The sequence below is a fragment of the Adelges cooleyi genome, unplaced genomic scaffold (assembly GCF_023614345.1).
Source record: "Adelges cooleyi isolate 19-005CV unplaced genomic scaffold, UGA_ACOO_1.1 ACOO_flye_CR_arks_rails_tigmint_CR_PRNA_23, whole genome shotgun sequence".
Classification (NCBI taxonomy): Eukaryota; Metazoa; Arthropoda; class Insecta; order Hemiptera; family Adelgidae; genus Adelges; species Adelges cooleyi.
Window position 1 is genome coordinate 5,978,801 of NW_026095893.1, and position 218,311 is coordinate 6,197,111.

At 29.9% G+C, this 218,311-nt stretch overlaps 2 protein-coding genes across 3 annotated transcripts; one reads left to right on the plus strand and one right to left on the minus strand.

Annotated features, from left to right (window-relative positions):
• The first annotated feature begins 15,802 nt into the window (after window positions 1-15,802).
• Window positions 15,803-208,058, plus strand: LOC126835995 (protein amalgam-like). Of its 2 annotated transcripts, none has more exons than XM_050568925.1 (6): window positions 15,803-16,050; window positions 28,372-28,653; window positions 195,509-195,669; window positions 202,013-202,223; window positions 205,776-206,066; window positions 207,372-208,058. In XM_050568925.1, the coding sequence occupies exons 2-6, from the start codon at window positions 28,596-28,598 to the stop codon at window positions 207,524-207,526; spliced, it is 876 nt and encodes a 291-aa protein (XP_050424882.1). In that variant the 5' UTR covers window positions 15,803-16,050; window positions 28,372-28,595; the 3' UTR covers window positions 207,527-208,058. The 2 variants fall into 2 exon arrangements, with proteins under 2 accessions (XP_050424882.1, XP_050424883.1); XM_050568926.1 differs by lacking the exon at window positions 15,803-16,050 and adding an exon at window positions 27,431-27,485.
• On the minus strand, window positions 95,297-125,699 carry LOC126835232 (cytochrome P450 6a8-like). The gene is made up of 5 exons (XM_050567672.1): window positions 125,507-125,699; window positions 115,281-115,977; window positions 107,496-107,717; window positions 100,168-100,410; window positions 95,297-95,899 (listed from the first exon to the last, which is right to left on the minus strand). Exons 2-5 carry the CDS (start codon window positions 115,954-115,956, stop codon window positions 95,673-95,675), a joined length of 1,368 nt encoding a protein of 455 aa, XP_050423629.1. The 5' UTR covers window positions 115,957-115,977; window positions 125,507-125,699; the 3' UTR covers window positions 95,297-95,672.
• Window positions 208,059-218,311: the final 10,253 nt, after the last annotated feature.

Below are 218,311 nucleotides of genomic sequence, written 5' to 3' on the forward strand. Positions count from 1 at the left end.
TTTTATCTGCGCGCATTTCCCAACCGCACTTAAACTTAAGAAAATTTGAAATAAACAGCTGGCTTGGGCGTATCACGTCTGGGTCGGTGAATCGTGATGACTAACAATATAACATATATTATCATTGTACTGGTCAGCCTTATAGATTTTATACTGCTCTACCATAGCTGTTTTAGCAGGGCAAAAAATAATTCCCGTCATTCGTACTGAAGGTTCCATGCGTATCTTATCCTCAGGAAACGACCAGGTTCTCAACGCGGCGCCTCTGCCATAATTATATATTACTAACGGGGCCGGAACAATTTCGCCAGGAAGAAGCATCATTACGGCCGCGATTTATGATGATTGCGTGAGTCCATCTGATAGGCCACTTTAAATTAATTGTCGACCACTTCACCTCTTTGACGCGACACCCCACAACCAGCACCGACACACTTTTATTCACGATGGTCGCCGCAAACTCCATCCCGCCTACCAAACGTTTTTTCCTTATTCCTTGCCATCGGCAGATACCGCGTGGAGAGCTTAGATATTGTTTTCCTCGTTTCCGGCGACCCGCAGTATGCTTATATTATAATGAAATCAATTTGCCGTTATCAAAAAACGTGTCTATGAAATATTGTGACAACGGAGTTAACGAGGTTCAGGTGTTATAGGCAAAAACCTTTTGTCTACTGTACGGAAATATAACAACAAAATGCACGTTTTAAAATAATAGACGGGGCATAAAAAAATTATATGAGACCTTTACGTTTAAAATTTTCGTAACTAAATTACTAGTAAATGTGATGATTTTTGTGATTTGCTTTTTGGAAATGTAAAAGTTTAAACGGTGTATAAGATTAATGTCCGTAGAACCGTCGTAATCAAATTTAAACTGTTACGACGTTTATAATTTAGAAATAGAAAAATAAGGATTTTCATGATCTCAAACTGTGTGTGGTTATAATATTTAGTCCATAAGTTATGTTATGATTCAGTATAAAAGTAATAGGAGACTAAACAAATTGAACATACATGCCGCATGGAAGTACAAATAGAAATAAACGAGTAACTATTATTATTTTAGTTTTTATTCACAGGCCGATATCATAAATATCTTAAATGTTAGTCGAATAAATAGGAAACCCGTTTTAAAAATTTTTTTTTGGAAATATTTACAGTTTGTATTAATATGTACAATAAATAAAATGGCTAATTGTTTTTTATTTTATCAAGCTGGACGGTTTGAGTGAAGGGGCGTCCAGTGACATTACTTCAGATATGGAAACCCGTTCTTACAAATAAAAACAAAATATCTCGCATAACGAACATTTTTATTTAGAAAATAACTTTTATAACTATAGATAATAAGCCTTTCCGGAATATTTTGCAAACATTATGTAGTTTTCAGTTTTTGCAATTTCCATAACCGTTGTAAAAGTCTTACAGTTATTGTCTTCGTTTTTCACCATAACCAACATCTGTCACTTAACTTTGAGATTTTTTTTTCTGTAAATTTCACTGCTGTAGTTATAATAATAACAATAACAATAATAATAAAAATAATAATAATAATTTGTTGTTTTTGTGATTACGAAAAGGCTATTTCGACCAAGTTGCGTATTACTTTACAGTTTACTATGATATTTGGTGGAGTTCTGGAAAAATATTTTAGTTTCATGTTTACGTAGTCTGATTTGTATACCCTTGTTTAATTTAAATATTGTATTATTTCAATATAATTATGTTTTGCCTTTAAACAAATTAACCAAATTTAGCATGTCAGTACTATCAGAAAATTAAGTTCAAAATGAATACACGAGGCATGAATACAAAATATCAAGTAGGTAATAGCTACAAACATTGTTAATTAGCTTAACTTAAAATTTTTTTACTACTTTTTTTAATATTTTTATTTTCAAGTTAAAATTCAGTTGAGCTATCAAAATATCATAATATTTATAATTTTATATAATTTAAAATTTCAATCCCTGTTTATACTATATTATATACAGGATTAAAAACGTTATCAAGCCAAAATTTGTTATTATTTGTTCTATCAAAACCCATAGATAAATACAAATACTAGATAGCCGTCTTCGAATTATCAGCGAAGCCGACGCCATATGCAATGTAGGCAACAATTGGTAAACAAACGTTATCAAACACACTATCAATTATATAACAACAACGGGTAAAATAAAAAATTATAAATCCATAAAGTAATTGATACAAGATGATAAAGCCTATCGTTTGAGAACGTTTGTTTACCGATAGTGTCTACATTGTATATGGCGTCAGCTTCAACTAATTTCAGGGTGATAATGGCAAAGATGGCTATCTAGTATTAGTATATATCTATGTTAAAAACAAATGTTGATTTAGTTAATAAAAAACATTTTAAGTTAAGCTAAGTTATATGAATATCATAAATGACCAACATTTATTGTAGTTATAACAAATAATGGACATTTTGATTTCGTATTTGATAATTTAATTTATACGATTTTGACATTTTTAAAAAATCATGTTAAACTCTTAAAAGCTGTACTAATGACTTGAAAATATTTAATCGTCGAATAATTAATTCTAGGAATATAACTTGTTGAACTATAATAACATTTTTAACGGCGTTCTGGGTAGGCAATTACCTTATAATGATGAGTTTTGATAAAAAAACATTAACCCTTCAATGTTATTATTTATAATTTATTTTTTTGTAGATTAAATTACCAGGAATTTGAGAAAAATAAGTAAAAAAGTATACACAATATTTAAAAGCAATTCCTTTAAGGGGATTGAGAGTGGTTAGTTTTTGGACGAATTAGACCTAAAAGTCAGATAAAATAATGCTTACTTAGAATGGACCGATTTCAATTCTGTAAAAATATTTAGTTTATCGACCTCTTTTCTAGCTTATTGTAGGAATCAATTTTTGATATTTAAATTATAATTGTGTTTAAATCCTACTTGAATTTCTCAGTTTTCAAGTTTGTGTAAAATGGCTTTTACTCGTAGAAAAATTTGTATACGTTAAAAATTATACTCTGAAGCTTATACGAATTATCCTGAAAATAAATTTACAAGGTCGAAATTTATTAAAACCACTTTTTTCTTAAATATTGCTTAAATAAAACCCTACAAAACCCGTTCGCTTCATCCCCTTAATAACTATAGAGCGATACCTAATTAAAAAATGTATTATTTCTAACAAAATGTAATAAATATGCATTTCTGCTATTATGAGCACGAATAATTAAGGGTATTGTTATGAACATGTTTATTTTATCCAATTTTTCATCAGTGTTAAATAGATCGGATTCGACGGTAGTTAGATTTTATGTATGCAAAAATGCTTCTAAAAGCATATTGTGACTTATTTGCAGGCTATAGAATTTTCATACCATACGCGTTACACCAAATTACCAATGTCCATTCTCTGATGAGTAGTCATTAAGTTTTCATAATAACATATGCTATTGCCTATAATAAATTACACAGTGGAAATTACGGTTAGATAAAATGTAGGTAATACCAAGAAAAATATTTGAGAATATGTTTATAATTATATTTAAGGTAGCTATCATTACTGGGTGGAATAGGAGGTAAAAGTAATACCCAAAGACTAAAATTCAGGGTGACGTGAATACGATGATGACAGTTCTAAGAACTTTTTGTAGAGTACATATCATATTTTTCGCGGTCAAAATGTCGTGTCATCCTTGATGACCGTTCCCAGTCTTTTGTATGAAATATAAATATAGATGATATCATCTTTGCATAGTATTATCTATGTCTATGCATTGTTTCTCTTGTGCTACACTCTATAGTCCCCGGACACACACGCACACTAAAGTTCCATTTAATGTCAACACCAAGAGACAAAATATATTATTTTCCATTGTATTGAGTTGAAACCAAAAGACGCTGGGTCAAGATACACGAGTGCTGCAACAGAATTGTTCTAGATTACCGTTAGCGGCAGTGTAAAAACGGTTTTGTCGAAAATACCGGTTAGTCGGATTCCGTTCAGCGGTTGTATCGGTTCATCAATTTTCGCATATAATGATATGGGATTTATCTTGATCGGTCGTACCCTGCACGTGCGTGCAATGCGGGGTTTTGCTTTCATTAACAGCGTTCATTTGTTAGTGTCCGTAAAGAGCAGTTTTGTGGAAGACCTCGGACAATCCTTTAAGCCCGGCAAATGTCTTAAACTCAAGTAACGGGGTCCTTGGTGTGTTAGGAGCCACACATTGGCCGTTGACAACGACCACATTCCAATCGGCCAATATCCTTATTATTGTTAGACAAATATTATAACTTGTTCAAGGGTTGTTAATATTTGAAGGGTCCGGTTAGGTACGTAGGCAAGTACCGGATATCTCCATATTTTGAAATTGTTCAAAACGACTAAAAGAAAATCTATTGTCCCATTTACGACTATTTGCGGGAAAGTGCGTATTGTTGTATCTTTGTAAGTGATAGTCCGATTTTACGGTTTAAATGTTAAATTGTAGTTTTAGGCATGTGATTCATGTAAAAAGATGACCGCTATGTTTTTGTTTAGATTTATCAGAAGTATCACATTTTCTTTAATATTTTTTTTTCTATATCCATCACCATTATTCTAACTTCTCCATGAACCTTTATGTCTTATTTTTCAACATGTATTTAAATCAATTAATCTTCTAACGCGTTTTCCCTATTTTAACATGGATATATGTTTTTTATGTCACAAAACGGTATCATTCAATGACCAAGACTAGTGTATTTAGGGTGACCTGTCTACGGTTCAATCTTCGGCTGTAAATCTAAGCCTGTTGTATTTTTTTGACTGGTTATTCTTAAATTATTAACTGAAATTTTCTCTTCTTAATTTTAACAACATTGAATGTAGAAATGCAAAACATTCATTACGGGACGTTTATTTACACAGGTAGCTTCATCAAAGGAATAAACAAAAACTTATCCATGACTCAATGTTTTTCCCCGTATCGGAGAAAATGAGTTTTTTTTTTATCATATCGCTTATTATTCAGATGACACAGTGACGTAAAATCATTGGATTATATTCTGTTGTTTTATTTTAATAGCTCTCGACGGTATTCGTTTTCGAAGACTGGAATACTATAGATGCATAATGGATATAAAGTTTAATATAATAGAGTTTGGATAGCACGGAATGACGCTACATGTATTGTGGTTCTGCAGATTTGCTGATGACGAGTACTTTATTTTATGAAGGGTGACTTTGAATAATGGAAATCCATATAATGGGATATCAGCTATGAATCACGACGGGGTTTTTCATTTCAAACCCTTATACCTCATGATTTTTTGTTACATTATACATAATATTATGTTTCTTGTATTTTTCTGAATATAATATTATTCATACACATTTATCGATAATATCGCACTGTTGTAGTTATTGTAATACTATTATTGAAAAGACGTACACGATTTAATTTTCAAATTTCACTTTTCGTTTGATGTTTACCACATGGAAATATGGAATAGTAAATGTTATACTTAGTATTTTGTTTGATCTCTGCATCGATATGGTGAAAATGCATCGCCACTTTGGGTATGTAGGATGCTCAAATAGTTTGGAGCAATGTAAGCGGTCACTCATCAATGTATAAATACATTTATAAGCGAAACATCACTAACTCGTCACGAAATCCCAGGAACTATAAAACCTACTTTAAAATTGACAGGTTCCTTTTACAACTAAGAAAGGATTTTTCTAAAATCAATCCTTAAGGGGTTAAAATGCTGTTTAAAATATAAATGAGCCGTTCGGCTATTTAAAAAAAATGCTAACAAAACTTATTATTTTGTTCTCGTCGTTTTTGCTTTTAAAATGTAAGTGTTTTTTAAACAAATTTTAAGATAATTTGCACAGTAAATTGAAATCTAAACGTTGTTTTTGCTTTAAATTTTAAAATAATATTTTACCGTTATTTCAGGATTATTTTACAAGTACTTTTTTAATAAAATGGAGCTAAATTGCTATTAAAAATGAACCCGGGAAGCTTTTTTTTCTACTTTGTGTATAATATTACATTGGAAATATTTTTATACTATATAGTGTGGAAGGCACCGGGAAACCACCGCACCATAACCACTTCTCTAGGATGGCAACTCTTGTCGCTAGTATAGCAAGAGCTGTCCAACCGACCTAACAGGTCGTAGACTTGTTAGAAATGATCGTAAAGATAACACTAATGAATAAATAAAACATTTGTTTAAAACTTTTCGTTACGTTGTGGTTGTTTATATTTCAAAGATTTTTATTTGCTCTGCTGTGAATTTTTTTAGGCTAGTTATTGTGAGATAAAATTGAACGCTTTTAGATCTAATTATACTAGTACAATAGAGGATCTCAATTAAAAAAATTATATCACCCATTAAATTATGTTACTTGTTAGAAACACGTTTTCAATAGATGTTAGTTTTGATACGACGCTGTTATTAATTTTTATTTACAGCAAATATAGTTAATTATACTTTATATAGTTTCAATGATTTTATTTTCAGAGGTAAGCTGGACACATTGGTTATAAGTCGAAACATCTTTTTACGCAATTATGTGCTTTCTCACGCGAGGTGCTCCTTTATTAATTTTACCATTACACGTTATACTTATTCGTAAATATAGTTTTACTATATTATAATGACGTTAGTAATGACAAATCGATGTCTTTACAACCACTGTTGTGTTTTAATTGATTTCGATTTTATACGGAATAAAGAAGTTAAATTATAATTTATAAGTAGTAAAAAAGTATTTTACCTTCAACGTACTTAAAATTTAGCGTCTATGCCTGCATTAAAAAAATATATGAGTTATTCTTAATTTTACTAATTTTACATTATATAGGATGATGAGGAATGACCGAAAAATATAATTACTCTAATATATTCTAAACATCGGGTTTCTATTATAATCCTAAATTTTTTGTTTGTAATATCTTAGAATTGAACAGTTTACGGTTTAACACTTAGACAAGTTGATGATATTGTCTATAGGAGTAGGTACTGTACACCGAGTTACCCCTTTATACTTTACCCCAGGATTATAATCGTTAAACCATCTAGTTTTCTCGACTCTCGTTCACCTTGACCACCCGCGCTATAGGTTAGGATTCTCAACCCATCCCAGGGGATTTCTATAAAACGTGTTTTCCCGGAAAGTGTTTGTGGAGGATTATGTCGGCTGTTTGTTCGTTCGGACCACATTACAAACTCAATTACCCCTCGACCGCTGTTTTCTCGACCAATGTGCGGCCACGTATCATTATCTTCTCTTTAGCCGTTTTTTGGTTATACTTCAATTTTTCCTAAACCTTACCCTTTGCGCTGTGAAAACCACTTCTTTTGCCCTGTTGTAACATTTTATACTCTAACTTTATATTTATAAGTACTTATAAATTCATCCCAATAGCGGTAGTTTATTATTATATCTTTTAACTATGGGGCATGCCGTCGTGATCTTTACGGCATCCCTTTTTCAACGAATCCTCCGCTGCCGTTTTTAAGGGGGGTTCGCATACATATTTTTATAGTCGATAAAAACCGTAGGTAATAGCAGGTAATACTGCTCTTCGCTTGATGGCAGTATTTAATTTACCAAGACAAACGTATTAGTTTCCATTTCGATAAACGATGAGATCGTTGGCATCAACTATGTCGAACCGTTTAAGTATCTAAAATTACTCAAATATAAAAATGGAACCCGTAAATTATTGCTTTTAGACTACACATTTTACAAACAATATTTTATTATGCACCTATATTTATTTATATAAAACATTATTGTACGGACACAATTTCTAGCATATATTTCTTATGAATTTAGTTGAAAAACGTTTTTTACGTTACATCGACGATCAATTAAAATATGTAAATGTATCAACTAACGAGAACTGAGAAGCATATTACATTTGTAAATTATTTGTGATGGAGATAATGATAAAGGGGCTAGACGTTTTCGTTCGTGCTGAACGACAAGGCCGCAAAATAATACTTTCGCTCACTGACTACAACTTATGTAAATATTGGAAGTAATTCTACAGCCATTTTTAACTGCCATTTTACTCACCATCGGAAAAAGATTTAGTGATTTTTAGTTGCACGTTATTCGCTAACAGACAATTTTTTAAGCCGCTAAAACATGAAACTATAGAAGGAAATTCATTCATAAAAATGTATTTTGCCGCTATGTTTGATTATAGTATAAATATATTAATATATATATATAGTAGTACTACTATGTGATTAATCACTTAAATGTATAAATGTTTCATGACACTCTATTGAAAAAAACAGTTTCAGTGTTAATTAGCGGAACGAGTCCTCTGTGATATAACTTTTGTATGTTCTAACGTTTGTAGGTACTTGAACTTTTTTGAGAATTTGAGAGTCATACTGAAAGCATCAGCTATTTTGTTTGATTTCTAGTAACGATGTGAACAAATTTTAGTCGTCTCTGAACTTACCGGTTAATATAAACGTAAACATGACAATAGTCAATAATTGTATGTTTGTGTTCAAAGTCAAACTGTACGATACAAATTACAAACAATTTTATTTATATTTTTTATTTAAACAAAGTAACTCTTCTTTATTACTGTATTATTAAATAAATTATTTCTATACATACAAATGAAAATGCTGTTACTACAAGTTAATTAACTTCCTTATTTTAAATTACAATGCGACGATCAGACCTTTCGGTCCTCTTTAATAAATTCAAGTGCAGCACAAACACGTTAAATCGATTAAAAAATGTATGTACCAGATTATAAAATTATATTTTTAATGACCACTGTTTATCTACGTTTGAAAAACGATTTGTCGAATTTAACTTTTTTGCAAAATTTGGATATCTCCAAGGACTTTAAATTAATTATTAAATATTTTATAAATAATTTTCTTTGTTAATTTATTATTATTTGTATTAACTGTATTTTAATTATACGATACGCCCCTCGCCTATTGCAACAGCAAAGTATTCGTGTCCTGACTAACACCAGGCTCAAACATTTTTCTTACCTTCCAATTACCAGATTCAATTTTACCAAAATCTAAATCGTATGGTGGAAATTTATAATAATGTATGATATAATATATAATTCGTATTACGGCCACACTTTTCGTCTTTTGTGTATACTTGAATATATATATTAGTTAATTTGTGTATTTTAAATGTCACTTTATTGTCTGTAACACAATATTATAAAAAGCTGTTTGGCGTATATTACTAAAAAAAGCAAATATATATATATGTTTTTCAATACGTAAAATGTACAACGAATGGCGACTGCGTGATGTGTTAACTAAAACACTATCAGAAAATCTGTTCGTTTATTTTTGAATATTATATACTCGTTATGTATGGTTTTGATAAACGTATAATAATGTACTGATAACCTCGGAGTTAAATGCTATGCTAATATACAAATAATGTATACTCTTAATAAAGGCTACGAAATTTCGTGTAGAAAACTAAATGTTGTAAAATAAAACTGTGTTCTTTTCGAATGCACGGAATTTTTCAACTGTAAGTGTTTAATCGCAACCGGAATGTATACACTCGCACGCGATAGGAGTACATCCGTAAACGCGGGACCCTTTTACCCTTATTATGTTACACTATTTTTTTTTGTACAGATAGCTGTTGTTGGAGCCTTTTTCCGTAGGTCTTTTTTTTTTGGGGGGGTTAATTATCAAATCATTATATTTTGCAGTCTTTCTGCTGTTATTATTTTCAGAGAAAGCACGAGTGTAAGAACTGACATTTATATTTTTTACATCTACGGGACATTAACCAACTCTGGGCCCTAAATAATACTCGGTGACCGTTCACAATCGGTACAAAAATTACCCGGACGTTCATAAATTCACGGGCGTGTCTGCTTCGCTCCCAACCGTTTGCTTTCCCCCCAAGTGCATGGTTTAATTTGCTATTATGTTAATTACACGCAAGTCGGTACACATAACTACCAACGTATACCACCAGACTTAGGCCATAACTACTGTTCATACAATTAGAAACTCCAGGAATAATAATTTTTATATTAATAATAATACGTATCGTCGGTACGTTTAAGTTACAGAGTGTGCTATTCCGTGAGTATTCTGTTCGATTGGCGTGTGTCGTACAACAATATATAAAATAAATGTTTTATCTACGAAGTAAACTAATTGTCAGTATAACAATTTTAAATTCTAATGAAATAAAAACCATTCTCTATTAAAAAAAGAGCTACCGGAACCCATATTTAAGACACGTGGATTAAACGGTTTGCATAAAGAAATAATTTGAAGTTTAAACGATTCTTAGAAAATAAATAGTTGGAATAAGTGATGAAAACAGGTAATATTTAAGCAATATATGTTATAACTGTAGTCCGTATATTTAATATATTTTAATTAAGCATGCAATTCGTATGTAATTATCAATGAAAAGGACTGTAATATATAAACCACCACACCTTATAGTCGAATAAAAAAACGTAAAATATTTATTTTACAATATCAGCTCTCGTAAATTTGGTTATGCTGTAATAAAGAAAGAGTATCAAACAAAACGATTTTACTTATCTTGACTATACTTAAAATTGTTTTCTGAATGGAATTTATAGTTTTTACTATATATCATTACAATGCGTGTATGCATTATATTTTTATATATACCAACAGTTATTCAGTTAAATAGTATGTTTTGATAAAAGGTAATCTGATGAACGATGAGGCGGTAAACAAGCCCTACTGCATGACAAACTAAATAAGTATGATCAAATCAAACCAATTTTGGATTTAATGTGCAGGAGGGTGGGAGATTTCCGCTGAAACTACGGTAAAAATCAATGAAATAAGGCGGAATTCTTGCACCATTTTCTCAGGTTTATAATGCGGTCGTGCGTACCAGAAAGTTATGATCATACCTAATTACTTTGTCGTGCACTGCTGAACAAATAGAGGCGTAATTGTTCTTTGTTCCCATCCCTACAAGGCTTAAATCAAGTAAACCTCTGCTGCGACTGCGGCCATCCAAACCAAACTATATCCCATATTGTCAGAGAATGTCCAAAAAGAAAACAGACTGACGATATGGAAGACTTTGCCAAAGCATCAACAAAGGTTGTGGAGTGAATGGCCAGTCTAGACATCAAATTATTAATAACAATATTAATGGTATTTTCTAACTTGAAAAGTATTTACTCTTTTACTGTGGTCATTTTACTTATTTATTGTTATTATTAATTATTGTCTGCATACTAAGATATATCTCTATAAATCCCCACAAAAACTTAACCTTGAATAAAGAACCAAGTTCTGTAGTGACCCAGTCAGGATGTTAAAATCGATCACCACAATTACGAGGTATATATGAAAAAAACAGTTTGTACAATAAGTTTATATACCGGTGTTCATAGGACCATGGACAAAGTCCACAATAGTCTTAACACTACTCGTAAGCAAGTAAAAGTTCAGGTTCAGTGGGTTAAAGAAGCTAATGTACTACTGATCAACTCAACATACGTTCCTACAGGTTTAAATAATTTCCAGGAATGGGAAAAAGGCTTACGTCTGTATGATAAGCCTGCATGCGCTAGAATGTTACAATATCGTTCGTAAAGTTGGGTTTGCTCAAAGTACAATTCGTGTGCAGCTAACTTATATACAATTATATGTATGTGCATATAAAGAATATTTTAGAATTACAATAATAGAATGGATAATAATAATATATCTGTCTACATATTAGTATAATATACCACCAGTAACTAAAATCTTACTAAGCAATGTCGGTAAACTTGACCCACGTGTCCGCTACAGTTCCCGACCCCCTCTCAAAAAAGCCAGCCTATTAAAGTATATCTAAATTATGGCCAAGTCTACTCTATCTTTAGTCCATTCACTCCTGTGTTCATGAGCAACATTGCTCTTTTATTTGTATTGCACTTGACCAGTTTCTGAATGAGACATAAAACATCAGTATCATACTATTATAAACAGGTAATAATTATAACTACAGTTTATTTACACATTTTTGGGCTTCCATTGTTTTTCGTAAAGTATGCTTAATATAATATTATTTGTTTATAAGTATATTTTTGATGAAAAACAATAAAGGTAATATTTATCATCCAAGTTCACATTATTGCGATGTAAAAGGGAAATCGTTGTTTTATACAACACGTTTACCATAGAAAAAGGATAAAAGAGAAAAAAAATTACAACGTATGTAGGTATTGCAGTCCATACATTTTTGAGTTACTAGTAAAATACCCTATAAAAGAACAACCTTGAACTGCATGAGTTAAGAACCGTCTCACGGGACCAAGTCGTTATATCCAGTTAATTTGCTCACCCTTCTTCGTACAATAGAAAATTGGACCCATACCTACTAACATTGTTTAGTTATTTTAAGCTTTACAATATAAATGACCATATTACAACAAGAAGTTCAGCTAGGTATTTTATCTAACAAATGCTTAATAATATAACTAAAATAATATATCTGTGTTGTAAAATATACCAATAAAATAATTCTTAAGCTAATAATATTTTTATTAGTAAGTTAATATTTCTATTGATAGAAAAAGTAGTCCGAATAAAAAATAAAACGCAAATAAAGACATTATAAATTTTAAATATTTTTATTACTTCAATTTTATAAAAAATAAATGTAGGTATACTATAATAACATTATAATGTTATAATGTTTATTTTATTAAAAATTATTCTCTAACTCAAGTTACAAATTGTATTAAAATCATAATAATACATTTTCCTAAATTTACTTTCACTAAAATAAAATAAAAATAATATTGAGCTCAGGATTTTGGAAAAATTGAGGGACTTAAATTTGTAAGTTTCGTTCCGGAGATAGTAAAAATGTACAATACAGCACAGTGTCCATTGCGGCTATCAAAATTCAAAGGTTTCAGATGTCTAATAGAAAAATGCTATTATCACAGATTAGATAAAATTATTTTATATTAGATAAAACTGTATTATCTAATCTGTGATATTATTATTGATCGTAGTTGCTCACCAAACAAATTGTTTTAGCTTTATTAAAGTCAACATAGGTTAGGTAATGATTTAATGGAATACATATAATTATAAGCAAATTAGTATTTCAAAACGATTTTCAAGTGTACTTATATTCTCATTTACATATTTCTTTGTAACCCAAATGTACCCATTTATACTTAACTAAAATTGGATCGTTATTTAAATCCTCTAACTTTTTTTTTGATCGCATACAAATATGATTATTTTTTAATGTAGGCATATTTAAAAATAAAAATGCATAATACGTACAGTGTGATCAAATATTTAACGAAATACACAATTTTGCTTGGAAAATAACTAAACTTATTAGTCTTTCTTTTTAGAGAAATTTTAAGGTATTTTACAATATTATGCAATATTCAAGTTTTAATTTTTTTAATATTAATATTTATTGGTAAAATGCAGAGTTGTATTAACTTTTGAAAACGTATATTTTATTATTTTTTAAAATTAAGAATAATTTCCTAATAATTTTAATTTAACAATAAATAGTTCTAAATAATTATCATTTAAATTTCAAAAGTTTAAACTGTCCTGAACACTAATAAAAGTAGTAAAAATTTTATGACATTGTAAAATAACTTACAAAATTAACAAAAAAAAGATAAAAAAAAATATCATTTATAAATATATTCTTAAATAAATAGAAAAGCCAGCGCTTATAGTAAATTATGGAGGTTTCCAAAGAAAAAAAATGCAAAATTACAAATGTTTTAAAAGAAATTTTGTCTTACGTTAATCATCCTTTAATAGATCACCTTGTATCTTTATTACATCCACAAAGCACAAATTGAAAGTTATAAGTTATATTTTATAACTATTAGCTTATTTTATATTAAATAAGATTTCAAGAATGCGTTTCTTATGTTCGGCTACATTGTAGTATAAACTATAAACTGTACAAGGAACATAGATAACATTAATTTGATATAATTTATGAATATAATTAATTATTCCGGTATTTGCTCTATTATTACGGGTTTTGTATTATTCCATTTCGATACTAATTGTTTTTGATAGTTAATTACCAAAGAACATGCATACTAGTTAATTGAGCTCGGTCTGTTTTATATGACATGTATGTGAATTATGTGAATGTTTCAACTCTTAAATTACCCTTATATACGTATTTTTAATTCTGTCTAACTTAGTTAATATACATTCATATTTCAATAATTGTTTCTTCCATTATCTTTTCTTACTAGACAATTAACGATACCTAAGTACTATATATACATAAATATTTTTGTCAGTTACATTTGTTTTTCCAAGTTTTAAAAGTACACTATCTGGCATTTAGACTTCATCGAAATCAAAGTTTACTGTTTAGTGGTACAGAAGAGCCTTGTTTAATAGGATAGAAATAAAAAACATGTATATCTAGAAAATACCTAAGCAACTTATGGTTTTATATACTTAAGTAAAAAAATAATAAAATATTTCAAAATGCCTTTCAATACATTTTAAAGGAACCACCCTGGCACTCCCCCATATCTGCTAGTAGATCCAGGCGTCTTAACAAGATTTATGAAAATACTTTATATGCAGTATTTAGTAAAGTTATTCCTCTGTAATTATTGTAATTGAGCTTATCGCCTGTCTTATATTATATTATATAGGTATCACTATGGCTGTATTCCACTTTGCGGCAATTCTTCTTTTTCCCATATTCTGCTACATGTTTCATGGGTTATTTTATGGAGCCGACTGACGAGTTTTGAGAGGCTATAAATAACGAACAGTAAAACTTAGAGATAAGCGGTTTGTTTTATTCAAATTATTAACAAATACCGTTTTTGGGGTTAAGTTTTGAAAATTACATCCCCAAGATGGCGACCGTCAGCAGCAATACATTGTTGCAGGCGTTTTTGGAAGTTTTCGTGAGCTTTTCGGCACGTTTCGACAGCAACTTTTTTTTGTAGCGATGAGGCCCATTTCTATCTTTCTGGGGCTGTAAACAAGCAGAACTTTCGCTACTGGGCTGAAAATAACCCACGGGAAATGCCCTCCATTCTCCTAAAGTGACAGTGTGGTGTGCTGTATCCCAACTTGGGGTGATCGGTCCGTACTTTTTGAGGAGGAGAACAGGACCGTCACAGTCACTTCCGCTCGGTATGTTTTAATGTTGACAACTTATCTGCAGCACGAGTTGGAGGAAATGGCTGAAGATCATAACTTAAGAGATGTGTGGTATCAACAAGACGCCAAAAACGCCTGCAACAATGTATTGCTGCCGACAGTCGCCATCTTGGGGATGTAATTTTCAAAACTTAACCCAAAAAACGGTACTTGTTAATAATTTGAATAAAACAAACCGCTTATCTCTAAGTTTTACTGTTCGTTATTTATAGCCCCTCAAAACTCGTCAGTCGGCTCCGCCCCACCCTGTATATGTGTGTGTATCAAGTGATTTTTAGATTTTTTTTTCGTAAAAAATTGAATTTGTTTTTTAATGTTAACCTCCGCACAAACCAAACAGAACTTTGTAATTACTTAAGTTGAGGAGTGGCGAAGGGTAAAATGAAAATACATAATACACATAATATTTCATTCATTTTCCACTTCCTACCCAAGCTCGCCATTTACCATCGTGTGCTTACCTGTCCGCCGAGCATCCAGCACGCGTTAAGTGTCGCTAGGTTATGGTTGTGGCGTGTAGGGAGCGCTGCGGAAAATCAGGGGAATACGTCGGAAACTTTCCTGGATCTAGTGTGCCAGTATATCCGTCGCGGGTTAGTCACCAGTGGTGGTGCATTAAATATCGCCTCTCGGTCGTTACCGGTACGATCGCGTGAAGTTTAATTTTCGGAAACCTTTTTAGGTTTTACGAAAAGCGATATTTGGAAGTGTTTTTTTGGTGTTTAAGGGTATTTTTCAATATATAATTATTAGTGTTAGAGTGTAAGCGTATAAAAATGAGGGTACCCGTTACCACGACACGTATTTCTTGATCACAAATGGGATATGGTGGTGAGTCAAAGAGTTTAATTAATTAATGGCACCTTTAATAAATTATTATTAATGTTATTAATACAGTAAATATCAGATTACAAATTATCGTCAAACATTCAAATGATAAAAAAATGAAATTGAAGACTCAACAATATTTTAACCTCTTTTTAGTATTGAGAATGTGTTTGTTTTTACTTGTATTAATAACTAATACATTTTCAACCAATGGCGTACTTATGGGGGGGGGGGGTAATTTAGAACTTGAAGTAAATAAATAACAATATAATAATTATATTTTAATTTTTAAGTGTTTAGTGTTTTGTACAGTTTGTCTTTTGTTAACTATTAAATGCTCAAACGCATACGGTATACCTATTCTGATATTAAAAATACGAATTTACAGTAATTTTATTCCTAGCTATTTTACTGTAAACTGTTAAGAAGATGTACACATAACTGATAACACAAGATGTTCGGTTAATTAATGTTCGGGTGTACACAGATATACATTAGTACCTATATGTGTTTGATTATTAGAAAAAAAATCTTCTTAACTTTTCTGAAAAATTTTATTTACGAATAAGAAGCTATTTGTGTGTATTATTTTTTTACTATCCCCTCCCCCCAGAGCAAGATAGAATGTAAGCCACTGCAGTTTCAACTTATACATTAATTATACAAAATCTATTAAAACATATTTTGTATTTTTAACATAAAAATATGATTTCTTATTGGTACTCATGAAATAATTTACAAATAAATTAATAATTAAAATGTATAAATTATATTTTATTGAGAACTGTTTAACTGTGTACAATACGCAGATAACCTGTTTTAAACAAATTTTATAGGATAAAACATCTATCTCTTAAGTTTAAAACATAGACATTTTCAGTAATTTTTTTTAAACAGAAATATTAAAGCAAATATAGTATAATATAGAAAATATAGAAAATATAAAAATCTGTGTAATAAACAATAAGAGAATCTGCTTAAATAAAAGACATCACTCGAATTTTTAGTAAAACCCAGTATTCTTATTTAATTAAAATAGAAATTAAAACAATAATTGTGTTACTGAAAAAGTCTGGACTTCTATTGTGACCTAAAAAACGCTTACTATCAGGGAAAACTCACTGATAGCGTAGTATTTATGGTGAGGTTTTTTCAATAATTGCTTCATGTCGGTGAGTGGTGACACAACACTTCCGACTCTCTTCGATTCCTAGGTTTAATATACATAATATATATTATATTACATACATACATATTTTGATATAACAAATATACGCTTTATTAAAATAATAAATTCCTTGTCTGACTCATGAATATGAATTGGGAAAATTCAGTTTTTCTATTTGACTTAATGATTTTAGACGTTCCACACATTTTAATCAAAAAGACGTTTTTATGCGAAAACTTTTGGAGTTTACTAGGCCGAGGTCGGTGAAAATCCTGTATCTATAAATCCTAAACATAGGGTGTCCAAGAAAGAACATTTTTTTTTTAATGCAATAACTTTTTATTTTTAATCAGAATTAAAAAAATCGCATATGGTTGTGTTTAGGACATTCTGGAGTTTACGTATGAAACACGATATTGGGCATATGGATTCTCTACTAGCCCTATAGGCAATTGATCTTAAAGTTTGCGATGACGCGCTCACACATTTCGCCGTCCAGTTCTCACATCACTCTTCGGATCTCATTGTATGGGGACCAATGCTGGCCACCACGGTCTTGCGACCTAACCCCCTGCGACTTTTTTTTATGGGGTTACGTTAAGTCGAAAGTGTACGAGAATAATCCCCGTGATCTCACTCAACTCAAACAAGAAATCTCAAGAGTGATGGGAGAACTGGACGGCGAAATGTGTAAGCGCGTCATCGCAAATTTTATGGATAGATCAATTGCCTGTAGGGCTAGTAGGGGAAGGGGACATATGCCCGATATCGTGTTTCATATGTAAATTTCAAGATCTCTTAAATACAACCATATGCGATTTTATTAATTCTGATCAAAAATAAAAAAGTTATTGCATTTTTTAAAAAAACGTTCTTTCTTGGACACTCTATACATTTTATATGAAGACGCTACGCCTAACCGTCTTTTATTATTGTAGTTTACCGCGTAGACTTTAAATATTCTTGAATAGCTGTATTCTTGAGAAAAGGCAACCTAAAATATTAAACTTAATTTATACCTATTACTTATTGTATAATAAAATTGTATTAGTTGTTAAAATTAAGTAAGGATATTACTACTGTAGTGACCGTAGCATAGATAGCAAGCGAACCTATTTTTAAATATGTTTAAAACCTATTAAAAAAAAACATGATTTCAAAACAGAAACAATAATTTCAAAAGAGCAATGCTACGAATTGAAACGGAACAAAGGTCGAGATTTCATTTAAATTCCCCGGAGTACTACCGGCCATACATGTCTATTATTGTTTGGTCCCCAACAACGGTTTCGGCCTTTAAAGGTTGACCCTTTCAGTCATTGCCAAAGCTATTAAATAAGCCAAATTAAAATTTCACAATTTCGTTTTGGATGTATGTGAACGACACATAATAGGTGGGTAATTAATTATCAAGGTATGTGAACTGGGGACAATACTTTATACCTAAAGTTCTTTTTAACATTCATCCAACTGGGTGAAAAAAAAAGAAAGCGAGAAAATCGGAAAAAGTTAATGTGGCCTTTTCAAATACCAGTATCAGTATTCACATATCGCATTCAGCAATTTTAGTGGGATATCGATTATTTACCATACTTCGTGTAAGTTGAATTGTACTGTTTTACGAGTAAAATATAGAATAGATTTTTTAAAAACATACTCGGTAACAAACTACGGTGAAAAATTCGTGCATTTCGTAGGTATTTAACTTAGCAATTTTATAATATTAGAAGTTAAAAAGTAAAATACGTATTAATTGACGATATAAATGTTTTTGTAAATAAAAATAAAAACGTCTTTAATGAATTTTAGTAATAGTGTTTAATTTATATTATTTGGTTTAATAGGGTCCAACTAAGATTCATAATCATTTTATAATTTATTCTTAACAACAATTGGTATTTAGAAATTCTTTATTTTAAGGGCCTTAAGATAAAATATGTTTCTTTCTTCGTAGAAATGTAACGATGTATAAAAAATATATCGAAATACTAAGATACAAACTGGAAATAAGCTGACATGGAAACAGTTTATGGATTCTTTGCTTTTTGGTTCTAACGAGATTAATGGCTATTATTGATTCACCAGAGTATCAATATCCTTGGCATATGACTCAAAACAATTAACACAATAAAGTTTTTCGATAAATTTGTTAGTTACTTTTTCTATTTGTATTAATAAGTTTCTAATTTATTCTGTAACAAAAAAAGAACAGTCGTTTAGTGCTAGAACTAGACATTACCAATCCTTTATTACTATTTTGTAAATATTATTCTTGAAATGTTCACTGAGTAGGTTATTAACCAAATATATTATCTATATTTTAATAATTAAAAATTATTTTGATATTGTTGGATAAGTTACATTCATTACTAGAGTAATCAACGTAATACAAATTAAAAAACAAGTTTTTGGATCATAAATCAATATTTTATTAGTCAGCAGAGTACATTAGAAAATTAACTTGGGCGTCTACAGGCTTTAACAAATAATTATTATAGATAAGAATATGTTAGTGAACAGTTTAAAAAGGGACGGAATGCATGAGTTTGATTATCGGATAAATGTTCGACTAATTTTTTATATATATAATAGCAATGCGAAAAATAAGTCGAACATTTATCCGGTAATCGAGCCCAGACCTTCCACTTACCGGACGGCTGCTCTGTTCACTGTGCTACCTAATTAAGTTTAAAATATTTTTTTGAAAAATATATTTATAATAAACTGTTAAAGTAACCTAAATCTAGTCAGCAGTTTATATGAAAATTTAAGTGAACCACTTAATATTTAAACTAAATAAATTAAATTTTTTCTTTACAAAGTTTTTTTAATTCAATGTGATCTCAATTTTTCACCATTTTTTTTATTTTTATCCCCTTCTCAACTTTTATAGCAACTTTTCAAACCTAAATGGTAACGCATACATTTCATTAACTTTTAAAATTGAGAATAATGTCTAAAAATGTTGACTGGTCGATAACCAGTTTTGGAAAACTATTTTCGAAGTTATTGAAGTTTCAAGTTCAAGGCAGGAGAACAGGTGGAGTGTAGTATTATTTTTATCAGCGCGCATTTCCCAACCGCACTTGCCCTCCCAACTTTTAAACTCTTATAACTTTACAAATAGTTATCTAAAACTGGTTATCAACCAATCAACATTTTTAGTACATTATTTTCAATTAAAAAAGTTAATGAAATGTATGCGCTATCATTTAAGTTTCAAAAGTTGCTATTAAAAAAACTAAGTTGGTAGGGGGTAAAAACAAAAAAAAATGTGAGAAAATGAGATCACATTGTTTAAAAACATTATCGAAAAAACAAATTTAATTATTAATTAAATCCAGGGAGATATTGAGTGGTTTACGATATCATGGATCTCCCTGTATAATATACGTACTTGGGCGTGCCTATTTTGAAAATATATGAAAGTTTTTCAAACAACAAGTTGATATTTTCACTAACATTTATTAGCGACTAGTAGCTGTTTAAATAACATCACAACTGGACCTGCTATATTCACCCTGGATTTAGAGTTTTTTTTTAGTCCTTGGGCTACAGATTTACTGCTGACAAGATAACATACTTAACGTACATGCTGAGGATTAGAGCTGATCACTATAAAGGGCACGATAGATTAAAATTATATCAAAGCATATAATATAATGATGGTAGTATGTTAACGAGAGTCGAGGAAAAAAAGCTTATTGAATAACCAAGATGAGTTACCAGATCTGATTGATTTTTATGAAAAACATTTTAACTAAGACGTTTATATCAAGGGTACCTAAAGACTTTTGATCTCTTTCTAAAGATTAGTAGAACTCACGTTAAATTACATATCCGTATTTTTGTTCTAAGCTTTTTTTGTCATATATGAAATATCAAAATGGTCTCTGACCAACATAATAAGTATACTAAAATATCTACTAGTATCGTATAGCAGATCTGCTATTAATTAAAATAAAACCAAATAAATGATTGAAATGGTCATTAACAGGTTAATCGAAAATATTATTAGGTTATACTATCTGGCAGGCCGTTAAGAAGTGATCAAATAACGGGCATGTTCAAAAAACAGTCATTACATTTTAAGACACGCACGTCACGCCGCGCCGTCCTCCATATAAATAGAATACGATTAAATTAATAAAAAAAATGTTAAAAAAAGTTAGATATTGTTTATTCATATTGTTTTGAAACGACTCAATAATACTTTTGAATGCTTTACTCACTACTGAATAGGTATTAGTTTCTATTTATATAATGGCGCATATTCCAATATATGGGGATCCAATATTAGAATAGTTTTTCTTGACGGTGATGAAACTGAACTAATGAGTTTATATAGTTGGTTGATTAAATATTAATATATTCAAAAGATTATTAAATTTAATAAAAAAAATTAAAACTCAACTTAATTAAACGCACGTGATCAAACACCAGCTTGTAATTTTTATTTTTTTATACAACAACAAAGTGGGCTTAATAATTTTTAGCAAGAAAAGGCATATTTACTATCTGCTTAGCTGTACTGTGATAGTTATTTTATATAATAACATCTATTATTTGTTTTTTTTTTACTTTTAGAATGTAATTTTATGAAATTGTATTTTTATTATACACATTTTTGCTATAATATCGATTTTTAAATAATAAGGATTAATTAATATTAGACGTTATAATAAGTATATTCTCAAAAATAAGATATATTAATTGTCCGTGACAATAATTGTAGTGAGTAATACCCAAAATTAGACGCTAACGTTTTACTGTCGCTTACTCCATTTGTTTTTTTGAACAACTAGCAAAACGATATCTAATAATATATATAATATATATATATATATAGGTAATTTAGGATATTTTGTCAGCCTGATAACATAGAATCGTGTTTGGGAGTTTAGCGTCTTCAAACATTCAAACTTAGTAAGTGGACATTCAAATTCTTGTAAATAACTTGCAAAATATTGCCTTAGTCATGGGTTTGGTTTGACTACTTGGGTTGGCCAATTTCACATATACTAGACATTCTTATATTTTTCTGAATAAACGTAAAAAGAAACAGCATTACCGCAGTGGAAAATATAAGTAGTCAGCATGAAACCAACTGTATAAAATAAAAACACAACTTAAACAAAGAGCGTCTAGACTATGTTGCCGAAAATTGCAACGGCGCACTTAAAAGATACGGTAAACGATTATTTAGCAGCAAGTCGTTTTGTGGCTATTTGTGCGCCGAGTACATTTTGTGACAAACACAAGACTTATTGCTTCCTTATTGCTTTTGTGTTATTCATACAATCGGCGATGGGTAAATTAAATCATGCGCGTTCCGTTACGTCGGTTGATATAAACTTACGAAATATATTTTAATTAATTTTGTACTAAGAATATATTTTATAGCAGGCGTTTTTAACGAACGTTTGCTGCCACGAGAAGCGAGATTAAGATTTGTCCTTTTTTTATTTTTACTCAGACAAACAACTTCTTGAAGAAGCGAGGGGTTTCTATTTAATTGTGTGTTCGCTTGAAATGAATTCTACTAGATGTACTAAAGCGACAAAATCTGCATAATTATTTGTAGAAACCATGCTGCTTTTAGGGATGCAGAAGAAGTTTGTTCCTGTAGTAGATGACGAGCGACCGTTAAATGCAAAACCAGAGCATCCGAGTTCGAGTCCAAATAATTTTTTACTTATTATCATTACCGAACGGTTTTAAGCGGGCGATTAATAATAACTTTGGGAAATGATGGCGGTTATTTTGTCTCACACGATTCCGGATTAGTTATAATTAAAATATATTTTTGTATTATTAAAACGCGTACAGCGGTACGAGTCGATCAACGTACACGAGTGCATTTTTTATGTACAGTCATTCAAAATTATTAATGTATAATATTATGTACAGTTATTGCTCGTACAATGAACACGGTCGGTTTATGAGCATGGACGTTGCTATAGATTTCCGTTTTTTGATAACGCACTAATTAGTTATTACATAAGAGCTAAAACTAATATTTTAACTTAAATAGTAGAATTATAATCTTTCTTAAAATTAATCTTTAGGTCTTGTTAAACCATAAGCTAAGTCCGACGTCGTTTAACGTTTAATACATTGAAAAAATGTAATAACTCATATATGTTATTACAGTTTTGTGACGATAACGCAGACTTACCTTGCAATAATTTCGGCATCTCTTAATTATTAAAAAATGTCTAGTATTATCAGAACGGATCGTTTGCCGTTCAGCGGCAGCACATCAAATTCGTTTACCCTGCCATACTGGGCCAAAAGAAAATTGTATCTAGCACTTTAATCGTACCGTTTAGTAAATCAGAATAGCACTCGATTATAAATTAATTATCCACTAAAAAAATATTGACCTTAGTAATTTAAAGAATTGATTTTTCGTGATTTAGTATTTTTTTTTGTACATTTTTTGTTTTATTATAGTTTTATTTTTGTATTCCTTTTTTTATTTTGCCAGACGACACGATTTATCGGGACGAGGTTTACACGCAGTTTAGAAGTCACTGGGGGAGGGTGGCCATGGAATAACGTGAACGACCTTTAAACTTACTCTGTTTGCTTATGATGTTTTATTTTGGGTAGAATATTCGCTCGCTTAAGGCCGAAAAAAATAAATGAGTACGAATAACTTTTAACTATCTATGTAACAAAAACAATAATGACTAATATGAAGGGTACAGGGACAAAAACACAATAGCCAATTTTTTTAATCTTTAAAAATGTTTAACAACATATTATTAAAAAAATTATTGCTTCTAAACGAATTATTTTATAACACCAAAATTGTTATTTTGGAAAAAGTGACTTTTCTGGTTTCCTCCTGTACCCGCTTCATATAAAAACGACGATATTATTGTAATATGTTACAAGTAAAACGCAAATGCGGCGAGTAAAATTATGGTTCGATTATCAAGTGTATATGCACTTTTGTCGTATTAATTTACCTTATTCGTGTGTTTAGTTACACACTGTTATACAATGCGGTTTTCCTTCTTATGTCTTTACAACCCTAAACTGTGTCCAGCGATCTGCCATTTAATTTGTTTAATCTGACGTCGAAGACTGAAGTAATACGTGGTGAAACTGCGTTAGGTTAAAAAATCAATTTTCTTGTCGATTTTATTGTTGTCCATATTACCTCAATTAGATATTTAGTTTTATAAGAGTGGATTTTTAGCATAAATAAAAACAAATAAAAAGCTTACCACCATATGAGTATATGACTTTTTTTTTCTTTTGTAGCGAATATTTTACCAGAAAATAATTATTCTGTCTGTATAAAATAAATTGGCGTACCATCATGAAGTTGGATTTTAATAACAAGGTAGAACAAATGTTGTAAATGTGTTAAGAATAAAACATACACGGGATCACTTTACAGTTGTTATTGATATTACAGAGAGTTACCTCGATATTCTAAAATGTTTTTTATACGAAGGAACTTAGATGGTGTTAAAAAAATATAATATATATACAATTTTTTATTTCCGAGTATCGGCGGTTTGTTGAAAACCGTTTGTCCGATAACGTAGTCGATTCCCAAAACATATTTCTTTACCGCAAAACGTTATTTAGAGTTTCAACAATATAATATATGAACTGATATTCGACATACTTTAATTTTTCCAGAACATAATTATATTTTTGACTATAAATATACAACTTTATAATGTCAGTTTTTCGTTTTCAGGTAACCAATCGATAACGATTTTTTTTATCAATACATCCAGTTCTTACTTATACGAGTTAAACGTTAATTAACTAAAACTATTTATTTAGTTACACTGTACATTATAGTCTGGATAATATGATGTCATTATTGTTTGGTACCTGCGTAGTATGTCTGGATCAAAATAATAGGGTGTACTTAACTTTTCAATGTTCGTTTATTTTATTTTAATGGAATCGTATACAGTGATGATTTATTATAGTTGGACGCAACTTTTGTGCATGACGTTTTCGTCAATCAGTTCTGAAAATGTTCAACGCTTATGAGCTGGCGTCTCATTATAAGCCAAAGGTAGAAGTTTCAACACCGGAAAGGCCTCTAAATAAAGTAACCACTTTGTATTCAACTAACTTTTCTACGCATTATAATAAATTACTACATTTGTTTTTAATCGCACGTAGGCGGCCGTATCTTGGAGTTTCATCAGTTAAGTTTGAAACTTAAATTATTTATGAAAATAGGATGTACCGAATTTCGAGTGGTTCTTTGACTGTGTCACAAAGGTTATTTGAATACTTGATCAAAAGTCTATAGAAGGTGTTCATAACACGAAAACAAATATTATACTCTATCACTTGGCAATATTTTAACTGATGATATATACTTGATTATTTAATCACTGAAAAAAGGTATGGAACAATTTAAACGCAAAATGTTCCAAATTTAATTAGTGTAGGCTTTGAATACAATTTCTACTCACGATAATACTTAAGTATAAATAACAGTCTTAAGAGTTTTCTAGAGAATAATTTATTTAAATTATGTTGTGGTTAATTTATTATTCTGTTTGATAATAAATTAAAAATGAAATATCAAGGATGAGAGGAATTTTTTGCTCCGTTTTTCTTCATTAACTTCAAGCAAAAATATGTATTTTCAAAACTGATTAAAACATTAAAAAATAATGGTAGACATAAAACTTTAAAATAATGGCGAAGCTGACAACTCGAATCGAGAGTATATTGAATTAAAAAAAAAAAATAATTATTAATGAAGCTACCCAAGTACAAACTTCAAGATATGTACTCTTCATCGTATTAAGTAATAACTCTCTTTTTCTCTAACAAATGTCTAATTTATGATGTATTTTTAATAATTATAGCACAGATATACTTCGTATAAATAATAAAAACATGGTATAGTTCTAATAATAGAACAGTACTTGTTGATAATGACGAATACACTCAATGAATACTGGAGAAATAGGATACTGCGATGAATTTACTTGTATAGATGATATTTTCGTTTAATAAAAGTACGAAAAAAAAAATCCTTGAATAAAGAGTAAAGGTGAGCACTCGTGTTCAGCTAGAAACGGTGATATCAAATGTCTGTAATGGAAAAATATAACCAAGAGTATCCATCTATGGTCGTAGTAGGTGGGTGGACTGCGAGTCTTGGGTGAATGTTTAATTTCATAAGGTGGAGAGAGATTTACTATTTTTAATCAAGACGGCGGTAATGCTACGTTGGGGATAAGACGTGAACAGAAGATATATCGCCAAATTATTATTATTTACTCAAAAACGGCGACTAACGAAAACCGTTTGGGTTGTTGTCTGTACACGCGGGGCGTATGTAATTTAAGATAGACCAAAGACGTGCGTTTTAACAAAGACCGAAACGCACATTACTTTCATTTTGATAACAGTAATTATTTTCCTTAAGATTTTCGTCTTAAAAGGATGAACTGTATTTTGAAAGCATATAAAAACTTGACCATACATTTTCTAAAACAAGTAAATTTATACAGACGCTTCTAAAAGTTGATGAAATCGTAAATAAAAATTCAGATTAACACCTATTAAATTTCATTTTCATATTCTTCAAACGAACACGTCTTACGATTGAAGGGCGACATAAATTAAGGCATTCCTTTAAATCATAATAGTTCAAGTTATCGATATAATAATCGATATATAATAACTCAAGCAATCGAGTCTAATAAAAAAATTAAGATTTTATAAGACCAATTACTAACTTGACATTGTAAAATTGTAGGTTGTTGACGTAAGTGCCGACGTTTACCTTTTGCGACTGAGCCCTACTGACTCTTTTTTATACCTATGAATTAAACCATCCAGCTCATATATAATCATTTACAGTTAATTGCACTTTTTATATTTGTACAAAAATTATAAACCAACAGTTAACTTTAATATAATATGTTTGCATATCCAGTAAAACTTGTAACTTATGAAACTCTAGAAAAAAAATCGAGTTTTGTTTTAGAACTTATTAAAATATATATTTTTGTTTTAATCAATTTTCTATTCCAAATGTTGTCATAAGTATAATATACATAACTTTTTTTGTGTGTTACAAAGCTTTGGATAATAATAAAATAAAACATTTACCTATTTGAATGTACCTCAATATTCGACTAATGGGGATGTTTCAATTATTATTCTACAGTATCAAAAAAGTTTAATGAATTGCCCGTGCATTACATATTATCTGATAATTAAACACCGAAGACAGTTAATAATTGACGTAGTTATGCTAAAGGTAATAAATGCGTTAACACTATTTTCAAGTTATAAAAATGTAGTCATTAGTATAGTTGATATGTACAGGCTCGTTAGTCGTTACACATTATTATCGCAATTAGTTAAATGGTGCTGCGCTGTGGCGTAAGGAAGTATATACTCGTATGTATAATGTATATATATTTATATATATATTATTTTTTTTTGTATTATTAATAAAATATATATTTTAGATGAATAAGTAATTAGTATATACATACCCTTACATGCAACAAAAGTATTATTAGTTCTAAAATATAGTGAAATTATTGTTATAAAATGTTTTAAACTGTTTTATGCTGTATTAAAAATAATAATATGAATTCTGTACTTTACTGTCTGGGTAATTTTTATTAGGTTCCGTTTTACTGTAGATTAACAGTTAATATCTAATTACTTTATTTAATCCTTAATTATACTGGTACATTAGTTTTTATTATCAAAAACCAAAGAATTGATATATTAAGATCGGTTAAGATATTTTAAATCGGTTAAACGGGAATGATGTTGAAAATGTATAATTTAAAAAAAAACATAAACCAAATCAGTATACGTACTAAGTAACTTGACTTACTATTGATTGATAAAATACAATGGTCAGTTCCCGGCTGATAGACAATCGCAACAGTCGACGAACAAAATATTATGAAAACGATGAATATGTAACATTTATTATAATAGTACAGTCTTTTGCATATACCTTAAAAGCTTCTAGTGGAAATTAAGCAAAAATGTTTACGATTGAGTGTATACTGTAAAAACTAATAAATGCTATAGTGATTTTTACATTTTTTTTTAACATAAGTGTCATAAATTAAAGTACGCTGAATATTGTAAATATATTTTATCTTGTATTTGTGTTTCAGGTTTTTCTATTGGAACCGTGGCGATTTTATTATGATGATATTAAAGCTCATAGACGTTTTCTTGATAAAGTAACTTGCCTTTCTTATTCGTTCTTTTAAATTTTAATTAATTACATTCCGGATACCAATTTGAGTGCGAATAAACATTATATACGTGTCCCAAAGTAAAATACAATAAATAAAGAAAATTACATTTTGATCAAACTACTATTACAATACAAACCATGCAACTCCGGCTCGCTTTAACATGGCTAATGGCGTTACACTGGATCTCTTATACAGGTATGTCTAGTTTATGAGTACGATATTAATAAGTCTGCTACCAAATGAAGTAGAAGTAAGAGGCTTTTGTGCACTTGACTTAAACAATATACCACCTGCGTTTTACCGTCGGATGTCTTTTGATAAACGGGAAAAGTTTTACTAGTCAGTTAGGGATCAATCAGCCGGGTCAACACAAAACAATGAGTAGGTGTATAGTATATTCAATTTGGAATAAATTACTAGAAAAACTAGGAAATATCGGCACACCAGTAAAAATCGTAAATCTAACTAAAAAGCAAATTGGTTTAAAATAAAATAAAAAGTATATCCTTTGTAAATAACATCAAAGAACATCTGGTTTATGTAACCCAGTAGTTTTGAATACTTCTCAAAGCCATTTGGGACGATGTATAAGAAAAAAAAAGTATTTATCTGCCAAGTTTGTATTTAAAAAGTTTTTATGTGGTCAACATATTTTTTATCTTGGTTTCTTTTTGTCACGGGATCGGAACAATAAAAGATGTCCGCTTAGTAGGTTTACAAGAAGGAAATGTATTTTCTTGTTCGGCAGTTTTACTAATGGCGTTGGGAAACAAAGAAATTTCCCTAAAGGGCTTACGTGTTATGGTCGATGAAATTCGTATTCTCTGTTATTCGTTTTGTTTTTTTTTCCGTCACCCAATCTGTTTATCAATGCGAAATGAGTTTGAAATTGGTAACGTCGTTCAGAAAATAACTAGAAAAGTAATATATGTATATTGTACAAATGTTTTTATTGACGCTATAGAAGGATGGCAAACGGGTAAAGATTGAAAAGCATCCATATTATACGCTATGGGGAAAAAGAAAAAGAAAATTGCGTTTTTGTTCGGTCAATAAAACTTTACAACTTATTACTTCCACAAAATCTATCCTATGTGAAATCGAAGGGAACAACCGTAAATGAACTTAAAACACATAGGCGTATAATAATGATAAAAAAAAAAATACTGACAAAGAGATTGATAAGACTTTTGAAGGAATAATTTAAGAACATTAGTCATTACTTCCAAATTCCAACTTCCAAGTGGGTGAGGTGCTGAAGTTATTTTCGGCGCGTTTATAATTTAATGTTTCAAACAAGCGTAAAAAAAAAGTTTTTTTCTTTTAATTTATACAGATAAAATTATATATTATAGGTAAATAGCTTTAAATATATTAGTTGCGCAAAGCGCTATCAAAAATTAATCCCCTGATCCATTATTTCAAGAGAAAAACAGTTATACATTTTTAAATGAAAAATCTAAGCAAATCTGTTAATTTTTTTAGGTTTGGGTTTGTTTTTGAAATATTTTATTATTATAAAATTATTTTCTGGTACTCTGTGCCTTATTTATTCTCAAAAAAACAAGAAACACTAAAATATGTTTATAACACTAAAATTCATAATAATATTTATAGTTTTAAGGTTTTTATTTGTAAATTATAAATTGATAAAAAATAATAATATGGAGTGCAAAATAAGCAAAGTATTAAGTATTCACTTTAGTTTGACATAACACAATTATGCCGAGTTAAAAGAAACTTGTCCATCTTATGAATTTACATAAATTATACATTAATTGTAAGTGTAAGAATCGAATCAATAAGTTTTTTTTAAAGAAATAAACAATCTCTTGCCTCTTGGTTAATATATTCTAAGTGCATCTTTTTCCTTTACAAGCATCCCTTTTCAAATTGCTTATTTACCCAATTTATTCGGACTGTATTTTAAATCGTGTTTACAAATAATAATAAGGCATTTCTTAAAATGTATTAACTTATATATTTATTTAGATTTCAAACATTAATAATAAAATATTTTGACTGAGAGAAAATGGTTATTGAAAAAAATAATTAATTATTTATTTTGATCCATAGTTTTATAATATTGTTATTTCTAATAATGTATGTTATTATAATATATATCGTTATTATTTTTCTAATATTAGGTTTATAATTCCAACTTTAAAACAATCTTTCTAATAATTGTGGTACATAACATAAATCGTTGGAATAAATTATAAACTGTAAATAGGAATAGGAAACCACTTACATTATTTAGTATGATTAAATTATATTTTCCAATTTAAATATTTAATAATATTTTAGTAAACTATGACTAATTTATCAATGAGAATTAAAAATTACACAGTTTTAAGTATACTTAGCACTCCATAAAATGTCGCCCTACCCGACTTCAACCGATGACTTTAATTTAAGTAAGCGTAAGACTATTGATTACAATTTTATAAGTATTTTTAACGTTGCAGTCAGTGGGTAAGCAATAACACGAGATCCAAATCATATTATGAACGTAACTAAAATATGCGTAAAGTCAAAAACAGGGTTTGAATGACATTGGTGTCACATTATGACTTTTTAGTTTTCTTTTTAATTTTAGTAATTTTGTAATCTTAAATAATAATGAATAATGATACAATAATATAGCGTGACAAATAACATTATTATTACCGGATTAAGTTTGTAAATTTTGTTCTGTATTTTAGATTAACAACAATTTTATATGCCTTTGAAAATCGAATAGCATTTTTTGTGTATACAGTTTGTATCATATCAATAACTAATTGCTAAAAACAAGTTAAAAATATTTACTTAAGAGCAAGTGCGGCTGAATAAGTGCGTAAATAAAAGTAATATTAAGGCTAAGCCTCTTTCTTTACTAACATTTTTAAGCACTAATGATAGTTAATATTTTAAATGTAAGTTTTCCAAAACTATAGTCAGTGATTAAATTATTATCAATAAATTGTACTTGACTTAAAAGAGAATCTTCATAAAATAATAAAACTGGAACTAACAATTTTTAAACAAGAAAAACTAAAAAACTTCTATAAATAAATTTAGTACCTTAGATTTAGTTGATACATTTGTGTGTGGTTTACGGTTATATTTGGCTAATTTGAATATTGATTATAATTGTATCAGTATATCCTCTTGACACAAGTTTTATAACAAGCATTTGTATTACTATGTTCATATCAGTTAGTCATTAGAGGATTTCAGTGACACAACGCAGGACACATGTGTAAAGAAATGTACATTGATCATCCTTTACTAATATTCAGACAGTTGTCACGAGCAAATCCGTCCACAGAGGTGAAACTGTTGGAGTTTTTAGACGCAGATAAGCGAAACCAATCGCGCTTATTTTAACTGAGGTCTAGTGAGAGGGCTTTTCCGGACTCTTTAAAAATGAAAACAAAATTTGTGAGAAGTTAAGATAAAGGAAAGAGAATGTCAGTTTATTTTTATCATAAAGTAGTCGTCGCTTATTGGACTCACGGTTAATTGACATATTCGTCTAAAGAACTAAAACAGTCTCAAATCGCACGTATATTATTAACACATAGATAAAAAAATTGGTTACTCGACTGACTAGACCGATTAATTGGGTCAACTGAATCGTGGAGTGGCGGCTAATGTGTCTAAAATAAGGTTATTTTTACTTGGTATTAGTAGTTTTGAACTTGTAAGTTAAATGTTTCTAGGTAAAATATTAAAATGTCTTCAGAAACTTGAAATACATTGCAATAAACATTTAATAAAAAGTTAAATGGAAAAATTGAGTTGAAAAGGCTCAAAGTTATTTTTCTAAGAAAGGTATTACATATTATATTTTAACAGCTTGCGTACGAGTCCGCAACACCACGGGATACATTTTTATATATGGCAAGTAAACATATCAAGTTTCTGGCTAATATTTTAGTGTTTTCATAATATCTGGCCCAAACCAATTCATAGAGAATTTGGCCCCTTAAATTATTGAATTATTATTCATTTTTATTTTGAACGTTGTAAATACAACATAATATATGCCCCCAGTATATTAAGAAGCAGAAACAAGCTAGTATATTAAAACATCAAGTTTCTGGCTTATATTGTAGTGTTTATATCTAGCTTAAAACAATTTATAGAGAATTTGGGCCCCTAAACTCCCACCCCTACCTCCTACCCCTATCTCTCACCCCTAACTCTCACCTTTAGCTCTCACCCCCTAATTTCATCCCTTATCTCCTTCCCTTATCTCTCTTATCAGATAAATCAGCTGTTATTTTTCATTATGATAAGCGGTGTCGGTGTCGATTTTCTGTGTGTGTACCATAGCAAAGACATAAAAATGTCAATAATGTAAATGAAAATACTTATATAAATAAAGGACTGGGGAAAAACGATCATGAACCCAAAGTTTTCAGTATTGCAGTGTTAAAGTTTCACAACTTAAAAAAGATTCGGAGATAAAGTATTTAGTATAAGATAAAATATAACGCACATAAAATAATATTGTTCTTTAACTATCTTTATTGATAAAAAATTGGCAAGTAATTATGATCGTTTTTTTCCGTAGCCCTTTAAATTTTATAAATAAATCAATAATATTAAATATAAATTAGCACATTTTTTTTTTAATCCTTCTAATTTATTATAAAAGCAACCTGTCGGGTTTCACTATACTGTTTAGCCATTATAGCACATTTCAAAATAACAATCTATATAATTAGTCTTATAGCTCAACTGTTATTAGAGTATTTCAGGACATAAATTATTCATTTTCTAACAAGAGAAAATTGCATTGACAACTTTAATCAGTTCATATGAAAGCATTTTATTGTTTCTTATAATACGCAATTATAAATGTAAGGAAAAAATAAATTACTTTTCGCATCTCCGCATTGTTTACCTTCAGTTTCCCTTTTCTATATTAAGTTTATTCTTGAATAACATTTTGTAAGTACAGTCTGCACAATAAATTAATCAAATATACGGCATACTTACCTACCTACCTACCAGGTCTACTCTTTATAGATAAGTATTATCATCTCAACGGAAGTCATTTTTTGATATTAATTTATTCACTTGATGTCTTTAATCTCTTTTAAGTTCTAATATTGCGTGAATCAATACTTCCCTCTAAATTTCAAACAGTAATTATGTATTTCAAAATTTTCTTTTGTCTTTTCCCCTCAATAATTCGATTCCATTGTTTGATATTATACAATAAATATGTTACCTATTTTACGTAATATTATAATTTGAAAACTAATTGTATTATTACTTCTAAACGAAATTGAATAAAAAAAAAAGATACATAAAAACAATTTGTATACAAAATTTATGAAGATTTCGCTTTACTACTTTATAAGTAAAAGTTTTTAAAATAAAAATAATAGTGTGTGTTAAGAGTACGCGCGTGGGAAGTGAAACTTCTGTCGGTATTTTTTCGGGTTCTTTTTTAAAAAACACAAAAAAAAAGTTTTAGATTTACTTTATTTCATGAAGAAAACATAAATACATTTAGATTTGTTAGAAAAAGTTAATATTATCATTTTTCTTTTATATTTTTCTATAATTATTAATTATATTTTTTCAATTTCCATTGGTTGGTTTTTATTCGGGCCAAGTGGTACTAAAGTTATTATTGGCTTATGATAACTAAAATAGGATATGTAATTTTTTGATTGAACATTATTGAGATTCCGTATAAGACTGCATCGATTGCTGTTGTGCCTGATTTGGTAGTAGGTATGGTCGGATGACGGTAAAGTACACTATTATTTACGAATAATATTATTATACATATTATTCGGATGAAATAAAGTTCAGTATTAAAGTAAAGACACCCAGACAGCACAGGGGTGCTCGCGTGACTAAATAAATAAATATTATCTATTACTGAAAAAACTTATTTGGATATCGGTTAATAATTAATATTGATCCAATCAAATAGGTAATAATAACAGACATATTATCGCTCATTTTGTTTTAGTAAAATAATTTATTTAAAAAACAATGCATGACTAAATAAATAGTTGTAGTCTATTAGGATTTAATTAAATTAATTCTTAGTAAAATATTAGCATTACTACAGCACGTTGGTACAGATACCAACATTATAAAAAACAAATACATCAATATTTGTGTGTAGGCCAATGTTGTTTTATAAACGGACGTTATATAGTTAATAATAAAAAGGACATATTGACAGAGTGAAGAGAACTTCTAGTGGAGAACTCCAACAGAATTAATTAAAAAAGTTTAAAAAATACTTAGGTATCATCTAATCTGAGCTTCCAGAAACATAGAGATAGTGTCTCATGTAGAGCGCTCAAGGTGCTTGAAATCATTAAGCAAATGACCCTCGAATATAAACTTTCAACATCCCTAAAAACCCTATGCTTCATATTGCTCCATGGTGCGCTAAATACAGATTAGTTGTGTATGACCCTTATACGGCTTCTGATTCAGCGCAGTTAGAACGGGTCTAACGGATTTTCTTAGCTTTTGCGGCTTATATATTTAAAATTACCCCCTCATGATTACTTTGTAGTACGAAATTGCCTGGGCCTGAGTACGTTAACTGATAGACGCTTGGAAGCAAATCTTTCACTTTTCTCAAAAATACTCCATGGTGCAGTAGATAGCCCGGCATTGTTAGCTGAGGTAAAGTTCCGTGTCCCTATGCGTTCCTTCCGGTCCCGAGCTCTATTCCATACTCAGATACACCACACCAATTTCGGCCACTTTCGGATAAGAACCGTGGCTGCCACTACAGCTGTAGATAGACTGGTTGCAAGTCGGCCTATATCTCGCAATGTTCACACAGATTTGTAGGCCTTTCTTAAGATGTTACCTTGTGATTAGTAGTATAGAAAAGTTGAAAATCGTGTTAACTTGAAATATTTGGGTTTCTTTAATTTTAACAGTCTTCATTTAATTTCACTGGCAAAACTTGTAAGCAAAATATACATAAAGCACAAAAAACAAATAAGTGACCACTCTGGGAAAGAGTATAGCCGAAGAAAATTATTGCTCAGGGCGAATTTGTGATGAGAAATCTGTAAAACGAATTTTTCCGAATCACTGAACTTAGTTTGGAAGCATAAGCGAATTCTCCGCTTATTTATTATTGTCGTTACTGCAAAACTAATGTTATTGTGCCCGTGTAATTGGTTGTCTTTACTCTTCGGCAGTTACTACTGTACAGTATAAGCTTTTTTAAATCTCGTAACTCGAGATTTGGGGCGGTTTAGTCTTACTAAAGTAAAATACTTCAGTAGTAGGCACATCAACTAGGCCATCAGAATATTATTTAGATATTTACTAAGTGTAGAATGATTTTTATTTTTATTTTATTCGATCAGATTGTATTAGTGTAAGGGTAAAACTTTTAAAAACCCAAGCATGACAATTGAAATAAAACAAGATTTTATGTTGATAACTTTAAGCTAGTGGCGAATAGGGAAAAACCAAATGCTACATGCTAATAGTAAGAAGATAGCTTAATCTTAGCTTAATTCTTAGCTTTAATAAAAGTTAATATACAGGTAGATCAGATTTCATACCCATACGGCATATAGACTTTATTGATTTTTGTTGCTTGTTGACTTGGCAAGCGTTTTTCATTGAGCTAGTTAAAGACAAAACCCGAAAATATTTTCTTTTTTTTCACAAAGAAGTTGTTTAAGCAATTGATATTTTCTGAATTAATTGTTTGGTAACTGAAACCATGATTGGGATTCCGTGAGATGGACTTTTCCCCTATTTTTAGCGAGGCCTACCATTACGCTTCAGATTTACCTCCAGCAAACGGCACCCACATGAATATCTATGGAATTATGCTAATTAAGTTAAGTGAGTAAGTGACCATATTAAATATATATATATATATATATATAATAAAATTGAGATTATGATTTAAGGTTAATATAAATATTGATTAATAAAGAAGTTAAAGAAAAGTAAATGTACAGCGCAGTCATCAAAAAGCGCGTTTCAGTGTCTGCGCTGGTTAATTTCAAGTTGATTATAGTACCTAAAATTAAACATTATTTCTACAACAACTTTAATTTAAGTTAATATATATATATATCATATTAAATTTGTTTTTCCGAAACATGTGATTAAAAGTTATAACTTATACTACGTGGTATTTGGAATTACTATTGGGCATTAATAACTTTTTAATGTACCTACATGTCTGGTTTACTTTGATTCCGTTATTATTGTTCTTGTTAATTTAATAAAAATGTTCATGTTAAGTGTTGTTCGCTGAAGAATTTAAGTACGATTCCGTTGTACTTCATTCGATTCTTTCTGGTCGGCGTATACGTGACTAATGTGTTGTTGTCTTAATGGATTATTTCCTTCGTTAAATTTAGTTTCATCTCTTATGGTGTATAAAGTTTATCACTGGGTAGTTTCTTTCTCTCGCATAAGTAATGCGCGTTAGATACGTAATTTTGCATACACTCAAAGGATGGTAATCAATACTCATCATTGTTACAATTGAATACTAAGTTTTTCATTGCTGCATTAAAACTACTGCTTAGACGTTTTGTGCTTATCTACTTTAATAATAATGTCATCTTTTGGCGAGAAAATTATAATTATTTCGGAATTTTCGCTGCAAAAATTATTTTATTGTATTTTTATAAGATCAGGTAGAGTAAGCATATTGGAAAAATTATATTTTTAGTCAAAATAATCAAAAATATGTTTTATTTTAGTTGTAAACTTCAATAATTATAAAGCTATTAAAATTATGCGTAACACAATTTCTAAATAATAAAAATTATTTATTTTTGCTATTTGAAAAAAAATTGTTTGTATGTGTCCCATTTGATAAAAATTACATTACTTGATCCTACAAGTGTGATGTTTGGTACATATAACTATGTTTATGCTCGTAAATATAGCGACAGCAGTTATAGTAAAGCTAATAGAACACAATTTGTAACGGTGTAAACTACAAGTCGTAACAGCTGTAAATGTCACATTTAACAATGGTCATGGTTTGCTCGACGTTTAATTTCTCGAACTACAGTAATGGCGAGAAATAAGCACGCACTTCATGCCATTACACTGCGTACCAGTTCCGGTTTCGGTGATTGGTTTTAATAAGTTTAAACACCAATGGTAACTAAAATTAACTAGACAATAAGTTATTGTACATAATTATGAATATTATAAATAGCTGGTATTGTTAGTCTAGCTCGGTTAAGTTTGAAGGCAAAAAGGTGGCATGCCTAATACGAAGGTAACATTTATTGTTGTCATAGAATATAATCTCAAATAGAAAGCGTTGTAGATGGTTTGGATCCTTTGAAATTGTAAAAACATTATTAAAAAAAGTCGTAGCCATTCCGGGAGTTTTATTTTAGTTCAAAGATAATTTTGACGTTGTTCTAATCCATCGTGTTGCGATGGATATTTATTTGTGATGGATGATAAAGATATTTGGTTTTTAACTTTCGTGTTTCAAAGTTTTAAACGATTCCTGTTTTCATGAAAAATTAATATTTTTATTATTATCATACCATGTATTTATTCTTTTGGAAAAATAAAGGACTCACACGTCATATAAACAACAGTCAAATTACCATGGGCTGTATTATTTTGACAAATGGGGTCTGGAGTGATAGCATTATTTTGAACACCGTAACAAAAATATTAACAAAAAACAACAATGAACGAGTCGTCAACAGTATATTTAGCGGAGTGTACATAATACAATACTGCGTCATGTATTTTTGATACCACGTTGTATCATGTAACATGCGGCATCATTATCAATCGTGTATTTTTTACAATCATTATTTACTCGGAGGGCTGACCTTTATAATATTAATAACTCGGGTGCCGCATACTACAGCTGAGGCGTGACATTTTATCATGACGTATTAATGTATAATAATCTTACATACATACAATGTCATTCAAATAGTGTAGTGTATATTATACAAAGAATACGTTTTCGTAATAAAGTATGCTGAAGCCAGGTATAAAATATCTATATGATAGTATAGTAATGAAAATAACAAAAACATTTATTTCAGTTATTTTAATTGAAATACCAGTTTCAAAACTAATTTAGTACATAAAGTTTGGTAACTTGTATACTTATTTGTGTTGTCAACATTAATTTTTCTCCCTTCATACTTAGCCAAAATCGTTAAATAATGTACTGTTTTGAAGATCACGTTCCCCGCTAGTGGCGCAAATAGAGACTACAGCGCAGAGGCAAGACATTTTTTTTGCTCCCTATATAATGTTAACGAGAAAAGTAAACCATACAAAAACGCCCCAATTTAAAAACGCAACTAAGGGCAGCTGCTCGTCTAATATATATATATATATATATATACATCAAACATATTTCTAACTTTAGGCAGAGGTACTGTTGAATAATGCTTTTTATTTTACCTAATATAAAATGTATTTTAATTTTGAAAGATCTGGAATCCAGCAGTGGTAAATTCCAAGACGGACTCAATGCAGTAATAATATTGTTTTGTTGTATAATGATCTTATCTTGGAATTTCAAAATTTTGGACGGCATGTTCGTTTTTGTATTGTTTGCATTCCGCCTTGGAGTGTATCGCTGTCTGCTGAATTCCGCATGTCTCCCGTTTATTTTGGGCTATAAGATGCAATAATGGCTATTTATCACGACGTTTCGTGTTAGCGTATCGTGTTTTTTTCTAAGCTTTTGTGCCTGGAACAACTTGGGTCTCCGAGGCCGCTCACGTTTTGCACTGTTTTCACTTGTGCATTCGCGTCCCGTCCTTTGTTTCTCATAAAGTACGTCAATATTTTATATACAGTTTCGAGTGTACCCCTAAACGTTTCAGCCGGTGCCGTACATTACAAACAAATTCAATTTCGGCAATTGGTTTAACGGTGCGTTGAAAAAAATCCTGACGGGTGCACGCTGATTATTATCGGATTTCACACTTGGCATAGAACAGGCGACATCCGCATAAACTGTTTTACAAGTGCGAGCGGGTGTTTGTACGTACCTACACCCTAATGAGTAGTAATACAAGTTAAAACCAAGCTAAGTATGTCTAACGTAGGTCGGAAGCAAAAAAATTCTAATGAATAAATAGGTAATTTAAATTTGACTAGAACTCAGAACAAAAGGTTCCGATAAATTCAAATGAAGTTCATTAATTCAAAGTTAAAAATTCATTGATTTTGAGTTATTACTACTTTAAAATAGTAAAAACTTAGCGCTATATCATGCAAGGGTGCCACATGTAATATAATTTTTCATTTGGCCACCAAAAATATGTGTCATTATTAAATTTATTCAATTTTTAGCTAATTATCAAAGAAACAGAGCCATATTTACTTTATGACAGTATTACGTTTTTAATTTATTCAACTAATCACTGAAGTGAGAATTGTAGACTGTCTTATTTCGATTTGACAACATTCAGAGTTCTAGCGTTACTGCATATCATAGTTTAAATTCCATATTGCCATATTTCAGTACATAACGGTCTTAAAAACAGTTTTTGTGGAAAAATATGGCAGTCTTGCATTCAGTTAAAATTTTAAAACGCTATAAGTATAACTTTTTGGGCTTAAGAAAATATTTCATAATATTTGAAAATGTCATATTGTTAAGCATGTTTATAAGTAATTAAGAGTTTAGTCTCAAATGCTTAAGTAAAGAACCCTTCATTATATCTTAGTTCTAAACTTCAAATCGCTTTTCTCAAACCTATACATTTCGAGATGTGTTGGTATTATTCTAGAGGTGCGATGTTGCGATAACATATTGTTTCGTTAAAGAGTTTTAATCAATAATAATAACATTGAATTATTGTTAAAATGTAAATAATTAAATTTCTTAAAAAAAAATTTGCTATACATTATATTTACAAAGAATGAATGTTTATGAATACCAATGTAAAATGACTTTCGGATGGTAGGTTTATTTTATTATTAAGTCAAAGCTTCGAAAGTAACAACACGTATGAGAGCAGATCGTTAACAAGGGTTTTATATTATTATTATTTATGCATGAACACCGAAAATTATATTATTATTATGCTAGGTCTGAGAACTAAATACTCGAAACCATTCGGTCGTAATAAATGCAATTTGTAAAAGTTACACTACATCATTTAAACTAAGCATTCTTGTTAAAACCCTTATGTATAATATGTTCTCAGTATTCTATGCTTTAGCTCGTTAGTATTATAAGCACGAACATTTACAGTATCATTTAATTGCTTTCATACAAGAATTGGCCGGTAACCGATAAGATTGTCGGTTATATCTACCTTAAAACAAACTACCATTTTAGATTGTTTAATGTTTGTCGGGATATTTGTTTGTTTACTGCAATAGGCCTTATTAGAGATAAATGATTAATTAATGAGCTTGTAGATTCGATTTAAGGATGTGTAGTAAATTAAAACCATCTAGTTTTAAATTACTTACTAAAAAATGTAGTAACCAAAATTTGAAAGATTACATATTCTGTATACTTGTTTTTTATTGTAATTTTTTAAACTATTTTTCTCATTGAATTAATATAAATTATTAGATAGGTACATGTAAAACACGTCTTAAACATATGTTATACATTTTATTTATTTGTATTTAATTCTGGTTTTGGTGGTTAGGGCAAGCGAAGTGAGCTATTAAAATATAAGATTCTCAAAAATATTGTTTTTCAAAAGCTAACAATAGCTAAATAATTTTTAGCATTTTTATCAATAATGATTTTTCTTTTTCATGTTAATATAATATATATGAGAATAACAATTTTGTTTTTAAGACATATTTTAGTAAATAATTACTTATACTTAACTAATTGATACCTAATTAGGGAAAGTGGAGTTTGCAAAAAATAGTTTTACATGAAACACGTACATATTTTAAAATATCTATGAAAATCATCTATAAAGTTCCGATTTTGCTAATTATAAACTTTAGTGTACCTAGTATAATAAATGCAATGTTATATTTATCAGTATTAGTATTACTTTAAAATGTTATATTATACGTAGGGCAATCAAAAAGTAAGTTGAAATGAGCCATATATTTTAAGTGAATATGTTTTGATAAAATTTGGTGGCAACACTGTTTTTAGTGGATTTACCAAAGTACTGATAGTGAAATTATTAGTTATTGGTTAACCATCATGGCTACTACTACAGTTACGTCGTCCAAAATTAAAATTCGCCCAGTTATTATACATAGTTACATATTTAGCTTTAAGGTTAATATAATAGAACCAAAATAGTTAAAATGAAGCGATGCGTTAAACATTAATACTCTTTTATTTTATAAAAAGTCAATTGAACATTCATAACAATTCTAACCTTAACGCGATTACCTTTCAAAAGGTTTAATAAATATAATAACATATTTGGTGGTTGATTGAAAGTGTCATGGATTCTTTTGGTTACTAATCGGACTATCATTCCTGAAGACTGTTGAGTGTCGTTATTTGAATGCTAGCGTGTATAAGGTATAATATATGGTCTAGTGTATTGTTTTTGAAATTATTTGTTTTTTAATTGAAAAGTTGTTGTATTTGGTACGCTTGATTTTGAGGTGAATGTAAGTAAATGCTGTTCTTATTATGACCTACTTTGCATTGTTAAACGTTGTCGACGTGAGGGGAACATGATAAATGGAGAATGAAGAATGTATGCGATTTGTACAGAAAAGCGGTCTTGTCCTATCTCTTACCCTTAGTTGTTTGTATTCCTATGTGCATTTGACGAGAATCAAATCATTTTGCTCGCCCCTATGCTAACAAGGAACACTCCTCCGTTGACGAGTAAATGATGTACATGTGCCTGTTGATCTTCGACACTTATACATCGTTTGTTTAAGACTGAAAAATATGTTGTTAGCTTATAGTAATTTATAGTTTTTAAATTCTTTTACGAACGTTAAATGTAAACAGTATTGGACGTGAATAAAACGTGACACAGAATTATTTTTAATTACCTAATTAATTTTTCAACCACAAGATTTTATAAATGTCGAAATTCTGTGAATTTGAATAATAGATGACTTAATGGGCCAATTAAACCTCTTTGTCTTTTAAAAAAGGTCAAAAAGGTTGATAGTATATTATTTCCGATTTAAAAAAAGCGAACTTTTACGCTGACTCCTACAAGTTTCGAGGAAATCATATTTTATTTCACTCACGTATTATTCGTTTGTCTTAGATTTCCGAGTAATGCTTAAGCTTTCTTAGAAACGGTTGCGTATAAATTATGTGTAAATAAGAACCGAACATTTGTCGTCCTGGAAACCGATGACGTGAAACTACAATTATTTTGTTGTGAAACTCGTCTTTATCCTTGTGGAACAGGCACTTAAGCATAATATTTTTTATTCAATATTTAGTTTGATGTGCATTTATTTGTTAAGGTATTGTGAACTGAAAAAACATGGTTATTCTATTGTATACACATATTTGCGCCTACTTTGTAAAAGTCTAAAAAAAGGCGAGGACCTATCCTAAGTAAATGCATCAGAAACCCTCTCCCTACTATAATGGGCGAAACAGAAGATCAATTAAAAAACACAGCAAATAAACTAATAGAAGAATGAAAAAGTATAGAACTAAACATCAACGAATACAAGACTAAATACCTAATTGTATCACGTAGGCAACATCACTAAAATTCAATTGCAGTGGTAGATTGAACATTTGAAAAAGTACCTAACTTTAAATATCTTGGAGTAGACGTGAATGAGAGGGCAAATAGCCATGAGGAAAATCAATCGATAATAGACATTATCGACAATAATAGCAGGGAATAAGTGCTATTTCTCACTAGTATCGCTGTTCAAGTCAAAACTACTATCAAGGAGAACAAAAATTATACTATACGAAGCCCTGGCCAGCCCTATTGTATTATATGCATGCAGGGCGTGGGCATCAACAAAAGCAGACGAGAAGAAACTAATGACATTTGAGAAGAAAATATCAAGGAGGATTTTCGGTCCTAAAAAGAATACTGAAAACAACGAATACGAACGAAGGACGAACGCAGAACTAAGAGAATTATTGAACGAAACCGATATAGTAGGAGTTCTAAAAAGTCGAAGACTAGTTGGGCAGGACATTTGTGGAGAGCGGAGGGTAGAATAGTAAACACGGTCACAATGTGGAAGTCAGATCGAACAAGACCATGAGGACGATCAAGACAGCGGTGGAGCGACCGAGACAGAGAATTTCTGAAGGTCCTAGGAATCACGTCAATAAATCAATTGAATTAAAAAAACATTTATCAGTTTTTACTTTATAATATAAATAGTTATAGAATTGTTCATGGCTATAAATAAACAGGCGCGTTCGCTAGATTATTATCAAATTTTCCGATCTTTGCGAATTTGCACATCTTCCGATCATATCTGTTTATTTAGTAATTTAATCGCTTACGGTTTTATACATACTGGAATAACACTACATTAAATATTTTCTCAATTTCGCATCTATGCTAAATATGTTTTTTGGAATATAATTTTAATATTTGCAGTTAATCTGTGATAAACACTATCGTAAATTATTGTTTTCTTTACCGCTATCAGAAATTGTCTTTTGTTCTTTATAATCGTTGACTAGGTATAGTTTATAAAAGTTGTTATGATATTATGATTGCTGATATTATTTGAAATTATATTTTTTAACTTTTAAACGATTTGATCAATTTAAAAATATTGTATGTACATGTACATCTTTGGTTTAATTTAAAATTCATATTATATGTAAAGAACCGGGACAATGGTAGGCACTATAATAAATGTTACAGGCAACGGATGTAGTCAGCCATCTGTTTTAGAAACAAACTGATTTAGAGAACCACAATTTCCTATGTGTTAACCAAACCAACCCCTTTTGTCACGTACCCTATGGTTTTGTTTTGTTAGTTTTTCAAACTTGTATGATATAAAGTGCCATTACACGTTCTAATTTATATTAATGTGTATAATAAAGTGGATATTTTAAATCAAATAGATCATATTATTGATATTTTTGGTAAAACTAAAAATAGACGGCTTGAATTTGTGTTGTAAAAATTGTTGTTTTAGCATGAAACATGCTTTAGCCTTGGGCCTCCCAACTCAAAAACGACACAAAATAACGTCACAATATAGCGACACGAAATAGCGTCACGAAAGTAGCGCGTCTACTTTAAACATGTAATATAACGAGTCGTCGTCGTCATGCAAACGTTTTGGCCAGAACATATAGTTAAGACTATACTATCGTTATAAATCGCAAGGAGATTATAGATCAGAAATAATCACTATTCAGGAGCCAGCAGGCTAAAGCATATTCCATGTTTTATAATTTGTATGTTTTTAATTAGACTGTAACTTTTATTTTTGTTATAAAGTTTTCTGAAAATGATGATTTAGCCCTCCCCCAACCAAGTCCCTGATTGTTATGTTAGGTTTGTTTGAACTGCTGGAAGGAGACAAAACTCCATCGTTTCTAGGTAAAGTCAAATTACAGCGGGGAAAGTATACAAATACATTTGTTTACTTTACTTGAATATAAAATATTATTACTTATTTCGTTGATGTTTAACCCTCAAAAATTCAAAATCCACATAAAATTAAATAAAAAGTTAAATTAAATACTGCATGACGTCCAATAAATCATACGCCCGTGTTGTTATGTATTTATTATTTTTATGTCCCAAAGGTAATTAAAATCAACTTTATAGCATATATTCCAAGAAAGCATTTTTACGAGTTCATTACACTCGAATAATTTTTATTTACCATAAATGATCTCTTAAAACGAAAGGCTATTAAAGGCAAAATGCACTTTTTAGTGCCATATTATGTCTTCAATATTATTAACAGTTTTTTTTATAGATTTTTCATCTTATTTGTTTTTGGTTTTATTTAACAATTCGTACAAAATGTATTTAATGGTCTACTGTAAGTATTGTTATTCTGCATTATTAGTATACTAGACACATATTATATAGTATATTATATACCTATTGCTTAAGTGTTAATAACAAACTATTTATTATGATAAATAGTTGAATACAAATATGCGATAATAGATAATACAAATGGTTTTAGCCTTAGACTATCTGAAAATCAATATCGGAATAAAAACGCCCGTAATGAAAGTATCGAGTCTGGCGCCAATCCCTACGTTGACAGGTTGGTCAGCTTCGAATGATCTCTTGGTTATAACTTATAAGTAACGAGTATTAATGCCCTTTACAGTAATCCCGACAACATAATATGTATGTGATAAATTATTTGAGTTCTTATAAACGACCCAGGTTTTAGTGGAAAAGTGTAATTGTTAGATGTGGTCCGCCATTGGCATTATTGAACGATGTGTACAAATTAATAAATCACACAGGACTGGATTGATAAATCGTTATTTTGAATACCTTTGCGATTTATAACGTGAGGCCGCGAGGGTTACAAAATATATCTGATTTGGGTCGCGATGGTTACGGGCTAACGAATATCCGTCCGGATAAACAAAAACCTCGAAAGCTACCTAGCAAACACCTCCGCCCGTGCCAAGACATATAATGTTTATTATTTTGGTTTAGTGTAATGCTGTGCTCTAGTTGTGGAGTTTTTTTTACTATAGCGGTAGACAATTAATTTATGATAATTTTTACGCTTTGGGCCGTTCTTCGTACACGGTAGTTAGACTTATAAACATAGTTGGAAATAACATTAACTGTTTCCTAACAATACGTTAATTTTGAATTACAAACAATAATTGTAATACGGGTCTAACAAGTAGAAGTCAATAACATGATATAATGGTATAATATAACCGTATATTAGGGTAGTCATTGTTTTATATCGGTCTACTTATCGATCTGCCGTCGCTGCAATTGGCTTAAATGAATTACGCAAATTTTAGTTTTACAGTAGTAGTAACAATTTGTAAAATATATAAAAATATTATTACATGGGAAGTCGCGTGGCGTACAATAGTAGTACAATTGGTTTTATTTATAGCAGATAACGCAAAAGAAACATTTTTGGGAGGGAGACTAAATAATTCATGACTAGGTATGAATTAATGAATATAACTTTATGCTCTTTCCAAATAAATAATGATATTAATAAATAGTACATCATATTTATAAATAATACATCAAACAATATGGAAGATTATTGACATTTAAATTATTAGTTGTTATGTGTAGTGCTAGACGTCTCAGTTCAAGAGTTTCCTAAATAATCGAACTAGACCGTTTGGTAGCTAACGTTTTAAAAATGGTGCACAGGTTGAATGGGTAAACGGGACAACGAACGTTGTTAATAATGGACATTTTTACATTATTGCCATTGATATGATTGTCTAGAATATTTTAATTTTTTATTTAAGGTTTTTTGGCATGTTGTTGTTTTAATATATAATTGCATCCTTACTTTAAGCTGATACGATGGTTTGAATTTTGTTATCTTAGCATTATTATTCAAATTTTGACCTTCAAACAACGTTAATAGCCTTGACTAATAACTACCATGTTTCTGAGCAAAAAATATACTTATGTAGACACATTTACACTAATTTGTTTATCTATTCGGATTTTTTAAAAATCAGTTTTTAACATTACGCACGTTTAAAAAACAATAAATATATTTTATTTCTTACGAATGAGGCTTGATATATTAGAGTGGTAAGTATAGAAATATTTATTTACTTTATATTTCGAAACCTTTTGGCTTTACATTATACAGCATGGGTAACAAAAATTAGACGCATTTGCATTATATATAATATCTGTCTAATCCTCGCGACTCCCGCTGTATATTTAAGGCAAAATTAAAAAATAGCACAAATTTGTATATTGATGCTTATTAAACAATTAAGATAAAACTATATTCTAAATAATTAGACGACTCAGATTATTTGGTCATATTTTTTACTCGCTAAAAAAAGTAATTTATGTAAATTGTTTATTGGTATTCATGGCAACAAATAATTATATCTTTTTATTTGAATATTCAAATTTAAGTTTTTTTTCAGTCTAAATCAATATGATCTTCTTATGTGATTTATGAGTTTAACTATTGAGCGTTTGTAAAAAAGCAAAGCAAATGGAAAAATATTTATTTATTAAAAGTTTTGTTAAAATAGCTAGTTTGTATAAAAATAAATAAATATAGAGTCAATGTTAATAATAAAGTGCTTCGTTAATAACTTTTAAATTATATTTATATATAGAGGAGGCGGGACTTTCAAAATTCAGATTTACCAAAAATAATAGATGCTACTAAGTTTTTGAAGCACGCAATATTAATAAACAAATGTCTAAATAGAATTATAGTTTCAAACAAACATTGTTAGTGCAAAACGATACAGAAATGATACAGAACGAAAATTGATGATATTTAAATAATAATTTATATAATTTTATTATAACTTTTGATTTAAAAGTGATTTGTAAGTACAAGTTACAATATAGTCATGGTTACCCAAAAGCTCAATAATTAAAATTTATATTTGTTCACAAATGACAATTCTAATTACAAATTACAAATCGACATTTTAGTGGCATATCTATGTAACGAACCTCTTAAATACCTACTAGTTTGGTAGTTATAGTAGAACGATGGAGCTTACAACCGTTCATGCTATGAAATAACTTAATTGATTTATTTAAACAGAAATAAATGTTTTATATGTGTTGTATTAGGTAAAGAGCCATGTGTTGCACAGGATGGTGGATGTGTTGTAGTTTTAAAAATTGTGATTTTTAAACTTTTCCACGAACAAACTTAGTAATGACGTCATTGTAAAGAAGCTTTAACACCGCCTGCAAACTTGTAGGGTTTCAACTCGTTTAGTTAACGAGTCTTTTTGGCTGACAGATAAAAAATTAAAAACTGTTCACTTTTATCTCTAACTTTTGGAGGTGGGCCAAAGTCTTTGTACCCACCAAAATGGTTGTTTTGTTAAAACGAAAAAGCAATTGCATGATTTAACGCATTATAAAATTTGATATTTGTATAACACCTAATGAGTTTGATACACTTAAATATTAATACCTTGAAATGTAAACTATGTATGTTGTTTTATTTCTTATGTTATTGTACCAAACGCCTTTATTTGGTGTTTTCATTTGACATTGGTAGAAGCCTAATGGTCTACCAACTACCAAAAGTATCGAATTACATCAAATTATTGCAATTGTTTATGTACGCCAGGTGTGTAGGGTGAGTGTACTATTTTTTTTTAGTAAATTAAATAAAACCTCTTAATTAATTTAAGTCAGAGACACAGGAAACTTTTCTCAGACTTTACTGAGACTTTAGCCCCGTACGATTTTTTGTCGTGTTTATGCCACGTAAACTGTTTATAGTCTTTGGTAAAAATACTCTGGCTGCAAAACTATTATAACCAGCGTCATGCTTCTCTCTGAATGATTTTACCTAAACTTGAGGATTACAGGCTATGCATGGCAATATGGCATATCGATACCAACTGCGGTTCCCAGTATGCATCTATGTAGGTAACTATATGTATACCTCATATGATTGTATTTTAAACTGTTTAGTCATCTCAGTGGATTTAAAAGCTTACAGTTTGACATGTCAAATTTGGTTTTCCTATAGTGAGAATAATGCGCGGTTTCTTGGTTGTCAGGTAACCCTGCACATTGTGTCGCGTATCTACAAATAGAGGGGACCGACAAGGGAGTTGAGTGGTGCCACGCTCTATCATGTTCAAAAACTCCTTGTATAGACATAATATATATATATATATATATATACATACACGATACACCCACGGTGTTTGGTAACGAAAGCCTATCCTATCCGGTGTGACGACATATATGTAGCAACACGGATGTTTTATACATGTATCGAAACAATTTTCCATTCAGTAAATTGAACAAGTAATTTACCAGGTGTTTTTGTTTATTTTGCTAGCTTTCTATCAGCGGACAAAAGCGGAGGAGAGTAAAAAAAATGTTAGTTTTTTAAGCCGATAAAAAGTGTTTTATTACTTTTGATGTATATTACTATAGAACATTACCCAGGAAATATATTGACGCGATCAATATAATTACACGGCACTGCATTTTATATGCGTGAAAATTATTATTTTATTGATATGAACATTTATTTTATATGAACATATTTCTAAAAATATAAAAAGCTTTAGAAACCGACGATATTTTTTTAATGCTGTGTGTTCTAACAATATTTTAACGATGTATACTATTTTAGCTTCGATGCCGAGCTAAAAAAGAATAATAGATTTTACAAAAATTTGTTTATACTTTTGTGCCTGGAATTATAATATTATCTGATATCTTTTAAAATGCAAACCAATTTCTTCATGTAGCAAGTCGATAAATCAGAATGTGTACCTCATAGTACGGTCCATTGAATAACCGAGGAAATCCAATATTATGCGTTAGCTCATTAACGATTTGTCGCGTTTTAAACGGAATCTTTTTTTTGTATATGGCAAAAAGTTTTCCCCGGAGTTACTCTTATGTAAGTGTTTTGTTGTGTTCGTGTATTTTAGTTTAAATATGGTTCAAATAAAGTTTAAGTCTCGACTAAATGGTCAAACCATTGGGGTCGTAAACTTTAAATTTGTTAAGATGGAGTATGTAAGACTAACTTAGTCCTAACTGTCCAATACAGTCTGTAGATTTATAAAAGGAAAGACAATAATTTAAAAGTGATTTAAAAAAAAAACATGTCGGACTATTGTGAATAGCTTAATTTTTTTTTTGTAGGTTGAAATTTGTGTCGTTGAATGTGTTTATATGGTAAATTTGTTAAAACATATTGTACTAGTTGTTTCATTGAATCAAATCTATTTATAATTTTAGAATTTTTTGGTAGCTTTCTCTGTTTTAAACTGTAAATTATATTGATCAAAAGTTTACTATGATACTTCAACAATAAAGTATAGTTTAACAAACGATTTAACAAAACAAAATTACGTTTTAAATAAAACAACTTTTAGATGGAAAAAAAATTAAAATGTTCGATTAATTTTTTACGTTTAAAGAAACCTTTAATTAATGAACTATCATTAAAATCAATCGATTTAATGTTGAAACAACGAGTAATAGGTTAATGGTTAATCGTTTTACCTTGTTCATACATATCCCCCCGACTCATAAAACAACATTTTTGTTATTATACATTATTTGTTATGATTTATATATTTTTAGGTTAACACGGCGCAATGTGTATGCAAAATCGATACATGCATGTGTTTGAATTTATTAGTTTTTTTTATTAAAAAAATATAATAAAATTTACATAGTTTAATTTTAATTTTAATTAAAACCATGATTAATTGGATTTGTTTTTATTATTCCAGGTAAATCAAAATAATTTGCTTTTATGATACGAGCTAGCTGTCTGATATCGGTAAGAAAATAAACTTTTCTGTATAAATTAAAAGGGTTTTTATTATTAATTATTATTTTATTTTATTAACCGCCGCGTCCCAATTCAAATAAAATGATTGGTTTAAATGTAAAAAAGAGCAATGATGTTTTAAAAGCCGGGTAAAGTTTCGTTAACGAGTAAAGTTAATTTTAACTATAATAAGCCGTATGTTTCACCGATACGGTCGTCTATTGTTTTAAAAATGATTTTTGTCCTGTAAAAACAATTAAAAAACACGTTTAAACTCTTTAGGCGATAGCCATAGATTTTTAAACGCCATACGTGTGTACAAATAAACAGCAATAAATAATTGCATACAGCTAGTGGTTGGTTGTCAAACTACAACAAAAATAACAAATATAATTGACCTATTTACTGTCCACATTTCGGTTGTATTAAATAGCGTTACCACAAAGTTTCCCGACGGTGATAGTACGAATATGGCAATACGGATGTGTGTGGGGAATGAACCCAGTTTGTATTTTTTTTTTTTTGGTGACCGGAATATGATTTCCGAGTTGCTTTTTCATTTTCGTTCGGTAGAGGAAAAGTACGCAATCGAGTCGAATTTAACGAAAAAAAAAACACATAAATTATAAACGATTGTGGAGCAGTGAAAAAATCCCAGTAACATTGTCGCTATTTCACTGAGGACGGCAAGTTTAAACTTTCAACGCCAATGATGTATGATACTAGATGCTTCGCTTACACGGGTGTAAAGAGAAACGCTAACAAAATAACACATACTTCTCCAGTTATATTATGTACATATTGTTCATGTAGTGTGTTTTATATTATATTTTTTGAGTTTTGTCGGGTCCCGAAGCGCATATTATTTTTCATTTACATCGCAAATATGTTTTCTTTTTATTTTGTCGTCAGTCGTTGTACGGTGTTAAATAACATTGTAGCTACATGCTATTAACACACACCAACAAGTAGCCATCGTGTTTCAACCAAATTATGTCAAAGACATATTCAAGATAAAAAAAAAGATATAGCTGTAACTGTTTATATACGTGAACATAACAAATGTGTTGATGTTGAAAAATACAAAATCGATAACTCGCTTTTATCAGTTTTTTTAAAGAGATGTTATATTATTTTTTTGTTCATATGTGCTATACGACAGAAGTTCACACAAAATCATTAAGGTTATTGTCGCATTGACACGATTGCTCAATCGTAAGCAAACCAAGTGTAAAGAATACATTCATTGAGGTGCCTAAATGGCAGAGATAACAACTTATATAAATTTCCCGTGATTAAGATCTATGTTCTTATCAGTCATCATTAGACTATATTAAAATTGTGTCTATTTTGTTGGGTTCCGTCTAAAAACTTATCAAAAACTAACTTATAAAAAATGGATCAAAGATTTATTCTACGCTTTGTAACTAACAAAAAAAAAAGTATAACAGTTATACAAATTTGTGTAATTTGAAAAACCACTTGAGGAAAATTATTATAGGTTTAAAAAAAAAATGTAATAAATACTAATTAATAGTGTTTGGTGCCTTGAATGCACTGTTTTATTTTTGTGTAAAAATCACCCGTTGGATTTGTATGATTCGGGTATGAAATGAATGTGGATTTGTTTTAATCTGTAACTATTACTAGAATTACCCGTTTCCTTACGATTAGATAAGAAACAAATGACTTCTCATTAGAACCTTTATACCTATTAGAGATAATAATTTGGCTATATTTCTTTTACTGCCGTGGCCGGCAACTGTCGTGCTCTACACTGCCGTGTCCCTTGGGTAACTTTTGGCTATATTACACGCTAGGCAGTAGACCTATTCTCCACGCTACTCTGGAACGCCTGACACTGTATTGGAAGGCCGGGAGAATTTCGGTTTACGACCGTAATTATCCTGTACTCGACAGTGCGTTAATTGAGTGAGATGAGACGACCAACGTTACAGTACGGTTGTGAGGTATTCCGATTCAATATCGATTCTTTTGCCTCGAGTGTGTTTCATACAGTAATACGTTTAAATTTGTATAGCATCTACGGCAGAAAAGGATACGGCGTGAAGAAGTGGTTACTGTAATAATCGAATAAACATTAACTCGGGTCTAAGGAGAGGGTTGCTCGTAGAAAGGATCGACTCTAAAGGCATACGGTTAGGTGTCTCGTTTTGCTAAATGCAGCATTAATTAGCGCGTTAATTGAACCGTGCAATAGATGATGGCATACACCATCTGATATTTTAATCTGTTCAGCAGTCCGTAATTGCATTTTTGCGAGCTCTACGGTGGTTATAATCTCTTGGAAGAGGAAAAAAACTTCTTTTCTTTGCCGTTTTATGAGTTTAAAGAAAGAAAGAGCACAGCAGTTGGTACTTAGCACATTTTGTTCATTAAATATTAACTATATAAAGCATCTAAGATATATTAGTTATTTAATGCCTTTTAAAAAAATTAGTGAGTTATAATTTATAACGAGTTTAATAAAATGGCACATAACTTTATTTTTTAATTAAATTAACTGTTATAGGTATGTTATACTATTATGTGTTTTAGATCGCGTGTTATGTGTAAACTGTAACAAATAACATGTTAAATTATTCTATTTACCATTATCATATTGTGTTACTTCCGTAAAAAAACAAAAAGTATAATATAATTAGAGATAAAAAAAATTTACTTAAAGGAGTTGTTGCAGTTTGTTTAAATCATTATTTACAGAAAACGTCATTTACAATTGCAACTTTTATTAGTAATATAATTTTGAATTACACGAAAACTTATTTTGGTTTTGATAAAATATTCATAGTTATCTCTAAAAATTAATAAAAAATCAAATAATAGTAGTTCTTAAAACAAGTTTTATGTTTCTTTAAATATTCATTTTTTACGTTAGGTATACTTTTGTTTTAAAAGTATTTTTAACCTTTTATCGATCGCATTGGTGTTCTATCATCATCAATGCCTACTCAGATGAAACAACCGGCAAACGTATACGTTTTTATTGCACCCTGACTCTACCCGGTTGATTTATGACGATATATCCGTGAAAAAAAAATTAGCAGTAGCAGATATACACCTACCCCCGCGCAGTATACGTGTATATAACCTTTATCTCGTTCGTTGTGTAGCTATTATCGTTTCACGGTGAAACGATCATCGAGTAATGATATATTATCATAATAATAATAATAATAATAATAATGATTTACGGTCTCGGTGCGTGGTAAATCGTTTGTGGCGATTTGATGCCAAGAAACAACGGATATAAGTGGGATAATTTTATTAGACTTCAAACCACTGAACTCAATATATGGAACGCGTATTCAGATTGAAAAATGTCCCCACCTGGGAGGCAGCCATTTTGTGTACAATTTCATAAAACGTAAAAATGATACGTCATTTTTCCATGATATGTATTAAAATGTTAGGTTAGGTGATGATAAAACCGTCATATATATTTGGTAAAAAAACATAGAAAAAACTACAAATATCATGGATAAAACAATAAAAATACACAAAATGTCAGCTTCCTACCAGGGGACATTTTCATAAGCAGCCGACTATAGGCAATACGCGTTTCATATATTGAGTTCAGTGCGTGAAACGGACCGACAGCGGAAATCACGTTACAAGTCTGAACATCGTGACGATATTATTATTATTATGGTAAACGTTTATATATATATATATATATATATATATGTATTCACATACATTTATAGAGACACGTGGTAACTGGTAAAGAAACAGGGGCAGCTCGGGCATTATTCAATTCGAAGTTTTTAAACTAAATGTACGAAAATCTTTTCGAATCATTCAGCAAAATAAATGCATACCATCTACTCCGACCCAGTACAATTTCAACCCACTTTTGTCTGTATACATTACTACATCCTATAAGTATATACTATTTATGAACACTGTAATTGTATACACACACACACACATATATATATATAAATATATGCGCAATAAGATGCCGGCGGAACGGAAAGAGAAAACGTTATAGGTACCTTTACTAGGCGTAGTAACAATTCTTGCGGCATTACCACCGGCGTTTCCAGTTCGGCGAATCGCGTTGTCCGTGTTATGTGCAATTCCAATGCTGTAGTGTTTGAAATTATTCATCTCACCGGTATATATATATATATATATTTATATACTTATATTATAATAAGACTTTTTTCGACTATTGCTAAGGTTTTTTTTTCATTTTACCGCCACACGGTCATTGGCCGGTTAAACGCAATTTACTGCGAATAGCGACATTGACGACGAGTTCTAGATTGAATGGAATATTCGACCAAGGACGTGTCATAATTTCTATCAAACTTAAAACGTACCTAAAGATTTTTCCTATTAGCGTCACTGCATACAATACAGTTTATTGCACCTATTACGCCGGAAGCTACATATAACAATATGCGCACAATCACTAGACACGTGCTATGCACTTGGCTTTTTTGGTTTTCAGCTATGTCAACAAATATTGCCTTTGTCTTGGAAACGTATAATTCGCGGTTACTCACGTCACAACGGAGTAGATCATATAAGCTTGAACACGCATATATAGAAACCGAATGAATTGCGCGCTTTACTGTAGTGACAGTGTATTTATAGGGGATGTGTTTATAGGGAATGGTTTTTATAAAACAACACCATGTTTATCTTAGGAGTGCATTAATGTTTTAAAATCTAATTTTCCGGAGGCGAAACATCACCAACCCGAATATAACCAGACAACCTTCCTTTTTAATTACCAAAGGTTCAGTTTTGTTTTCTAACAACGGCTAGTGTGTAATTTTCCTAATAATTTATTACAGTTCATTGGAAAAACAAAATATATTACTAAAAATAATAAGTGGTCCATCACCAGGTTTGCATAAATACTTATTTAGTTATTATTACCAAAAAGCTATAGACGAAGACTGAAAATAGAAGTGCAGCGATAGTGAGGATGAGCGATGATAAAAATTACTATTTTCCGTATCCCTCTTCACTTATACCTGTAAATGCTAATAATTTAAATATATATTATCCAAAACTGGTTACCGACCAGTCATCATTTTCATCACGCCATTCTGATTTTGATATGGAAATCTAATACAAAGGATGCTACTTGTAAATTATAATCTTACAATATAATTTAGTAGAATGATAGTTCAAGCAACTGGCACAGTTGAAAGTTTCAAATAGAAATTGCATATTATTTAATATGTACTTTTTATCGATGGTAAAATAATAACATGGTTGTTTTCATCAACATTATTTATAAAATAAATAATGTAAAAGTTTACGGACTACAGTCGCTATGCCGGGTGATAGAATACAAGCCGTGGTCATTTCACTATCGGTTATTATACTTATAAAAGCAAACAAAAGAGCAGCTACTAAGGACTAAGATCGTGTACGGTGTCATATGAACGACCATTGAATATAATTGTTGATAGCTAACAAATATTATTATTATGTAATTTCAAACATTTGAAACGAGCCAAAATTCTTCAGTTAGGTAATTTTTTCCTTGTTCACTATTTGGTCGAATCATCGGGAAATTTCCCTAACTCCCGATCGACCAGTCCACCTTTGTAAATATATAATATTATTTACCAAGTAAATATTTTCATACGATTTTATTATTATGATATATAATATAATATTATAATATATGATCTAATGATGGCTAAAATATTTCTCATAATGTGGTAATAGAAATATTACTACCACCATTATTTTCAAATAACATCCAATTTGTGTCCCTCGTAAATTTTGCGTCATAGCAATATAACCGAATCGGGTCAGCAATCCCGCGTTAACATGAAATATATTGGACGGGTTGATCCTTTATGTTTAATGTATAGAGTATACACATAACGTGGATGTATAACGTGTATTGTTGTACTCGCTGGCAAAATATCAAACATTCGGTTATTAAATCAACAATAAATGTTTGAATAACAACGTTCTGGAAATCACTTTAATTTATTTTGTTTATACATAGGTACTTAAATGTATCATGATACTAGCTACGAATTTTTATCCTAGATTAAATTGCATGTTATATAAAATAATAACACTCAGCAAAGGTAATTAGTCCGACACAGTTAATAGACTATGTTATTGTAACGTTATTGTTATGTGTGCTATACTTTATGTCATTGGCTAGTTTTACCCGTGTACTTATTCTCGAGACGGTGTTGTTTACTGCCGGAAGTTCAGAGTCTCTCCCGAATACAATGTATTTACTATAATACGTACGATATCGAGTAAGCAGCAAACTTTTGAAAACTATGCTGTACGAATTTAATTCTAGTTCGGGTTGTTTGTGAGACGTCCAAGACATTTTCACGTTCTCCGTTATATACCTCTGGTTTACAATATAAACTGTTCCAAACTTATATTTCCGTGTCCTTGTGTCTTCAAGTAGAATTTAAATTGAATAAAATCAACTAGACATGTTATTTTTTTCTAATAAAAGGTAATGCCTTTGGTATTCGCCGTCACAAAAATGTTCTTTTTTTTTGATCAAGTATGTTGCTTTCAAGTGAACGATATTTTTATAGAAAACTTTTGAAGTTTTCAAATAGTTATTGTTATTTTACAACGTATATTTTGTGTAGAAATTAGTGACATAAGTTGATGGCCTTGGCACACATACCAATTAAAACAAAAGTTAATGCAGTTTCGTATTTGGAGCAGGACGATATGCTTTGTCTTGGGTAGAGCATTATGAGTTTCAGTTAGCTAATTAAAATAATTCTTAGTAGTTAAGTCATAGTAGAAACTTTCATAGTTCTGAGTGTTCAAGATTGAAATTTTGGTGTTAATAGTTTGTGTGACTAAGGTTTTCTTTGAAAAGTTGTCCTTGCCTACCAAAAGTCAAACACGCGTGAAAGCAAACCTTTCACGGTGACACACGTCACTCAGTAAAACTACACACTATTTTGCATACTAGCAAATGTAAATTCTTAATTTGAGGTTTTCATGCAAAATAATAAACCATTTAAATGTTTTTACAACAATCCAATACAAAATGGTCCTGATTTGTTGGAGTTTTAGCTTCTATGCAAAGCGACGAAGGTATTTTTTCTTAAATCGTTTAAGGAGTGTGAAATAAAAAAAAATTTATCAAATACGTTTCAACTAGTTTTTTGATTTAAAGATTTAAATTCCCACGTATTCCTCTAATTTCAATTCCTTGAAAAAGTTGCCTGTGTTTTAACTCATTAGAATGAGGTTATTCGTTTCGTGAAAAATTTTGAAATTCTTTTATAGGTATTGAAAAAGTTTTTATTTTTATTATTAATTATTTTAAGAGAACGGCCTCAATTAAAAGATGTTTGGTTAACAAATATTTGTATTTATGACTCTAACAGATTATGAGTATTGAAATTTTTATATAAGACTGGTTATTCCGCCTAATTATTTTTAATTATTAACGAAAATATTGAAGCATTTTAAGTTAAACTAATAATAAACTGTAACCTTAAAAATAAACCATCAGAATCAATAAAAATATTATAATATGGAAAAAGACGTATAATAAAAAAATATGTAAATAACCTTACGTTAGCAAACGAGAATTATAACTGATTATCAGTCGACAGCCAGTACAGCTTTATCTTGGTTGTCCGGGCGGATGTCGGTTTGAGTCATTAAGGGGTAATTTTCAAGATGGAGGAGAAAAGAAATATGTGAAAAAGTCTTAAATGGAAAGGAAAAAAATAGAATTATATCATTAAGTCACGACGAGCTTAAAGAATCAATGTCTGTCAAACAGACCTCGTGCTTAGAAAAATGATACCTACCTCATTAAATACAAAAATTGATTTTTTTTTAAATCATAATGCATTCAAAAATAAAGCGTGAACAGTTATTATAATAACATTGATAATATTTTATTATCATTGGTTAAAACTCAAATAAACTACAGAAAAATTAAACTTTCACTTTAACCCTATGAGTATACCAATATCTATAATATATTACAAAATATATTTGTTTAAAATCCCATTTTATAGTTAAATGTATATATTCCTTTTTTTATAACTATTAATTTGTATTAATGAAAAATACTGTTTTATATTATCATAACTTTATTAGTTAATTAAAACATTTTAATTTATTATTTTATATTTTAATTAAATAAGCGTATAGTATTAAATTGTCTGGAGATTTTCTTATAATTGAAAATATTTACATCAAACAACACTAACATTTTTTTTTAATTTGTGTCACTGCAATAGTATATTTTTTATGTTGACTAAATAATTATTCTATTATTCTACAGCATTTTCACTTAATTTTTTTAAGTCAGGACTATAATACGCAATGCATGCATTACATGTACATACATTTTGTAATTAACGCTATGCAATGAATGCAGCTGTCTGTATTCCTTGTACGATTACTTAAAAGGTGTTTAAGATTATTTCACGGTACTTATTTATGCTACAATACTTGTAGCATAATCAATAATTGTACTTTGAATTATTTGCTTTTACTATTGTCTTATAATCTTAATTATACACTTCCGAGACTGCAATTGATTAATAATGTATTCTGGATAAGGTCACAACCATACGTGTTGTTAAATTCGATTAACTATATTTTAAAACCGAAATTGATTCATGCAGAATTATAATTATTCATTATTAAAGTGAGTGCCTGAATTAAGATATTTAAAAAATTCGAAATAAATGTTAAATAGATATAAATAAAAAACAAATTACAGTATTAACCGGTAACCTACTTTAATATTAGCATACCAAAAACTAATAATGTAGAAAAAAAAATAACATTTTTATATTAATCAAACAATGTGTACCTTATTTTATTCATATCACGTGTTTCGTTTTAAATTGCACTACGATTGAGTTTATATCCGAAAATGCTTACTTTTCTGTTACATAATATCTTTTGTTATTTCTGGTAATAACTGCTAACCATTTAACGGAATCAAAAAAATGTTATTCGTGTTTGAAATAAATACTATAATGTAGTAATACTATTCAACTGCTGACTTGATACAACCGAAATATTGTCTTGATTCAGACAACACACGGAATAAGATATTTATGTCTATGAATACATCATACTTTCTTTATTAGTATTTAAAACAATCACCTGGAGCATTTTTCTCTAAAATATAATTTGATGTTTTCGTTATCACTATTTTATTATCTACTTCGACTAATTATTTTCTTTAATAACTAATATTTATTATATATTATAATTTGGTCTTATAAACTTATAATTTCTAATCAATTTGTAATATTTGTTTATTACTTGGTATAGGTATATATAATATTATCAAAACCCTTAATGCTAACCACTTTCAAATATTTGTTCACTTATATAACTTTTACTCTTTCCTTGTAACTTTAAAATAATATTAAATAAACTTGTTTAATAATAAATAATTAAATATTCTCCAAAATTGTACACTCTTCATACTAGATTACTATTAATTAGTGATGGGAATCGGAAAATCCGGATTTTCACAAAAAAAACGCTATTTAAGCTACTTAAAAATCATATAAGTGTTGAAGAATTTTACAATATAAAGCTCTATATCTAAGTAACATTTTTTTGATAAATATGTGAAAATAAAACAAAACACCAAAGAGATACACTGCTATTGAATTTCGGATTTGTTGAAATCCGAAAATCCGGAATTGGAAAGCATTTTATAGACAAAGTTAAGAGTTTTTTTTAAAAATTTTTATCAACAAATTTTACTTAGGTACACATTTTTATATTGTAATAGTATTTAACATTTATATGATTTTTAAATGACTTAAAAAGCGTTTTTTTGAAAAATCCGGATTTTCGGATTCCCATCACTACTATTAATACAATATTACTTACCAGTTACCACTATGTAGTTATCATATAAATCGTAATAAAAGATAAATTATGTAAATTATTGGCCATTGAATGAATTTAGTTGGGCGCAATACGATTGCGCGCGGTCCTTATCGGCGGTACCTTTTTAGGCGTACGATTGCGCGCGCTATATTATTTGTACTTCTATGCAACGTTGCCAAATACATATATAGGTAAATATCCATACGAATTGTGGCGATCTGTACGCACATAAGCATACCATACATTGTTAGAAGACCTGTAGAAAATCTCGAGTTTGGCTCTCTGACACATGTGATAACAAATTGGCCACAACAGCTGATATATTCTACGGCAGGTGTGTTTTGGCACTCGCTCGCTTCGCTCCGCTAACTAAAAATATCCTAGGTTTACAGTCTAGGAGAAGGTCACAGGTTAAGTCAAATTTAAATTAAACAACTTTTTTAACGATATTTTTTTAATATACAAAACTTAACATTTTTAACGATATTTTTTTAATGAATATTTTTTAAATTATTTATCTAAGTAACCATTAGCGGCAACGTCGCATCCAATTTCACGCGCAATCGTACGTCTTTGAAGGGTCAAAACCGTGTTCTTTGTTATTCCGGCACCGCGCGCAACCGTACTCCGCCGATTTAGTTCAATTAAAACTATTTCAATTTAATGCTATTCATTTGTATTTGAAAATAAGATAATATATTGATTATGCATACTGCATATAGTATATGATATACATTAACAAGAAGGGCACTTAAAAATACGCATTTAGTTTATTTTGCTTTTATAACGAAAATGAAGGAATTTAAATTAACTTTTAAGATTTATCGCTAACGTATATTGTATTTATTATTTAGTTTTCATAAGTCACTAAAGCAGTAAAAGCTTCGTCAATAAATATAACAATATTGAATTTAAAGCGTCCATGTAATTGAAATACATTTCTTTGTAAAGGAATTATTTAGTATTTCTGGTTATACTGAAGTATTTTATGTTAGCATTTTGCTTGTGTTTGAAAGCTTTAACCGATAATAATTATTATGGGTATTCAATATAATTTCAATAAATTATCTCATCAACTGTAACGACATTGTCATTGCTATCATCACATAACTTACAGACTTATTACTTATTGATTAACGTCAAAACTCAAATCTTTAGAATCTAATTTTTTTATCTAAAAACGGTTATGTATTCATTATTTTAATTATATTTGAGGTGTTTTAAATTAAACTAAGTATAGACGTAGCTAAAATAAAATACCCTTCTGGTCGAAATAATGATAGAAACGATTTCATATGTGACTGCAGTCAAATTATTTTGATTTTTGAAAATACTCCTATTGGCGCTCGGCCGAAGGACAGCAGAATGATAAAAATAAGAATAACAGACAGAATCTTTTTTTCTAAGGCGTTTTATTTTGACAGACTTTAGGAGGATAAATATAAAAGGCTTATACGAATCTATACAGGTCTCGAACTAGAACAAATCCCGATAGACGTTAGATATGTGATATTTCTCGCGATAGTAGAAAGTTTCCGGTAGATAATAATATTATTCTTAGAGAAAAAACCCCAAGAATCCTCTCAGTCATAATATAAATCATTCAGTCTCGAGACAACCGAAATCCTAGGACTTAGGTAGACTTTTACCTAATAAACCCGTGTTTAGATTACGTAAGTTATTGCTTGTATTAAACACGGAAAAAATCTAGTATTAATAGTAAAAATGTATTCCTCGTCAAACTGATTGGGTACAGTTCCTGTAGTTTTATATAAATAAAATAACGTGACGAAAGATCATATTTGAATGCTGACTGTATTGCTATATTTTCTAATGTTTTCGGTATTTGTGATTGTACTACCAAAACAAGTTGATTGACTTATAGCCGTTTCACTAGCTAATCTTACAGTTTAAGTGGTATAGTTAGAGCAAACATCCAAAATATTAATGCCTAGTTAGCACAAAAAAAACTATCAAACTTCAAACACGTTTTCAATTCTCGTGGAAGTCGATATTTTATAAAAAAGTACGGGTTTTCAATTAATAGATACAAACCTCTGCCTTCGGTTTGGGATACCTCTGGGTCCCATTTATTTCTATTGGTGTCTACAAGTGTAAACAACGGTACACAATAATAAAACGGCGTTTCAGCACACTCAGACACAACGCAACCGGAAGCTATATTATACTTTACTCTGACAATCAAACTACTAAGTACATCTTATCGATTAACAATAGAATCGGACAATCGCTTGTGCGTGAGTACTAAAATGTGGTAAATATATTATTAAGCATTAATGTCGGCTGCATTAGAAGTTTGGTATCTACAGTCGAAGGATATAAATTGATCGCAGTACTAGTTGTTTATATTAGGTGGTCTTTGTTTGAAAATGCGTAGTTAACAGGTGTATAGCGATAAAATAATTATTATAACTGAAAGTGATAAAATCACTTTTAAATAAACACTTCGGTGCGAATTTCGGGTAGTAACATTCCAGTACGGTTCAAACCGAGTACAGTCCAAACTAAACACAGTATACAAAACAGCACCCTCAATTCGGTACTTTATTACTATGCTGCACATTTCAGAGCTATTAAACGTTATTACACAAGTTTATCTCACTCAGCCCGACGACAAGATGCTGTTCGCGGTTCGAGTAGTCCTAACCAAAAATTAGTGTCATCGTTTGCAAATCTAGTTGAGTTTAAAAAAAACACACACATAGTTGTATAATTATGACCTTTCGTGCTTCTTATATATTTTAACTCGATCCGACCATTTTTCTTGAAATGATAGTAAATCGAAGTTAAAAATTGAAAAATCGTATTTCATTAATAGTTTTTTTAATCGCACTTTTATGAATGAAAGAAGAGAATTTTTCAACTTTTGACTCACTATAGTACCGATTACATATGATTTCTCTATAGAGTTTTTTAAACTTAAATGCCTAATAGGGACAACAAATGTGTTGCAAATATTATAATACGATGTACACTCACTTAATGCGTAAAGCCCAAGATGATTTAAATTATAATTATTAACAGAAATTTCGGGTGAGCTGATACTGTGTATTAGTCAACATATACCGTTCGTTGTTCATTCCATTCGCATCGCATCTGTACATTGGCACGTATATTACTTAAGACGTATATACACACAACATGTCCGTGTACTAATGCCGTATAAAAATAAAATACCTCCGGGACTCGTTTAATCCCGAGTTTTACGTTAGTCGCCGCTACCGAGAGAAAATTTTACCGCCGCTGTGGCCGATATAAAAGTGTAATCCGATGTACGGTTATGGTAGCTGCAGGAGATGACGAAGACTGGAAGGAGAGAGGAAGAGGAGGTTGCGACTGGTCGGAGATTCAAAGTTAGTGTTTTAAGGAGCCCCGGGCGCATCTCTTCCTCCACGACGCCTCGACATACTTTAAGACAACAAAAAGTAATTTGAGACGGTATCTCTACCCCGTGTTCACACTTATACGTGTTCATTGAAAAGTCGCAAAATTTCGTGATTGTCCTAAGTATCAAATGTTTTTACAATAAAAGTCAAGCAATGCGTAATTTGAATTTGTGATTATAATTTTTCGCCCATTAACAATCGGTAATAACATATATTTTATGGATATAGCGCTGATTTTCGTTAAATACTAATTACTTTTTCAACATAGGACGATAGTTTTGATGATAACCTATTTTAAATCGTATTATTGTAACGTAAATTCACTCAAACTTTGGTTCTAGGTGGCCAAATATTATTAAGCCCTAAAAAAAATGTTTGACGTTAAAATTTCTCTATTAAAGCTTAAACGCTTTATACAAACTGTACATCAAGTAAATAATATATCCTATTATTTTTTATAGTACACTATTTATAAAATATTACAATATTTGGCCATGTTTTAGCGCAGATAAAAATAGCACTACGCGCTTATTCTACCGCACTCCACCTTCCATCCTACCCTTTAACCTTTAGTAACTTAAAAAGTAATTATCCAAATTTGGTTATCGACCAGTCAACATTTTCAGCTAACTATTCTTTATAAAAAGGCTAGCTATAATGTAATAAAATTAATGTACCAAAAAAAAATAGAAAAAAAAGTAAAATAGTTAAGCGCAATAAAAACCGTGGTGCTTATAGCGCAATTGATTATAAATTAATTTAAAAAAAAAAAATCTTAAAAATATTCACTAGACAAAGTTATTTAATTTGTCTTATCTTTGTGGGTCACCCTGTATAATGAATGCTCAGTCAGTTTCGTGAGATTGAAATGTTTTGATTAAATTAGGTAATAGATTTATTTTATAGTTAAGCTTCTTCCTCTGTTCACGTTTGTCGTTAAGACATGATAATTTGTAACTTGAATTAAACCGACATACTTTTGTTGCGACGATTTCGCGTACAAAAACTATCGTCCCGGAGTCAGACAGCTAGCCGGAATTGGTAGCAGCAGTACGGGTTTTATTACCCTTAACTTCCGAATGTCATATTGGCAAAATTCACTAGGACTAAAGGAACTATCTCGGCAAACTATTTGTATTCTTGTATTTTAAGTATATTATCATTTTTGAGGTTCATAGAATTTTGCCTAACTCATCATCAAACAATACAAAAAAATCGTCCAATTTATTTTCAATAAAGTCACGCAATATTTTGTTGGTTCGTGTTTTTGTTATTTTTAGCAACAAGAGGAATTTAAATGACAGCATGTAATTTTGGAGAGAAATTTGTGGCAATTTACACACAACCATAAATTGCTTTAGCTGTTAAAACATTTTCTTTCCCTTTAAACAGTATTTTTCGGTTTCGTTTGTTTGAATAAGTAATTAATGTAACTTACGACCGTGTATAAATGTTTCCATTGTCATCAACAGGGTTCGGTCATCCGTGTAATTTTTTGTTTTTTAGGCAAACACTTCTAAAAATATTTGAATTCACTGCGTTGTAAATAATGAGGTTTTTTTTAACACTGTACAAACCATGTTATTTACCACGTTATTATAATCCTGGAGCGATTGTTAACGCTTGCTTAAAGTCGCTACCAATCTTATATCAGCAAACGAGTTTATTTGTCCATCAATTTATCAATATGAATGAAACTGGATAACATAGAACTACAATATGGCTGTAATACTTAATAGTGTAATGTATATGTATGCTTGTTTGAATTTTAAAGGTCATAACAGCTACAAATGTCAATTACTTGTTATTAGAGAACTTTTTATCGGATAGTCTTTAAATTACAATTAAACAAACGTTTCATACAAAATCTATAAAAATATTTTATAAAATAAATATTAGAGGTCTTGTTTTACGCCTATGGTAAAAATATGACTTAAAATAAATAATATTAGAGAGTTTTTAAAAAACAAACAAAAAGTATCCTACAAAGTGTATCTGTTTGTTAAATTTACTGTTTGTCAACCAATTTTAATTTAAGAGTTTTTAAGTTATGTTATAATTATTATGTCTTGAGTCTTAACACTGGACATCAAAAAACACTAGTACTCGAGGGCACTCACAAATCACATCCACGAATAAAGTAAAAAAAATAATATAAAATATATTCAAGCTCTGCACTCGATTAATCTTAAAACTAAAATTAAAAAAATAAGATAACACACACATAAGGAGTACATAATAATGCGAGCTATACTAAAAAAAGTAAACACTAACGTGTTAGTTACCGGATCTAGTAGATGACAGGATAGTCATGGCGGTATTTACTTTAGTTTAAAACAATAGTTTTATATTATGTATTCATTGAGGTTTTGTTTATACTTAAGTATTTAAAAGATATTAAATTGCTACATTTACCTAATAGATTTTAACTATGACGTGTATATTATGCGTATGATTTACTGCAAGTTGTATAACACTGGCTAACAAAATACAAACAACTGTTATTATTTATTGGATTTTATTGTAAGTTCAATCATAAATTACTGGCAAGTAATGAGTAACGAGTCATAATGTTTATCACCATTCACTCAGTAGTTAGGTAACGTACTATAATTATGTTTATAATAAATATTGAAGCATAATTTATATTGATAATTAACACGGTAAAATAATTTGATTCTATTATCTTTAATTAAATGTTTGAGGAACTTAATGAAAATGAAATAATATGTACTATATTTATATATAAATATATATAAAAGTATAAGTACTCGTTTTTCAATAATGATAGAAATTGTATTTATATGAATTAGGGTGGAAGTTATTAAAGCGGGGCTCTTGATATTTTCATGGTCAGTACTCAATTACAAAGAGTATTGAATTAAATTTCCTTTATCTGGTTTATCGTATATTTTCCCCATTTGTATAATTAATGTTTTTTTATATATTTGTGTTACCCGATGACAGTGAAATATTTTACTAAATATATGTTTCATTATACAACCGTTTTGCCAAGTAATGAAAATATCCGTGTTTTAATTGAAATTGTATAAATATACGTATAATCACTTAAAAGCGATATCCTTTTTGTCGGTTTGAAGTACAACACGGTCAATCAGTTTTGAATGGGATTGCACAAACGGAAGGTATATTTTTGCAAAGGTCCTTTTGATCTGGGCTCGTTTCAATTTGAATGCTTTGATTTGGTTTATGTTCAAAGGGATAAATGGAATTGAATTTGAATGGTGCACACCAATTAATTTATGAGGAATCCGCTTGTTTGTTGTTGTTAATGTTGTAGTCATGGTCAGCTGATACTCCTTTTATCTATACTCAAACGTATAATATTATAAGGATTCACAATATGCTGGCTAAGTTTTAAGCGTGATTGGTATACGTGCTTACAATTTACATACCTAATCATTCCGAAGCTTTAGTTTACATATATTGTCGACTATAATTTGATCATGAAAGAATGGATAGCTTAAGCAGCCCTAAAAAAAATATTGTTAACTTATGCCTTAAAATTTTAATAAGAAAATATGAAACAAAACTATACATTATATTATTCTTATTTTTGTTTATAGATTTAATTTGAATTATTTGGTTTTATTTTGAATTGGTGAAAATGAATCAATTGGTTAAAAATAAGGTCCCAATATATTACAGGATTTATGATGAAAAGAGTTTACTTATTTGTGTAGTCAATTGTTTCGGTTTTTATCTTAATTTGCAACATTATTGCTAAGTCCAAATGTAGTTGACAGAACAGCGATTTACGTTTATTATGTATTCTCCAATGGGTTGATAATTTATATTATGCAAGAGAACAATTTTTTAATAACCAAACATACATATTATTGTTAAGTGACAATATTGTGCTTGTTGTGTATCACGCTATGGCATATGAGTAAATTAGTTTCTAGAATTAAAGTCTATAGAGTACAATAGTATCTTAGGAAACTACATAAAAATAATATCAAATTATTTAAAAAAGAAAATGATTAAGGTCTTATAAAAATGTTTCGTTAGGTAAAACAAATGACATCGAATGTTAAATAGTTTAATAAGGTAAGGTTTATTTAAATGTATTTATTTTTGTAAAAAACAAAATTGTGTATATGAGCATATTTTTATTTCGTAGCGAATTTGATAAAACAAATATTTTAAGCTTTGCAAAATATGTATGCAGTTATTATGTGTGCAATATATAAATAATATTAGTTATTACTAATTACATATCACCCCACCTCACTAAAACTATTTTAATTCACTGATAGTATTGTAAATGTCAACTTCATAAATCACAAGAGCTTACAATTTTCCAATTTTATTTATATTCTAAATCTTGTTATTGGTCTATTATTTTAGCGTTAACTATATTTATAGGTACAACGTTATTAAGGTAGAACGCAACAAACATAAAATTATAATACAACTATGAAGTTTTACTCCAGACAACAGGGTTTTTTGTCTTATTTTCGTTTTAATCGTTTTCTGGGGTTACCTGGGTTATTGATATTAAAATTAGCGAGTGACGATGATAGGATAGGTTGGAGTGAAATCGCTTGTAAGACAGTTTTGGTGACGTTTTGAACTATTGGAATTAAGAGGTTGTTATGGACTGGTTTATTTGAATCATCGTTTGGATCTATAGTTATTTGAGGAAGGCATTTGGATTTTGTTTAAATTTGAGGGCTTGGTTGAGCCCGAGTCAGATGTGCAAAATAACTTTATTGTTAAGACTAACATGTTTGGATAATAGGTTGACAGAATCGGTTGTTCAAAGCTAGTCTCTTGATCCAGATTTGAGGAGTTCAAGTCATTTAGTTGTCTAAGTAAGACCTAGATAACGCACTTTTGTGCATAAGAGACTGGTAAGTTATTGAGAGTCATACTCGTAGTAGGGCAGTATCTTAGTATGAGCGTAAAAGTACAACGAAGTATTTATAATAAATTCATTTTTTGTTAAAGAATGAATAATGTTTTAACTTTGAAATAATTATTAACAGTAAATGAGATAAATCAGGAAATAATTATAATATTTTAAGCCTGATATAAATCATCATCATCTTACAACTAGTACCTACATAGCTGTATAGATATAATACATAGCTTTAAAATTTTAGTGTTAATAACACGGTAGCATTTGTCATCTTTTTTAGTTTTTCAAAATGCGCTTGTCTAAGGGTATTTTTGTATTTATCTAAAAAAAAAAGTATTTTTTTTTTTACTTTCATTTCATTTTAACCTTTAATCACTCCGCTTAAAATTTGGACGGCCATCTCACAGTTTAATATGCTTATGTCGATGAACGTAGAATATTTGTAAATATTATTATGCAGCAGCATAATGTTGGAATAACCCAATCTGTTTTGGAATGTTATTCACGAATCGGTAGTTTTAAAAATTGGGTATCTTTAAGCGGATTCGTGCGTTATAATAGTAAATAGCTAAAGCCGCATGTTGATTTTACCAAGTATGTCGAATAAGATCCAATGGAGCGGGAAAACGACATTCGCTGTTGGCTTGTTTTTGTCGTCTCTTCCTCGCCGAATCCAATATAATAAAGTCGTTATATTAGTGTTGGCCTGATCGGTTGTTGGTTCAGTGGAAATTCCAACCATGAAACACAAGATTGACATTTTATTAAAGAGAAAAACAACAATATTTTACATTTTAAGTGGATGAATTTGTTTTTACGTTTATTTTCATATTTGAATATGACATATCTATACAACATGGTAGTAGCACAGTTTTAATTCGAGGACGCCAATAATGACCAGATTCGGTCGGTTAAAACACTATAATATACTTTGTAGGATTGTTATTTATTAAAATGTACCTGTTTTTTTTAACGGTTCGACAAAATAATTTTTAAAACATCCTTGTTGCAGCTAAATTTTACGAAAGACATATTTGTATCCTAGTTTTTTTCAGGGTACTAAGAATCATTCTACAATATACTTCCTCAGACCTCAAACGTATCTATGTATGTTCTCGCTTATCGGTACCACTGACCGCTTGCAGAAGTTTGGTGTAATGTTAAACTACATACATTTTTGACGTCTCGCTTATGAAGGTTTATTGCTGCGAGCACTGGAGTCAAGAGCATGCCGGCTGGTCGTGACGACTAGTGTTACGCTCTTCCGTTAGTATATTTTTGCATAAATTCATGTCTGTTGAAAATGTACTCAGTCAAACTGGTGTGTATATTTGTATGAATATATATATAAGAGTAATGTATAAAATATATGACTTACGAGGGTGTCCACACGATACTACTACTATAGGTAGAAAAAAAAATAAAAAGCGAGAGGCGATAGTAAGAAATAAAAATATCTACATTAAAAAGGGTCACATATCGCCAGGTATTTCTTCTACAGCAAAAAAAGCATAATAAACATCCATCATTGTTCCGTCGAATGCTTGACCTACGCGGCATAACTTACTCTGGCAATGGTTGTGATGGAATTATTCATTCGTAAAAATTTGGTTGTACACTTATTTTAGACGTCGAGTAGATATTACAACAACCGCGTCTTGATATTGCATTTGTTTATACAAAAAACGCTTTAACTCAATTTTACTTAAATTAATATCGAAGCCTTAATTGTATGTTTACAAACAAGTAAACTTATGCCTGGTAACAAAAAAAACATAACTTGAAATTGCGTGGCAGATGAAATAAATAATGTAAAAGTTTTAAAAGTTTTAATATTTCATATTTTGAGTACATTGGAGCGCGTAAACAAAAAATATCAACCCTCCGTGGATTAAAAACCTAGTTTTGCCAGATTAAAAAAAGGGGGTTTGAATTTTGTCCATAATGTTAACACTCTTAAAAAGAGTGTTAACATTATGAACAAGCAGCTTTAATAGCTACACTTTGCAGCACGTTTCCACTAATTTTAAATAAAGCTGAATTAACAATTTTTCATCATATGCATATTCAATAGGTAAAAACAACATTGGACACACGCGTAAAAACACATAAAAGGAGCGAATGTTAAACTAGTTGATATGTTATCATCTTCAAACAGTGACTAAGTCTTAACCACATTTCAATTAAATTAATTGTTTTGTGTTACTTATTTAATTCATATTTTTTTTAGTTTTACCCGTTCACTTGTGTCACGTGTACTCAGTCATTATTTGGACTAGTAAATTTTAACTCGAGAGTTACATTTTTAAAGGTACTCTAGCCTGTTAAGCTTCTTGGAGGTCATGTTAGATTTTTAAGGGAGAATTTAGAGTTACTTAAGTAACTATAGCCTTAGCTATCTTTTTCATTAGGATCCAATGATTCTACTCTATCGACGGTCGTCACTTTACCTAACATAGCCAACTAGCGAAGCAGACACATTACACATCGAGAATACTGGGCTGGATCTAATGATTTATTTTTTTGTATTTGTTGAACGTAATAACAGTAATAATTATACTAAAACTCTACAACATAATTTTCATATTTTAATAAGGACTGATCCTTTTTTCTAGCTTAGAAAAATAAAATTGGTGTGCTGTTACGAATTATACGATTTTTTTTGCAGGCACACATTCACGTTATTCGTGACAATGATCAAAATGTTTAAATATTAATAGGATTAAAAATAATTGTAACTTTGAAAGTAAAAAAAAAGGTTTTTAAATTACCTACTGTAAGATATACAACTATTAAATGGATAAATTAACCATAATTAATGTACTATTATAACACAACGTTCCGTTATTATCAGCTATTCCTATTCAATAGTGATCTATATTTTATTTATAAGTAAATATAAGTAATGTTGTTTTATTCATATCTCAGAAAAATAATAAACTTTTTCTGACTGAATAATATTATAATGAAAAGTAATGGAAGCACTTTCCATTAAACATTCTAAATTATATTTTCACTAGCATCAACGAAGATGAAACACAAACAGGAAATTAAAAAGAAAAAAGTGAGCATGGTATAAGGAGCACAACAAATTATTACAAACGTTGAGTGTTTAGTATAAACATGTAATATTATATAATAAATGTAAATTATATAATCATTACGTACAAAATTGATGGCTGAACCCCCTTCTAAAAACAAGTAAAGAGACAGACTGACGTCTAACGTGATGGATATAATACTGCTAAATATGAGAATAATAAAATATTTTATATTTACATTATTTAAATATTAAAACAACGCAGAAAACAATGTAATAAATTAAACTTAAGTCAATAATGTAAAACATATTTTTTCATATGTAAATTTATCAAAATTGAAGGGGTGTAATTTAAAAATTACATTTCATTTATTATAATTAACTTTTTTTTAAAATTAAAGGGCAATTATCTCTAATATAATGCACTATTATAATTGAAGGGTCACGAGGAAAAAAGATCAATGTCAATTTTTTAAATTTACTTATTAACATAATTAAATTTTAGAAAGGGTTTGAGCGTGAGAAAAACATATGTTGTCGGTAAACTAAATATATTTGAGTAAAAGAAAAAAAAATTTACTAGTAAAAAATAAAATAATATCTCATTTTCACAAAAAAATTGGCATTGATCTTTTTTCCCCGTGACTCTTCAAATATTATTATCGGTATTTCTATGTTTTCAATATAAATAATAAATAGGATTTAAAGCCATACAATTTAAATGTATCCTAAAAGACGGTCTTACCTTAATCTAAATCTTTGAAAACTACCCGTAACCCGTAAAAACCAGTTTTTCCAAATAAATGAAAAAAGTTGTTTTATTTTTTTCTCGGATAATAATTATGCACAAAATCGAATATTTTGTCTTTTCCTGTGAGGCGGATTTAGTATTTAAAACTTAACTAAAGTTGAAATTGGATAAATATTTAATTTAAAAAAATTGTAATTGCCCGTTCTCTGAAGTCTCGTTAAACCATATACGAGTAGATGTTAATATTATTGTTAAGACATGTTAAACTTTCGTATGCGTGACTACTAAGTCAAGTTTAAAAAGGTTATAGTGCATGCGTTATTCGGTCTAGTCCTAGTATAAACCTCACCTACCTGTCTGCTACGTCAGATTCATAAATATTTCGTTAAGCTCTATCCATAGTAAATGATTAAAGCGTAAGTTCTTAAAATACATAGTAAGCAATTCAATAGAGACTTCAGGCGCTATAAACGCATACAAAATAAAAATAGTAATATTCGTTTCTGGCAATAATTTGAACTATTCCGGTTGTATTTATTAATCATTAGTACATTTTTATACACAGTTGTCTTATTATATTTTATTTGTCTGTCACAATAATTATTTGACAACCCCTTGTTTAAATCGTTCAGGCGTAGAGTTAAAAAGCGGTTTATTAGTACTTATTCCGTTTCTAGTCCGTTAACGCGGTTAGCGATACAACAATTTAGCATACTACCAAAAATAACGTTGACAGTATTCATACAACTTTCATAGCCTATGGTTGATTTTTGAAAGATTATTTTTATTTTGATAATTTATTCGTATTAAAACTTTAAACGTTTTTTTTTCATTATTTTACTTTTTGTTCAAACAGTAGTATAATTACAAATATACTTTAAAATTGCTTTTACTTTTTGACTATCATTACAATGTTGATAATTAAATTACAAAAGTAACTCTTCAAAAACTTGTCATGCTTCGCAAACCATAAAATGAAACTTTTACATATTTACTAGATAGCTATTTTAAGTAAACGTTTTTTCAAGCATCTTTATGTTTGAAATTAGATATTATTTCAATCAATATTTGTTTTTATTTTGAAATGTATAGTTTTAAGCTAATTTGATGTTTAATTGTTCTTATAATTCATTATTCAATTATTTGTTATTTGGCTTTTCATTGTTAGATAATTCGATATTTTTTCAAATAATTTGATAGTAACACAATTGGAATCCCAAAGTAATGCCAAACATTTGTAAGCGAAGATGTTAACCATCCCTATACAACTCTGTAATGTAGAGAAAAACGGGAAACCACCATGTTATAATGCCTAGGATTGCCGATTCATGCATGAAATAATCCTTATCCTTAAATAAAATATTTTATGAACGATGGACGTATTTTATGTTCCAGTGAAATATTTGAATAATTTCTTTTCACAGAATTTTACAAATGACCCCCCGGATGTCAAAGCTTCGCCCTTTTTCCCATACTGTAGCAAAGAGAGAGTACATGCAGTAGATAGCCTACAATAATAACAATAGTAATTTTATACGTCATTAATTAATAAAAAAGAACTTCGGTTGCCGAATTCTATGCGTATAAGTAAAAACATGTATTTTGAAAAACATAAATTTTATTTAAAATTAATCATAATTTTTTTAAATAATAATTATTAGTTATTATTGTAAAATTAAGAATAATTTACTGGAAAAATTGACTGGTCTATAACCAGTTTTGAATAATTATTTGTAAAGTTATTTAAGTTTAAAATGTAGGACAGATTTAGGTGGAGTGCGGTTGAGGAATGCGTGCAGATAAAAATAACTCTGCTATCCACCTTCCTCCCTTCTTAAATTTTAAACTTTAATAACTTAAAACTATTTATTAAAAACTGGTTATCGACCAGTCAACATTTTTAGAAAATTATTGTTAATTTAAAAAGTTAAAAATAAATGTACGTTACCATTTAAGTTTCAAAAGTTAATAAAGCTTTAGAAAATACTTAAAAAGATAAAAATTTGAATATTGTCTCATACAGTAATATAACACAAACACTAATATTTTAAAAAAGAAACACTACAAAATTCAATGATTTTAAGAGTTAACTAGTGTAGGGCGTTAAAAGAATTACCCGGTACATACTACACTTGTAATATTACATGAGGCCGGGGGGGGGATAGTATTGTGTTAGGTGCTTTTTTCGATAATATTATATAACATATAATACCTTAAATACAAGAAGCTTTAGCTTCTATTCAAAATTTTTATGATAAGTTAAACGTATTATTAAGTTGCTGTTTTACTATTTTTCTCTCTGAATTATTTATTTTCTAAATATAATTTTGAAATACGGTAGCCGTATACCCGGTTAAATGTAATATTAAACGTTAAACTTTTTGACAAAACTATACAGCGCACTAAGAAAATGTAATTATTAATTTGACTTTTTTCAACCTTTTTTACTCTGCTTCCCTGACTTTAAATTACTTATACAGTGAAAATATGAATATAATACTTTTATTATTATTTACTTAGTTTTTTTTCATGGTTTAGTAAAGCTTTTTATTATGTGAAGGTAAGCGCACTCTGCTTAGGGTATTTCATTGAATTAATAAAGCATTAAACATAACATTATTACTTTTATGGATTGAATAATACGAGCTATTTTTAAATTTTGTAATTGTAAAGTTTCCAATTTTAAGATTACTTAAAGATTTCACTGGTCGCAGACGGCAGAAGTTATAGTATCCGGAAAACTACTAAAATATTCATGGCTTGTTTTTCTAACTATTTATTTGGTTCCTTAAAATGTCCTCATCGTGTTTTTATATTTTACTTTGAAGTTGTACAATGTTAACGTATTTATAACTCAAAACTGAAGGGCGTGGTGTGCCTCAGTGGTTACTTTAGGTGACACTCGAGGAGCCTGATGTTAAGCAACGTCCATCGCAGTTTGATCCCTGATGGATGACCACGTGTTTTTACCGGAGGCATATGCCAAGTATGTAAAAAAATATGCTGAACTACTCATTTTTAAGTTCTATTCCAATTAGAGTTCCGAATTCGTTTTATTATTGTAGTATATTATAATAATAGTTGCTCAGAATAATTAATTAAGTATATTTTCTTCCGTTGGTGATGTTATAAATCATGATTCAATGGTCTTAAAATGTCTATACCAATGTTTCGAAGATGCTATATTAGTTTTTTCATTATAAATTACCTAATTGATAAACAGCGTGGTTATAACAAAAAATTAGAAATTTTAACGACAAAAGACACTTTTTTATATTTTAGACAACTTTGTTTTCATAAACACCGATTACATTTAATACAAAATTACATTGTTGAATGGGAAGAAACTAGAACTTGAAAAAATAGTATGAATAGGTGTAGTAATTGCTACTTTATTTATTCTTATTGTTTGTAAGTAACAAGCAGTCGACTGATACAGTAAACTGTGACTGCGTTATCTTATTTCAGCGTTTATCAAACGCAACACGGTGAAATGTGAATATATTATATAGATATGTCTTGTCTATAGTCCTAAAGGTGGAAGGGTTCTCTTCCCCCGACACATTGTGCACTTTCTATGAATCCGTTTTCAAGCTATAGGTATAATGACAAATTATGCGCTGCAAACCGAAGAATAATGATAAAAATTCAATAGGCGTTTGTTTCGGTTTTTAGCTAATGTCTTTTATGTTTTGTTTTCAATATCATTAACCACTCGACCACCCTCGCGTTGTATACAAAAGCTTCCACGGCGTATGGTACGTGAAAGATGGGCGTAAAACTAAAGCCGATGAAGACAATTATTTTACTTTGTTATGACCGCGGGCAGAGGTTGGCGACAAAGACCAAAACGACCGTGCCCCCCTTCTTTACCCACTGACGTACCCCCTTTTCAATTTATTAATCATTTATCAGTTCCGGGTGACCCTTGGCCGTTCAAAAGTTTATATTGTGTTTTATCGTGTGCGTTGTGCGCCGCAACCACTCAGACAAACGGAACAGCGTTCAAGAAATCGTATCGTATCACACATGTAAATTGTAGATGTACTGATATAATATATATATATATTTTACAACTGTGTGCGACGTTGTCGAAAATCTACCACATAAGCACTCGGTATCAGCCAAAAGTTCTTGCGACAACCTCCAATTCGTCCCTCACCTCTGCCCGAGCTTCTCGTTGCCACCGTTATAATTACCCCATCCGGTATACAAAATCCGAAACAAATGTAGTAGCTTGCCCTCGTTACCATAGCTATAGCCTACACATATACATATATCTAATGCTGGACGTAACGGAATTTTCGAATTGTCATTATTCATGCGAACCGTAATAATATAACGACCGTAAAGAAGCTTTGAAACTATTAATCCTACTGCTGCCGGTCGGTGTACATATTATTATTATATAGTTTTCCTCCTTGGTGTTTTGTCGACCGGCGAAATTCTACTCAAGAGAAATGTACAGTGTCCCTAAACACTAAACGTTCGGCCCGTTAACCGTCGACGGCACTACGCTGTTATTGTTGTCATTATATTGCAAACTTTCCGCGACGCCGACAAAACGAATTATTTATTCTGGCAGACAAGCTAAATAATAATAAAAATAATATTATTGAAAATTAATTTATTTATTTTTAATAATGATTTAGTTAATTATTGATAAAATACCGTTTTCCGACATCGTTAAATAGTATCAAACAACTTTTCACGGTTCATTAATAAATCAATTTTATTGTAGTTTATTATCAAAACCGAAAGTCTAACTTTGTCGTATTCTTTTTAATTAAGCCGATATTTACGATGATAGGATATACTATGGTGTCGTCTTGGTTCTTAAAAAGTTGTGATGAATCGAGCATATTATAAAATATTCTTTAAAACCCCACAATTTATGTATAAAGTAATATACTTTTTATGATTTCAAGCATATATTATATTTTATTTTTCTGAATGTTATTTATATAGTTGACAAAAAACATATATCTAGTCAAAAATAAAATGGAAGCTAAGTTTTAATAAAAGTGTCAAAAAAAAAAGGATTAATAATGAAAAAAAAAATACATAAAAACTTTAAACTTCTAAAAAAGTATCTTGAAAAAATCAGCTAATTGATTTGAATGCTAGACCAGTTTATATATCATAGGAATTCAGAATGTATTTTTTTACTTATTAGTTTAAAATCATTAAAATTTACTAATACCCAATAATTGTTTTAAGAAAATAGTAGATTTTTTTGTTATTGAAAGTTCCTATTTACAGTGTGCTATTATTAACAGGTCTGTAGAACTGATTATCTGAAATAGGTGATATGAATAGAAAACTACACTATCTGCGTAGATTATAAACTAAAATAAAGTAGCTAATAGACAGAGTTGGACAGTTGTTTATTTGGATGTAATTATTCGAATGAAAATGTATTCGAATAACTTTTTGTAATTTATTTAAATAAAAAATTATTCCAATTATAATTATGCGAATAACTACGCGTTGTACAGAATATAAATGTTTGTATTCAAATAATTATTAAAAGTAATTACTTTTTTGACAAATCGTTTTCAGTGTTTACGCGAGGGGGCTACAGGTGTAACGATTCCGTAAATGCGTGTTAGTTTAGATTCTTTTCTTAATGGTTTTAGTGTAAAGCTGATAACCTCACTCATAAAAACCATCAACTGTGTGGAACTAAAAACCTTGACTCGGCAGTAAGATATCGGATTTGATCATGAAACGCGTGACTTCTCTTTTATAAAAAGGTTAGAGGCTGCCGCCCCTCGTAAACCCACCGTATTCTTTATCAATTTCGCACATCAAGTGAAGTATGTAAAACGTAGAATATACTTTTGCTTGTGTCTGCCTACCTTTCTATCTATCTACCTAACCTAACTTTTGAATTTTGTGACGGAATTCCCTATCGTTTTAGGCAAGTCGGTGGTCATTGCAAAAGCATATTATATGCAAACACAAATTGAGAGAGTTTAAGAGTTTTCTCTAAAATCTATGGACTGTTATATACACGGCATCGATATTGTTTCCACGTCATTAGTAATATTTAGTACACCAGCAAGTTGGACAAAAGACTAATTTCAGTAATGGAATGGTAGTGCAATATGTAGTATAGGTACTGAATATTTTTCAGCTCTACCCTCCTGAATTTTCAACGAATTATATACCTACGCGTTACATTGTATATCACTGTAGTTAATATGAAAACAATAGTATGCGTTTCTATTTTGTCATAGTTTGCTGCTAGCACAAACAATGTATCTTCTTATAGTGATAAGTCGTCCTCATCTATAGTGACTCGTGCACGATTTCTGCAAACTTTAGTCGTCAAATTCGATTAAACTGTCTTGTCGTTTGCCGATAATGGGTTTTAATGAGTGAAGATGTGAGTCGCGTGATCGGTAATCTGCTGAACAGACGCCCGTTAACAATAAAACGCTGTCGACTCCGATAACGATTCGCGTCATGTGTGTAATTATTTGGGGTATATTTTGTTAGGGGTGAAAGCAAATTACGGTTTTAACGGCGAATGCTTTCGTTTTTAGAACGCTTAACGTACACGCATATACCACATAATAATATAATAACGTTTATCTAATTTTTATTTTTTATTTTTTGGTAACAATCATTTAAACGCACTATCAATATTAAAAACAGCAAAACGCTTTTGACATAATTGTAACGGTTTACGACTGAAGAACTAAAAGGTCAACTTTTTATTAAATAATTACTCTAAAGTAAAATAATTACTTTACGTTTCCACATAATATATTAGATTCGTGTATTTTGTATGAACATTACCTAAAATCCCGTTGGGTGTAATTTGAAGAGTGTTTCAGCAATTTTGATCATATACAACATTTCTATTTCAATCAAGTAATATCAACATCAAATATATTATAGCAATTGCTGAAATTAATTTTTATAAAATATTTTTTTAAATGTGATGAGACTCAAGCTGTCTTCTTGGTATGCATAAACGAATATAGTATACAGACATATATACAGAATGGGATCATTGGAGAGATTTATGGGAAAATGAAAAATCGTTGTGCTCTCGTTGTCTTGTATCTACTTGTATATATTCAAAATAATAATTTAACTAGTTGCACAAGTTACATGTAATCACAACACTATATATAGTTTATTATTTTTTACTTTAAATTTTAAAACAGAAAACTATTCTTCCTTTTAAGTTTTAACATAATTTTTATAATTGTTAAATACACTGTGTGTATTGTAAGTTTTAAGGGTAATAGTGTGTAATTATTTCGAATTTTGTGGCTATACTGAACTCGAGGCCATACAAATTCAACCAGTATATAAAATTTATATATTTAATAACATAGCATATAACCCCAACTACACTCATTCATTCGTACTCCGGAATCGTTGTTGTCATTCTTTTTCAATATTTTTTCATTTTGTGTTTTGTTAATCAAATACAGTGGCGTATCCAGAGTAAGTTAGATTATCAAAAAGGCTTTAGTTATTAGTTATAACTAATTATTTAATATTACAAGGGATCGCTATAAACCGTTGATGCCACCAATACCGTATATATTATATGTTTTTTTTATTTGTCTGCATTCTGCAAGTGTTCTGTACTAACGAACAATAATTGAATTATTATTTGTTTATAGTATTGTTATTGACAATTCATTGTAAGTATAAGACGCTTAGGTATACTTTAAAAGAGTGCGGTTTCAATACCAACGTTATGGTGTACTTTACAATTTTTCTAGAATTTTGTAAATCCTTGTCTTTATTTTTAACCTTTGTGACTTTGAACTTTTAGTCAATTTAGTGTTTACAGTCGTCCTAGCTGCACTATTTTCCAAATAATCCTTCACGTTTAAGTTGCAATATGTTCATAGAACAGTATGTATACTGCCTTGTTAAATATCAATAAATCCGATAGGTACGTTTCGTTACATCGATTTAAGATAATAAAGTCGAAACTTCATTATTTATCAGTGCCCGTAGTCGCGAGTTTAGAGTTCAAGAGATCTTCGTGGATTGGGGTTGGTTTTATGATTTTAGAAACTGATTACATTATTTAGTGCACAGTCGAGTTTGTGTACCGAAAAATGTACGCTAACCGACTTTCCACGGTTTTGTTGTTTCGGCCATGTGGCCCCTCTTCTCCTCTATATCTCTTTAAATCTCTTTTGTACATGTATTTCTCGTTACCGCCAGCTTAGTTATTTCGCACAATTTATTAAACTTTATCCGACAACGCTTGTCTATAGACTGTAGTTGTCACTAGGTATACAAAACGCAATACAAGAGAAAACATTCAATATTAAAAAAAAAGAGCTGGGTTCCGGGAAAGGAGATTTATGGGGAAAATATCTTGATTGGAAAATGTGTTTGGTCTATCAGCTTAGGTGAACAAGACGTGGGATTTACCGTCATTTTCATTGAGATTTGTGAGGTAAAAAGTAAATTTTCACCGCTAAAATTCCAAGTTACTTGTTATCGACATTTATTAAATATTTTGTAGTACTGGATTTAATCTTAGATTCCCCCAAAGATTTTAACTCAACATTCAGCGGTTACATTTGATTCATTCATTACATTAACTTAAGTAGGCACATACATAACTTAAGTAATGGTTATTTTGTGCAAAAGAGTAGAAGTAATTCAAAATAAAATAAAAATAACATTAAGACAAAGTTTAAAATATACCTATATAAAATACCTACATTATAAAGGAAAAAATAATATAAAGGAAAAAATGTAATTACTAAAAAAATCTAAAAGCTTATCCTTTGATTTCCTTATAAAGATCTTATCCGACTTTAATAATTTTCAATTAAAACCACACAATATTTTTTAACGAACAAAAAACCACTACGATACATGAGTATTTTCTATTTTAATTTAAACATTTCAAGGGTATATTATGTTTACAGTTGTGGAAATGTGTAATACTTGAATGGTTTATTTCGGTTTTAGTATGAATGCACTTGGACGGTAAAGTTAAAAAACAAATTAAACGAACAAACTATTTTAATTAACCGAAAAAGACAGTGTAAGCATTGGATAGCGTAAACACTATTCAATGAGTTTAGTGGACGGAATATAGCACTTTCTGTACGTTTAAGTGTTTTCTCGCAGACTAAATTTTGTCTATAAAAATACCGAGGGAGATGATTAGAAACGTTTTTGAATGCGTCTCCTGCTTTGAGCATACTTTCAGTGTTATTATTCAGAATAATGAAATCAACTGCCGTCTTTCTTCTAGTTGCTACAGCCTCCGTTATAAGCACGAATGACTTCGAGTTGAGTATTAAAATGAAACGAGTTTGAACTTACGTTAATTAATTACACTAAAAGCTTTAAAATTAAAAAGATGCTTGGTTTCAGCATACTGCTATGTTATCAGTAGACATGCCTGGTGTACCCACTTTAGCCGTTTTAATCGCTTTCTAACATTTTATAAACCTATAAATGCGATATTTAAGATTCAAAACTGTTTAGGTAACTATACTATCTTGTAAAAACCGAATTGTACCTAATTTCTTTTTACGAATAAGTTGTTTTTCTGATTGTGCTTGCCACGTCAACAATAATACAACGATATTATTAAACAATATACCATATGGCATATTATACATATGGTTTTGTACACTATTGTTTTAATTAGGGCACCGATTGGCATTGTTGTCAAGGAAATAAATGAGTGTAACATTAAATTAATTAATATACATATATGTTTTTTTATAGACCAAGGGCATTTTTATTTAAAAGATTAACAATCTTTACAAGTACAATACACGTTATTATTATTAGAGTAGCATTTAATGTGATTTTTTTTGTTCTTATGTAAGAGGTAGAGGAATTCACGAACTTTGTTTTTGCTATACTCTACAATTTTCATAACGTGACAACTACCGTTTTTCCTCCGTGCCCTTCATATACTATGCTATTTAATATCAGTTTTGATGTATATATTTGATTATAAGCTTCAGATATGTATAAAATATATTAAAATTATTGATCTTGTAAATAATATTGAACAGCTTATAAATTTTAAGAAAATATAATAATACTAACAAACATAATAGCTACGATATGAACCCGAGTAGGTATTTTAGAATATACTAAATTATAAGTTATAACCCTTTCAAATTAAGCTTGGGATCGCGAAATTGAAATATTTCCTCCAATTTTATAAATTTGTATCTCCAATTTTAATACCCCTCTTTTTTACAAATATGTGTAGTATTTTAAACCTACTTATTTTATGGTCAGCTATGATAAGTAGTATTTTAAGTAATATCATACTGCATACATATATTTTTATACTAAACACTAATGTATAAATCGAAAAGAATAATTATATAAAGGCATTCCTGTTTTTCTTGATTATAAACTACAGGGTGGGGCAAAAGATATGTATCGGTTTTGAAGGGCTGTAGAAAAGAAACTATTCAACTTAGAAAAATGAGGTTTATATTGTTCGATTCAGTAGACAATCTAGTATTAGCCCGGAGTTATTTAATATAACTATGCTGAGTAATCGGTCAATTTAGAGAATTAGGAAATTAAGTTGGAGAGAGAATGTCGTGATGGAGATAATGCTAAGAGTAGTTAATTGCTTTATATTTTGAGGAGTAGAGCTTAGCTCGATAAATGAGATTTAGTGCTACCGTTTTCAGAAAATTAACTAATTTTGTTAGAAAATAACGTTTCAAAATTTAGAAACTATTAAAAATACATGGAAATAATTGAATAATCTACTATATATTATATTATGGTTAACAACATAAACATATTATTTTATTATTATGTTCAAGATGCTCAATTTATATTTTTTTATAAATAACTTATAGGTAAGTACAAGTAATTCTTAACGACTTAAAGATATAGGTCAAAACTAAAAAAAGGAAAATTTACCTAGATTTATTGGATTATTGAAATTAGAAAAATCTATTACAAATATTATCACTTCGTATGGCATTTTAAACAGTTGTTTCGAATACTATCGATTTGCACATATTTTTTGATATGTCTTTTAATTTATATTATCCCCTCGTACTACAAAAATATGTACAGCTGTATAAGTGGTAGAGTGAGACAGTCTTTGTTTCACAATGTGGCAGAAATCAAACCCTATTCCTCGAGTATGTAGTATGTCATATACAATTTAATAGTTAACTTTTGTCAATTCAAATAAGGAATGAATTCACCAATAAATTTACATAATCTCCATAGAACGATGTCAAATAAGGTTGGCGTGGCGAAAAGACTATATCTTTTAATTTTAGGAATGAGACAAACTCGACGAAAAGTTTTTGATGCCAATTATTATCCAGAATGATTATGTAAGCGACGCTACCATAATTATTTTTAAAGCTTGGTGGCATAATAAGTGTTGTGTCTGAAAGACCTTGTTGTTACCTCTACCGTAAAGCCAACGAAGTTTATTCGCATTATAATAAAAAAAATAACCTTCTGAATCTGTAACAAAAAAAATGGTTTATTAAATACCGTTTGGTGTTCGAGTCGATTGGCCCAGTGACACAGACTGTTGAATTTCAAGAGTTGTATTTGGAACATCCCGCCTATATTATATAGTAAACTCATGTATTTAACGTAAAGTGTATGCTTTAACAAAAAAAAAAAATACATTAACATTACCGTGTCTTTATTTAAAAACTGTATTTGAGTAAATCGAAATAAGCGTAATCATCGTTCATTTAGGATTGTATTAGCGAAGGGCAAAACCAGTAGAAAAAAAATCCATAATATGTGTTCGATTACGTTCATATATTATAATACGTTTACATTGTGGTGTTACCGTTGAAGGGCCAACGAGAACAATTAGTATTTATGCGTACAAATAACTTGAGCCTAACACAAGTGGTGTTTCACGACCAGTATTGGTTGCAGTGGGTTCATATCCGGTGGAAAATATGAAATTATTATAAATAATAAACCAGCAATTGAGATTCCATAGTCTATAACGCTTTTCCAACAACGTGCTATTCTTATAAATTAGGATCAAAGTAAACAAAAGTGTTTATAATATTCTGTACTAGAATATTACTAAACTATAGTAGAGTTTATTAAAAACTACAAGTCAAAACAGAGATAAGTGTAAAATCCGCAAGTTTTCTTCACAAATTCTATCTATAATAAGGGGTGGCCTTTATGAGCTAAATATTATCATGAATTAATATACTATGTGTATATAAATGTGATATTATCAAATTCTTAATTTATAGTTTACAACTATTGTTGTGTTTGAATTAAGATATGAGAGAATACTGAATACGAGTATTTCATGTATGTAGTCATTTTTCTATGTTTGGCCGATTTCACTCAAACAGAATTAGCACTTGCTGTCCTTATAGTACAAACAAAGTGTAATTTTAAATGCGATTTTTAAATTTAAAAATTATTCTGAGGTGTAACTAGCTTACAAGCATGAGAAAATGGCAGTTATATTGTTTTTGCGTTTGCTCAGTATGTGTGTGTGTGTGTATGAGGATACAGGCTGATTGACAATTACCAGAGATTTTTCACCAAACACCGGCGAAAAAGTGTGAGAAAGACATGAGTTGTGTGAGCAATGGTGAGAATAAAAAGAGAGAGAAGAGAGTAAGAGCAAAAAACAACTCGGCTGTCGTCATTTGTCACTATCACATTGGGACAGTTCAAAATGTATTTTTTCCTCTTGCCTTCAGTCCGTGTATTCCCCCGCCCCCTCGTATCCAATCGCCTTCCCTTATTTTGTTCTCCTCATCCCTTTCGTATACCATGCATACAACAGGGAATATTTTTTTTTGCCAAAATGTACCTACCAGCGAAAACTCGCACAGGATCCCATGGGAACGTAAGCGCGCGTAAAACTAACCATTAATTCGTTATGTGTTTTTCTCTCTGTCTTTCCCTCTCAAAAAAAAGTAATAATAAAATCTCCATCCTCGTCATACGCCGATTTCGCCATACCTATGTGTCACTACATAAATATAAACAGGTAGCGTTTTTACTCACTATAAAGATGATTCCAAAAAATAGCGCGCAATAATCACAAATACAATTTGAATTAAAAAAAAACTGATTAAATTCTATTACATAAACTTGACAACTGTTGTTACATAGTTTAAAGAGAGATCAATAGTGTATTATTTCAAAATCAACATGCTTTAATGAGTTGCTGGTTCGTTTGCCGTAGTATGGTCTATTGTTCTGAAATTTCGATGGTAAATTAGTAGTTAAATTCAAATAGATAATTCAAATATACAATTTTTTGATTTATAATTAAACAATTAACAAAATAGGTTCTCATAAAAAATTTTATAACAAAATTATTTTGTAACTTTATTAAAATATATTATTCTAGTATGCTTAGTAATATTATCAATACTTAATAATATATACATTATGTATAGTGTGTACATATAAATCGAATTTCATTACTTTTCACAGTTTCAATGAAACAAAATCATACATAATAAAATTGTTTTTCTGTATTTTTTTCAATAACCAAATATGTATTTTAGGTGTAATATGTGATATGTAAATGTGGCATATGTGATTGCTTTAGGATCTTAATTAGAATAAGGTGCTTGTTTTTATGTGTACTTCGAAATCGTGAAGTACTTTAACTACCTAAATAAACTATGTTAAGTTCTTACCCATATATTAAAAATGTCCCTTTGTCAAATGATGAAAATGTGCAATATGGTCAAATCCCCTTTTTACCACTTACATAAAAACTGCACTGGGTAAAACACATTTGAAAAATATTTATTTATACATACTGAATCAATGGTGGGGAAATGTTGGCCACATGACTTCCACGTACTAGTCATCATACCTTTACCCTGCGAGCGGTCAGTGGGGGAAGACTCACATTGGTGTATATTGTGATAAAATATTTAGACACCAGGTTTTAGTTTAGTATTGGTGCCAAGGATAGTGTATGTCTGAGTGCATCTACTTAATACATAAGTAGATGCACTATCTAAGTGCAACGTTTCTGTAAAATAATAAGTTCCGTTGAATTTCTCTTGAAAGTAATTTCATTATTTTATAATAGTTTAATATTTTTTAAAAATACTTTATTATATTATATACTTACCATTTAAATCCAAAGAAGTCAAAATATCTTGAAAGGCATCATATATAAGTCTGCAGCTGTAATGGATCTACCGTATATTCAGTTTCTTCCTCTAATCGAATTTTAATTTTTTTTGGTTAAGAACCAATACGTATAAACATTAACAATGAAATGGTGACGTATCCACTTATCTATAAGAAACACGAATGCATTTGAAGTCAATATTTATTCTGCCAGTAAAACGAAAAGTCAGTGATGTGGATTATTAATAAAATTATAAAAAATGTGTATTTAAATTATTATTACCTAAGTTATATTATTATAGCCATTGTGTTATCCTTGGTTATACAGTTACCACGGGGTTTGTAATCGTTATTATATATTTCTAGGTTCGCAATTTCATTAAAATAGAAACGAAACCTTTGCATTTCTCCTTCTCGGTATTGCGTTGCTCTAGAGTATCATTCAAAGAGTTTATAGAAAAAAAGTCGTAAACGTGACCCGGCTACCTTGCACTCTAGAAGAGTTCAACAGCCAGTAGAAATCGGCCAATCTGATGAAATTCAAAATCATTTTAGGCTTGCTTTGGTCAAATAAGACGCGTTCAATACGTTTAAGTTCTGAAAATTAAATTCCTTAAAATGTCAGAATCCAGTCCAAAAGCACAACGACCTATAGTGCGCCTCATATTTTGCCGACAATTCATTGTCATCATCGATAGTTGTATAAAAATGAAGTATAATATCAATAATTAGTTTAACTCTACAACAAAAGAATATAGGTATTAAAAAACATTAAAACACTCTATGTGTGACTATTACCTATTCGAACTTATTTATAGCATGTATTTGTGTTGAGCCTTTAAAACCGTTCATAACGTGTTTGTATAATTCAGATATTTGACCTATTTTTCAAATTAATACTAAATACATCCTATAAGTAACATAATTAACATAATACTGAATTTAGAGAACGATATTTTAAACTACGCATGTTATGTTACACTATGCTTGACTGATCGACCTTATTTGTAGGGATAAGATTGAAAATGATGAGAAGAAAATAATATTTTTATGTGAATCATTTATTATAGCAGGTTGTAGTTTTTTTTGTACAAATCAATCTTCTTATAGTATTTTCGTGTTTTAGTTGGAAATATTTTATCCCAACTACAGCAGTAAGAAAATAAAAAAAATTCGTATTTATTAATGTAATATATAAATACATAGCGGTGCCATACATAGGTGGGATTCTCGCTGGCAGCGGAGGACCCTTTTCATAGTTTACCATTCACCGGTCCGTAAACTATGACGAGGGTACCTCCGTTGCCAGTGGGAATCCCACATAAAATCGGCCACCGTTTTTTTGTTTGGCACCGCTTATCTGTGTATTCTAAAATCAATGCTAAAGCCAATTGCCTATCATTTAAAACTAACATAATATAATCCTTGTATAGTTTTTTTAATAAACAAAATAACAAACTACCTAGCTGTTGATTTTTTTCTTAATCGTTTTACTTTACATAACATATTTGTACCAGGACTTATGTTAACAATTAAATAGTATTCTATTTGAACAATATTTTTCTAGTACTAGTTTATAGTTAGTATACTTTAAATATTCTAGGGCTGTTCCTTGATTGATTTTAACTGTATGGCCATTTTGCAATTTATGTATAACCAAATAAAATTATTAATATTTTGATTCGCAGTTTGATTTATGAAGACATCCTTCTTAAAATTTCCATTATTGTAACAAATAATGGAAACTTACTAATTTTAATATAAATGATTAATAGTATTATATTCTCAAAGTTTATTAGATATATGTACGTGTAATGTGTATACACACCTAAATGTAACAAAATAACATAGTTTAGGAAACCGAGACAAAATCATCGTACCGTACCAGTTTTCCGCATAACTCGTCGTACCAGTATTCTGCGAATCATCTTAATTAACAGCTGCATCCGAGTTTACTACGTAATGATGAATCCGTTTAAGGGAAACCATTGTCTTAGCACAGATACTTGGAATAGTGTTTGAGGTCGTAAATTCATATCCATATAAACTACCATACAGACAACATATGATACTAATTAGTGGCAGTAATTAACGAAGAACCTTTTTGAAGCTTTTCTGAAATATGAGCACAATTCAGAAATCTAAATGTATTGAAACTACAATGACTGCCTTGATACCAAATAGCAAAATTTTTGCTATTTTCGGTTTTGATAATGATAGATAATGAAATTACGTTGTAATAATTAGCGCGGACTTCAATATAAATTATAACGTTTATAGACATTACCTAGTAACTAGTGCAAGTTAGAAGTAATTTGATTATTTCGCGCCCTGACTTGGATAATAAATTCAATTCTGTTCTGTCTGGAGTTATTCTACGAACTCCATAGTTTCGTTAATTTTAACATTATAAGTTTCTAAATTATAATAATTTGAATACCATATAATCTTTTATTAAATAATATTATTTATGTCGATTCAACGATCGATATCTTTGCAACGTCTTTTTTAATAAAAAAAGTTATAATTTCTTACTATCGAGTTTCGGCATTGCACCGACCCAACTAAAACTGTAATCTTAATATTCAATTTCTAAGGGGATTCGTTCTCTCGATTAGGCAGTACGATCACATCACCGAAGTTACTGCTAATATTGCCATCGTTAGATGTTAGAGTATTATATAATGTAACGTGCTTACGTGAGATAATCACGATGCTACCCAAGAACCTTCCGGTAGGTTAAACTGGGATCTCTCGACCAATCGGCAATCCCGTATTTCTAACACGTCTATACGTTGATTATTGTGTTTGATTCGGTTTAATAGTAATGTTTTTTTATACAACTGTTTGCAAAGGTTACATATTGTGAACTCCGTTTAAGTGCCGTCCCTTTTTCTCGACTCCGTCGTGGAATTTTGGGGATAAAACAATCGCTTATTTTGTTAAAACGATGAAAATAAGACGAGTGGTAAAAAAATACGAAGATGTTATTCAAAGAATACTTATATTTTATAGATAGAACCATTATTAATCAGCAAATATCAAAGCTGACACGATAAAAACAAGTCAATGTATGTAATCAAAAGCGATGTTCAACACAGATGTAGTTTTTTTCTGAAATGTGCAGATTGATTTGAAAAACCTGAACGTTTTGTTCGTTATTTCTAAACAGGAAATTAATTTTAATACCGAGCACATGTCAACATCAATCCGGTACAAAAGCCATATTTATGAAGACGGGGTCGGTCGTGATGTGACTTCAGTCATTGTTGTATTCATCTACACAGACGTCACCGAATATCAAAAACATTGCCAACTGACATTGCCCTACCAAATGTATTATATTTCAACATCCATGTAAATATATATATTAATATAATTAAATTTCCGTGATGATTGCAACGAGCATTGTACGGTACTACGACGGAGGTCCGCTGCTTCCATGTAGAATGTAGATAAACGTAACGGGTTAAATCTTTTAATGTGAAATCAATGTTTGAGTATTGTCAAGTCAATAACTACACAATGGTATGGTTGAGTGGAAATATGTTTAAATTTTGATTATACTATCTATAATAACACCATGTGAACGGAAATAAAGAGTATGATCAAATAGGCGTTAAATTAAGGTGTTTAAACACACAGATTAAAAGCTATTTGTTTGAAGTTTCACGTGTGCTGTAATATCCTTCTTATTTCAATTTCAAAATTTCAAAATACTATTACGGCCAAATTGACATCAACATGAATTCAGTCTCAGGTCTTAGGATCTTAGTTAGTTTTTTAAAACAATGTAATCTGGTTGTCAGAAAAACGCTCTTGATAAAATTTGTTTCTGTGATTACTTTAGTAAAAAAAAAATAAGCCTACCAAAAAATCTCTCTGACTATAGAGTATTTCTGTTCATTGGTACATTTAGTGCGAAACAATTACTATAATGAGAAAAGCTAATTATGAGCAGTAAAATTATCTAGGCAAATTTTTCATTTTCTATAAACCCAGAATAAGCGTCTATTACTATTATTAATTATCAAAAACTTTCTGCTTATTATTGTTGTTCAAATTTAGAGTTCTTTAACTTAGTGTGAAATATTGTAATTTCCATTTATAGGTTACTTATATGGGTATATACAAGCTTAAATCATAGTAAACATAAGATCAAACTGTAAAAATAATTATTTTACACGTGGAAAATTCATTATCGGGTTTAACATTCGTTGCAATAGTTGTTTTATAGATAAATAATTACTATTATGTGTTTATTACCTAACAAACATTAAAATGAGCTTTATTTTGTTAACAACCTAAACACATATTATATACCATTTTAGTTATTTCGTTTTATGTTACATTTTTATCCTTAAAATATAAAACGTTTAATAATACAAACGTATTTCTTTAAAATTAATTAAAGCCAAAACACGAGAATCACATTAACCACAGCCCACGAGTTTGGTAAGCTCGGACCATACAATGCTCCACGCAGAATTTAGTGCTAATTTGTTTTTAATAATAAAATAATTGTACAATAAAATATCAAATGATTTTATGAGATTCCTAATTTCTCTATATGTTTCTCTCTATCGAACCGCAAAAACCTTGTTGTGTGCTGGCGAGCGTTTAAAAACAGAAACAATAAAATGTCAAACGTTTATTACTATTATTTATGGTTTTCATGGGGTAGCAAAACATCCCTCGTAACATATTAAGGGAATAAACATATTTTTATGTGTCCCGTCCTTCCTCTTCTTTACATGGTAGTATAAAAAATGAAATTATATTATTTGCAAAACGCTGCACTTGAAATGGTAAGTATTTGCGGATGTTTTTTGACGAGCAATAAAGTTTTCTTAGTAATATTAGTATCGAATTAATGTTTCAAAAATGTTTTCAACAGTTGCTTTAAACTAAAGTTGTTGTTTTCGAAAAACATGAAATTAAACGAAGTGACGTCAATTGGCGGACACAATGTATTTGATCAATAATGATTTCGATTCATACACGCCCTATTATAACTTCAATAATGTATATTGTTAAAATTGTTACAACTTTATCAATTGTTGAAGTTAATTTTACATAATTTAACAAACAAAAAAAACCCTAAATTTCTTTAAAATGTGTTAGAATTCGAAATGAACATAGTCGGGTGACACAAAATAGCGTCACGAAATAGTCCAGCCATCATGGTCGGAATATCTTTCCTTAGCACCTCTACTCATATTATGCTGCACGACTGAAATGGGCGTAGCGGTCCGTACGTCTCTGATGTGACGCTCATATACACTGTGTAATATATATTTATTTATTTATTTTTACTAATTTCCGCCTTCAGGCATTAATGTAGGTATAATATAAATTTTCTTAAAACTAATTATAAAATATATATAACATATAAGATGCCATCAAAATAATAACGAGTCGTCGTCGTCATGCAAACGTTTTGGCCAGAACATATAATTAGACTATACTATCATCATAAATCGCAAGGAGATTATAGATCAGAAATAATCACTATTCAGGAGCCAGCAGGCTGTAACTTTTTTGCATTTGCGGGATTATACTTAATCCCATGATAATTAAATTAGCTAAGAACACTCCCCAGAATTCACAGATTGTTTAAGATTTTATTTCATAAAGATAGGTTCTGTAGTATATAAGCATAAATTGGCAACCTACATCGTTTAGAATGTAGGATAACCCGAATTCGTGTCATTATTGATTGGGTTAAAAAAATCCAGATTCTTAAAAGTCCCAAACATCATAGACTTTTTAAAATAGAATTTTGAAAATTTAAACCTTCTTAAGCTAATAAACTTATTTCAAAGCATTCAGGTAAGGGATCGGTAAAATCTGGTTAGGGTTCGCTTGATTTTAGGACCTGCCGTCACTGAAGAAATAAATCTAGTGAATTTCCGGAGGTTAAACCGTGAAACTCATGTTTCAATTTTCAAACCCGTCACTTAAGTCGATTACTAGAATTAGACTTTGTTAGTTTAGTTCAGAGAGATAACATGTTAAAATCAGGATTAGTGAAGGATGTTAAACAGGTGTTTTTATAACTGTTTATGTGTAAAATATACAACTGTGGGTATTATATCATATTAGAAACAAGAGTTTTTAATAGTTGTTGATTTTTAAAACTAATGTATTATTTTTATGTTGCAGGTAAGTCACCATTTTTCACGATGCCTCAAAATTACATGATCTAGACAAATGGTAATTTTTGCTCATGCGTAGTTATTATTTGTTATTATAATTTATAACTGTAGATTTATAGTTATTACATTCTTGATAGTAAGACAAACACTTAATATCACATTGTATTCTAAAAATACGCAATATAATTATTGTACCACATGAATACCTACTGATAAAATTGAAAACTATTAATAGTACAATAGCATCAAGGGATAGAGTATAAGTAATATTTGAAAATACTGATTATAGGATTTTGATCATTAACAATTTTGGCTTAATCACTTTAAATTAAAAGCGAATTAATATTATTTGAAAAATTATATTATTGTATTATCAAAGAATAAATCAAATTAAATTTATTCTGTGGTATTATAAAAATACATGATGCTATTTTAATACTACATTAGTCAAATTACATCTGTAATAATAATCCCATTTCTTAAAATAAAAATAAAACATTTGTTTTTAGATATTTCTTTAAAAGCATAAATTATTGATTAGAACACTCTCATTAATTGACACTATGTAAAACAGGAGGTACGTCTTAATATAAACACTAAATTACTTATCAAAACTGATTTACATAAACAACACAAAACTACCAATAGAATAATAGCCTAAATACTTCTCATATTTTTATTTTTAACTGTGCAAGATATTTTTTTGTCAACTATACAAAACCATAAAAGTGATAAGAGTCATGGTAAAGTGCAGTGGTCACCTTAGTTGTTGTGACTTAGCAACTGAGGTTAAGCTATGTCCGTCGTTGATTGATCCTGGATGGGTGATCACCCGGGATTTTTAGCGGCGGATAGTTCACAAAACTAAATAAGCTATCAAACAACAAGCTGATGGTCATTGATACCGTATTATTTTTTAGCTAATTAAATATCAAACAATAGTACTTATTTAATATTTCTACAATTATGATTTTGGAAAAAAAAAATAATATGGTGATGAATATCCATGCTCGTTTCTTATATTGAAAACTAGAGATGATTTTACATTTTGGTAGTACAAACAGGTTTGAACTTCTTAAATGATACTTCGCGGCGTGAATTCAGACCGAGAGTCGTTTGATTTTTGAGGTGTACACAAGTGCTTACGAAGGTGTCAAAACAAACAGTTTAAATTTTCTTTAATATATTAGAAATGACACTCGTGTAGCAAACACAATGATAAATTGAATGCTATGAAAATATTATTATCTCTCATCAAATATATTATGATAATCTTCGAAGATTTAACTAATTTAAAATAATTGAATAATGAATTGTAAACAAATGGTTGAACCGATGCGTTTTGACAAAGGCACGCAAAAACTTGATAGTCATAAAAGTCGGATTGAAAAAAATAAATAAATACTAGTGGTCGACTATGCCGCTAAACACTGTAGTCCTCAAGATTACATATTAAACTGTGTGCACTGTATATATATATATATATATGTATATAAACTTATTTTGCTTTAGCTACAGTCGTAAAATAATATAACGTTTTTGTGTTCTCTAATGCTGTCGGTCGGTTCCATTTAGTAAGTAGAATGTAAAGCGGTGTGACTGAGGTTTTCTAAACATGTATACTGTATAGTATTACAGTATTATTTTTTCTAGTAAAGAAGTTTTTACTACTAAACGTAGTGGGGAAAGTTGATAAAAGAAAAGATTCTCTTTTCATAATATTGGTTCTGTATGCGTTGGCGTGTTCGCTTTAGAGCCATTTCTCCATAGAAAAATAAAGAATTCATCGTAATATATGTTTGTATATAACTGTCCACCCGGAACTTGTGACTCAAAATTGTTTGTCCGACTGCAAATAACCCCCAGCTGATAAACATTGTAGTCCGTTCGACATTTCTTAGAACAACGATTCACAGGTATATCATTATATCATTTAAAAGCTGAACAACAAATATAATAAAAAAACTTTTTTTTATTTCATTTTTTGTACGGTCGATGTTGTCATGAATTCACACTTGTTACTTGTTTCAAGTTCAGCTAAATTGATGTGTAAATATATTTACGTAATATTTATATTGTTTGCTACTGACAGTTTTCTAAGAATCATTCACTCTTATATAGAATTCTGTCTATATAATACAGATTCTGTCTATTTACATTTTAAACGGATCAATTACATAAATATCTCATTAATCGTTTTAAAAAGTTTTTTTATACCTTTTATTAATATATAACACAATTTTTATTTTGATAAAATAACATTTGTAAATATAAAATTGAGAATTTTGAGTACAGTGAAATTATAAAAATGTATGGTGGGTAATGAAAAGCTTACATAATATGACGAAATGGTTTACACAAGTTATACCTAATGTAAATAAAGATGCCGACAATTTTTGTTTGATAATATTATTAAACACTATACTAAAAAACTAGCTGGATGTGCGTATTAGTTATTGTCTTGTCGGCAACCTATTTATCCATTAACCTAATCGTTATAAAATAACATTACATGTATATTGCATATTATAAGTATTTAATATGAATAATAAAAATAATAATAATTAATAGTTTAATATCGCCTCTTCTACTCAGAGATTCCTAAGTAGATTCCTTAAAATAATTTAAATAATTTGTTTTTTTCGTTAATATGTCGTAAGGATTCTTCTAAAGTCCTGTCTCGTTGCAGCCTATTAGATAACTGAACTTTGACCCCGGCAAACGATGACTTGTCAAACGGATCTGGTGTTCGTCCGGGTTCAGCGCTGTTCACGTTGAATTCATACTTAGAAATTAACATTGCAATAATCATCTTAGCCTCCAGGCTCACAAAGTTTTTGCCTGTAAAAAAAAAATAAGTTTATCGTTAAATACATATTCATACGCTCAAATAAAATGTATCTTATTATTTGTTTTATGCAATGACTACAGTGAAACGTACTCTATTTAACTCAACATATAGACTTTTAATACGTTTATATGTTATAGAATTACAATTTGATCTCGACCAAAATTCATAAATTTACATTGTACTACAAAATATAGCTTCTTACCGAAGAAAAATTATTAAGGTTTTAAGCATAAACACTTATGTTTAAGTTTAATATTTTTTGCTTATAATAATTGTTAGGTTCACATTTACAAATCGGCACATTATAAACATTTTTTAGATAACTACCTTAAAAAGTCTAGTTATTTATATGGACGTAATACTCCAACAAATCAATTTAGCAGTACACTGTATTAAAAGTAGAATAAATTACTTAAAGAAAAAAGAAAAACGAATTCAAAATAAATAATTTTGTAAGAATTTATTAAAATTATTTAGGAAGGAGAAAAGTGTATTTTTGGTGAGTACATTATACAAATCGCAGCTGTATACGACTCGTTAGAAATATTAGGAAATTACTCCAAGACGTTTTTTCTTCTATATTTGTGAATTTTCATTAGCGCGAATACGTGACATGTTTTCTGACATTATTTTTATACTATTAACAAAGTACTCTATAGTTTTGTTCACCCAGAATATTCTACTATAGATGAACAATCATATATATGTACAACTGTGTATTTAACGTTGATGGTAAAAGCTCTCGTAAAAATATATGCTCAAAATTATACCACCAACTACAATTATTCTTTCTCCTCGAAATCTCAACTCGCGTTTCCACTTGAAAAACAAACGCACTACAGTCATTGCTCACTAAAAGTGTGACTGGGTCAACGATAACTAATATATATATAATATGAATGTGTGTGTGTAACTCCCTCTATATATTTTTTTAAATTTATGCGAGTATGAAAACTAGCGAGAAAAGAATAATGAACTGAAAGTACAATGTTCTTACTGTATGTTTTTGGAAATACGCTTTAATACTAAGTTATACAAAAATCGATCTCTTATTGATTAAGATCGGTAAATTTAATTATTTAAAAAAAACAAAATATTATAAGTAACACAGGTTTTATGCTAAATTATAATATTTTATAATTTTATAATTAATAACATATTATTGGATAGACCTAAACCATTCAGATACAATATACTAATGTGTTTAAAATGCGATCTAATATTTAATTAAAATTATTGATTTTTTAATTATTTATTATGCAATTTTTTTTTAAGATCACTATGGAGTGTAATAACATATAGCTAACGGCTAATACACAAATCATAAAAAAAAAATCATATTAAAAACGCTACATTTATGTTGAGTTTATGTATTATGATTGACACGCTTGAAAGATATGTTTTAAACGTAACAATATATCGTTGTTTTAATCTCACGCACGTGAAAACTACTTAAAAATAATATTTTACTTGGAAACCTTTCGTATCATATATTTTTTTCGATGTATGCAATAAGTTTTAATAACCATACTTAAGTTGAAACAAATATAGTCCGGTCATGTTCATTCAGACTATGTGATCGAAATAGATCTTGCAGAGGGGGGTTCGTTTTGTTCATAACTAAATATGTATTATAATAAATATAACCTAGACGTATTTTTAATATTATTGTAGTAAAACATGTACATAGTTGTAAATAATCATCATTAATACCATTGATTATAAATAATATAGATAGCCCACTGGTATGTATTTTTTGCTGCGCGTAGATTGTTGCCGTTGTACGGCGCTTTACAGTTTAGCTTTAGGCCATAGAGTAATAATATAATGAGATGAACTAACATATACTAGCCAGTATGCAAGAGCTAAGTAAAAAGTAGGACTAAAAAAAATTCTTTAATGTTGAACAAATAAAACAAATAAATAGCTAAAACTTATATAACTTATATACAAATTAATAATAATAAATTTAATATATTTTATCGAATTTAAAAACAATATTTTTTCAAATTACTGTTATCATTGATATCTTATCACCACGATATATATGAACGATAATTATTTTCTTCTTTCTTGGCAGACTGATGATTTTAGTCCTACTTTTTGCAACACATAAAAACTACTATAGCCACCCCCTGCTTTAGGCGCAATACAGCCAGAAACGACGTAGTGTGCTTGCGCGACGATACCGCGCTCACGGTACCTACCGCCATAACTAAAAACAGTATAAAGCGCTGTATAACGGTAACAATTTACGGGCAGCAAAAAATACATACCAGTGGGCTATCCGATATTTATATTATTTATAACCAATGTTAATACACATTATTGCTGGTCTTATTACAGGGTTTATTTTATTTTAAATAGCTCATTTCTGTCATCCAACCACTGTTGCCTCCTTTCGTCTCATTTTGCCACACTTCATGCTACTTATCACATCTCTGATTTCTCCATTCTTATTTCTCTGAATTTTTCGCTTACCATTGTATTACATTAACTTCTCTTCTCTTTAGCATGAAGTGGTTTTTTCAATTCATTGTAAGACATTATTTCCTAAGTGTGAATTACCTTCGAATTATGAATATTTATTTTGGAAAGCATTATAAATTTCTGTTTTAGCTATTAACAAACTAATGTAACATAGTGTAGCGAATGTATACACGAGTTATTTTAGTAGTCAAAATTAAATAATTTATTCAGCGCCACGGTGTAAATATCAAAAAAATAGCACGCGCAACAAACAGTGTATAATACCTAGAAACAGAGTTTTCCCATTTAAACCGTGTACATATACAATTGCTTATACATATGTAACTTTGTTCCGTGTGAAAAAAGGCTAATTAAAAAAAAATTGTTTAGCACTGATAAGTTGTGATATCCTACTGTATTGAGCTAAGTTAAGTAAATCGAACAAATTGTAATTATTTACTTAGTGAGAACATTTTTACTGGAATATAAAATTTTTATGTTAGCATTATTAATAATTGTTGTAGTTATTTTTTGTTATTAAACTTATGATAAATATTTAAGTTTAAGCATAAAAATGTTCTCACCGAGTAAATAATTACTATATTGGGAAATATTTTATAGCGCTAAATTAATATTGCTTAGCCTTTTTTCACGCGGAATAAAGTGGAGGGATATATATATATATATATATATATATATATATATATATATATATATTGTATATAATGTGTACATGTTACATGCTTACTATTTATTCCTTTTATATCATGTGTATACAACCGAAAAAGAATGCATTCAAGAAAGTTATTAAGTTGATGATATTTTGCCGGCATTTTATTAAGAAAATTTAATCAACTTTTCACGGTTTAAACGTCGCAGCACATCATATAATAAGAACTATACAAAAACACATTGTGCGTGTGGATAGGTGATGAAAAGTTCACTACAATTTCTCATTTCAACAATACAATACGCATTCCATTTTGTCATCTCACCGATGACGTAGTGAAAATAACGATTCCTACAATCAATGGGAATTATCTTTTAGTACATTTCCTTATTGTGTACAACAATTTCTGCCACATGAACTTAAGAAGTATTTATTTTTAAATCTTTTCCCTGAAAAAAGTACCGTAAAAGAATCACAATTGCAGCTAAATTCCATTTGAAATGACAATAAATTATTATATTGATTTACGCATTTATAAATATAGTAACTTCTATTAAAAATAGTCCATATCAAAATTGTAATGGAAAGTAATTTTACGTCAAAACTTCTCAGATTTTTAGAAAAGTGTAGATCCTGAGACATGTTAGTGTACAAAAATAGTATAACATTTGCGTTGTAATTGTTGGAAACTGAATTTGTTAATTTAATATACTATATCAAGTGGCATCTCTGTGTTTTTAATAAACGACTATACAAATTTGAGTTATACTGTACAACAGAATATAGATATCATATAATATCTGAAGTCTGTTTTTTACGATCAGTGTGTTATATTATCAGATAACACAGATATTGTGGAAAAAATCCAGTTTCCTTATTTCACCGTGAAACCTAACACGCGTTTGATGTCGAAGGAAAACATTTTACGGACGAGAAAACATATTTTTACTTTACTTCTCATCTACTTTGGAAAAAAAAGAAATTATTTTCCCAGAGAACACTACGAATCACTTTATTGTATTACATCTGATGGTTCGTACGCTTTAAGCCGCAGGCAAAAGTTGTTTTCTTTTTTATATGAATACTATCAAGCACGCACTTCAAAACGAAATGGCTTACCTATGTAGGATTGCGGCCCGCTACCGTAAGGCATGTAAGCGGATGACAATTGTCCGGGAAACCGATGCGGTTGGAACTCTTCGGGGTTGGCGAAATGTCTTTTGTCGTGATGGTAAGCATGAACCGGCACCAATGTAAGTACTCCGGGTTCGATGGTCACTGATTTCTGTTGCTTTTCCACGGTGTACGGTTTGATGGCTACTCGACGAATCACTGGCGATATAGGATATTTTCGAAACGTTTCTGTGGAAAAATAAATACAAACGAACAATTATTATACGACCATCTTAAGGAGAACATTTTTTTTTTTAATTCGCGAATGTAATCGCATTTTGTAGAACTCATTCTACACTATATAGAGTATAGAGGAATAGAATAAATTCAATTCGATGGCGTTACACAAGATATTATTAGTACTTCGAGAAGCCATTACATCATATTATTATAACACAAACAAAGGGAAAATTGGCTTTGTTTCTCCGGTCTTATAATTTTGCCAGTTAGGTTTAAAAAACGTGTTTGGTTAGTCGCAGCTGGTAATACCAGCGTTGAACAAATTATCTAGGTACTTACAATTCCTATCACGAATGTTCACAGGATTTAGGCGTGTAACATTTCACAAAAAGGGTCTTACACGTTTTGACGCCGTCCGTTTTCCAATAACAAAACAAAAAGTTACACAAGTCTATAGAAAAGCCGTCATAAAACATGTGAAATATCAATTAAAAAGTTAATATTAAATTTCTTTTAGTTTTATTCGACACTCGGGCGTAGAAGATATACATAGGTAATAGTCAAAAACAAACTTCAAATGTTTTGTTATTCTTCGGAAAGAGATGATTGAACCGGAAAATTATTGTTTGCATAAAAAAAAAATAAACAAAATAGCGGACGGAAAGTTTCTTTTCGGTGTTATACGGTATGAAAAAATATGTCTTTTAGTTTTCTCGGTTAAACTGGGGTTTGTGATAACGAAAAGCGGAAAGAAACACCAAACGACTTCGGACTTCCATAACGTCTCGCTAATAAAAAAAAAACGAAGGGGAAGAGGGCAGAGTTAGCTGATGCCGTACGTGATTCTTTATAACGCAGTGACTGATGCGGTCACGTGTGATATATGTCGGCCATATCAAAAACGTCATCGGCAATATCCGGAAACGGGCTTCAAAATAATGCATGCGCCCGGTTCTTATTAATAATTTTGCCTTCTTGCGTATAACGTTTACATCCCCCCCCTCCCCCTTCTCCAAAGTGAACGGGCTCGGGCGAAGCATTGAGTTTTACGGACTGTTGTAAAACCGTCCACTGTCATTATACCGCTGTCCGAACTTACCAAAATAATATCCACGGAGAGCACTATTTTTTTGTCGAGACAGTAGCCGACCAGAGAGTTGAATTATTAAAGATTTTAATCAAAACACAACTACTGAATTCTCCCTAAAATTTGCATTACAAAGTCACGACATTTTTTTTTTATGATAAAACTTTCTTTGTACCGTTTTAAAGACAACATATTCTCGCAAAACAGTAACTTTTTTGGTTATTTTTTTTGTATGCACGCTACATTTCATACATCTAAACAAAAATGGAAATCAATGATGAAATACCTCAGAAGTAATTTGATGAATGAATCCATTTAAAAAAAATGTAATAATAAAATACTCCCAACAGCTTCTACTGTGAATAGTAATATTTTTCAAATACTTTGCATGTATACACGTTATACGCATGTTTTTAATAATAATTCCCAAACATTAAAAATAATTATAAATTCTTAAACAAATTTGGTTCCGTTTTTTCGAATAGAACTAACTAACTTTAGGTTTGTCCTTAAGAGGACGTCGTCACACACGCGTTATTTTCTTCAAAAACCCGCCTTGCGCGGATTAATTTTACAAAGGCTATAATCAAAACTAAGACACCAAATTTTTACATAATATAGACAACAACATTGTCTGTATTCTACCTTTGCCATTTTTTAAATATTTCAACCAGTTAATGAATAATTAATTAATTAAGAAAGGACTTCTTTTGACTTTTTTAAAAATTATATAGCGTTGGTTGTATTAGGTATATCGAAAAAATACGGATGATGGAACACAGATAATTTTGTCATAAATAATATGTATGAATTTCTTTTCTTAACTATATATGAAGCCTGAGAAAAATTAATTCACGCAAAGCAGTTTTGAAGAGGAAAAATTGTAATTTATCCTATAGAAATGACTGTGATAGTCTGACAACAAAAAAATGTCCATCAACAAAGTATCCTCATTATTGTATTAATAAGTATGCATTATAGTACAAACTCTGAATTAAGATTTTTCGAAAAATTGCCTATACATTACTCCTTAGAAATAGCCGGTGTAGCATCCTCTTAAAGCAAATAGCTTTAACGATATCATATCGATATGTTGATTCAACCATTTTATACTCATAGTATTTCAAAGTTGAAATTTGGAAAATCTGTATATTTTCAGTTTTTCTTATTTTGATTAAAGGAATATTTATTTAGCGGCTTAATAACTGACTCGTGTACAATAAACCCATAAAAACTAAAAAAAAAATATATGAAATAACCAATATCTTCTCAGCTAAGTAAAATATTTAACATTATATTTTGATAAAATTAATTTTGAATAATCTGGCAGCTGTTTTAAACATATTTTAGTCTGCGCAAAGAGAAGTAATAACTAAATAACACTTATTATGGTAACGTTTATTGAATCGTTTTGATAATAATACCACAGAATAGAACAATCAGAATGGACACTGATAACAAATTACACGGGCAGCATATGCCGCTTGTGTGAATCATTTCGGCCATTTTGTTTGTAGACAATCAGTGTATTTTTATACATATATACATGTGAATTTTTTATATAGACATATATAAACATTGATAATAACGTCTTCAAACAAAATGGCCGAAATGATTCTCTGTTATCGGCCCGCCGCCCAGAAGTGTCCAGGGCCTGATAGTACCCATCTCCTTTAGGTTATATTGATCACAACCGTCGGTACAAAAAATTAGTACAGTAAACCCAAATTTTTCCATAAATCTGAATTAAGTTTAAGTATTGCGGTTGAATGAAACGACAAAAGGTAAAAGTCTCAACTCAAATGGAAATAAGCAATTATTGGCTTAACAAGTAATAAATACAGAAAAAGTTTATTGTCGAGTTGTGCAAAAGGTTTTTACGTTTCATTTATCGGTTTACTACCACAGTCGTGTGTATCCTAACTGAAAATACAATGCTTTTACAGCAGTATATAGAATGGCTTGGAAAGGTTTTTTTATTTAAATTTAAGTCCCTAACGGTTATAAATCATAAAAAAAAATCGAGTAAATTTGGTCTTTGAAAAAAAAAAAAATTATTTTTATTTTATAATTTTTATATGTTATTTAACATTAAAGCATTTTATTATTTTAATTTTATATATTTCAATAGCCAAAAAAAAAATGACTGAATTATCGGCATTTTTATTTTCAAAATAACAGAAAAAAACCATATGTGTTTAGTTCACTTGGCTATAATTTCAGTTAAAAAAATGTTATTATGCTGAAATTTTATATTTACACTAGTAATCATATACTAATGAGATCCTAGAAAAAACAATTGATTTTTTGAACATTTTTAATGGCCTATTTTTGCCACCTAAATTTCATTCTCAGACCACTGTGCGTCGGGCAGTTCGCTTTAATAAAGGTTGTTTCTCTCTCATATGGGTTTTATGACAAAAATGTTTAAAGGTAAACACACACATGTTCTAGAATCTCTAAATTTTATTAAAACGATTAACCGTTTCAATTTATCTTATGTACTAGTTTTTAATACCTACTAATGAGCTAACTGGTTTACATTTTAAATTCTGTACTATTAAAAAATGGTACTCAGCTTGTTATTAATCACCATTATCAAAATTGAATAAAGATGGAAACCCATTCCACACACGTCGTGCCTCCTAACTCAACAATCATCGGTTGCAAACTACTATCAACTGTGATTATAAAAAATTGATAAAAGCCTTAGAGTCGTCGTAACAAACTAGCTTTCCGAATCGAGGCAACGAAAAAAAAAAAAGAAAACGTCAACAGAGTTGGTATAGGATCGGATAAGAAACGAAGGAAATTGAATTCCTTCGCTCTATACAATTTTCTAACGTGTTCCAAGTATACATGTTAAACAATTTTACCTAAGTTTGTTAACGATAAGATTGATTAACATCAAGGAATTATTCTACTGTAATCTATTTTTCTTCATGACCATTCGGACATTTTGAATTAATAAATAACTATATAGAACACAAAATGAAATGTTACAACAACATGAATTCGTGTATGGTATTTTAACTTCAATGAAGTATAGTATTATTTGTTAAAACTCACACATTTAAAAATAGGGTCGTATAAATTTAAAGCAGCACAAGAGTTCAAATAATTTTACTTGTTTTATCGGAACTTATTTTTATAAAGTTTTTACGACCCAACAAATGCATAATGTATTTATTAAATTAAAAAATAAAAACTTTCGTTATACATTCTACATCGTTTGTTTAAGTTTGAGTGAATTCATTATTCAAACTTTATGACCAGAAAAATAATCAAATGGATATTCAATGAGTGTATATATTCTAACATGAAAGCTAGGCTATAGTAGTAAATTATCGATTATACAAATGAAAAAGCAGAACAAATTTAAAACGCATTTTTAACAGATATTTTTTCTAAAAACAATATTATGAACATTAAATAATTTTTTTTTTATAGAATTTACCTTTTTTAGTAAAAAACATTGAGTACAATGATGTATGGAAGTCAAAAGTTGACATTAATTTAAAATGATTACTATTAACATTTTTTATTGGTATATTTGTTTTCAATTGTTAACTATTTTTAATTTTATCCCACGGAAAAAAATTAAAATATTTTTAAAATATCGTTTTTCCGTGGTACCTTAAATGATATCTTATACTATTTAGAATATTTAAAATTTGGTTTTATTATTTTGTTGGTCGTTAAAGTTATTTGGTTATTGTACTTATTGAAATCGCTCTATCTTCCACAAGTTCAGTGTTGAGGGCAGTTGCGGTGTCGCCGTCCATTAAGACTTGAGAGCGAGCCAGACGTGAAAAGCTGGTATGGTTAGATGCAGGATAAATGTAAAATGAAAAAAGGAAGGGCTATTATACTGGTTGTTGATGGCAGCAAGATGAAAGAGTACTCGTTGGTAATAGTGCGGGGCACATAAATCTCGAATGTAGCGGTTGCAGTGTAGTGTTTGTGGCCAAGACACAAACAAACTTATTACATAGTAGCATAAAAAACCTATGATGATGAATTTTGTTGAAAATAAAATATCGGACGTCGCCGCAAAGCAAGTTCTTATTTTTTTAAAACGATGAAAATCAAAGAATTGATAATAGTATAAAAAACACAGTAAGCATTGGCGTTTTATCCCAATGAAAAACATATTTTTATGTGTTTAACTTAGTTGATACTCCATTCATAAACTGGATCAGCGCTATTTAAAATTTGTTATTTTAGATTTTATTTATGTTACAACAGTTATAATTGTACACCATGTAAACATTATACACCCTGGAGATTAGGTCATGAATGCTGGACTTACATGCGGTAACCTCGATTAAAAAATATTATTTTTTAATAAAGTTATACATTTTCTTTATTTTTGACGAATTTGAGGAGAATATTTTATCATCAAATATAATGTGTTTTATTTTCTATTTAAAAAAAAATGTATTTTCTTATAAAATGTTAAAGGGAATTATAGTCACCCAGTTTACGAATTAGGAAAAAAATATTTAAAGTTTGTCCATTTCACGAATGGAGCAATTTCACATATGAGCCGTGAATCTAGAACATTATTTATTTAAAGGATCAATGTTTAGCCAGTTAATATCAAAACTTGTCCCATTTACTCATAAAAAAGTATTATTTGTTGTAAAAAAAACGTGGACATTCAAAAATTGAAGTTAGTTAGTAAAAAACTAAAAAAATTATTCATAAATTGTTCATCATCGTAAAAAATTGATGCTGGTGCATAATTAATGTGTTGCATCAACAAGCGTAGCAGGGCGTAAGAAACAGACTACAATAACATTTATTTAAAAATCGATTATTTAAATTTTGTACTTTTTTTTGTTGCATTTTATAAATGTATAGAAAGAAAATTCTAGTAAAAAAAAATTATAAAGCCACCTTGAAAACCTTAGCGTGCATGATGCAAATAAGAATCTCGTGTCTAAGAATATAAAGAAACTAGCAATAGTGAACATCCCGTAATAGCCGTTGAGGAAATGGTTAAAATACCCTTATCTAAAAAAATATGGCATGTCGGTTACTTATAGCAAAGTACCTATTTCGTAAAAACGTATTTATAGACGTTGTATGTTATAGTACATTGTTAAAAAACATTTACCTTTTCTATCTTAGAATAAAAAAGAATCCTTTTTTTTATTATGAAAAATGGTAATTATTTTAAGCCGACAGTATAGTCTGTAGTAATTGTTTATGATAATATAAAACGACATAGAATATAAATTTATTCTTAAAATGCAATGTTATAAATCTACATAACACCTTAATATTTTCTTGTGAGTAGCTCAACGTGTATAATGTACCCATTCGTTATTTGATGCATACATCAGTGTAACAGACACCGAGTCTAATAATGCCTTTGTGTTATTGTTATTCAAAACAAAAGTATTTTTATTTTTTAAATGTATCGTGCTTGTACTCGTATCGGGTAACGAACTGTTATAAGATGTTGGCAAAGTTGAGCAATAAAAAACATCACGCGTGAGAACTTGGAGACTTTAAAGTGGTTAAGCCAATAAATTAACATAAAATAAATCAACTCATTACATTACCACTAAACCTATAATGTTAGATAATGTTAGGTTGTTTTAGAGTTAAACACGCTTAATTTACGACAAGAAATTATACAATTATATGAGTACATACATAAACAAAGTAAATTTGTTAAAATCTCTGGCAAATGTTTATTACTGGTTTATAATTTTAGCAAAAATAATTTTCATTTTTATCTGTTATATATTATGTATTACTGTGCAGCCAAATACTATTATGTAAAAGAAAGAAAAAATGTATAATGCAATTATATCTTATGCCGACTTCCGAATCTATACGTGTATACATAGATAAATTTATTTTTGAGTGTTTCCTAAGTTTGGCGTTCGACCCTTAAAAAAATGTTCAAGTTTTTTTCTACGCATAATATTACAAAAAATACGTTTTTTAAGTTGTTTGTAATAGTAGTAACATAGTAGTTTTAAATGTTTACCTCGTATTACATTTTCCAAGTATGGCACTCGGTCCATTTGTTCCACAGTAATGGAAGTCGAATGTTCGTCCAGTACGGAGTCCAAGTGTTCCCTGAGTAGAGATTGTGTTTGATGATCTCGAGACAACTCGTACAAAGCGGCTGTTACTAGATTTGCCGTGGATTCGATGGCACAGGTAACAAAAGTGAACAGGTCTGATCGCACTTCAAAGTCAACGGTTTCTAAAAAAAAAAACCATCTTTAATCATTTGTCTTCGATGAAAATTCAAACATTACAAATTATACAACACCTCTAGACTATAATACATATCAAGCAATATAAAATATGTATATGTGACTAGTGAATATAATAAATAATCAAAATATATCGCTTATATTCGTACATTGGCTAGGTTAAAAAACGAAGATCACTTCATTTTTCTTGAAACAAAATATGTTTGCAAACGGATTCAACTCTCAGATTATTCTTTATTTGCATTGCTCTTATATTATTACAATTATTATTGGGACGTGGTATAATGTATAAACCCTGTTCCACTACCCAAATCATTTGAGATTAACTAAATCCACTAGCGTTTACATGCATACGAGTATCCCAACAATTATCATACCGCGTTTGTTGAGTTAAAATATTACCAGTCGGCTAAAATATAACACAGAATAATGTCTCAAAGCATAAAAAAAAGAAAAACAATTGTCTTGAATTGACTGAACGACTTTTTTCGTTAGCAACAAAACAAAAATCCACTTAATTGATTTTCAACGCTGGGTTCGAATTGTTATTGTCTTATTTCGGTGGATATATATATATATATACTGAAACGAGTAGGATTTGGGGATACACCTAAAAAACAAAAAAAAAATCTTTCAATAAATTTTCGTGGACTAAAGCCCGTGTTTGGCGCATGAAAAAAAGATTAGCGACTCCCTTCAATCGGATCTATCTGAAGATGCGTATTGTGTGTACACATTGATATAAATTGTTAAATGTACTAAACACGAACGCGCCTAAATGCTTTCCGTGGCTCACCTGGCCGCGGTCCAAACGAGAGTCCGCTTAGGCCCGTTGAAGACTTAATAATATATATTATTTCTTTAGACAATAAGATTAGACTCTAGAAACGTTGGATATAAAATTATACAAAGATTATTTGTCACTCGAAAGATTTACCGACATTTTTTAACCTTAAAAGTTTTTGCTACGTAAACCCATTGAATAATATAACGAAATTGAATAATTTAACAACGGGTTTGACATTTTTGAAAACTCAATGAACTTTATTAACATCATTATCATTATCAGGTATGTTAATTGTTAGTAGAGCCTTCTCCCTTTCGACAATATTGAACTGCCTTTACGTGTTATAGAACATAAGTCTTGGAAATTATGTAGGTCAACGTATTTTAGTAAAACGGTTACTAAACACTTTTGTGGAACCAAATAGTTCTTTGAATTCTTAGAATATAGAAAAATGGTTATCATTTTTTTTGTCGACTTTAAAAAATGGTTTATGTGTATATATAAAAAGAACCAACAAAATAAAAACTATTTCAATCTGATGTTTTTTTTAAATATAAGACTATGATTATATTTTATCATGTTCGTTAATGTATTATTATATATTAAAATTCTTCTTTATTAAATTTGCAATTATATTGGTAGGTTTGTTAGGTGAGGTAGTCAGTAACGACGTTATAAATTAAATTATTTTGATTACATTAAAATTGTAGATTACCTAACGCAGATTAAATTTAAACAATTCAGAACAAAAAATATTTGATATTGAAGTTTTCAGCAAAAAACTTTCCTACACTTTAGAGATTTTAAAATTCTATTCTAAATTCCAAAATAAAAAAGTATTTTCACAACTAAAATATAACTTAACAAAATGTAATTTACATTTTTATTCTTTGTTCCGTATACTTCTCTTCTTTTTTTAGTTTTGTCCCAGCAGCAACAAATATATTTTTCGAGTAGAACTATTTAAGTTTAACATCTTTTTTTTATATATTTGTTAAAAGTTTTCTCGCTTACTCTCCCGCCACAAACCAACTTTTTTCTTTGATTGCTATTTGCTGACGAATAAGTTGTTTTATTACAAAAATATGGCAAAAAATCTTTAAAAATCAACACAAAAATTAATATATTTTCTTTAGTAAAAATTTCCGCTTTTATGAAGAGTCTATTTTTAAATGTATTATACTTGATTTGTATTGAATTCCATCACAATGAAGTTTATTATGTTACATTTCTTGAGTAAAATCAATACTTGAGTAAAATTAATGTTATAATTGTCGAGGTAATTCTTGTTTGAAGCTATTTTAACATGTTAACTCCGAATCTTAGAATTTGTTCGTTATGTATGTTATAATTAATAAAGATATGCTGTCAATATTGAACTCGAGTGTGACGGGGAGTCAGAAAAGAAGTGTAGGGTGATTAGGGAAGTGGATCAGCAGTTAATATTTGTTGGCACTTCGGTAGACGTGTGCAATTTGTTTGTAAAGCACTTTTGTGTTATTAATTATTAGTTTTCTTTTTCGCTGACGTGTTCGTTTATTTTTTAATTAAATGTATTTCATTATGTTATTCAATGCGATGTATTATTTAAATACAAAATTATATCATTAATAAAATGTGAGGGTATACGATCATTAAATTTCGGAGTTATACTCATTTGACCTATTTGATGTGTTAAAAATAAAATTAGTCCAACTAAATGATATAACAACTGTGTCCAACATATTATTGTGTGTTTTTAAACAGTTATGAATAATAACATTAACAAAACAGTCTCTTTGGGAAATATTACTTCTGTTACTTTAGGTGTAGTGCACCAAGTCCCCTCGTAAACAGTTTTTCCATTTCCCTTATCGAGTCCAACATCGTCGATGATTTCATATATATTGTTATTATGCAAATCGAGACTTGACGTGTTTATTACTCGTAAAGTGTAAGCGCGTTATTATGACTTAATTTTGCCGCGTTAGATTCGTTTACATGCGTTGGCGTGTGAGAAGCACTTTTTTTCTCCGCATACCGCAAACAATCGTTAACGTTAGATGCAAACGATAAATGTAATAAATTCACGGCGATTGTATTGTTATTAACGATTTTGCACCCTAATATTTTCATTTTTGTGGTTTTTTTTACCAACCAAAAGAAATTTTTTTTTTTCAAATAACAACACAACGGAAATTATGGGGTGGTCTTTCGGCAACCAATCAGGTAAAACATACGTCAGTATTATATTGCACATACCCATTATGTTATGTATACTTACAAGGTATATTTACCTTAAAATATATTGTACAGTAAAAAAAACAAACCACGGTGTTCGTGACATTCGTCACATATTATTACACCGCTATATTAATTGTGTTCGGTCACAACAGTAACAATTATTTAGCTAGGCGAATTATCAATTTTACCAACGCCGTATATTATTATACATAGGTACAGCTACTCTTGCATTATTTGCGACCAGTTTTTATTTTACCACTTTTGTCTACCGCACGTTACAGTGTACACATTGACTTATATAACAACTATTTAAACCGGATTTATGTGATCCGAGACAAGACGGTCGGAAAGGACTTTTCCTTTCATTGTGACGAACCGGTCGGTAAGGCCAAGTAAAAGACCGAATGACGCATTCTTAGTGGCGTACTACGTGTTCAAGTATGATACTTACAATCAAACGCTATAAAAAACCCAAAAACTCGTTGGCAACGAGACTTTCTAAATGCTTGAACATCAAAATCATGCAAAGGAAGCGACGGATTCCAATGTCAACTAAATTTACAATATATTGCAGCAGAAATTGCAATCGTTTGTTTTCACTCTTCAAACATTGTAATTGATTAAAACTATTCTTAATAAATTAATATCAAAAACAAAACCAAAAAGACCCATACTTTTTGAAATTCGAAATAGTTGTTACTTTATAGTTATAAAATTTGTCCGAAGTGAATTTGTTAGGTTTGAACGTTAGTGTTACTTTTAATGTTTCATACACTAAATACACACAATTTGAAATAAATAGATTTAAATAAATAAATAGATTTAAAAAAATGATCGAACGATGAATTTTCAATACTGAAAATAGTTTTGTTCTCAAATGTCCGTCTGTTTGTTATTCGATAATGACCCTTTTCATACTTCATTTATATGTAGTAAACATTTTAGGGCGCTAAAAGAGCAAATAATCTATGCTAAACCTATAAGCTGTTTTAAAGTTTTTTGATTCATTAGATTTGAACGATAGAATTTATTATTTCTAAAATATAAATAATTTGGAATAATTCTAATTGCTACTTTTAATTTTGAAAATACGCCTTAATAATTGAAAATATAAATTAAAAAGTGTATTTTTTTATTATAATAGTGATATTTACCTTTGTAGTATATTAATATTAGATTACTTTTGAATCCATTCCAATTCATAAATAAACGAATTTATTAACACGGATAGTTATGCGTTGTATAACAGTCGACGGTAAATGTAGTCATTGTTATGCGTAAAAAAACCCCATTTTAAGTTTAGAAATGGGATGATGTTAATTCCGGCTAAATTTAATAAATGCATGTATTATATTTTATAGCCTAATCGACGGTTACGAGTATATTATGTTATACAGTGATAGTAATTTAAAATAATCTCATACCACTCTTGCAATACCAAAACATGTTTTTACACTTTTTCGTTTCGTGGGAACTAAACAGCTTTATTCTCAAATCTTTAAAAATTGAAGTGCTATAGTATTATTATTACATATTTTGTTATATAACACCTTTTATTATTTTACAGTTTCTAAAATGTACATCAAAGTCATTGATATCACTAAGTAACATTTTTTTTATATGCGATTAAGTCTCAAATTTCAAAGACTAAAACGCGAAGTATCTTTCTAGGGTAACTAGCTAAAACAAGTCGCCATCCCTCTCTAAGAGACATGATTATGATGATAATTTATCAATTTATAGTACAATAATTTTAGTTTTAAATTATATCTCGAAGAAAATATTGTTTAATGATCCGGCGTTTTCTTAATCATATAAGTAAATAAATAATTTAACCTCTGAATCCCAAGTACAGTAAAAACCAGCTTAGTCACTTAGATTTACGACTACAGTCCAAACCAAGCTTAAAATATACCTGTAAAGTAAAAGATTATCAAAAAAATAAAAAATATTAAATAAAACTTAAAGTGTTTAAACATTTAATAGAGGCATTTGTTTTCGAACAATTTATTAGACTGTTACTTTAAGCACTAAATAAAGTTGGTTCTTTTGAAAAATTATTGTGAAGGATGAAGCAAATAAAAACTGTAATACGTAACGATCTAGTATTGTTAATACTCTTTTTAATTTTTTACTACTAAACGACTCGTTATAATATTGGAAATATAATTTCAAAAGAATCAAAATGCAGGATTTGTACACAGTTGTAGAATGATTCACCTGTAAAACTGGTTTAACATATTAATAATTGAAGTATTATACTAATTATAACATAGAGTAAATAGACTGTTAATCACTAAAACGGCTCACTAACCGGCTGATGCGAATATGATAAAATTGGTAAGTTGTATAACAGCTAAATTATATAACTATTAAATATTATATATGGGAAACAATTTTTACGGAGGTCACACCTGAATAAAATGTAATGTTACGACATCTACATTTCTATTATACCACATTGTAAGCATTTCTAGTACAGTTCAATTATAATGTTTTCTAAATTTATAGAGATTTTATTGAAAGCATTGTTGGTTTGAATAAATAGTCAAAACAGAACTACGAGTAGCCAATTTATTTTCTAAATCGTACGTTTGAACTAAATGCTATTATTAAAAATATATAACTATAATAATCTTCACTTTTTGTCAAATAAAAAACCATTCGTTTATTTTACTTACTGGTGACGCCATTACTTGTATATTATAGCAGTAATTTAGTACAACCAATTTCACACCACGATTTTTTTTTAATATAATATATTTAAAAAAATACAGTAATTTAATGGTGTTCTCCTTACGCACAATTCGTAAATTAAGTTACATTATTATTAGGTACCTAAAAGACCCATTGATAATAACATAGATTAACGCAGCTATAATTATTACTGTAGGCAGTGAGATTATGGCCAGGAGATCGCATAGTTTTTTTACTAGCATAAGCCATAGCCAATAATAATAGATTAAGTGTTAATAAATTAATCTATTTGATTGAATCTTAATATTCGATGATTTTGTTTTTGTCCCCTCGGAAATAACATAATAAATAGAAGAAATACGAATAAAACACAAAGTTATAATTCGTTATTTTTATGAGATAATAGACTTCATTGGTATATATTGAATGGTATTATATTATATGTATGGTATTATATTGAATGTCTGAACCTATACTACAGCATCTGAGAGATTTGAGATTTAAGCGAAGGGATAAGAAAATTAAGAAAGCAAATTTAGTATATTTACAATATTGGAACGCCGTGAACTACTTTTTACCTTTTGCTCGCAATGTTAGCAAGCAAAGTCAAAATAGTTATTGAAATCTTATTAAGAAGTTTATCGATTAACTTTGAACTTAAGGAAAGTAATTTCTAAAATTGTCTTCTTTGCGACCATCGAGGTACGTTATTGATAACATTACAAAGGCTCGAAGACTTTTCGGCCAAATAGGAAGGTATCTTAAAGTGTGTTGTTGTTTGGCGAGTACCATTCTTTACTTTTCTTTCGATACTGTATTATAGTTGATCACTAAAATATCTCTCATATAATGCTCGTTTTATGTCACAAGTTTCTAATGTCCGATTAAGTACAAATGCGTCTGTTTAGGCGGAAGGTAAAGGTATTTATAGTTGATACAATGCGTTGTAACGCGTGAAGGACTGCCAAATCTAGCAATAAGCACACGGCGCAGTTGTTTATGTAATTTTCACACTCAAGTGGTGTTTCCGGAACAACAAAATCTCTCCTGGGGTACCATACCGGATAAGATTTTGAACGGAATGCTCTTGATGTCAGAAAAACAACGTTGACGTCACGTGCAAAGCACCTTCAAAGTGTCGCCCACTTTGATACACTTGAATGAATCATGACTTTTTGTCTCGAAAATACAAAATTGGGTAATACATAAAAACAAAGAAAAACGGAATGTTATAACAAATTGTCTTTTGGCTTATGAGACATTCCTATCAAGTGCGAGGTGTACAGTTTGTATTGACTTCCACAGTGGACGCGGTAAATTGCAGACGGCATGAAGACTAGTTTATCCATAGTTTCTTTTTGCACTAGTATTGAGGTCTGAACCTGAGTGTTAAACTAATTGATAAAAATTAAAATGTTCACTCGTCATAAATCTGAAAACTTGATATTATAACGTGAGAAGATGAGTGTGTCTACACTCCATAGTCTGACGTTAATTATATGAGAAATGGAGCTAACGGAAAGTTTTGGCGTGGAAAAGTTCACGGTGATGGTGGGGCAACAACAATTCCTATCACTTCTGGAAAACCATTAATTTCTAGTGAGTTTTCATCGGATGAACAACGGCGGTTGTGCCGTTGACGGATTAAAATTCCGATGCCGATCGTTTATAAAGTTGTACCATCGGCCGGGAATGGGGCGTTATTGATGATCAGAGAGGAGGGAACCGGCCGATTTGTTATCCACAAATCCTTGGGCATTCTTCCCTTGTAATTGGCGACCACCCCCTAAATCGACCGACCTTTGTCTTTTATTATTATATTATTATTTATTACTGTTCTTACCGGTGTTGGCGGCCTTGCACAGAATTGTTTTGAAACAGTTGGCCGACGTTTTCTCCTCGTATGCAGACATGTGCTTGGCGGTGGCTACCGGGTCCCGCCTTGCTCGCAAAGCTTGTTCGCAATTATCTTCAAACGTCTTCATCTGCGAGTCGATTATTGGCTGGCCGTAAACACAAGTGGCCACGGCAATGGTAGCACACCTCTTCACGTTCGCCCTCGGAGTCACAGTCATCCTGCGGTTGGCAATCGCTTCCATGGACGTGGTCAATTCGGCCACGCATTCCGCCATAACCGGCGCTAAGGTGTACATCGCGTCTTCCGTTAGTACGTTTGGAATCCGGCTGAAACCGGCGGCCGGCGAAGTGCCGTCGTCTTCGACGAAGCTATCGTTGCCTAGAACGACCGAGGCCACTCTTACTTCACAAGCCAAAGCACACGGCTTACCGGCATCGTGCAAACCCATTACCGGAGCGTCGACAACGACTTCGCGGTAAGCCGTCAGAGCCTTTTCGTCCAAACGGCACACTGGTAACGTAGTCAATACCGATTGACCTGCGGCTACCGGCACACCGCGACTCGTCCAGTAGTTATGCTTCCGCCGGACGTACGGCAGCAAAACGGCAATAACGACAAACGCGGCAAACGCCAACGACTCTAAAGCCAACGTTGAGTACATCACAGCTGTTATTCTCAAAAGCTGAAACAAACGATTTACATACACATCAATAGACTGCCACAGATGAATTTATAATTTATTTACCTACACAGAAATTTAGAATATTGTTATTTTCGGGTTTTTTATTCATTAAAAGTGTGTTTGAAAATAACTTATTTTACATATTATAATAAACATAACAACATTTATTTGAAGTTCTGAAAATAACTAGTGTATAATGTTTAAATTTACGAAATTTTAAAAGTAAAATAGTTCAAGTAATATAAAATATTAATGTTATCACAATGTTTCATTTCGTACCTACTAAAATATGATCTTAGACATTTTGTTAAAATTGGCAAATATTTTGTAAATATATAAATAGTTGCTGTATGGACATATAAGGTGTACCAGAAAAAAAAATGTTACACTGTATCGCCATATGTCAACAATTCAGGTTTTCCATGTTTATTTGTGAAGTAGATATCTCGCCTACATAATTTATAATTGCTTACACTTACTTATGTTCCCTAAAATAGTACTCCGTTTATCATTCTCCATTTTAACACTATTATCATTAACGACTGTTTATTCTATGACAACAAGTTTCACCTAAAAATGGCGAGAATAGAAAAATTGTGGCCTGACCTGTTAAATTTTACGACCTGCAGTATTTACATCGTTTGACTTCACCTAATATCGGCGACGTACCCGTTTTAAAGGCGCAGTGTAAGCTAGGCTATAAACGAAATTTATAGATGGTCGTATTTAGAAATCATAAGAAAAGTGATGTCTAATTGCTACCTACGCGCTATTAAAAACATACATTTCTACAAACATTAAGGATTACGACTACATGGCATGATGATGGATGGTCGATTGTTAACAATACATATACGCTTATTTCCAGTGATTATTATTATTGTGTTTATTATTTTTGTTTTAACAAGTAATTGTTAAAATTGCCTATTTGCAGTAGGCGTCGTCGGATATTCTATTAAACCATTTTGAAATGTTATTTGTGCAACACAGCTGCAAAACTTTCTTTTTAACAAAATGTTCAATACGTTTTAGCAGGATTTCTTAACCCAAACTGCACATAACTCCACTTCATATAGTTCATTTTTATTATAAGTCTAAAATGTTCGATTTGAAAAAAACAATAACAACGACATTCATAATAAATAATCCTTAATCTTTTAGTTTTCTCTGTTTGACTTATGGACACGGATTACTGGAACCGATATAGATTATACCAGAAAGTTCAAAGCCGTCCAGAGTTGTACCAAATACAAAATAATACAAGTAATCAATTTGATAAAAATTAACGAACTGACTTTGAAACTTGAATCGATAAATTAGGCAAAATAATTAAATAGTTGACGTTTAATAGATCACCGTTGCTTAAGATTCTTTGAAATGTTATTATAACTTTTAAATCACGTGGACAATAAGAACTCATAGTATTATACTATTATAATTTTCCGTTGTCAAAATGTAAAAACGTATGCGGTGAAAAATCATTAGCGGATTAAGAAAGAAAAATCCGAATGCTCGTAATGACGTTGACGAACTATAATATTATTATGGTATAGTTAAATAATATTATTAATGCAAACAGAATATTAATCCAAGCCAGTGGCCTACATCTCTGCGAACATTTCTCTTGTTACCCACGAACTCGACGGTCGTTAACCATTGTAATGTCCAGCGCGGCTGGATAAATAGAACTTTCCACTCAAATGTCACTCGCATTCCTTGGGCTGTTTTCAATGAGAAATGAGACGAATACACGCGTGTATAGCTAATACCCGATTTCCAGATGAGATAGCACACATGCAAACACATTAAGGACCATTATCCTGTTGATTAAACTGTGACGCGACAGCTCCGCCGACATTCGCTATCGTTATTATCATTTGTTACAATGAAGATTTCGGTGTGGAATAACAAGTTTTGCGATTTTCTCGGGGTTTTACTTTTCGCATACCGTTTGACCTTGTGCGATGCCCTAAACAATAATTTTCTAATTTATATGTTTATACTGTCACGCAGTGTAAACATAGAACTGCCTACCGTACAGTCTTGTTGTCCATTGAAGAACCCAACATATTATCGTACCTAACCGCACGCAACATTTCCCTTTGCCATCGTATTGTGTTTTTTTTTCACGCGTCAGATCAATTTCGTTGTGGAAATAACGAACTCCGGTGTTAACGGTAAAGTCCACCACTTGTACAGTTATAATAAAAACGGTGGTAGCATTTTCATGGTTCCTTGAAGGGTTTGTATTAGTAAAGTGTTGAGGGTGGAGACAACGGTTTATTTTAATATTAATATTCTTTCTCTTCTTGGGCGTTGTGCGGCATCATACGATCAAACTTTAAGAACAAATTATTCCGGCAAACTACAACGCCAAGTATATTATATACCAACGAGGCTTAGGGCATCCTTCTAAGCAACTTTGGTTTTTTTCCACGCCATGGGTAAATTATTAATGTGGTCTACAACGGGAGTATACACTATATTCGCACTACTGTATGTTATATATATATAATTGTTTTTTTAATATATACAAATAATGTATACCGAGAAATAAAGTGCAAAAGGAACCTAACACAAAATAAAATAATGGAGTATAGTTTGAGAGTGGTTCTGTTATTAAAAAAACGTATGTCATTTAAATTATGAAAAACAATAACGACAAGTTGGTTGATTATGAACTAATTAGCATAATAAACAAATTATAATTAATAAGCATCCATTTTAATTAAAATACATTGAACCGATGTTTATGTGTTATAAAACTATTCAAAACACAAAATTGCTCGATTCTTGTGTTAATACAAATTTTATTGATTGTATTAATTGTATTAACTGAAATTAAAAATGTATTTGGAAAATTTCATTTAAATACTGGATTCTTATAATGTAAAATAGGTTTTGAAGTTTTGTGAATTTTTTTAAATACCACATCATTGACGGTAACTTGATCTAAATTCAGCAATACGGTTGACATGGTCTGACCTCACTCCTTCATAATAGCATGCATAATTTTTTATTTTGCACATTTTCTAAATCCAAGTATAAAAATTAAGTTTTGTTGTAAATATGGTAATATTTAAAATTCAATCTACGGTAAATATAATTTTTATGGAGAAAATAATGAAAAAGCAGTTCCTTCCCCGAATTAGGAGATTGAAAAAAAAAAGATATATTATTTATAACACTAAATAATTCGAGCAATGATCTTTAAATAAAAAAAAACAGAAAAGTTAAACATTTTCCATCGAGCTAATGTAATATTCAAGAAGTTGGACGCAGTTATTATTAGTTGAAACCTTTTTTTTACAACAAATTAATCCAATTAAATGCTTTACGTCAGAAAAACACGATATAATACCGTAAATAATTAAGCATCATACAGTTCCATTTAAACTTTTTAGGGCAATACTACATTAATAAGTAGATAGTAATTAGTAATTGTGTATTTTCTTTCCTTACCTTCTCATCCCTCAGGGGTAAGTAAAACTGCAATATCAGCGTATTAAAATAAAGTCTAAACGATTTAATGAAGACATCGTTTATTATAAACCATATTGTTTGATTTTAGATCATTGAAATTGTTTTAATGCGACCTATATATGGGTACGGGTCAAATGTTATTTACCCCACTGGGACCGTTGTTGGTATGGACCAAACTATTGTTGTACGGTCCATTTTAATCATATGTGCAGCGTGCTATAATATATATTTTAGGGTTTCATACGCGTATGATTGGAATCGAGATTTTAATTTTACTACTTATCAAAATCTAACCCTACGATAAACAAAACCGAAAAACAGAGGTTTTTTGAAATAGGAAATCATTTTTTAATAGTTGATACTTTTTATATATATTATATTATATATTTTATATTTTGCTAACAAAATTTTATCTCTGAGAAATGTAAATAATTGACGATAGTACTTTGATCCTATCCAAGTGCTACGATGATTGGGTTTGAGCTTATAACTTTTAAAGTTGTTCCATTTTTTAACTGGTGCATTTCCACTAGTGGTGGATTTTCGTGTTTCCTTTTAATTGTTAAATGTCTTATTCCAAAATTCAATACGTGCTCTTTTAAACCTTGTAACAACGGTTAAAATTGAATACGAACATATACAATCTAGCAGACATTGAGTTTTTCCAATTAAAAAAATGTGTGTTCGGATAACGAACTAAAAATATGCATTTTACCTTCAAAATTGAATTTATATTTCTAGTTTTTTTTACTACGCCGTCAACGCCGGTATAATATTCATCTGTGTTCATCCCAAATTCGATAAAAAAAATTGTAAATAGCTTTTGCTTATACAGATATAACAACGGGAAATAAGGTTCTAACTAAATTACTACGCGTTTTAAGTATGTACTGCCGACCGGGTTAAGAGAAGTTTTTAGGTACATTTTTATTTTTGTATTGCTATACGTTCTGTCACCGTTTTAACGAATATTTAAAGGTTTTGTGCGCATTATAGGGTTTCGCTTTTTTTTGACCGAAAATACATATAGATTTTATTATAATTATTATTACAGCCATAATTATAAACTATGGTTTTGTTTTAATAACACTCGGGTTTAAAAACAAAGTATTTACCTACTTATACCTATACATACAGTACCCACCTACTCGGTGTTACGACGAACCGAGGCGTTGTTTTAATATGTAGGTAAGCAACGTTTAATTAAAAGAATGTGTACGTGTGAGCTCTGCTGGCATGAACGACACTAATAACAATAATAATAAAAATAAAAATAATAGAACACCGTCGCCGCATACAAAAAAACACTAAAAAGAACGACAATTCCACGAAAAATCCAGTCGGAAAGAACACACTTTTTTTAAATACTCAGAGATGCTTGAATTGTTGGACATGTTTCCGTGGCAATTCTTGATGTTATGTTAGCTGTTACTAATATAATTTGTTTTTGTAACCAAAAGGCTTTAGTTTTTTGAGTACTGGTATAATTATTACGTAAGAATATAATTTAGTTCCCGTAACGTTTGGTAAACATCGATTATTATAAGAACCGGCTTTTAAACTATCCTTTTGTAGATTTCACTTTTGCAATACTTAACGATTAAATGCGTGATTTGATAATTGTCTAATGATTCTCGAAGAATGCAAAAAAAAAAAAAATCCAAAGGTATAACTTTTAAGTGAAATGTATGTCCGATGTTCAATATGACCTTAATAATTATCCGGGGATTTTCTTTATATTATAATATTTAATTTCCATTGCGGTTCATATTTATTATTTTTTTTATTATAATTACGATAAGGTAGTAAATTATTTGAAATAATAAAACAATGATGCAATATATTATATATATATACTACGTATGCGTTTTTAGTGTTAATTGATAAACGGTTTCAATATGATTTTCGAATGTATTAAAAAAACTATCTAATTAAACTAGCGGTTTTTTTAAACTCATAACAAACCCAAAATAAAGGTTCAATTGGTTTTTAGAGCTTATAGGTTCCTGTATAAATTATATAGCATCTGCTCTACCGCATTCAATGCCTAAAAAGTTTCGTTTAAAAATTAATCACCATAATTTAAATATTTGGTGAAAATTGTCAACTGGCACTTTTTATTAGATGTTTCAACTATATTTTATTATTTTTAAGAGTTTCATTTTTTAATTTCCTTCTAGAGGTTTTATTAGGTAATTAATTTGTTAAAAAGAAACCCATAAAAGTCGTATGTTTAAGAGAGCGAATAGCCTAACAGTATTGTGTGGAGATTGTACATAAAATATAATTTTAATTTATTGTTCATCGTTCGGGTTAAGGAAAGTGAATTACTTTTTCGCCTTATCAACTTACACAAATTGTCTCTCGATTGGTTTGATTTATACTTTTTCCAGTGTGACTAGTTTTTACATTTTTTAGGCCGACGACTCTGTCGAACACGTTATGAAACATCTGGTTTAAATAATATTTGTTAATAACCGTCGTATGTCGATGAAACATCATTACTGTCACTGAGAAAAGTGCCGAATATGACTATTTTTGATCTTAGGTACGTTGTAATATTGTCCATCTTATATATCATCAAAAACGCAATATCTAAAAGCACAAAGTTGTTATTGGCCGAGTTAAAACCATTATACGATACTTTACGCGCCGTCGTGCGTGTCATATATGTGTATGATTTTTGTATGAAAATAAAAAATATAACAATGGACGTTGAGTTTAAGTTGTGTTCCGCATTTTTAAGTGGAAAACTTGCTATAGACGCGTAAGGCCAGGAATGAAAAAATCCGGCAGATGCGTACTTTCTCAAGAGTCGTGCTATACTTCAAAAGTTTTGCCGGGAGATTGCCAGCGCTTTACTCACTGGTTTTATACTACTATTATACAATTTAAAAAGTTATGCAACTGGCGCAAAAACCATATAACATCAAACATGCGAGTTTTTGAGGAAACTAGGCGAACCGTGAAATATACGGATTGTCGAAATAACTCGGGTAATAGGCCTATTAAGTGGCTTATAATAGGTTATTTTTAGACGAGATATTAATTTAAGTTAAAACTAAATTGTACAATTATGTAAAAAAAATTTTTTTTTTTATTTAGGATTCGTCCTTGACAACAGTTTTGAGAGAGAATTTGAAATGTTTAAATAATTTTAAATCGTTTAACACTAGTTTTAAAATCTAAACATTTATGCGTTCATGATTGTGTTTCATTATGTTTTCAGTGAAAAAAAATTCTATTATGAAATAGAAAAGAAAAATAAGAACCAACGCCATGTTTTTTTTAATAAACCTAATATTAGGTTTAACATTAACCGTAAAAATAACAATTTTTTACACTTCTTAAAATACTACCATAACTCTTTACGACATTTATCAAAATAGGAAAAGTGTTTTTCCTCTATTACAATCACGAATGAGTAGAATGCGTTGTACGTAGCCAACAATAAGTTTTTCAAATTTGGGAGTTATAATCTCTTCTTTTGAGCTATATAAATTATATCTAGTAGTTTTTTGAATGTGGGTTATCATCATAATAGGCATTGGAGTAAATAGTAGTATACATCATATGTTTAGTAATGCCTTTTATATTTAATTTGGTAAGTAATCTAAATCAAAATACCATTTAAAAATATATATTATATATTTTTACCAACTGCAGATTCGCATATTTTATTTTAACAAAATAAATAATAAATAATTATTATAACGAAATAATTACTCAAAGTATGTGTTTTTTAATTTTAATTATACGTGATAAATATATTCTGTATGAAACTAAGAGGAATTATAACTTACTTAAAGCAATCTCGTTTTGTATAACAGACTTTTAATACTATTTCATAGGTTTCAGTGACCATTAAACTTAAATATTTAATCAAACTATAATCCTAATAATAAAAATCGACATAAACTAATCTGTTGCCTTTTACAGCTTATGAGACAAGTAAAAAAATATTCATATTACTAATTTTTTTATTCGTACAATTAATCGTATGAAAAATGTTTTTAATAGGACCTTATTCACCCAGGCACTTATATTAGTATTATCATATTATGAATCAATAGATAGACTATTGTAAAACTGAAAATTATCCAAACAATATTATCCCGTAAACAGCAATAATATTGTGTTCTGAATCACCAGGAGATAAAATAATAATAATGATAACAATATTATTAATCTATACCGACGGTTGCTGGTAAACATAACTAAAAAGACTATTTTATTGAGTTTTTTATTGTGTTCGGCTGAATGCCAGCACAATAGATGTGCGAGCAATATTGAAAATATCCTCTAGCGCCGTTGAATCAGCCTCGAAGACATATTATTATTGAAAATTCCCTTACTAGCATCGTCAAATAAATATTAACACCAGAGATATATTGTAAACGAAAATATATATTCAACAATTCTATGCCGTCATTCTGTAGTTCTGCTAAATGACGGAACTTTTCGAGAGAGCCGAATCAAAAATATATTAGCCACCTTTGTTGTAAGAAAATAATAAAATCAAGTTTTTAGCATGTCATGAAAAAAAATATGGTTAGTTGAAGCTAACAAACAAACGGTTTGTATTCTATGGTGAACCGATATTACAAATAATAGAAAATTTCAAATTGCAATTTTTATCGTCAGAACTGAATAAATAAGAGTAAAACTTGACGGCTAGAAATTAGACAATATTTAACACAGCATATAGGTCTGGACTATTCATACGTTTTATTTTTACTATCTATATAAATAAACTGTAATAGCCACTACATAGTTTGGTTACCATACATTATCATTTTTTTCTTATCACTTGTAAGTAAGACAATATTATACTTCGTGAACATGAATGATACGTACGCGTCTAACATTAGTGATAAGGTTTTCGCAAAAGATAGTAGATAGAGTATGGTGTTACCGATTGTATGCCAACTAGCTTTTTTTAAATCTATCCCGTAACTATGTCATGCTTTATTTCTGCATATAGTAATAAATGTATAATTAATTTGTTTATTTCTCTGTTGCAGGTATGTGCTTCAATAAAAATGAAAATCGCACGTCATCGAATAAGTAATGTAATTTGTTCTTTACTAACGTGTATAAAATGTGCATTCGTTATTATTACATCGTTACCCATTGAGCTGTATGACTTGCTATTTATATGATTAGACGGAAGAACTTCAGTACGTTCAAGTTCCAATTTAATTGTAACGTAGATTTGTTTATAGTCCATTATTCATCAGCTACATACGGTTGGGTGGACATAACAATACATACATATGATTGATTGACACAGAGATAAAAAAAAACCATTAGTCATTGGTGGTGTTACATACTTGGTAGGAAATGTTTTAATGAGTGCAACATTAAATTATCACAACATCAAAATGGACTAATAAATAACTATAGGAATATTGAATAATATAATATATTACAGTATCACAATGATCTGATTAAAATCAAATTGTTTATGACAGAAACTAACTTATCAGGGATAAGTTATATAGAAAAAAAAATGAAGCAATGGAATCATTTTTTCAGTTTCTACCTGTGTATTAGGTTTAGTCAAAAGTAATTAAAAAAAAATATTTTAAAAAAAGCTAATAAACAAAATTTTGTATTTTGCCCTCCTGTAAAATGTCCTTAAAATCACTTGTATCCTTTCGATTCTTACTACTGAAATTTATTAACTGATAAATGATGTAATTTCAACAATAATCTACAAGTCAATGGTTAAAATTACATCTATGGATGGAAGATGTTTCATAAGAGTTGTAACGAAATCATAAAAGAATCAAGGCAACAAGAAAATGGTGTTTTTTTGGAAAGGTCCTTTGAGTTTTTTCATAAAGAAATCCGAATCCTCTGTATGAAAATAAAAATGAAATGTATTCTAGTAAAAGGTTGAAAACCATCAACACCGTTTACACTCAAAAGGGCATCTGGCATTTTTTCTAACAGACATAACACTATAAAAGTGCAACCGAGCAACTAAGTTATGTTTGCCTTCAGTGTATAATGTAAAATATACTTTAAAAGGGGTACTTACACGTGTAAAAAACTTCAGACGAGTTAAACGAACAGTCTTACGCGGGCGCGCACCAAACAACGGTAACTATGGTTGTGACAATTGAGCGGCCACGCCGGTCAGGTTTTGAAAAATTGTAAATTGGAGAAAGTGATCGACCATACACGTTCCCTCCCCGACTAGGTTGGTTTGTCGGTAGACGAGTTGACGAATATGTCCTACACGGCGTAGGGTATAAGCATGTTTCATTAGGTACATAATAGTAATAAAATTATAATGATGCCGGTGGTAATGTAATAGCGGTTACATTAACGGCGTATAATAATAAAAAATAAGAAGGAGCAACTCGATTTCATTTTGGTCGAATGCCACGGCCGCAACGCGCGGCCAAAACCGGTTTGCGTTACCGCGTGTGTAGGTTAAAAGGAGATTTCGGTCCTCGGGCTTTGGTCTGAAGCCCCTGACCCCGGGATTGTGTGACGCACGATTTAGAAGCGATTACGCGACACACCGCACACGTCGGCTAACATCATTTTTATGTAATAATGTCCGGAAGCGTTGTGGAAAAAAGCCGATAGTTGAGAAATTAAAAGAAAAAAAAACGATTTGTGCGCCAAGGCCAAAAATTAACCCACGGTCACTTTCTTCGGGTCACGACGGTGATGATATATTATGTAGAACGAGCAAATACCGCCACGACACAAAATCAATAAGGAAGAATGTACACGAACAAAACTATCAACAATTGTTATAATTTTGACGAACGGGTCAAATCCAATTAGGTAGTACAACCGTTTTGAATTATAGTCAACTAGAGCTGCAATTGAGTTGTGATACTATTTTTATTTTTATGAAGCTCTAGAACTTCCTTCCTGCGTGTTTAATAATAAGCTCGAAAAAGAGCCAACTAATAATAATATGTTATGCGTATTGGTTTATTTGAATGTTTCTAATTTTTATTTTATGATATCTATAACTAACGTCTAACCATAAGAAATGATAAAATAAATCATTAAATCGTTATGTCACATAATATGATTTTACTGGCAGAAATCAAGAAGTCATAATATAACATAATTATACGTAATTTTATAACATCCATTATTGTCATCAAAATGTTTACCAAGGCTAATATATTATATTCGTCAAGGTATGCGATTGTGGACTACGATAATAGCTATTTACATCCAACTAGTGTATTTACTTATATTAAAATTCGCAATAGCCCATAGAAAAACGCACTTGACCTCCGTATTTTGTAATTTCCACTGTTCTAACATAATGTACTTCCTCGTTTTATTTTTACGAAACATTTGCTAATTTTGAATTGTAGGTATAACTACATTTTGAAGCGATGGTTTATTTATTTAAAGAAAGACAGTTTGGTATATTTAATATTATTGTACGTTATACGCACATTGAAAAACAAGTCATGTAAATAAGGTTCAGCCCTTTGTAAGTTATTCTGTGTGCCATTGGAAATTTTAACGAGAAGATCGAAATTTGGAAAATGTGTACTGTGTTTATTGTTTCCTCTCGAATTGCTATGTAAATTCACTGTAATTAAGACATTCTACAACAGTAGTTCTTTTTTAAATTGTACACGGTAAACAACAAATGTAGCTTATGATCACGTCTGAACATAATTTTGTTCGCTATAAAATGAAATTAGATATGCGAATGGGAAACAGAGAAGGCATTAGACTGTGTCTAAAAAAATTGTTATACTTGCTAATTCCCCCTAATCAATATAGTAGCCCATTCAAATAAGGAATCCTTAAGATTTCAGAGCTCTATTCCACCCTATGTACTTCCTCGAGATTTTTTATTATTTCATAATGGTATTTGATTATTTATTTCAAATTTTATTTAAATACATAGAAAATTTATATTTTCTATTAAAAACATTCTAACTTGAAAACTAATCAAAATTTATCCAATTTAAAATGATATTATTAAAGCTTAAATATGAAACTTCACAATTACACTCTTGATACTTCGTAAATTATTTTTACGAAGTTATAGCCCATTGTAACTGTTAAAAATGAATAACTTGCTAAAATAATTTTATCCCAAAATATAAATTGAAACATATTCAAGTGCCATATTTTAGATTTTAGAGTCTTTTTTCAAATTGAAAACATTTTGATTAGTTTTCAGAGTAGATGAAAAATTAAAACGTCCCATAATGATTAAATAGGAAAACCAATTTAAAAAAAAAACTTGATAGTTGAGCTAGGGATTTAGAATTTTTGGGATTTCTAATTTGAATAGCCTACTATTGGTTAAAAGGACAAGCCGTAGGAAAATTGAAAAAAAACATTTTGGATGACACATCATTTTTTTTTTTATTAAGTAAAAAATAAATAAAATATGGTTAGAAAAATTTGGTTTTTTTCCTACAACTTAAAAATCAAGTTTCATAATAATAAAATTAATAATGAAAAAAAATTTTTTTTTGCATTCTGAGAATGAAGATTTTAAGAGAATGTTCAACAAAATCTTGTACTTTTTGCTACTAAGAATTGGGAATATAGTACTAGCTAAAGGAAAATAAATCTATCAAACAATAGCAGAATATTTTTGATAAATGCGTGTTCGCGGTTCAGTGGTTATAAAAAAACTATATTACTAGTACCTATTGTGTTTACGGATTACTTTGAATAACTGGACAACTGATCTTTTTTAAGCTTTATTTTATTTGAAAACAATTTAGTACAACAATTTGGTTATACTTTTATTTATTTATATTATATTTAGTATGTTGAATTCAAATAAGTTAATTTTTTTTTTAACAACTCTACTTTTTGAGATACGACGTATTGCTTTTTGTGTCTGTGGAACAGTAGAGCCATTAGTGATTAGAAGACATTAGATAAAAAAAGAGTGGTCAATGAGAGAGAACATGTTGTTGGAGAAAAATATATCATTCGTGAACACTTAATCGAACGATACAAAATCATCATGCCTCCATTGCATATAAATGTAAAGTTAATGAAGCAATTTATAAAAGCTCTGATTGTACACATATAGGTCAAACATTTTTTTGAATAAGTTCACAAAAACTGAAACCTAGAATTTTGGACGGTCCTCAAATCAGATAGATCATTAATGATCGTCATTTCAAGGATTCTATGAATAAGACAGAGCGTAAGCATGGATCACATTTGTCCTTGCTGTCAAAAACTTTTTAAGTACCTGCAAAGCTGAAAACAATGTTGAACTAGGTAACAACACGTTTTAAAATTTTAGAGACTAGTATGATGTATACGAGCTTAAGGTACATTATCTACAAAGCCATTTAGACTGGCAACACGAGTGAATAACAAGAAGAAAACGATTTTATCAAGGTCTAAAGACATTAGTGGACCGATACTAGGATTGATAAAATACTCAAATGATAGAAGATTACTATTAGAATCTACAAAGAGACAGTGCAAAGTGTAAACAAAGTTCACTCGAGAACTTAAAACAAAAGAAGCTTTCATCATAGTGGAATAAAATAACTTTTTGTTCTGCATTTCTTTGATTTCTTACATTTTTAATTTTTAATTGAGCTATTATAATTTTACGTGGATGTTGCTATGTTATTTTTAATGTATATAATTTTTTTTCAAAATATATTAAAATAAAGATTATTTAATTTAACATTAGTTTAAAAAGTTAACGTAAATAATGCTTCTGTCATATCTTCCAAACAAAAACTGGTGATGAACAAAAACTATCATACTTATTTTCAACGCATGGAATTATAGTTTAAAAAAATCCTATACCCAAGTATGTGTTATTTATCTGTCAATTAATAGTATTGATGGCAATGTTCACTGATCATAAAAACATCCAATTAGTAAATCATAGACGTCTATTCAGTTATTAAAGACTTGGTCGAAAAACCAAAAAATGCATTTTGTGAATGCCAGAAATTATGTAATCGAAATGAAAAAAATGAAAAAAATGAGGTCTATGATTATATTATGAAATTGACTAATCTTAAATTTCATTAATTTGACACATGTTGTACAATTCTGTGGTACTTGGGTCAAAGCTATTAAATCTAAAAATTGCATAAATGGGATTAAATACTTAAATTATAATTAAGTTACATACATATTAATTTTGGATCTTTCACCCGAACACCACAAAATAGTATTTTAAAAACAACTATTAATAAAATGCAAACATCTTTTTATACACTAGTGTATAACAACATCAGTATTATACGAGAAGGCATTTTTAACGGGACCTTATTTCAATTTGAAGATCATATTAATCTTTTGATTTCAATCATCGGCACAACACGTAGCGTAGTGTTTGTTTCGGTGCTTGGATCGGGGAATTAGTTCAACTCTTAATCAATTGATCATAATAAAAACATGAAGGTTGTCATGGTAATTACTATTTCAAAATAAGGTACAGCTGTAACTGGAATTTTGCTTTAATTATTTGATTACTACATTTAAGTTTTGGTAATTATTTTAAGACTGTACTTTAGTATAATATATTAAATGTGTATTATATTTCTTTCTTTTTTGACGTTTTATTTTATTCGTATAATGTTTCCTGACAAATAAAAATCGAGAAGATGGATATTTGTAATTTGAAAGTATTTTTCTGTGTTACGTATAGTAACCCAGAAATATCCGTAATAACTAAAACATTTTTTTATTATTCTTAAAACATTATAACTAAATTGAATTTTTCTTTTTACCGTCGTAAAAAAATAGTAAAATGTTTATGCCTTATAGATTATTGTATATTTTTATTCATGTAGGCGTACATCATTTTCGTTTCCAGAAAACAATATTTGATTTTTTTTTCAATAAAAAAATACATTAAAGCGGGAAAGAAAGTTAAAAATAAAATCAATCGGGGATGATTTACCGCGCAATAGCACGCGTCATTATTATAATTATATAGCATACCTTCTCGCCATTTTAAAGATAAACGAGCAGTTAAAGGTAAAAATAGACATTTAGATTAACATAGCAGTGCATTATAAACGCCCTTAAGGCCCCTGGATACCGACCATTTTTAAGAAAAAGTGGTTTTAATAAATTTCGAAAATGTCAATTAATTTACCGGTTAATTTGTATAAGCTTTATGGTATTATTTTTAATTTAAATCATTTTGTCTATGAGTAAAAGCCATTTTAGTTAATATAATAGTACATTTTTTTGTCCATCGCACAGACTGAACCAGTGATCCGATAAGCAATCTAAAAGCAGATTTGAATTCGTCATGAGGTTTACTTGAGATAGGTCAGCGTACTTTTTTGATATCTTATTCCAACTACGCATAAAACACGTTTGAACATTCTGACCGGTCTCAAGTAAATTTCATGACGAATTCATATCTGCTTTTAGATTGCTTATCGGATCATTGGTTCGGTCTGTGCGATGGACAAAAAATTATGTGTCTGAAAAAACGGTGGGTATCCAGGGGCCTTAAGCGCGTATAACCTTACCTATATTACATACATTTGAGTGAAAAAAAAAACTAATATTAATTTATGGTTAGACGCCTGCGCCTTTTTGTGTACATTTTAAAAGATTAAATTTTAAACGCAGATTTTTCCTAAATTAAATAGTTGAATCGCTAACTACAGAAAGGGGACAAGTCCATTTTTATCAATTTTGATTTTATTATCTTTTGAACTAAGTACACGTAAACGCATCGTTTATTGCAGAAAGGAGACAAATAGCCCCGGAATTTTCAAAGTCGTATATTATGTATGTGTGTATTATTTAGTTTTTTTGTATTTCCTGAAAACTTTGAAAAAGTGGACTTGTCCCCTTTCTGTAGTTAGCGATTCAGTTGTGATCACGACTATTGAAGTCATTAAGACATCCGCTTGCCGGATCTTAGGTTTAATATATTTTCCTCTAAAAAAATATCTAGTTTTCCCGGGAAAATGTGTGTGCATGCGTTTTGTATTTTCTCTGAATGCTGCCGATTGAAACTTATGTTTTTTTTTTGTGCTTTTCCACGCAGTTATTTCCAAACTTTTCAATACTAGCCACTCTGTCCTCCCAAGAGTAAGGGATATATATATATATTGGTTTTCCAAACGCATAACTTTGAGGGTGTCACAAAATTACAGGCGCGTCCAGGGAAGCGTGGACAGTTTACCGGCCGTAAAGAATTCACGCGCCGGCACCTGTAACCGCATCGGAAACCCAGAAACCCGTTTACACGGTCCCGCGGGAAGAGGTAATCCATAATTTAAAAAAAGACAAGTTCTCCGTTTTATTTTTTCAAAAAATGTCTGAAAAGACCACGCTAACAACACTTTCAGGGACGACCTTAACCGTTGAAATCAAACATTAACGACTTTTGTGTATGGTGAAAATATAATTTGTAACACACAATTCTCTCCTCCCCACAGGCCACACAAGATAATAAACTGTATTTTGATTTGAATTTTATGTTTTTCCAAGGCAAATAGTGGACGACATCCACTGCGACTAAAGCGATGTACGCAAAACACATTTTAATCTAAACCATAATGTTTTATTCATAATAAGTAGTCTGCAATAAACGAGACAATTTTATATTCTAGAGTAGATCGTTATCATAAACATGATTTATGTCGTTGGCCTTATGTTCAATTCTCTCATTTATATTTTTTATCATAAGTGGCATATATATATCAACAATTATTATAATTTTTCCTATAACTGTCAAAAAAACTCGACTTTTCTAAAATTAATTTTATCAGTATACAAGTACACAATTTAATCAACTAATTACACACTCCTTATTTGTTTTTAAACCTTGAAACGCATTAAAACAAATTTACATTTTTTATAGTTATAGTTATTCTATGTTAATTACTGCTAATAACTTATAAGTACTACAAAAATGTTTATTATATTTATTACTTATTTTACCGAAATACTGTGTTTAGTTTATCTTGCTTTTATTTAAAAAGTTCTATGATTTTTAATCTAATATTTATTATGAATAAAGAATTAATTAATTGAAAGATGTTATTGTATTAAAATGCAGTTACGCTGGAAAATGTATTTCAATTTTATTTTGTGGGTTACCTAAGTTGAAAACACATAATTTTTTGATAGGTACGATTCAAAGTTGACTGTAGCTGTCGATTAATGGTCAGATTTTAACAGTGGTTAATTATTAAGACCTGTTTTTTTTGTTTACACATTTTTACTGATGTTATATGCTATGCTGTCTAATTTGGGTAAGTTGTCTGGACGTTTCATTTAAAACAAATTTGTATGGAAAATTGTATTTTACATAAAAAATTTTACTTTGACGTTAGAGAATATTTCATAACAAAATATTTTGAGAATATTATTTTATTTTAATAAAAAGAAAGATTTTTAAAAAATTTGATCAAATCGATTCGACTATACTCTGTTCCATATCTGCTTAGGCATTGTCTCTCATGGAACAGATAGTATAACAGTTTAGTGATCATGTTTGTTAACTGCAGTATTCATTTTTAAGTAAAAGAATAAAGATTGTAGTTATTTTTGTATTATTATACTATAGTTTATACTTTGTTATGCATTATTATAATTAATAATTTTTCTAATTAATGTTACAAACAGACATTTTTTTTTGTAAAAGTATATTTTTAGGTGAAAATAATATTAGAGCATACTATATTATATTTCCTAAAATCGATACTCTATAAAAACATCCTATTTTAAAATTAAATCCGGTCCCTAAATATTTTTATGACTCGCACATGTAGGCTTGTTCATTTTTAGCTAAATAAAAATGAACAAACCCGCCATTTTTTAATAATATAATTTTAAATATTTTTTTTTAATTGTTAAACGAACAATTTTGTATTAGCCAATACATTAATTATTACCATTTACATTTTTCCCATCTCGTTTTTGCATTGTAAACGATGATTTTAACAGCTGTTGGTAAATACTTAACCAAAATCTCAACCAATAATTGAATTCAATAAAATACTTAATATTTTTTCAATTGTCTTAAAAGCCTCCATTTGTTTTGAAAAAACAGCGGCGGTGATAAAATTTACAATGTGGCGCTACCTCATCAATGGCTAACATGGATAACGCTCTTATCCCCGCCGAAAACCCTTAATGCTTATGGTCGTAAACTGTGTACGGGATTTTGGCAAATGCCTGTTGTGTACATGCACCCGAACTAAGGGTTCAGATAAAAAAAAAGGTGTAGAAAAACCAAACAAAAGCGTAGCCAAACGTTTTTTGGCTTTAAACGAGTAGTCCGTATTTTATTAAAGTATCATCCAAAATATGTATATTCGAATAATGATAATGGTGTACATTTACAAAGAAGCAATTAATATTAACATTGATGTTAAATACGCGCTCTTTATAGTGTTTTTACATTTGACCGTATAGCGAATAACAATAGTTTCAATTACATGATAATAATAGTAAACATTTTTAATATTTCAATTCTGACCGGCGTTACAATTTATTGTCATAATAATATATTTTTGCAAAAAAAAAAAAATTGTATGATTTTATCGCATACAACAATTTTAATTAACGTCATAAATTTCTAGTGTGGTTCTGCTAAAGCTTAGACGTTTATTGTTATCCGTCTAATTATAATTTCTTTTTAAATGTTTAGAAATAAACATTTATTTTTTTAATTACAATACTTTTTTAAGAACCCTAAAAAGTATAGAATTATATTTTTGTAATATTATGAAGAACATATTTTTATTGCTCTTCGTAAACATTTTTATTTACTGACAAATAATACGCTTCTTACAATAGAAACTTTTGCTGGAATGAAAACATATTTTTTAATATTTTGAAGAATGAAGTGTATTTTATTCGTGGAAAAATTAGGTACCCCCTCCTTTTGCCCTCTGGTAGGAAAATAACAGCTTTTCGCCATCAGTAAAAACGTACTCGGTACATACGAAGTTTTAGACTTTGAAAAAAAAATAAAGTGAAAATAAAAAATAAAGTGCAGAGATGTTCTGCGCAGTTATCATACATATCATGTGGGTTCCAGACTCCAGTATTGTTTTTATACGGTTTTTGCCAGTGAGATGCAGCGAACGGTTTCGTTGGTTTTTGTCGTGGCCGACGGCGACTGTAGAGCAGTGAGCACACACTAAGAGCGATAACATCTGCACTTTTTTGCTGATTAAGCTCACACCTTACTTACCCGTTTCGTCATCAGAAAAAATCCAATAAATTTGAGATTTTGTCAACCCACCACCACGTACTACACGATATTGTTTACTAAATCACATGTATATGCAACTCAAACAGGATATTAAAAAAAAAAAAATAAACATAACAAATTATATATTCTCTCTTCTAAACTTTCATCAAATTGTATTAGACTAAACTCAGTTATTAAACTCTTACACTACATATTAAACGAATTTAATGTATGTTTATGTCATTAATTTACATAATGCATTGGTAATTAATTAGGCCACTACTTCAATTATCATTATCTAGTAATCTTTTGCATTACTCTTATAAGTCTTGTCTTTGTTTAAACGTACGTATTATGTCGTTATAGCAACTCAGTCTAATTATATAATTATTTTTTCCCCTCCTAACTAGATACATTATTTTACTAAATAACAATGAATACTTTTTTAGACGCGATAACATTGTGATAGTACATCCTTCATTTAATGTAATATATTGGAATCGATTGTGACAACGACTCTTGAAAATTCAAGTACGGTTAAGACTCAAGAGCACATAAAATACCCGTTATCGGTATACCTGTTGTTTATGGCCGAGGATAAACCGACACGGGGTAACCAAATCTTGTCGTTCTTACTATGTACTATACTACTATACATAGGTACGCCTGTAAGCGGAAAACTCACATGAATAGTTATTATAGATTGACCTTCTTCGCCGCCGTGTAACATCTTTCATATTGTGTTACAGAAAAAAGACGGCAGATAAGCCCAAACGATTATCGTTTAATTAAAAAGAGCGTAGGTTAATAACAAGATGTAAAAAACACCAACGCGGGAATCTATATCTAACATTCAAATATGTTACAATAACTTTTATAATTTATACACATCTAGTACAGACAAAAGTGAATTGAGCGTAAATGAGTTTTTTTTATAATAGCAAAATTAATTAATTCATCGATAAAAAAAAAAGAAAACCCCGAAAATGAGTTATTAACGAGGTAAAGGCTACCCGTAACGTATAGCAAAGAAAAATATTTAATTAACGTCAAACAAGTAACATACGCGTTTTCAGCCTATTTCTATAGGTATTATGAAACAATTAACTTGTAATTATTTATCTGGACATAACAATGGTAGAGAACTATAAGTACGCAACTCAGATATTGACCGAAATTTGAGAGTGGTAGCTGTTGTAGTGTGGAGGGACACTCAAACGCCCATTGTCAAATGCAAAAGCACATACGAACGCCGTCGGCAAGTGGTGACTATTACGGGAGCTGCGGAGAAGTGCCTACCCTATAATAATTTATTGTTTCCAGCCAAAAAGATAAGAGATTGGCGCGTCAGGCGATGATGTCGTTTAATAATGTACGAGCGATGGCGTAGGAGGAGCCTTTTAAACTCCTCGGTGGCGAATGATTTAGACCATCGTCGACGAATACCCTCGGGACAACGGCAGGATCGGCCGTTTTTGAATTTGATTAAACGTGCCAGCCGAAATATTAGCCGCCGTGGTCGTTTTTATCGGTAGATCGTATCCAGAAATAGCGTCATGTGTAGATGCCGGGTATGTAGGGACGGAAAAGATGAGAAAGCGACTTTAGTCTTTCCACGCGCCAAAGATTTGCGACCGAGAACGTCTTGCTAAAATGACGAAAGTATAAGCGAGTGATACGGTTAAATATAACGGAATAAACCTTTCGACTCGTGTACTTCAAAAAAGACGGTTGTTGTTATTTCACACTTACATACACGGCCGATGACAACATACTTGTAGTAAACCTATTTAACCGCGATATTCTCCGTTCAGATCGCTCAGCATATTTTGTATTATAAAGTATAACAACGTAACGTCTCGCATAAAACGCTCATAAGTATGTCTGCTGCGGACATAAAGTGCAACGTGCAGTTACCGCAACGATCTCGATTATATTATTCATACGCGGTTAAGAGCACAACAATGGTGTCGTATCGGTTTAGCTTTTTTGTTATTGTTATCTCGCCAAATCGATAAAGTCATAACTGTAGCCCGATCGCACGAACGACCACGAATCGAGTGGCTTTGTTACCGATAAATCATAATCTACTCTAACCGAACGTTAATCTAACGCGCTTACCATTATGGATATCATTTTTATACTCTACGAAAACGCGCGTTATAGTGGTTCGTTTGTTTTACAGACTTAACACATTCTAAGATTTTGTTTCACTTGTTTTTCGGTCTTAACAATAATATTATTATTCTCGCGACGACTTGAAAATAGTTCATGAATGTTAAATATATTTTTAAAGATAACTCTACTCGTATTTGACAGTAGGTTTCATATAATTACACATAGAGGTGTCACACAAGGGTGGATTTATTGAAATGTATCTTAAGAAAATTGAAACAGTAAATTGAACGCTGTTTTACTGAATTATTCTTTAAGTTATGAACAAAATAAAAAAAAACAATTGTAATATTGAGCTACTAACTAATAATTTTGGTTTTCTAAAGACTGGAACTTTAAAATACAAATTTGATTTTTTTTGTTACTAGTGGTTTGTATATATTTTTATCGTTTGTATATTAGATAGGACTCGCAATTTTTATAGTGGCAATGTGTCTCTGCGTCACACTAGTCGAATATTATTGTTACAAGCTCGAGAATACTGAGTATTGCCTCGTTAGCTGTTGTTATAGGCAACGCCGATATTAAATTGTGATTTGACGTTACAGCGAAAATTAAAAAAAATCACCAAGTCATCGTGATGTTGGTCTTAAAATAGGGGTCAAGTCCACTCGAACGGGTGCCAAGGTCGACAAAGCAACTAGGGATCTGTTGTAACAGCTAAGACACATTAGCGTATAGAACTAAATTATAGTTCACACACAAGCTTTGCGAAAAAACAAAATTATAATTTAATTAATAATGTAATTATTTTGTAGTTGCGTTTATAACAGCTGTATATAGACAGAGAGTGAATGAGGGTGACAGGGAAGATAAAATAATGAACGTTGTCGAGACCCTAAGTGACGATAGATTCTTACATCAATGTGAGGATTTACTCGCTATATACTATGTTCTCCTCTCTTGTAATTTACGATTTACATAGAAATAGCATGAGTCTTAAAGCGGTGCTAGAAACAGTGTTGTTGAGTTGTATTAAAATGTAAGTGCAACGTTTAATTGGTCTGGACGTTCGCCGTTGTATATATGACTGTAATCTGTATGTCTAACAATTGTCTTTGTCTCGCCGTTGAAATTTCAGACCATCCGGAGGGCAAGTAGTCGGCCGAGGTGACTAGTCGTTAAACACCACTATACTATTTCGGATTACACGGTATTGTAAGGACTCTGTTCCTTTTGTAAACAATCGTTTTCGCTAGTACAGTTTCACCCGTCTACCGTAAACAATAGGGGAAAACATAAACAATTCAAATCACCGTACAAACACTACTCAATACTCAATAGTGATAAATTTCATTAGTTTTATAAGCATACATAATTAGCCATATCTGAGTGAATAGCTCAAATATTCAAAATAATCATAAAACTATAATAAAATATGCTGTCAACTTTTTACACGAGCGGTTCAAATAAAGTGCGTAGATAGATATTTAGATGTATATTTTATTCAAAGAAAAGAAACAATAATTAAATCTGTATTTAATTATTCGATAGTAAAAATTGCCCATCCAAGTTAAAAGCACGGGTTTATTTCAGGTTTTTATTTTCCAATATTATATTATGATTAATAACCATTAGCTCATAAAATGAACTCTACCGGAGTGCTCGAGATAAACAGAATGGTATTTACTAAAACAGCTTCTTAAAAATAAAACGACCTCTTGCGTAAAATGTATAAACCACAAAGTTTCATTACGAAGTCTTAGACTTAAAATATAATTATAACCCGTTAAATGTCGAAATTTAATTTAAGAAAACCATGTATAGACAGTATAGTTATTTTTTGTAAGTCAAACTTGTTACAGTTATAAATATTTTATCTATAAAATATAATAAATCCTTACAAAGTTGGAGAGAGAGCATCTCCTTGGACCAAACCTGAGTTGACTTCAAATATTCTGTCATTATAAATTTTTACTAAGTTTAAATATTTTTATGAGAATTCAAATTTTACCATAGCCTTCCATAGTTCCCATCTATTTGCATTATCATTAGCCTGTTTATAATTCACATATACCATGTACAGATCCTTATTATATTAATAATGTTTTTCCATTGCTTGCCTTAAAGTAAAAATTGTAGATCATTGCTTAATGAAAAAAAAAAAAAATATATTTTAGATGACCGATAGAGAGCACCAAAAGCTTATATTTTTATTTTGTAAACAAAACTAACTCATCATCCATACTCCATGATTTTTTTTTAGCATCCACATAATATGTATTATCTTTATGAGCAGTTAGGACACTTCTGTGTCTTCATACCTATGGATATGGTGTAGAAAACTATTTTATACCCTAGGGTGTAGAGGTTACGGTTTCACGAATATTAAAATACTCGACTACCCACCACCGGATTAGTTACCCGGGTATTTATTTAAATACGCGGTAAAATATGTAGATTGAATGGCAAGCAACAAGAATTAATAAGAAAAAGAAAAATGGTAAAAAAACTCTCACATCCACGGTGACGCATATTTCAAGACATTATTTATGTATTTGATCACAATATACGACTAGAAGTACTGCTATTAAACGTTTAAACTGGAATTTATCCATTGTTTTTCGTTACGTTACTAAGTTTACGTGTACATATTCTCATGTGTATCTACTCTAAGAACAATCGGACAACGGTGAAGTACTTAAGAAGGCAGTAAAAATATAGACGTGCACGCGTACAGTATACACGCTTAATGTCTGAATAACGGTAAACAACAATTTCCGTTTCGCTTTCGTGTGGTCCGGATAACTTTTGCTTAAGTACATATAACGCATCGGGTGATGATGTATAGGTATATACACACCATAAAGACTTTACGTACGTTGGATACTCAAAACGCCAGCCTTTTGGTGTTATCCAAGCGTTCAGTGACTTGTTCAGTGTACACTTATGTATAGCCTGAATGGGCTTTATCGCCTTACCTCTATCGACTCCTTTATAAAGTAACCCACTTTACATAGCCCAAGTGTACGGGCCGCCAAAGGCTATGATATATTGCAATAATCGTATTTTGATTAAACCACATTGTTGTGTACTTTTTGATTTCAATAATATACTATTTGGCATACTGAAAAAAATTGTCGGAAACTTGTGCATCTGAGCGCACCGGCCAAGTTCCAGCAATGCCAGTGTATCTTTACACGAACCAATTCACCCGGTATTTCTAACTCTCATATCTCTGCTACTTCTTAAAATAGGCTTTTAAAATTTGAAACCTAAATTAAGTTTAAATAGTTTAGGACACTATCTAAAATTGAGGCCTTAATATTTAGCCGTTTTAAAATGGGAGGATTTTATAATTTGCTTTTTTGTTACTTACTCACTCACTCATCATCACAATTATAAGACATTTCCGTATAGGTAGAAACGTGAAATTTAGCACAAAGGTGGGTCTTATAGTGTAAGTAAAGAGAAAAATCTAAAAATTGCAATTTTCTCAAAATGAATGCGCTAGGGGGGGGGATTAATGACCTTTGCCGCGCTACAGCCGGTACAGGGCGCTGTTGATGTCCACGTCTCTAGTCAGCCATCATTTGGTCGTGGTTTGTGTCTTTGTTAATTTGTGTTCACATGTATGGCAATGTAGCAGTATTCTTTATGTTCTTGATACGTTTGTCAGGTGGTTTATGATAAAGTGTAACTGTACACCTAAACGTTTAGGTTTCGTTTATACGTTTTATAATACTAAACTAGATTTATAGTAGGCTACTTGTATAAATTCTAGCTTCACTAATTTACTAATTAAATTACACTATATTAATTATGACTAATTTAATTACTCTCGGGGTTTATTAATAAAATATTAAATTATTAATCATTATGCATAGTGGCTACTTGTATAAATTCTAGCTTCACTACAAAGTGTAGTTTTATGTACATATATATATATATATATTATATACATATATAAAACTATATAGTTATTATAATAACACGTAAAAACCAGAGAAAATCTACGACGTACAATATCCATTCAATGTCTCGTAAAAAAACCTCGTGAAATCTAACAGTGAAAAAGGCCAAGTGCCAGATCCCTTCCCAAAAATGTCAGCCTATCAAAGTAGTGAATATCTACATTGTGGCCAAGTCTGCTATTTCTTTAGTTCATAACCACACTTCACTCCTACTTTCATGAGTAACACTGCTCTTTTATTTGTATTGCTTAACACTTGGCTAATTTCTGAATTAAGCATGAAACATCATTATCAAATGTACTCTCTTAGGAGATATGTGGGTGATGGGAAGAAGAGAACTCAGAAAAAAAGAAAAAGGTTCAGATCTCCTCTCGAAAAAGTCAACTATTCAAAGTAGTGGTGTCTACATTGCGGCCACGTCTATTTTATGCCTCATTCAGAATGGTCATGTTTCATTCACAAACTGGCCAAGTGTTAAGCAATACAAATAAAAAAACAGTGTTGCTCATAAAGTAGGAGTGAAGTGTGGTTATGAACTCAAGAACTTGGCCACAATGTAGATATCACTACTTTGATAGGCTGACATTTTTGGGAGGTGGTCTGAAACTTGGCCTTTTTTCACTGTTAGGTTTTTGTTGGGGATACATTTTAAGTTAAAGAAAATCAAAAAAGCCATAAATTGTTTTTATATTCATTGTCTAGCGAATTTGAAATACTTGGTTTGAACATTCTTGGCGAATATAAATCCACCAGAGCCAAAGTAATTTATTGTTATAATAAAAATAAACAACTTTTGATTCGCATAAAATATAAATTTTGATTTTTATCATTTATTTTCCGGCGCACTATAAAAACTATAAAGGTTCTATTGGAATCTGTGCTTAAGCAATAGCAATTCCACGTGCAACAATCGTTTCGGCGGCTTTTTAAGTTAAAAAAGTTTCAGTTTTATTTTCAAACGCTGGTAAAGGTAAAAATATCATACTAGTCTTTTCTCTCACGACCAACCTCTTTTTATTTGGCACAAATATATATTATTTATAATTTAATATAATTTTATAGGACATCGTGTCCGATTTATTTATAGCCACATTTAAATGATCAACTACGCGCACTTAAATTCGATAACTTGTATGGAGTAAAATATATTAATATTTTGTATAAAAAAGTTATAAAATTATGAAATGTTACGCTAAATCAATTACATGACACATTAAAACATACTAATTATTATAAGGAAGTATATACAATTATATTGTCGTTACCTAATTACTGTTGGTGATAGGTGTAAATTAATTATGTTTTTACTTTTTGTTTTATTCCAAGCAGTTATACGGCGTAGTTAATTACAGCCACTCATTTATCCTGTTATATACTTATAATTACAGATCGCACAGCTTTAATTTGATTTTGTTTTTAACGACTTTTATACATGTTATTGCGTTATACTGGCATTGTAATAAAACACATTTCTTTATGAATTAAAAATATATATATTACATACACCACATGATCTATTATCACCAAATTTTAACACATATTATAATAGTTAAACTTGGAAAATGTTCATTAACACACATTTTTTTCTGTTTCTTCATCACTTTATTCTTTGCAAATTTAAAATTATGTTTAACAAATGTCTTACTATATCTCTTTTTTTATTAACTCCGAACATATTTATGTTTTTCTGTTTATTATTTTCATTTATTACATATATTTACATAAATTATAATAAATCGCTTTTAATATGAATTATCCAAGCTGTTAATGACTGTAATCTTTTGGCTCATAAATTAAAGGAGTTATAAATTGTATTAAAACCATAAACGTATTCTATTACGGTATTTAGCACCTACATTAAATAGATAATGTAAAATGTAATTAATAATATTATAATTTGCTTAAAAAGTTCATATAATATAATTTAATTATTTTAAACTATATTATAAATGTCTAGCCTTGCTCGTTTCTTGTTTAACTTTGGAATTGATTAAACGCAAACTCGTGCGGTGTAATTGAACTATAGACTCGTAGTTTTCAGTGTTACACGGGTTATATCGAAACATAGTAATGTAAATAATAATTATAATATTATTACTATTTCGGATTCCCGTGAATACTCTGTATGAGTCATTAGAACTCGGCGAATATATTATGTTTATCATAATGATAGTTTTAGTAAATAAATATTAACCACATTATAGTTATACTATAACTTAAATATGCAAAATTACTCAAGACCGTACATGATGGAACTTCCAAGGTGAAAAATGGACTTTTATAAAAAATATTAGTGTAAAGTTTTTCAACTTAATATAGTCGTTGAAAATTATATTATACATCAGCGCAAACGAATTGTTTAAACTATTTGATTCCCATGGCAAGTAAACATTTTACTTCATATATATGATTTTATTTTACATCGTTTTATTGGTTTTACATTTTATTGTACAACAGTTGTCTTAGTTGTCTCAAATTATTATAAAGTAAATAAAGTTTACCGTATAATTTTGGTTTTTAATATTGTTAAACTAAACACCACATTTTAACTAAAATAATAAAAGCCAATAGTAACGTATATATTTTATTAAGTTTTTAAATTAAGAATAATTTGCTGAAAATGTTAACTGGTCGATAACCATTTATGAATAAATAGTTTTAGGGTTATTCAATTTTAAAATGTAGGACGGTAGGAAGGAGGGAGAGTAGAGTTATTTTTATCTGCGCACATTTGCCAGCCGCACTCCACCTGCATCAGGTTATCGACCAGTCAACATTTCAGCAAATTGTTCTTAATTAAAAAACTTAATAAAACATGTACGTTACCATTTAAGTTTCAAAAGTTATTAAAACTCTAGAAAATAATAAAAAAGATAAAAATAAAAATACTGTCAAATATTGTAGTATGGCTTAAATGAACAAATTTTCAAAAAGAAACATCACAAAGTTGCAATTATTTTAAGAGTAAACTAGTGTAGGGCGTTAAAATTATAATCAGGTATATGTTCCCATTTAAGTTTCAATAGTTGATAGCGCACTGAAAAATACTAAAAAGATAGATATTTGGTAATTTTATAATATTATAAAATAACGTAAGCAAAAATTAAAAAAAAAAAAAAACTACAAAGCTGTAATTATTTCCCGAGAAAGGGAGAGTCTAAGGTTAAATAGATCATCCTGTAGTTCAACATCATCACTCATCTCAGTCATCTCGTGTTGACAACAACAAATATTGCATGACTGACAAGTCACCCCCGCTCTGGTCTACCCCTACAGTCTTTGTTTTAAAATTTAATTTTCTCAGTTACTTACTTTGATGGCTTACAAATTATGGATAAATAGAGTGCTTACAATAGAACAAAGTAATAAAAAATAATTTAACATAGTTAATGAACTGCGAAAATACAACTTTCTTTAAAATAATTTTATTCGTTGTTTTCTTTTGATACAACAAATATTTAAAATTGTTTTGCAATAAACAAAAACCTTTAAATGTCAAAAGTTAATCGTGTAATATAAGATATTGTATGTTATACCTATTCGATATTAGGAATCCGTTTAACTACCAGAAATGTTAAAACGTTTCACGTTTGTATGTTATATAGTATGGCGAATCTTATGAATTTTACGAACATAACCAACGCAACGGCCCAATAACAAAATGTATAAATGTAAAAATAATAGATAAAAACTAAATAATGAACCGCAAATTAAAAAAAACTGACTTCATTACGTGGAATAACTCTCAATCCTATAATAATAATTAATAATCATTTAACATATATATATATATATATAATATACATAGGACTCATACAAATCAAATTTTCTTAAAACTTTTGTTCGTTAATGGACTAGAAGGTTTAAGTACATTTAATTATACTTTTGTTATTGTAGTTACTCGGCACACCGACACGTGTAGTGCAATGATTTTAGGGAACCAAACAATTAATTTGGCTTCTAATTACACGTGGTACTACGTTGTAACAATATTGTGTAATGTCGGGGTCGAACGTGGAGAATACTCGTGGTTGCCCACACTATGTGTTACGATTACTGTACAGTAGGTGGTAATTCGTTAGATGAGAACAATAATATTGTTAACTGAACCCGTCAGACGAAAGCTCCCCGTGAACACTATACGAATAATGTGTTGTACGCGAATTAGAGTAGAGCTTTTGGGTTTGATATAAATAAAATTATAATACATCTAACACTCGTATAGAATTTGATGTGTTAGAGTTCAGAGTTTGAGAAATAACCTAAGTCGATTAATTCAATGGTTTTTCTCAAGTCGGAGACTTGTGTTGTTTCTCTAGAAAACTGAATAAACAGGGAAAACGAGGGACAGATTTTTTTTGCGTTGGTATCATTTTCGGAACCCTATCAAGTTATAAATTTGGAGAAACGACACAGGTCATACGGTTTTTATTCTGTCAGTTTACCTTTTTTAACCCTACTGAGTTATACATTTGAAAAACTACTATGTGAAATGGACTGTAATTATTTTTCATAGAAATAACTTTAATTTAGGGTTCTGTAAAAGAAACAAGAATTATTTAGCTCTGTAAACTAGGTCAACACTACAGGTGCCGATGAAAATTTTATTCTTCAAAAAATTACATATTATCCTATTTTAGTTACCATTAACCAATAATAACTGTGTGTATCGATTAGGTCGACTAAAAACCAATAGATTGAAATTGAGGAAATATAATTAATAATTATAGATAATTTTTTTAAGAAAAACGGTTTTATTTTCATGAGTCGTGCACTAAACTTTTAGATTACTATTTTGATCATGTATTTTGGTTACAAAATTGTTTTATTTTATGACTCAAATTGTGCTATTAGTTGTCGCCTGTATATAATTTGAAAGTAAGTAAAATATTTGAGAATTACTTTAATTCACTTTTTAGTCATTCGTCGTTAAATTAGAGCACCCACGATTTCAGCTTGAATGGATAACAGAAGTGTGTGTAAATTCGATTACAAGATTTGATTGTCATACAACAGTGAAACTAAATAAAATCGTTTAAAAATATAAAAGAAAGATAATAATATAAACTTGTTCTTACAATTCAAATTGTATTTGTGATAAAAATAATAATAATTTATAGTTGTTCTAAAATCGAATTGTTTTTGTTTTTCACAAAAAAAAAAAAAATCAAAAATACCGCAAGGAGTTTCACTTCCTACGCGCGTATTCGTATTTTTTAGCATCGATGCGACACGAAGGTATAATTGTTTCTACAATAAAGTGGGTTTTTTTTGTGTGTCTGTACACACGATAACTTTTAAGCCGATGGTCCAATTTCTTTAAGTAGCATCTCTATAGATCACTAATTTTATCTAGTTGGTAATACTAATTTATGAAAAAATGCCTTGTACTTTATAGTTTTTTTTTGTTTATTATATTTTTTTTATTAGCCTTTATTTAGAAATATGACGGCTCAACAATTTAAAAAATATATAACCACTTAATAGTTTTACTTATTTTAAGTAGGAATTGTTCAGGGTAGATTTTAAAATTGGGCTAGAGCATTTAACCAAAAAACGTGCTGAGCTAGTGCTATTTGACTTGAAAAAAATGAATTATTATAATTCAAGTTTAGTATTTTTCTAAGTAATTAGACATTAAAATTTTTGAGAATTGTATTTGTATTTTTTAAAATACCTGAAGTATAAAAATATCTATTCCGTTGTTTAGCAGTTTAAAAATTGGTGGGTTAAGCTATTTTTTATGAAACATGTTATTTGTTAATTAACTATTTATAGGTACTTGTTCAGAAAAATAGCACAGTGCTTATTGCAAGCTATTTTATATAAACATTACTATTAATAGGTAGATATTACTAATTTAAGAATGAAGTAAACTGTAAACCAATCAAAATACTAAACAGGATATAGAAACCGTCGATAGGCATGAACTATTTAATATTTTACTTAACGAATTCAAAAAACATTCAGAGTTTTAACAATTATGTTTTTAATGAGATCGTTAATTTTTAAAAAAGGATAAGTTAGGTTAGGCTAGGTTACGGACACAGTTAAAATTATAATTAAGTAAATTGATGTTTTACGGTATTTTAGGAGATACACTGAACATTCGCATGTTATTAAATTACTTAATTTTTAAAACTTTTATTTACCCTGAGATTATTTTTAATTTATTAGTTAATCTAAAATCACCACCATACAAATAACTGATTACAATTTTGCAAAACTGTCAAATTCAATTTTTATTTTACACTGTAACAAAACATATTAAATACTACAATTATAATAAAAAAGTATAACACTTATAAGATTTCAAAATAAATTAAGCACAGTAAAAATGTACAATTCTGCAAGGTCATAGCGGTCGCCATACGGAAAGTATATTATGTACAACTCAATAACTCAAGCTTCAAAAATCGTTTCGATACCAGTCTGTGGATGTAAAACACTTGTATGGTAATATTTTTATTTTAAATATAAAACATAATATTATGTATACCTAAGATAAGGTTGGTCGTTGTATGTGTGTTGTGTACCGGTATCCAGTATCATACAAATATAGGTTAGTTGTCAACCTACTGCGTATCGCACGAGGTCGTCCGCGCGTCCCGTATATATGTCAATCATGACATCTCGTGTTAATAATATGAATAATCATTTGCTGCATAATCTCGGAGTAATTATTATTTATCGACCAACCTAACTTACGTGTACAGTTCAGGTGCGGGTTTAAGTGTGATTCTGTTTGGTTACACTCGTGGCGTACGTTTGAGTCAGTCGGTTTGTCAGTAGTTATTAGTTTGTTACGACGTAGCGTATATGTGTTGGACTTAAAGTCAGAAATTTGTAGGGAATATAAGGGCAAAAGCGTAAGTGTGCGTTACACGTCACAACTGAAACCCTGTTTGTATATTTTACGATAAATCGTGTCCTATCGTGACACCAAACTATAAAGGAACGGGTGAAACAAGTGGTGTTAGTGGATGGATTGAACAAATTGAGGAGTATGCCTCATTATATAAACGAAACAATATTGCATTTCATTTGGCATTGTCTGAACTTGTTGGCGTAACAAAAATCTGGAGCGAAGTCTCCTGCGAGCCGATCGAACTTGGCTAATTCGAAAGAAACTTTTCGAAGAAAATTTAATTTCTTCGTCTGCTGAAGTTATTTTGCATTGTAAACTTGATGCTAGATATACAAGAGGAAAGCTAGTTAAAGTATTTTTGACTATTTTTATGAAAAATTGTCGAGGTGTTACAAGGTCAATATGGACTCATTAATGACAGTTACTGTGATTTTTTGGGATCGTTAACCAAGAATAGGCGTCTATTTTAATTATTACCTCATCTTAAGTCTATTGCTAGTTATATACCAGACGAAAACCCAAATCATGTAAATGTAACTAACATTTACACTTGCTTTGTGGTATAAAAATATTCCAAAATTCAATAAATTCTGTAACAGCTTTATCATATTTTGTAGAGTTTTTGTATATTCATATTTTGTGCGATTGAATACCTAATAGCATTGCCTATCAGAAAAGAAAGTTTAACTTAACTACTCTTATATGTAATATGACAAAGGTAAAAGATATCGGATTAGTAGAAAACAAAGATTAAAATACATTTTAACAGAAAAAAGTGGATAAATATAGAAAGGGAGATAAGTGGAGGGGCTGATCCTACTTGTACGGAATAAAACGACGAATAAGTAGAATACATTATATAGCATGTTATCCTTTTATGAAATACGTACCTCTATAATATATGCTTTTTTGTTAGTAAATTGATGCTCTTATAATATTAGTAGTCACTTTTTTGCTGACTTATGCTCTCTTACTGATTTAATGCATAATTGACTACGTCACATTTTAACTCTATGTAGGTAACTAAATGTGAATTCTTGGTATCGTAAAACTTTTTTTTTAAGTCGTTGAACTAGTTCTGTAGTACAACCCTATCGTAAAGTACATATATCAACCCAAGTGCTATAGCACTTGGTGCAAAGTGGTAACCCGTGGAATGAAATTAAAATGAGTTAAGTCTCTATACAATAAAAACAACTAGGGACGTGTTAGCAACGGCCAGACGACACGTTCTATTTGCCCGCTCGATTAACATATACGACCACATAATAGTAATAACGATAATGTAAATAAAAATATGTTGTTATTATAGTTTACACAATGTGAGCTTTTATGGAAAGGTCAAGAAGTACGCGCCAAGCACAACGGGGCCATACAATTATGTGTTAACCGCCCAAGTGTTACAAAGTGCTGGTAAAAAAAATGAACATCCGCCACGATAGTTAATGTTTAGACGTTTATATTTTACGGTGGCTTTGCTGACGTGTACGAGTATGTGTCATGTGAATACGTGACACTCTAAGGAAAAGAGAAAATTGCTTTTGGTAGTTTTTGAAACGCCAGTGAACGTACTTCACCCATGGATTTCAGCAAACAATCTAAATGCTTAAACATATAATATGTGCTATCGTAAGTAGTTGGTAGAAATATCGGTGATGAAAGCATTAGCCGAAAATCTGGTAAAAAAAAATACATGGAATTCTCAAAGGGCTATATAGAACGACAAACGTTTTTTTCGAATAAATAAATTAGTGAAAGTTGTTTTACTTATCAATGCTTTATGGATACAATTATTTTGATTTTCCTCTAATCTATCGGTCCGAGAAAAATATTAACTCAAAACATCCGAAGTTGTTATGTATACTTTTTCAATAGGCCAAGATGAAAAATACATAGAAGAATGCGTGGCATTTATAATAAAGACCATATAATAAAGGCCCTGTTGCCTGTTTACTCGACGATGACGACGACTAAGCAAAAACGTATCGGGTGTTGTTGCCATGGATCCAAGGTTTTCTTTTCAAATGGAACCAAAAACCGTTGTACCTATAGTAACTTTATTTTTGTTTTGCAATCTTACAGGTACACGTTGAAAGAAACAACAAATGTATTTGGGTAAAATTATTTAATTGAAGATAGGATATACACTACTGTGCCATCATACGGGTACTCTCGCATCGCAGTTGTGTTGAAAATGTGCATTTTGTGCGTTTATTGTATCCTACAGAGTACAGAGTGATCTATTAAACGGAAGACACTCATTTTCTCAGAAAATAATTACAATTTGTAGTTTTTCTTTTTGGACACATTTTAGTTAATATTATTTTATAGTATTAACAATATTGAAATTTTATCTTTTTTATCAATACTAAAGTTCTATCAACATTTTAATTTCAAATGGAAACGTATATAATATTCTATTAACTTTTTCAAATAGAAAAACTACAAAATTACAATAATTCTAGAGTTTATTCTATAGAGATATTGAGCGTCTAACATCAAATGGATTACCCTATAATTTAGAGTTTAAAGTGTGTGCGAAACGGTTTATTATGAATCGTCTGTCGTTTAACCAGGTTTCTTTTACATAAAGAAGAAAACGTAATACTACAACTGATGAAAAACAAACGCTTTTTCCAGTGAGCCACGCGACGTTTTTACCGGGAACCATATATTAACAAATTTAAAATCCGGTCAATAGTTTAAAAAGATTTTAAGGGATTCGCGTTGGGAAATATTCGAAACGAGTTTTTAACTTGTAGGCAGGATTTTTGTAGCCGTCGCGTATAAAGCATAATCGCCCGAAACCCCAACGATGAATTTAACATTTTTTTTTCTCGCTCCCATCACGTTTTTCGTGCCGCCGTAAAAGTATTAAGCTGAAAAAATCCAAAGAAAACAATTCAACGGCAAATCCGCGCTGTCGGTGATATACGAATTACTCGACAAACGCATTTTGAATATAAAGCATACCTTTTTTTTTCCTTTGTGTTTTAATAGCAGTAGTCCCTCAAAGGGATAACCAACGTTTATGCAACCCCGACGCGTTTTCACTATTAGAATTTTTAATCGACTCCATTTCTCTTCGCACCTTGTTACGCGACAAGTGTTTAATTATTTTTAATTAGTTTATGTACAATAATTGATTCATTCAAAGCATGCGTAGAAAAACATATTATGCGCACGTTTAATTTATAATTGTGTTGGCTACCAGTGTTATAAGTACACTTTCAATATAACCCTACTACTGATTGTATTTCAATGTCATCAAATTAAATGCTCATACATAAATTATGTCTATAATGTATATTGTACACAGTATATAAGTATCTAGTTTAATATATATATATACGCAATTCTGTCCGGATAGCTAAAGGATTATTAAGCAATTAAGCGTTGATATTTAATGATTGGGAAAACTGATGTCTTTTAATTGAACTCAAAGACGAAACCTTCATAGATATGTTGACTTCATTACGATATCAAAGTTTTTCGGCCGTTCTTATAAATCATGTATCAAGTTCATGAATACATGACTTTCACTAAAATATATGACAAGGCATCAAACGAGATTATTTTTTTAAAATTAAGCCATGAAAAATCAATATATTAAAATTAATTTCTTATTGACAATAAAAATAATAATAATGTTTGATAATAACAATGTCCAATACAACTTAAATTATTTATTAGTTACAATATACGATGTAATTCATTTTACGTTCATATTAATTATCTTAAAGATTATACTTACCTGGATAGATAGTATTAATATTGCTGACTTCTAACATGTGTGTTCATGTACAAATATTTCTCAACTAGTTTCATTTAAGAAAAATGTGCAATACTAAAATGCAATATATTATGTAATACCGAGGATATTGCACGACAATAATTATTATTGTAGGTTTTAATCAAACGTCCGTTACATGAAAGTAAATGCCAAAAACGCGACAGGTTTCATAAAAAATTATTGAATTGAAAGTTAATTATAAAAAGTATTATTAAGATTTGTAATTATCAACAAAATTCACACTAAATTATACGCATAATTGAGTGTGAAGTTTTTTGATAATTAACGCGTAAGGCTTGGATTTATTTTTATTTTATCCTGCATTGTTTATTTCGTCAAAACTTATTTTTTTACACTTTAAATAGATATAGTATACATGATATACATTTGATTTTATAACTGGAGTCTAGATTGTTTCAGAAGAAATATGAGGCTAGTATGAAATAATGATATAAAAAATCTACGAGCTCGTCAGGTTATTACAACGGGTCAAAATTGTATTGTATTGAAACTGTAAACTAGTTGAACGCTGGTCTGCTAAATGTTTTTTTATGAACCAACCAATGTTGAACGTAATATAGGTTTTATTTACATATGTTTATTTATAGGCTTAAAATGTATAGTATTTAATTCCAATCAACGATATGGGTAATTTATAGTGACTATATAATACGGGTTTTCGATAGAGATACTGTCATACTGTCATAGTTTACTATTTACGAACTCTTTTAATCGAATAGATCTCATGCATATGTTCCAGTGACTAAATGTAGGTTATTATAATATATTTTAGGTAAAATACCTTTGGAAGAAGAACTACTAAAAATGTATTCTAAACTCAAGAGGTAGAGTCTATAATTATTATTCCCACTTTATTTTATTACTACAAGTACAAAAAGACGACTTGGACGCAATGATTTCCTAATGAATCTTGCAGGACGTATTATACTAAGTAACATTAACATTCTTCAATCATTTCACTTAATAAACCTACGTTTAATAACTGGAGCACCCTGGTACGTCAGTACTGATACTCTCCACGAAGACTTAAAAATACAAACTATAACACAACTAGAAACTCAATCTGAGTTGTATTTTTGAGTTACTCTACAATACAAAACCTTTCATTACCAAAGAAAAAAACCATATAAATCCTTCAATTTTTCGAAAAAGAAGTAGACACCTTCTTGGAACCACATAATTGTTCAAAACAATTAAGTTCGTAACTGAAGTGGGATTGCTGGACTTTTCTTTTATAAAGTATTCGTATTTAGTTAACATAAATTTATCTAATTTACTTATTGAACAAAAAAAATACTAAGTATCGATCGATCATAGAAGTACCTAAAGTTAGCGTGGGCGTAACAACGAGAGAGGATATCTGAGAAGTTTAAGACACCGAACATTGATTTCAAGCATGACCATACTGGTCATGACTATACTAGTCAATATTAAGTTTAAATGATGGGTCTTTTTTTAAACTTCAAAACATGTGTAATGTTGTTTACTACTATAACTAAATGGTATATTAATTAATTGTCGCAATTGTTCAGAGAAGTCAATCGTACCTACGCTTTAGCTAGTATGTTATACAACGTTATCATTATACTTACGATATGCGAATGACACACACTACACCACGATTGTGTACACATGGTTCAGCACGGTGCGACAAACAGATATTGCCGTTCGGGGCCACACCCGTCATCGGCGGTATGAGGGCATATTATGCTAACCTTACGGTTGGTAAGCAAACATGGGTTTTTATTTTTATTTTCCATCGCCATAGAAGAGTAAACACGCGTGTCCTTTACATCAATTATGCTCGATTTCGAACGCACGATTATTTACTTACACCGTGTTGCCTCTTGTGTCACGCGGCTTGAATCGTATCTAATACAAACATCTCAAAGGTTTGTACCTATAAAGTAAATTTCCCATAGGTGAACAGTTACCGTTCAAAATTATTGTTTGAAAAAGCTAGTGTATTTTACAACATATCTATTTGACCAAAAACATGAACTAATAACCATTTTATTGTCTACAACATTTGTTTAAATATGTAAATAATAAATATTACCTACGAACAACTTTGAAAAAAAATCAAATGAACTTTGAACCGAAAACCCCGTTAAATCAACTAATATTCTTTTAATGTAAATAGTGAACATCTAAGTTTTTATTTCTACGATTAAGTATGATTAAGTTAGTTTTTCAAGAAAGAAAATTAAGAAATATAAAAGTTTATATTCAAATTTATCCTTGTGTTTTCATTTGTCTTCTTTAGTAAATCGTCAAAAAAGGAATGAAAAATTGTAAAACTAATAATTATTGAAAATTGTTTTATTGGAAAGGATCTCATTACTTCATACAATATTAATATAGCGAGTTGTCCAAATCATTCCACCAACAACCAATATATATAAGCCTATTCTTAAAACCAAGGTATGGATCAATATTATACACATAATAAAATATTTTATTGAGTGCCATATTAGAAGCACAAGAAATAAAATATGCATTCGGGTTATAAACAATAATTTATTATTGATCTAAGTATTTATTATGACAGGAAAAGCTTATTTTATGGAAATAGTTACTATACGACAATATAATTTACGACAAAAAAAATCAAATTTTAAGTAGTCCCACCAAAAATAGTAGATATATTGTATTTAAATGGAAAAATCGATAGAAATTAAATAGTTTCTTATAATATTGGAATAAGGATAGTGAGTTTGATGGGTTGCGCACTTGGTAAATGTTGGTTTGATCAGCATTGTTCTGATGGGTTGTACGAATGTAATAAATATTTTAATATTTTTAAAAATCAATGGTATAAATTCCACATGAAATAAAAACATAAAAACAATAAAAACAGCACAAATATTTATATTTCAGTATTTCTACCATCGGAGTTTTAAAAAAAAAATCGTTATTTATGTTCACTATATTAATATTACTAATATAAGTTACGCCTCTTTTTTAATATATGAAACATTAAATAAAATATTTATAATATATTTTAAAAACAATATTTTTATGCATTATTTATACATATTTATTATTTTCTTTTAGTAATCACATACTTGAAACAATCTAAATTATACCCTATAATGATACAGACATACAAATTTGTCTATTATAATAGTCTTGTAATAATAGATATTATCAATAATATGTATGATTTATGATTAATATAATTTATGACTCGAGTCTTTTTTCTCGGTGAACAGTGTTCGGTGTAGTTCGAATACCGTACTCGGATAGTGTGTAAGTTTCAAAACGGAAGAAAAACACCGTTCACGGAAACGAAATGAAAACTGAGTAGGTTCAGGAAAACTGATTTTTGTTCCGTGTTCGGTGTACAGTGTTGTAAATACGAAAGGTGTATGGCCACTTCTGGTGTTCGAACTAAACATTTTTTAATTATATTTAATAATTTATTAATTTGAATAAAATTATATACATTATACTATTCCCACTAGCCCGGGACGTGTCAGGGCCGGGTCCGTGCCGGAATCTGTCCGGGTGCAAGAAAACAATTATCTATTGAGTTTTAAACATGGCCGTTCTCACTTATCCGGGACGTGTCCGGGCCGGGCATCCGTGTCAGATCCGGGTCGAAAAAATATCGTTGGGGACGATTTTCTTTCCGGGTTCCCGGACGTGTTCAGCCTGGAACGGACATGTGAAATAAGCAAAACATATCCATAAAAAATGTTTTCTCGATCTACATATTAGGAGCTAAAAATATATGGTTCCATTTGAAAAATACGATGTCCGTGTTTATTTGACGTATATGGAATGAAGATAAAAATTTTCAGTATAAAATATCTTTTTTTTCGCATCAAGCAGTAGAGCTACTATACCAAGTTTTTCATTAGAAAAATCCATTTCAATAGGCTAAAATGAACTAAATACTGTCACACATTGTAATAAAATTGAATAATTAGCATACAAATAATAAAGTTATTAGGTAATATTATAGTTAACTTATTACTTACTTAAAGGTTGAAACTTAGGATTTTACTTGTTTTTTAGTATTATTTTTATCTGCACGCATTTTCCAACCGCACTTCCCTTCCCATCCTAACTTTTAAACTCTTATAACTTCAAAAATAGTTATCCGAAACTGGTTATCGACCAGTCAAAATGTGTAATTCGTTATTCTCTGTTTAAAAAGGTAATAAAATAATTACGTTACCATTTAAGTTTCAAGAATATGATATATAACCAATTCTCACGAAAGTAGTAATTAAAACAGTGACATTAATATTTTAATATTTTATTATGAATTAATTGATCAATTATTTAAGAACATTTACTAAACGATCACGCAGACGGCAGACCCTACCGGTTAGAATATTCAATACAAAATATAATTAATTAAATTAAATTAAAATCTACGTTCCATTTATTAACATACATATTGCACGTTTGGCATCGTTCCCAAACAAATTTCTTTTAGCTACAAAAACAATTTGAATTTAAATGATTTAAGATATTTTTATAATACTTATATAAAGATTAATCAAATTTCATGTCACAATAAATATAAATGTTTATAATTTTATATAATATAGATTTTGTTAGCAACATTTTTAGCTTACTTAATTATTGTTTCATTGACAATATCACTGTAACATGAAGTTTGGATAAAGCTGCTATCCGTTTGTTTAAATTAATTAACGCTGTCCAAGCTTTGCTCATTTTCCTATTTATGTTAGTGTTATACATCTAAAATATTTAAATTAATTGACTGCGTTAATGATGTAAGAAAATTAATTTTTGGCCGTTGTTCTTTTATTTACATAATGCTAGCAGCAAAAAAACACAACCATTGCACTGCGAGTTTACAACCACAAAGCTAGTCGTAAAATCATGTGACAAAATGATTGTTGTCGTTGTCGTTGCCGTCATATAACCTCGGAGTTATTATACTTTAGTGTATTACTACATTTTAAAACCACCGCGGTACATCGTAAAGTCATTTTTACTGTCACGGGTCTCTACGGCCGAAAATGATTAATTTTTTTAAACCTCTGCTCGTAAAAATAAATATACAGCGTTTAAGTTGTTGCTCGAAACCGCGTGCTTTTATTATTTTATCTATAATGCGAGTAGCTCCTCGAGTTTATGCGCGTGTGTGTGTGTTGTGAATAAAATGCATTTCCATTCCGCCATTTATTCTCACAACCGCGCAGTTATTATTTCAAAAAAAGGACTAACCAAGTATACAAACGAGTCTGCCATAAACGTTTCAGTAATAATTTCTTCCAGTAGCACATATGTTTTACACATTTGGATAATAGTAGCAAAGTCATTTCAATGATAACAACATTTAAATCTCGAATAACGAATTTTCGATGTAATGATATGCCACTCGTTATAGAACACAAGCACTTTAATCCCTAATTGTAATACTGTAATATCACAACATAACATTTTCCGAGTCAATTAAAATCAATTAATACATAACTGCAACTTTATGGTGCCCCAGAACAATTATAGCGAAATGGATAATCTTCCTTGAACTATATGCAGAAATAACGCGAGCCATTGAGAATACCAATATAATATAATAATTATCAAAGTTATATTCCATAACGTGTTATTATTATTACCACTAGCATTGAGTATATAATGTGTATACTCAATGCTACTAGTAAATTAACTTATGGGCTTAAGTTATTATTATTCGTAAAATACAAAAACCGCGTAACAACTTCCTTTTTATTGTTTCTTGTAATGGGTTGTTGTATTGTTTTTTTTACCACTAGGGTTTTTAAACGTTATTGATATTATATTATAAAAACAACATTCTACACAGATACAACTTATGGTGTATAAATGAACAGAACGGTGGTTTATTTCCAAAGTGGTGGCGATATTAAGGGTATTATCGAAACCGGGACTGACAGATTTAGCTCTTTAAATTATACCGAAAAATAAGCTTAACAACCCTACTACGCCACCAGACTAACGCTAAGTAAAATGGAGAATCGTTATTTTATACATTTATTAGTTCCCATGCAGGCATTGTATATTATCACGGATGTACATTTAACGATATCCAGTCCATTGCCATTCTGATCCCCAAAAAGATATATAAACGCCACCGAAAATTGTTTATTAAGACTATACATGTTGATGTAAATAATAATACAATTATTGTAGTGTAACAGCGAACAGGGTTCATTATAATAATTCATAAACCAATATAGCGATTATTATTGATAAGTAATTTTTAATTTTATTTTACAATACAATTTATTAATTTTGTAAAAGGTTGTAACATTTTGCTGTTACAATTAATGTATTTCATTAGTTAAAAAACTAACATAAAGATAACACACAATTGTTTTGTACAACTCAATTATTTCTTGACAAAATAAATAATACACCAATAGATATACTAAATAAAACAAGACAATATAATCATGAGTTCATACTTTTAAGGATAGTTTTAATTAGTAAAATGATAAATATTTTACTAACTCAAAGTATATTTGTTTTTGTTGCAGGTATGACCAAAAACGGAATCGTAAAGCGCACCGGACGCATTGTTTATCAAGTAATAACATTTATAGATTTGTTTATTTCCGCTATATAAAACAACGATGGGTTTTCAACAGAATATATCAATCTATAAAATTAATGTTTATATTTACTTAGTACTTCTCCTACTTGTTAGAGCTTAATGCAATATTACAATTAAAGTAATTTCGCTTATTTTTATATTAAATAACTGTGTTAATTTGTATTTCATTGTTACAATTTTATAGTTGTTTAACGTTTCGAAAAAATAAAAATTAAAGTAACAAAAATTAGCTAAGTAACTACAATATGTTTTTCAAATAACGGGGTTTTCCGGAACTATAGCAACTTTTACCACTCTTAAGAAATTTGGAAACCAGTAAAACAGCTATCTTTTTAAAATAAAACAATATACATATAACATGAACGTAATGCACACGAGGTTCGATTCTATATGGGAATCACTCAATTCAGTAATTCTAAGCCGTCGTTGTGACAATAAACCCTTTGAAAAAGTAAGGGGCTCCATGAAATTTAGTGAGAAAAAAACATTTTTATCAGGTTCGTGTCCTTACTTGTATGGACTTGCAAAGATATTGGCTGCATTAGTTCCCAAGGGAAGCACTAGCAGCCTTTGTGTACGCAAGTCTACAATCTTATAGATGGAGTCGAGCGACGGTTTTTCACTTTGACCCTTCATTTTTCACTTTCCACCAGCGAGTCTTTCGTCTTTATTTTTTATCAATCTTTTTTCTAAAAAAAACCCCAATCTATTATGTTTACCTTTAACACATAGGTAAAAGAAAAACAATTTCATACTTTTTAAAGAAAAACTTCTATTAAAATATTATTTCAACATTTTACGTGATTTCCAGGATTACATCGTCCCATAAGTCCTAAAATATGGTATTTTATTATGCAAAATTTGAAGACATTACCAACTATGCCCAAATGTCATTGTTATTTGTTGAAACTCAACTCATCTTGATAATAATATGGTATTCTGAATTCTTTACTGATTTTAAAATTTAAAAAAAAACATTGATAAACATTATAAATTTAAGTTATGTATTTTGATCTGATATAAACTTTTATTCCTGGAATGAAACATTTTGGCTTGGTGTCGTTTTTAATCTTTGATTTTAATTCCTTGAGACGATTTTATGAGGTAGAATATACAAATTAAATGTCAAATTTTAATTTAAAACGCCTTTGATTAACTCAACTATTCATGAACATTATTCTAGCAATAAAAACTCAATTTTTATTCATTTTGTACACTTTTTATTATTATCATTAAAATTATTGTACATACATGTTACTGAAACTGTGTCTTGTAACAACCTTTGAAAAAGGCAGCCCGCTTTGTTTATTAATAAAGTTGTATCCCTCATCTTCACTCTGAATAATGATAAAGACTTTATTACATTTTTTGATATCGAAGAGAATTTTGTTGAGAAGTTTCCATATTTCCTTAGTTTTAAAATGAAAAACTGCAAGTTGAAAATTTAAATTATATAAGCATGATATAAGAACTAAATATTATTCAAAAATATGTTAGAATATGTCTAGGCACAAGCTTGTTTTGTAGATATTGTATTCTAGCACAAATTGTATTCGTTAAAATTACCTGTATCTATAAAATAGTCCCCTACTGATATTTACCATGATAAGAATATTTTACAATTAAAACTCCAAATTGTGGATATTATTTGATCTGAATTATTTTTATTCAATCTAAAAGAATCATAGGTACTATCGTTTTTAATAAATAAAACAAATTAACATGATATTTAATCGAATACGTCAGAGTACTTATTTTGCATATACGGTGCGCCTTATATAAATAATGGTTTTCGTTTTTAAGATTCTATTATTAGAATATTAAATTTTTAGAACTATCCTCATAGTTTGTTGCTGCAGTTATCAAATAACTAAAAGTTTAAGAATACTTTTAAAATACAAAATTAATATTATGTAAACCAAAAAAAACTGATTTCTTCAAACATACGTTTAGAAATCTGGAATATTGTAAAGTGAGCTTTCAATGCTTGTGCATATTTTTTATACTTTATACATTCAAATAAATCTATTCAATTTGCAAAGGTTTTTTTGTAATCAGTTCTGAGAATCAAATTAAGGTTGAATGTACTGAAAGCTCGAGTACTCATATAGTTTATTTAGTCGATGTTTATGCGATAAATAGTTTTTTTTTAATAATTTGTAAGCATGGAACACTTCAAAGCATACAATTTTTATTTTGTTTTGTAGAATGTTATTTTTTATTTATTTAAAGAATAAATAAAAAATATGTTATGTTTTTTTTAAATAATTTATTATTTTATTTTAGAATTATTTCTCATTGTCGTGTAGTCTGTTACACATTTTGAGTGTAAAAAAAAACACAAATTGGGGTACAAGTCATAGAGGCAGTCATGTTTGGCAGTATTATATGTCTAAACGTCATATTTAGCAAGCTAACTAAAAACATTGTTTTTTCCTAAAGCTTCAAATGAAATACTTTGTACAAAATGTCAAATTCAGATATTGTGACATATATGTAAGTCTGGTCATCATACATCCTTAAAAGGATTATCCCTCCTTTTTTTTTAAATGAATTTATTATTTTTTTCCGAGGTAATTTTGAATTAATAATACAGTATAAACTATACTGTGAAAGTAGCAGAAAAAAAAATATATATATATATATTTAAGTACAAATAATATTTATGTACGAGTTTATACATAAATATTTATTTATTTCGTACTTACTCGAAATTAAAAAAAAAACGAAAAACGTGTACTAAAATAATTATTGTCAGTCGCCATAAATTTAACTAAAATGTAGTCTTCGGAGAGCAGTAATGTAATTAGGCTTTTATCAACTAACGGATTACACGACGCTTTTGGAACGAATAACAATAACTTAACGTTTACGAGGAGTTTTCTCGGCCCTTCATTTTTTTAATGCATTTAAATTAGTGCCACTATTCCGTACTTATTTATTATTTATCCTTATTTATTAAATCTCTCATGCTATTTTTTTAAGAAATATTAATAGCGTAATATTATTTATATTAGTTTTCCTAAAATGCATAGGTACTATTTGACTGTAAAAGTTAAATTTTTTGTCAATAGAAATATTGCGGAATTGTATTACAGTTCAGAAGTTTTTTTTTATGTACCTACACTTTTAGTAGATAGAGTACAATTGCACTTTTTATTAGCCTAAGCAGGCTCATTTACTAATATTCTGTTTTAAAGTGAAAAAAACATTTTTTTTTGCTATTGTGTTTTACAATAAAAGCGATACTAAAACCTGGTAAAAACATATTTTACAGTTACTCATATAGCTTTTATGCGTTGTATATTGTATAATTTAAATAAAATGTAGTCGTTTCATTGTAATAGTATTTCACCGTCGACACATGATAGCTCGTATTTGAAATTACAATACATTTTTCTTAGTTTCTCTTGTACCTACTAAAAGCCGGTCTCTCAAAATAAGATAACGTGGCAGATGTAGAATGTCACATCGCATTAAACTGTATGCCGTATAAATACTTACACAGAAATTATTCAAAGATTAAAACCAGCTTTTCGTCCGTATTGTGTTGCTAATTCACATATAAATAACGAAAATGGCTAATGGCTCTTGTTGCCGAGGCTGTATTAAAATAAAAAAATTAACCAACACTGTTATACACAATGCCAAAATATATTAAAAATGAATTGCTTCATGCAAAATGGGCTTTAGTCCTTAACTTTAAACTTTTGGAAAAATGAAAAAAAACGTTTGATATGTTTCAAAATGCATAAACATATGAGGGCATTATCAAAATTAATAGATATTAAACAGTGAAATTACATTCTGTAAGACAATATTATTATTTTCAAATGCAGTCCAGATTATTATCATTTAAGAATAGTGGACTTAGACCCTTTTTACAAAAATCAATTTATCTTAGTAATTTCTGGTAATAGGACTAAATTTTGTTTTAACATGAATAGATGCGTCTAAGTAAAATGATAATGAATCTGTAATAATCACGTTTTTAGTAAAATGATGACTTAGGCCCTTTTTACATGAAACGATTCAAATAACATAAGTTTACCGAGTATTGTTTTAAAACCTGTTGTTCTAAGCAAATTAATATAAGTTTAATGTGACCTATTGCAATGCATCCATAAAATTACAGACGAAAGTAGTGTTATTTCTAATCAGAATTTATCATTCAAGAAATAATTAAGAGAAAATATGTCATTGTACAATTTAATTAGTTAATAAAAATAGTGTTCTATAGTCTTAATACTTGTTGATAATACACTATACCATATCATACTAACAAAAATACCCAAAGTAAAGTAATGAATTACAAGTTCCATTACATGAAAAAACAATATGAGACCTATTAAGAACAAACTGCAACATAATAGGTACTGAAAACCTAAAAACAAATTAATGAAAAATTTGTTAGTACTTCATAACACTAATACCATATTTCCATTCATATTTATAACTTAAGAAGAAGGTTAATCGTTTCATTTTTAGTCAAACTATTTTTAATTTAAATCTTAATAGTTTTATTTAAAAACATCAAGAACTATTAACATCTTAAGAGAAATTTAACTTTTTTTAGTATTTAGGTATATTACTATTGACAGTTATAATATTTTCATTTTGTAGATATTTAGTTGCTTATTATTATTATAAACTTATATATATATATACATACATTGGTAAAAAAATTACTTTCCGTTTTATTTTATTAGTGCGCTTCATGTTAGTAATACAAATTACAATAGTTAAATTATCTAAAAAAAAAGTAAACACAGCACTGTAAAACCAATTAGATTTCTTGGAACTTAGCTCCGCATCGAAACTAAAATAATCTAATTAAGTCCTCGACAAAGATGAGGGTAATTAGCTCTTTCTCCCTTTCAACTGTGTATACCCGTCTGTTAAATGATTAATATTAAAAAAACAACCTACCTGCCTGCATTCGAAAATATAGTTATCACCTACAAGTATAATGTAGATATATTTTTTTTTTTTTGCCTAAGGCGTCTGATCCTTATTATCTCAATGGCCTATTGCCGTCAAAATGATTTAACTATTAAAATGGCGATTTTAATGAAAAACGAAATATGGCCGGATAAATGGGTTTAGCGTTAGCGTATGGTAGAATGAAGCGCATGAAAGATGCATGGATGTATTCCAATTTCCGCGTATGATGTTTGATCGAATATAGGAGGTGAAAATTACTTATCCCACTTTCTGAGAATTATCTAGGTCACTTTTAGTCGGTAAAACGTCCACGTTGTTTAGCTGTCAGATCATGTTGCTTATGTAATTTCTAGCTACCTTCGTTAAATTATATAAATCATAGCACAGTAGGTAATTGTAACATATAATAATAATTATTATTTATTCAATACAAAATATTACATAGGTATAACATAATAAGTTGTATATATTTAATATCGGTCTGGATTTTGTGAAAAACTTCTTCCCAAGTTTCACCTGTTACGATTAGAGCCGTGTCATCTGCATAGCAAACGAGTTCTCCATTTAGTGTTAATGATGTGATGTCGTTTATATGTACATTAAATAGTAGGGGAGATAGTGCAGTGGGACCTTGTGGGAGTCCGCATGTGATATATTCTCCAGTGCTTAATGACCCATTTATGTCTACAAATTGTGTTCTATGAGATAAATAAGAATCAATCAATTTTAAGGCCGAATTTTTTATTCCTGTGTTTTCTAGTTTTGATAACAATACATTATGTTCGACTGTGTCAAAAGCTTTTGCTAGTAACTGAGTAATTATGCTGTTCAACTTGAATATTATACCGCAGTTATGTAATTTAACAGGCGCGATAATTCAACGATAATACATATTGTTTCAAAAGGCACAGCAGTAGCGAGCAGTTAGTTATGTTTGCATTGGAACCCATCGGAGGTAGGCAAAAATAATATTCCCATCAACTGAAATGCGGTCAGTGTACAAAAGGGCATGTTGTTCAGAAAATGAATTCTCCTATATTCGAGAATACACACCGACAACCGAGAGTATAGCGAAAAGCACGTGGACAAAAATAAATATAATACACAACAAATTCTTTTACCCGACAACCCAAACGGTAGGTAATAAACAAACAAAAACAGTTTTACCGTGTACAAATTATATATTCTGATTAAACGCGTTAGCTTTCGGGTATACGATTTTTATTGCGTTCGCAACTGGCAGGTATTGCAGGTATCCGGCAACCGTCAACCGACAATATTTAACTGAAGAAGAAATTTCCGTTTATAATTTGTTCATCGCCCTAATAACCACGACTGTTTTTCAACCACAACTTTAATGCCACTTAAAACATTATTATTTTTGGTACGCTAATTCTAACATATTTAAAGGAATTTGTTTGGACACACACCTTGTTGGCCATTCTCACATGTTTCGATTAACACAGAACTATTATTTTTTATTTTTTTTAGAGTATTTAAAATAAGTACACGCATAACTTTTAAACAGAACTCATGAGAATTTGTTTTTCCTTTTCTTTCATTCCCCTCGAATATGAAGGCTAATATTTGTTTCAACGACCTATGGTATTTAGTGACGCGTCACTACTATGTTTTGACAGTAGTGTACGAGTATATACTACTACTCTAACTCTCCTAACCAAACAAAGATTGGTAGTATACTACCAGTACGATAATAACTCTCTTGATATTTAGTCAGCCTTCAAATACATTTTATTCCCAAACATGGTTTTTTGTTTTATTTCATCCCATTCGGTAAGTGTATTTCAATTTACAACTGGCCCACTACACGTAAAATCTTTTTTTAACGATGTTTAGACCTTTTATGTTCATATATACACATACATAACTTTGGTAGTTAAAAAAAAAGATCGTATAATTAAAATACGAACTATGGTTTGATGACGAGGGCATACTTAAAATAAAATCGATACTCTCGCCTTGTGAGAGATAATTAAACAGACACTTTAAATAATATAACAAAGGCAATTTACGGTATTGTGATACATACTAGTACATCGGCTGTTTCATCAAAAAAATGCAAGTACATATTTTAAGCTTTAGTAGCATAGGTAGGTATAATGGTCTGGTATTAAAAACGAAAATTGGTAATTTAGAAAAGCGTAATAAGTTAATTAAAATAATTGTATCCGCGGGTAAGCGTGGTTAAATGTGGTAAGGAGAAAAAAATAAACATATGTATATTACTCTTAAAGTGATCATTTTTTATATAGGTACGACAAATTGTAATTCTGATCGATATAGTAATTTTAAAAATAATTGAATTACAACATAAGTTTTGTAATAACAATTGAAGCGACCAAAGTGCTAATATTTTTACGATTAAATTTAAAAAATATAAAACTGTTTAAATAAGAACTTTTGAAAACAAATTATACAAATATCATACTGACATCATAATATAAACGCAATAGAAAATATTTCATTCCTATAATACATCTAAGTAATAAATTAAACTTCAATTGGACTACCACCTAGTATAATTCAAAAGGTCGTCGAAAATTCAAAACGTACCTAACCTAACGATACACAATACTAATTTTCTTTTCGTCGCATATCTTGTAGCAATAATAAATATTAATTTACCAATATTGATTTTTGTCACACACAGTAAAATTATTGACATACCTAATATTTATTTTGCACATAAAAAGTGTGTGCCCACACACAACAAAGAATTTACGTACAACGCAATTTTTATGGGAAAAGAAATAAACAGAACAAATGTAAACAAATAATTTCCTTAAAATATCAATATAAGATAATTTTTTTACAATTATTTTCATTTCTATTAACGATAATACTAAGTGTTTTATAGTATAGAAACTATATTTGTATGGGTTATTTACCTTTAACATAACCGATGGTCAGCAATGATATTAATATGAACTCTACATTTTGGGCGTTTTTTTTTTGTAAAATACAAATACAGCATAATTCATTAACTGGCAATTGTCAATGCTATTTTTATCGATAGAAACTATAATAGAGATATATTATAAAACTATATGTTATAAAGTCAAACACAATAATATTATATAAATATTATGTCATTATTTACTCTCTAGCTTAATTAAATTATGCTCCCAAGAAGAAACCTTAAAACAATAATAATAATAATAATAATAATAAAATGTATCTCATCAATAATTACTGTTCAAACCAATCCCTTGAGAGAAGGTCATACCCCATATTTAATAAGAAGTTAGGTGTAATTAGGACTTAATTTTGATGGTTAATTTATTTTTCGGACTATCACAGCATCCTTGAAAGCGATTAAAAAAAAATTTGTCTGAGTACAGCCCTCTTAATTTTGGTTTTAGAGTACCTATTATAAAATTAAAAGAAGACAATACTCCGGAGGGCACCGCGGTGCGTTTTTCCATTATTCCAAATATAACACTCAATACATCGTTTAGAAATAACGACTATTTCAACATTTTTAATGGCTCTAACTTTTCAAAAATTGTATTTTTTTTTAAGGCATAGAGAATCCCTCCAAAATATTGCCTTCTTTTAATTTTATATATGGTGCTTTTACTATAAAACCTAAATTAATCGAGTTATACTCAGTCTACATAAACGTTTTCACCACTGAAAATCATCGGTACGACGACCTCCTAATGATTAACTGATATTAAAAAACATAAAAATATACACAGCACATTTATGCTAGAAATGTTCAAATTCTGATAGCCTCTTCTAACACATACGTTATTACCTACTTGTTATTACATACTTATCACCTTCTTTAGTCCTACCTTTAATACAGACCCACTTCGTTGGCTTAAGACGTGATCCGGTCGATACCCACATTAATTTCACAATAATAATTCTCGAGTATACGAAGAAATATCGTAATGTAATTATTATATTGTTATTGTCGATAAAACCTACCAATAGAGAGACTATAGAGAGTACAAAGTTTGATTAATGGCCGTTCACAAAAGCTACTATGTGAAACGCTTTTGGCTTGCACGTACTATACTAATCTCATTACTGCGTTTGTTTTAAAATGTTGACTCACATCTGCCTGTAACCACGCTATAGATCCCATTAGATCATGCGTCGGTGAATGTTCATTTTTTTAACTCTTTAGAAAAACAATAGCTAAACAGGTTATGCTTAATGTAATCTGTTTCAGAGCAAAGAGCCTAAAATCATCAATCAGTAATTTTTATATATCAGTTGTACTCAAATTGTATATTGAGGTTTGGTGGAAATTATTATTATAAGTATAAATAAGTACAGTTCATACGTTTATAAATCATTCGGACATATTTTTATTGAAACATTAATTGCGTTAAAAATATTTGTTTTCTTACTATAATAAGATGTACAAATATTTTGACAATAAACTTAAAAAAATGTGTCAGCAATCATGAAATTGTATGTTTTCTTCTATACAGTTAATACAGTTATGTATAGAAGAAAATCCTAAAACGAATTCTATTAATTTTATTTTATTTTTTTTAATAACACTTCGTAAATTGAAATGAAAAAATAACTCAAATTATTAGCATATTTTTTAATTAAATTATTCTACACATATATTACATTTTTTCCGGATTGCACGAAAACTTGATAAATTTGATAACAGTTCTACTAAATGGTACTTAAAGAAGAACAAAATGCCTGTTAACCTATTAAATCCCCCTGTCCATTTACTAATCTTGGTGCGACTCGACTTTAGAGATTCAATAACACCTATTCATTACATTTTATTAATTAAGAAATTATTTAGTCCATCACGATATGTAATTTGGGTTATAAATTTAGCACAAAACAAAATTTCAAAAATCAGATGAAATACGGTGATAAACTAGGAACTAGACAATACAATAAGAAATTAGGATAAATTTTTTTATTTTTTTTATTTTACATCAGAAATATACAACCTGTACAATGAGCACAATAAGCATATATGATAAAAGTAGAGATAAATTACATGAGGATAAAATATAATAGTAAAAACTAAAAACTGGTAGGTTTAAAAAAAGATAAGAAAACGATTTTAATATTTAAACGTATCGTATTTTTCTTTCGCAAATCTAAAATGCCTGACAGATTTCTTTTTTGTATTTTCTCTCGGGATAAAATATTTAATAAATCATAACTTTGCTCCAGTTTGTACATTTTTCGTATTTTCTAAGTATAAAAAAAAGACAAGATAAAAATGAAATAAAGAAAAATTACTTAATGAACAAAGGAACATAAATAGCAGGAAGAAGTATGTACTTGGTTTGTTGTTTCATCAAAAAAGAAGGCGAATAAATTCAGCCCCAACTGAATAAGAAGACCGTTCCAATTAGTACAGTACGAATTTCTTTATTCATTAAGAAATGTTTTCTTTAAAAATAAACCTGTCTTTAAACTTTTTTAATGAGTATTTGGTTTTTTTTTTGTTTTTTATTACAAAGTAAAGTAAACGGAAATGCTGATGCCTAAAGTGTTACAAATCAACAGAACTTATATATTTGGTACAGGTTACTATTGTTTTTCTATTGATTTTATCGCATGAATTTAAGGCTCATTACAGTGTTAAAAATGACTAGCAACAATCATACAAAGTTTTCCCTGAAGTGCGTTATGTTCGTTTTTCCCGTAGTGTTAAAATGTTTCTTGTAAATATTTTTACGTTGAACAGCACTGTACAAAAGAAAACGTTGGAAAACGATTACCTTTCATAACCACTATTGGATTTTATGAGGATTATTTGGATCATTTTTAACAAATACTTATTGATATTTTGCTAAGGTAACATACTACTCTATTTTATACTACCAAAGTATTCTATTTATAAAATTGTTTAGTAATCAATGCATTTGAATATTTCCTCGCGGTATAATATAATTTTGTTTTTTAATTTTGAATTGATTAAAAAAGTTTTTCAAAAAGCAGACGAAGAAAATGAGCCATCGACATGAGAAGTCTGTCAAGCTTTTAACTTTCCAACGTTATAATACAAAACGGTAAGAACTCAATCGTGCCAGAAAATTTGTTAATTCGGAAAACATATCATGACAATTTGATGATAATATGAAAGAGATCGTTAAATGAGTCCAGTGTATAATGAAAATCGATTTTATTAAGTTTTGTCGTGTAGAGTTTTTTCTTTCTAAACTTTCCGGACGGGAGCCTCGTTTGTTAACATGGCGGCTACCACGATACTCCTTACGTATGGACTTTTTAATAAATTAAAAACTCAGAAAAAATATATTATACGTCAGGGAGATATGTCAGACATAATTACACGGAAGCGTTCACTAAAGGGATGCAAAAATATTAACTAAACCTGAATTCATACGCTATTTACTGCGCAAACCCTATTTGGTAAAACGTCCAACGTAACTATTTTCCTCAATATTTTTTATGATACAAATCTCTAAAAGAAATATGCAACATTTATTAGGTAAAAATATTTTTTTACTGTCCTCTTTGACATAATTCTCACGTTTATTAAAAACTTTATAATTTATTTTATAACATTTTTTAGCTCGTCCCGCGTGAAATTTGCATCGAGTTTTTTTGTACAAACAAGCATTCATTTTTGTTTTAAAACATAATAACTAAACAAATGATTTTAGTTTTTACAATGTCTTAAATGACAAATCCCTAAGAGCACAAAAAATAATGAAAGTTCTCAATTAGGTGTAGACACGATAATCCAGGACAGTCTATAGACTTTCGTAATGTCCAAGTTCCGAACATAATATATGAGAAGGTCGGACTCGGACATTAAGAAGTTTAAAGACCGCCTTAGTCCGTTCCAGACTATATCAGCAACTCAGTTGGGGCTTGTATTGTTTTTTTGCTATTAGGAATTACAAGTATCATAAAGAATTGTTTTTCTACAGTACATTGCGATTTTACTTTTTGGTTAGTGGAATATGTAAGGAAGGGTTGATTTCTATTTTATTATATTTTTTTTATATTTGTTAAAATTAGATTATTAACAATCATGTAACACTTTTTTCACAAAAACACTTGCAGTATCGTTTTCTTCGTTAGACCAGCGTAATCAAATATACGTTTACCGTGGAATAAATATAAAAATAAATATTAAGCTAATTAATTCATAATAAATATTAAAAATCTTTAAAACACTGAATAAACATGATGATCAAAAGGGGAAAAAATCCCTTTGTGAACGCAACCGTTCTGTCTGCATAAGACAGCATTTTTATTAAATTATACAAAACGAGAAGAAGCAAAAAGATATTGATTATTGTAAATTTACATTGATATGACATTTTATTTTATTTGTAGGCGTATTTCTTGTATTTCTTGGAGTAGGACTTAAAAAGATTGTACTGGTTATTATTTTAATATATTCACTTTTTTATCAACATATCATTAGCCGTTAAAAAATACACATTATTTATAAACATATACACATATATATACCTATTTATTTATTGGAAGTTATTGGCCTATATTTCTTTTAAGCGAAGACCAATAATAAATTCATAGAGCTTTTTTTCCCATAATTTTAAAGAAATATTATTGTTGCCGCTTATCATTATTCAATTTACTTAATGTTAGAAATGCATACATTTATTGGTAATACATTTTGACAATTTTTTTCCAAACACAGCTATTTTAAGTATACAAATTAAATGCATATTTATAGTTTTAAATTACATATAACGTAGTTATCTTAGAACAAATATCAAGTAGTTTATTTTTCATCCAACTTACTTTGTTTTGGTTGCTTCAAAGAACTGAACAAATAAACTTACACAAAGACAGAAAAAAAAAGAATTCATTCAAGTAACAATACCAGTTATGCATAGCTATAATAGTTTTGCAGGCTCACCAACGAAAACATCACGTAAAAATCAATGTACTATGAGAAAGTTTTACAACCACTTTTCCAAATGGAGGCGACGAGAAAGAAAAAATGTACCGAACAAAAGTTTGAAAAGCCTAAAACGATTAATGTGCCAAAGTCACAACACCGTATAAATTTCCCCATGAGACTAAGAAAAACGTGTGCTGAGGAATTTTGTCGAAAAACTGTGTGTAACTTAATCAATTACTTCCGGAATTTCTGTATAGATTTTTTATTGTACTGCTACGTGCGCCGGTTTCCGATTAGTGATTTCACCACGATGTATCTTTGGTCATGATAGTTTTACATACCGTATAGGTATATAATATTTTACAATTGTTATATAATCTCACAATAATAATTATCATGGGGGTTTCAAACGGCAAATTTACACGTTCGACTGTTGTACCATCGATATGGTGTATATCATATACATACAATTTGAACAAAATTTTGGGGGTGTCCAATTTTTTTTTTGTACTACTCTTTTCACTCTCAATCTAAGGAACCCCCCCTCCCTCATCATTCGATGCTGACCACTAAAAACTTAAATATGTTAGTAAATATTTATAATATAATATTTTATATAATTATAAATAAAAGATTTTTACTCACAAATCACAATATTTGATTATATATATTCTATGTATTTTTCTCTTTATAACAAAAGTAAATTAAATTAAATTATAAAATCAAGAAGTCTTTTATTATTTATTATTTAGTTTTTGCAGTACATTGTCGGTCTCAACGATTTGTCTTTGTCTTTGCCACTGATACTACAGTCCGCGACACGGAAAGTGACGGTTGGCCGCCGTCGTATTCCAGGTCTCACCCAGTCTGTAAATAGTGGTTCTCATTTTACCGCGACCATTTTCCGCACCGTGAATAATACCTATAGCCTTATACTTTATTTTGTTTTTGTCCATGCACTCATTGAATTCATCATTTTCAACATATTTTAAAAAGCGCATCAAATTATTTGATAACCATTATCGCGAAAAATCCGCTTGGTGCGTGACAGTCACCACTCACCCGCCACTTTTCGTGTCACGGACTATAGTATATAAAAATATTATATGTTATGATATAATAGCTCAAGCACTACAAAATGGTACTGAAATTTGTTACCTGTATATATTCTTTAAAGTTTGCTGTTATTACTGAATTGTGATGGTTTATATCTAATTAACTTTAAACCGTAACGATGACAAGAACAAAGATTCTAACAAAAAAGTCATTATTTTCCCCAGAACATATGAAACCGTATTTTATACTAGTTACTGCATTTGAAAAATATAAAAACGCGGCAGGGTTCAATCAAACGTTACTTAGAAATTCTTGTTACATAGCGTATCTGTCAAGAGACTAAAAACAGTATTACAGGATTTCATATCATTTTGACATTTATTCCAATGCAAACGTGCACACGTGTGCCAGATGTATTTTCATGGGAGATTCATACTTTTTTTTTGTTCCGTTTAAGTTGTCACATTTAGAATAATTAGCGTAACACGATAGATGTCAGGCTCACAATATGTAACTATGTAAAGGTTTATGTCATAATTGAGTTTTCAATACAACGAAGAATTGCTAGTAAAAAAATGAATAATTTTCATTAAAAAAAAAATAATACCATTTGTATTTAATTTGAGTGAGTTTTTTTTTATAAAAAAAAATGACTTGGCTTAAACGATTTTAACAAGATAAATAAATGCTTATAAAATAATTGTTTAAAACATGAATTCAGCTATTAATATTTATACATAATACCTACACCTATATTTCGGCCCATGAGAGAAAAACCCACGCAGAAACCAAAACTCCTTCTCTTGTATGCGCAGGCGCGTACGAGAATAACGGGTGCGGGGTCCTTTATTTATTACGATGCTCTATAACTTTTTTAAAAATAGTCTAATTAGTTCTAAATATGTACAAAAAAATTGTATAGAATATTCTTTTAACGTACAAGCGATAAGCATTGACAAAACAAAAAAGCAGTTTTAGAAATTAGGTCTGAAAATTAGACCGAAAGTAGATCTAGAATAAAACTATAACATATACAATTTTCTCTAAAAGCTGTAGTCAAACTTTTTTTTTAATAACGAAAAACCCCTCCAAAAAATGGGAAAACTACACTTTGACCGTAGTTAATGACCAGGTTTCAATGTGAATCAACATATTTACATTATTTTGGAATTATGATATGTGGGGAACTATGAAAATACATTTTTATAGACAAACGATCAACCCTAATCCACCCCAACACTAAAGTTAATTTTTAAGCACATAATTCTCATTAGCTACAATGCTTTTATCGATATTTTTATTTTTATCTATGAACACTAGACTTCTGTAATTTACTAAAATAATATTAAAAAGTAAGATACCAAATTGGTAATAAAATATTTGTTTTAATAACTTTTTTTGTTATAATACTCTATAGTTGTTTAGTGTCTATTTTCTTATAGCTCAGTATAATGTAATGTTAACTTAAAAGTATAAATCATTATTTAATAGCGTTTTCTCTATTTGTGACAAACAACTATATCTTTCAGTTTTCCACAATTTTGTTTTTCGTGTTCGCGTTGATTAAGGTAATTAGTCATCGATTCAACTGTGGCACCGCTGATCCCAACGTTCATAATAACAAGTAACAGCAGTCGTTTTAATCACCCATTATTATTTTTATTATTATTATCATTATTATTGTTATGATCGTCTTAAACGCAAGCTAAATAAGGCGCACAGTAACGCATTTGGAAAATAAATTACATAAATTGGTTATTAGCGAAGCTCAAAAAAACAAAAGTTGATTAATTAATGCAACTAATGGGATACTTTTCGTTTAATATTTATCATAGAAAAATTAAGCTAATATTAAAGTTATTATAGTTAAAAGTTATAATTAAATCAATATTTTTATTCATCGTTAGACTTTATTTTTGAAATCTTTAAGTTTTGGATATTTAGTCTATTTTTAAATAACAATTTAGTTCTCATTTGTCTACGTGGTCATATCTACTCACAGTTTGTAATTTCTAATATTATTTATCATTTATTAAACTAAAAAATGTTCAGCTGTTCCAACCTGTTCTTCGCTAAGTAATTAAGAAAACGGGAACAAATATATAGTTTTCTATTGCTAATGATTGATACACATGCATATGATTGTATAAATTATACAAGAAAAAATGTTTTCATGTCATTTCTCTTTAATTATATCGCTTCTCCGGTGGAACAATGGTGTAAGTGCAAATTTAACTGTTCTTCAGAAAACGTGTTTTAAAATTTTAGTGTAATGGTAGCCGTACACGATGTAAACGACAAAACTGCTCTCTAGCGGTCAATAATAGATATTACACTTATACCATTGTTTTACTCGATAAAATGAAATGTTATCGTACTGTTTTCGTACTTAAGTCAAAAAATAAAAAATTTGCATTAACACCATTGTACCACCGGAGAAGCGATATATAACCTGTAACCAAAATATAAAAAAAAATATTCATAACAAACTTGAGCATTTAATTTTATATATATTTTAGAACCGACTAAAAATAACATTTATATTTATTAATCCGTTACAATAATTTAAAAAAAAAGTTAACAGCAAAAGATATGTTTTTCATAAAATTGTTTTATATTATTTACTCTCTAAACGATAAATATACATTATACATAATTGAATCGGTCATTTCAAAAAAAGTCACAAAATTGAAATCTTATACAATAGCCACAAAAAACTTGATAACTTCATAACTAGTTTTTTCAGTGTTTCTAATATCTTGTACCCGACATTTATATTAAATATGAGTCTGACAAATTTAGTTTTCACAAATAATACGTAACTAAGTATGTAGTTTTAAAATTTGACAAAAAGTAATTTTTGAAAAATCGGTGACTTATGTCGTTTTTGAAATGACCAATTCAATTGTTATGTATACATAACTAAAAAGCTTTAAAACGCTTTTTATATCATAGAAGTATATTAAAATTTAGTTTAATTTAAATATTTTCATTTTATTTTAAATGGCATCCCATTGTCGACCATTACAGTAAAAAGTAATATAATATTTCACGACCATTGTCTATGGATTTTTTTTTCAATAACCACCCGACCGATTCTATGATGAATTCGCGAAAGTACACCTATATATATATATATGTATATAGGTTATAAACAAAGTATACGACTAAAAACCACGGTAATGGCGGGGAGGTTTTAAAGAGATTAAGACTGAAATTATGGTAGGTAAAGAGGCGAACAGACAACTCGAGGGGTATATATAATACCTACAGCGTAAAACAGGGCGTCTCGGCAGCGAGCAATAATGACGGATAGGTTAGTTTGTGTGTGTGTGTATATATTGCATGTCCATCAGCGTGTGTATACGAGCGTAAGAGGGTTGTCATTCATTTATCCGTTTTGATAGGCGTCAACGTCAGAAAAACTCAAAACGAGCAAAAAAAAAAAACACTGCGGATTTTATCATCAAGTGGGGGCAACACCATTTTTCAGAGTCGCTGTTTAAGAAGGTGACCGCCGTTACCACTGGAAAGCTGCAGTAAGAGAGGTGATGCGGGTTGTCTCGTCGAAACGCGCTCCTTAAAACTCGTTCGCAATTCACGGTTGAATAACCTTGTTTTCACTCTGTATACACAATACACATACACACAACCGACCACCCTAACCCTATCCCGGCCGCCGCTTGATCACTGATGGTTTTGAGTCGGCCGCGCGTCATTAATAATCGGATTGTGTGCACCGTCACAGCCACAACCGGCTGTCATGTCGCAACAGCCAGCTTTTTCTAATATTATGGCCCGTTCCGGTTTGCTTTTAACGCGGGCTTTTCCAACCGCTTTGTATCAATATAAGAACGGCCGAACGAAATTAATTGCAACGTTAATGCCACTCGTTTGCGAATTATTTCAGACAGCCAAAACGCGTTGCCGCTCTCATAACGCCACACCGCTGGTAACTATAATGATATTTTGTAATTTTCAAATTAAACTGCGATGCGTAGCAATGAAAAATAATTTATCACAAACGCGAAATGTCGAAAACCACGCGGTCACGTTATATATTATACTGATATACACATAATAAACAGCGAACGCAAAATATATAGCGCATTTGTATATTTTGATTGAAAAAAGAAAAATGAATCATTGCGTGCCCGTATAGTTACTAAAGGTAAACAAAAAACCGTGTAATCTTTTCTTTTTGGGAGGGGGTTACATTTGATGCGCATTTAAACAGCTCAATTCCGTTATCGTTAAACCTTATTTAAAAAAAGTGACACAGTTTCGTCACCAAACTTAGATTTTGGGGGAAATGAGTTTTTAAGATTGAAAATAAATTCGCTTTCCTGATGGGATCAAAAACAAAATTAATAAATTTACATTTTCTCTCGTGAAGCACGAGTATTTTCCAGAAAACTACATTATGTTCTAGAGAAACTCGTTTTCAATTACGGATAGGCTTCAGAAATTCGCTTCCTCCTCATTTCCCATTTAACTAAGATTATATCTCAATCAAATGAGTTTACAATTTTTGAATATTAAAATATTATTATGAATAAAGTTTAGTGATGCTTAAGATTTTAAAAGATGTGTATCTGCTGAATATTAAACTGATCTCGGAATTTGCTAATGATTTTTCGTTTTGTCAAAGTTAAATAAATTTACAAGAAATAACACCTACTCAAGATTAGTTTACTTACAAATACCTCTTTGGTTATATTTGTACTTATGGTTTTTGGTTCTTCTTTCGTACAATTTTGTAGGAACTCCCTTTTTTATCTTTCCCTGCTATTATATTACCCTCTCAAGTACTTTGGGCAATTTACTATCACGTATACGTGAATATTAAACTGTTGAGGTTTCCCTAATAAACTACCTCTCTCTAATCTCTATAGGATTACAATATTCTAATCAAAGAAAGTGCTTGCTAATCAGTGAAAGGACCTTTTGAATCCCTATACTTTAGCCAAAATGATTGCCATTTCAAAACGTACTTATTTAAAAATGCTATTTCCCATAAAATGGCTGTTAATTTTCACTTTTACACGCCGTTAACCACGAATTACGACCTACTAGAATTTAGTACTATCTTATTATTAATACTTGGGCCTTCTTAATAACACGAAAACAATTATATATTTTGAGCACTGTATAGCCTCAATTTTAAATATAACTAATAATTCTCTAAGTCCGTGTGTCTTGTTTTCTACTAACAACATCACAACAAAGAATGTTTTTTAAAACTCTCAACATTATTACTTAACAAAGGGTGTTAACCCGTTTATAATAATAAAATAAAATAAAAAAATTATCTTATTCAAGTTGAATTTCTACTTGCATTATAGAAAATACAAATATTATTATATTAGCTCTATTAGAAAGCTGTTACATTATTATAATTTATAACCCATTATTTTTAACATAATATCATCATCATAACCTCTCATCTGAATATTGTTAAGAGTATAATTTAAACTATATGCATTTATTAGCGGTCCGTGAAACCCATAACTAATTAAATTGGACAAACTATCATGACGATAACGATTTATGTCGCAACCCCTATGTTTATAATAATTAAGTGTCGTCTCATATTATGTATTATTTTGTACTATATTGCTATATGACCTAGTGTGATGTCCTGATTTTCAGCATGTTGTCGTTAATTGCTTTTGATAGTGAACACTGATAAAGTGGTAAAACTTTTTGTGTGTCGCAATAACCACACTCAATTAAAATCTGACATAATGAATTTTGACTGCTCAATGTTTTTTGTTGTTCGAATCTCGTATTTTACGAATAATTAATTTAAACCTAAAGGCAATTTATAAAGTTGATTACAAACCACCCCTCCTCAACATAGTTATTCAAGTTTACATACAAAGGTGAAACGATCGGTAAAATGTAATTTGTATAAATACTTTTTGATAATGTTTTTCAATAACAAAAACTACATAATAAACTGACGGGTATAAGATTTAAAACGTAATTTGAATTTGAATAACTTTTCCGGTAAGCTAAAAAAATCAACTTAAAAAAACCGAAGTTTTGAAATTTCGGACATATAGTATGTATAATTATTAAATATAATAAACCTCTGTTATTTTTTCTAATAATGTGGAAATACGTTTTTAGGAGGAAGAAATTATATATATAGGCTGTATAAAACCATATAAATTAATAGGTTTTCCCTACTTATGTTTCTATATAATATTCTATATATTACACTTAGTCACCGATAACATTTTTTTATACTATACATTATACTCAACCTTATATTAAAAGACTACATTACAATAACAGAGTACCGCTACTGGGCGACTTCTCTTATCAAGACTTCAAGCAAATTTGTATTTTTTTTTTTCTAAATTACATCACTTATTGTACAAAAAACTCTGTACCAATTGTATAATTTTCGGGATAAAGCAAAAAGAAAAACATTACAATAACACTTTAAATTTGTAGGTATACTAGCAGTTAAAAACAAGGCAATATACCACCTTCATCGACCGACTCATATTTAAACAATACTTAAAGGTAATTGAACGAATGCCATTGAGATATTATCTTACTTGTGATCAAAAGTGAAAAACACCTGCTGACGAACATATTATTAAGATTAAAGTTTGACCTAATTTCGAGATTACATTATGTCGACAAGTCTGGGGTTCATCGTAGGAAATTAAAATCTACCACCTACTCCCACTCTGAACGGTTCATGAATAATTAGCTCAGTGCTGTAACGGGTGACGCGACCAGCCCTCTAAGAAGATGCTCGCCCGGGTGTTCCAAAACAAAACTAAGGCAGATCTGTCGGTTACCGATGGCGTGCCCATGAATACGGATCGCTATAATATTGCTATGATTATTATTTCATGGGATTTAATATGAACAAACAGAGTAAATCGGAATGAATGTCAAATACGTTGACGCCCCTGCTCGTTGTGACACTGTAATATTAATAACGAGGCACTTCAAGACCTTTAAGGTGGTGTAGTACCTGGAAAGGACGATTTCTCTTGGTATTCGGTATTAATAGTATAGGTACACACGGTTATTGTTTTATAGCCATAAAACTTTTTTTCGCCCATCGATACTGCACGTTTGCATCTACATTTATATATAACTGTAGAAACTAAAACCTCGGCGAAAACGTTTTTATCCGTTCATGTATGAGCGCAAAAGTCACGAGTCAGAAACGACTTCTTGCGCGTTTCGTCCGATACGAATGAATACTTCAGCAAAATTGTACGGCAAATAACAAAATAAACTATGTTAATGCTTTTCCTATAATTTATTTATATATTGTACATGTCTCGTTGAAATGTTTTATAAATATTGTAATATTATAGTACACACCGTCATGCGTGCATTTTTGTGCGGACCCCAAAAAACGCAACAAACTTTGTTATTGAAACAATTGTCGTTTCTTCATTACATTGGTTACTACCCTGCTCCCTTTTCTTGTTTGTAATTTATTATTTCACATTTAGTTGGTGTCACTTTTATTTAATGAGGACAGCAAACATGAACGTATTGGTTAATCTGTTCTTTTTAAAACTGCAATTTGTACAGCATGGATAGGACAAACCACTACTTATGTTGTTGCCTATACGGACACTTATAGAATATATTCCTTATGACGTCATATAAAAACAGTATAATATTCTAATATTCTGCTATTTTACTTATTTTTAACAATGTCTGGAACAAATAAAAATATAATATTACACATTATTCAGGCTCTACGTACTATTCAGTACCATTTTTATAATCAAAACAGTTCTTTTAAGGCCGCTTATTCGTCGTGTACTTACCATTTTATGATAAACAATCCAATTTAGGTATTTTTATATTAGAGTTTAAGTATTCATTGTATCGTTCTGAACATAACAATGACGATCATAGAACAAGTAAACATCTGGTTTTGATTTAGTGGCACAGAGCACTTGCATTAGCTTGAATATTTTGTATCGGTTTTATTAAAATGGTAAGTACAAATTTAATTGTTTGTATTATTATCTATTAAAAGATGTAAAAATTATTTATTGAAATGTTTTTAAGTAAATGTTTCAATTATTAAATTATTAAATAAACTTAACTTTTATTAATAAAAGTAAATTGTAGTTTTTTGGTTAAGTGAAAAGAAATAATCTATTTTATTTTATTTTGTAACACATTAACATTTTATAACAAAAAGTGATTTGTTTTTCCGTTCTCTATTTTACCAAGTTGGATGCATATAAAATTATAAAATTTAACAGAAATATTTATTTCTAAATAATTAGTTTTTGATGAAACAAAGACAATAGCAATAATAGTATTATTTACTTGATTCTAAATAATTAATTTTGTAAATTTGTACTTGTATAAATTAATAAAAAACGAATTTTTTTAGAATCAATTAATCACAAGTTTTTACACATCTTGTCAGTTGTATTTTACTGAATGTAAAATGGCGTGGTAATCCAAAAAGAACAATCACTTGATCCTATTAAATACGTGTTAAAGCGGTGCATTGTACATATGAATGGCGAAAGAGAGACATCGATTATAATGTTTTACACTGGTATGTGCATGATTATCCCTTTTGACCATCAAGTCGACATCGATATCACGCTAGTCTAACAAAAACAATATGCTATTTCGAGTACAAACTGAATATTCATGTAGTATCTGTGTTTGTACGTATGAAGAATGGAACGCGTGTGATCAATGACAATTTTATGCAGGATAACGACGACGAGGCCTACAATGGGGCAAAAGAGAGGAGGTGGGTATTATCCAGGATACGGGCAAACGGTCGAGGTAGTAAAGGATGGTATGGAGTGTGGAAAGCGTTGTCGAATTGTGTTTTTGGTCCTCTTGTCAAGTCCGGTGACCTGTACCAAAACCCCTGAGTCGCTCGAGCACAACGATGCTAATATTTGAAAAGGCAAAAATGAAATATTACATTTTATTATTCACGACAATAGACATATGAATTTAAAAAAAACCGTCATAAAAAATATTGAGCTAGTATAAGATCTTTATTTTTATATTTTATACTAACTATAACCCAACGAAAACTATGGCTAGACTTTTGGTATTAATGCCAGCGTTTGGTTTAGCCGAAAAATGTGTTGGGAATAATCGATCGTGACTGTCATAACTCATATTCTACATAACATAATTCATACATACAGGCTTGTATGTATGAATGTATAATTTGAGTCATAACTGTCGTAATTGGTGAACGAACATGAACATTTAAAATCCGGCTTCGAGGTGCATTCGGATCCCCAACGCCCACCATTGTTGAAAGTGTCAGATATTTTTATACGGTATAGTTTACTGAGCATCGTGGACAGAGATACATATAAAGCGAATTATAAATGTAGATTATGAAAATTCGTATTGTTTAAATCAGTAATATAATATTTATAATACAAAATCGTACCATTTTCAACTATGGTAAAAATTAGCGTGTGGCCTGCCCTTTTTGGTTGGTTAAATGTACGTGGTTTTAAGAATAATATGTAGAACGGGCGTAGTGAAAGTCTAATTACATAAATAGACTATTTACAGATTTTAAGAACATTTATAAAAAGAGTTTTTAATTTTTGTGTGCTTAAATTTATAGTTGTGTGTTTCCAAAAAATATCTGTGTCGACAATTGTATTGGACGATACTAATTATAAAAACCAAAAGTAATTAGTTATGTATTAAAATTCGATTCAGTTACAGTTGTTACATTTAACAATTAAGAGGTGTCCTAAATTACTCACTGGAGTATTTTTCTTAGTTAATTTATAAAATAATTATGATTTTTTTCACTAACATTGCACAGGTATTATTTTTTATTGATAATTGGTATTTCCACTAGTTAAAAAATATATCTGTTATGATAAGTTGGTTTACTCATTAGGTAGGTTAAGTTCTTTACCATTTAGTAGAGTATGCTGTAAAAATGAAATATTTTCGATTTTTTTTCTGTATAAAAAATTGGAAGCATGGAAGCTAAATACGTTTTGGAATACAGAACGCCAATCACGTTCACAGGTCTTGCATTAAAATGCTATGGAAGGAGTAACTTTTAACGCGTATGCCTTGCCTATCCTTCTTACTTTTTTTTCCCTCTTATGTTCCTCACACTTTTTTCCTTCTCTTGATGTATTAGTTGTAAACCTTCTTCGTTCCATGTCACGTACCTAAACGGCAACATTGTCGAATTGACATTTTTTTTCCTTGTAGGGGTTGACAATACTTATCAAACAAAAATTGCTAAATGCACAATGAATAATGTACAGTTAAACGTTTTGCAATGAAATATTTCTTGTGTTCTTTGTATTTTTCTATATTAGCTATAATTTTAGTTTTGGCATTTTTTTTTTTTCAAAAATTGTTTGCACATGATAACAAAATAAATGGCTAATGTTTTGCAGTAATATGTTTTTAAAAATGTAACTATCCGAATTTATATTCGGATGAATAGTAAATAACGGGAGGTTTCCATCAGATCCACAATTATTGTTAGTAGGTAAATTTAATATTTTTTTCACAGTTGTTAAAACCATACAGTCGGTAAGAAATACATTAGTCATAGTTAATCGAGCTCGTATTAATTTAAATAAAATAATATTATACATATTATTTTATAAACATGGCATAGAATATTTGGCAACAGCTGAATGTAGGTAACAAAAGAAAGATTTCGGTAAAACAGAAATTCAAAACGTCATCATTTCCTAATGACCACAGACACGTGTCCGACAATAGTTGTAAGCTTCTTCCATTTTCTTCAAAAAAGCTCCTATTCCTACATCTAGCCTAGCTAGTCAGCTCTCCCCAGTGCATTCTTAGGCCACTGCGTGCGTGAGCTACTTACAAATTTTCACCGTAAATGGTACAACATAAGCTGAATAGTAAAGGCTTGAGTTTGTCATTTTCTTGGTTTATTTTGAATTTCTCTTGGTTTACCTCTACTCTGTTGTTGTAAATACTGAAAAGGAACTCACTCGAAACGTGTGGGATTTGTACCATCATCGAAGGAGAGAAAAAAATGTATTTTATAGCCATAAACAGATTAAAGTTGCTATCAAAATGATAAAGTTCATTACTACATAAAATACGTTATTTAACGTTTAATTATTATAACTTTTTTTAAATTAACATCATCCATAACAAACATATATTTCTCATTTACTTATTTTTATCTGCGCGCATTTCCCAGCCGCACTTCCCCTCCCATCCTAACTTTAAAACTCTTAGTTTTTAAATAATTGTTTAGATAGACTGTATAAATTGTACGGATTACGAACACTAGAAGATGGACATTGTTTAAATAATATAAAACAGATACTAAATCGTGATCATTTACTTTGTAAACCAATAGAACCCAGAGTGAAATGTGATATACGCACGTTCCTTTAATTGTATTAAATATCCATTTGGTGACAGTTTAAATAAAAAAATACGTCTTATTGGATTACAATGCAAAAATGTTGAATACAACATATTATAATAATCGAACAAAATACATTAACGGTTAAACAACAAAAACAAATATTTAATTAATAAATACAATTTTAAAACACTAACTAGGTCTTTTGATTATAGTACATTAACAATTATTGGACCAACAATTATCAAATAATAGCTGTCAATAGCGAAATTATTATCAACATTGTTTTTTTTCGTTTGTGACCAATTATAAAGTTATCATTCTTTTTCAATACGAAATTATACATAGTCTATTGGCTACTAAGTAGTGTTAATAAAATGTGATCACTTTATTTACAAAACTGTAATTTGTTGTTTTAGAAAAAAAAGACATTGCTTGATTTGGCTGAGTTTTTAATACAAAGTTTATTGGCTAATTACCTCAAGACTCAATTTCAATGTACTATGTACTTCACTTAAGACCATATTATACATACTTTAATTATGATCTCTTTACTATTATATTAGCATTATAATAATTATATGAATACAATGAATGACTTTCATAAGTAAATTTTTACATCATTATAGTCTATATTGATTACAATCACACACTAAAATAAAAGAACTGCACAAGTGCTCGATGTCTTTTAACGTATTCCATCATCACAGAAAATTAAATGACAAATACTTATATGTTTATTCCCAAGAGGTAATTAGGTATCATTGTTCTTTTTGAAACTCACACACAACTTGGATATGCAAAACAACAATTTTTACTTAAATTTTTTCCATATAAAAGCGCGCGTAAGACTTAGTTGTTAATAGGAAGATTTTATTAAAGAAGGTTCTTATATTACATAGAAACAATTAATTGACAAGACAACTTACACATTTTGATAATCTATTACACTAGTTATGGCTTACAATTAAATACATACCTAGTCGCCTGCCTTCTAATTGTTAAAATTTGAAAATTATGAAAATCTATTTAAGTGACCGAAAGCTTTTAGTTGTTAACATAATAGTTGTCTGTTCTGCTCAATAATTGGCAGTTTAAGTTTCACTTGTTCGAACGTTAACTGTAATGGTATGACTTCAGAATGATTATAAGTTATAACTATGGTAACACGTTGTGGACATACTCATATTTTGTATGCTATCTTTAAATTTCGTCTTCGTCAAATATATGTTTTAGATTATTAAAAGATTAATAGACTATTAATATACAATATTGTTTAAAATATTCATCTCGTGATGTCCTGATAACGATTAAACGTCAAATACAATGGCGTCTTAAAAAGACTTCTAAGTTTTAGAAGTCGGAAATGTGCTCAGACATATCCGTACTAGTGTTCCACCGAAGTATAATATACATATTGGGAAGATAATCGAACATTGCCGTACGTCGGGTTTGAATGTAAGCCAAAGGTGAACCGGGGCTGCATTGTCTATCATTTATTGTCTTTGGACTGATCCCAAAAGTTTACAACGCATTCCGCCCTTAATCGATGCCACGACACCGTCGCCAAAAGACTAAACAATATTGTAATACCATGTTACCCCGGTTGCAATTCGGTCAGGTACCGAATTTACTATTATAATAATAGTTATTATTATTGTTATTATTACTGTTTTAATCAATATATAGTAACATTATTTATGTATGTATAACCGACGGCGCAACCCTAATTCGAAATTGCTATAAAAGGACAACGCTTTGGAAACACTGCCAAGTCGGGCCGGGCACTAAAAAAGTTCAGGTCATTTGCATCTGGAGCGCTGTACCGAAGGCAAACAAAACACATAATAATATAATATACAAGCTATACAGTCGCACAAAGTTCACAAGGGGTTTCTTTGATATTCTATTTTTTTTTCTTTCCGCGCTCTTACACCACTATAAATAATAATATCATACGCCATCATTCTAGTATTATATATGTATATATAGCTCTATACGGTGAATACACAGCGCTAGATCGTCCTAGCCAACACGTACCAATGTGGAAACTGCGTGATTCGCATAAACGTTCGGATAGCACGAGTCGTCCGAATAGTTTCCACTCGGATTTAACGGTAACCCTAAATAGAATACATACACATATATACCGCATAAATGAATCTCAAGTAAGATTACAGAACCTACTTCTCGTTTGGGCTCACACGCGATACCTACTCGGTGTACAGATTATGCGACAAGATAAAAACATAATAATAATTCCCGTTAAACATTCACCATTCCGTTCGACCTGAAGAAGGGAAAATGCGTTTAAAGTAACTCCAGGGATTATTTTCCTTCTTTTCGCCACGCCAAATGGAATGGTCGATTTTTTTTCATCAAATACCACCAGCCAAGATTAACAGCTATCAGTCTAAAAGGGTCTGTAATTAAATGAATTTTCAATCTTATTACTTAAACTAAAACTGAAAATGTGTTAATACTGTGTCTATGAATAGCTTCTGCTTAGAGTTACATGTGTTGTATATACTTTTTTTAATTTAAATTATATTTTATTAAGTACGTTAAATTATAGTTTTTGTATCATTATTTATAATTATTTAGGTAATTATTTTAGTTGAAAATCTCACATTGAACTTAATAAATTTAAAAAAAAATGTAGTTTTTAAAAACCGTGGAACATTTCTAAGTAGTTACTCTTAACAGTGCACGCAGTGTAAAACTTTTATATTATACCTACTCACAGCGTGTGAAAGTAGTTAAACATACTTTAAAGTTTCTCAATTTTGAATTTACTGGTGTAAACATATTTCATTATTTTATTAAACAGTTTGATTAAATTGTAATGTTTTCATTATAGTTTTGCAACAATTTTACTGTAGTTGTTAATATTTTACTTGTTCGCGACAGTAGTAAGAATCATAAAAATCATAATTGAAATATAACACAAAATTTGAATCTAAGTTTTCTTCTTAATTTGGTAGTTACATATTTACTATAAGCCTTTGGTATCTAATATGTATGTATAGCTAAGTTTGTTAATATTTCTACGTTTACTATCCATGAGCTTTGGCCTAAGGCCCTAACGCTCAAAATTAATTTATATTATAGGCACTGCTGGTTTGGAAAGCGCGAGTAGTTCGCTTTGTTATTTAAAACCGGCAGTGATCGAAGAAATGTTCAAATAAATGTACAACAAGCTGGAGAGTGTCAATAAAATGAGTCGCCGGCTTTGTGTTTGAACGGATTTAGCACAGCCAACGACCTAGATACATGATAACGATTTCGTTTTAAGGACGACGACCCGTAACTCGTAAGGGCGAAGAACAGAACTACAGCTTTGTAGATGATGTACGGTGTGACTGTGTACATACTTTCCGTATTAATACAAGCGGCGAATACATACTATTATGTCTATGTATAATAGCAACGACGAATAATCATAACGCTATTGTATAACTCCGACCACTGTCTGCACACCGTACACGCCCGGCACCCGTTTGTCTGCGCGCAAATATCCGCGAACTACGTCGGTTTTATAATATAATAATAATAACCGAAACAATGTAAAAGGGTGAAAAGCTATTGAAATTAAAGTGGCGCAGGATCCCGAACGTATCGCGTGGGCGATGCCATGGTAACTGATGTACAGACTACAACAGCTACAATAATGTAAATAGGTAGTCAAAGTTTCTGGGCCAGATAGCGGACTAATTATCATTGCTAGAGCACCCATTGCGTTATTACTAACCTATTATGGCAAACAAAAAATATCATATCAAATCGATAAATCAATTTTCTTATCTATTATATCCCTCTAACCCTTCCAGATTTTATATTTGTTTAAAGCACACGGAGCAAAAAAAAAGGTGAAATTTCATATAAAAGTCGACAAAACCGAACGTTATCTTATTTATATACATAATTATTTCAATTATTTTAATTACTGTAGTGGTTTTTTCCCATTTTTTTCGTTTTACTATGAAATTTCAACTCTATTTTTTGTTTTTAAAGCGGTTATTTGGAGAATCAAATTTCAAATTTACACATTTTATGTAAAATTATACCAACTTTCTGAAAAAAATATTGGAAAAATTATTAAATTTTGGGCAACGCGAAAAACAACTTTTTAGATTATAAACTCAACTTTAATGAAATTTTGTTACTCAAAAAAATAAATCAATATTTTTTTCAGAAAGCTGAAAATATTTTACAGAAGAAACTGATTTTTAGTATTTTTTTTTTTTTTTGAAGGCCGAAGGAATCATACAAAAATGATAAAAAATAAGTGTCTAATAAAAAAACTAAAAATAATTTTTACGTAATGATAGTCAAATGATGGTCATGATTGGCCAAAATAATTTTAAAAAAAATTGAGAACATTTTTTTCATCGTAATAAACATCATAATATCATGCAGTATAAACTATAATTTACAAAAAAATCCGTAAGGGTCACTCTAATCTTTCGTTCGTAATTGGCGTTTTACCCATATATACAGATTATATAGCTGCACTCTACCGTTATACCAGTCACCAATAATGACTGTTGTGCTTGTCGAAATATTTGAGTTTTCAGACATTAATTTAATTAGACGCATATACGTCAATCTGCTAAAAAGGTATCCGAATTTCAAATCTTTATAGCGATCATCGTCTAATTGATCCCCTCTGTCATATGTTTAGCCTCTTTTTAAGGATGGTACATACGGTTGGTGCACATCTACTACCAAGTCCAGATTGACAACAATTAACATAAATTTCATTATATTTCTCTCTTCGTTTCTGTCGAACGTAGAGGATACAATGTTATCATACCAATGCATTCTAAGCTAGGTATCAAAACGAAAGTGAAACATAACTACAATTACAATGATTGAATTTATTCAATAAATAAAAATATATTTGTATGTTTAATGTTGAGTTCTTCTTTGTACCTTGTCTTGGCGTTAAGACTGAACGACGGTAGAAAGTAGAAACAGTTGATGGGTTCACATTTATACTCGTAAAGAGAGAATAAAGTACTATTGGAATAAAAGCCCAGTAAGGAGGGGGGAGTTTAGACCCAACTGTTTGGTCGGTCGTCGATGACAACAGTCTTAATTATTATTATTTTTGCAGATATCTTTGGTTAATGAAAATTTCTGATGGTTTGACAAGTTGGACGTTTCGGCTATATACCGATGAGCGATTTTGACGACTGTTGTGTTTCAGAAAACATTAAAAGGTGCTAGTGTTTAATAAATCAACGGCTGTCATCTTTTGGACATCTGTTTTGTATTGTTTCGAAAATATCAATTGATAGCTCAACTTTTATTTGTATGCGAACATTTTACTCATTAGCCTTTTTCAATAACACTAGAATTCATTTGGCGTTGATCATCTGTGATCTGTATTGTTTGTTGTTGGTATTGCTTTTTTATAAAACTTTATTCGAGTTATACTACGGCTAAACACTGAATTTTCTGATTGTGTTGTTATTTTTAAGGCATTGGAATAGTACAGTTTGTCGGATCACTGAAATATAATTCCTAAAGTATAAGTTCAATCGATAATAATTAAATCGACGAGCTGTTCTCATGTTAATATCGTACAATTACATTAGTGAAACTCCATTAACTTGGACTAAACTACAATGGTATTAATAATAGTTATTTTTCCCAAGAACACAAATTTGATCTGGTAGTATAATAGTTGTGAGTAAGGCGAACAGCGATAGTATTTTTTTTTGCTGGTCGACTATCTCTGAGATAGCCGGAGATTTGAATACATTTGGTAACAATAATGTTGTAGCTGCATGCAAGTACAACGCAAAACGACAAAACGGTAATTATAACCAAAAATAGGTCCAAAGCCATAAATTAAGTCTACCATCCTCTGTTATAATGGCTTATGGCATTATTATCATAAAAGGTCGGGCGTATTGTGAAGTCTCAGTCTTTGCTGTTTTAACATTCTGTAAAAGACCATAAAGACTTCTGTATGATTTCTTTAATTTTATTATGGCCTTTTGTTTTTATTATTCAAAACTAACTCACCGAAATTTAAATTATTATTATAGCACCGTAGCATTAAGTTAATTAGTTATACTCCCGGCCTGCATTCAAGCATACAACTCTTAATGTATGCAACGATCAAATATCATTAGAGTAGTGTAAAATATTACCCGATAACGCTACAGGGCTCAAAGTCAGTTATTATACCTAATCACTCAAAAGCCATTAGAGTTTAAACATATTTAAAAATGTTAAAAATGATGATACTATACCTTTTATTAAGATAGTAATATTATCATGTTCTGATTAAAAAAACCATTGGTTTGAAATAAATAATTCTTTCCTTGACAGTTATTGGACAAAATATTGTTTATAAAATCAATCGAAAATTATAAACAAAGGATTATAAAATTTGAAAGCTTTAGATAAATAATACTATATATGACCATATTATAATGGGCATATCGCCTGTGTAATATATTCAAAAGGTGCGTTCTTAACGGTTTACCACGAAAAGTTAGCCTATAAAATAACATAAATAACGATATAAATAGCGTTTTTACTATGTATAGTAGTGTATGGTTAAATAATTTACAAACTTTTGTAATAAAATCTCCATGATTTAAATATATAAGGAATAAAAGACGTTCGGAAAGATTAATTGGCGGTTAGTTTAAGTTACAGTAACAGCAACATTAAACGGAATTTATATACAATTTAAGTATAAAACTTTCAATATAGTAATCATTTTGTTTATAATAATATAGTTAAACTATAGAACGCCTTATGGTTACAGGCTAGAGCATAAACACATAGTTTAAACGTTTTTTTTGCACGTCACTTAATGACTCTAATTCTAAAAATATTTTGATCTTTTAGGTTCCCGTCAAAGCGTGGACGTATTAAAACGTTTTTAATAAATTTTATACTTACAAGATTTGTTTTTAAATTATTTTTGGTAGATCTTATGCACCATTGTGTATTATATTATAAAAATAAAAATAAAAATAATTCGACCATTTCGATGTATTTTATAAAAACTGTACTGGTAAAATAAATGGTCATAATTAATTTTATGCTTTTAAAACAATTTTACTCTGCTTAGTATAGCAAACAGGAAACAAACCATTTAAATAATTGTCAGTGTATACATATAGGTGTTTGCAAATGCGATTTGCAAATGTCAGTGACAGTGAATGGGTATTTATTATACTGGCGTGCCGAACGTTTGTTAAATGACTAATTGTTTGTAATATTTCATTGTTTGATAAAACGGGAAAACGGATGACAAAAAAAACTTTTTTCCAGTTAACGGAGATACGTTAATGACACTGTTTTCAATTCCATCTATTTGGCGAACGCCTGATAGTGTTGTGAATTTTTTTTTATACTTAGGTTAAACCGCATTCGAAAATGTTTACAAAATTAATCTATAGAAAATTATTTATACTTCAAGTTATTTCTATTAACATTATAAATCAAATAATTGATTGAAAAATATTAGAACAAATTACGTTTTAAATAAAGCAACACTTTCATAACGAGTGTAGTATGAAATATGAATAATAAAAACCAAATTAATTAATCATAATTCATGAATACATAAATAAACACTAAAAATAGCATCTTCTTCTCCTTCGTCGAAATTATTTGGGGTCGTCTACAAGCTTAAGAAAATATCATAAGTATTAAAATTGTGTAACTTTTTGTCGTCATGTATTATTCTGAGACTAACTCAGCATTATGCTCAAACCTAATTATTAAACCATAACAAAAGAAAAATTATAATTATTATCATTTACTATTTACAGAAAAAGGGGAGCAATGTTTAGGGTTCACTCTCTCGGACTAGGCTTACAATTTTCATGTGTAGATTTAATTTCTAAAGTACATCTTAGTACATCTACAAAAGTTCAATTGATGTTTATAGTTTTTTCAATGTAACTGATTATAAAAACAACGAGTTGAAATGAGCGTTGCGCTATTGATTATAAACACAAAGTTATAATATTACAAATTACAATCGATAGTTTAACTTATAGCAATTCGAGTGTCATAAAAAATGTAAGCCGCTTTAGTTAAACGAAGTAAAATTAGCGCACCGGTAGAGTTTATACGAAGGTCACGAACACTAGGAATTTGCTGGCGTCCAATATGATAATAGTTAATACTAGTATCATTTCATATTCATGTCCGTACGAATCGACGGACTTTTATTGCGTTCAGTTTGTACCTTCGCCAAGCGCCATTAAAGAGCGAGGATCGTATTATTCACATAAAGTTTATCGCGCTCACGTCGGCCAAAGAAAATAGGAAAAGGCGGTACACAGAGTACGTAGAGGAATAGAACCGCGAATGACTTCCAAGTGTTGGCCCCGTACGCTCTTCTTTCGAGAGCGTTACACCTTTGGCAGTAGAAATTCCATATCGACTCGACGAACTCCTGTGTTTTATGGCCGACGCTCTGACGCGGTTGCCGTGGAAGATATTGAAATAAAATTCGGTCGGTGCCAAAAGTTGGCCGGCCAACTAATATGGTAGACTGTAAATCACAGTTACCTAAGCGTCGTCGTCGTCGTCTGCACAAAGGGTCAAGTTTCACCAACAACCGCGTATAGACTCGGTATTTGACGTTATACAGTAAACAAGCACATATTTTTAACGTATTCAGCTCGCCTTCCGTCGCCGGTGATGTTAGTTCCATAATAATAGCCTGGGTACACCTTCTTTGAAAACAATAACCAAAGTTACGGTGACTGCGCGAAACTCTGGCATTAAAGTCTCAGACACGACGCGGCGGCACCCATTTAAGATAATATGGTAGGTCTGACACGGCCGAAGCGTCTACACAAATAATACACACGTGTACTTCACATACTTGTCGAACGGTAAACGGGTATTTTCGTTTTGGCTTTCTGAGATATTAAGAAAAGGATTAAATAATTCCCGTCGACGAAAATCGGTCCAAACCGTTCTGAGTAACTGTTTGTTGTTTTAGAAAAACAGCTTATTACTCGAGAATTTGTAAGCGTCACACACTTACCGTTCAACGAAGCGTTTTGAAAACGCTTTTCCCGTTTATCTCCCTCCTTCGAGGGTTACAAAGCTGTGACGTAGTCGTTCCGCCCCGTTGGGTTTCACAGGCTTCAATCCGCAGTTAAACTGCTCGAAAATGAAGCTCAATGGTTTTTTTAACTGACTTAAGTTTTTGCGTAATTAATAAATTATGCATAAGGCGCGAGTGACGTAGTAAAAATAGCGTAGGTATACGGTCGCTAAACATTTACTGTTTTCATTGTGTCTTCTTACAGCGAATCGTGATACGCATTTATATAGAACCAGAACGTTTAAAAAATATAATTATAAGTAAACTAGACCGGAGACGCGTAAATACAATACTATATAGTACATAAGAATATCACGGAAGCCGTTTGCGATCTTGTAACCTTACATTACAATTTTTTTATGCCCCATAATGAATAATGTTCATTTCAAAAATTGTCTAATTTATTAAGTTCTCAATCGGAGTAAAATGTTTTATCGAAATTATTAATGCATATTTTTTTTTAATTAACATATTATAATTGTTGTACAGTAAAGCCTGTTATGAACAAACGTTTAGTAGAATGTCTAACGTAAAACCATTTATTCAACAGAATAATACCTGGTTTAAAAACATATAAAGCATCTATTGCTTAAACGATATCTTACTTTAAAACCATCCCATATTTTGCTAAATGCTTTTGGCATTTAAATTTAATTTTCCCTTTGTTTTCTTATATGCTTCTTTGTGTAACTAACGCACTAAAATATTATTACCAATTCTTCTTTTGTCTTCTCTCTTAACTTGTTTATTTTTTGAAAATGTTTTTGTTGTTTCGGTTTCATATTTCCTCGATTTTGTTGCATAACTCTTTTTCCTCTTTTGTTCCTAGTCCTTAAGCTTTTCTCTGTAAATTAATATACGTACCAGTTCAAACTCTATCAACTTGGAATTACTTTCTATACAAACTAAAAGGTTAAGGAAAAGTTGACAATTTCTTTTTTAAATTTCAAGTAACTTTAGTTTTTTAACTGAAGCTTTGATATGCATTTGTATATGTGTAAGTAAGTTTAAGTAGTAACTATAACATACTGTATGGATTTATCTTTCTTTTTTATATAAATATCTAAAGTTTAATTTCACAAATTTGTGTTAGATAGCTCAGATCGTGAAAATAACTGTCGGCTAAAAATTGAAATCAAACTAAAATTATTGGTTAACATTTCAGTTAACAGTTCAGGTTAACAGTCCAAAATAATCCTTGAAAATTACAACAAATAAAAACTCAAAACAATGTTATAACTAGTGAAACTAATACTTTTATAGCGTCGCGTCAAAACAAATAAAAACAAGTATATAATAAATATTATTAAAAACCAAAAATACAGATAAACACTTAACGGTAACACGATACTTAGTGATAAATGGAACGCATTACCGAATTAAACACAAGCATGTGTCCAAAGTGCGATTGATAAAAGAATAACGTGTATTTATTAGAACTTAGTACTAAATACATCATTTGTCGACACTTAATTTCTTTAAACACGTATTAAACTAATTATTATTGGATACTTAAAGATCCTGATGAATAGTAATTAGGTATTAAAAAGTAATATTTAGGCGACATTTACATGATATGCAAACAAGCTGTGCAAGTTTGTAGCAATGCGTTTTTACATGAAATAAATATTCGCAGCTCGCACCCACATGCACAAGTCAATTACTGATTACGATATTAATATAATATATTTTAACACGGCGTACTAGTTAGGCAATATTAATACGTATCTTTATTCAAAATTAACTGTTGCCGCTATATGGCTTTCTATACGAAGTAACTTCCACTTAATATTTTCTACAAGATAAATTTAACTGTCAAAATTTATAATTCATTAAAATATAATGTTTACTGATAATCACCCCGAACAAATTGCATATTTTTATTTATTATTTCCAAAGCTACATAATATACAGGGTGATCAACTTATCCTGAACCACTTAACTCACTCGGTTTAATTAATTATTGCATTTTTTTTCATAATTTCTCACTTTTTTCGTTTGATTTTACCCTCTCCCGACCTAGTTTTTTGATAGAAACTTTTGAAACCTAAATGGTAACGCATACATTTCATTAACTTTTTAAATTGAGAATAATGTACTAAACATTTTGACTGGTCGATAAACAGGTTTGGACAACGTTTTTAAAGTTATAAGAGGTTTAAAGTTAAGATGGGAGTGGAAGTACGGTTGGGAAATGCGCGCAGATAAAAATACCTAACCTAACCTAACCAGTTTCGGATAACTTTTTTTGAAACTATAAGTTTAAAAGTTAGGATGAGAGAGGAAGTGGAGTGTAGTATTTTTTTTATCTGCGTGCATTTCTCAACCGTACTTCCCCTCCCATCCTAACATTTAAACTCTTATAACTTTAAAAATAGTTGTTCAAAACTGGTTATCGACCAGTCAAAATGTTTAGAACATTATTCTCAATTAAAAAGTTAATGACATTTTTGCGTTACCATTTAAGTTTCAAAAGTTGCTATAAAAAAAACTAAGTTGCGGGAGGGGTGTAAAAACAAAAACAAAATGTGAAAAATTGAGATAACATTGTAAAAAAATTCAATTATTAATTAAACCGAGTGAGATATTGAGTAGTTCAGGTTAAGTTGATCACCCTGTATATATTACTAAGACAAATTTTAAATTAAAACGCATACATTTCTAAAATAGGTGCCACGCTAAAATGGCTCGGGTCTAATGCTGTAAACAAATATATTTTAAGCAAAATGAGGTAACTTGAAACACAAAATGTGTCGTTGTAAAAATACCACTTCGGGTGGTAAATACGAGTATTATGACAATATGAAAATAGATTCGATTTGTATGCAAATTCAGTTGATGAGCCACTTCATAAAACAGCGGTGGTTAAAACTATAAATGCAATTCAGACTGTCCCTTTTGGGGACGGTTGGTCACGACCATAGATGGTATCTGCGAGAGTTGGGACTTCGGTGAAAAATAATAAAGATTAAACGAATTAAAACTGCGATAAGACGAAGATGCTATAGTGATATTTTATGATTATATCGACATTACAAAACAGAATAATACTAAAAATTAAAATAATCTCCTTTTATGTGTACACAAAATTGAATATTCAATCATGAATACCCTTCAAAACATTTATACAAGTACAAAATTACTGAACTGTTTTGTATTTTGCTTACAGACGGTTCGATAGATTCGCCTTCACAAAGCGGCAATCTAAACTACTGGGAACAACCATACTCGCAACCTTACTTTGACAACGGCACCAATCGAGACGTGACCGCAACTGTGGGACAGATGACATACTTGCACTGCAGAGTGAGGAATCTTGGTGATCGATCAGTAAGTCAAATCCGTTTTAGGATATTTAATAGGAAAAGCTATATAGATGAGGAGAGACAAAAAAGAACGGTCATCCAGTTTGACTAATGTCAGCATAAACACAACTATAATGTTGTTTAATATATTTTTGGAACCCAAACCTATTGTTATACGCCTTATTATTTTATTACATGCATAGTTCTGTAAATAGTATGGGTCATATTTTTTTTTTTATTCGTGTCAGGTGCATAGTACAACAGTAATAATAATAATGGTAATAATAGTATAACATAAATCTATATATATATATAAAATCAATTTTTGTTTGTTTGTCCTTTATACATTAGTACACACCATTCATCCGATCGCCATGAAACTTCGGGAAGTTGTTGAGTACACTCCCGCAAACCTAACTAGCATAGTACTTTTCAAAAATTCCACCCCTAAGGATGACCTCGAACACGAACTTTGTACTTTAAATACGAAATGTAAATAAATTAAATATTTGTAACTATAGTAACCTAAAAAAACACTTGGTTTGTAACAATGGTAACCACGACACTTGAGCAAATGGTAGGTGATGATTAAAAGAACAGGCCGATTCTAATTTCTATAATTCCTAATGGGAATTATTTTATTCAGCCCTGGCAGACTAAATCTCGAGCAACGCCTGGTCCGGACAGCTTGTAAATAAATAAAAATAACATTAATAAACAATACATAATAAAATAAATAAGGTGAAATAGCATTACCCTAAGTAACATAAATTAAAATATAATATAATGTTTAATATGATATTGTGACATTGTTGAGTGTTTTAGGACGTTATTAGCGGATTTATATTGTTTCGACCCAGATGCGGGCCACGTTAATTCCTTGGCTTGTGCCTTTTTGATTGTCTTCTGGGGTGCAAATGTGGGAACAAGTTGTGCATGTGATGATGTGTTGCATATCTGTTCTTCTCCGCGTAGGCACAAGGTGTCTGCGCTATCTAGCAGTCCCCATTTTATTAGATTATCTTTCGTTCGTCCTATTCCTGTCCTGAGTCTGTTTAGTATGCGCCAAACCGGCCATGGGTCATATGACTATTGCAGATGGTTCATTTTCAATTCAGGATTTCAAATGTTATACACGAGTCAAAACGCAGTTATAACGGTGTGACATTCAACGTCTTATCTTTTTTTTTGGATAATTTTAAAAACATAACAGTAAAACCTCTATACTTATCTTTATATTTAAAATCTATACCAACTCAGTTACATTTAAACTCGATGTACATATAACATAAAAAAAATAAGAATTAATAAATTACCCATCTAAATAAAGTTGGGAAGCGAGTTATTATGGAATCTTATTACATTGAATTTATACAGGTACCATCACGTACAAGAGATACCACGGTCGGGATATTTTAAAACAAAAAGATGCTCTTCCAAAACTCTAAAATAATAATAATACTTAATAGTGTACGTTTTTATTACGTTTTTTACTTTGTAAGATCTATGATCTAGATCGACTAAGATTATCCGGTAAAGAGAAAACAGTTACCATTATTATTATAAACGGCATGCAATCAAAACTTTAAAAGGTGGCAAAACGCTTGTTTACTGACCTAGTTTTCTACCTTTTTCTTTGCTAGTTTTTTTTTATACTGTATTAATTTCAATATTATGTTGGATTTCACTGTACTCGATTTATATAGTAATTAACTATTAACTAACTAATTATAATGTTAACTAAACGTTAACATTTCGCAAATCTAGTGCACCCTATAAAAAAATACTTTTAACCCCTCCCCCAATACATGCCTTTTTCGACTCGATCTAATCGTTTTGTCGAGAAACTATAGAAAGCCAATTTGAAGGCGGTTTTGGGGTCAAGGAGTTGACTTTTTAACCAATGAGTGGTTTCTCTACACAATCTATTCATGATATTTTCTCTATTAGCTCTAATACCTATTGTAAAACAATATTTACAGATTGCATTATTTAGTACTAAAATATTTTCTTGAGTATGTGAACAAATTTGAAAAATATTATATTTTTTCAATACTCGTGAATGAGATCACATATGTTAATATTTAAAGTAAAAAGTATATTATTTACAAATGTTATTACTTTACGTAATAGCGTAACATACTATTTTTTCCATAAGTTTTTTCAAAATTAAAATTTGTTTGGTTTAAGTTGAAAACTATTTGATCACATTTTCCCCTAGTTGAAAAGATTAAAAAATCTAGACAGTATTATTGAGCTGGCTTGGCAGCGTTTTGTAAATTTGTGTTTTGTTTGTACAGAGCCTAACCGCAAAAGACGTTGCGAAGATAACCGCAACGTTTTTTTTGTTTTCGACTCATTCTAGTTAGCCGCTGCGATAAGCGAACAATCTTGTACAATGCAATAAACACTAATGGAAATGAAACGGTCGGTGGGTGGCGGCAGCTGTAGATGAATTAAAGCTCAGCGTATTTGTCCCTACTCAAAATACAACATGACAAAGCCTTCTACTGGACTGATAATCTGCCATTTTATGTGTACAATAATCGTGTCAAACGTAGCTTTGTTTTCACGAGTACAGATGTTATGTTTCATTACCGCGCTCTCCATATGTTCTCATTTTAATCGGTAAACCGCGTTTCAATAAAATGACATATTAATTTATCCGGAAAACGTACAGCCATCAATTAGCGCACGCTAATAATTATTGCTATGCTAACATTATACCAGCTCGAAGGGCCATACAAAGTACATTTTTATTCTTTCCGGGGGACACATCGATTCTGATCCGATCCAGCCGACGCGACGGTAGGCTAATGTAACTCATGTCCTATTCCGTTATGAATTATAATACCAAACACATATCTAATGGATTTATATCCAAGCGTTTTTAACATAAATTAACTCTGGAGTGTGCTTATTTTTCTACGATAAACTATATGAAGTTCAAAACGGTAAAGCAACAAGTTCCTAGGCCCTAGAGGGAAGCACCGTGATCTCAACCATAATGATTTAGCGCGGATTGCATACCGATTAATTTGCTAGTTTCAACTACCGAAATCACACATCGTCTCATCAAAATTATTATTTGAAACTTCATCGATTTTCATTTTATTATCAACCAAATATAATTTTCCATTCAGCTGCTTCAAAATAATCCAATTTGTTTGCTGATCAAGCTACACAAATTTAAAATTTACCTTTAAGTAAATTCCTTTTGGTAATGACGTCTATAAAACAGTGGTATGAGGCACTTATCTTGGTATACAAGTTCTGCTATTTGGAAGCAAATGTAAGAAATTAAAATGTGGAAGTGTCACTAATGAGTGGTTTCTTCCATCAAAATGTATTCATGTAATTTATCTCTACTTTTATCATACATGCTTATTGTGCTCATTGTACAGATTGTATATTTCTAATGTAAAATAAAAAATAAAAAATAACTTAAAATAAATCAAAGAAACATTTATTTGTAAATTCAAAGATAAGGGTGATTAAATGTGTAAGTGCAAATTAATAATACATCATTTTTAATACAATCTTTATATTATTTATAAGCATGTATTTATTATTTTATAGCTCCCTCAACAAATTTGGTTGTATGCACAGTTAATTATTAGTTTTAATTGTAATAATGGTCAAAGAGTTGTTATTGCAATGTACAAGCTGAACTTTTATCCAATCACTTCCATTAATTTCCATCTATGACGACTAAAATTTGTTTACATATAAATACACAAGTTAAATTAAGAATAACATAAAACAAAAAAACAGCAATATATAAAAAGAACGTTAACTTATTAAACAGTAACCAAATGGTTTAATATATTAAAAAATACATTAGTTTTTATAAACACGTTTTCCATTTAATTTTACATTTGCTGAAGTATTGCATAAAACATTAATGGTATAAACCTAGTTTGGGTCATTACGATCTACAATAGTTTATGGAACTAATATAGTATTGTACAACCAGTATTAGGCTATTGGTAGAAATAGGAAGACGGGTTTTTTATTAATAATATGAGAAGATATTTGGCCCCTTTCGCCATTTAACCTATTTGTACTTTTAAGCGTATTAATACGTTACTTGACCCATTAAACTTTTTGAAATTCGCTGTTTGCACTAGAAATTTTAAAACATAATTTTTAACGATATTAATATCTTCTTATAATATTATGTTATTGGAAACTATTAATTTAATTAACTAACGCAAATGGCTTTTTTTACAGAGTGCTACTATTTCTTTTTAACTTTAACTGTCAACAAACCTTGTTCATTTTTAACTCATACTAAATATAATATAATTAGTCTAAAGATGTTTCATATTTTTCCTCAGAAGACTCAGATAGCATTTACTTTTTTTTCACCCTGTCTAATATAAAGAATAAATTACTTTAAGAGTCTTATATATTCATACAAAATGTATTATTCTAAATTGAACTGCTACCTTAACGTTTTCCTTTTTAAACACGCATACCCTATAAGGCTATAGAATATATCCACACAAATTAAATTTTTAAAACCTTATTTTACTATACACGCAACCTTATTTCTTTAATACCTCAAATGTGTGCAATTACAAGCTCATTGCTATCCTATAATTTAATAAACTGCCATAGCTTACTGAAATATCTACTTAATTAATTTATAAAGATATTTGTAGAGTAATCAGTTATTATAATATAGTTATTATGAAATAAATTTCACAATAATTATGGTATTCATAACTTTAACGGCTCGTGCATTTTCCGTCATAATAAAAACTTCAATAGTATCATATTAGATTGTGTGTTCTGATTCGAGTAAACCAAAAGGCCAATCACAGAACTGGTATGCACGATTATAATTTATTTTATAAAACGTTGAAAATTAAATATAAAATAAATCCAGTGTGTGGGGGTCTACAAAAATATTCCCTGGCTTTGTTTTCGAATATCGGAATAGGAGTCGACCATAATTTTACCTATAATGTAATCGAAAATAGGAACATTTAGCAGTCTGTCTGTGGATGTGTGTGTGTGTTCGTCTGTGAAATTGTTATGTCCTTCGATGGCGACTTAGCGGATTCGAATTTTCTTCTAAACTTTTACCAGTAAACCAGTATAATAACCAGTTCAGTTATCAAGATGAATTAATTAAAATTTGGTGGTATTTGGGTTTCATTTTGACGGGAACTTTTGTTTCGCGGTATATTGCACGTTAAATATGAGTCATTGATTTTTTTTTTCCTTAGTAAAAAAAAAATTGATGACAAATTTAAAAAAAACACCGTATATATTATAACCCCGTTTTAGATCTACCATTACTTTAATTTTTAGATATTAAGTCTTAAAATTTCACTTGAAAGAGGAATAAGCTTTGTTATGATGATCTTTATCAAACAAAAACGACACCTGTATATTGAAACCTTCAAAAACTTTATTAATTGTAACGTCTAATATCGTCGACGGTTCTCTCATGTAATAATATATATACAGGGAGATTATTTTATCATGGGCCTCTCAATATCTCATAAGGTTTAATAAGAAATTACATTTTTTTTGAATATTTTTTTTATATAATGTGATCTCAATTTTTCACATTTTTTTTGTTTTTACCCCCTTCCTAACTAGTTTTTTTGATAGCAACTTTTGAAACTTAAATGGTAACGCATATATTTCATTAACTTTTTTAATTGAGAATAATAATGTACTAAAAATGTTGACTGGTTGAATGGAACTCTATTTGTTAAACCCAGTATAAGTTTAAAAAAACGAAACTTATCATAGTTGCTGCTATGATACAAATGGCAACATTATATTTTAATATTTGTTTACCTTTGCTTTTGTCTCGAGATCCGTTTACGGTTTTAAACAGAGACAAATTGATCGATTTATGTTATTATAATTTATATCCAAAAAATATTTTTCATAACTGTTTTTTAAAAAAATGTAATTCCACAAAAAAAGTAGTACAGTTTGTCGCTGTTTAACTTTGCAATTTATTTTTTTTACTACAGAAGCAAAATTAGTTCGATTAAAAATAATGTAGCTCGCGCTGAATCCCTAAGCGCGTTTCCAAAGCCATCTCGTGTAGTACGCACGTACCGCGTTTATGTTTTTTTTTCTTATTTGCTCTTTCTCTCAAAGCAAACATGTTTTGCTATTCCATCAGAGTTTTTGGCCGTGTTATCTTTTAACGGCATCAGCTCAGGCGCCCTCGATTTGCCCCGTGATTTCTTTTACCTCTTTCTTATTCCTCCGCTGTCTCTCTTTTGGCCAAACGTAACAACTTCACGTATCGAAAGTGCATTGTCTCTTATTTTCTTTTTCTTTATTATTATTATTTTCATTATTATTATTTATTTGATGTTTTTACATTCTAGGTGTCTTGGATCAGAAAACGTGACCTGCACATTTTAACGGTTGGCATACTTACATATACCAATGATCAGCGTTTCCAATCGCTTCACTCGGACGGGTCCGACGAGTGGACTTTAAGGATAACGTCTCCACAAATCAAAGACTCTGGGACTTACGAGTGTCAAGTGAGCACCGAGCCGAAGATCAGTCAGGGATTCCAGCTAAATGTAGTCAGTAAGTACCATATCGCTTGGATACTCGATTTACTCGATTGACACGATAGCGAGGACATTGTGCGTGACCAAAGCACTAAACTTAACATGACCTAGTGCATCAGTATTCGAAGTGTAATAGTTTTAGTTTAAGAATTAGGTGGATAAAACAAAGATCGAAATAAACTATTTCAAAGGCTTAATCAATTTTTTTCTCCGGAAGATTTCATGAAAAAAATCTCTAATGTCATTTAAAATGCTTTTCTTAACCGCAAAATAATACAAAAAATATATACATGGAACACTGTGAGTCAAACCACGCGGTCATCGGCCTGACCTCCTCAATGTTTTTTTTTTACTCATTTTGGTCTAATACAAAACCTTTATTTTTTTGAAATTTTTGCCTCAAAATAGAGGTTTTTTAAGTTATTTTTCAAAAAAAATAGATTTCGACCGGTTTTAAATTTCTGAAAATTTTATCATAAATTCAGACTCAAATCAAATCTTTTCGTCTAATAACGGGAGTGAGCCGAGATTTATTTCTATTTTTTTGTTAATAACCACGAAAATTCTAATTTTTATTAAAACCGCGTACAAAAGTCTTATTAATATTAATTAGGTGTAATTATTAATACTAACGATCATTTTACCGCCATCCTATATTTATGAATTTTGGTGTCTTTATATCTTTTGTTCTAATAAAGATACTGTTGTGATAACTCACATGTGAATAACTGTTTGTATTTTTAAATAATAATAACTAGTTATGTAATTTAATATACTGATATTTCCCTTTAAGTTTAGTAAATATTATAATATTTATTTATTATTATAGTATTACTAACTATAGATACTTACTATTTTTTTATGGTTTTTTTTTTATGGCATTTTCGTTATGCAATATTGATACATTTTTTTAGATCATTTGTACTGGATTTAGAAGAATACATTTCTGTGCCTTGAATTTAAAAGGGCCAATGTCAATTTCGGGTATAAACGTATTAGGCCACTAAATACAAACATTAAAACATCCTTTATACACCGCGAAGACATGACAATCTAATGTCAAATATTAAATAACTTCTAAGAGTAAAAACATTAACAAACAACTTAATGGAAAATAATAACTTTAAAGCCCAACGACCAAAAGTTACAAAAAAATGTGATTGCCCCTTTTAGAACCAAGGTACAGATTTAATTTACATGAGTGTTTTAAGTAATATTTACTAAAGTCCATTTCTCCCCTCGCCCCCAAAAACAAATCTAACAGCGAGTCTTCTAACAGCGCCCAGACCATTTATACTTTACCTATATAATCGTAGAATGAATTCAATAATATAATGATAATAAACAATTATAAATCTTAATAACATCGAGTAATACTTAAGTAGAGTAGTATTAAAATGTTCAAACCCGGGTTTCATTATCCGTTATTTATTTGTTCAGTTCAAAATTATGTTCGTGAACGTAAACTTGAAGTAACGTTAAAAAAAATTTACTCCAAAAATTTTATAACGAATAACGTTTTAAATTTATTTGTTCCGAATATTTTATAATATATTATAACGTTAGTTATACGTTTATTTTGTTCCGAGAACGTCATAATGAATATTTCCATATTATACTTATAACAATATTATAAATATGTATGTTTTTTGGTTTGCTGAATTCAAATTTGGTATCAATTTTAAAAGCAACTTTCTCCTTCAGGAATTTTAAGGGTTAACTTTTAATGTATGGAAACATGTTTATGTCAAACAAATATTATATACGTTACTATAAACTTTCTCAATGTATATAAATGTATAACAATATTCGTTTTAACGTTCTCAGGGTAAAACAAAGTATAATGTTATTCGTTATAACGTTCTCGGGAGAAAAAAGATTATAACGTTATTCGTACTTTGTTCTAACGTTCTCGGGTAAAACAAAATAATAACGTTATTCTTTATAACGTTCACCAAACATATACTAAAATTATGTTATGTTGTGTAAACTTTATTTTGGTGAACGAAATAATTCAGTTTATAACGTTATATTTCATTGCGTTACGGAACCCTGGATCTTACTATTATTAACGTTAAAATAATATTTTACCTTTGCAAAGGAATAAAATTTCATTTAAATGGTAAAACTTTCAAAGCTTTGCATATTTTATTTTTAATTATATACAATTATCAGAGTTATAAAGTTAATCTATGGACGTGAGCCAAACTTCCAACAGTTTTTTTTAATTTCTAAGCAATTTACAACGCTGGACTACACGCTTTTAATAATAATAGCACTGTAATGTTACCTTTGCCTTGTGTTTTGGTAGAGATATAAAATAATAATAACAGCATAAAAAAATATACTTTATATTTTTTTCTAATCTGTTATTTTAAATGTTAAAAAATAAATGCAGAAATTTATTATACACGCGGGAATATAGGCTCGAAAAAAACTTTTAAAGTCACATTTATTGTTTTTTTTTATTGATAAGTTGACTAATCTATTGATGCATATTCGAAACATATTCATGACAATCTATTATTTATACATTCATCAATTGGGCATTCATTTAACAAAACTAAAAAGCGTCCGACTATTTATTGATAAAAACTTGTTAGCGACCTCTTTGAGTATAATACTAAAACCAACACGATTATAATACTTGCTCTTTTCGAAGCAGGCCTAAAGTTTTATTAGATCAAAGCAAAATCTTAATTAGATTCGCACGTTTCCTTGATCAATGCAAATGTAATTGCCGAAGCCGTACGCTAATATCCCGTTGACCTATTTTCCTTGCAAATTGCAAAATTATTCTCTGCCAATGATCTCACTTTATCTTGATTACCTACTAATATTGAACTTGAGTATTACGCCTGTAAGTAGCATAACTACCCTATGCTAATATTTCGATTCTAATACTGTTTAACGAGGTGCTTTGTAAATACCAAATACTCGGTAGAGTAAAGATGTATGTAAAAGTAAATCCAATTTCCATTTATTATTTATTTTTTTACACATGAGAAATCAACTAATTTTGTAATTTCATGCAAATTTGTGGAGGTGTAGGTTGTAGAACAAGTTGTATTTATGAAACATACGAAACAGTTGAAGTTGACTACTAAACTTGTCATTTTATCAAAGGGTATCTCACGCGATTTTACCAATTATACATAGATATATAAGAAATAATTTTTTTTTTTACTGCACGAGACGTTAAGTCTGGATTTTGAAGAACGTCGAAAGCTGTTATTTATATAAGAAAATATAAAGATTTATTACGATATTAGTCTATAATTAGTATCATCACATTCCATGGATTTTTTTTAATGATTTCACAATTCCCATTGCTACTTCCCTTCAAATCAGTAGCCGCAATGAACCCATTGTTTGAATTAATTAAAATTAAAGTTCTATTCATACAGCGATATCGGCGCGATTGTTGGATCTATTGGTCCAATGAAAATTTTAAATACCATTGTTTCATTTAATTTTGATGTAGACCGTTTAGATTAAATACTATACAATCTTTCGTTGCATCATAACATAGTAAGTAATTGAAAAGTTACATTGCTTATTGTTTCAGTATCAAAAGCCAAAATCATCGGCAACACGGAAATATACATTCGGAGCGGTAGTGACATCAACCTGACATGCGTGGTCTTAGAAACTCCAGATCCGCCTAGCTTTATCTATTGGTACCGCGGCAAGGACGTGATCAACTACTCTGGCCGCGGAGGCATTAGTGTAGTAACCGAAAAACAGACTCGCACAAGTCGTTTACTCATATCAAAGGCCCAACCACCGGACACAGGCAACTACACGTGCGCACCGTCGGCGTCTGACTCGGCCAGCGTCACCGTGCATGTCCTTAATGGTAAGCTCATTTTCTGTATTGACTGTAGACTAATATTAATACTGATTATTTAGACCAACTCAAACACAAAATGAAGTGCAATCGTTTTGGAATAGTAACAAAAAATCAAAATGTTAGACCGTTATTTTTCATCTTTAAGATTTAAACGATCCTGTTGAATAACTGCTGAGTGTTAATTTTAACTGGTATTAAGTTTAAGTTTATATGAGTGCATACAAATTTCGAATATATTATTCCCTTATTAAGCGAAGCTATATAACAATGGTCCATGGTAAGGATAATATTTTCCAAATTTTGATTAAACATTGTTTAATCACAAATTTATTAAGGGGCAAAGGATAGGCAAAAGGATTTGACAAAAATTGATATAATAGCCATTTTTCATATGCCTACTAATATCAAGGTGAAAGCATATTAGAATTTTCTAATTATAATACTTTACAATTTTTTTTCTCCGAGTTATGACGAAATTTTGATAAAAAATTACTTACGTAAAAGTCATTTTCTGGCGTATCTATTAGACGGACTTCAGGTTTTTTTATTTTTATGTAAAACTTACTATTTTTTCTATGGGGGTTAAAAGGTAGATTTTTGATTTAGCGATTAAAAAAGTTGTTAGATTTATTAGAAAAAACTATAAAAAAGTATAAATAAAAATTCTTATAAATATTTTTTGAAAACAAAAATTAAAAATCGGCTTTTTAGCTCTCATAGAGAAGATGTTAAACTATAAAACAAATTATTGAAATCGGTTCGGTAGACACTTCGGAAAGTGACTCTGCGTTTAGACTTTATTTGTAAAAATATTGACGATTTCCGTTCCCCTTAAGAAAGCTGATTAATTAACCTTTTGATCGTAGACAATTTATATGAACAGTTTAACTATAAAAATAACTAATTGTATTATAACTAAACTCCATTGTTCTTTGACGTTGTATCAAATTTACAACATGTAAAATACGTAGTATTATTTTTGTTGCCTTATATACCTATTATATAAATAGTTATCTTAGTAACTTGATTTGTTATCTTTGTATTACTAGATATACAACTGTACAATTTGTTATAGATTGAGAATGTACACTTCTGATTAGTAAAATTAGTTTCTTATTTTAATTTTAATAAATACAATATCTCTACCAAATATTGATCTTTAAATTGAAGAACTTAGGATTGCGCAACACTCTGTTTTTTCATTCAATAGCAATAATGTAAATTTGGATAAAACTACAGTTGTATAAGAATACTAAAAATATAGGCCCTTGATGTATATGTATTAAAATCAGAAAATACCATTTTTTTCAGGCGAACATCCAGCCGCTATGCAACACGGGAACAGCAGCAACAGTGCGGTAACCAGGCTACTGCCCATATTTCTGTTGATCGTCTGCCATTCCATTCAAGTGCTATTAGTTACCGATGTCTACGTTCCAGCAGGAGCAGTAAAGCCGTCTAGATGAACGGTATCGAGTGTTTCAAATCAATACGATATATTTTAGAAGAGCTACCAACAACAGAAGACACTTGGAAACGGTGAATTTTTCACTGAAAATGAGAAAATCAGCCTTAGTTCTAATATTCAATACGACGTATTTCAAATTGTAATTCATTTATACTGAACATTTATACAAGCAAAATAACAAATGCCAAATGTTCAAAAATGTACGATAAGAAAATCGTACACAACATTTAAATGTACCATCGAATTGCTCGTTACCAACAAGACAACTCATGTAAATAACACTTACAACAAAATATAACCTGTAAATACTTTTTACAACATTTTACAAATCGTTCCTTGTTGCTAAGTTCCACTAACCAAGTACCTATTAAATATTGTGTTTATAAAATATTATGTAGCTATGACTTGTCAAAATATTAGCCATTCGTATTTAATGTACATAAAGGTACAATAATTTTATTATATATAACTTATTACAATATATATGTATACATATATATAATTTGTTGTATAACTAATTATACAAAATATCGTTACGTTTTTCAACCCAATTTATGTTGTTCGTCCTATATTATTATTAGATGATAATACTACATTAATAAATTATAATTTCAATTGTCAATCGCTTCGACCATGGGTCTGTAAAATGTAATAACATTATTTTGTGTAAATAAAATAAATATTAGTCATAATAGTTTCACTATATATAATATGAATTTCTGTTTTTTTTTTAAGTGTGTAAATTTTATAACATTAATAGTGTTAATGGTACTATACGATTATTGTGAATGAACAACAGTGATATAAAACTTACAGCGAGTAAGAATAACAGGTAATAAATCGACAATTAATATATAAATTTACTGTAAAATATTATAAAATTACAAAGCCGACAAATTTCAACTATTGAAATAAGAAAACAAGAAATTATTGTACTACATTATGTAAATCAATTTAAATTTAAAGTTAGATTACTCACTCTGGTGTAATGATTTCATTTTTGTAATTTTGGAAACGTGTTATGCTTCATTGCTGTACAAAAGTTTTCCAGGTATTATTATTATATTACTATTAAATAAGAAGGTATTTAAAAATCCCAAAAGTATGAATAATCTATTTTTATAAAAAATCGCATTATTTTAAATTAAAACAAAAATGAGTAGTTCTTAATTGAGCAAAGATACTTAAAAGTATTTTAAATAGTAAAAAAATATCAAAGAGAAACGCTTGGTTATTACTACAAGAAAAAAAAGAAATACGATTAGTACATCAAATACAATATTCTGAATACATTGCTGTTGATAATGTCGATGACATAATTAACACCAACTGTCAGACGCTAAATAATTCTCTGTACAAAAATTAGTTTTCCTTGGCGGGAAAAGAGGTTCTCTTTTACATAACCCTAAAACCCCAACCTATCTAGAGGGATAATTAACAACCAATATTTTTATTTATTTCGAATAACTTCAATTAAAGTGCCTCTAAATCTCCGTACTTATGGTCGAAAACAACAATGTTATTAACATTATTTCAACAATATTAAAAAAACAGATATAGACTTTTCCATGCTTGATGCATCGATCGAAGTACATTTTTAATATTATTGTAAAAATTAACTAATGAACTAAAAATAATTTAAAAATATGTGTAACAATCGAGGCCTTGTAAATGTTATAAAAAAACTCAAATGTTTTTCAAAACTTAGATCAGTGTTCATAGGAACGTGACGTTAGAAGTGATATGTTTTTGTATGCGTTACATAAGTTAAAAAAAACTAAGAAACAAAATACATACCTCTGTGCCGTGTTGATATATGGGTGAATACGTAAATAGTGGCCACCTTTTTGATATGGAGTTGTGACCGTTGGTAAATGTCTTTTCTAAAAAAAATTGTACATTAATCCTAGAACGTAGGTACATGCAACATTAAAGATCAATACTATCTAAATTTTGATATGAATTATTTTTGATAAAGTTCGACAAATTTAATTATAAGACATTGGATTTCTAAATTTTTCAATATTTTTTTTTTAAAAATAGCCTACATACAGGGTGATTCTTTTATCACGAACCACTCAATATCTCATAGGATTTAATAAGAAATTACATTTTTTATACAATGTTGTTATACAATGATATCTCAATTTTTCACATTTTTGTTTTGTTTTTACACCCCTCCCGCAACTTATTTTTTTTTATATCAACTTTTGAAACTTAAATGGTAACGTATATATTTGATTACCTTTTTAAATAGAGAATATTGTATTACAAATTTTGAATGATCGATAACCAGTTTCGGATAACTATTTTTGAAGTTATAAGAGTTTAAAAGTTAGGATGGGAGGGGACGTGTAGTGTAGTATTATTTTTATCTGCGCATATTTCCCAACCGCACTTCCCCTCCCATCCTAACTTTTAAACTCTTATAACTTCAAAAATAGTTATCCGAAACTGGTTATCGATCATTAAAAATTTGTAATTCATTATTCTCTGTTTAAAAAAAAAATGTGAAAAATTGAGATATCATTGTATAACAACAATATGAAAAAAAAAATTATTTATTAAATCCAGTGTGATATTGACTGGTTCATGATAAAACAATCATCCTGTATTTATGTTTATACTATAATGTATACATGTATACATTTTTTAATTTTTATTAATGTAATTCACCGTTGACACTGCTTAGTATTTCAGAAAAGTGCATAGACGGTGTATCGTCCTTGAGCACGTTAATTTGAATAAAAATAAGAACAAGAAGGCCGAATGAGATGGAACATAAAATAATAATAGGGCTAAAAACAAGAATAAACCCGATGACGAAGAACAGACCGTTTAAATTCAATAGGTTACACCGGTTATACGACCAAGAGAAAAAACTATGCATCGCGCATCGTCGGGAGAAAAGGTTCACACGAATCGTTCTCTTTTATGTCTTTATTATACAACTGCTGCTCGTTTATGCTGAAAGTAAAGCCCAGAAAAAGAAAATAGATGAAAATAGAAGGGAAAAACCACCGTAATACTTTTCCTATCAAGGGTCTGTCGCTCCCTTCATAACAGCGCTACTTTCTGTCAAAAGTTTTTTTTTTTGTAAACGATAATGAATTGAAACCAATAAAATAAGAACGAAATTTATTATTTTATTGAATTTAACAAAATGTGTATATTTTATAGTAAACATATTAATCAGTATGCGTTTTTCGTTACAACCCGTCACGTATAGACACAATTAAACGTAAGACGTGAACGACCCTTTTTTTTAAATATCAATAAAAAATACAATAGTAAAAAAAAAACTGAAAAGTGTTTTAAAACAAATTAAATAATTATTGTAAATATATATTCATCATAGCAACCGATTTTGTCAATATTTGTATACACACAATATCAATAGTATATTCATTAATTTATCTTAAACGTCTTATGTTCAAAACGGTTTTCTTAGAATAATAATAACTTAGAATTAATTTAATAGAATAAGTTAGGATTATTAGGTATGTGATACATATTACATATTATTATCTAATTGACATTAAAAACAGCTAAACAGTAATTTTAAAAAATCTTAGCTGTAAAGACAAATACTCGATCGTACTTACTGAAATCCGATTTTGCTCGTTAAGCTGAATTACCTATAAAAACTGAAAAACATAAAATTGGCACCAGCACTTAAGAAAATGACTTCACTCAAAAGGACACTCCGCATATATGCATACCCAAGAATAAAGAAAGGATCAATTACCTTCAGTAAAACAAACTACATTGTTAACATAATATAAAGTATAAACAGACGTATTTTGTGAATGGTACCTTTTTTTTTTTTTCCACGTGCATCCATAGAGATCCGGGGGAACCAGCCTGGTAGGAGGCATTACTTCCCCCCGTGTCACCGATGCCATTTACTGTTCAACAACAATTTCTACAACTTTAATGAGAGGGAGTTCCACGCACCCTCTCTACAATTGACTAAAATTAATTATTTTTCTTTAATCTAACACATCCCCTCCTGCAGGAAAATGTGTATACAAATTACAATAAACTACTTTATACAAAATTTACATGCTTAATAATATTTCTACACTATTTATTTACACTTATCGGTGGTAAGTTCTCGGGCCGATGACGCACGCACCCGCCTTTTGTCCACCTTGACTTTTAGCCGTTTGGACGGCAATAAAATTGTACTTGGTTATTTATTTTTATTTATATATACATTATCATATTTTTAAAAACTAGCACCTATAAAGTCTGTTAGTGACTAATACGATCTAACGATTATTATATCAACAAAACATACGGACAGTATTTTTAAAAAAATGTATACGGGTCATGTACGTTATATTGTTAAACTCCAAATTTTGTAGCTTTTAGTTTTTCGATTTACATTAATGTTTCCAATTGGCGTTTTATAAACGCAACAACGCACGCCTACCTAATAAAAAATATAATTTACCTACCTACTATTATCCTAGTATTATATTTTAAGTAGAATTTCGTGTTGTAATGGTCCGCGCAATGGCCAGAACACATAGTGGTAATTATTATACCGATTACTTCACCAAGTTTGTATACCTGTAGTTAGTCGACCATACCTATAATTTTTCTTACCCTTCTCCCAACTCCTCGCCTTAGAACAATAGCCACCCAGGATTTTCCTTTATAGAAGGAGCTTGATTAATGTCTCCGATTAGATTCTCTCGTATTCATAACTATAGAATCAAATTTTATTAAGTCATTATTAGGTTTGCCCACTGGCTATAGAGCGCGAAATAATCACGCGATTACACGTACCTCAAAACCAACAGCTAACTTATTTTATCATAATATATACATAACGCACATACAGTTGATTACAGACTTATCATTAAACTAATCGATTTCATTTGGTCGTTAAAACTGTTAAATGGCTTTAATACATAATAGTATACATATTATTTTTTATATTTATATTTATTTTTTTAGTAGTCAATTTATACTTCAAGTGAAATGTCAGGAATTAGGAAATGGTAGAAAATAGAAAAGGGGGTTACAAGGAAATATCGAAAATAGCAGTGAGTAAGGAAAACAAATAAAGGAAAATAAGGGGTTAGAATTGCGGTTGAGAGAAAAGAAAATCAGAAACTAGACGAAAGTGAGGTGTCTAATGAAGAATATCAACAAGTGTTAGTAGGGGAAGAAGACAGAAAAGAAAGATACAAACAATATTTCAGTTAGTTAATGAATATAGAGCTTTCAATCGAAGCAATATATCCAAAAGCGCCAACACAGAGGGACAGGGGAGACAGACCCTCCCCTAGCTCCTCTGCAAGCTAAAAAAATGATATCCAATATCCTAAATTCTCAAAATCGATTACAAAATCATAAATGCCCCCCCCCCAGAATTTTCACATATAAGTACCCTTAAATACACCGTGGAGTAAAGGGTTTGTTAATAACATTTGTAAAAAGGTGACCAAATAACCAGATGTATTTCCTGTGGAAGTATAAAAAGCGATGGAAAGTAAAATAATTATTATAATCAGCAAAGTAATATGTGAATAAAAAACGGTAAATATTTGAAAAATAAATTATTTAGTTTTAAGAAGATAGTGGAATGTAAGTATTAACACTGGGTAACTTCGACCAAAATTTTTAAAAGTTTGTACATATTTCTATCATCCCATATACTTATTGTTCTAACTGTAACAGATTTTATATACAAATTAAAAATTAAAAAATAAGAGGAAGAACAAGTATATGGTATTCAAGTTTATATTTTAAAGTTAAATCATATTAGCATTTGCGTTTTTCGACATTAAACTGTATTGTACTGTACTGACTACTGAGTTTATTGGTGTGTCATGAACGAGCGACCGATAAGATCTTAGTCACGGAATATTGTTATACTTACTTATGAAAGTGATTTTATACACCGTCGACTGATTATTTTTTCGTTTGTGTGAATATCTTGATTATTATAAAAAATTAGAATATTATAAAAAAAAGTATGATTTTCTTAAGGAAACTATAGTAGATATAGCTACTTTATAATTCATCAACCGCTATAATATAATTTTGCTTTTTATTATTAATAATATAATCAGTCCTAGATTTTATCTCCGTCTTAATATATTTTAGTTATTCTGCTCTACAGCCATTTTGTTATGTACTTTTACCTACTTCAGAACAACGGGACAGATTTACATCCTCGAAGCATTACTTTGAATTGTACTAAGAACTATTGTGACAACAAGAATAAAATGATTGAATTCCTTGAAAGAATAAACATAATAACAGGAAAAAGTAAATAATTTATTAAACAAATTAATAAGAGTAAAATCGAATTTCTAAGGTAATCCCTTTAATGGTTTTTTATCAATGCATTTTAACCACGGACATTGTGTTATGACCTGTGGAAATTATGACCGGTTAGTCATAATTTTTTAGGAAATCTGGTAAATTTAATTATAAATAATTAAACCATATTTCTATTATTTGTATGTTTCTATTACTCTGTTTTTTAACTAAAATTAAAAAAAAAAGCAGAGACGGTCTAATAATATACCTAATATCATGTTGTCTTTTTGTTTCTATACAAATTTCATTTTAAACCAAAAATAGTAAAATACGATAAAAAATGGTCAAATTATTTTTAAATTCGGTAAATTAAAATAATATACATATACTTTACCATATTGTACTAAATTTAAAGTACATGCAACAGCAATTTTTTAAAGGAATAGTCATTTTAGTTAGAAAAAAAATCATATAAAAGCAATGTTACATTAAATGATCAAAAACAGTTTATACTACTATCGTATATGCCATATGGTATAAAAGTTAAATTGAAAATATTATTTTAAGGTGTAATTTTAGAAGATACCAATTATAAGCATACAAATGTAATAAAGATAATGACTGGTTGATAACCAATTTTGAATAAATATTTCTCAATTTTGTAGCGTTCTAAGCTATAGAAGGAAGGAGGATTAATAACAAATATTAAGTTTGCTATTTAACTATTAAACCTTACCCTTTAAAACTACCATTTAAAATAATATTCTTAACTTGATAAACTGTTTTTGATATTTTAGTGTAATAATGATTTTATAAAAAAAAACTTTTTAACTTTTTTATTGAAAAAATTGGTGTAATATGAAATTTTGATCGACGTATTATTAAATCATGTTTCGGCAGAAATTTTTAAAATATAATAATCGTTTAAATATTATGATTGATAATGTTTAAAATTACTAATTTGATTACAAGTATTTTTTTAATTACTTTTTTTTAAAAAACACTTGAAAATAACTTCAATTTTGAGTTAGAAATTATTCGAATAGTTTTTATTTAAATAATGATTTTTTTAAATTATTATTTAGATAAACGTTTTATTTTAATAATGCACAACTCTGCTTATAAGACTAGACCTTGTGACGGCGGAAACAGTTCTAAAAATAAATAGTTATATTTATCTAAATATACAACAACAAAATAATAATCGGTCATTAAAGTTTAAAGCGTAAGATAGATAATACAATTACAAGTGAATATAACATGTGTCAGTACTTACATTATACATAAATATATAAACATATGTAAACATGTTTGAAAGCAATTGGACCAGTGTCTGTGTAAAAGTTTATAAATACTGTATTGTATCTGATAACAACGGAATCGCTATTATATTACACGAGATCGCAGAGAAAATTGATAGTTCCTATTTATGTATGTTTATTCACCGGCGCTGCCGGTAGACAAAATCCGTACTCGCGTGTATATAAGACAAAAACTAAGTATTGACACCATTTTTAGCTACATTTTTATGTAACTCACCGTCGCTCAAACCCAAAAATATCCACGTTTTCTATTATCTCATACTATATTTTCATTATTCCTTCAAGTTTGTATACAATACAGTTTTATTTATATTCATAAAAGTACAACGTCATTGCACGAGAAGCGGCGTTGGACAGCAGTTGACCGAGGACGTTTTCATGGCGACGCACTCAAATACTTTATAGCGTTTGGGATTTTGGCCGTAAGTCGATGTTTAAATTAAATGTCTTCTGAGAAAATCCGGGCACGTGGGCCATGAATGTCACTGCTATTAAAATGATTAATAGATCTTGCATTTCTTACCAACGAAATATAATGTAATAATTGATCACGAAAATTCATTAACATATATTTAACATACATAAATATAATATATTTACAATATCATGTTGCTAATCGAATACGCCAAATGGGATACAAGACTCGACGAATATAATAAAAAAAAATAATAATAATTTTATTACTCCCTTTTGCGCATCGCACTGATCAGAATGTTTAATATAATAACTCATCATTTCCAATTTCACCTCGGGGATCGCTGAATAATGTAGTGTTATTTTTTTTCTCCGCTAAAATATTATTTATTGGTCTTATATATATATATATATATATATATATATATATATATATATTATAGTCACAGCACGTGGATCGGAGGAAGGAAGAAACGGACATTGGGTGTAGCAATGAATAGAATTCTTCCGCTCTCGGCCTGCGAAAAAATAAACTGCGGTTACGCCGTCGAGGGAAAACGAGTAAATGAAGAATAATTTATCAAAACCACGTTAGAGCTCATGTAGAACGTTAAATATAAATATAGGAGTATACTTTAAAACGCGTCGTCCCGTCTTTTTGAATATAGATCAACCATTTCCGGCAGCGACGCCGCCGCCGGCCGCCGCGTCGTTAAGACTTACGGGCAGAATCATTTTTAAAAAGACATTTTGTGTACGTTGCCGGGGGAAATTTACATTTTATGCCCGTAAGTATTTTAATAAAGATACTACTCGGTTATGGGGACTGCCGGGGGGAGGGGTTGGCGATGACCGAGATAATGTTTTAAAAGGAAAGACTCGATAGAGGCCGTATGCGAAATGAAAATACGTCAGGCGGCAACCTGAGTAATTTAATCTTAACACCCACTGAGTGAAATATTGAACATAATAAAAAAATGATATCCAAGTAAAGCGAAACAACCACAATATCACCAGGAATCTAGAATTCTATACAACACCTATAGTCATTCGTAGGAACTTAAAAATCTCAATGTTTTAGAGTTTGTTATATATGTTTCCCATAAAGCGTTCGTTTCCTGAAATAGTCTCATGAGGTCTTAAAGCGACCAAATAAAAAATACACCATGAAATATATTCTATATTGTATATTGAAAAACACCTATTTTCCATTAAAATTTCATATTTGGACAGCGATTTTGACAGGTGTAAATTTGTGGGTATGGTGTACGTATTTAACAGACCCTAAGCTATAAATACTTAAAAAGTTTTAGCTCGAACTATGAAGGATGACCAGATTTATGCATTGATTTGTACACGAGTATCGAAACCCTATGTTAAATCCTTTTTAAACTTCAACCCTTGTTTGAAGCACAAGTTAAAAATTAAAATGAATATTATTCGATTTTGTTTTTTTCATTTATATTATATTTAGAACCTTTTTTGGGGGCGTCGAGGTTAAAATTAAAAAATCGACTTTTTAAGGACCCGCTTATACGTATTTAATACATAAACTCGTTTTTAAATGTCAATAATAGCAGTTGCCCAATTCGTTGACGGTATAAATTATAATTAGTATAAAAGTAGCGGTCCATGCACTAGTCGGCGGGAACGGTGTAATGAGTGTCAGAACAGGTATACAATTATATATTATGTACTACGGGGTAGAGGTGGCAATCTGCACGAGTGCGTAAATGATTATCCACGAATGTGTGAGCAATGAGGACTAGGAAGTCGGAAAAGCGGACCCGGACCGGATGTTGTCCTAACGCAGCTAATGGTTCCCTACAGTGTTTTGTGCGTGTGCGGCTATCCGGACGACTTCCATTAAAAACACAACGATCCCACGGCTTAAGAGAAATACCTGTTTTTAAAAACCCGCGTGTCTGCCGCAAGATTTAGTGCCCGGCTCCCATTTGCACCGTAGTGCAGCCGGAACGTTAAGGGTTGCTGGTGAGAGTTTCGTAACGGTTATGGCTTGTGTTTCAGACAGCCCCGATAATTGGTTTGGAGACTCGACTCATATTCACCAATTGAATGAAAAACAATTTTTTTTTTTTTTAAACGAAAAAAAAATATATATATATATTAATTATTACACGTATTTGTTCGAATCCGAGTTAAGTACATACCGTCTCAAACACCGTTAAAAATTCAAAATAATAAAATCATCGGTTTTTTTTAAAAGGAAGCAAAACTTGTCTTTTCATCTATCTAATTATTCCCTCTTTCGAACTGGCCACGTCGATGGATATGGCAGTACGGTTATTGCAAATTATCTTAATATCAAAGCCCGATCCATTTCTTAAAATCCATCTCTTCTACATTATTTCAAAGCAATAATATTAACTTAATTGGTGTAGTGGATATTTGATAATCGTTTAGTTACACCCCTATTTAATTATGATCTATATTCCATTCAATATTAACCTAACATCTATCATAATTATTGATATCTTAGCTTCCTTATGGCACGCGCCTTTCTATTAGCGGGTGATGTTAATACGCAGCACCATCCAGCTTGGAGCTAAAAGTACCCCTCAGCAAGAGGCAACCTCTTCACAGCACTATTACATCCTATAGATTCTCCATCTTAAACAGTGGTAAACCTACCCACAAAACAGTTCACCATGAAAAAACTCGAGATGGGCAAGTAGGACATTTTATTTTACAGAAGTGATTTTTTTTTAGCATAGGGCGGCAAATTGTTAAATCCGCCCCTGCCT

What these genes read in the sequence shown, in the direction of transcription:
- LOC126835995 (XM_050568925.1), top strand. Translation starts at nt 28,596, where the DNA reads ATGCAACTCCGGCTCGCTTTAACATGGCTAATGGCGTTACACTGGATC. An exon ending in ATTCCAGCTAAATGTAGTCA is followed by an intron (nt 202,224 to 205,775) that starts GTAAGTACCATA and finishes TTATTGTTTCAG; the next exon opens with TATCAAAAGCCAAAATCATC. An exon ending in CACCGTGCATGTCCTTAATG is followed by an intron (nt 206,067 to 207,371) that starts GTAAGCTCATTT and finishes CATTTTTTTCAG; the next exon opens with GCGAACATCCAGCCGCTATG.
- LOC126835232 (XM_050567672.1), bottom strand. Translation starts at nt 115,956, where the DNA reads ATGTACTCAACGTTGGCTTTAGAGTCGTTGGCGTTTGCCGCGTTTGTC. An exon ending in GTGCAAGGCCGCCAACACCG is followed by an intron (nt 107,718 to 115,280) that starts GTAAGAACAGTA and finishes TTTTTTTTTTAG; the next exon opens with AAACCGTTGACTTTGAAGTG. An exon ending in CGGGCCGCAATCCTACATAG is followed by an intron (nt 95,900 to 100,167) that starts GTAAGCCATTTC and finishes TTTTTTTTACAG; the next exon opens with GCAAAAACTTTGTGAGCCTG.